We start from the raw sequence: 233,944 nt of genomic DNA, 5'->3' as shown, positions 1-233,944 counted from the left end.
AGCCGCCCCCTTCCCCGCGCACGCCCGACAACCCCACGCGCCTCCTCACCTCGCCGCTATGGCAACTTGAACTAGCCGCCCTGCCGCCGGCTGCCAGAGCCGCCTTCCGGGCGCCAGCCCCGCCCGCCCCGCCCGCGCAAGGCTCTGTGGGACAGACAGTCCACGGGCGGCAGACCCGCCGTGGGAGAGAAAGCGTGGAGGACCGCAACTCCCAAGAGGCTTTGCGGCGGAGAGGCCGAGCGGGCCGAGGCGCGCGCGCCCGCAGGATCGGTAACGGAAGGCCAGGCCCCGCCCTGCGCGGAAGCCGTTGGTTCTTCAGAGGCCCCGGCCGCGGCCGCGGGGCGGGGGGGGGCAGTGGCTAGCAATCGCTCACGTACGCTGGTGTTTATAAAAGTTATTAAAAGGTGAACCTTTACAAAATACACGTTGGCGTTTACAAACACTACAGCTAAATAAACATAAAGAGCAGAAGCTGTTGCCCTGGCAAGGCAGGTGTGTATATTCTGCTCATGAGGAGAGCGGGCACCTGGGTGATCCGCTGGGAAAAGGAGTGCGTGAGCCATGTAGAACAGTTGTTTCTTACAAGTGAGACGTCTCCATTCCTATCACTTGACTTGTTGAGTGATCACAGGAAACATCGCCTGGGCCTCTGAAACGTGGGCAGAACTTGCAGTAGTCCTAAAATCACTGGAATATTTGGCTGCGGAATATTTGGCTGCAGATCACCTGTAGGTGAGCACTCAAGCCCAAGGTAAACGCAGTGGGTTGGTTTTTTAATACAGATATATCTGTATTGCCTCTGGAATCCATTCCCGGGAGCGACCGTTGGCCTTTGAGCACGGTAATAAAGCATGGCTGACAATCCATACTGCCTACCTTCGTTCCTATCCTGCAGGACTGTTTCATTTACTCACCCACAAGTCTAATGCAGCAGGCGTGCTTGCATGCCATATGATTACAACACACTTCAGGAGCGACCCAGGCCCCCCACACTGGCAGCATCCACCAACAGCCCAGGAATCGGCTGCTGCTGCTGTGTCTTTGATCTGTGGTCATGTTCAAGAGGCATTGTCCTCATCTGAGCTGAAGGCAGGTGAGACACAGAACAGGAATGTGACGATATAATTTACCTCACTGTAAGCTGAAGCATTAGTGAATAATTAGCAAAGAAGTAAGTCTTCCCGGGCTTCGAATGCATGACCATTGCTCTGGCCTTTCCTCTGCAACCTGCGGCATGGTCGGGTTGTGCTGGCAGGTCTAAATGCAGGGTCAGGGCTTCTGCTCAGTCTCGTCTCACAAGGCTGCTTATGGTGGTCTCTGGGAGACAGGCCCTGAACCATTCTGAGCTCTCTGAGGGATTTCCTCTCCTCCCAGTTCTGCACCCAGCAGTGGGCTTGCTTTCCCATAGACTCCCAGAATTCATCCATGAGCAGATTTCTTTCCCTGCCCTAGTAGCTTCTCTCAGGCCATCACAGAGGGGATGAAGGGATAAGGAGTGCATCCTGGATGTGGCTGCTGCACATATGAGAAGTGTATTTGCATCCATGCTGAGTGTGAGCACATCTGGCTTGCTATCAACACAATGTTCCAGTGGAAGCTGATGCCAACACCTGAGACTGACAAACCAGGCACAAAGACTGGTCCTAAAGATCATGATCATGCTAACCATGCATATATCAATTGTGAAGTAGCTAAACAGCAAACAGCACTTGCTATCTATGTGTATATTGGTCTCATGTTGTAAGAGAAGGAAGCAGATGCTTCCAGTGCTTCAGACAGCTGGTTTTGCACACAGCTACATTGTCAGCTGCGGCATTACCACTAACATTGTAACTCTTTTGCATATGCATATGAAATAAGGCTTATGCTACTGACTAATACATAGTTTTCCCATCCTCATCAAGCTGAGGCTTGCTTGGTATAAAAAGTGAAATACTAAAGACTGTCACAGAAAACATGTAAGTAGGCATGTATGCCAAGACTCCTGGACTGTGTATATCTTTGCTGAGAAAGATCCAAACCGTCAAGATCCCACCACTCCCAACAGAGAAGAAACCAGCAGGCCAGTGATGTTTTCAGACTCAGTTGATTCAGTGAACACCAGTGTAAGGTAACAAACTGCTTGAAGCTCACTGTGTTTTTTGCACAACTTATTTAGTGCAAACTTCTCGTGTCCTCTGTTCCCTTCAAAATTCAAGGGATGAGAGAGGGAACAGCTAAGTATAACAGGGTTGTTGATGAGGGTTACTAGTTTACCTGTGTGATGAACTGTCAGCTCAGTAAAGTCTGTTCGTGGTACCTCTGCATGTTGATTTCCAGACTAGATGGATGCATTAGGGGTTTTTTACTGCACCTTTCTTTAGAGTAGGGAGAGGGCTAAGATTTGCATGCATGTATTTGTCACCGTGTCCAGATAGGAACATAAAAAATGCCCTGCTGGTCCATTTGGCCCAGCATACTGTATTCAACAGTGACAGCAGGTGATGCTATTTAGGGAGAGCACATGAACCTGGCTACTTTCTGTGATCTAACCCTCTCTGTAGTTTCCTCCAGCATGCGCATTTGTCATGTCAGAGGACATTTGTAAGAGGACTATTTCCTTTGGTATCTGTTTACAGGCCTCTAGACCCTAAATTTGTATAATCCTGTCTGCTTTCCCAACCTCCTGGCAATGATTTCTGGAAGTTTACTTCTGGAAGTGTGAAAAAGTGATTTCTTTCTACTCTATGGCTCCATGATTTAAGGGCCTTTGCTGAAGGCTGTGCTAAAGGCTGAATGAAAATCTAAGTAAACTGTACCTAAAGTTCTGTTGACAGCTTCAGAAGACTTCCAAAATATATGAGGAATGTCTGTCTGTCAAAAAAGCTGTTTTGACTCTTCCTCCAAAGATCTTATTTGTACATGCATCCATTAATTTTATTCTTTGTGATAAATGAATTTAGTCCCAAACAGGATTCCAATCAAAGTTTATAATTTATTAAATGAATAAAGCCAAGCAAACAGCGCTGGGTGCGTCGGCAGTCTCTGCTCTACCAAGACGCACACTGTGAAAAACAACCCAGCTTCTTTTATAGTCTAATGTTAGTTACATCGTGTCCTTCCAAAAGACTCTCCACGTCCTGGTTGTGCAGGTGCAGTATTTCTCCTAGAAACTTCTCGAACTCTCCTCATTGGCTGAGGGGTCTTCTATACAATGTATCTCCGACCAAGCTGCTCACTGCTGGGGCATGACAGCAGACATCCTGTGCAACAGGCGACACCCTGCACAGCACCAGCTGTGGCCATCAAAACCTAAGCAAGTTCGCAACAGACACCTCCCCCCCAACAAATGCATAGAACAAATTGCTTACACACTGCCACTTCAATACACCCTCTATTCATACACACTAAAGATCACCCCGTTCGTAACCTCGCTTAATACTATGATAAATGCCTCAGTTCTCCCCTAGGATCTCTTGTTTAATACTGCGCAGTTAACAACAAAACCGGTTTGGGGCTGGCAAAAAAGAACTATATACATATCATCTGTTTCCTCCTGGCCTGTGGTTATACGAGGACCGACAAAATGGTTAAAGATTACATATACAGTGAGGGTCACATTTTATTATGCGGCCCTAGCATTGTTTATATTCACACGAATCAGATGAACACATTTCACATTCTTTATTATAGTTTCTACTAATGTACCCACTACAGTTGTCAGAGCTGAAACTGTATTCCTTGATTCTGGATTCTGTCATTCTGTGTTCTGGATTCTGTAGTCTGTATTCTCTGAATCTGAAATTCCTTTATTTTCCTTAGAATCTCTGTTAAATATTAGCATAATATTAATTTGTCTTCTGGTACAAAAAGGGTGTTAATTGAGAAGTACACCACAGTCACTAGTCCTGCTATTTCAATCACTAAGTAAATAAGATTTTGACTGGTTATTTTTCTCAAGTTGAGTTTATCTGTCTACAAAGAAATATCAGTCTGAGAATCTCTCCAAGCTCTTCTACAGTAAGAATAGAAACAAAACATCATTCAGTTTTGGGGTTATGGCTTTATCTCCTCTAATGCTCCTTTTATATGCCAATTCATCTACCAGTCTTATAGACTCCGGCAGCATTCTTTGTTTTGTTGCATTTGAAAAGCGATTATTAGTTTTTGTTTTTCACAAGTTGTTCCTCAACTGCTTTTAAGCTCGTTTTACTGTATTTTACATTTAGCCTGCTAGCATTTGAAAGAAAACTTTGTGTTCTACCCTAAAACATTACATTAACTTATTGGAGGATGATTTCTTGCTTTTAATAACTGACCTTATCCTAGTGTTAACAATGCTAGCTTTCTTATGCCCTTCCTGAAGCCTTATTTACTGGGTATGCACTTGCAGTTTGGTGTCCTTAAAGATTCACCATGAGGCATGCAAGGTAACTCCCTTGTCTGCCCCTTTTAGCATTTTTAACAAGTATCCTCATATTTCTGTAATTATCTTTTTTTGAAGCCAAACAGTACTGTGATGAATTTTTTTTGTTTACTTCTGTCATAAGGATGTTAAATGGAAGTGCATAGGATTGCTACAGAACATCTCTTCAGTTTGGAATGAGTATGCATGAGAAATCAATGATTCAACTATGCATAATAAACTACGATACTAGACATACTTCTAAAGAAGTTGTTTAAATTTACAAGCACAGAACACTTTCATGTTGTTATATGAAATCAGAAATATATATACCAGCATTCTGTTATCTAAAGTGCTGTGTTGAGACAATCACTTGACAGTGCTTACATTTAGAGAGGCCAGCATGGTCTTACGACTCAAGGCCACTGCTGCTTGATTAGTGCTATTATGCCCCTTGACTCATACACTTAAGGAAGATCATTGTTTTTTTAAAAAAGGAAATATTATTATGAGCCATTACATTACTATTTATATAAATAAATGTATAGGGAGCCTGAGGACACACACCTTAAGAGTGGAAAATCCAGAAGGACTATAATTTTTTTTTTTTTAATTTCTTTTTTTTAGGCTTACATTGAAATTTTTAAAATCTTGGATTTGTCACTAGTGGTGTCTTTTCATGCTGCACTACTTGTCATCCATGACAAGTCATTATTCTTGTGGCTTTCAGGAGATTGTTTAGATATTTCTTTCAGAAGGCTATCAAAAAGAAAAGATAAGACAACCCTAAATAAATAGCTGGCTTAAAGATTCATCTTTTACTGAGCTCAGAAAATGAGTTATTTTATGAACAGGTATCATAGATGCACAAGAAGGAGAAGCACTGTGGGCTAGACGAATTGTCACCTAAGTCAATGAGCTTAAAAGCCAGTTTTGATTTATGATTGTTGTAATAAACAGTCAAGCTCCTCTATTAAGCATGCTGGTCTCCATATCAAAGCAGGTATGTGCCATGACCCAAGTCAAAGAAAAGTGCAAGGTCTGTCTGAAGCCTGAATTATGAGGGCAGATAAGTTTTTGATGGATGTTATTTCTGAGACTAGATGCCTATGCAAGAGATGCAGGCAGAGCAGAATTAAATCAGACAAAGATGACTAGAAAGCTGACTTTAGATGAAGAGGCACAGGCAATATCAGCCTGAGGAAAAAAAAAAACCCTTTTTTAGCATAAATGCAGACAGGAAGAAAAGGTCTTGTAATTGTAAATATAGAAGCTATCTTCTGTTCTGTGCCCCAGTCTGGCAAGGGATGTCAATGGCAATAAGAAGGACTTCTCTAAGTACGTAAGTAGCAAAAGGAAGACTGGGGAAAATGTGGGGCCACTGCTTAATGGGAGCAGGGGGTCTGGTGACAGAGGACATGCAAAAGGCTGAGGTACTGAATGCCGCCTTTGCCTCAGTCTTTGTTTTCAAGAGTGACCTTTAGGAATCCAAGGCCTCAGAGAGCAGGGGGGAGAGTCTGGAGCAAGAAAACCCCAGGGGAAAGTCTGAAGAAAGGAAGACTTACTCTTGGTGGAAGAGGATCAGTTTAGAGAATACTTAAATAAACTGAACATACATAAGTCCATGGGCCCTGGTGGGATGCACTCATGCATGCTGAGGGAGCTACTAACATGCTGAGAGCCACTAAGATGATTAAGGGACTGGCACACCTCTCCCATGAGGAAAAGCTGAGACAGCTGGGGCGGTCAGCCTGGAGAAGAGAAGGCTTGGGGGATCTCATCAATGTATATAAATACCTGAAGGGAGGGTGTAAAGAAGATGGTTTCCAGTGACAACGAGTGGTAATGGGCACAAACTGAACAGGAACTTTTTTCTGAATTTCAGGAAACACTTTTTCATTGTGAGGGTGACCAAGCACTGGCGTAAGTTGCACAAAGAGGTTGTGGAGTCTCCATCCTTGAAAATAGTCAAAAGCCGTCTGGACGCAGTCCTGGGCAACTGGCTGTAGGTGACCCTGCTTGATCAGGGGCTTGGGCCAGATGACCTCCAGGGGTCCCTTCCAATCTCAATGATTCTGTGACTCTGTGATTCTGTAATCCTTTCTGGATACAAACATACCTGTGTGAAAACAGCTTTCATAGTTCTTACCTTAATGAACTGCTTAAGTCCAAGGGAGAGTTTCATTCTACTGTTCTCTCTGAGCACTCTTAGAATTGACAACCTCAGGCTTTACAAGGCTTTACACAGCAGTACGTCCTATTTAGTCTTCAGCCAACTGAGTATTTCAATTTTCACAGCTTTTTAATGCCTTTTTCATGAAATAAAGCAAAAGGAGAAGCACAAGAGTTCCTTAAGATCACAAAACCATAAGGCTCCGTAACAACCTGTTCTTGAAGTTGAAGATAAATTGGTTATATAGGCATGAATCTTCAAGAACCTAGAATAACATTCTTTCATGTAGCTATTCAAACACTTGGTCTGATGAGTGGTGCTGTGTCAAAGCAGTGTGTCTAATGTAATTTTTTTTCTGACAGACCAGGAATTATTTCAGATACTGAAGTAGAAACAGGGAGGAAATGGCATATCTTACAAGTGTCTAGAATGGCTGAACATGTTGATTAATCAGAAAAACCCCTGAAGTCTTTATTCTACTCTACTGAATTATTTTCCCAGTTTGAACGCTTCCTCATACAGATATTACAAGATTTAACTGTTGATATCTAGTAATCTCTTGAGGAGTTTATGTGCAACACTAATTAGAGTTAATTGCTTCTTTCTTAGAACCTGTTGTGGTTTATCTGATTTGTGTATAAACCATGTAAGCAGTGCAAAGATATTCGAGATACCATATCAAATCTGGCAGATGATAATAATATTACTTTTTCAAAATTTACCCCAAAACCAATGGAATTCTGACCCTTGCAGTTCTTGAGATGATAGATACTAAATGAGCAACTGTGGCTGTCACTAGAGGGAGTGTCTGTAACAGTGGAAAAATATGCTTGTCAATTTTTACAATGTTTAAATTAATAGGAATCTGGAGAAGTCTTTGAAAAAGCACCAGGAAAAAAAAAATCTGTAATATACTGCAGATTTACAAGTGATTTTTCTTTCCTATTTGCTTATTAGGATCAGAGAAACCATTTAATTGATTAAAACTGCTTCATTTCTCTGTCCTCAGGGCATACAGGATTTTGAATGTCTGTTCTTGGGATTATGTTTTTAATTGTGGATGTACACAAGTTGGTGATACTTTTAATACATTAACATTTTTTAGTATATAAAAAAAGTAATATTTATTAATGTTCTACACAGGTTGGAAAGTTGCCAGTCACTCTAAGCTGCTAGATGCCATCACTTTTCAGAATTGATGTGGTCAGAACTACTGATCATTGTTCTTTTTTACAGCCTAAAATACTTGCAGTCTCGACTAAGCTAAGCAACTGTGTTCCATTGTTCCTTCAATATGGACGTTTCTAAACCTCCTGTTTTCCGTACTATCCTGTGTATAATCCTCAGTTTGTCTACTTCTTTCTTGACAGATAAAGTATTCCAGACAAACTGATAAATGCAAAGTAAAGTGGAATAATTGCACAATATTCCCATTTTCCTGCCGTGCAGGGTTTGTCTTATTGCATGTAGCTACTTGCGTTTTTCTCTTCTGAATTTAAATTCTGATCTAGAGTTCACAGAACTCCCTAGCCTGGCATTTTCTGTAACTTTACAAATGTACTTTTAATTCCACCATCTGCCTGCCTGTTCAGGAAAATGCTGAACAGAAGGACCAGAAGGTGTCTAGGAGAAGCCAGAGCATGGCACCGCAAGGCTAGCGGCTCCCTCAAAGCCAGGCACCAGGAGCCACAGGGGATGCCCCTGGGGCAGCAGGCAGGGCCTGGCAGCCAGTTCTGTCCTGCTGGCCCAGCCAGGAGCCAGGCAGACGGGGGGCTCTGGGGCAGCCCCAGCCCCAGGCACTGGGCACCTCCCTGGGGATTGGGATGGGCAGAGGCTGGGCCGGGATGTCAGCCTGGGTGGCAGGCCTGGCTTAGCAAGGCCCATGGCCGGGCAGGGTAGGGCTGTGGGGAGCTGGAGATCAGCCCCAGTGTGGCGGCGCTGGGGCAGGGGCTGATGGCCCTGGGGGCTGACATGGGGTCCTGGGCTGTGGACAGGCTGGGGGGAGGTCCTAGAGGAGGCCAGGCAGCGGCAGTCAGGCCCATCAGTGCCATTAGCCGTGACAGGCGGCTTTAGGAGGAACAGCAGCCTGGAAGCCAAGCATGGCCACAGCACAGATGGTGACCTTCCCAACAGGACACAGTCCTGCAGCATCTCAGCAGGATTGGGTTGGTGATATTGACAGTCCCACCAAGGCAAGGAATAAAATCAGGTCCAGGGTCCAAACAGGGAGAGCAAGAGACATCTGGAGACAACACTACAATGTAGGTCCAAGGTCTATCAAGGAGACGGAACGAGAGAGAAGACCGGAGACAATGCTGCCTTCCACGTAGGTCCACAGTCTACCAAGGAAAACTGGTCAGCAAGACAGGGCTGCAGGAATCGGGCTGGGAACAGGTTCAACTTCTTAAACAGCTCTGGACGTGTTTGGGTGCCCAGGCCTGAGCTGACCTGGAGCCCCAGAGCTGTCGCAGAGGGTGCGTGGTGCTGGGGTGGACGGGTTGGCCAGGACAGAGCCCTAATAGAGTGAAACAACTAAACCGTGATTGCAGACTTCTAGCCAGCGAATTCCTTAAACATGCTAGAAACTACAATGTAAAGAACATAATTTTGCTTAGAGCATAACTTTTCAGAGCCAAGCCAGTGCCCGTGGAAATACCATGTGATTAGCAACAGTCCTTTTTCTCCCCAGACCCTTACTGTTGATGTTCCTGGCTCAGAAGGTGCAAGCCAAGTCTCGAAGCCCAGGAGGCAGTGCATCCAGACCTGGAGCTCTTCCCAGGCCAAAGTCAGATGTCCTGTCTTGTTTCCCTCAAGGCTATCGGGCCTTGAATGAGAGGAGGCCCTTGCTTCTCTCATTCAGGGTTCAAGCCCAGAAACCATATATTAAGCAGTTCTTTTTTATTTTGAAATCTGCTCAGAACATCTACAACTTCAGTATCAGCCTTGCCATTTCTTCGGTCTGCAATCTTTTATCGTTGCCATTTTTGATCCCTTAGAAATAGCTGTTAAGATATTTATTCTTCCCATTAACATTTTCTGGACTACCACTGCTGCCACAGAGCAGCTGACACGCCAAAGCTTCTAATGCCAATATGTACTTGCATGCGCTTTTTCCTACTAAATAAAAGGTAATTCAAAATACTTTGCCCTCAGTGAAAGAGCAATGAAACAAATCACCCTTCTTCTAGTTTAAGAGCCTGAAACACAATTACTATGGAGCAGCTAATGCAGGGTAGCCTATTAGTAAAGGTAAGTAGCATAAGGATACCTTTAGTACACCAAATGAATGAGTATGATTTGGTTTATGAAAACCCACTGAAATGACTCAAATCTTGGGACTACTTATCTGCCCACCGATAAAACTATTATTCCTTTGCTTAGTCCACACACAGTGATACACAGAAAGTAACACTGAAGTCACAATAAAAGTGGGGGAGAGGGGGGCTGCAAAAAAGTACATCCAAGAGGTTGCAACAAATCACCCCAGTAGTATTGTCATTAAAGAGGGGATACACTTCCCTAGCCGCCTCCTGCTAACCAGGCCATGTCGTGAAAAGCACGGACTCCTCTGTTGTGCTCTGAGTTGTATTAGGTCATCAAGATTGGTTGCGAGAAAAAAGAGATTAAGCTGGAAGAGGATTTTAATGCTGCTGCTCAAAGTTGACAAGCTGCCTCTGGACAGTGTCAGGCAATGAGACTCATGGCAGCTAAGAGACTTGGTCCAAAATAAGACAGAGATTCCTTCGGTGATACATTTGTTTTGCTAAATGGCTTTGTACAACTCTGTGTCAGCCTGTGTCAACCAAAATATTTCTTTGCCAAAGCCAAAAGGAACTGAGATTTTAATGTCCTATTGCTAATACACCATACAGTGTCCCCAGGACAAGCTGGATACTTTAGCAGTAAGAACAAGAAAAACAGCGGAGAATTTTGATATCCTGGGAAAACCCTGTAGGGAGCTGAAGCACTGTCTGAATTTTGTAACATGTAGCACATTAGGTGAAGTTCATTAAGTGGCTGATTACTCCCTTTAGGTAGAGGACCCAAGGCAAGCCTAACACCACTAAACTTTTAGTTTTGTTTGGTCTCTGATGTATCTGCATTTCATTTTTAAAAAGTTATGACCATGTGGCTACTGCAGTATAAATCATGGAAACCACAACACCATGAGAGGAAATAAGGCAGCAAGTCCTGAAGGTCCCAGCAAGTGCTTCCCTGCAGGATGGGTGGGCTGAGGTGTTGTTTCCAGATCTGGGAAGGATCAGTGGGACTGTATGAAGCACACAGTAAGGAACCCTAAGCTTGCACCACAACCTTGGCCCCCATTCTTATGAGTTGCCCTCAGAAATTAGTAAGGCTTTGGAGCACTGTGAAATGATACAATTGTGTCTCACAACTGATACGATGGATGGATGAGAATGTGGGTCTTGTCTATGGTCCCCAAAACAGGAAGACAGGCCGTGCCTCATGAATGCCAGGCAATATTACCCTGGATGTCTTAGACAACAAGCGAGTAGACTGACCAGTAGGTTGTTTTGTGGATTGTAGCAACTGTGGTGAAGTAGCACTTGCTGACCCTGAATTACTATGTCACACAGGAAATAGTGTGGCTAGCTTCCATAGGGGACAGGATGGGACTGGACAGGAGGGGATGGGATAGCAGCCCAGAAATAGGTGTTCTTCCACCCTCAGAACCTGTACGAGCATGTGACTTTCTTTGTGAAATTTGTTATTAGCCCTTGGCTGGGAAAGAACATGATCCCATGTCTGAGAGATAGCAAGCCTGAACACATTGTTAGCAGCCTCCAGCAACTTGGTCTGGCTTACACTGTACTGGAGTCTCCCTTTAGCACTGACCAGAGTGGTGAACAGTGACAGAGCTCCATGTCTGACCTGACAACATTGAGTCACAACTTTTCCCTTGCCTGTGCCTCAGTGGAGCGTGCAGCTCCCTTGTTCGTTGGCCTTGAAATTCAGTGATCTGCCTGTGGCTTCATTTTTATTTAGTCAGATTGGTATGGACACCAAAAAGTGGTGGTGGCTCTTAGGGCTGCAGGGTGAGTCACAGATATGAGCAGTGTGCCAGAAGGACATGACCGAGTGGGGCACGGGGCAGCCAGCATTCCCAAGGGAATTCCATACAATGCAGTGTGAATTTGTCTAGGACAGTCTGTGGTGGGTGCTTCAGCTTGTCCCTTCACTGGGACACCCCTAAGGATATCCCTATCCTAAACAGCACAAATGTGTCTGATGGGATTCCTCACTTGCACAAGATCTAAGCACTAACATATGTCTGCAAGATCAGGATTTATATTGTATTTCTTTATGGGCATAGTATTATTTGCTCACCTTAAAACGATATGTTGAGGGCATTAGTTATATTTAGGAAACACATACTAATGAACTGACTTAAATTACTTTTAAAGAGTTGTATCAAAATAATATCTGATATGTTGTACTCATAACTTTTGGGTAACTCTGATTTAGCTGGAGGGGAACTGTTTATCCAAGAAGATTGTGGTCTGATTTTTTACTGTGAGTAGGTTACTTTTTCAAGTTTCCTCCTCCCAAGGATACAAACATTTTTGCTGACATTTTTCTTGTTGTGTACCTATACATGCACAAAATCTACATGAAGGAGAAATCACTGGCATTCAGTTGAAAAAAAAAGTTAAAGGAATTGAGGCAAAGTATTAAAGAACTTTCTTTACTGCCTCATTGACTTAAACAATATCTTTTCTTCTCTCGCTACTTTTAAATACTTGTTTTTAGCAAGAGAATCTCTTGTTTATGAAGAAACTCAGAATTAAATGAGTATTAACCAGATTTTTTTCTGCTTTTAGTATGTCTGTCAGACACAGAGATGACTGCTTCAGTGTGGGAACCTCTGTGCCATGTCCATTGTAAACCTGTGTCCCTAACAGTGACCGGAGTAGGGTGCTACTTCAAGTGACAATAATTTCACAGCATTTCTCTCAAGGTTATGACCGGAGTAGGGTGCTACTTCAAGTGACAATAATTTCACAGCATTTCTCTCAAGGTTAAGATTTTTTTTTTTTCCTCCATTTTTTCTCTGGTGAAAGGATTTTATCTTTTCAGGTGATGTGGAAAATGTTACTCTCTCCTCTTGCTTTTGCTCTCTTTTATCATGTGATTTTCAAAATCACTCTTGAATTTTCAGTGCTTTTTTTAACTGCTTCAATTTAGTGCGTATCTACTTTGCAGTCAGTGAATTTTTACTCGGTGTAAAGACCCGCTGTACCTTCACTGCTTTTACAGGTGAGTTAGCATCGCGCTTACACAGCCCCCTGCCTCCTCCCTTCCGCAAAGACGCTAGAAGAAATGATCGGGCTAAGACGTCACGCCGCCGCCTTTGAAAACGGCTCGGCGGGCTCTGCAGCCCAGCTCCGTACCTGGCAGCTCTCGCCCGGCCGCCCGCGGCGCGGCTCGGCCCGGCTCGGCGCGGCGCGCCTCGGCTCGGCTCGGTTCGGCTCGGCCCGGCCCGGCTCGGCTCGGAGCGCGCTCGCCCCGCGCAGTCCCGGCCGCCCTCGGCAGGTGGCCCCGGCGCCCCGCGGCTGCGCTGGGACCCGCCGGCTGCGGACGGGAGCGCGGGGGAGCGGCGCTGCCCCCGGGTGACGGGGTCCCGGACGGCGCGGCCGGGCTCGGCGCTGCGGCGCTGGCCCGGTGGGCGCCGGGGCAGGGGCGCTGCCGGGGGACAGGCGCGGGGGACCCCGCGGGAGAGGTGCCGAGGAGCAGGGCGGGCAGGTCCGTGTGGGGCGGGGAGCGGCAGGGAGGGACGGCCGGGGGGTGGGCGCGGGGGCCGGGGCGAGGAGAGGGAGCCTGCCCGAAGGAGAGGGTGCGCAGGGTTTGCTGAGACCTTTCGTGTCCCCGCTCAGGGAGGAGGCGGCGGCGTCCAGCAAAGGGGCCGCCTTTCCCGAGCAGCTTCTCCCGGCGGGGCAGCGCCGGTGCTCCCTTTCTCTCGGGAGAAGCGAGGGGCAGAGCGGGAGCGGGCGGCGGAAGATGCTGTTCCTCCCGGTAGCCGTCCAGTTGCTGCTGGTGCTGGTGCTGTGCAGCCAGGGCACAGAGCGGTGTCCTTCAGCCTTCTGCGAGTGTTCCGACGAGGATGACTACAAAATCACTTGCAGGGACATCCACTTCATTCCCAGCCTTCCGGAGGACACCCAGACCCTGTGAGTACATCGGGATAGTTTAGGGGAGACACTAGCCGGTTGCGAGTATTCATATTTTGCAAGCGGGAGATGCTCTGAGCTGCTGCCCTGTGAGATGAGGGAGGGAAGTGGTGGTGGGGGAGCGCCGCAATTTACCTGGGCAGCACAGCATAGTGGGAACGGCAATGTGAGGACTCTCTGCGTGTCGGGGAGACGTAGGAAAAGCGACTCTCAGACCTTACAGAGATGTGAAAAGGTGATTGTCCGTTGGGCCTTAAAAGTTCTGGGTACGATATGGGAGGCTGTTTGTAGGCAAACTGAGCAGAAGGCAGGATTCTGTGTGGCATGCACCTAGGGGGTGAGGGGAAGGATGGATAGCTCAAACACAGTTTTGTAATTAAAAAAAGAATAGGAATTGGATGTGGCACCTCGCAAACAGTTCCACAAAAGCTTCTGTGCGCTTTCAGCTTCTTTGCCAAAGCCCGCCAAAATGAATCCGTGGGAACTGAGAATCCCAATATACCATCTGGGAGACAAAGTACTTCAGATAAACAAAAGTGTGGAGTATGGGATAGAGGAGCAAATTTGGAGCTTGCCAAAGTGATAGAGCAATGCAATTACCTAAACCTAAGTGTTTAGGACCATTACAGGCACAGTAGAATATCTTGTCTGGGTTCCTGCTGCCAGTCCAGAAGTTGTCCTGTGTCATAACTGTCAGCCCCATAGAGATATAGCAAATAAATACTCTAGGGAAACCGAAATGGTACCAGTCAGCTATAACTAAGCAGCTGAATCACTCCTGGCTTTTACTTTGTCTCGTAAGGCACAAAATGTTTCTAGCCTCCAAAGGAAGGTTCATTTGTAAGTTGAATACTTTCTGATAAAATAAACTCAAACTCAGTTGATTTAATTGCAAGGTAAAATGATAACAGGTTGATTGGTTTATGTCTTGATAATGATTCTCGGGACTTTATCTGAAAATATGAGCCTGAAGTTATTTGAACTTATTTGAATGGACTTCTCAAGATTTTTTAACACCTGAAAGTAAAGGCTTAGCAAAGTGATAACTTACCTGAAAAGACAGAGAAAAAATTATTTATGTTATTTCCATTATTTATGCATGCCTTTAATTTTTTGGATGGTTAGACTGCAGTATTTCAGTTGATAAGATTTTAAATTATACGGGTATTGGTTTGGTTATCATACTTTTATATATGCGGTTTATTTGGTTTGAAATTGCAGTAATGTTACTGTATGTAACATGTAGTATGTTCTTTGCAATCTACCATGACAATCCAGAAAATAAAACAGTTTCAGTTTACAGAAGAAATATGCCTTCATACAGGCATTTAAAATAGTTAATAGAAACAATGAGATCACTTAATGGAATTGGATACTTTCCTTGAAAAATGCTGGTATGATGGCTGAGAAGTACCTCTTTATATACAGCTTCACAAATAAAGCACTTTGGCTGCTGGAGTTCTAGTGTTTTAAACACCTGTTGTAATGGGGGCTCTAAGATCATAAGCCACTGTTTTTAAAAGACAAACACACCCAGTGAAAATCTTATTTCCATGGAAAAAGTAATAAACAAAAACAATCGAGAAATATTTTTCTGATTATTTTGGGTGTGTTTTAATAATCTGTACCAACTGGGGTGACTATTGCAAACTTCTCAAGAAGTATACTCCCTACCATAGTCATCATAAGACAAAAAAAAAATCCAGGTAGTGACAATTGTGATTTTATGGTATATGGTAGAAAAGGTAGAACATGTGCTGTTTGATTTGAAAATAAATGGGAAAATTCTCTAAGGAAATAGGGAAAACGGAGCTCTTTTCACAAAAAGAAAAAAGCATTTTTTACTTCAGTTTGCAGTTTTCTCTCTGGATAATGTGTGTATATTTTCTTTGTGTGTTATTATTTGAATTGCTGAAGTCTGATGGACTGTCTCTGATTCTGTAGTTCCTTGCTCTTGGCAAATGACTTAATCTTTCTTTCCCTCCATATGTTAAATGGGAGTCATAACAGTTACTTGTATTTTTTTTTCGTTCAGAGTGCTTTCAGATGCTTCAGACTGACTTACTTGCACGTGGAGGATAAAATAACACAAAAAGTTTTCCTGAGAGATTGTAAGGTGTGTGCCCCTGCTTCCATCATGGTTTGCATCCCTCTGCCTTACAACTGGCAACAGCTCTGAATTAAAGACAAAAGATTCCAAAATAATTGAAGTTTCTGTTAACCTTAAGAACAAATGAACACTTCTTTGAAGTATGTAGCTGTGCATATCTGCACATTGTATGTTGAAAGCCTCTACAATTTTCCCCAAATCCAACTTTGTTACTTTAGTTAAAGTAACTTCGCTTCTTGGTGCTTATGCGTGAACGTCAAGACAGCCAATTTTAAAACTTTCTCGTGTGGCTATTCAGTTTTGTAGGGTTTGTAAAGCTAAGAGACTGGCGAGTCTAGGAACACTTTGCCAGCTTTTGGAGACGATGAACTCTTTTCAGTGCACAGGATCTTGAAACTCCAATTAAAGTTTCATTCCAGTTATTCAGTCAGGACTGCTCTCATTTCTCTATCCTACTTTAAGAGAGTGGTGTAAGCCTTTATTTAATAAGCCATGTTTATAAGAAATTGCAAAAAATGTTTATTTCTGAACTCTTTTAGTGGAAAAGTGTCATGAACTTCAGCCAGGAAAGTGTGTTTGTTTTAAACCGGTTTTAATGTATTTGTCCAAATATAGTTAATGCAGGTGCTTATCCAGAATGCCTGAGTGCACAGATATTGTTCTTGGAGATGCCTTTTTTCAGTACAAGATTTTTCTTGTTTTTCTTTTTCTGTGGAGTAAACAAAAGAAGTAGAAAGAAAAAGGGTTTGTGTATTACAGGCAAATCTTGTCTTGTTGCCTGAAGTTAAGGGTTATATACTTATACCATATTATGGTAGGAAAGCAGTTCTAAGTGGTACTGAAATACAGTACTAAAAAATACGAAATTAGGTATCAATAATTTTGTCACCTCTATAATATTTTTCATGCCCCTCTCTGCATAGCTGACACCCTGGCCTGGTCCCTCCTTTGCTTCTGCCTCTGCCTATCCTCGACTCCACTCCTCCTTCATGCTATGGCAGTGGCACTACTTGCATGGTACTGAGGGAATCCCTGTCCCAACCGCTCATCTGGCAGTGCTTTTCTCTTTCACCAGCACAGTGCTGGAGCAGAGCAATGGTTGGTGCTGTAACCTCCTCTGTGTTTGGTGGAATATGCCAGGGGAGATCCTGGCCTTTCAGTGCAAGCAGATCCACCAGGAAGTGGGGGTTAATGACTGCAAAGAATTACTTACACTTACAGACCACCAAAACCCCACTGAACCTTTGTCCAAAGATATAATTGTATCATAATGCTTGAATTATTGTAATACCTTTCTTGGCATCATTATGATGAAATATTCAGATGGTATCACTATGCCAGCATCATCTCAACGCAGTCCCCAATGCTTTTCATTTTATGCATCTATTATTACCTGCTTTTAATTATTTTTCCTTTGGCAATAAAACTAATAAAGTTTTGCTTCTCATATATTTGTGCTCTACTTCACCTGCGTTTGCTTACTAAAACAACTTCAGCTCCCCTTCCCATCCCTAATATCCTCAATACCCTCGCTTAAGTTTTCCACCACTTAAGAACAGCCATAGCAAATCAGTCCAATGGCTCTCATCTAATGCAGTATCCTGTCTCCAGGATTTCCCTTCTCTTAATTTTCCTTAGGTATCTGCATATAGAAGTCGTATGTGGTACTCTCCATGAATAGTGTCTCAGCTTTCAATTATTTTTACCTGCAGGAACTTTCTAAACTTGGTGTGGTTTCGTCATTGTAGTAACCCTCAAAGGATTGCTCTTCTCTATCTCTTGAGTTTCATGTTTGTGCCTCATTCAATTGTCTCTTGAGCCCATTTCAACATCCATAATATCCTTTGGCAATGAGTTCCACAAGTTTAATAGAAGTTGCAAGAACTCATTTTTCTTGTTGTAGAAAATGCCACGTTGTCCTCTCATCAGCAGCTGCATACACAACATTTTCAGGTCCCTTAAGCCTGCTGACAATATTCTCATCTCCTCCCTATACTTTCTATAGCAAGCCAACAGTAGTGTCCTGTGTTCCCTCCCATAAATGTTACTCAAGGCAGTCTCATCAATTGCCTAAAACCCGTATATATATATATATATATGACTGGACAGAAGGCAGCATCTCCTGAGTTCAGAGCTGTATGAGTGCTGAATGATTATTCTCCATGGAATGGACAAGGGCTGAGCCCTCCCCGCCTTTTTTCTTTTTTTTTTTTTTTTTTTTGGAAGGGATGTTAATAAGGTTTCTATCATGTACCCAGGTGCTATTTTTCACATCACCATAATCAAATTTGGTTGAAATTGGACAAGAGGGAGTTGGGGGGGACAGTGGAACTGGCAGATAAATAGACACAAAACCAGTACAGTCTTTAAGAATATGCTCTTTACGTGAGGTATTAAGCTACAATTTTGCATCTGCTCCAGGATATTGGCCGCAGGTAGGATACTGCTTTTTGATAAATGCAAGGTAGCTTACCCTTCAGGTGCAAGGAGCCCTGACATATGTCATGTTTCCTATGTTGGTAAGGGTGAGCACGTGGATACCAGGATAACAAGATGTACTGAATCAGCTGGTCAGTTTAGTTCCCCATGCTGTTGTCAGCTTTTGATAAAAAAGATGTAGAAACTGTGTAACATATTTTACACATTTACATTGTGATATTTAGAACTAGCAATGATATGTCAAATATTCATAAATACTTACTTATAAAAATGTTTTTTTGAACTGGAGAACAAAATATGTAGGGACTTAACAGTTTTACCTGTAATAATTGCATCACTGGCATCCACATTTTTTATATGCTTAATGAGTAGTTTAGAGCATTTTGAGTTCACAGAAGCTACAAGTAAAACTGAAGGAGATAATGTCTCTACTTTATATTGAAAATAAACTGATTTAAAGTATTTCCCCCCAAATCTTAGTCTTAGGAATTGTCTGAAATTCAGAGATATTCTGACTTCAGGCAATTTTATCATGATCTTCTTATAGACTTCATTACTTCAGAATTAAGTATGGAGCCTCATAAATACATCTTCATAAATAACTTTGCAACATAAGCACATACTTATTATCCCTATTTTAATGATGAAGTACCGAGAGTCTAAAAGAACAGGAAAAATACTGACATCTGAAGGAAGCTATTACGGCATTCTTCAGAAAATGGAAGTCATGCCCAAATGAGGAGATCTTTGGAAACTTGAACTAATACAGTACAAAAATATTTTGAATAGAAACTTGTAATATCATAAAAACTCAGTATAGTCTTTAAAACACAAAAGAGGGTAAGTCTGAAAAACTATCAAACTGAAGTGTCAGTATGAAGGTTGTTTGAAACAAATTGAAAAATTGAATAGAATTAAATTCTCTGAGCCAGATAATACTTGTGTAACAGTTCCAAAGACATTAAAGTATGAAATTGCTGCTTTACCTACTGTAGTATGTAACTTACCATTTAAATCAGCCATGGTGATAGAGGAATGGAAGGTCACAAGTATAGCATAATTCTTTTTTAAAAGTGCTTTAGGTAATACCTTGGGAACTAAATGCTGGTAGGTCTGTCTTCTTTGGAAGACTGTGAAAAATGGGAAGGAATTGATCTGGTTTTCATAAAGGGAAAGCTCACCTCACAAATACATATGCTAGTTCTTCTAAGGAATCAGAAACATGTGAATACATTGATTTTTGCACTTGCATTTTAAAAAAAATCAGCAAGGACCTTAGGAAAGACTTGAGACAAATTAGCTGTTAGACACAGGAAAGAAAGCTGGTTTATGGATTGACAGCAGGTTTAAGCACGGAGAAAAAAAGGTGGTAACAAACTTAATTTTCAGAATACAGGGAATTCATCAAAGGACCTTTACTTGGAACTATGACATCGAACAGTCTGGGTATAGGCTGCTGCTTGTTTAGGCTGTTCCTAGTTTTTTTTAATCTAGGTGTTGTAGTAAGCTGCATATGCTGTGATCTTGGTGAGTGAGCTGCCATCAATACATGCCATTTTTATATCCTGCTATTTCTCCTCAATAGCCTGCCACCAGCTATTATTGGTAGCTGAAAAGACAAAAATCTTACTGTTCCTTTGAGTGAGCCTAATTGCCCTTAGAGCGAGCAGAAATCACACACATCCATTGCAGGGAGACTAAAACCTATAGTTTACTGGTTTAGCTTCATAAAGGTTGATAATGCAGCTTCTTGCCCACATCTTTTAGAAACTGGCCTCATAAGATTTCAGTAAGATATAATCTTAATTACATTGTAAAAAAATATTTGGGTTGTAAATGGCTTAAGATCTACTGCCATTTAACTGTAGCAAAAAGCATGTGTTTGCTTTCTAACAACTGTTTAAGTAAAACTCACCATCTGTGAACAGTCACATGGTAAAATACGTTATAATAAAATGCTAGGTACTTGTTTGTGAAGTCATTTGTTTTCCCTTCTTAATAAGTTGTAGGAGCATAGACTTTAAGGCCAAGAGGGCTCATGGGAACATCTAGTCTGACGTTCTGGATGATAAAAAGCATAAAACTTCCCAATAGGTATGGTTAATTATAGCTCCTTCTTTTTTATTTTTTTGGAGGTAGAAAAATCATATATTGTTGGTTTAAAAATACTATTAAAAAGAATCATGTTAAAAAGAATCCCATACAACTGTTAACAATTTGTTCAAATGCTCAGTCATCTTTGCTTTTTGTGTGTGTTTGTGGCTACTGCTGTGCGGTACTAAGTAGGGAAGTGTGTTTAGGCATTGAATTTACGCACTTTGAATAGCCAGTCAATTGCATTGACTCCAAGAAATTCAGGCTTCTAATTTTGATCCTCTGAACTGCATGTAAGAAAAGTGCTGGAACTATTCTGGAGTAAATGGTTGGGATAAATCTTTTCTCTCCCAAGATCAAATCTGGGCCACTGTAGCTTTATGCCACTAGATTTTGTGCAGTCTTTACCTGTCAGATGAAAGAGCCCTGCATTCTTACAGTTAACATGATCAAATTGCTCCTTTTTGTTTTGATAAATTGAACAAGTTATGATCCTGGTGTCTTCCACTCTAAGGCATATTTTTCAATACTTTATTTAAACCTGTGATCGCTTTCTGAACTGTCTCCAACATTTCTACCTCCTTCTTAAACTATGAGCATTAGAATTGAACTACCCACATGCTTTATTAAACATTTTGGGGAATAGAGCTCCAGTTATCTGCTGAGCATAACCCTCATGTCATTTTCAAAGTCTTTGTTTTTGAGAATAGGGTCTGCCCAACCTGTAAGAAAAATTTGTAGTTTACTGTTCTTACAAACATTTTTTTCTGCTCATCTATTTCAATGCACATTGTCTGCTTTACTCAATTTACCAAATGTTCCAGCTCTGTTTATCAGTGACTTGTCTTCTTCATTATTTACAATTCTCACAAAATTTAGTCTCTGAGTTACGTAATTCAGCACCTTTATCAGTCTCCTCATCAGAAAGTCTGCTTTCCTTTTTTGTTGAATCTGGCAATATTTGTTGTTCGTATAGGGATCATAAGCAGTTTATTCCCCTCACCTTCTTTCTCTCTCAGGCTGTTGTAGTACAAACAGCTCCTCAGCTGAAAGATTTCTTTTATCAACTTGATAGAAACAAGATGGTGCCATTATTTAAGAACCATTTCTGGAGTTAAACATCAGAGTCTAAATCTGAATATTCCTTTTAAAATAGAACCTTTCACATAAAGATCTAATAATCAATGGAGGACCAAGTTTGTTGAACTGTCAAACCTTCCTATCTTTGGAGTACTTTTTTCATCTTGCAAAGGTAACTATTCCCTTTGTTGCAAAAAACAAAGATTGGTATAATGACATTGTCACTGAAAGACATTTTCATGTAAGAGTTGATCACAGTATAGCAATTTTCCTTTTTCTTTCTCCCCAGATTTTCTCGTTTCCTGGTCTACCTTCCTCTCATAACTGAATTATTTAAAAAATAGCCTATGACATCATTAACCCATGCTAAAATATTATCAAAAAGTACGTCAAAAGGAAATCCTGTTAAGAGCAGAGGAATGGTTGTACTTGGTCAGACCAAAGGTCTACCTAGTCCACTAGCCTGTTCCTGGTAGAGTCCATGAGCAGGTGCTGACAGAAGAGTTAAAGAAAAGAGAAGTGAGTATTATACTTTCCCCTAATATTCTCCTAACCTTTAACAATAAGGGGATTCATGAGCTAGATGTTCTTCTTGTCCCTATGCAGAATCGAGTATTTTCATGTTGTTTCTGAAAGATGTTTTGTTTTTAAAAGGCTACAGCAGTGACATTAAGAACATAAGAACAGCCATGCTGGTTGACATGAGGACCCATTTTGCCAAGTACTCTATATCTGAGAGGGACCACAGACAGACTGGAAGGGTAAGAACAGGCCAAGCACGTGTGATACTCCCTTAATACTTTCCCAGCTTCTCACCTTCTTCAGTTGAAGGAATTTCCTGAGCCTATTCATTAATATATTTTTTTGCCTATTTTTTAATTCTCAGTGGATCTCTCTTTCAGTTGCACATCCAATTTTGCCTTGAGCTTCTATCAGCTTCTTGTATCCAGAATGTCTTTTGACAAGGAATTTCACAGGTCTGCTTCCTGGTGCATGAAGAAACACTTCCCTTTTGGTTTTGGTGGTTTTGTGTGGGTTTTTTTTTTAACTTCCTGAACTTGTCTCCCTCTAGCTTCATATATATGGCATTTTGTTCTTGTTTTTGAAGGAGGAGTAAACAGTCAATCCCATCTTCTCCCTGCCCTTCCTGATGTGTAGACCTCTATTATGTCTCTGTTCAGCCATTCCTCAGCCAGAGTGAAGGGCCCCAGGCTACTCAGTATCTTCTGTGGAAACCATTCCATGCCTCTGATCGTCCTTCTTGCTTTCTTTGTATTTCTTCCATTTCTAAGTAAATATTCTACTCCAAGTGGCTACAAGGTATTCAAGGTACAGACAAACCCTAAATTAGTACAGTGGCAAAAGTATGATACCTGTTCCTTTCCCAGTATTTTCTAATATTTGCTTTGTTGGGGTTTTTTTGACTGTTCCTAAGCACTGAAGGCATGTTTTCATGGAACTAATGCCAAGATCTAACATAATGCCAAGATGTGCTCCTGAGTGAAAATGATGAGCTCAGAACCTGCCATTTTTAATATAGGTATATATGTATGGTTTCCCCCGTGTATGATTTACATCTATTGACACCAAATTTCATTTACCATTTTATTTTCCAGCCACTCAGTCCTGTAAGAGTCTTCTGAAATTCTTCACAGTCAGCTCTTAGCATTACTACCTCAATAATTTCCTAGCATGAGTAAACATATTACCTTACTGTTCACCCCCTTTTTCCAGGTCATTTATGAATGTATATTAAACAGCCTAAGTTCCTACACAGATCCCTGTGGAACTTCATTTACTCTTCTCCTTTGTTTCCAATTTTTGACCAATAATTTATTTGGAGTGTATTTATCCAAACTGTCACAATCTTGGAAATGAACTAGACTTTTTTTTTTTTCCCCTAAGGAAGAACTAAATTTTCCTTGTATATTCCAAGTGTCTCCCTTGGGAGGAGATAATTGCATAAACTTAGTTTTAGTATGTAAAATCCTTACATAAACATTCATACATTCTGGAAAATAACAGTGAAAACTATTTATTATGGAAGATGTAAGTAAAGATACAAATAAACATATTACCTTAGAAACTGCTGAATGTGCTCTCTTTGATCACCCTCAAAACTTAGATCTATTTACTTGTATATTATCAGCCTTATCACAGTATTGCAGTACTATGTTCTCTGTCTTTGGCAGTTTATCTAAGATTCAACACCTGAAGTGTTGTACAGTCTGAAATACCAGCTGGTACACCATTGCTTTTGTTGCTCTTAATAAAAATGTCATAGGTGTCTACCAGGTTTCCATACCAGCATTTGTTAGTTTCCCTTGTCCTTCACTGAGGATTTTAGACAATCTGACAGGCAGAAGAAAAGTCTTTGAAAGGCTGCCACTGGATTTGTACCACTGTTCCAGATCCCCTTTTAAAAGAGGTTACATTTTGAACATCCATTTGCATACCAGTTGCTTTTCTCATACTTACCTGTATTTAATTTGCATTGTCATGACCACAAGTCAACTCCAGCTCATTCCTTACATTCCTCAAATAGGAAAAAATCAAGCAAATTGCATTCATTATTTCATTAATTGTCTATATTCCTGTCATTTGTGGACCAAAACCCTGTAACTGTGGGCATTGTACAAGGACAGGACATAGATGGTTCTTGCCTCCAAAAGTAATGTAGGACTGCAGATAGATATAGGCAAACATGGGCATCTGTAAGGCAGTAGAAAGCTGTATATTTACATATATAATATATGCATATTTCTGGAGTAGGGTTGTGTTTTTTTCCCTGTGGTAGAGCTCTGCCACTATTGTAATTTATAAATGGAAGACATTTAAGCTAAGCAAATATGAAACCAAAATTACTGTTCGTGTGTGTTTTCAGTAGAAATTCAAGCAGTTTTAAAATAACTTCCTGTGTAGTTTTATTTCTAAAAGTCCTTTGATGAATCTTAACAGTGTTATGATGAATGTTTCTTTACATTTCTCTATGTGCTTTTAATGTTTGTCATATGTACAAAAAAAAATTAGGTTTCAGAGGTCTTTCTGAATTTTGAAGTATCTCTGAGTGTTTATAAAGGCCTCTGAAGTTTTTAAAGCCTGTTTCCTTTCTGTCACATATGATCTCAGACTTTCTTTGTCTCACAAAACCAGATGTTGCTTTTTTGTTCAAATGGAATAGCAGGAAATTTCTTAATTTACATTTGAAATGTAAATAAAATTATTAACTAAAGCATGCTGTTCTATAATCCCTGCTCAGCTAGTCAGATTCCAATCAAATTCCCTCCTTATTCCCAAATAAACATACAAAGATTTCTTTAAAAGGGACATGGTTCAAGTGGTCTGTAGTGCAAACAGGACCTACTGAAACATTTTCACAGTCTGGGAGTATGGCTTCTGTACTGCAACAACTTTTTAATCCATATGTCTGACTCATAGAGAAATCAAGAAAATGAACAAAAAAAAGTTGAAAAAATGCTGTAATCATATGCAAATGAAAAGAAAGAAAGGCTAGGTAGAAAAAGAAGACATCATTGTGGTGGAAAGGGTGAAAATTCTCCTGTTGTGGATCTATGGTACCAATTTTTCCTCCTGACCACCAGAAAAAAGGTAATGCTGTTGCTCAGAGTTGTGATTTTGCAATCAGTATAGATACACGTGTTCAGAATTATAACAGGAGCAGCCTTTTTCTTCTGGGCTACACAAATTTCAAAATTGCCATCAGGACTGTCTCAGCCTCAGTTGAATGCATGCGGTCATGTTCAGGTATGATGAAATATTGTAATGGAGATAGCTTCTGAAGAAGTCCTTGAATAATTTTTTTCTTTGTAACTGAATTTACCCACCAAGAAGGAATAGAATTATTTTTCTAATAGCTATGTTAAGCTCGAGACTTTAATTTTTTTAACCTTTGTTCACTCTCTTCTTGTGACAGAGACTTCCCCCTTTCCCAACTTGCTTCAGTCCTTGTGGAGGAAGGGAGAGGAATTCAACCACTCAGAGAGGTTCTGCAGGAAAATTATATTTCATATAGTCGTAGTTTATATTACCATTTGTGGAAACTCCCTAATTAAATGGGTAAGGAGAAAACTGCATTTTTTAACATGGAGTCTTTGAAACTAGTTTGGTGGGCATTTCCCTTCTGACTAATGTGTCTGAGTTGAAAGCAGGTTACTTCATTAGTTCCTGAGGGACTAGAGTGTGTACTAAGACTTTGGAGTGTCCTGGAGCATAAAAACTTAATTACTGTACTAGGTCATAAAGAAAGCTCCATCTCACCCAAGATCCTGTCCCAAACATTGACCAAAAGCAGATACCCAGTGTACAGGGTATGAATAGTCTTACCTACAGGGATCAAATTAGGAGAGCCAGAGGTCTGTTGGAGCTGAAACTAGCAAGTGGTGTGAAGGGTAACAAGATGGACTTCTATAAGTGCATGGTCAGCAAAAGGAAAACCAGGGAAACTGTGGGCCCCACTGCTCAGGGGAGCAAGGGACATAGTGACAAAGGACATGGAAAAGGCCTCAATGCCTTCTTCTCACTGGCTTTTTTTTTCATCTGCTCCCAGGCCTCCTAGGTCCCTTCGCCTAATAGCATGCTGTGAGGAAATGGAGCATTACCTGCAGTAGAAGGCAGACTAAAGAAGCACTGAAGTGTACTGGACACAGAAATCTATGGGACCAGATGGGATGCACCTAAGGGTCATGAGGGAGCTGGTCAATGTCATTGTGAGGCTACTTTATCATCTTTGAAAGATCATGGTGATTAAAGGAAGTTGATGTTTTCTGAAAAAGGCAAACATCATGCACATCTTCTAGTAAGGCAAAAAGGAGGATCTGAGGGAGCACAGGCTGGTGGCTGCAATGCAGTTACTTTTTGTATGCAAGTCATTCTGTACCTTTGAAGATCCTTTTGCAGGTGCTATATACACAACCAGTGGCAAAACATTTTTCTTTATTTTGTTCTATATTTCTGTCTTAATTCCTAATATTCTGTTTGCCTTTTTGACCTCTGCTGAGCAGGTGGCAGCAATTATAGGCACTTAGTTGTCCTCTGATTAGAAACAATTACAGCCTGTTCATACTCTTCCCCTGTAGGAAGTGAATCCCTTCTGACTGCTGTTTTCTGAAATTTCATGATCCCATTTGAACTTTCTTTGCAGCCGTTCATAGACTCTTAGCTTGGTGTTTCAGAAACACAGCTCTTCTCTATTGTATTCGGAGTACGTGCTCCTCCGGTGCAGGTGGAGCAAGGCAGTGGGCCATTCAGGAAGGTGGCCAGCAGAGAGGCTGCATACAACCAGGTAGGTCTGTCCAGAATTAGTTAACCAGAATAAATCATTGTGATCTTTAAAGAACAGCATGAGCTGAGACTGATAAGACCTTTAGAATCAATCATACTGAAAGTATGGCAGTGTTTTTAGGAAAGTATTATTTTTATTAGTAGTTGTCAGAAAAAAATCTAGGCATGAAATATTCTTTCACCCATGGGACTCTCTGTTAGATACCAGGGCTAAGAGGGAAAACCAGAAGAGCAATCTACTATTTCTGCAGAAAAATAGAAGATTGCAATGCTAAAGACATTAAACAGAGAAATCTGGGGATCCAGTGAAAGGTATAGAAGAAAGAAAAAACAGGAGTAAGAGGCATAATAGGTCAGAGCAGAGACAATCTCTTTATGGTCTGTCTTACTACCTGTGGCTGAAAGATAGCCTTAAAAGACTTTTCGTATTGTGCCATCGAGGTAGTTTAACTCCTTCCTGAATTATACATAATTATACAGTTAACATGCTAGGTTATAGTGTTAGGTTTCATTTCAATTAGCTTTACTGGCTCTTCAGTCTCTTTATTTAACTTTCTCCTTATCCGTGAGAGAAAATTGCTCAAACGTTGTGTTGTGTGACTCAACCTTTTTTTCTTAAAGACTGCCATTTAAAACATTGGTTTTCATTAAATGGGGATATACTAGAGGTAATTGCTGTATACTTTGGTACCTTGGTTTTTATTTCAAAACAAGTTGAAAAGATTTCCGTAAAATTACTCTATGATGCTTTCTTTAGATCCAGACAGATCACACTCACTTTCTTGAGATCAAGAGAGAACTGGTCTTATTTTAGCTTGTGTCGGCAGCTCATTATCTATGTTGACATTTAAATTGTAATGAATTTACTGTAGGTGCTATCATTGCTTCTACTTGAGTCAGTAGCATTGGATTTTGCAAAATCCTGGGTATCATTGTTTCCCATTGACTTGGGTAAGGTATTAGGGCACTGTCTGTATTGCAGAATCTTGAATAGAATAGAAGCTGTTGACATAAAACAGGCTTTTTGCAGATGGGACCATTTTTAATTCTTGAGGAAAACAAGATACTTTTTCTACTCTCTAAAATTTTGGCTACTGTTTAAGAGACACCTAAGCGTGGCTAACAAGCTGCTATACTCTTAGCAGCTTCACAACTAAATTTTTTAGTTTCTTCGAGGCTCTTTTATGTGTTCCTGTAAACATGAGGATGTGTAAGGGCTAAGCCCAGTAGAATACAAAAGCACATTTGAAGTTTTTGAGGACCTGAGATTGTACTGCATACTACCCATCCCTGTTTTGGCAGATCAGCATCTGACAGTAGTCTGTCTGTACTACATGTGAAATTATTCCATCATAGTTGGTGGTGAAGGCAGATAATTTACATTTTTTAAACTACTTCTTGAAATGGTCCAGTTTTCCAAATATAATCACCTTTTTTAGACTGTTTTGAGGTTCTGTAAACCCATGCTATGGAAAATATCAAACATTTATTGATTTTGCAAATATATATAAAGCCTGTATGAGTCAGATTTGTGAGAAGTTGCCTTCTTAACTGATACCAACAGAAAACTTACTAGCTTTTTGCAAAATACTCTGTAAACAATTGCTTAGTAGTTACAGTAGTTTGTAATATTTAAGCCTTTTCTTTCCTTTTACAGTTATATCAGTAACCTCTGTTTCTCAGTTCAGGAGAAGGCTGTTGTGTGCTTCTGAAGTGTAATGGGTTGGAAATTTAATGTCAAAAGAAAACAGTATAACGAAAACTGACTGCAGTAGCAATTCAAGATTCAGTGGACTGCAACACTTACAGAATCAGTCTGTTAAACGACTGTCGAAATCCTCTCCTAAAATAGAGTTTTTTAACTCTGGTGTAAAACACTTTTTTGCTATTAAGTTGATCAAAACTAGTCATCTCCACAGACAAAGAAAAGATAAAAATTAGTGGCAATGTGTGGTATTGTCATTTACGTGAACCTTTTCGTAGCGTCTGCAAAAGAATTATTTGCAGTCCCTCTGCTTTTCTGTTGAGCAAGCTATGTATGTAGTTAAAGCATACTGGAGTAATGCTTGCTTCTAATGGGAATGGGAATGGCTTTTTGTTTTGTGCTTGTACAGTTCCCAGCACTGCCTGGGTTTCTGTGCCATGATACAGGAATTTTAAATGTTACAAATGTACAAGAAATGCTACTGATGAAATGACTGGTGAGCAATGAAAAAAAAATTGTATTCAATGTTCAGAAAATATTATTTTGATCTTCAGTAGTCTCTGTGGTCCCCTACTGTCACTCATTCCTGTTCTTCATCTGGTCACTTCATTGAGTTGTTGTGTGTGTACAGTAAAGCAGTGCATAGTTTGTAAATAACTTCAAGAACCCTTAGAACAGTTTTTTCTATGACTCACCATTGTGGTTATGAACAAGTCATTTCACTCCATCATTTCACTTTAACTGAGAGGATAATACAGACTGATTTTTGGACCTAGTGTATGTCAACATGCAGGATTTTTGTATGTCAACAGCAGGATTACAGAAGTAGTATCATGCCCTTTCAAGCAAAATATGTAGGTAAATATAATAACATGCATCAGATTTGAAAGGAAATTGTAAAAGTATAGATATTTGTAAAATGCAGTATTTTGGAAGCATTTTATATTGCAGCCTGTGCATAAAATTATCTAAATGATTACCTGAAAGACAATTGATCAGATATTTTAATGGATTTGGTGAGTATAATGGTGTTTGGTAGAAAAGTAATTAATTATTTTCGGAAAGCTCAAGTCTGGTTTTGGCTTCAGAAATAGTTAAATATTTTTCCAAACAAAAACAACTCCATTTCTTTGGAAAATAAACTAACTGCAACTAAAACTTTTTTTAAAAAGTGTAGCCATTTCTTATGATAACCTACAGAATATCCAGATATTGCCAAAGATCAAGGAAAAATCTTCCAGTTGTGAGAAGTGTGGCCAATGAATAGGCTGCACGTCTGTGATATTTACATGTGATGTCTCATCATGTACTTACCTTGAATTCTACTTTATTTATTTGATGCAGAAACAGCAGTTATACACTGGGTTTACAGGTACCCTGTGTACCATAAAGTGTATTAACAATTTCCTTTCAGGAATGTAAGCGATACCTTAAACTGATATGAACTGAAAATTTCAAAGGTAGCTCCCAGTTTTGTTCAGAACTCACTTTATGGGTATGTTTGTAGGGCTTGGAAACATATTTCCCCAAAGCAAGAAGTTACTTAACTTATTTTTAGAGGTGTTTTTTTTTAGTTCAGTGTTTCACTTAGTAATTTATTGTCTTTTCAACTTCATTGTCTGTTCAACTTTGCCTTGAATAACGAGAAGATATTTAAAACAGTTGACTAACAGTCTTAGTGTTTATACATGAAGGCAAACATCAATGGAGAACATAATTTGTATCCTTCAAATGTTAAACACAAAGGCCTTACAAAGACCTTACCACTATGCAGGGCTGTTGTGTATGATTTTTATAAAAAACAGTTTTAATTTGGTGTAAGTTGAAGTGTGACTTGTCACCATTTTAAATCCCAATATTTTCCTTTAGATCCTTTAAATTGTGTTGGCCTTTGCTGCTTTTTCTGAGAGAATATTTTGTATTTGGAAAACAGAGGGCAAGTGATTTAATGATATGTCCAGTTCAGGATTTTACTGAGTCACATATTTCAAATGCAACTTTAAAATTAGCAGTTATCTCTTGCCATTTCTTAGGATATACAACTGTGTCATTGCAAGGGTATTATTTTAATTAAATCTGCAGAAATTTAAAAATGCATATTGAAGTGTGATCTTCACGGTGATCGATGACACCCTAGAAACACTTATGTTGTTTGCATTTTGTATGGCCACCTTCCTTTAGCATTAAAATGTATGCTAAGGAAAACATTAAGCCGCTATCTAGTTTCCTATTTGGTTTTTCTTCAGATTTCAGTGTTACTGATTACGTTTTTACTTGCTCAGCCAGCATCTTACAGCAGTTCTCTGTATTAGTGCAGTTCCTCACAGGATTCTTCCTTACCATGTTTTTTGCAGTTCTCAGTATCTCAGCTGCTTAGGATTAAATACCTCTGCCTTGTAGGCATTTAAATGGCATGCTTTCTTCAGCACTGACAGTTCTGGAATCTATTGAACGACATCAGCAACCTACTGTTTTGCTGATAAATGGAAGGTAACATTCAGTAGAGCCAGCGCCTCCTGTAAGTCTTCATTTTTTACTCAAATCCGTCAAGAAGCAGTGGGTGATCACAAACTGTGCAAGAATAAGCTCTGACATTATGGATTGGTGTTTTCTGTTTGCTATATATTAGCAAGTAACCAAGCTGAATTCTTGCCTGTCAGCCTGACAGTGTCCATATGCACCTCAGTACGTAGGAAGAGGATATGTTAGTGCCAAGAATTTACTTTCAATACAGAATTGTCCCAAATGCTGACCTGCACACTTTCATTTTGAAAGGCTCTAGTATTTCTTTAATTTCTTAGGGCTGGACCAGTTTTGACGTATACTTTATGTTATTCTTTTGGGCTGCTAGTTAACTGTGGGAAAGTACCTATGTAGTCAGTCTTCTAGCAAATTCAGAAGTGATTTCCTACTTTTAGAGTTACTTTGCTGTGCGAGTCTTTCCCTCGCTCCTACCGAGTTGGTAATACCAGCATTAGCCACTAGGTGGTAATCGTCTTCTGGTAAGCTCAGCTTGCGTTTCACTATGTGAAATGCCTTTTTATAGCGATTTTTGCACCACTGAAAGACTACGAAGCATTTATTTCAGAATAAGAATTTAAAAAAACGTAATATTTTTAAGTTTGTTTAGTTTCTGTTGGGTTTAGTTGAATATGAAAAACTAGAAGTTAATGTGTCAATAATTGTTTACCCAGCTGTTATCTTAGCTGTCATAGTTATTTCTCCTATATAAAAGCTGGAAGGTCATTGCTTTTTATAATTTTCTCGGAAAGATGAAATTAGTGTGTAAAATTTCTTACTTTGTTTCACATATGGTCAATTTTTTTTTCCTGTCTTTGTGGAGAATAGTTCATTAAAATAAGTGTAGCTATTGTTGCCATGATTGAAAGTATAAATCATGTCATTTTAATCTGAAATTCTTTGGATGGTCCCTACTTATTTGTGTTTCGTAGACAGACATTTAAAAAATGTTTTAAAATGAAGAGGCTAAGTATTTAAAATATATATTTATTTCCCTAATATATCTTACTGAAGTAATATCAGAGATACTGCTGAGGATGTTGTTAAAATCATGTATATATGGTTAGACATATATTCATATATTTCTTAACTAGAAAATGTGAAACCATTTCTATTTGAGGAGAGTGTTGGTTTCACTTGGGTTTTTCACTGATTATTTGCCTTCAGCTCCTGCTAAAAGATAATGTCCTCTCAGTGCTGGCATGGCCAACTGGATGCTTTTTGCTTCCTTATTTACAGCTTCAACGTAGCTGCAGGTATTGCTGCAGACAGGCTGCAACTGAGTGAGATGGCTTTCCTTCTCTGCCATTTACTAGAACATGAGGTCAGGTCCCTTGTTACAGACGACTTCTGTGAGCCTGGGTGCAGCAGTGGTCTGTGAGAAGGGATGGTGCAACCATTCAGATCCAGGGAGTAGGTTCAAAGTCCAAGAGACAGTGAAAGGGAAGAAAGAACCATCAAGCCTTGAACTCATCCAAGAGAAGAGACTTGTTTTCTGGATTTGTAGGTAAGGTGGAGTTCTTTGGTAGGCTGTTGTGCACTGAAATGAACAAGTGTAAAGCAAAAGTCTGAGACGCTGGGGTAAAACCTAGTGTATATAATAAATGATACTTTAAACTAAGTGCTACATACTTTGTACAGCTTTCTTCCCAGAGCAGATTTGGGAAATCTAATGCAGTATGAATGTTGATTTAATGTAATAGACATTGGAATAAATAGTTTAAGTGAACAGTTTAATATTTGTAGTTAGGCAAATGTTTCCATTTGCATCACAATATGTATTTTCTCATGGGGGGGGTTCATTGCTTGATTAAATGAAGGAGGTTGAAAAGCAGGGGTTGCTTTTTGTTTGAGGGATCCAGACATGCAAAGTTTAAAAGTATTAAGAAATCATTCTATGTTGTTATATTATGCAGAGCAATCACACAAGTTACCTGTAAGGGTATGTGGAAAGAGTGTCTGCTCCTCTAAGATTATATGATCAAGGACCTTGTCAAATGGGATGCTAAGGAAAAGGGAGGCAATAAACAAAACATACAGAGCCAGAGACCTCACAGAGAAACAATAACAAGAATGAAAAGAATGACAAAATAACAACAAGAAACCGGCCTGGTCAGTCACACTAACTGATGGGCTATCAAGAAACTACAGGCATCACTTCAAAGAGGGGCCAACCTGGACTTTGCAACTGTTAAGGATGCAGACCTGGGGGTCCTGGATATTGGGACTTGGGATGGGGGATTGGTGGAATTATGCAAACTGATGAGGCAATGTGCAGGGGAAGGGAATCGCAGGGAACAAAGGAAGAATAAACAGAAAAGGGTATAAAAGGTGTCAGTTACATGTGAAATGGGGCTGATCAGTACGTTTGACTGAGCCCTGTGCCTGATCACTGCAGTCTTCCCTATCTTCTTACTAAATCCTCATAACATTAGCTATTATGTGTAGTCACAGTTGAAGTTATATTAGATTTTGCTGAAACATAACATTTACATATAACATGAAGGTCATACTTATACATGGTATGAACCTTAATGAAAAGAAAGTATAGATGAAATCAGAGGAGGGGAAGGAATACAGCAAATAAAAGGCTCTCTCTACTGGAATCGGTGTCAAAACTGCAAAACTGCTGCTGTTAAGATGGTGGAAAGCCAAAAAGGGAAAAAAAAGGAAAACTCTCACAAGTAATCATTACAGTGTGTCTGATCTGAAATGTTTAACACCTACCACCTGTACATTTCATAGGATTAATTAAGAATGTGCTGGGATAAGGGTTCTTTAACACTGAACCTTGCGAGGCTTACAGAGCTCCCTGGGCACACTTGCTTGTGTATGTAAGTACAGAGGAGTGGCTGTGCAGTATCATGCCAAAGCTCCATCTCTCCCAGTCTCCTGCCTGCAGCTGTGACCAGCAACGTATGCCCTGTGAAGAGTACATGAATAAGACAAACATGTAGTGACACTGTCCTCGAATACTCTCCCAGTAACAGTTTGTGGTTCATGCACTTTCTGAACCTGAGAATTTGTATTTTATATGCCCAGATGTGTTTTTATTCCATGAATCTGTCCCATCACTTCAGAATCCAGTATTTTTACAGTTTCTTCTGGTACTGTCCCATCTCAAAAAAGACTGAAAGGAATGTGTTTCATTTTTCTATCACCCAGGTCCCTGGCCAGTTTCCCAATATAAGTCACTGTTGATTTAATTTCATATTAATGTTCTAGGCCGTACATGAAGGAGAGCTAAGAAGTGAACACCCAAACTGTCCAGCCACATCTACCAACATCTAGCAAAGTAACAAGGTTTGACTATCCCAGTTAAATCTACCATCAGAGTCCTCATGTAATTGCTCACATCTCTTAATCTGCAGCTAAGTGTTTAGCTCCTTCATTTACCACTCTGTTCTGTAGGGTTTTTTCTGCTCTGTGAACTCAGGTGATAGACACGGCTGTTTAGCCTGATCTGGGCGTGGTATAGGGTACCAGAGAATGATGGGGAGAAGTAGTCTTGGTCAGTGTTCAAATAAGGAACGCTCCCTCCCACCAATCTCTCACAGGTGACAGATAGGAAGGACACCTTTCTGCTGCTGCCCTGTCTTGATGAACAGTCTCATGCTTGGGAAACAACCAAACCCCCCAAAACCCCACAACAAACCCCAGACTCTTGAGAGGCTTGTAGCTAAATGCAGTTGTAAAAATCTTTTAAAAAGACCAGTGCTTTTTACAGCTATGTTTAGTGTAAGGTATTAGATATATATTATGTATGCCTTCAAGCTATTGTAAGAACATCAGCACTGAGTCAGGATTCCTCAGCAGTGAGAAATAAAGCTTTTAAATGATTTACCAAATAAGCCAGAGAGCAATAGAAATGTTTTCTCTTTAGATTTTCATATTCTATCACATCTGCGTCTGTAAGTTTCACTCTAATAGTATTTTAGCTACAGGGTACACGCTGTTAGTGTAGTTATCGGATGAATAGGTACGATTGAAGTGGATGTATACCTCTCCTGCATTTTCCCCTGGATTTTTTTTTGCTGTAACATAAGACAGTAATAGAAATGAAATAGTCAAATGTAAGTAGACAGAGGCTGTGGAATTTACATGTACACACAGATTGCCTGTACCTCTCAAATGGAAAATCCCTTGACGTTTCTCTGGTCCTGGTTGCTAGGTACTTCGGATATTCACCAATTTCAAATGTTTGAAAATGGGCACCTGTAAGAAATGAAATACCTATCAACGGTTTCAGTTTAACCTCCTTATATGCTGAACACTGACTTTTGTAAGTCATAGGCCAGATTCTGTTGTTCTACGTATGTGCAGTCGAAAAAGAACTGGGATTATAAACAGTTTTATTTGGATTTTGCTTTAACTCCTGGTACTAGTCTTTCTCTAACTGTATTTAGCATTCAACGAAAAAATCAGCTATGCTGCGATTCTGACTTAAATGCACAGGTGGAAGTGAGGAACTCCTGGCATCTGAGATGTAATTATGACTTTGCTTAACGTTAAAATAGAAGTCTGTTAAATGGGTAGCCAAGAACTATAGTCTGTGTGAAGAGTTAGTAGTGTTTCATATGTAAGAGCAAAGCTTTTCTCCTATTTTTCTAATCTTGATTTATTAGTGGAATATTTTTGTGAAATTGTTTTTTGTTTCTATTATTATTACTTTTACCTCATGTTGTGGTTTAACCCCAGCTGGCAACTAAGCCCCACACAGCCGCTTGCTCACTGACCCCTGGTGGGATGGGGGAGAGAGAATCAGAAGGGTATAAGTGAGAAAACTCGTGGGTAGAGATAAAGACAGTTTAATAGGTAAAGCAAAAGCCACGCACACAAGCAAAGCAAAACAAGGAATTCATTCACCACTTCCCATCGGCAGGCAGGTGTTCAGCCATCTCCAGGAAAGCAGGGCTCCAGCACGCGTAACGGTGACTTGGGAAGGCAAACGCCATCACTCTGAACGTCCCCCCCTTCCTTCTTCTTCCCCCAGCTTTATATGCTGAGCATGACGTCATAAGGTCTGGAATATCCCTTGGGTCAGTTGGGGTCAGCTGTCCCGGCTGTGTCCCCTCCCAACTTCTTGTGCACCCCCAGCCTCCTCGCTGGTGGGGTGGCGTGAGAAGCAGAAAAGGCCTTGACTCTGTGTAAGCGCTGCTCAGTGATAACAAAAACATCCCTGTGTTATTAACTCTGTTTTCAGCACAAATCCAAAACATAGCCCCATACTAGCTACTATGAAGAAAATAGAGTTCATCCCAGCCAAAACCAGCACACCTTGTTTTAAGCCAGCTGTAAATTGCATATTTTAATGGATTACTATTTATAGATTTATTTTTTTTAAAGTGCAGTCTAAAATGAGAAAAAATGGCTGTGATACAACAGAATATACTGAAGGCAATTAACATCACTAATTACATTGCAATTAATGCTACTTGCTTAGTTTACAGGGCTGATTCTAGTTTCACTGTCTTATGCCTGGCTTAAGCTGCCTACTCTTACGGCTCTTAAGTGATAGGACTAATTAGTACTGAAACTAACAAAATGTTCATTCATCATTAGATAGCTCTTTCTTAACTGATAGGAGTGTAGTCACCAGCCACCCCAAGAAAAGAGTTCCTTGGTGCATTATCAAATAGGACACTAGATTAACTGTCATAGGACAGCAAAGCACAAACAATGAATCAGTGCTCAGCAGTACTAGAAATACAGTGCTTAAGGGAAAGACAAGATTATTATCTACTAGATGCTTGGGTAATGCTCTGTGCGTTGATACTGTGTGGTCATTAAAATGAAGCAAATATGTTTAAGTTTGAATACTTCACAATCTCCATTTATGTATACCTGTATTCTGAGTTAGTCAGAAACAGGGTTGTTTCTATGCAGGTATAAAATATTTGAAGTCTATGTGGTCTTTTACTTTTAAAAGAAGCTTCTTTTTCTCTTTAATGAAAATAATTAGGCTAATTTTGAGAAACAGAGTCCTTGCTAAAGATTGTTTGGGAAGATCAGAAGGGATTCAAAGTGGGAGTTTTTTCAGTTGTTAGCTAAATCAAGTAGTACTTGATTTTTGACCAAGAAACTCTTTACATTCCAGGTTAACAGATGTTTTGGGCAGAGGAAAGCAAAAATGCAAAGTTCTGCACAAGCAGCCTAATATGTTTCTTATCAGTTGTTCAGGTTTCATTTTCTTGGTATATGCAATGTAGAGTCTTTCAGGAACATACAGGCTAAACTTTTGGTGTAAACATCAAAGCAGAAAGAAAATTTAAAAAACTTCAAACTGACTTTCTAGCCTATGAAACTAAGAAACACAAACTAAATGTCATCCTATAAAATTTAAAATGTTTTTCTGGAAAATTTTCTTGCCATTTTTGAAAAGGCTCATTTAGCAAAAATGTGATTTGTATGCTTTTGTGTCTTTGCAAATATTGATAGCATGTTTGTAATGAAAATGACCTCAGACTTTGGCTGCTTCTTTTTGAAAGATTTTATGGAATAAAGACTGAAGATTTTTTTCCTCTATTTATTGAGGCTTCTAATCTGAATGAGAAAATAAAGGTAAAAATAAGCGGTAGTACTCAGGTTAGCACAGGAGAAATTTTTTCATTAAATGGTATTGAACATTCTCATGTGTGTTGTCTTTGCCTTAATATAGAAAGGAAAATAAGTGAGCCTATTAAATATGTAAGTGCTTATAGTTACAGTTTTTCTCACTTGGAAAACTAATGCATTTTTTCTCAGCAAAGTTTTTTCCTTTATTCTGAAAAAGCTTACTTTCTTCATGAACATACTGTGGCTGTCTGGATACTGGACTCACTTGCTAAATTTCAAATTGAAACATGCAGGTTTAAAGAAAGTTTCTAATGCATGTAAGACAGGAAGAATCATAGTCCATTAATATAATGAATTCTCAATTATTCATCATGTGTTCATACTGTATGTTGTGGTTGGCAGGTTGGAAGTCCTGACCTGTCTTGCCTTTCTTGTTTCTGGCTTTGGGCTTTAAATTCCCAAACTTGCTGCTTTCCCAGCCTGAAGAGTGTATTAACACAGTTGGTAAGCTTGTGATCTTTATATGCAGTTAGACTCAGCTAAACTGAAGTTAGTCTATTTAAATTACTCTCATTTTTGATCCACCATAGACTGTTCTGGTTGAGAATTTTCTCAGCCTGTCTTCTTCCCACTCCGTAGAATTACTGTCCATCCCACAGCCTTCTACACACCACTGGTGCCTGGTGGTCCCCAACCAATAATTATCCACAGACTCACACTTGGCAAACAGGGACTCAAGCACCGATATTTTCTGCGAAGTTTTAAATTGGTTTAGGAGGTGGCTTAAAATTAGCAGTAATGTATCAGCCCATGGGTTTTTAAAACTCGGAGAGAACTGGAGCTTTGCAGGTGGTTGTATGCAAACGCTGGCTTAAAAGTTTGGCCCTGGCCCCAGGCCTGTTGCATTGACTCCACATTATGATGGTCTGTGTAATCACTGACTCTTTGAACTCAGTCAGCAATCTGTTAAGACAGCAAGTAGTTGAAGAATGGCAGCTAACAAACACCAATTACTTTGTCAGTATATGCTACATGCTATTATTTAGCATGTTGTTTATGTAGTAGGTGTATTACGTGAACTCGGAGTCTTTTAGTGTTGCTGACAATCTCATACTGTTTCACCTCACAACCAAGTTTTTGTCATGAAATGGGCTGCTGCTTCTCTTCCTCTGCCTAAGATTTCTATTTATACTTTACAGTCTCTATTTTCTTTATGAGTCTGTTTATAAACACATCCTGTAACCCATATGGGGTTTTGTCATATTTGCAGAATGTTGGTATATCTTTAAACTCTAGCAGATAGATCGGAAGAAATATGATACTCCCACTTTCAAACCACATAATTTACCAGCCATTCAGTCAAAATATAGCCTTTAAGGCTACGTTTCTTCATTGTGTCTATTCTTGAGATATTAGGAACCTTGTCTAGAAATTTATAAATGCAGAGTTGTTTCATAATACAGCAACTTTGATATAATTGATTCATAAATATTATCCAGGATTTCCAGGCTTTCCTGATGGGATGTGTAAATTTCAGGTATGTCAATGAAAGATTAATGTGAGGTCACTTAGCCCATGAATGATGGGTCTGACTCTGTTCATTATCTGACAAAAACGAGAGGGATGAATGTATGACATCAGAGCAGGAGGTCAAGAAGAGACTTAGGATGGTGTTTAAATTCTTGCTTTTCTGGAACATGGAATTATGATAGATTAAGTACTAGTTTCTGTAATGACGGGTGATGGGAACTATAGTGTGAGTCAGCATTTTGTAGGTGAACAGAGGACCAGAGGGATATAAGAGAGGTTAAAAGTGAGCTTGGATAGTTGGAAGTGGCTTAAACTATCTTTTTCTGGGCTTCTGAGTTCTAACAGGTCTCGGGGAGAAGCCTTAGGAGAAGCTTTCTCCTCCTAATGCAGCCCAAGAAACCAATAGCCGCCTTTGCAGCAACGGCACGTTGCTGGCTGATGTTCAACCTGGCGTCCACCAGGACCCCGGGGTCCTTTTCTGCAAAGCTGCTTTCCAGCCAATTGACCCCCAGCATGTACTGGTGCCTGGGGTTGTTCCTCCACAGGTGCAGGACTTTCCACTTTCTCCTTGTTGAACTGCGTGAAGTTCCTGTTGGCCCATTTCTCCAGCCTGTCAAGGTCCCTCATTTACTCTGTTCTACTTTAGGACTTGTTAAAATCTGTCTGAAACCAGAACTTCCTCAGTCATCACTGTCAGCCTCCTAAAAGGCCTGGAAATACAGACAGATGTTGAAACACAACAGCCAGATCAGCAGGCTGTGCTGGACTAAGCAGCTGGTTTTTACAAATATTTTGTCTAGGACTGTGATAATAGGAGGAAGCAGTAGTATGAAGTGGAGGAGGGAGAAGGATGGGAGAGCACTGGTATGGGTGTCAGGGTGCTAAGGGTGCAGGGGAATAGGCAAGTATACCTCTGGACCAACTGACATTCCCCTGGTTGGGGGCTCGGTGGGAGCTGGGTGGATTGAGGTCAAGAGAAACATCAACCCACTGTTGGAAAAATAGAAGTCTTTAGGTTCTCCTTGCTCATTCTTGTAACAAGTATATGGAGTAAGGGAGGTATACTTGGGAAGCAGACAGAGCCTTCCCCTGGGATGATAGGAGTGTACATTCTCTTAATTTATATTTTTACTCAAGATGGAAGTTTTAAGAATTTCTACACGTATTTGTATTTCTTGTTTGCAAGTTCCAGAAGCTTGATAACTCTTAAGATGATAATAATGTCTGTGTAAATAAAATATAATTATTATAATCAGATACTTCATATTTTGAAACAGAAAACAGAATTAGGAAATCATCCTAATTTTTTTAGTTCTTTTCTACTGAACTGTTCTTAAATAGCATCTATGGGAAAAGTTTATCATTTGTTCTTGATTATTCTTCAGGCTATTGATTGACTATAAATTATATAAGTCTATTCCCAGATGTACTGGAAAACCAAAGATTACCTCATCCAGCAATGACAGGTTGTAACTGTAAGTTTAACAGACATTATAGACTAATTTTCCGAAGCATTTCCTCTGTTTTTGGAGGAGTCAGTCTACTAGAGATTCATTCTGTTAAGAAATTGGCTGTTGATAAGTATCTCCCTTAAATATTGCCTGTTTTCTGAAACCTTCTGCAGATGGGTAAGATACATGATTCTATTCTCTCCTGAAGTGCATCTTTAACTGGGCTTAAGTTAAAAAATAACAATGTACATGCCATCCCCACATCAGAGGTTTAGGGAGGAAGAATGTTTTATTTATTACAAAGTATATGAAGAATTCTGTGGAGGTAGTATGCAATTGCTCTAATTCAATTTTGGCTGGTATACCTGAATTTCTTGCTCAGAATGAGGGATGGGATATTTTTGTGGAGCCTGAAATGATTAAAAGAATGCTTATACTCTTAATACTTCATTTAATTCAATGGACAAATATGTTTGCAGGTCATGCTCTGGAGTTTTGGAAGGTCCATCATTACCACTGAATGCTGAGTTCCTAAGAGAGACGATGCAGAAGGTTGTAATTTAGACTGAGGGAGCAAACCAAGCCACATAATGAAAAAGGAATAGAGATGAGGCAAAGATAGAAACATTGAGGAAAGGGAAGATAAGAATAGAAATATTGGAGCAGAGCTGGAGTTGTATAGGACTTTTTAATGTTAAATTGTACTTACCAAAGGATATTAACTGCCAAACTTCTATTTCTGTAGGAGGTTTATGGAGACTCATCTAAGAACAATTCCAAGTGACGCTTTTTCCAATCTCCCCAACATCTCTAGGATGTAAGTTCTGGTTTTGATATTATTCTTTTAGCTCTTTTATTAAAAACTACTTTCCTTCTCCAAAATTCTGTCTTTGTGTATAAAATCTTGTGAAATGAAAATATTCTTGCACCTTTGCTACCTCACCACTTACATTTTAGAACTGCAGGTAATCATCCCATTGGTTATAACCTGAAATAGCTATGGGAAGGCATACTAGGCATTTTTGGATAAGAGCACACCTTTACTGAAGTAGATGTGATAAATAAGGCTATAAAACTTTTTTTTTTTTTTTTTTTTTTTGCTGTTCCCAAAATATGAGAAAAGGTTTCCTTCATAACAAATGAACATATTCTATTGCTGGTCCTGGCTAAAAATTTGTTTCTAGCTCCCAGCATGATTTGTAACTCATTTCATTGGAGACCCTGTGGCATTTCTAGACTAGGGATGGACTTTCACCAAAACATTAGCATTTGTGTGATATGAGAGGGACTTCCATTGTGTCACCTCCTTTGTATGTAAACACATGCATGGATATAATCCGTAAATCACAGCCAGCAGCCTCTACCTATTTGCCTCATGTCAACATTTGTTGCATTGGAAGAGGCTACCCTTGCACTGGACTGCTCATTGATGTCAGCAGTCTTGAGACAAAGTTGTCCCGCCTTTGTTTCTTCTTCTTGGTGGCTGGCCCATAATCTAACATCCCGTGCGTGGCTATTTGATGCAGGGAACTTCTCTGCCATCTCCCAATTCACTCCCTAGAATCAGAGAGTCATGTAATTTAGAAGGGACCTCAGGAGGCCTCTAGTCCACCACCTGCTCAAAGTCGGGCCAACTATAAGGTCCAACCAGACCGCTCAGGGCTTTATCCAGTCTGGTGCTCAGCTTTATCTGTGTCCACTGTTAACTAAACAAACCAGCTCATTCAGCAAGAGAGCTGCTTTTTTCTTGTTCAGCCTTCTTCTTGTTGTCCTTGACATTCCTTGCAAGTCTCAACTCCAGCTGAGCTTTGGCTGAATGGCTGAGATGGACTACTATTTAAGAATTCATGAAACAGGACTTTGGGGGGACATAGAGGTCTGCCTAATTGTATTTTATAGTTTTGTCCAGGTGTATTGAAGTAAAGACTTTCTAAAATCCTTATAAGTAATTGTTCTTGAATATCTGCAGCCTCATTTACCATCTCAGTTTAATCAGATAGATGGTGTATTGTTTTGGGGGCTTGGCGGGGGGGGGGGGGGGGGGGGAATGTCCCTCATATGATGGATAGTATTGTATATAAATCTGATAAACTTTGTTCAAAACAGAGTTTTCTTAAATGTAGGAAGATGCCAACTCTTCTTCAGCTTTCAGTAACACATAATCCGTTGCTTAGATGCTTTTCAGATTTTAAAATTCTTAAATTGTAATATCTATGAATTTTTAAAAGCACAGATGTTCATCTGAAGAACTCAGTGAACCCTTCTCTAAAGATGCCTAGCTTCCAAAAACTTCCAGTGGCCAAAAGGCTGTTACACCCAATCTTCCTAACCTTCATGGCACCGGAGGTGAGAAAGGGCTATTCACACTGCCTGTCTCTAGATCACTTAGTGACGTCGTAGGCTAAGGACACTTAGCTGCCTAGTCTCTCTCCATGGGCATTATGAGTCAATGCCAATCTTTTGCCTACACTGTTTGGTAGTAACATGGTAACAGATAACCACTCTGTTGCATGCTTTGCATTTCAGTTCAAGAGGAAAGTCAAAATTACAAAGACCTTATGGCCTTAAAGAAGATGAATAGGTGCTTTTTATACATCTAAAGATAATATGTTGGCATCCATGTCATTTTATTTGGTTTGTGATTTCAAGGCTACCTGGGAAAACAAATGTCACTATCTTCCCCAAATTATTCTTTAAAGAGAGTATCTGAATATGGAGTTTCACCTTCCCCCTACTCCACATTTATGTGTAGGAAAATAGCATAGATACAGTTGAATATAGCAGGAAGCCACCTAAAATCATGACCTGATGTGGTAGTGTTGCACTCTCTCTCCTGCTGTGCAATGCCTTTGGGATTACCACATTTCTCTTTCTCTTGTTATTTTTAAAAAGCCTATGAAGATTAGACAGCAGTTTAAATTTGGATAGTGTCAATGCCGTTCTGGATTTTTCTTATAGCATTACTACTACTACAAATCATGAACTCCCACCTTCTTGATATAAATTTTGGATTAAGGAATCAGTACCTGTATTTTAACTACAGCTCTTGGGTGTACGTCTTGGCCTCTGATTTACCACGTCTCATTGCCTCTCCTAACCCATAACTTCCATCAGCAACGAAAATTACCAGATCATTCTTTGCTTTGTAAACTCATCTAGAAAATGTCCTGAAGTTTCAATAGGGTGATAGAGACTGTCTTTACTGTTCCAAATATAGCACTTTGTTTTGCTATATGGTTTCTACTATATAATTTCCACAAATAAACCTTTTTTTCCTCTGTACCGAATAGAAAATTCAGTTGTCCTCTGTATGAACCTTGTTTAAACAAAAATTTTAGAGCTACTATTTCTCTTAAATGAATGCATATCTATGTAATCTTGATAGCCAGAAGTAGAGATTGTTTCCCTGTGCTGCTTTGCCACAGGAATGAAACATAAAGCATTTCAATGAAATGCTCAAGTGCAAAGCTAATTCCTGTTAGAAATGCATCAGTGCACTGAAAAAAAAAGGTTTTGTAAGGTATTCAGATGCAAGAGAAATTTGCGTTTCACATCCGTAAAGTTGCAAATACATTAAATCTTGGTAGAAGGGCTTCATCTGGTATTTCCTACTGACTTAGGACAGGTTGAACATTCAGTATTTTCAAGGTCAAGGGTAAGGAACCTTTTTCTTGGGCTCAGGATGGTGCTTTGGGGTCACATTCATGAGTACCTCACAGACACCTGACCTGTAGTCCCTGAGCAGTTTCCTCCACAGCTTCTCCACGCAAAGTAGCATCCCTGCATTGCACAGTGCTCTCTGCCAGCAGCCCCATGCAGAGCACATTTCCCCGCTGCACTGTTTTCCTCTGTGCAACACTGTGCCTTTTCACGCCCCGTGCACACTGCTGTCCCACAGCCAGTGCCACCACATGGCTCCCCCCACCTAGCAAGCATCTGCACCCCAGTGCTCCCACACCTCCCCTGCTCCCCAGTGCCAGCCCGTACAGTACAGCCCCAACTCAGGGCTTCAACTGCCTTAGCTGCTCCTGGTTGTCCTCTCGTGAAGAACCCCACACGTCACCAAGCTGCCCTCCATCAGCAGCAGAGGAGAACAGGGGCAGCCGGTGGGCAGCAGCACAGGGGATGCTGAGGCTGGAAAAAAGTGAAGAAAAGTAGAGAGAGAGGGAGAAGGAAGAAAATAAGGGCAGGGAGGGGCCCTTGTGGCTACTACCACATGCCAAACTGCTTTAAATCCTGTGTTCTCAGGCTCTTTCTGAATGGGCAATGGTGATTAAAGTGTTATCCACAAACAGACTTTCTCTGAAGCTGTGCGTTTGGTGTTTAAGCTATGACTGTATTTGTGATGGGTGTTGAAGGCATTTTGAAATCCTGCAAATTAAACACAGCTGGTAGGGAGAGGAGGTGCTGAATTGTAACATGCCTTCAAAATGGGAATTTAAACACTTTCCTTCTTCTTCTGATGCAACTCCTTCCAGTTCCGATTGCTGCGATTTTTATGTCTTACATTTAATGTGTTGTATTAGGAGTTTATTAGCCAGAGTCCAAAGGTTTTTAGAGGCACTCTGAACACTTGGAAGTAAGTGTTTATGCACCATTAATACATGTTTCTGTTTGATATACCTATCTCAGGGGAGATTTTGAAAGTGTTTTTGTGGTTTTTGGGTGTTTATCTAGCTGACACTAAAGCAAATAAACCTACTGATTTCCCTGTCATCAATGATGATGTGGTTTAATTAATGCACACAAATACATCTGCTTATGAAGCAGAAGAGTGGAGGTCAACACACAAAGAAAATAAGCCGTTTCCTTCCCACTTATGTCCCACAGCTGAAAGATACAAAACTGTAACTCAACCAGCTCCAAGCCAGGCAGTATAGTAAAAATGTGACGTGCGGTGTGGTGGGAAGGGACGTGGTGGCTGTAGGGGTGAGGGAGGGGAGGAGGAATCCCCATTGCCGCTCTTCTGCCTCTTCTCATATGTGAGAGAAAAGCACTTGCCTGCCTGATGTAAGGTGACCCATTTTGACCACAGAGCACGCAAAAAGTACTCTCTAATTCCTAGCCCCAACATGAGGATGCAATGTTTGTTCATTATCCATTTCTAATTTCATTTTCTGTCAGGCTGATTTATATATAGCTGTTCGCTACATAGAACAACTTTTTTTTTTTAATGTGTGTCGTGGTTTAACCCCAGCCAGCAACTAAGCACCACGCAGCCGCTCACTCACTCCCCCCCCCACCCAGTGGGATGGGGGAGAAAATCAGGAAAAAAAAACAAAAAAAAAACCGCGGGTTGAGATAAGAACAGTTTAATAGAACAGAAAAGAAGAAACGAATAATGATAATGATGACACTAATAAAATGACAACAGCAATAATGAAAGGATTGGAATGTACAAATGATGCGCAGTGCAATTGCTCACCACCCGCTGACCGGCACCCAGTTAGTCCCCGAGCAGCGATTCCCCGCCCCCACTTCCCAGTTCCTGTACTAGATGGGACATCACATGGTATGGAATACCCTGTTGGCCAGTTTGGCTCAGCTGCCCTGGCTGTGTCCTGTGCCAGCTTCTTGTGCCCCTCCAGCTTTCTCGCTGGCTGGGCATGAGAAGCTGAAAAATCCTTGACATTAGTCTAAACACTACTAGCAACAACTGAAAACATCAGTGTTATCAACATTCTTCACATACTGAACTCAAAACATAGCACCGTACCAGCTACTAGGAAGACAGTTAACTCTATCCCAGCTGAAACTAGGACAATGTGTCATTGATGTAACCTATCTTTTGGTATGTTAAAATGTAGGCTCTGGTAAAATGGAATAATTAATTTTCTTGTAAGGCTGAAACTCCAATTTCCTGGGCAACAGACGTTTGTTGCTTACAGGAAATCAAAATTAAAGCATCTCACATAAACATCTAACTCTGCAATACTTAATCACAGAGGTACAGACTGGAAATACTTTATTGTATTCCTCTTTTATTATCTTCTTTTTGGAAGAGGCAAATAGCTTTGTAAAAGCAATATTACTGTCGGAAGAGAATCTGTTGGTCATACAATCTCTACTAGTTACTTTTCTGGTATCTTTTCAAACACTGTGAATACATCTCCAAAGTGACCAATAAAAAGTAAATCTCATGTTAGAAGAGTTTAAATTAGTTCAGGTAATATGCTTTTAGCTCCAGTCTGGAGAGGACATAAATTTCCTTGGAACAGTTAGTGGTATTAGTCATCTGCTGGTTGTTAGAGCATGCGCTGGTCACAAAGTATTCTTTCCAATTTTTTAAAACATCTTAAATATTTTTTAATATCCATTGAAAGAAATAAAGATTTGCCGCCTTTAAAATTTCCACAAAAAATAAAAATCTGATCCATAATTGATTGTATTAAAAAGCCCTCCTGAGTTAAATGATCACATTTTAATTTGCCATTTACTATTATTACTCTTAATACTGTCATTGGAAAAAATGGAAAGAATGTTAAAAATCATCTCTGGTTTTTTTTTTAAGGAACACAACCCAATTAGAATTGATGTAAAATACCAGTTGGATATTTTTAAAGTTAAGTGTGATTCTAGGCCTTGCTCAGGGTATGTGTATTATTACGTTAATTACAAAAATATTAAAAACTGAGTCAGTAACTTCAATCTAGAGTATCAAAAGATAGTACTTAAATATTTTAATAATAATAACAATAAGTATAAAGAATATACAAGGCATTCCGATTATTTTAAAAGATCTATAGATTAGACATATGGTATAAAATATGATTAGAAAAGTAAATAAAAATACAGGAATACATCTTTTAAATGCTATTCCAGCATTAATAATTTTTAAAACTGAGAGATATTTTGAAAGACAGAATCAGATAATTTAACCCAAATAGTAATGTCAGTTACTCTGAAAATCAGCACTAGTCAGATGTATTGCAACTTTATTTACACTTCAAAGCCTTTAACAGTTGTTCCAGTATCATCATCCTCCTAATGATGGTGGAGACACTCTGTAGAGCTATTTTCTCATTGTGTTCAGTAGATCACTAGCAGTACAAATGCTACTCAAGTCTAAATTCTGTGCAAGTAAATATTTCTTAAGCTTGCTCTCTGGTGTTGCTTCTGAGCCACATTACTCCTTACATCCTTTACGACATTCACTGTATGGCTAGAGTTTCTCTCTAAATTCATGTCAGAGCACATTTTTTTCCTCAGCAATATCAAAGCATTGATTGCCTTGATGATCTGTTTCTCTCTAGAGAGATTGCGACAGTTGTTGCAGTGATGGCCCAGGGACCATCTTTGTTTCTTTCCTTCCTTTCTGATGCTTCGATACAGAGAAATATGCCAACTTACCTGAGGGCTAGATCCCCTTAGAAAACTCCAAGGTCATCTTAAGTAGGGAAAAGGGAAGAAATATGATTCTGAAATATGAAATATATATGTTTGGTTTTGCTGCTTAATAGCACTGTTTTTTTGGTTTAACTGTATTCTGCAGTATAATCTGCATCTAAGGCATCAGTCAAAATCAAAATCCTGTTAAAAGTTCCTCCCTTAGACACTGTCTGTGTGTCTGGCAGTGTCATGGCAGTTGGATGAGAAAAAGAATGAGAGGCAAAATAAAGTGGCAAGATGGGCACTAGTCACGGCTTGCCAAGGTCTGAGATTTGTTTCTTTTTCTGTTTGCTGGTGTTTAGCTACATCTCCATAGATGAAACACTTCAGAGTCTGGACGCCCATTCCTTCAACAGTTTAAGTAAAGTCACTCATATGTAAGTACTGTAATTAAATAAATGAATACAGTGATAAAATAAATTTGGGGATTTGTGGAAATAATGTACATGTTGTTTGAGTTGTCATTCTTGTCTCCTTTGTAGCTAAATATTCCTTTTCTCATTTCCTTTCTCTGTAATGTGGAGTCAGTCTCTTTTTTGACTTATGCTTTCTTTCCCTACATCTTTTTCGTTCCCTTGCTCTTCTGTATCCTTCCATAGAAGTGTAAGAAAGTGTAGTGAAAAATATGTGAGACTGTATTATGAGCTTGATGGCAAGTTGAAATAAACTGGCAACTAAGAATTACTTCTGTCAAATTACTGAAGGTAAGTGTAAAACAGTAATATAAGCACCAGAAATAAAATGAGAAGGGCCAAAGCACAGAGCAAAATGGCACTAGCTGGAGACATGAAGAATAATAAGTAATCATTCTGGAAGTGCACTAGTAAAATGAAGACTGTTTATCTGGTTATGAAATAGAATGGGAATGTTACGGATAAAGGCTTCTGGGAAGTGTTTTTATACCTTTTTGTTCTGACCAGTCCTCACCAAATGATGCACTAGGGCAGTTACAGAAGTGGTAGGATACCTGCATGCCAGGAGTTCCTGTCATTCAGCAGTACCCTGTCAAAATGAGAAGGTAACTTATTGAACAGAGCTTCATAGGATCCATCCTGCATCTGGTACTCTTCCACGTTTCCATTACTGATTCAAATGAGGGAATGGAAAGTGTGCCAGTGTCGTAAAGCTCGGATGAGTTGCAGTTTGGCATAGTTCAGAGAAGATTTTTGTTTGCAGAGGTTCCATGGGAGAGCACTGTCAGTCATCACAGATCCAGAAAACATTGTCAGAGAGGAAAGACTTTCATGTCCAGAAAGACAACATGCCAGAGGCAGATATATCTTTTAAGGTTGTTGCAAGGGGTGAAAGCTACAACCCATTTTCCACACTGATGTTTGGCAAAGCACAAGTGATACTAACCTTAAATTAGATTAGGCAAGATTCATGTTAGACTCTAGGAAATGTTTTCATATGGCTGGCATAAGTAGACACCAGAATTGTTTTCCTGGGGAGGTTGTCCCTGTCACTGGAGGTCTTTAAGGCTGTGTAATCAGAAACTCCATAGGTCTATTTAATCTTCACTCGGAGAAAGAGATTGAACTAGATGATCTCTTAACACTGCTCTATTTTCTATAATTTTTTTTTCTTTTACTTTACAGAGGTGAAACAGAACGTTTAATAAAAATAAAGGAGATGATAATGTCATTACTGTTACTGTAGATAGAGAGCAACTAATGCTGGGAAGTGGAAGTGCCTCCTCTAAGAATACCTGACAGGCAGAGACAGAAGTAGAGTCCGGGATCCTGAGACCTAGTTCAGTCCAGTAAAATCCTCCTGTAATATTCCTGAAAGAGTTTCACAGGAAGGCTTTGGTGTGATAACAGCACTTATCTTTGGTTATAATGCCATTCCCTCTTCTGTAGATGGTTTTTCCAGGCCTATTGTCTTCATATTCTCTCTTTGTCTTTCACAGTTGTTGTGTCTTTAGGGTTTCTTGTTTAACACAAATGAACATTAATAAAACATTTACTGGCAGAACATTTTATAAGCAATGAGTAAAGCACGTGGCACTATGCACTACAAATCCTCATGTGGTACTTGTTTTGTGGTTCACCTTATTAGAAGTTAAAGATAAAATGCTCTTGGGCCATCGCATTTCATTGCAGGACATGCAATATGCAGCGTAGTATCTTGTCTGTTTTAAATTATATGGGTATAAAGGCTTCTTGAGGACAGCTTGAGGAAAAAGGAGCTAGCTGGCTAAATAGCTGTTTTCTGTTGTTTCTGTATTAGATTCAAAGTGGAGAATGGACTAGAAAAATCTCCCTCAGGAACTCAATTCATAACACAAAACTGATCTCCTTCAAAGGGCAATGTAATGTAAGCTTTTGAACTCTTCCACAAAATGTGCTCTTTTAAACGTGTGACTAGTTTGAAGGAGTGGTGGATGGAGCTCTGGTGTTGCCAGTGTCTCCCAAGGCACTCATTCCTGTGATGTGCTCTGTAGCACTGCCTAATTTTCATTACTTTCTACTACCTAAAGGGGTGGTGAGGAATACGAGTAGAAGCCTTTTCTCTCATCCTCTTCCAGTCCCTAACCACCCCCAAAGCACGTTTATATTCCTGCCTGGGAGGACAGCCAGTGCCCCTTGCCATAAGCATGCCTCTGTCGCGGCGCCGCTGAAGTCAGGCCAGAGTGCACCAGTAAGGTCCAGAATTGCCGCGTTATCATGCCCATGCCAGAGCCCAGGCCCAGATGTGCTGTCCATGACCGGGAATCTGCAGGCCTGGGCAGGGGTCAGCAGAGCTCACAGGCACCTACACTCACATCACCTACAGCACAGGCTGCAGGGAGGGTACGGTGGGGAGGAGGTTTCCAAATCTGCTATACAAAGGTTGTGGTAATCTGGGACCCCTTATATTTCTCACAAGGCACTACCAAAAAAGAAACTGTACGCAGACATACAAGATACACATTCTTTGTTTCTGCGCAAGAGCCAAAAATACTACCCAGGACAAGACACCAGAACTCTGCTCGCAAAAGCTATAGGCAAATCCCAAACCTTTGCAGCTAGCCTGTGAAGAACGGCTACGCCTACCTCTCAAAAATGCTTACCAGGTTTTTAAAATCTGTTTGGAAGTAAGGCACATGTATTATTTAGTCAGGGAATATCCAGGCATCTGGCAAATTAGGCAGTGGCATATAAGCTGTAAAAGAAAGCAATTTATAAATTTGACCATTTTTCTGAATTGCTTCCATAACTTCTCTGATTTGTTAACACTTATTGTTGTTAGGTTTGATTTACTTTCCAAAGAACAAGATTATTCAAGGATAAATGTATATGTTGTGTTATGCATTTGTTTAATGTTCTCCACTTGCATAGTATTTTCAAAGTATTACTGCTAAAGTAATACTGAGTAAAGATTATCATAGGGTATTTTAAAGGAGGTTGAAGTTACTCGTAGCAGTTTTGAAAAGAAGTCATTTCACAGGTTGTTTTTCATGGACTTTTCATGAAGTGCAGTTTTATGTAAATAATCTTTTTACCCTAATTTAAACTTATACACACAGTTTTGTTTTAAAAAGATTTATTTTTAAACATAAGATCTTCTTAGTGTTTGTGGAAGGGAGGAACTAATTGCTTTGGCTTGAGTCAAGTGTCATGTGAATAGGCATCCTGTGTTCGTCATCATCCCTGTCTGCCAAGCCTGTTAGTGTGCTTCAGCTTTGATCTTCAGCACTCCATTTTCTTGGTCCTTATTCAGTTCATGTGCCTCTGTCCTGACTTTCTGTTCCTTCTAGACCTCAGCTCTCTTTAAGCATAGGTTGTATTTTTATGAACCTATGCCTGTCAAGTGCTGAGCAACTTCTGCAAACTAAGGATACTGATCACCTGCTGTATTCTAATGGGCCAGATCTCATTTTGATTGTAATTAATGGCAAAATTCCCACTCCATGAAGATGAAAATCAGGGCCAAGACTTCAGGGGGGGGGGTCCCCAATTGTGTTAAATTGGTCTCACAATGGTTTCTTGTTCTTTCTTTTTGTCTTTAACTTTTTTAAGTATGTCTGAGAGACGAACTTAATGTTTACAAATTCAGAACTGTCTCTTGCATGCAATTGCATAAGTATTTATTTTTTCTAGATATAATTGTGAAAGTGTCTGATTAGCAGTCAATGTCTCTGTGTAGTTGTCTTGCTAGTAGACCTGCAGCTTGGTAGCATTACACTAAATTAAAAGCTTTTGTAATTAGGTCATTGTTTCTCAGGAAGACATTCCTGTGGAAGGAACCCCAGAAAAATTTACTCTTTCTTTTCCTCTTCTCTGTCTCTCTGCTCAGTCTCCTCTGATCTCTCCCTACTCCCTTCTCCTCCTCACTCCAAAAGCGCTCTCCTCTTACACAACCACATAGAATCATAGAATCATTTAGGTTGGAAAAGACCTTCAAGATCATCGAGTCCAACCATCAACTATGCCCACTAAACCATGTTCTGAAGAGCCTTGTCTACGTGCTTTTTGAATACCTCCAGGGATGGTGACTCAACCATTTCCCTGGGCAGCCTATTCCAATGCCTGACAACCCTCTCAGTAAAGAAATTTTTCCTAATATCCAACCTAAATCTCCATTGCCGCAACTTGAGGCCGTTTCCTCTCATCCCATCTCCAGCCACCTGACAGAAGAGACCAGCACCCCCCTCACTACAACCTCCCTTCAGGTAGTTGTAGGGAGCGATAAGGTCTCCCCTCGGCCTCCTTTTCTCCAGGCTAAACAACCCCAGCTCCCTCAGCCGCTCCTCATCAGACTTGTGCTCCAGGCCCCTCACCAGCTTGGTTGCCCTTCTCTGGACATGCTCCAGCACCTCAATGTCTTTCCTGGAGTGAGGGGCCCAAAACTGAACACAGTACTCCAGGTGCGGCCTCACCAGTGCCGAGTACAGGGGGATGATCACCTCCCTGCTCCTGCTGGCCACACCATTTCTGATATTGGCCAGGATGCCGTTGGCCTTCTTGGCCACCTGGTCACACTGCTGGCTCATATTCAGCGGGCTGTCAACCAGCACCCCCAGGTCTTTTTCTGCTGGGCAGCTTTCCAGCCATTCTTCCCCAAAGCCCATAACTTTGCATGGGATTGTTGTGACCCAAGTGCAGGACCCGGCACTCAGCCTTGTTGTACCTCATACAGTTGGCCTTGGCCCATCGATCCAGCCTGTCCAGATCCCTCTGTAGAGCCTCCCTACCCTCAAGCAGATTGCCCCTGCCTCCCAACTTGGTGTCATCTGCGAACTTACTGAGGGTGCACTCAATCCCCTTGTCCAGATCATTGATAAAGAGATTAAACAGAACTGGCCCCAATACTGAGCCCTGGGGTACACCACTTGTGACCGGCCACCAACTGGATTTAACTCCATTCATCACAACCCTCTGGGCTCGTCTATCCAGCCAGTTTTTTTTTTTACCCAGCGAAGAGTACACTTGTCTAAGCCATGAGCCGCCAGCTTCTCAAGGAGTATGCCTTGAGAGGCAGTGTCAAAAATGAAAAGACCTCTCAGCATTTGGGAACAGGGCCAGAGGTTGTGGTTCAAGTGGCTTGCCCTTGTATATGTGACATCATTTGGAGAGCTGGTGGGGGAACTGCTCTCCATCTCTGCAGTGAGCTGCAGTGAGCTGGAGCCAAGGGCTGGGGCAGCTCCACCAGCTTGTGGGCCAGGGCTGCAGTTCTTTTCTTGGACAGCTCGTGGAGCCAGGTCGTGAGATAACGGCACTGCAGAAAGGAGAGGTGATTTGATGGAAATATCTAAGAAGCAACTGGAGAGGGAGACTGAAGAGATCTCGGGGGACTGCTGTATACGTGTGGTGAATTTCAGGGCACTGGGACAAGTGCTGTGCAGAAAAATCTTGTTAAAAGCTGCAGTCTGGAGGTAGGGAATAGACTGTTGGGAGCCTGAGCCAGTTTTCTGGTGCTAGTGTTGCAAAGGCTTGAGAGGCGCATGCAGATGAAATAACATGGATAGTTTGGCTGTGGGGGGAGAATAAAACATGGAAGTATATATACAAGTGAGAGAATCCAAGGAAGCTATAAGCAAAGTAAGTCTAAGAAGGTAGAGACGGGTCCCAAGTTATTACAAGAGAAAAAAAAAAAAGGGCTGATTTAAAACATTGCAGAACTGCTGACCTGGATGTCCTTAGTCTTCGCAGATACCTCAGCTTAATGTGATTATATTGAGACCCTATGGCCAGATTTGCAATTTCCAAATTCTGGTCTTGAACAAACTCAAGGGTGTGTCAATATTGCAAGGCACGTATGAAAGACATGTCTGGTAAATGAAATCTAGAAGCCACTTAAATATGTAAAAGTTCATGCTTTTTTTAAATGTTACTAAATTCATATAGGACATTAAGTAGCTTATTAACCTTTCTAGAAGTTATCTGGCAAACTTATGTCTCATTAATTAATTCATTAGACTAATATTTGAATAGTTATTATTAGTTTCATTTTTAGATTAATTTGGATTTGGAACTAAATATTTATATTTCTGTAAGTGAATATAAGTACATAGTTATTTGTAAGTCTTGACACAGGACTTTATACCATCAAGTAACTTTCTCTGCACATCTGTTCTTGATGTGTTAAAATTTTCTAGGTATGTTCTTTGAAAAGCAAAACTGATTTGCTGTTCATGGACAGTCAGGTGGTGGTTTGACTGTGAACATAGTACATTTTTAATTACTAGTCTGAGTGCCAGAAATAAAATTTAAAACATTGATTTTCTTTAAAGCACAAATAAGCCAATTCTTAATTGGTTTATGTACTTTTAAAAATAAAGCAGAAGCTGAATATTTTATAAAGTTACTTTGAAAAATTTTGTAAATATTCCACAAATAATTCTGTTATCTTGTGGGTAGGTAGCAGCATCCTTCTTTCTTATGAGCATCTCTAAGTAATTTTAGTTAGGACTGCAAAGTGAAATGTTTGTTCAGGGCACCTTTTGCCTCTCTGCATCAATGGTCAACAAAGATGCCTATTAACTGTCTTTCTTACTTTTTTTATATATCTTTAAAGCACTTCATTCCCAGAAGGACTCAGAATTGTTACATTGCTGTTGGATGCAGAATTTAAGCACTGTATGCTAAGATTAAGTTGTATTTATAGAGTGTGTCAAAGTTCCATTTCAAAAGTCACATAAAATCAGCTCTCATAGACACTTAGATACCTGGGAATTAGCCTACTAGACATTTTTAAGTATACTCTTTGGCTTTATCTGCATTTTAGGCAGCTAAAACTACTAATAGTTTTCCTAGAGCTGCTTTTCAAGGGAACCTTAACTTTCTAAATCAGTGGGTTTCAATCTTTTCGATTCACCAATTCAGAAAAGCTTACTGATAAAAGTGCAAACCCTGTCTAATAAATCTACTGATAATTAACTTGCTTTTCTTAGTTTTTTGAATCCTTTGGAAGTCATCTTTACACTGCAGCAATCTTCTGATAACAATTTGAAAATTACTATCATATAACAGTTAGGCACCTTTGAGTATATTACTCATGACTGATTAATGTAAAAGAACTTGTGAAATCTAGTTTGTGTATCACTATACTGTTAACTGATGAGATCAGAACTATTCAAGTATCTTTCCTCCATATGGGCCTAACTTCATAGGCTTCAATATTGAGGGAGCTATAGATATCCTTTAAAACTGATTTTAGGGCGGGATTCCTTCCAGTACTCTGAGATTAATGATGTTTGAATGTGCAAAACAAGGACAGCAGCACAGTTCATGAATAGAACTGAATTTGAAGATCTTTCTCACGTGTATGAAATGAGAGGCCACATATTCAGCCAGTCAAGTGCAAGAGGCACATTTGACTGGACTAGAAGTAGGGAAAATTGGTTTTTTCCTCCTGATTTTTTTCTTAAGCATAGCATTCACTTTGGTCAAATCACCTTTTACCTTTTTATACCTCTCTCATCCTTTTTCTCATCTATTTTGACTAGAGACTTCTAAGCAACTGGCTGTCTGCTGTTGATTTCTGTAGTGCCTACCACAATGGGCCCTTTTCTTCCTTTTGGACTTTGAGAAACCCCTGTAATACAAAGTGTAGGATGAAATGCAAATATAAATACAGTATACATTAAAGCATACTTCTTTCCTAATACCAGCATTATCAATTCAAGGAAATAGAACAGCAGGGACATAAACCTTTCCCCAACATTCAGTTGAATCATATTGATTTCCTCACTCACATTATTTAACCTTTTCTCTGATTACTGTGCCAACTGTCTCATCTGGCAGTTTAAAATCTTTTATTCCCAGATTAATTAGTTTTTCATTTGCCTTTGTTAAATAGCACATGCCCTCTCATGGCCCAGTTACTTAATAAATCAAAATCTGATAGAATCTCATTGCATTATTTTGTGCTTTCAATTTTAGAACCATCTGCAGATTTCCAATTCTTACTTTCAGTACGCTTATCCAAATCATTTACGCAGAATACTATAAATAGCAACGAGCCAAAACCTGATGACTCTATGGTACTCCAATGCATATCCATTTCCAGGCTGAAGATTGATCTGAAGACTGTCTTTCCCTGGAATATGTTTGGTCCACAACAAAGGAATATCTGGCCAGGAAGCTCATGAGTCCAGCATTTTAAATGTAGTCAATGATGGAAAAAACAAGTCAGTTAAAGTTTATGGAGCAAATTCCACTGTTGGGAGTGTGATAGCTACATAACTAATAAAATAATTCGAGAGAAGCAAGAGACTGACACTGAGAAGATTTCTTTTAAATACAGAAACAATACTGTTCAAACTAGCTTACAGACATGAAGAATATTTGAATACAGCACTGTAATAGCAGTAATATAGCTATTAATTACATCAGTTTAAAATGCAAGTAAAAGGTACATCACTGTCTCCCTGCAATGTTGGAGTAAACAGAGTAAAAACTGAAGACTTAAAAGGTAGAGCAGAACTGTTTTGTCAGCACAACAGTATATAGAGAGGCTGAAGTCTTGGTACCTGTATCTACTTACTGATTTATCTACTGTCTTATGTCTCTTTTCCCACTTTTATTTCTCAGACAACTTGGCTGGGTTGATTTTATCCTGTAAAAATGATTCCAGTGGCAGAGGTATCCTTAAAACCCAACTTCCTGATAGCTGTGTTATGTAGGTTACTTGGCACTGATAGGGCATGGTAAATTAACTACTGCTGGTTCTGCCCATTAAGTCTCTGCCCAGTAGCACCACTTCTTGGACTGACTTCAGACCAGAACATCACCCATACAACTTGCACCACCATGCCATCTATACCTGTTGTCTTCATCAAATTTCTCTATATAAGTAGCAAGAAGTTCTTCCCTCAGCCCACTGCTCCACAGCTAGTCTCAGGAGGAAGAGACTGGAACTGTTCCTTCTATATGGTTTCTATATTAAGAAAGGCTAGGAGTTGTTCTAGCAGAGTTATTAGACCAGTGTCCAGAGCTGGTTTAAGGTAAAGAAATAGAAACAAACATGCAAAAAGGGCTATCCCCTTCTGGAGACAGTAAAGATGTGGTGTGGTTTAAGCCCAGCCAGCAACAAAGCACCACAAGGCCGCTCGCTCACTTCCCCCACCCCGCAGTGGGATGGGGGAGAGAGAATACAATGAAAAAAGCTCAACACAAGGACAGGGAGGGATCACTCACCAATTGTGGTCACACGCAAAAACCAGACTTGACTTGGGGGAAAAAACCAAAATCAATTTAATTTGCTACCAATCAAATCAAAACAGGATAATAAGAAGTAAAACCAAATCTTAAAACACCTTCTCCCCACCCTTCCCTCTTTCCTGGCCTCAAGTCCACTCCCAATTTCTCCACCTCCTCCCCCCAGCAGCATGGGAAGATGGGGAATGGGTTTGCGGTCAGGATTATTATATATCAATACTGAAAGTTTTGCTTAACTTTTCTTTTTACTGAACTTGGCAGACACAAAACTCTCACCATGGTTCACCACAGGTGATTGCTTTGATTTTAGGACCATGCAGACAAAGGATACATAATCAAAACTCAGGTGCTTCTTCCCCCCTTGCTTAAACTAGCCAGTCTCCAGGACCGCATCTCTCCAGATGGTAATTCATCATTGTAAGATTGCTCAGAATGCATAGTGGTCATGAACTAGTGCTGGCCAGTACAAAAGCTAATTGCAGGAATTAGGTCCCTGGAATTTCATTTTAACATTGCTGATTTCTGTTATGATAAATAATTAAATATTAATGATCAATGTGGTAATGTTCCTCCCTTTTTTACAGTGAAATTCGAAATCTTAGAAACTTGGATTACATAGATCCAGATGCCTTTAAGAATCTCCCACTTTTGAAATACCTGTAAGTATTTAGCACCTGTAACAAGTTGGCACTTAAGCCTTACAGATGACTCTTTACGCTATAGCAGTTTTGTTTCTTGGCATTTCATTTTGGAACTGTTTGCAATGTTTTCCCCTGTTGCTTTATTTTACTGACAGAAAGCTAGCTAGGGTAGGGGTTGGAACTTTGACTACTTTTGCAAGAAAGGAAAACACGTTCACAAATTCATCAGTAATTTTGCCATTCTTCTTATCCATTAAATGTCTGGAATGCACTAATCTTTCCTTGGCAAAATTCCACAGCTAGCTTTCTTCTTATGATAAGCGCTGTCTTAGTATATTTTTGTAGGAAATAGCGAGAAGGGACATAACAGAAATATACACATCTTTTATATTTACTAAATATTTACACAGGGTTTTAAAGCATACCTGCCAGCTAAATGTGACAAGCCCATCTATAGACACCTGATTTCATATGAACTCTATGGCAGAAAGAAATCCTGAAGAATTCTCTGCATTCCCATGAAGTGTCTAAAGAGCAGCACAGAGTAACCAGACCATGAAATTCTAAAATTACAGCATAGGAAAGAGAGATGAGAAAGAGAATAACTTCTGTGATTTTGAGTAAAGTTTGGAAGACTCTAGAAAGGACTGTGTGTATGTGTGTGGTGAGGGTAGCGGCAAAGAGGAAAGATGTTTCCAGATTTTTCCTATAGATCTGAAAGCAATAAAAAGAAAGTAGTCAAAACAACTTCATTTCAGGAGAATAGTTCTAAAAATTGAGAACTATATTTTGTTAAGTTATTCCCACTCTACAGGAGTTCAGAAATAAGGGGCATTAACTGTATTCACATTTGAAGACAGTTTCCCTTTTCAGAGCTATTTGAACAGCTCTTAGCCTCAGTGAAAGATAGAGGATTTGGGGTGCAGACTATTATCTGAAGCAGCCTTAATCTCTCAAGTGAATCCAGAATTATAATTTTTCTTCTCCCTACCCACCTCACAGGCTACTTCCCTCTGCAGATCTCCTTAGCTGTCTTATTATTTTGTGTTCCCATTTTTTAGATTCTATAATTTATAATAAATCTGGTATTTTGATTTTTTTTTAATTGTTCTTGCATCCTTATGTTTTGGACAGTTGATTATAAATTAATTGATTGACAATAGAGAGGAGGAAATAACTGTCCTGCACTGTTGAATGCTTTAAATACATTTTTTGTTGTTGTTCAGTGATCCAGTACACGTAATTCTTCCTGTTTCTTCTCTCTTTCAGTGGTATTTTTAATACTGGACTCAAAGCATTTCCAGACCTCACCAAAATCTACTCATCTGATGTGAACTTTTTACTGTAAGTATCTGTCCTCACAGCTGATTAGAATACTGCCATCCTCAGATCCCAAGAAAACCTATAGCAAAGGCTTCCATTTTGGAGAAAAAATATCAAATTAAGTCTGACAAAGCACTTTGCCTTAACCTATATTTCAGTCATCATTAGTACCAAATCTGGAAAATGCCAGGTCAACTAGCACTATACATTTGACCTGGATGAGAGACATGGACACAAAAGAGCATTTCTCTTGAATTAGCCAAAGCACATGATGCACAACTTCTGCAGGCCTTTTGCTTTTATTTTGTTTTTGTAACGGCTGTGCAATACCTGAATCCGTCTCAAGTCAGAATAGTGTGACACACGGGACCTGATCTGACATACAGCCTGCTAACATGAAATCAACCTATCCACATCCTTCTAACAAATTTGTGCTGGCATGGTGAGCTCATATTGCACATTTTCTGATGCTACTCTTCATTGAGCTCCTATATTGTTGAATAATAACCTCCATTGGCTGTCTGCCTTCTTTCTTCCGACCCCACCCTGAGTACAGAAGACTCAAGAGCAGGAGAACTGGACAATCTTAAGAGCAATTGTTAATCATCACACCTTTAAAAAGCTCAGTCTTGGCCGAGCTCGCATTTTTAGGAAGATTTTGGTGAAGACTTATTTTATGCAAAATATGTTGCTTCATACAATTAATGTTTTAATGAAGAAAACAGAAAAGGAGCTTAAAAGGCAAATTGCAAAAGCTGAGAAAGAAAGTAGAGCTTTTAAGTCACTAGACCAGGAGCACCTTGGTTTCATGACAGCCTTAGTAGTGAGGTCAGCTCAGGCTGGCACAGCATGTCTTTAAGAAAGAGGACTATCCATCTCCCTTCTGTCACTCATGCTTTTTTCAGAGTAGCTGAATAAGATGCATGCTCTTTAAGATTGACAGCATAGGCTTCTATGAACACACACTTTGCCTAAATGCCCTTAACCAGCCTTACTTGTAGAGTCACATTTCAAGTACAAGTCTATAATCCCACTGAAGGACCAAAGCACCAGAACTGACAATTGCCTACTTTTAAGCTAGACTTCCTAGGTGGAGCCATCTCTCATTAACTAAAGTCCTCAGCTGGAAAGAATTTTCCTATTAGCAAGCTTTGCTAATTTAGTTGGGTTTGCTCACATAAGGCACTCTGACATGATGCTAAGACCTTCTTCCTTTGGCATGCCTTAAAACCTATTTACTTTAACTGATTTAAAGGCACCCCCTCCCTGTCTTTTTTTTAATATGGCTTGAAGCAAACTGCAGAACAATTTCTTGGTGAAAGAGAAAGGGAACACAAATAGGGGGAGGGGAGTCTCCCACTACTATCCTTAAAGTATTTCAGAAACAAAGAGTTCTGGTGTAAAAAAAAAAAAAAAAAAAAAAAAAAAAAAAAAGCAGGTGTTTCTTGGTATTCAGAAAGCAAAGATGACATCCATCTTTGTGCCCTAACCTGCAATTTAAGTTCAAATTCTGGGTTGTAATCAAGCCAAGGAGGAAGACCAGCTCAGATGAAGACTTGCAGGCTGACACAAGGTAAAACTATCTTGTTTGCTACTTAGTCCTGGAGAGGAGTTAACAATCTTATATTGTAGCAGTGTTCAGCTAGAAGAACCTTGACTGCTGAATGGGCTATTAAAAATAAGAAGTATTATGCTAGAAGGTGACTTGCAAAGTCATGATTGATGGTCTACCCCAGGCATTGTTTCAGTGCTGCTAAGGGCTGTTCTTAGTTAAGAATGGTCAGTCCCCACTGCATTCATGGTCTGCCATTGGCAAGACGAACCTCAGAGCAATGTAGAAATGCTGGTTGTTTTGCTAAAGAGTCGAGACTTGTAGTGAGCAATGAGATCTTCCCTCCCAAGTATCTCCTGAGTCTAGAGGTAAGCCTTATGCTAACTCACGCTCCAAAACCTGGAGCTGCTATGTTTGCCTCTGCTGTTGGCCTCCGAGATTGAAACCTGAGTCAGCCAGAGCTCTGAGTGGGATACACATACATTTGAAGAGCTATTAGGGAGTTCCTCAAAGACCAAAAAGGCTTTAGGTTAGATTAAGCTCTACTAGATTGTAAATTAAACACTACCCTTACTGAGTAGAGAGAACCGATAATTAAATAGACTAGATGAAACAGAAGCAGTTTATACAACCATCTGTGTCCTTGCTTCCAACCAACTCAGTGACTTTCTAAGTGGCAGATAGCAAAACATTATTTTACTTCTACGTTGAAAATTTTTTATAAAGATCACTAAAAAAAAAAATAAACGTGGGTCTTATTTGCTAAAGACTTCTTAAAGAGTAGACCTGCACTTTCAAGGGAGGTATTTCTAAACATTGCTATTCAATGAAAGATAGCCTTTTTGTTTCTTTCATCAAGAAAAAAAAAAATCTGCTTTTGAAGAATAATAGGTTTCTAAATGATGAATACAGTATAGCTGGGGAAAAAGCATTCATTATATCACTATTGGTCTTTGAGGTCAAGCAACTTACAAGTAAACATTTGTTTAGAAAAGTGAACCAATCTGAAAAAATGTCAAGTGACTTGTGGTGGAAACCACCTATCGGTGAAAACTACTCAGAATGAAAATGGATGTAGTACAGTTCAGTGTTAGCACATATACATGCACATATATAGCACAGAAAAGGAATGAAATTGTTCCTGTCACATGGGCAGCTGTTAGGACTTCTCGGCCCATGGGCGTTATGGTCTTGCCTTACTAGACCACATCTAATCCACAAGCTGAAGAAAAGAAAAATTTGCAGAATATTTTGGTTTCCAGACTCTAATACGATTCAGGAAAAAAGCAGAAAAAGGACAATCAGACACTTTGCTCTGCCCTTTGGTTCTACCAGCTTTTTACTCTCTCGTCTCTCCAGTTTAGTCATAGTAAATCTCTTTGGTTTTTCTTTGTCCCTTTTGTCACAACAGAGTTTTGGTCTGAAGATACATAGTATTTATTAAGACTGCAGAATGGGAGTAAAGAAGTATTTAAGAAATGACAGATAGTGAAACACTGCTTTGGACAAGAGTTCAGAATAATCATTAGGTTAGATCATATAATAAGTTATTTCACTTGTGCTAGATGCAGTTCTGTAAAGTGAAATGCCTCTGTCCTAACGTATTACCTGATGTCTTATCTGAGCTTAGCTAGAGAGCAGGATCTCAGGTCTAAAGTCACTTGGGCTGGCTCAGTTGACACTGCAGCATTATTTACTTTGCTAATTCTCTGGCTTATGAGACAAGGGACCTGTCTGTGCTGTTAACCACTATAATCACACAGGCTGGCACACCTCATCAGGACTATAAAACCCATCTACTTCACAACTCACTTCCTGGATGCTAGAGCATGCTGGATTCTTAATCATCCCACATGTATCTTCTGGCCTTAGATATAACTAAACAAGTTATTCTACACTTGTTTATTATCAAGGCAGAGAACAACGAATAATAAAACTGTTCGGGAGAAGCTCTGTTGGGCAGATGTTTGATTGTGATGTTTTGTCTCCTTTTTCAGCGAAATCGCAGATAATCCTTTCATGACTTCAGTGCCTGCAAATGCTTTCCATGGGCTTTGTAATGAATCTCTAACTCTGTAAGTTCTTTCAGTTTAAGTCACAAGGCAATTGCCTCTCTCAAGATATGGTAAAATGTTTTAAAAAAAAAAAAAAAATCCCTGTCCCACTCTCTAGTAGTTTGTAACAGAGAAACACCATAGACAGATAGTATCCATAATCTAGTTTGCATAAATCCTTTACTTTGACAGTGATTTGAATCAGCCCTGCTGCTTTTCTTTAAACTGGCTTGACCAAAGTGGCTTTGCTTTTGTATGACTCTAATGCCAGTGAATGGTTATACTGGAGAAAATCAAAGGGAAAAGTTTGTAGAGTTCTCCTTCTGTAAAGCTACAATATGGTTAGAACTGCATCTAACTTTTTTGCAACCTAAGTGGCATATACCATGAAAACTAATGGGTGGCAAATGTCAGAAGAGTTATATTTGAAGGAAAATTGTTAAAAAAAGTTCAGTTATGCAAGTCATACACAATGTGAGCCACAAGAAAGGGCTGAGGGGAGTGAAAATGACTGTAATGAGTTATGACCTCAACTAGGGGGAAGAGCGCGAGAATGCAAAAGAATGAATTCTAAAGAAATTTTTTAAAAAATCCTTTTGGTCTAAGTGAGCAAAAGAATGAATTCTTGAAACTTGGGCATGCCTGACAGTAAAATCATACCTGTTTTGCTAGGTATTAATTCCTTTAGCCTTCCTTAATCAGTCCTAGCAGAATTTTGTTTCCTTGTTTGTAGTTTGAGGGTGGGAAAGTTATAGCAAAGTGTTTTAGTCTAGTTCTGTCTTTGCTGTAAAAAGAAGTAAAAGATGGCACACCTGCTACATGGTATTCTTGATTCAGCTACGCTCAAGAATGCTGCTGGGCATTTGTTTGACCTTGCACTATAATTGCTGCTTCTTCAAGAGATTAAAATTAACCCATCCATAAATGTGCTGTTGCCAAGAAAAATGATACATAAGATGTTAGGTATTCAGGTATTGAAGCAACCCAAAATACACTGGGGTTTTTTTTTTTTGTTTTTTTTTTTTACTTGCAGCAAACTCTACAATAATGGTTTTACCAGCATCCAAGGCCATGCTTTTAATGGGACAAATCTGGATGCTATGTAAGTAGCAGATCATTCTCTTCTTCAGAAAAAAATTATATAATAAATACTCTATGCTTGTTGGAGGCTCTCAAATACATATCTTATTCTAATTATTTTTAAGGAGCAAAGAGAGGGTATTAATGTCAGCCAGCAATAAAAATATTGGCACTTAATGTCTTTTGCAGTATGCTTTCATTTGGCATGTATATTTATAGCTCAGAAATAAAATCATGGCAGGTACTTCCAGTGTGAGTTTTGTTCTGGTTTAAAGCTACAATAAAATTTCGTCTGATCAGTAACATTTCTAAGACAATTTGGAAGATAATTATGCTGTTTTACTTACAAGACAGTTTATTTTAGTAAGTGTAGCAGTGATAATGGTAGCAGCTCTTTCACAGAAAACTCTAATCTGCAACAAAGGGAGTGGTGTAAGGTGTTGGAAGCAATTCAGAAGAACCAGTCACTTGCATTGGAAATGGGAGATGGGCATCTCAAAAGTGTGAAGCAACCATTTCAGCTTTGCCTTCACCTTCTTATAGCTTCTGGAAAATTAATACTTAGTGACTGAATATCCTTTTTACACCATACCCCAAATCATCTGCCTCAATCATTAACACAGAACAAATCTCAATTCCAGAGGCTCCATTCACTTTGGCAGAGCTTACTCTGGTCCTACAGAGGCTTGACTGAAGAGTCTGGCTGGCAGTCTCATGAGTAAAGAGATTACTTCATCGTGAGCTCTTAAATTAACCAGAGAGGTATCAGGATAGATATGATTATTTTCAGTACTTTATTTTAAATTGGGCTTGAATTCTATAAGAATTCTATAAGAGCATCCTTCACATGGTCTTAATCTTTCCAAACTGCCTTTTTTTTCCTTAATAGCTAGCTAGACTTCCTAAATTTTGAAAGGTTTGAGTTAAACTGAAGACCTGGGATAGGTCTTATTTTACTCACATTAGTTCAGTTACTTTGAACTTTCATACGAGAAAGGAAGTTTTTCATGATGACGGTGTTTGTACTAGTGCCCACAGAAATTGCAATATGTAAAATATGGCAAAATAAATCCAGTGTCTTGACTGAATCCCTCTAAGCTGTATATGCAATACTTAAAACCTTTCTAAGCCTTAGCCAATATATGAACTGTGTTGGCTCTTCCATTTCTTACATTTTGATGAAACACGGGTTGGAGATGATTTTGTAGGAATTTTTCTTTTTGCTTCTCTGATAGCGTGCAAGTGCTATTGCTTCTGGCCTCTTTGGAATTTTTCCTTATTATTAAAGAATCGAGTGAAAATGTAGTTTTAGAAGATCTGGAGTCCTAAACATCTGCTTTATTGGAGTGGGTGGAAGTAGACAAGCAGGAAACACATACTAGGTTCTGCAGATACTGCTTGCTTACTTTCAGAAAAAGTTCGTAATTAGTATTCTTTAAGGGTATTTCAGTATTCTTTAAGGTGTTGAGGGTAGAGGGCCTTACAGAGAGATCTGGATAGACTTGAGAGCTGGGCAATCACCATCCGTATGAAATTTAACAAGAGCAAGTGCCGGATTCTCCACCTGTGGTGAGGTAATCCTGCTTATACATATGAACTGGGGGACGAGAGGCTGGAGAGCAGCCCAACGGAAAGAGATCTGAGGGTTTGGGCTGATGTCAAGTTGAATATGAGTCAACAGTGTGCCCTGGCAGCCAAAAGGGCCAACTGTGTCCTGGGGTGCATCCAGCACAGCATAGCTCGCCGGTCGAGGGAGGTGATTGTCCCACCCTGCACTGCACTGGTGCAGCTCCACCTCAAGTACCCTGTGGAGTTTTGGGGGCCTCAGTATAAGAAGGACATCAAACTGTTAGAGTGTGTCCAGAGGAGGGTGACCAAGATGGTGAAAGGCCTCAAGGGCAAGACTTAGGAAGAGCAGCTGAGGTCACTTGGTTTGTTCAGTTTGGAGAAGAGAAGGCTGAGGGGTGACCTCATGGCAGACTACGACTTCCTCAGTAGAGGGAGAGGTGCTGATCTCCTCTCTCTGGTGACCAGCGACAGGAAACAAGGAAATGGAATGAAGTTGCATCAGGGGAAGTTCAGACTGGACATTAGAAAAAGGTTCTTCACTGAGAGGGTGGTCAGTCACTGGAACAGGCTCCCCAGGGAAGTGGTCATGGCACCAAGCCTGTCAGGGTTTAAGGAGTGTCTGGATGATGGTCTCAGTCATATGATTTAGTTTTAGGTAAAACTAAAGGAGCAGGAAGTTGGACCTGATGATCCTTATGGGTCCCTTCTAACCTGAGATACTCTATGATTCTAAGTGAATCTTTCCAGGGCCTGGCTATGATGCACTAGTTAAGCAAATTAAAAAAAAAAAAAAAAACCACAAAATAACTAAAACCAGGCTTACTTTCAGGGCTTTATCTACCAGCAGTAAAAATCGTTTATTACAACAAACAGTTTTCTTCTAATTAAATCATATGACATTTACTTGGAGCAAAGCACTGCTCCAGATTTACAAGGCAAACTAAGGAGCTGAACATCAATGATAAAGCCTTTATCTGTTTAGAAATTTCAGTGTAGTTTTATCAAACTAATTTTCTGAAGTAGTTTGGTTACCCTATGCCAAGATAAGGTATAATTTTGCTAAGTGCAAGCTTGGAGATTTGTTGCTTCTAGCAGCAGCATTAAGTTAATGCAAAAGGCAAATATTTCATTTTCTGTATTCTGACATTTCTAATTTGAACTCCTGTTTATCTACCACTGTATAGCAAAGAAAGTACCTGTTTTCCTCAGGATCTGATCCAAGGTCCTTTGGACTTGATGAAACTAGGAGCAAAAAAGAAAGTAAGAGGAAAAGAGTGAGGGAAAGAAATGTTTATAGGTTTTGATTGATGACCTCAAGGAGGAAAACAATCGAAAACAATAATTTATTTTTGACAAATCATTCAAAGACTCCATGTTCCATCCATACATCAGAAGACATTTTGGGAATCTCGGAGGCTACCTTCTACCATGCAGTATGCCTTTCTACCACTCTTGCAGTATTAAAAGACCTATATAATTCAAAGACATCAAAACAATCAATGCAGATATAGGTGTGGAACCATGCATAAATGGTTTCGATTATCATACTGAATAATAGCACTACCTAATAAATCTTCTCATCCAACAAGGATCTGTGTTTTACAGCAAACCACAGTATTGCTGTATATGTTTTACAAAGGCAGGGAAGTAAAGAACCAGGAATGAAGGGCCGAATGACACTTTTACTGAACAGCATTCACCTGAAACTTGAATCCCTCGTTCTAACACATCATTAAGGTCCATGAACTGCATCATTCCTGCAGACTTCTGCAAAGTGGTGCTCCTGCACCAGTGTTTATTTCTGTAAGGAAAGTGGTGAGGAAAGAAGATCTTTTAAAACATATTTCCAGTGAATGGCAAATATATTTGTGATAAGCTTTTACAGAGCTGTCTAAATTACTGAAATGGAAAGTGTGCAATCTCAAAATCTAATTACAAAACTAAACTCCAAGAGAATATATTTACTTTGGTATACCCTCTCAGGGTTCACTTACAATGCTTGGCTTAGCTCAGAGTCAAGATAAACAATGGTGTAGAAAAAACATATGATGAATCCTTAATACTGCTCATTTACCAATGTATCTCTTTTGCCTGTTCTCCCTTTCTTTAACCTGCATTTCATAGTCCAACAGGATGCACAGATAGACTACCATTACATGTCCAGAGCCCATTTGATACTATAGTGGTGATACTTAAATGTGTGGCAACATATTATTTTTCTCCATGTTTGTTAAGCTCTGCTGCCTTATTTTAAAATCAGAAGCTGAAAGAAGGCAAGCAGATACTATCAAGTAATACACAATTCCATAAACCAGTGAGGTATTCCAACTAGGAACTTCAGTAACTTTACTTGGTTTTTAACTAAGTGATCCTTTGGAAGAAAATTTTGCTAAGCCTCCCTTTTTCCCTCATCTGGCTGTTCATCCTTATTCCATCACTCCCTGTGCTGATAAAATTGGTTGTGGGACTGCAGTAAAACCTTACCAGTGAAATAATCCAGTTTAAGAAAAACCACCGAGAAAGGTGTGTCCAGCTGCAATATGGGGGATGGTATGAATGACCTTGGACTATGGAGTAAGAGAAATAGAAATCCTTCAACACTGAAAAAAGAAAGGTATGTGGAACTATATGTTAGTTGAAGTAGCTGGTCAACATTTTTCATTCATATCCTTCAGTCCCAGAAGAAAATACACTTTTGGTAAAAGTAAAATATTTTGTAACAGTATCTTCAGACTTTTCAGTGTTTTTCATCTCAGTTGAAGATATTGAATAATCAGGATTTTGTTTTTCTTTTGCCATCTCATGCTTTTCACGTTTGCTCTGTATCTCCAAAATGGTGTCCCTAAAGAGCTCCCAGAATGCCCTCAATAATTTAACTGTCATACTTTTGTTTATTTTTAAGGAAGTTTTCTCATATATATATATATATATATATATATTTCTCCTTTTTGGATACTATAGCTGTGGTGTACTCTTTGGCTTTTTTGGTCCTACAGAGTTGCTGAATATCGTACCTGGTGGTTGCTCTTATAAAACAGACTTTAGACTGTAACATTTTCAAACAGAGCATGTGTGCCACTTACTTAAGCTGAAATCGAAAGTTGCTTTTCCTCATGTGGACTCTAACCTGTTGCTTTATGAAGCATGCAGTGGTAATGTCTGAGTATCTCTGTCATGCCCTGACATGACACTGTCCTGTTTTACGTAGCAGTTGAAATGCCCTATTGCTGTTTCATGTCCTCGGAAGATCCTGCTCAGCACACTGCAGTCATGTTGTTTTCTGGCAAGGCTGAGACTTAATGCAGTATTTTTCCCACTTACCCCTGGATCTTGAGTCCATAGAGACGCTGTGTTAGTCACTGGCATAGTTAGCTTACTGATCTGATTTGATTAAAAGAAGAAAAAAAAGAAAAAACGAAAAGCCGCCTTCTACTTACAGCACTATGAAACCATCAGCATATCCTACTCCAGATTCAGCATTTACTACTCCAGCTTTCCTGCATACTTGGCACTGTGGTATTCATGTCTATGGGATTGCCTTCCACCAACTTTCCAAAATGACTATTAGTCTGGTGTGCCACTGAGGATAGATATTCCATTTTACCCATGTGATTTCCAAGACTTCCAACATTTGTTTAGACACATGGGTACCACTGTTGTGGTTTTTCTTTTCTGCAGTGTATTTAAATGACATTCTATACCATTTAGCTATCAGTAACAACAGGATTAAAGGCACTCTTAGAAGGAGCTATACTGGCTATACAGAAACTTTCTTTGTCAAATTAATATTTACCAAAGTCTTATTCTTTCCATTTACCAGAGATACCTGTCAAAATAAAAGGGCTTAAACAACTGAAATCAATTAGCATCAGGAAATTGTACATTCTGATGGGCCTGAGTCATGTATGTGAAAACTGGCAACTAACACTGCAGTCCTTCCTTGGTAACACATGGTTATGAACTTCCCGAAAGTCTCTAGCTAGCTGTTTCTATTTGTAAGTTTGAAGATTTTTATTGTGTATGTAAACTATTATATTTCAGGTTTATCACTCACTATGATGTTCAAATATCAGGGGAAAATATTTCAAAATTTGACAAGCAATTATCTGGTTGTATAATGTCTAGTTACTAAAGCAGACAGGTTTTATTAGGTCAGGCAGGTTTTTGTGTCCTTCAAAACTACAACCTAGATGTTGATTGAAATCTTGGATTAATTCTTAGCTCTTGCTCTGGTTTTAATAATTTTTTTATTAGATTTGCAGACAAAATCACGAGGAAATTTGCAAATTGAAGCAAAAGCTCACAAAAAAAAAGGGACTAGGTTGTCATTTACAGAATATTAAAGTCAGTTCTCAGAAAACACAAATGTCAGGTGATACTAGAATGCCATATATTTCTGAAGAATGAAAGCTTATTTCAAACAACAATAGCTGAGAAGATGAAGCTATTTTCCTCTGTAAGAAACAAGGCTTTAGGCATGGGTAATGTCCAATGAATGACATGCCAGAAGCGTTCCTCTGGCTTGGCTCCCTAAGACTTTGTGTTGTGTAACCCAGCCGAAGTGCATTTACTTCTCATTTCTCACCATGGTGATCAATATAAGCTTATATCCAGTGAATGTTATGGAAAATTTGCCAATGACTTCAACCAGAACAGGATTAGAATCTTTACTTGATTTTTCCGTACCAAGAAACAATTGCTCTGACTTCATTATTTTTACAGCTAAACCCCAGTTCATGTCTCTGAATTTGAAAGACTCTTCTGGCACAAAGATAAAATAGTAGCCTTCTGCACTTTTCTGAGTCAATTCAATTATCTCCACAGCCACCATCTCAAATGGTGTTTTTGTTACAGAACTTACAATTAGGAAAGGTTTGACCTTTGTATCTTTGACACTAACTGGCACAAAGGGCACGGCTCCCAGCAACTTCATGGACACCCTCTGAAATCTGTTATGACAAGATTTCTATTGTATTTTTTGCCTTCCTAGGTACATCAAAAGCTAGCTTTAAAATGTTTATAGTAGTTACAGTACCAAACATCCCTCTCTGCTTGAGGTATTACTGCCTGCATCAGTAGTATCAAATTCTTTCTCCTTTCATTTCCTTTAATTTCTTTAATAAGTCTGGTCTGGGCATCTTATCATTTCTCTGCCAGCTGCACTCTGAAATTTAGGAAATTCCTCTAAATTCTGAGCAATGTCACCTGGCTTCACTTGGGCAGTATTGTTGGTTTTTCTCCTATTTCTCTCTTTTGCTGCTGATCTTATCATTGGGCATTTCTCTGGTTTTATCTACCCTGTGAAACATGACCTCCATAAGGCTGTCTGCAAAGTTTCTGTCCTTTAGTTGGACTGAGGACTGCATTGTCTCCTCTTGAGCAATGCTTTATGGTCATCATCTGCAGTCATCTTCTTTTTCTTCATTCTTGCACTACAAGGTCTCCACCAGTCCCGTACCCTTGTTGGTGAAATGTCAAGCAATCCTGACGCTTGTAGTTGTTGGGCCTGGGTCACCCACTGTTGTCATGTCACTATGAGTTCCTCTTCCTGCTTCTGCTGGACCTGAGTTACCTATAATATTGCAGTCTGTGGACCATGTTGTTGCTCATAAACTGCAGCTTCATGTTTTAATCTGTGATTTGCTACTGAGGCCATTAGACTTTACCTTTTCCACTGTACAGAAAATTGATAAAATTTATAACTGGGATAGTCACAGGTGCTACAAGTCTCTTCTGCATAGGCACCATGGTCCTTCAGGGCCTTTATAGCATTGATCATTTTGCCATTATTTCAACAAGGGGAACATACATTCCCCTTGACAACTTTCCTTGGCAATTTTCTGTGTTGTCCTCGTTAATGGGTTGCATTGCATTTCTGCCCTGAAGTGCAGTCCTGCAGCTGTACTATCCCCTTTGCTGCCTTGGTTCAAACCTCTCTCAGAGTTTCTTTCTCATCATACATCAACAAAATGCTTGGGCTGTTTTGTCTCCTTGCTTATATAGTGCCCCTCAGCCAAGAGAGCTAGATGCTCCTCCATCCTCCTCCAGGGAGTACTATATTTGGTAAATGATTCTTAGTCTCATGACAAGATTTCAACTTCCATCTGAATTAAGTTAAAAAGCATGACGAGGTTTGATGCCTGCAAGCTGCTTCTCTTGTAAACATTGTGACAGAAGTTGATTGAACTAAGTAAAAACACCACCTAGGGTTTAATTGCTGGCTTAGGGAAAGAATTATCACAGTAGTATTCACGTGTACATAAATACACACGTATATATGTAAGTATGTATATATCGCAACCTAATCTTCAGTCTCTTTTCATTGCTCAGCTAATTCATCATATTCCTGTCTGTGTGTTTAGGAGATCCAGCTCTTATAACTGCAGTCCTCCCCTCTCCTGGCTAACCAGGAGGAACCACCTGGTCAAGGAAATTAACATGCCTGTTGTGTTTTGTGAAGTAGTTTTTAGCTGGACAATTGTTCCAAAACCACATTTTAAATCTAACTCTATGTATGTCAAATATACCCAACTAATACACACAAGCTGGCACTGTATGCATAAAAATAACTCTTGGTTTTCCATTTCATCATGTTCTGTGTATATCTGCTCTTCACAGAATGTCATAAAATGTGCTCAGTGCTGTACGTCCACTGTGACTCTGGCAGAAAAGCAGGATGCCTGTTCTGCTACTGCTCCTGCAGGTTTTTTAATTTATGCTTTCTCTTCGTACACCTGCAATTATGGAACTACTGAAGCCAATTATTTCTCCCAAGTCTTGCCACAAAACCCATAAATTCCATTAGGCCATTGAGAACAAAAGTCTTGGACAGAAAGGCCTCTCTAAAGCAATTTGGAACTTGACTGAATTACCTGCAGTAATAATCCATGTATTTATAAGTTTCTCAAATGACAGTTTCCAACCATGGTAAACAGGAATCCAGCTTAAAAAAAAATCAAGATTCATTCTAGATCAGTCACTTTTAAATCTAGAAACACAGAACTGAATTGATTGTTCCACTTGGGTTATGTTAATATTTTGAGTGTTCAGTAGTCTTGCATTGCCCGTTTTTAATCATGCACCTTTAACTCAACTCTGTAAATGCCCCGCTTCTGGAATCCACACTTTCTTATATGTCAGTTTCCAGAGTGATGGGAATTAATTTTGGTCCTTGATTACATCAATCATGTAATAATAGGAAAAATTTGCAGCATTCCATATTTCAGGACAGTGTTGGCTACTCAGGAAACTGTTCACGGTTTTCCCAAGACTTTAGAATTTATTTTTTTTTTACATAAGTTTTATATTTTTTTTTCCTTCAGATTTATCCTCCTTCTCCCTCTTTTGCTCTTCTTATAACAAAACTTCACTCTTAACTGTTGACCTGTATATGGGAGCCTCCACTTGGCTATGGAGATTTTAAAGCATTTAAAACTTCTATTATCAAAGTCAAAACAAGCAGGGAATTATTTTCATGCTTGTTCATGATGTGTTCCTGTAAGTATCATGTAATTCCCTGTACCTCATTCTGATGAAAGCAAAACAATATATTTCACCTCATCCTCACAGATATTTACCTGAAGATACAGTGTATGTGCATGTGTCTCTATGTCTATGACAGTGAGACAAAAAGAATATGGAGCAAAGATAATTTATTTTGCATATTTATTTGTTGAGGAATTTAATTTATTTTCAAAACGGCAAACCTGTATTTTGTTCCTTGGGTACACAGAAAATGAAGTAACTGATTATGCTTCGATATGTTGTTGGGAATAGGATGGCCCTTATTGCTTTTGTAGATCTGCTTAGGCAAGTAAACTAAAAGATCTTCTTTAACCTATGGATAACTATTTCTGAATCACTGTGTTTTGTTTGTTTCTGCAGCTATCTGCACAAGAACAAATACCTGGAAGTTATCAATGACGATGCATTTCTGGGAGTGCACAGTGGACCAACTCTACTGTGAGTAGGAGAAAATGAAGTAGAGAAAGCTTTAAAAATAATATTATTTTAGGTTGCACTTTCTTTCCAACCATTATTAGCAGCAGAGCAGCAGGGATGGGAATGGCATGTTTACAAAAAGAGTTATCAGCAACAAAAGCTGTGTTTTAGGGAACTGGTTTAAGAAATACTTGCATCTTACATTAGAAATACTGTTCCTACCAATTTTTCTTCTGAAAGATTCTGTACAATCTGTCTTATGACTGTACAACTGTAATACAAACTAAGGACTCTAGTAGCACACATGTAAAGGAAATTGAAACAGAGATGAAAAAATAATTTTAGACAGTATAAAGTTACTTCTGGTGCTGTCTTTTCTTCTTTCTCATGTAATTTGGCTTCCAGTCTGATTTTATAGTCCTCCCGAGAACACTTCACTCAAATTAGGAATCACAATAGAGAATGAAACAACAAGCTTTAAGAACTTTAAGAAGAATTATATTCCCTGACTCAAATAATCTAGCATGTAACATAGTGCATAGGACTGATCACGAGGAGAACTGAAGTGCTGAAAGTGGGATTCCCTCCTCCACTGCAAAACCAGATGGTGCCAGCAGAGCTCACTCCATGTAAGAATCAGTTTTACTTTCTGCTCTTCAGGAAAACAACATATTTGTATCAGAATAATGGTGTATTTTTCACAGAAGGAATCCTAGTAGCTAGCTATAATAACAAAAAGGTGCAGAAGACATTATTTTTCTCCCAGAATCTTTCCAACTCCAGAAAATCAGGCTGGCTGCCAGTGACATAGCAATCTACAGTAGAAGTTGTATTGGTCATAACCACTTTATGCTAAGAAGAGTTGTGTCCTTGCTGTACAAAGCTGCAACAGACCTTTGATGGCAAGGTCATCATCAAATCTCTGGTTCTCTCTGTCCCCTGCATCTCAATTCAGATGCATTGCAAGGTCTGTCTGTGAATGGTAACCTGTTTTCTGCTTCAGTCATCTAAATTACTTTGTCTTGTGGGGTGAAGAGGAAGATCTGGCTGAGGGCCCACCTTTCAGGGACACATCATTCCTCCAATCACTCTCTACCACAGGGTGCACTGGAGTTATTAGCAGAGTCCTTGGGAACAGGGTCCGAGACCAGTTCTGGGGAGTATCAGGTTTTCCTTTTACCGGCTTGAGGGGAGAGAGAAGCACAGACCATTCATGGAGTCATAATTCTGAAGCAGGTACCTTAACTAATTGGACATTAGAGGGGCAGTCCATAATAATCAGTCATTCCAACAGCAAATCATGCCAAACCACTTCTGTCACACTGGGGTGACATTTTGTCTTTTTCCTAAAGTCATCCTCACTTTCCCAGTGTCACCTGATGTACCACCAGCTACCCCGTTTTGCAGCAGCTCAGAAAGATGGAGTTGGGAAGAAGCAATGCAGTCATCCTCACAAGGACATGCAGGCTAGCTCTTCCCTTCACTCACTGCTTTCACTTCCTTTCCCTCTGCAAAAAGCTGCTGCAGTGCTACATAGGTCAGTAGGGATAACGTTATGTCACAACCTTGTCACCTCAAGTCTGCCTGCCAGCTGGTGGGCCATCCCACCCAGTGCTGCTCTCCAGAGGGTCTGCAAAAGGAGGAAACTAGTCCAGGCCTCTTCATTTGAAGTTGCAAAGTCCTTGGGATGAAGGTGTGTATGAGAAGAATAGGGCAGTTAACACACCCCACTGTGTCCCTCGAGATACTGTCAAGGACTAACATGCCTATTTTTTTTTTCTTCTTATCACTGAATCACCTGAGGGATAAACCTCAGTTGTGCCATGAGTGGCCAGATCCTGAGACAGCAGGGAGAAGGTAGCGTCTTCTGACCAGGTCTTAAAAGTTACACATTCTGGATAAGAAAAGCATGGTCAAGTCCATGGTCTGTCCATCATCAGGAGGAGAACTGGCCATCTAGGCAGAGCAGAAGAGGGTGTTCTGGAAGCAGAAGGCAACAGATCAGGAGGGAAACATGAAAAAGCCCACAAAGGGGCTGTTAAACCACCTGCTCAGGGAGCCTTTGTGGAGGCTATTGCTCCTCTTCCTCCTTACTAGTTGGATCGCCTTCATTTCCACTGCTTCTGCTTTCAGGAGGGCTTAGGCCACCCACCCCTGAACTAAGATGCTTATTGTTGGAGAACTGTGACAGAGACTGTGTTGGTGCTGAGTAAGCCTTTTTCATTAGTGAGGAGATTGAAATAGACGGACGCCTGTAATCTTGAGAGCAGACAACAGACGACACTTTATTGCTAAAACACACACATACTTATAGTCACATATTCTGCAAAGTCACTGTACACGCGCAGAAGCATAAAATATGATTGGTTATATCAACACTGTACACGCGCATAAACATAAGATATAATTGGTTATACTAACTCTGTACACGCGCATAAACATAGGACATAATTGGTTATACCAATTAAAACACGCGAAACTTGTCTCAGTCTAATTGGTCAAGATAAACTGCCGAATTGAGGTTCTTTGTGCCAAGTTCCCTTTATCGTGGAATGCGCACCTGTGTTCTTCTAATTGGCGTCTTTCTTTTTTAGTCTTCTTGTTTATTCTGTTCAAGGTCTTCTAAAGGCCTCTGGAATGCTCTTGCGACCGATGTTAGCTAAACATGTGTCCACAATTCCCCCTTTTTTGTTTTTTGTCAATTAACACAGCCTTACTTGATTCATCAATTAATTCCTAAACACATTGCAACATACAAGGCACACAAATTAAAATACAAAAAAAACCCCCCAATACGAGATAAATCAAAACTATCTTAACTCATGATTTAAGAGCAGCTCTATTTTGCAAGGTTGTGTGTCTAATACTATATACATCTAACAGTAAATCAGATAATACTACACCAATCTGTATTCAGGGATCCCAGAATTTGTGATTCCTGGGGTGGCAATGAGGGTGAATGCCCGATCCGTGGAAACCAGGCATTCCCATCCATTGAGTCCATGACCTGCTGTACAGGGGTCTCCATCAATAAGTTCTTAAACTTTGTTGATGTCAGTGGAACCCCCTATTAAACCTATGAAAAAGGGATTGCTTAGTGTTGCTGTACAGAGGCATAAGCAATCTTGTCCGGTCATGTCAGCCAGGGTCATCCAGATGTTTTCTTTGGCTTGCGGTGGTATACATGACTACGTCCCTCCGAGGACTGTGAAGAAGATGGACCATCCGTACATTCTTGTGTTGTCTTGTTCCGCGAACTCAGCCCAGCAATCGGTAGGTGCCAGCTTTACGTGGGCGTCCCCACAGAGGCAACGATGGCCTTGCCGTACACCAACCCGATGCTCTTCGGAAAATCCCGGTATTTGTACATTTGTAGAGGAACGGATTTCAGCACACGTGGCCAGCGGGTGCCAAAATTCACCTCGGTTGCAACATGGGGAGTCTATGACGCATGCGCTCGTTGGCCAGGCGCGCTGCACGAGTCATAGCCATCCTGTCTAATTGGTTCATGGGCTTTGTGATGCGGTTGCAATGCACAGAGAATCTTGACCTGTTATGTTGGCCAAGGTGACCTACAAGATCTATGAACACAATTAATTAAACACAGTAAAAGCAACATTATACCTAATAAAATACACAAGAATAAAAGAAACCCCGATTTTTAACAAAGATACAAACCAACTCCTAAGTCCCCATACCGCAGCTAAATGCTCTAAGCCGAAATGACAGCTTTCTTAATTGCGATAAAACTCTTGCAGCTCCTTCTTGCTTCTGCAGTTCTGTTACCTTGTTTATTAATTGCTCCACTGTCCAAGTTCCTCATGTCCGTTGTTTCTCTGGTGGTTCAAAGTCCATTCATACTGCAGCTGTCACGTACTCCGGTCCACTCATGTTAACTGCGGCCTACTTATGCTAACTCTAAATAATCAGGCTCAAAGAAATGTTCCCCATTTTCCATGAAATCTCCCACAATTTCCCCCTTTTTTTTTTTTTTTTTTTTTTTTGCAAGCCAAGTTACAAGAAATGCTTTTGCAATCATACGTTCAACTATTTTTATGATATGTGGTACAATCATTACAACTGCTAATATTACAATTAAAATAACTAAGCCATACATAAGCAAATCTTTCAACTATCCCGTAATTCCAAAACTTGTTAGCCGTCCACTTAACCCTGTGTCAGTTATCGTGAGCCTTTTACTGTGAATCATATTGATATCGGGTGTTAGTAACGTAAGTTGTCCGAGGCTGCATGGCCTCCCGTTAAGTTTCGCATCCCCAGAGGTAAAGCAGCTGGAATAGAAAAAAAAAATGTGATATTCTGGAATAGGTATAGTTACACCAAGCTGTAGCATTTCTATATACAGGCAAAATAGCATTTACATTCTGACCCTTTTGAGTGGTGTTATAGGTGTAATTAAACATCACACAGGCATTCATGATGACTGATCTTAACAACTCTAACTCTTGAGGTTCTTGTAATACTTGAGGCAGGTGTGCATACAGCAGGAAAAGTAAACATGGTATCTCCTTGCTGTAGAGCTTTTCTCGACAGCGTTGCATCAAACTATGTGTATTTTTTCCCAAATCATTAAGTGAATCGTCACGGATAGGTACAGAGTTAAAGGGATTAGCAGGAAAAGGAGATACAGGTAGTGTAGTAAAGTCAGGTTCCGTTTTAAGTTCTGCAGACCCTGGAGAGGGAGTAGCAGGCGATTGGGGTGGGGGGGGGTGGGGGACGGCGGCGGCACGGCAGCGGTCCCAGCCGCGCAGAGGCCGCGGGAGGCAGCGGCGGGACGGCCGCGGGAGGCAGCGGTGGAGGTAATGAGGGATATAAATCCAGCTCTTTTTCAGAGTCCACCCTGCCTGATGCAAAAGAATTATTATCGGAATCAGAATCCTGCTCGTTAGCGGCCTGCTTACAGACTGCCTCCTCAAAAGCAGTATCAGGTTGTACTGATATGATTTTCTCTGCCGGCTGTAAATGCACCAGCGTAGTATAAATAAATTTCCATGTCAACAACAAGGTTTTAGCAAGCATTCGTGAGTCATGTGGAGTTAAGGTTGACCCAGAAAATGTATGGGACAAAACTGCCTGTGTAAAAGGCGATTTTAAACCATACTGAGCAATTGTAACCTTTTTTTATGATTTTCCAATCAAATGGAACCCATTGATTAGGTCCACCCCCAGCTCCAGCAATAACCAGAAACGCTGTGGGAGCTGCTATGATTTCTCCCTCAATTAAGGCATCGTGAATAATTCCTCGCTATCTATTCCGGGGGTCCGTTGTTTCTGGAAAGGTGGGGATCGGTTCCCTGGGACAAGGAAGGGGCAGAGGTAGGAGGAAGGGGGGGGGGGAAAGGGTGCATCAAAGGATACGGCTGGCAGTTTTTCTCGCTTCACAGCAGCTTCCAGTTGTGCCAGCTTTTCTATTACTGACTGCAACTGCTGCGAAGTAAGCTCCGGCCCCTCTTCCTGATTCTGTAGGGTTTCCTTTAAGTGTACGGTTAGGGAGGTTTGGGAACTGTCAGATGGCTGATTAATATCAGTAGTCCCAGGGAGTGGAGCCGAAGTCAAGGGCACAGGAGCAGGCAGACAAGCTCTGGGAAAGCCAAAAGTCTCTCTCGCTGTATTATGTTTTTCTCCCTGCGTTTCCCCTTCGCATGCGGTTGGAGAGAGAGCAGCAAAAGCAGACGCAGGCGCTTTACGATCTGCTTTCATTTCTTGCAGAGTTGTCTTAATTTATTTCCATAAAGTTGCAAGACCTTTAACTTCTTTAGACCCGTCACTAATTTCATCCCATAGGGAGGTTCCGATAGCTTCCCAGGTACTAAGCTCAAAAGCTGTACCCACACTAATTAAAAGGTTTCTGTCCTTGCTTCATTGTAAAAGCCGCTTTAAACAAGCTTCATCATATTTTATGCCTCTCTTAGAGAGAATATGTTGAAGGAGATTTAGGACCGCTTCTTGCTCTTTGTCCAACCCCATCTCCTTCTCCGACCGCTCACCTGATTAGGGCGAGATTCCCTTTTTCTATTCACTTGCGCGCACTTCCTTGTCTTCCCCAGCTCAGCTGGTCATCCTGCCGGGGCAGCAGGAATAATTTCGGCCGGCCTCTCCGCTCCCTCTCTCCGTCGGCTCCCGTCGAAAAATTCAACACCGATCCGAGGGTCCCTTGTTAGGGCACCAATTGCGGAGGCTCAGGACATCACACACAGACCAATGTGATCAGGTGAAGCCCGTTAAAATTTGACCAGAAAATATATTCTCCAATAACGCCTGACTAAACAGAGCAGACAGTCCATTAGCCATTACTGTTTTCTGTTCTTCTTTTATTAAATCCCAATTGAAAGGTTGCCACACGTTTGGGGCATTCTGCCTGACTGTAACTGGAAAAGCCACAGGATTTAGACCTTCAGTTAACATTTTATCATTTATGTCCTTCCATCACTTTTTATAGGTTCTCCTGGGGATGTATCTGCCTCATAGGGAGGTGCAGAGGGGATAGGTCTCTGCTCGAGAGGCAGGTTACTTAAAAGTTGATTGTTGCCTTCATTAATGACATCTCCCTCGGTGTTTAATTGCTCATCACTGTCCGAATTATTTACCACCTCGCCACACACACTTTTCTCTTTTTCCGGGGTATTTTCAATTGAAATTTTTACAGCAGCAGCCACCTCCTTTTCTGCCTTAAGGGCTTTCAACGTTTCCAGCACCAGTCTCCACATAGCAGAGATTTTCTGAGCCTTCACGTCCCCACGCGATACAAAGTCCCAAATTACTTTTCCCATTTCTTCCCAATTTTTAATTTCAAAGACTTCTATATTCGAAGTGGGGGCACCATGGTCCTTAAGCCATTTCAGCATCATACGTAAAGTATTTGAATCATATTTAACTCCTCTCATGGAGAGGATATGCGAAAGCATTTGTACAATTGCCCCTTCTTCCACAGACATCTGGGCACCCATTTTAATCTTTCTAGCCGCTCACCTTACTTCCAAACGAGCAGGTGATTGATCTTCCGGGAGAAAGTTGTCCGCTCAGTCCAGCTGGCTAGACGACCGTTTGGCTAGAGTCTCCTCCGGACGCACTTCCAGCAATTCCAGCGTTTTCTCGACCCGCTATCACGTCGGGGTCACCATTTGAGGAGATTGAAATAGACGGACGCCTGTAATCTTGAGAGCAGACAACAGACGACACTTTATTGCTAAAACACACACATACTTATAGTCACATATTCTGCAAAGTCACTGTACACGCGCAGAAGCATAAAATATGATTGGTTATATCAACACTGTACACGCGCATAAACATAAGATATAATTGGTTATACTAACTCTGTACACGCGCATAAACATAGGACATAATTGGTTATACCAATTAAAACACGCGAAACTTGTCTCAGTCTAATTGGTCAAGATAAACTGCCGAATTGAGGTTCTTTGTGCCAAGTTCCCTTTATCGTGGAATGCGCACCTGTGTTCTTCTAATTGGCGTCTTTCTTTTTTAGTCTTCTTGTTTATTCTGTTCAAGGTCTTCTAAAGGCCTCTGGAATGCTCTTGCGACCGATGTTAGCTAAACATGTGTCCACAATTAGTATTTGGCTAACGAGACCTTTTTCTTAATATTGCACATGGCACCAGAGAGGCCCTTTGTCATTTTGTTCCTGGCCAGAAAAGACACCTTTCAGTTGACGTAACTTTACCTGGACACCATATTTCCATTACGATACTACTTTGTCACAATAAATACACAGTCTCAAAGCAAGGTGCACTCTCCTGTTATGTTTGGGGTCTCGTACAGCTCACTGCACATCTTCCCTCTGAGGCTACAGGTGGCACAATGGGTTGAAAAGCTCCTTCCTAGGGATGGCAGAAGATAAAGCACTTGGGATCTTAAGTCTAAGGGAGGTGAGAGCTTGCAACAGCACAGATTTATTTTGACTCCTGGAGTTATTGTGGGTATTTAAAGCACCAGGGTTGTTGTTATGCTAGACAGGTGAACAAGTAATGACATGCTGCGAAGGGTAGTGAGGTAATCATATGCTATAATAATGTTGCCAGGTAAGCTCACTCTGCAAGGACTAGCTTTGATGTGTGTGAGCTACATGAAACGTCTTGGTTTAGGGGCTAGAGATGACTTCCTAGGACATGCATATATAGCTGTAAAGAACTTCCTTCTCACTCTGTGTTTTCACAGTGTTTCAAGTTAGATTTCTCAAATGACTTGAAATTTTTCTAATCTTCTGTGTGCTAGCCCAGCTATATATATCCTTGATCTCAGGACGTGTTTTACATTTTGTGGTGGCTTGATCCTGGCTGGATGCCAGGTGCCCACCAAAGCTGCTCTATCTCTCCCCCTCCTCAGCTGGACAGGGGAGAGGAAATATAACAAAAGGCTCGTGGGTTGAGATAAGGACAGGGAGAGATCACTCACCAATCACCTTCACGGGAAAAACAGACTCGACTTGGGGAAAATTAATTTAATTTATTACCAATCCAATCAGAGTGGGGTAATGAGAAATAAAACTAAATCTCAAAACACCTTCCCCCCACTCCTCCCTCCTCCCCAGGCTCAACTCCACTCCCAATTTTCTCTACCTCCTCACCGCAGCAGCACAGAGGAACAGGGAATGGGGGTTGTGGTCAGTTCGTCACACATTGTTTCTACTGCTCCATCCTCTTCAGGGGCAGGACTCCTCACACTCTTCCCCTGCTCCAGCGTGGGGTCCCTCCCACGGGAGACAGTCCTCCACGAAGTTCTTCACTGCAAGTCCTTCCCACAGGCTGCAGTTCTTCACAAAGTGCTCCAGCATGGGTCCCTTCCACAGGCTGCAGTTCTTGAGGCACAGACTGTTCCAGCGTGGGTCCCCCACAGGGTCAAAAGTCCTACCAAAAAACCTGCTCCAGCATGGGCTCCTCTCTCCGTGGGTCCACAGGTCCTGCCAGGAGCCTGCTCCAGCATGGGCTTCCCACAGGGTCACAGCCTCCTTTGGGGGTCCCCCTGCTCTGGCGTGGGGTCTTCCACGGGCTGCAGGTGGATATCTGCTCCACCATGGACATCCATGGGCTGCAGGGGGACAGCCTGCCTCACCATGGTCTTCACCACAGGCTGCAGGGGAATCTCTGCTCCGGTGCCTGGAGCACCTCCTCCCCCTCCTTCTTCACTGACCTTGGGGTCTGCAGAGTTGTTTCTCTCACATGTTCTCACTCCTCTCCCCAGCTGCAGTTGCACAGGGGGGGGTTTCCCCTTTTTAAGTATGCTATCCCAGAGGCGCTACCACCATCGCTGATGGGCTCAGCCTTGGCCAGCGGCAGGTCCATCTTGGAGCCAGCTGGCATGGGCTCTGTCAGACATGGGGGAATCTTCTAGCAGCTTCTCAGAGAAGCCACACCTGTAGCCCCCCCCGCTACCAAAACCTTGCCATGCAAACCCAATACACATTTGCAGTCTAAAGAGCCAGTTATCCATCTCCCATTAGAATGATATACCTCCATGGCTAACAATAGTCCTAGTAGTATTTATAATTAGAGCAAGATGTGGTACTATAGTGACATTAGAGAGAGAGGTATTGCTTCTCAAAGGCAGAAGGCATAAAATGGCATGTAAGAAACAGTAAATCAACAGCAATTAAAAAAGTCAGAGTATTTCACATCATGATCCTTTGACTTGCTAGTCCTAAGCTATAGATCTAGGAAGGTGTTGTGGTTTAACCCTGGACTGCAGCTCAGCTCCACATAGCCACTTGCTCACCCCCACACCCAGTGGGATGGGGAGAGAACTGGAAGGGTAGAAGTGATAAGATGAGATAAAGACAATTTAATAATTAAAAAAAAGACAGGGAAAAAACAACCAAACCCAAGAAAAACAAGTGATGCAACAAAAACAATTGCTCACCACCAACCTACCGATGCTCAGTCCCTGAGCAACAGCAGCCCCAGCAAACTTCCACCCAGTTTTTATTGCTCAGCATGACGTGTTACAGTCTGGGATATCCCTTTGGTCAGTTGGGGTCAGCTGTCCCGGCTGTGTCCCCTCCCAATTTCTTGTGCACCCCCAGCCTCCTCATTGGTGGGGTGAGAAGCAGAAGAGGCCTTGGCTCTGTGTAAGCACTGCTCAGCAGTAACGAAAACATCCCTGTGCTATCAACACTGTTTTCAGCACAAATCCAAAACATAGCCCCATACTAACTACTATGAAGAAAATTAACTCTATCCCAGCCAAAACCAGTACAGAAGGGTGCAACATATTATTAAATTTTAATTTAATTTTAATAGCAGCTTTAGGGACTTCTGTTACCCATGGATAACCAAGAATTATTTTGCATGTGTGACATAGGAAAGGTTTGTTATAAAGCGAGGTATCTTCCAGCAACAATTTAGAGCAGAATCCTTCCACCTGAACAGATCTCTTAATTGCTGAATGTCAACTAACAGGAACAAAATAGTTTCTGAAACTCCCAAATATGCACTGCCTTAACAAGGCTGAATGAAACTCATTACGAAAATGAATGAAAATTGAGTGAAACCCTACTATTTATTGTTTTGTCATGTCAGTGGCCATTAAAATCTCCCACAGGAAACAGAAACGTGCTTCCAGTTGGTGCTTTATTACACACACACACACCCGCACTGTACCATCAAGACTAATATTAATGAGCTAATTATAGAGACCAGAGATTTGTTAACTTGCATAATAGCCTGAGAAGTCTGACCAATACAGCCCTTCCATATGCCCCTTCAGTAGTATAAACAACTTAACAAATTATTTATTAAAATAAGCCAAGTCATTTTTGGTTCAGGCATCTAGCTGTTGTTAGCTGGCATGGGAATTTGTGGACATTGCATCTTCCTCAAAAAGAAAGTTCTACTTACAATACTGTTTCCTCTTGAAAATTAACTCTGTGGAAAACAATTACCAGAAGATAAATATTCCTTTTTCTGGGGCAATGAAAGGCATTGCTTACAGTGGAAGCAGTATGGAGAAAAAAAAAAAAAAAAAAAAAAAAGAAAAAAAAAGGAACATTTATGGAGCTCAAAAAAGAGACTCTGTCTTGCCTCCCTACCAAGCTGGCAGAACTCATCGTCTCTGGAGTTCCCTTTATGCCCTCTTGAAGTGAAATAAGAATTTACAGTTGATGGAACATCTGCCCCACAGATCTACCATTTACTCTTTTTTTTCTGATCAGGATTTCAGCAGCAACAGAAACTTAAAGGCTGAAATACTGACCTTGGATCCACCCTAACAGGGTAATTTTCTTCCATTTTGGCTTTAAAGAAAACCAATGAGAAAGATTTAACTACAAAGAATTGTGCCTTGGCTATATGTATGTTGTGTGAGTTTGGCCATGCTCTCAGACCACCTAGTTAGATGGTATATTTAAGTAGGTATTAAAAAGTTAGGTAATTTTTTTTTTAAATTTGCAGTTTACAATAGCAGAGGAAGTGGGGAGTGTGATCACTGAATAGAGGAGAACAGATGCCCATAATTCCGATTCCTTTGTCACTGCTGTATATTCAGATGTATGTGGATGTATACATAGATAGCTTTCTTTAGAAAACTGTTTCAACAGTATAATGACAGTACATTGCTCTTCACCTAAAAATGAAATCTTGGCTAGGATTCAGCAACTCTGTGGACCTGGTGTACTAAATGCACCAACAAGAGCTGCTGCCTACAGCACAAGTTCAACAGAGCACAACAAAAATACAATCAGGCTCATTATTCAATTAGCTTTTGCAAAAACATACAGTCCAAATTCAAAACATTACTAACTGTTGCACAAGATACATGTGAGTAATTAATTATCTTTGGAAAGCGGAAGTGCTCTTTAAAGCATCATTTCCCAGTCTAGTAATGGGTCCTACCTTACGAGGTTCTGTTCTGTTCCTGTCACTGGGCACAAGCAAGTCTTCGGGCAACAGGAGCACTCTGCATTCTGCTAATCAAACAATGCAAATTTGTAGATTTAAAGAATCTTTCAGTAGGTAGAAATAATATCTGTAGTCTAAGCCCATCTATTATATATTTTATGCTTTTTTAACTATTGTAGTATTGCAGTACTCAGAAATCTGTATATGATTAGGTAAAAATTCCCAATGGTACTGATGCATTCAATCTCATTTTCTCAATTATCTGTCTTTTAAATTCTCATTATTACTTGATTTCATACTACAATTGCATATTTCCAGCTGTGAAAATGATTATTGACAAAAGCTATTATCCCTTATATCTAGTTCTGAACTTCTGACTTCATACAGACAATGAAGAATTAGACCAAAAAATAACCCAGGAAAAAAAAAAATCAAATCTGAGCAGCTAAGTATCTGTTTAACACTTGTATCATATATACAGTTGGTTCAGAAAACAACATCCCTTAAATCATAAGCTATGTTTTATTCTCACATTCATCTGAAGCTCGCCAATGTCTCTGCAACATTCAGTCTAACATGTAAATTTCATGTAAGGTAAGCAACAGCCTAGAAATGTCACAGGAGATTTATAAGAAAGCATGTGAGGAAAAAACAAAATGGCTAACAAGCCACAGTGTTAAAATTGGTTGAGTGCACTTTGGTTGCCATCATGCTCCACGCTGGAGAGCTCTGCCCTACTGCAGACAGACTGCTTCCAGTACCTCAGCGAGTCCAGACCACAGCTACTTAAATGCTAAAGTCTGGTCTGGATCTAGGCTAGAAGTGAATTTTGCTAGCACTTTACCATAATCCTGAACATTTGACATCTCCCACAAGGAGCGTGGCTGCCTGGTTTCCGTATCAGCCTTTGTAAGGGTTTGTCAAAGGCCTTGTGGAACTTCCAGGAGATTCTGAGCAGATCTTAATCACAACACTCAGAGAGGTTTGTAAGGCAGGACTTATTTTTACAAAAGCCCTTTACATGCTGACTTCCCCCAGGTATATCGTATTAGTTGGTGGCTCATTTGCTGCCTTCCTGCAGGGGGCTAAGTTGGATGTTATACACCTCTTTTACCAATTCGACCTCCTTGAGCTGCTTCAGAACTTTTTGATGAAAACCATCTAGTCCTTGGGACTCATTATCATTCATTTTATCAGTTTCCTGCCTAACCTCTTTTATAGTCTCTTCAATTTGAGACAGATCCTCTTGACAAGTCTATCAGACCTCTTGCCCATTCTCTTGTGTTTCTTTAAGAGTACCAGCTATAGTTTAGTAGTAGTAGCAAGACACTCTTCTGTGCAATATAAACATTGCTGTGTTTAAACATCTTAGTTATCAATGTTATTAGCTATTAATGAAGCTGACATAACTGCAGTCAGTTCCCATTTTTCTGAGCAACCCCAAATCAAGACTGATCATACAATGACACAGAACAAAGAAATCATTTAGGAAAATGTGTCTTCTGTATGAATGTAGACACAGATGCTACAGTCTGCAAACTCCAACTACTTGGATTCACACTGCTCTGAAGATTAGTAATTGTAGTTTAAAACCTTTTCAAACCTATGCTTTCTAGTTTGAAGACAGCTGGTATGCTGCTTGAAGTAGATTGTGAATCTGAATAGATAATCATCAAGACTGGATTTGTAAAGTAAAAAAAACCCTGTCAGTCCCTCTGGCCAGTTGACACACACTTTGTCGCTAACAAAGTGTGGGCCTAGGTAGGGTAACTAAGAAGTTATCTTCCACTGGGACACAAATTATCACCACACTCCCAGAAGGCTTTTCCATTCACAATAGCAGTGGTACAGAGAGGTCACAAGACCTCTTGGTGCTAGACACCATACCAGCCGTTTAGGGACTTCCCAAACTGGGGATTTTGGAAACTTCCACACTTCTGAGCCATTGTGCTTAATATGGCCCATGGATGGGACCAACCACTTATTGTTAGCCCTGCAACACGATTAATCCTAAATCAACTGGAACTTCAAGGCAGCTGTGCCTGTACCCTCTCCCCAAGCCCCCCAGTTTAAAACAAGCAGAGTTTTTGAAAATAAAAACTGCAATACCTAACTGCTTAAATACACACTCATATACACATACATAAAACACTTCAAAGGATTCGGTAAGATAGAACAGGAATGATGTAGTCTTGTAACTAATTCTTCCAAGCCCTTTCTTCTTACTGAACAGATCTTTCTCTCAGACTTTTTAACATCACTTGAGAACACTCTTTGAGTTGCCACAGACTTGCATGTTCCCCTCTGCTCCCTGGGAAATTGTTTCCACCACCTGAGCCCTGAGCTGGCTGCTGCCTTCTGCTTGCAGCTCTCCAGAAGCTGCAGCTCCGTCTCCTGTGCAGCCAGGGCCCCAGAGAGGCTCCTCTCTGCGGCTGTTTCCAAGGCACAAGCCCTTGTCACCAGGCTGACCCAGTCATTTCTGATGGGATCATGACACAACTGTGCATAAAACCGAAACAAAAAGGGATATTGTCCTTCTTGTTACCTTGTTATTTGGCCTGCACAACGAGCCATGGCACTAACTTTCACAATCTAATGATGCAATTTTGTGAAAGGATTATACCTTTTCTCATTTTTAAGTCTCTTGTCTCGCATTCTTAGATGCCCCAAAACTCATCTCACAAGAGTGAATAATCACTCCCAATCACCTTCTTTACAATACACATGGCATCTATAGTCTCCTACTGCTTCCAGTCCTAGCTTTTCCCAAGAGAAAAGGTTATTACTTCATATATAAACAATTTGATACTTTTAATCATCCTTGCTGTAGCTTTCTGTGCTTACTGTAAACTGCATATAGTATTTATAGATGCAGTAATATTAGATTTACAAAGTGCAGGTTTTCTGTTCTATTTTCTATTTCTTTCCTAAAAATTCTTAGCGTTCTATTTCCCTTCAACATTACTAAATAGCACTGACCTGACATTTGCAGAGAGGACTCCAAGATCTTTCCCGTGTGCTAGGCAAATTAAACCCCATTGTCATGCATGTACAGTTAAGATTGCTTTTTCCTAAATGCACTTACATTCATCAGTATTGAATCATGTCAATTATTTTAATGCTCAGTCACTTAGTATTGGAGGATCCTTCTGCTTCTTTAGACAATCAGCTTTAGCTTTCACTACCTTGTATTATTTTGTGTCAGAAACAAGTTTTGTTGCAGTAACTATCATTCTCTTTCCAGACTGTTTATGAATATTTCAGTAGTACCAGGGCTGGCCTCGCCTCTGTGGTCCTCTGCTGAAATGATGTGTATATTCAGATACCAGTTAATTCTCCATTCTTCCTCTAGCATGAAAACTTATCATCTGCTTCCAGGCTTTCCCCCAACTCTTTTATTTTTTTAATTAATCCAGGAGAGCCATTACCCTTGTCACATAACAGATCAGTTACCTCAACAGCCCTTGATACCTGATTTTGTCAAGGATTTTCAGAAATCCCAATTCATTGTACAAACAGGATCATCTTTCTCCATATGCTTGTGCTAGAACATCTTCAAAGAACTCCCAAGAGTTTGTGAGGTATCATTTCCCTTCCAAAAAGTCTTAGCACCTCCCATCACACAGCATTTAACCATGTTCCCTTCCTGTGGGTAGCTGCCACCACCATGAGGACTTGGTGGAGACCCATGGGGGTTGCTGAAAGGCCAGCCTTGTCTTGGTAAGATCTAGTCAAAGATCTAGTTTACCAAGATGTTTCGCTTCAGAAGGAGAGCTCTATAAAATGAGGAAATTAGTGAAAAACAAAAAGGAGCAGGCCACTAAGTTGATGAAGGGACTGGAGCATCTGTCATAGCAGGATAGGCTGAGAGAGTTGGAAATGTTTAGTCTGGAAAAGAGTCAAGGGAATCTTACCAATGTGTATAAATACTTGAGAGGGGCAGGGGGAGTGGGGAACTGGGAAGACAGAGCCAGGGTCTCCTCAGTGGTGTCCAGCGAGGGAGGCAACAGGCACAAACCAAAATACAGGAAAGTCCATTTCAACATAAGAAAACAACTTCTTTACTGTGAGGGTGGTCAAATACTGGAACACGTTGCCTAGATAGGCTGTGGAGTCTCCAATCCTGGAGATACTGAGAAGTCAACAGGACACAGCTCTGAGCAACCGGCTCCAGGTGACCCTCATTTGAGCAGGGAGGTCAAACTGGATGATCTGGAAGCTCAACTATTCTGTGATTCTTTAAAAGATAAAATGATAGCAGGCAGCATTCGGACTTTTCTAAGAGCCAATTCAGGGGCTTGGTAGAAACACACACTACCTATCAAAAAGGACTCCAGAAGAACAAAAAAGTTTATGTGGTTGAAATCAACTAGTTGTGCCATATTCAAATATGTATGATAGCAAAGAAGATATTAGAAGTAAAAAAGCCCTCCTGCAGCAAGGGGAAGCAATTTCTAACTCAATTAAAAAAAAAAAAAAATACAAGCAAATCAAAAGAAAAAAAAAAAGGCAGAGCAACACCAAGTGTTTAGAAGAAATTTGTTTAAAGCATAAGATTAGTAATAATTTTCTTTTAGGTACAAGAAACCAGCCAGTGGGTGAGACTTCTAGAGGGATAAGAACAGCACCTTGGGAAACAATGCATAGAAAAAAGCTGAATTATTTATTATTAGGGTGTTCATGATGAAAGTGCTCACACAGTGTTCCTACACTAGAACCTTTTTTATAGGTTTACTTCTTTACAGTGTATAACTCTGAGAAAACATCTTGACTTCAAGCATCAGTAGAAGAGGTTTTGGGAAAAAGCAAAAAATGGGTAGAAAACACTAACAGGACCAGATGACATTCACCTGGCAGTTCTAAAGGAAATTCACCTCCCACATCAACTATGCAATGTATCTGCTGAGGTAGACTCAGTACCAGAAAAATAGAAAGCAGCAAACATAATACTAAATTTTCTGAGAGTTTCAGGATTGACTGAGATAGAAGATTTTAATTTCAGTTTATGAAGAACATTGTTTTAGTAATTACTTTCTTTCTATTGACGTATCCCAATAGGTTAAAATGAGTCTAAAGGGGTCTAAAGGAAAATAGCTCTTCCAATGGAAGATGTGATTTCTTTAAGGAATTTTTAAAACTTTGCTTTTGTGTATGCATTTGTATCTGGTTGGCTGGAAAGGTGTCATTTTAAAAGTCCTGGTATTTCTTTGTCATCTATATTCTGCACTATGAGACATTAAAGACAAGAGCTTTAAAACACAGAGAAAAATCACAGGAGGAGTTCATATCCTACTTGAATTTGAATGGTATCAGAACCTAACAAAGTGGTATGAAATCCCTACCTGCTCTGGATTTGATTTTTGCTATAGAATTCTATGTGAGAATCTGAAAAAATTCTGATCCAGTCACTGGATATTCTGACGTTTGTCTTTTTCTTCCTTTACCTAGGGATGTCTCCAGAACAGCCGTTGCTAACCTTCCAGCCAAAGGACTGGAAAGCCTTAAAGAACTAATGGCCAAAAATACGTGGACTTTAAAGAAATTACCAGCTGTAAAGGTATTTCTTCAGCTAATGCGAGCTGACCTATCATATCCAAGTCACTGCTGTGCTTTCAAGAGCTGGAAAAAAACCAGCGGGTGAGTTTCACTAACTTTCAATTTTAAAGTATGTAAGTGAAGACAATGTTTTAGTATTAATATAAAATTACATCCATTGGCACTTTTGTGACCATTTTTCTAGGTATAGAGGACATTCTTTGAAATAAAGATTACAATTTCAAACTGAGAGAATAAAGAATTATCTTAATATAACAATTTGTAGGACCTTTTGCAACAGCTCCTCCTTTTGTTGAGTCCAGAATTAAAGGGGAAAAAAAGGGGGAATGTGCTGTAACACAGAATGTGCTTTAACAAGGCCTGGAAAAAGAAGTTTTGGAGGGGTTATAGCCTCATGTCTCATATGTTCTCTAACTGAAAAGCTTAGAATAAATGATTCTGTAATAACCTTGTAGACAGATTATTTCAAATTCCATTTCAGCAGGATTTCCAGTCTCCCATCAGAAGAGGTGCAGATAGCTTTTGGAAAGAAAAAAATACATTTATAGATGTCCTCATGCAACACAGTGACTCACCTGCTGGGGGGAGGGTGGGAGGATGACTTACTGTGATTAGCAGCAGAATTTTACTGCAGAATGCAAATCCATTGTAAATTTCTCCAAAGTTCAATAAGGTTTAGAGAATTCTTATCTAGGCCAGCCCCTGATTTAGGAAGACAGCCCCAGTCTTCAGTACTGCAGTATTTGTGGTTGGAATACATAGTATATTAAAAATATGCTACGATAAGTATATGAATTATTCAATAATAAACTTGCAAAGCAATAACATTCACAATTAGAACAGACTGGGAAAGTGAGGACAGAAATAAAACAGAGTGGAGAGATTCAAAACCTGGACAGGAAGAATGTGCAGAAAGAACCCAGCACAATCTAATGACGGAAAGAAGCACGTATTTGCATGTCTATTAGTAGAGATGAAAATTTCTCAGACTGAATTCTATGCAATCTCAAGTTGTAAGCCATCTTGTATTCTAGACTACTGGAAATGAGAATTGCTAATGGTTATGTGACAGTGGATCACAGTTCTCAAAAAATTTGATGCCAAATTGCAATTTTTTCCTAGCAAGAAGTATGAACAATTTTCAACTACAAATACAGGTGCATCACACCATGACGTACAGAATTCCCAACCACTACACCGCCAGTTAGCTGTAGAGCACCTACAGAAAATAGAACAGAAATTTAAATGATGGAAGTTCTGGAAGAAATTGATTTGTAAGCAAAAATTAAAAGGAAAGTAATACTGTGTGTATTATCTACGAAGTTATAAATAGTAGGTTAAAGTCTTGTTACCTACTAAGAATGCAGATCCCAAGTAGGAAGAGGGATTATGGAGGCTGAACAAACCAAATTACTACTGGGGATAGGTGATAGCAACAGAGAAAGGGAAAACATAGTTTAAAAAAAAGCCCAGAAACACTCAAGCTTATTGTTCACTATATGTTCTGTTAACAGAAATATATCTGATCACATTTTTATAGCTATGTTTTCATTCACAGTGATTTGCTTTTGAAGTGTTCCCTTTGTTTACTCACTGCACTGCAGTCAGACGGTAAATGCCAGCAGTGATTTCCTCCTCTACTCTTTCAGAATCCTGGAGTACCTGACATGTAACCAGAGCAGCAGTCACAGGTTTCGTAAGAGATCAGTCAAAGCTCTCAGAGATCCTTTTTACAAAGATTATGCAGAAGAATACACAGACCACACTGATACTGCGTATGACAAAACCACCAAGTTCACAAATCTTCACGACAATTCCCATTATTACATTTTTTTGGAAGAGCACGGAGAAGGGAATCTTGGGTTTGGCCAAGAGCTCAAGAACCCTCAAATGGAAGACGTCCAGACCTTTGACAGTCATTATGACTATCCCGTCTGCGGAGGCAACGAAGACGTAATATGCACTCCAGAACCTGATGAGTTTAATCCCTGTGAGGATATAATGGGATATCAATTTCTGAGGATTGTGGTGTGGTTTGTGAACCTGCTGGCCATCCTAGGTAACATTTTCGTCCTTTTCATACTTCTCACCAGCCATTATAAACTGACTGTACCACGCTTTCTGATGTGTAACTTGGCCTTTGCTGATTTTTGCATGGGGCTATACCTCCTCCTGATTGCTTCAGTGGATCTCTACACCAGGTCAGAGTACTACAACCATGCTATAGAGTGGCAGACTGGGCCTGGTTGCAACACAGCTGGCTTTTTCACGGTCTTTGCTAGTGAACTTTCTGTGTACACACTGACTGTGATCACCCTGGAGCGCTGGTATGCCATCACTTTTGCCATGCGCCCAGATCGAAAGATTCGCCTCCGGCATGCTTTGATTATCATGCTGGGAGGGTGGTTCTCGTGCTTTCTTCTTGCCCTTTTGCCACTCGTTGGCGTCAGCAGCTATAGCAAAGTCAGCATCTGCTTGCCTATGGACACTGAAACACCAGTGTCTGAAGCCTACGTTGTCTTCGTTTTAATATGTAACATTATTGCTTTTGTCATCATTTGTGCCTGCTACATAAAAATCTATGTAACTGTGCGAAATCCTCAGTACAAGTCAGGGGACAAAGACACCAAAATTGCCAAGCGGATGGCTGTGTTGATTTTCACTGACTTTGTGTGCATGGCTCCCATCTCTTTCCATGCTTTATCAGCCATTATGAACAAACCACTGATAACTGTCACCAATTCCAAGATTCTGCTGGTACTCTTCTACCCACTCAATTCTTGTGCCAACCCCTTTCTTTATGCTATTTTCACCAAAGCTTTCCGAAGAGATGTGTTTATCCTGCTAAGCAGGTTTGGTATATGTGAGCATCAGGCTCAAGTCTACAGAGGTCAGACAATCTCAGCCAAAAACAGCAGCGGCTCTTACGGGCAGAGAATCAGCCGAGGGCTAGGTCAGATTCTTACAAGCACTCAAGACCCAGTCAACAATTACCTTCCTGCTGTGACAATGCAGAACCAAATTCTCATGGAAGAATGCAAGCAAACTGATCTATAACATCTCAAAGTATCACAGCCACAATCTGGTCAAGAGGTGGTTGTGCATACAGTGAATCGAGTGAGAAGATAACATATTCTCCATATCATTTTTCCTTAGCCTATCCTTTGAGATGTCTGAAAGTACCTTCAGAGTGGTCTTCTTTTAGACAAGTCACTCATTCGAACCTCTTGTCTCACACTCTTATCAGTGCAGGTCATAAGATACTGTTCTGATGATAATGCTGGCAGCAGATGTGAATGCTTTATCTAAATAGGAAAATGTGTATCTATAAACTCAGCAAATATGAAATATACCCTCATCTAAAAAATTTAAGGAAGCAGGAGACCAAGCATAAAACTTGGGGGTACTTGTATGACTAAAAAAAGGACGTAAAGTTTTATAATTAAAATGAGATGAAAAAAAAAATATTAGAGGTTGAAGTTCTCAAATGCCAACTGCCTATGTGTCAAGAGGTTCAACTGGTTTTCTAATAGCAAATTTCTAAAACTTCCGCCAGGGCCTAAAATGGAACAGATTCCTTCTGCTTTTGCCATCTTGACCTAAAACAAAAGCTAGTCTTTTGTTTGCAGTTCTTGGTTTAGTTGCGTGAGGTGGGAGAAGAAGCCTCTTCATATTGCCTTTATAGCAGTAAAAGGCAAGTGTCATTGATTTTGCGGCTGCTCATAAGCTAACAGGTAAGAAACATTAGGGCATTTGTCTCTGTGTGCTGCAAGAATTCCCTTACTATCACTCTCACTTTTTAATAAACCTACTTAGGAGATGGTTTAGTTTGAATTTGTTTTGAAGACCAGTCTACCCAGTCAGGTTAATAATGTTTGTATTTTTTTGATGGCTGAAACTTAACATTGTACTAAATTTTCTCCCAATTATTCATTCTTTACCTGATTCCAGTACTGTTTTATCTGAGCACGTTTATTACTTTGAACACCCTGTAACTACTGCTTTCTCACTACTGTTACCCCTACTTACCCCTCTCTTACAGGGATAGAATGACTTTCCTTTTAGCACCTGCTATGTTGAGCTGCCTCAAATTTACACTTAGACAAACGGAGTGGATTGTGCCTTCAGGATACTTCATGCCCTTCAGTTACTGAATTGAAGGCTAACCACTAGCTCCCCCAACATGTTTTAAGAACATCTGTCCATCTTGTAGTGACATCTGTTGTCTGACTTCTGCAATGTCTGCAGTACAACTACATAAACCACACAGTTAGCTTCTGGTTGCCATAGCCTGTCTGTAGCTTAGACACATACTCTCCACACTGTGCTTAAGGAAATCAAAGCTCACATACAAGGAACAACCCACAGCCTTTTGCTCCAGTGAAGCACGAAAGCATTCTTCTGCCATACCTGCTGCTAGATGGGGCCAGACCAAATTCAAGCTTGGCTGTGCTCAGTTCATCCATACACCACAAACAAATGAACCAGGGCCTGGCTCTCCACATCTCCTGCAGACATCAGGACTCAGGGTAGGGGCTGCACTGCACCAGCTTGCTTGTTAATACTTGTGTGGCCTGAGTGCCTGGTTTTGACAGCAGGATCAGACCTGTTCTCAGCCAACTGTAGAGACGAGCTCTGTAGGGCTGCTACCAAGATTACCATTGATCATTTCACTCATCTATTTGGAAGGCTTACCATGAGAATGGAGAATACTGGCTGAATCTTTGCTTTCAGGTAGGTATTTTAAAGCTCATTTTGTACTATCTATACTGTTTTAAATGGAATTACAGTCTTTGAGGAACTGAATTCAACTGAGCAGACAGCAGTGTGATCTTTCATAGTGTGGGTTAGTAGTATCCAGAAAAATGTAATGGTAGAGCCCTTCAAACTGCTAGCTACTACAGCTGGAAATTGCATGATTGCAAATGCCATGTACATACTCCCAATTCAAACTCAGTTTTGATTCCATATTCTTGGTTATAAATGAAGGCTGCTTCAGTGAGCAGAAACAAGGGCCTAGATTCACCAACTCTGTGAGATGATCTCAAAAAAAAAAAAAAAAATTGTCATTGTTAACACCATTAAAAATACACAATATTGCATTATAGATTAATTTAGCTGCTTATTTTGGGGGAGGGCAGGCTTCCATTTTTAGTTGATTTTCAGCAAACTTTGAAACCAGAACTGCTGAAAACCATGCAAATAATAATTTATGACCTCCTCTTCTGTGATCTGGACTCAGCCAGTGTTAATCAGAAACATAAAAGTAGCTTCTTAAGTGTGCAGATCAGCAAAATTTCCTACTCTTGAAACGGCGCATTTGGAACACTCTGCCTGTGTCTGAAAGTCCCATACAAAATGCATTATGTTGAGATGCAACCCCTGCCCCCCGGGTTCTGTCACCTTTCTGATACTGGAATAATCATTAAAGGGAGAAAAAGTTTCCTGAGTGCCTTTATTTAGTATCTCAGCAGCAGCTAAGACAATCAAGTTCTAATGGACAAACTGTACATTTATGCTACAGAGTTCATAGATACCAGTGTACCAGTGGAAAAGAAAATCCAAGCTTGAATCATTCTTTTTCAGAAAGAGAGGAAAGACTAATCAACATTTATTTTAAAAATGCTTTTAAAAGTAACATGGATCGCTTATTTCAAACCTCTTTTTACCTTAAAACAAACCAGAATATTTGTTCCATGGAAACTAGTAGGACATTGGAAAGGTATGGTATGTTGGACTGACTGCAGTATGCTTTCGAATGAATACAGCTGTTTGCTGTTACTAATGGATGATGGATATATTTACATATTATTGAACTTTTTATCTCCCATCATTGCATGTATTTATTGTCTATTGAAAGAATTCTGTGATACTGCCTTTGTGAACAAAGTTTGATATTTCTGGTTTATGTCTTGCCTATTCCTTCTTGTGTTTTAACTTGGTAAAAAATATTTTAAAAGCTATTAGAAAGATCCAGGCAATAGACTTTAAATAATTTATTTGCCAGACTTTTTCTTGTAAATGTTTGTATCCTATAGATATTCTCTTCCATTTCTGCTCTGATCAATCCCTTCAGCCATTTTTCATTTTGCGTATACCCTTACATAATACTTGCTATTTTAAACCTGTCTCAGCAAAATGCATTCAGTACGTATTTTCTCTAGAATACTTCAGAAATAATGCAGAGCATTGGAATAAAGTGTTTTGTTTGAAATTGCAAGAGGCTCAGCAAGTTTCTTCTGAAGGTTTTAAAATATTTTTTCTATAAAAGAAATTAATACTCTTTCTCTTGCACTCAACTTCGTTGTTCTCCTTGGCTGGCGTACAGCCAAAAAGACTGACTACATGACATACTGTTTGACAGAGGTTTGGGGTTTTTCCCCACCACTAGGTGGGAAAGGGATGTCCTACATGGCCATCTCAGTGCAGCAGGGATGGAAAGGAACAGTAGTAGTACTGCTGAGCTCTGGGGTTCCAAAACCATCATTAATTACATCCAAGATAATCAGAAGAATCACCTAACAGCCATGAGGTCCTCTTTGAAAGAATAAATCTGGAATCTGATCTTTTCCATTCTCTCCTTTCTAAACCTAATGTGTATGTGACAGCCACAGTGACTAAGGATTGGATACTTCATGAGAAAACACTTGTGTAATAAGAAGTTTTTGTGGTGGAGAGACTCTACTGCAGGAATTCTCAGAATAACTAAATTAATCTGCCCACATGCAACATTACAGAACATCCCTCCCTCCCACTAGGTCTTCCCTCATAGCAAATGTCCCTTGTCCTATATTTTCCAAAATTTATGCTGCCAAATTCTATGTTCGGTAATTCTCATCAGTGGGGTAAAAAAGTTATTATCTTTGTTATATGGATCCTTGCATTACCTGGAAAAAAACAGGTGAGGGACAGCTCCTACTGCTGAAAACTGTCAAAGTGCTCAAGTATCGGTTAACTCTTGACATACCCTCCCTGTCCCAAAAAGCTCAGCTGACTTCAGTATCTGTGCACCTTGCCACTGCCTGTAACTGTGCTTCCCTCTTACATGAAAGCTTTAGGGTGCAAGGAAAGCTTTTTCTCAGTTGTAGATGCTACCTGGCATCAGCTAGGACAATTAACCTTACAGGCAAGAAGAAAATCCAACGGGCCAACAAGTGACAAGGAATAAATAGTTCTTTCTAGGAGGCCTATGTTGTTCAGTATGTGCATAAGGGACCTGGAAAAAGGAGTGAGCAGTAAGATAACACACTTTGCCGTAATATTAAGATATTCAGAGCAGTAAGAAAAACAGATGGCTACAAAGACCTGTAGGAAGACTTCTTAAGACTGAATGACTGGCAAGAGGAATTCAGTGTAGATAAATATATAAAGTGATGCACATGGTAAAAAAAGACAAATTGACATCATAAATGATGTGTTCTGAGCTGACAATCCCAACTCAGGAACAAGATCTTAGGGGTACAGTAGAGAAGTCCATGAAAATACCAGCTTATGTTTCCTGGACATCAAAAAAGCCATCAAATTATATTATTGGGAAAGGAGCAGAACATAAACCCAGTAATTATTATATCACTGCATAAATCTGCCCCTCGAATAACATAGCTCTTGTCTCTGCACCAGAAAACCTATGTAATAGAACTAGAAAAGTTTCAGAGTAGGGTAGCAAGGAGAATGAAAGGCTTGGAGTTACACCTAAGGAATCACTAAGCAGGACTCCTTGGACTAGAAGGGCGATGACAAAGCTCGATAAAGTCATCAGCAGGCAGGAGTAGCTGAGTTACTGAACTTCTTGTCAAAGGCTGCTGTGGGTAATAAAGTTCACATGGGTTTATGGAGATACTCAGAATTCATGGAAGAGAAATCTGTGGAAAAATACTAAAACCACAAAAACTGTCCGTCTCAGGATGCTTTTGAATTGTGAATACATGGCAGATGGGAGGGAGTACTTGGGGAGTGTATCATACATGCTTGCCTATTCTTTTATGCTTTGCTCGCCACACATTGTTAGCAGCTACCACAGTCAGGGTTCTGGCATAGATAAAAGACTTTTGGTCTGTTCCATGGCAGCCACTTTTCTTGTGTTCAAGCAGTTCCCCTACTCAGACTGCAAAGACAGCTTCAACTGCACCTTCCTTTAGTAGGCCTGACCACAGAGCCCATGCAGATGAAAAAAAACCCAGCTGAGTGAAGAAGAGCATATCCCCTGTTCACAGCACTACCCCAATGGATTTGACCTCATGGCTCAAGTGAAAGGACAGAGCCTAGCTGCCTCCTCTCAAAACCCTGCACAGAAACAGGAAGAACCAATGTTACCACTCTTCAGGGCTTCGGCTGGCTCTGAGATTTCAGATTGGGGAACAGAAAATCCTGTTTCGGGGTGGCAGAGAATGCTATTTTTTCTCTGCATAAACTTCTGTGATTCTATTTGCATAATTTGCTGGTAGTACATACACTATGAAATATTTCTTCATTCTCAGACACTGTAGAAAAAAGCTGTAAAGCTGAGCTGGAGCCTTTGTCATGAGGACTTGGAACTTTGAGCAATTTAATTTAAACTGGATATAGCTGACCTCTGCTAGTCTCCTCTATCTCTACCTATAGGGAGATGTGGGGGTTTTGACTGAGTAGGCATCTGTTCTAGATGACACCATCTGCAACAGGTCAGCTATAGTCAAAGTAAAGCACACCCTGCTGTGGTATCCTGGAATCTGAAAATAGCACAAGTAATAAAAAGTAAATTTCAAATCACTATCATAGCATTTTGGTTTATTAACATAAATGAAATGCACTTCCATTTCCTTTCTTGCTGAATAATTTAAATATAATGCTTAGAGCATAGTCTTTGAAAAACCTGTACCAAAAAAACTCCTTAAAAAGTGAAGTTGATTTGAGCAGATGTCCTATGCTTATGTGTTAAAATGAACCAAACCCTCCCTTCCAAGCTGTTTGGGCAGACTGATCAGTAATAGCAGCATAATCTGTATTGTTTTTCTAACAGATGCCAGGCATCCTCACTCTAAAACCATTCAGTAATCAAATAGTTTCTGGGTCGCAGTTAAAATCGGACACAGTGAGGCACAAAATTAGTTGGATTATCATGTCTTTCCATTATGCACTCTGCTCCTCCTTGGTAGGGATTCCGAAAACATATGACATATGCACTTTGATGTAGGCTTTGTGGGCTAAGGCACAAGGTGTTGAAAGGCCATCATCATGCCCTGGAACAGAAGATGGTTAAGAGGTCTTGGAGATGCACACTAAGAGATTCTGACAGCATCATCAACCTAGAATTCACACTGGTTCAATAATACATCTGCATAAAGCTGAAATACTTTTGATCCATTTAGTCACTTCCATCTGACCTGACTTATTTTTGTGCGACTAGAAATCACAATGTGAAAGTGAACAAATGGAGGCTCTACAAGGTCAATACACAGAGTGTTTCATCAGCAGAACCCATCAGTTCTAGCTTCCTATCCCCATCCCACAGCTGTCCCTTCCCCATGCACACACATTGGTATGAATTGCCACAGTACCTCAAATTATCAGGTTCTCAGATTAGACAGGATACCAATCCTGTGGAAATTTGTGATTTTTGTAACTGCCTGTCCTTATTTTCCACCCTGAAAATATTGGGTAACTATTCCAAAACATGGAAGTCTCATCAACTGTAGCACAGGACTTGGACCTCATCAGGGCCATCCAGAACTTACTCCTTCCAAGAACTTAACTTCTGCAGGATTAATATATATCAACTTGAATCTTACCCTACTTTTTGGGTAGGAGCTTTCTGTGCTATCCTGATTATATGCAATGCCAAGCCTTGTATGAGTGGTCATCTGAAGTCATACCCTTACTGTTGCACATCTGTGCCATTCAGTTGAAGCTCATGAAATTTTGTTAATAATTAGCTACAGGAGGAGGAGCACATTCATTTTGATCCTCAGCTATTCACTACGCAGCTGTGATGAAGGGTCTCCTCCATGTTCTCTGTTTTTCTTCTCTCTTTTATAGAAAGAAATCTGTTGTGAATGTCAACTTCATTCACAACATATATCTAAGAGCTCACTAAACAGTCATTACAAAGTGATTGGAATTGTTGGATCGTTACTTGCATATATACTGTGATACTTTTTGTAAGACCTACTTTGCTGCCAAGAACAGCCTCCCTTGTTGCAAACACTGAGACTGATAACTGGCTAGACTGCCAAACCCATCCTGGCTGTCTTACAGCTCAACAGTTTCAGCTGAAATGACAGCAGCTTTTCTTTGAAAAGAAAAATGACAGTACTCCCTGTCTTTTGTGAAGGCAAAGCGGCAACAAATCAAATCCAAGCAGTAACACGGGTTTTAACAAAAAACTTCTCACTGCAAATTCTGAGGCACTGTCTGAATGTCTGTCTTCTCCACAGCTTGTTGCTGACTGGCATATGCACGATAGCACTGAAATACCAAGCAGCGTGAAGGTTCTATTTGTGCTGCATGTACAGTGCTGGTTTCAGATTGACTGTAGTGAAAGAATTCCCTAAATCATATGTGGATTACTGCTGCTGCCTAGAGGGAGCTGTGGAAACAACAGATCAATTCTTTTTTTAGCCAATTAAACCCAGCAATGATATGTCAGTATAAAGCAGCAAGAAGTGTATTTTGATAAAAGGCAATTAGGAGGGGTGGCTGACACACTGGCAGATGCACCTTCCCATGAAAAGTCCAGGAAAAAGAAAAGTAGGGTTTTTTATTCCTTACATACCCTTGTCTTTCAACAACTAAATATGTTTGCACTCCATCTTCGATTTTTTTAAAAGGCTAGCTACCTTCTTTTACCTTTATCCTCTGTGCTCTCCGTTTCCTCTTTCCAGATTCTCTTTGCATCTCCTTTCTCTACTATGGAAGAAACCCCAGGCTCTATTTGATGAAGTACTTTATAGTTTACATTTTCCACCTATTATCTAAAGTTATTTAAGCTACATGGCAACATACACACAGCAACCTCAGGGAGAAATTACAAAGCTGTTTAAGGATATGGCAATGATTTAGGACAGAAAATGAAAGCCAAAAAATACTCTGAATAAACAGACAATAATAAATAAATACTCTGAATAAGATACTCTGAATAAAACAGACAATAAACAGCAACTTGATCTGCTAAAATTCAGAACTGCTCCACCTTCCCTCTGCTCCCTCCCTAAACCAACTTAAGCAATATATGCAGAAGTGTCTGTGATGTGAATATATTTCTTCTTTAGCTAACCAATTTTTAACATCAGTACCATCATCACACTTATCAAGCCATTTGTCAACTCTCTACACATACACAGAATTTTACTAGACACTAAATGTTTTAATCTTAAAAGTTATTCTAATCAGACAGACAAATTCAGTCCACAAAAAATAGTATGTCAGAAATATTATTCCCAGCACTAATGCTTCATCTTTGTTAAAAGCTCAAACAAAGTAAGCTCAGAAGGAGCGAGCTTCCATCCTGCAAAAATTAGAGCTTTCTGAAAAAAGGCAACCCAAGACAGAACAAAATCTACAAGCAATTTCCACAGGGTGAATTCTGACACATCCTTTTTAGAAATGCTTTACTTCCCGGAACACATTGCCTGTTGAATCCGGACAGCGCACCTGGAGTCAGCCAGTTGTTCCTCCAAGAGGAAAGGTCTGGATGAAATCCTCAGACATTGGTATGGCAGGACACACAAGAAGCCCTATCTGCTGGGACCCTGTAGCAGGATTCCTAGGAGAAATGGGAATAAGCCTTTGAAAAAATCAGGAAGCCAGGTGGTTTAGCAGAAAAGACTGCCTTCCTTATTTTGCTAGTCCAAAACATATTCTCCATCACCAGCTGGGAAGGGCTTTTCTTTACCTTAGCATTAAATCCTGCCAGCTCTGGCACTTGTAAAGCAGCATCCCAACTCCCTGGGGATTCAAATGTGTCTTCTGTTCCAGTACATCTAGAGGGCTTGTCCGCAGTACAGTTCTGCTTCATTTGGCACCTCTAGCAAAGGAAAAGCATTTCTATCTTGACAGAATCACGCATCTGTCCAGATGTAACACATTTTTTCTGTTACAAGATTTTTTTTTTTTATTTTTACAATTTAATGATAGTCTTTGTTTTGGATTTGTTATTGAAATATACTTATCCAAATTAAACACTTGCTCTTTTCAATTTCAGTAACTTTGTTTACAAAACTGAACTAAAAGTGGAAACAAAAACTAGAACGTGTAAACCAAATACACACAGCTATGTATTTTTTTAAAAGAGTTATTACCAAAAGGCATTTTTAAATACCAGTTCACCAACATCCATCTTCAGACGGGTTTTTGACCTATGGAAGTAAACGGGCAACTCAGTATCATTTGTAATGCAAAGTGTTATTTTCAATTATTTATTCTCTCTCCGTATTACCTCATTATTTCAGATAATCCTCTTTCAGGTCATGCAAGGACATGCACATTTATACTATGTAAAAAGACAAAATTGCACAGGCATTTCACGGAAAATAATTAGGAAAGTCTTCACTCTAAAGAAAAAAACGCCATAAAAACAATTTTCTGAATGTTATATATCCACACTGAAGGTCAAAAGTAGTTCAACTGCAGTTCATCTGACTGTACTATAGATGTCATTACATCTGAAAGGATTAGAGTGGTTTTGGCATAATCCCATTAGTGGTGAAAAAAAGTTTGAAAAAGAATGACAGAGTCTGCTCTGAAAACAAGCAGCAAGACCTTCAGTCTCTAACAGAGTCTTTTACAAACAAAAGTCCAGTTTAGAAAAAACAAAACATGAACTCCAAAGCCAATACAGTTTCAGTCAAGTTGTAAGCAATGATGTGTAGTTGAAACTAAATGGGGATATACTGAAAGCTATGCTAATATCCCAAGATTCTTATCCTCTCATACCTCTGCAATTAAAATAATAAAGCCATAAAGAAATCAAACTGATAGAAAAAAATCAGGGATTTTTAAATATACTTGATTTTGCCCCCAAAATATTCTTGAAATACTTTGCTCATGCTCAGCTGGGAGAGCACAATTAACCTTCACAATTACCATGTTCTCATCTTTCCTTACAGGGATGAAATACAGCTTTTTTTTGTGTTTCAACTTGAGTTTGCTACTAATTTGTCAGCATTCTGCTTTCCCTCCTCTTTTTAGGGTCCTTTTGAAAATATTTTGGCCAGAAAAACAGGCCATTCTTCCAAGCTGTTTTTTTCTTACACAGTATATAAGCTCAGACTGCAATGATCTTTTTTGGCAAAACATCATAATTTCTGACAGTTATTTATCCAGAATCATCTCCAAATCCTTTTCAAGATGACAAGTAAGGCAAATTTTAAGGGAAAAGCAGTACTGGGGTTTTTTTTGACTTGCCCAAGTGTTGAGGGCTGGAGGGCAAGGAAAGTATTAGGGAATCCCCCCCACCTTGAGTATTAGGAAAATACCACTCCTGATGATTCTTGGTTTGCTATACCTTTACACCACTATAGCTAAAAGATTACTTCAGAATCACTGCATTCCAAAAGTCCAACCCCCTCTACAGGCAGTATAGTCTATAGCTTACATTCTTTCCAATTATATTTAGAATTTCAAGTTCAAAATTTAGGTTTAAAAATAAAGCACAAGTCATGTCTCAAGATACTGCTTTTAGCCAAGAACTAAAAAGATATCACCTGTTTACAAGAAAGCAATTCTGTCAAACCAGTTTCACTGATGAAGATGAAGCCTTTATGATCAGCCAGCTATCATCCAAGAACTCTGTATTTTACTTCTCGATATTGTCTTGTATTTCCATTTACAGGACTAACATCCAGATGGCACAAGTTATTCAACCAATCTTGTATCAAGACCTAAGTCTCAAATTACCATAGAGAGAAAATTTTTAAATAAATATGGAACTCTGGCCTCAAGATTAAAATGTGATTTTTTTTTTTTTTAATAACACTGTGATGAAGTTAAATGGAGAGTCCACAAGCCAAACTCAGCAAGTAGGTGACAGTGAAGTTACCTGCGTGTGATGAAAATAAATTCAGAAATTCGGCGTTATTACGTAGTAGTCATTAAGCCCCACATATTAAACAAATGCACATGCAAGATAGTAAATGAACTGGCAAACATTTTTAAATAACATCTTTAATTAAAGTTTTTGCAAAGGCAAAATATTAAACTTAAAATAGGTCTTAGTACATCAAAATACTAAGTTCTCTAATTGTATTCCAAGCATGGCCTTTGAAACATAATATCCTGTATATCACAGAGGAGCAACCTTGATCTGCAATTGTACAGAATGAATTTTACAAACATAATAAATATATTTACCCCCTTACACATAACAGTATATGTACAACAGCAGTTGACAATAGTAGCTCAGAACAGCAAAAAAGGATATTCCCCCACTCCGTAATCTATTGGTACCCTATGCACTCTGGAACATGTCTCATTGGATGACTGTACATATAGCTAACCCAACGTAGTCCTTCCTGTTAAAAAAAGCTCCTTTTGTTCCACAATGTCAAGTCCACAAAATAATAATTAAAAGACACACTGCATGAACTGCCTGAAAAAAGTAGACAACAGGGAAACCAACGGACTGGTTTTTACACATTTCCCAACCAATCACAGCAATGAGAAAATGAGACTTTAAATGTGAGACACCAATACATAACAATATGCAAGTTTCTTCATCTTGTATAGTCACTGATCTCAAAGTCTGAAGAGAAGTCTAATTTCAGTTGGGGGTGCACGGGTGGGGTGGAGTGGCACACAGCAAACCCCACGAAGCTGTGTAAGGCAGCCCAGTATCAATCCAGTGTGCGTTATCCTAAAACCACTGTTCACTTCCTGGACCTCTTATTGCATTCTATTAAGAAGCTTTGCTTTGGGGAAAATTCTGGGGGGCTTTTTTGTTTTTAAAGGAGCTTTTACAAATTGAAGAGACTGAATCAAAATGAACTTTAGTTAACAAGGTCTCTAACTCCTCCACTGGAATTAAGAAATTTTACTCTGGTAGTGTTATGTGGTGACATGATTACTGCTAACTGTCAAGCAGTGGAATTATTTTCACAGACTCAATGAAGTCTACTTTAACACTCCTAATTGTTCAGCAGAAATAGAAAAAACATTTATAAAAAAAAAATCCATTACATGACACAACGTGTTCTTTGCTCTTTTCTAGAAACTGTGCTTCAGAATCACGTATCATATTCTTGGAAATAAACTCGGACCACAACTATCACTTTAAATTGTGTTTAGGAAACTGAATGATGTTCAAATGCAACCTGTGAGTACAATGCAGGAACAAGGAGTATGAAGCCTCAAAGAAATCTTGTCGCTAACCAGCAACTGAGGGGGAATAAAAACATTTTATTTAAATAGTCCAATATAAAGTTCCTTATGTGACTAAATTCTCTATTATCTCCTTAAAAGAAAACATATTTCAATTTGTTTTCAACTTAGTTGTTTTAAAATGATTGCACACACTAAAACCCAACAGAATTAGAGCAAAAAAGTTGCTTTTCTTATTGAAGCACTGCAGGAAATTTACTCTCTCAGAAATCAAAAAAAAAGTATTGTCATACTGGCAAAACAGGTATTCTGCAAGCTGAAAAGGCACAAGACTCCCAATTTTGCCCAGTTGCTCTACAAGTTTCCACCAGCCATCATGGTTATAATTATGAAGTTATCTTTCCCCATTTTTTCCATCATAAAAAGGTGCTCCATCATCTGTGCAAATTTTAACATAAGCCCTCTTGAAATCATTGTTTCCATAATACTGAACTATTTAAATGGGGGAAAAAAAAAAAAACAAACCACCAAAAAAACTATTTCCAAGGGGGGGGCGGGGGAAATCATTTATGAACTATGAACACGGGAATCCCTTGCGCTCTGAAAGGAATGGTTTCTTTGGAACCTAATGAAATGGTCTGTTCAGTTACATTGTTAAAACCATGATTAAAAATTCAAGTACAATAATAAAATTAAGCAAACTACATTCTTACAGCAAGCTGCTACAATAAAATGAAATTAAAACATGCTTTTTGATTTAAAAAAAAGGAACACTTGATGTAGCAATAAGAGCACAGTTTGGTATGTTCATGTTTGACTGGCTTTCCGAAAACTTCACAGGTATTTGTATTTGAAGACAAAACTTCTTATCTGAAAAGCATACCATACAATTAGCTTGCAAGAGACTGTGCAAGTTCAGAAAGCTTCTAACATCCTTCAGAACAGGCTAAGCTTAAGTTATCTTTAAAGTTCTGCTATCCCTTAAAAATAAATAAAAAGGCTATGCAGCTTCTAGTATACGTATGTGGGTGAAAAACATCACTAAGATGTATGAAAACAAAGCGTTGTACAAGTAATCTGGGTTCCAGTAGTATAAACAGGAATCTATAACTAAAGGGATTTTTTTTTCCTTTTATTGGTTTGGCTGTGCAGCGTTAATGGGAATTCTTCTGAAGTCTAATACTTAAGACTTGTTGGTAACAGATATGGAAAAGGTGAGGGAAGGAATTAGTTGGTTCATTATTGATTTCATTGCAGTTGTACATAGAAGTGTCAACAGTGGTAAAAAAATAAAAATATCTGCTTTGTTCAGAAGAAAGCAGACACCAATGAGGTTGAGATACCTTGAAGCCCCAAGCCAAAAATGCACTCTAAATGACAATTCCATTACTTAAGAATGAATTAGAAGAAACATCAATTAACTTTTCATAAAGTTATGTATGTAGATGGCTTACTAACAACCATATGGCTCTAGATATAGCCTACAGGCAGTTTTAGTCTGTATCAATGAGAGCACAGGTGTACAAAATCACAGCCAAAAAAACCCTCTTCACAATGTGTTTTGAGTTTTCTACATACTACTGAGATTATGAACATACTCGGAGGCAAGTAAATCAGAGAGAATGAAAATCAGCGCAGTCATTATATACTGCTAAAATACACTTGTGACTTTGTTAAATAATGTTTTAGAAGTTTCATTCTCAACCATAAAAAGGTCAGAAATCATGGTTCAAATGTCTGCTTCTGAAAGTCTTCCCAATTTAGTTAAAATTATCTTTGCTGTGTCCTTTTTTTGTCATCCTTCCAAGCACCCAATGAAACATAAAATTTTTTTTAAATGGTAAGCCACATGAACATTCCTTCCTCAACAGTTTCTGAAGTATAATGCCCATTCCCTCTCCTCACTCAAAAGTAACTGCATTTCCGAAAGCACAGTTTGCAAGAATAACCTATGCATGAAGAAAAGGTGTTCACTTCTCGGGAGAGGAAGGGAAGGAGGGGGGAGCAACCTTGTTGCTTTTCACGAAAAAAAAAAAAAACCAAAAAGAACAACAACAACAAAAAAAACCCAAAACCCACCAACAAACAAAAAACAAACAAAAAAACCCCCACAATAAAAAAAATGCCACCACAAAAACCACACCTCTGGAAAAGGCAAGTGAAAAAGTGACTACACAAGGTTTAGTGCATCCAACTGCTTGATTTTCTGTTACCAAGACAGTCTAAAGATACTCTAACAAAATTTGTGTTCTCAAAGCTGTGCAGCTCTCTTCATGAAATTACGTGCCACCTGGAAACTTTAGAGAGGTTAACTGCTGCAAGTAACTTATGGCTATACTTTTTAGTAAAGCAGATCTTTGATTAACAGAGTTGCAGCCAGAATGTTAGCATTTTTATGTGATTTTCTATATTAAAAATTCAGTCATTCTTGTGGTCTGTTGAATTATTTGTGGATGTCTGGACTACATGTGTAGTAAGCAGGTGAAGGAACGCATCTATTATGCCATTACCTACACATTTGATTCAAAAGGTCTCCAAAGCCTTTTTAAAAAAAAAGTTTAAAAAAAATCAATGGAAACTATATTATTCGTTTCAACTCAGTGATGCTGAACCACCACCAAACAGCAAGAATGTAATTAACAAGTTAAGCAATCTGACTTTCATTGCAGGGAGCTACAGGTGCTTAGTATTTAAAAAAATACAGCCCTAAATAAAAGGTATCACTTATACGAAATTAAAATAATTTTGAAATATAAATGATGATCATTTTACCATTTTGTAACTGCTAGGAACAACAACCTGTTTATGGGGAACTGAACTGAAAACAACAAATAGATATAATAATTAATGAGCATATCAGAATTAAAAATATTTTCCTTATACAAGTTATTTAAAATTTAACACCTTAATTCTTACCCTTCTGTACAAAGCTTGCACGCAGTTTAAGTAACATTCTGACCATCCTCACTACCAAAAGGAAGTGTTCAAAGCAAAGATTTGTACACACAATAAGCATTTTCAGATTAATAATCTATCAAAGGGAAGAGTTCCTTCAATCAGTGGAAGAAGTATTTAAAATCTTAAATCAAGGGAAGGGGGTGGGGTGGGAAGGGGAACAAAGCCTTACATGCTAAATACCAGCTGTAGGTACCTGTATGTAGAATTGATAATTAAGGTATTCCTAACACACGAAACCAGCTCCCAGACAATGCTATAGCTGCTACAGTCCATGGCTTGCTCATCTGAAGTAGTGTCTTTGTTGCCACATTTTACCTTTGTTCCAATACTTCTGTTTGTTTATTTCCGATGTGCAGATACACGTTTTGATTGGAGTATACGTCCAAGTCTCAACCTTTCCTGCTTTTGATTTTTTTTCCTGTTACAGGGAGTTTTTTTGTTTTGTCTTTTAAAACTTCACCATTCTGCATCCCCAATGGCTTTGGAAAATACATAATCTCTTCCATTAAGATTCATGATGCCATCTTTGAGATGAAATTTCCATTTGTTTTTACTTCTATGAATCTAAAAACAGGGAAAAAAGTTGAACTATTACTTTGCATCAGAAATAGTAAATAAGTAAATTACAAGGGCAAGAAAAAATGAAAATAACTATTAGACATACATTACTAAATTACCACAAATATCTTGAAAATCAATTCTGCATTTAGCTATGAAAAAAACCCCTAATTACGCATATAGCAGTATTTTCTGTTTTCATTTTTTAAACCACGGACAGCAATTGTCACAAAACCACGCAAGCACAGAGGCATTCCAAAATCCAAAGCATATAGCACATTTTTAGAGGTGGTTGGAAAGGAAGAAGAGAGGTATATCCACCTGTGCTGCTTTAATTTGATTAAATCATCTTTGATTATGACAGCCGCAAAACTCCACTTGAAAGCCAGAAATCCCCATTTCAACCACTGTAACAGAAAGACTAACTAACGTTTTAAACCAGCCCTGAAATAGTCAAACACCAAGTTTTATTATTTGCACCTCTTGTCTAAACTCCATTCTGCATGAAAACTAGTTTGAATATGTTATGTATAGATAGATAGCAGGCCTATTCAACTTTCTACTTCTAATATTAGAGTTTGACTCTGGGTTTCCGAAAGTTAAGTTTTGGTTAAAAGGCAAGTGGATTATTTACAAAGTTTTCAGTCTGAAAATCTCTATGGTACAAAATGCACAAGATGATATCGAATATATGTACTAGTCTTACATTCTATAATTTCTCCTCAATGGTGAGTCATTGTATACAATTTACATCCCAATTCTCATTGTAAAGTGTCAAGTGAGAAAGGTAACATCTCCAGTATTGGGGATGATGGCATGAAGCTTCAACTTTAACCTATAGTCTTCCCAGTTAAAATATTGGCCCTTTTAAGGCTTTGTTTAAAAGAAATTTGTAAGATTAATCTGGGAGATGAGTCCAGTTATTTGCAACAACCCAACAAATACTCGGACAGAAAAAGAAAAAAAAAAATCATAGAATGGTTTGGGTTGGAAAAGACCTTGAAGATCATCTAGTTCTAACCCCCCTGCCATGGGCAGGGACACCTTCCACTAGATGAGGTTGCTCAAAGCCCCATCCAACTTGGCCTTGAACACTTCCAGGAATTGGGCTTCCACAATTTCTCCTGGCAACCCGCTCCAGTGTCTCACCACACTCATAGTGGAGAGAAAAAAAAAAAAAAAAAAGCCTCCATTCCTGCCATTCTTGCTCCCCAGGTAGTCCAAATTACAGAAGCCTGTGACATAATGGATCTTCACGTTATAATGGATATTCCTGTTGACGTAGGATAAGACAAAGAATAAAACAACAGTTTTATTCATATTCTCTTTACAAAAATATTCCATACAGAACTCTTCTTTCTTCATGCCTATTCCCAAACAAATACTACCTGACTACAGGAAGCAGGCTGACCACGTGGTAAAAGAGATCAGAGAAGATACAAGGACAAGAAATAGTTGTAGTATTGAAGACTTTAATTATCTTATGCCTACTGAGTAAACATCAATGTGCAACACTGAGGCTGTTTAGATACTATACAGTCAAGTCCTACTTCATGAAGAAGCTAAGTCAGGAACCCACAAACCACACAACTCTTTTCTTGGTTCAAGACAGTGTGCAGGGCTTAAGTTGGAAAATATCACCAGAACTAACAGCAACTATGTACGGCAAACATTTTCCCAGGGGTAATAAGAAGTCAATAAATCCACTAGAAGAGTGTGTAACTAAATTTATGTTCTTATGTTCAATTTAAAACTAAAGGAAACTGAACAAAATTCAGTCTAAAGGTAGAAGAGTAAATTTTGAAAAAAAATTAAAAAAAAAAAAAACCAAAACCAAACCACCCCCCAAAAGCCCCCACATACTGTAAGCACAGAGCAGATAAATACCTGCCACCTATCAAAAAGGGCATCAGAAAGAGCAAAAGACCACCTGTACAATTAAGCACCAGGACAAGAAGATATTCAAAGAAAGCAAAGATCTTTCAGAAAGCTGAAATGCTGTCCAAAAGATAAAAGATTATCATAAATTTTGCAGATAAAACATAAAAATATAATTAGGCGATCTAAACGAAGTTAAGAAAAATCTTACAAAAGGCATAAAAACAAGGAAAACCCCATTGCAATTTTTCAATTTCCATCAAGGACACGATGTCTCACCATCTACTACTACTAGTGCTGTAGAAACAAACAGTAAAGTAGCACCAGAACAGATATAACCATAGCACTCAATCATTAGTACTATTGTTTGGTCTGTGCTCACTTTAAGCTAAAAAGCCAGTGGCAACAGAAAATAAATGAACAAGGAAAGGTCTGCCTTATATACTCTACTTGCCCTTCCAAATCGCATTCAATAAAAAACCCTCATCAGAAGCATTTGAGCTGCCATGAGGTAAGAAAGAAGGTCCTCGGATGAATAAATAACTGAATAAGGATGGGAAAACAAGGGTAAGAACACTGTTTTTTCAGTGAAATGAGATCATTCCAGAAGAGATTTGTGCTGGCTGGAGTCTGAATGGTTTAAGAATTCACTGATCATCTGGAAAACGACATAACGTCACTGATAATACAAAAGAACAGTTACTGAAGAGCTGCAGAATTTTGTTACTGCCCTAACTCATTGTTTAATAAAACAGTGATGGCATTCAATGTATATGAAGGTAGTAGCAATGGAAAAAACAATTCCAACTTACATTGAAAGAAAAAATGATGGGTTTGAGTTGACAATTACAAGTCAGGAATGAGATCCCAATGTTCTAAGACTTCTCCTTGAGAACATCAGCTCTGTGTTCAGTGGGGTCAAAAGCACACATGCAGAACATTGCTATACCACTTAATGAATTTAAGGTTCACCTGTGTTATGAATAGCTCTGATCCTCCCTCAACCTTACCTACCTGTATCAAATAAGAGACAGAAGAATAAAACAGATCTGGAGAATGAAAGTAAGAATAATCAAATGTTTAGACAGCTGCACAAATAACAACCAAGCAAAGTGTAGCTCTGATTTCAAAGAGATGACTGAGGAGGCTTATGACGGTCTGCAATATCATAAAAGGCACCAAGAAAGCAGAGGAAACACTCTTCTAAATAAAGAACTAGGGTATCATATGAAACTAATCGGTTAACAACTAGGTAATTCTCCACACATCACAGAATTCATTTATGAAACTTCTTGTCATAAGACAAAGCTTACAAGGATTCAAAAAATAATCAAATTAATTTCTGACAAATTAAGGAAAAATAATCTACTGGCCACTTGATACAAAGCCACTATCTCTCCCTCAAGAGACGGTTCACAGAAGGATGGTAAAATGCTTTACATGAGCATGGCTACCTGTTTGCCCTTGTCTCATTGTTCCAGAGGCACCCACCATCAGCTGATGTAGGACACTGTGCAAGAGGGAACTCTAGTCAGAACAACTGAGTTGATCCTGTGTATTTTATAGAGACAAACTGAACAACAATTGTTTGGTAAGTGATTAAGTCCTTTCAGAGCATGTGGCAGTAGAGGTTAATGATGGACACTGTTCCCTACTGAGTTCATATTCTTAACTTTTAAGAGGGTGAGGATTTCAGAGCAGTTCCTGTTGTTCCTGTTGCTCAGCTTTAGCAGCTCCCAACAAGCTTTTCTGACTGCTATTCTAAGGTCCTTCACTATCCTCACAAAATGCCTTGAAACTAACAGTTTTGGATTACAGTCTGGAGGGGACAGATGGCTGGGATGTAGATACTGATACCACTTTCCTCTATCTTAAATTATTTATTGAATCTGATGACAAGTCTAAGCATAGTCTGGGCATAACTGAAGATTTTCTAACCAAGCCATTCCTCGCAATGTAGGAGTTTTTATTCAACAAGCATACAGATTTTTTTCTGCTTTAAAAAGGATCCTTATTCATCACAGTCCAATTCTTCTGGCATAGGAAAAGAAAGAAAATCTGCATTGAATAATCTTTCTACATACTATCTCAGTAAAAATTTGTCTGCTATCCTCTAGACACATTTAAAACAATTCCAGACATGGATGAATCCTTGCATATTCCGGGGCAAATATGCAAGAAGAAATTAGTCATTATAGAGTCGGCAAGACAGTTCAGCAGAATTTAAAGCAAAATAAGCAAAAGCATTCCACATTGCCATTTCAGTGAAGAATGCATAGCACAGAAAGAACCTTCTCCTCTGATAACTATTCTATCACCACGAAGAGGTATTTTTAGTAATCAAGGAACAGTTTTCCACAAGTCTAAATCATAATGACTACTTCCTCCATTCACAGCCACAGCAAACGTACAAACTTACTTACACTAGTTCACTTCTGAGCCCAGAGGACTGACCTTTTGTTAAAGGTCACAAAAAGACATGATGAAGAAAAAGAAAATGCAGCCAAATTTTTCTAAGCTTTACTCGTTACCAAGCTTAGTACAAACATGTCACACAAACCTGTTTTAAAAACAAATAGCTAATTCTTATATTACTGTTCACGTTACAATCTTTACAGATCTACCTGTACTTAACAGTCACAAAGTTACTACTTAAAAATTGTAACTTGATAGGAAGAAGAACAGAGAAAATAGAATTCTTGGATTCTGTTCTGTAGAGATTACCTTATCATACTGGCACACAACAACATTTTCCGTATCGAACAGTTCTTGTCCTTCCTCATCACTCACATCATCTTCACTGTTAAGAGGCTCCTGAAAGAAACACATGCAAAAACTTATGCTGTTTAGTAAGATCAGAGCTGTTACTTTGATTATTCACACAAGGCTGCAGTCTTGTCTATGAACAACAGGACCTAAAATGCATTTGAGGTGGGCAGTATTAGGCTTTCCAGTAGAGGGCTGATGTACATACTCTTCCTTCCTGCCCTCCATCCTGAGAAGATATCCTTACCAATTTTATTCTGGAACTTCAGTGTCCAGGCCAGATTCTGGGCACTGCAGCCTTCTGTCACCACAACCATTCTTGCTCCTTTACTGTAAACATTCTGGTGCTTGCAATTTGTCTTTACAAAAAAATTATTATGCAGATTTTCATTTTTCTAAAGCATTCAAGCAATGGAAAGGCGACGTTAGTCACATCACTCCCTATGTGCCATTAAAAATAGCAACTCCATGACTTATTCACATTGATGTACCACAAACAAAAACAGACCTCAACACATGCAGAAAGTTTTTACAGGAGGGGAAAAGATGCCTTCAGATGATCTTGCATACACACATACAAAATAACTTCTCCAGACCTTCTAGAATGTATTTTCATGTCCCTTAAAAATTACTTTCATTTTTTCCTCTTTCTGCTAACACTCTGTTCCAGCAGAAATTTGGTTTGGTTTGGTTTTTTTTCATCTCATGTAAATAACAAACATTTCAAAAGCTAAACCAACCTTTAAATAAAGGCAGAACAACTTTTCTGAAGTCTTCTGTATAATCCTCATTTCCCACCTACTCCCATATATATAAGCTAAACAGGGGAGATGCTAGTGAGAGAAGAAAAAGGTGTACTAGAGGTCTTAATTCCTTCCAAAGTAATGCCATATTTAAGTGATTTCAAAAGCTTTAAGGAACTGGTCCACTCATTAAGTAACTGCTGATGAACAAAGGTAGCAAAAATAACAGGGGATCTCTGGCATGCTGGTAATAAAGTCTTGGCATATAAAAAAATTTCCACAAGAACGTTAGCATTAAGGCACTATTAAAGAACACTTAATATATAAGCATGATGACCTATACTTAGTAAGGCAACTATTAAAACATTCAAATGGACATCAATGCTGATCAATATAATGGAAAAGTGATGTGAACCCAACCTGTAAGTTGTAACAGAAAAATACTGTTAGACACCACTGTAGATGTACTACAGAAAACCTGATTTAACTCCTTGACAAAAATTAGTTTTACCTGCATACACTGCATGGGTGATACAGACTATGAAATGCTACTCCTCATGTTGGCATTTTAAATGGATTCTTAATATAATTGCAGAGAACTGTGGAAGTGATCTGACAGTTCAAAATGCTGGTATAGTTTTAGCTATAGATTTAGGAGTACCAGGTTTCCTGTCAGAGACTGAAATAACAGTACTTTTAGCTTATTAGTATCCCCCCGCCCCTCTTTTTTTTTAATTTCTTATTCTTGTGGGGCTTTTCGGTGCAACGCATCAAAACTTAGTAAGAACCACTGGCTCGAGTCTGAAACCAAGCAAATTCGAAGTCTAAATTAAGCACATATTGTTAAGAATGCAATAAGTTACAATGAATATTCACTCCTGCTCCTATCTCCTGATTTCATTACATCAAGGTCAGATGTGTTTCTAGAAGGTGCTTATAATCAAATTTGAGTTCTCAGGCTTGTTCTAGTGTAACAGAAAGCAATGGAATAGTCAGTAAGGTACAGGTCAGACCACATCTATCGGTCCCCTCAGTGAACTAAATATATGGTCTCCTTTTTGTCAATCTTCCTAACACCTTGCTTTTTTATGCACTCAGTCCCAAGTGGAGCTGACTGTTTCTGTTTGCTTATGAAGGTTTCATAATTACATGGCTGACCTCTCCATAACATCAGAAATATTACCAAAGTTTTTAAAAGGGCATTCATGACAATTAACAGTTTTTGCCAAGTCTCCCACCCTCCCCAGCTGCATTTCAAGGTGCTTTGCTATTATACACAGTTTCCACAACTTCAACATGGGAAATAAAGAACTTGAAGTACATGGATAAAAGTTATATTCTTAAAATTATTGGAATATAGTATTATTTGAAGCATATAGTTTTCTTTCAAATATTGCAAAAAAAAAATTGAAATGAAACACAAGCATGCTCCAGCCTTTTGAAATAATGTTAACTTTACCTCTTCAACTTGGCCATCTTCACCCCCATCTTTTTCTTTGTCTTCCTCTTCATCATCATCATAATCTTCTTCCTCATCTTCTTCTTCTTCCGACGATGTGTCCCCTGCTCCATCAACTTGGAGAACAAGTGGTGCTTGTGGTTGTGCCTGTTGTTGTTGTGGTTGCTGCTGACCAGCTGCAGGAATCTGTGCTTGAGCTGGTGTAGGGGCAGCCACTGTTGTAGGTATGACTTGTGTTTTATTTCCTGTAAACAGGATCTGCTGGGGCTGAATAATCACTCCTGTCTGCTGGGAAATCCCTCCAGGGATAGGAGCCAAAACCTGATGGAATATCATTGCAAGTACTGTGGCTGCTAACGTAACAGACTACCACATCACTTACAGAAAACAATTAAAGAATATCAATTTGACTTGCATTAATTAGAGAAACAAGAGTTACAAATATTCAACCTATACCAGATATATAATTTAATCTTCAATAACATACCTTCTTTCACTACTCAGTGTTCCATTTCCTGCATTTTGCATTGCTAAATCTAAGAAAACCTACTGTCTTTCCATTCTAAAACGCTAGCACTACCGCCACACCTGAGTTTCAAACACAGCAGAGGATGTTTAAACTCAAGTAAAAGATTCTTTTTAAACCTTCTCTATAAAACATTTAACTTTAAACTCTTTACAAATTGTTATTGATGCTTAAACTACAGAACTCTGACACAATGCTAAATTCAATGCTTACAATCTGGACACACAGCTGACCTTGTAGATGAACAAAAATCCTTGTAAAACATACTGTGTTCACTACTAAAATAACCAAGGTTGGGGGGGGGGGGGGGGTGTTACTTTAGGTATTTTCTTCTATGTTATGTGACACACAATCATTTTAACCAATAAACACATTTTTAAAAGGATGTAGACTAGGATTACGCACATAATATAATTGTCATCAGGAGACACACAAAAGAAATTTTAAACTGCAGCCAGTCAGAATTTGGCAAGAATAAAGGTGGCATTGAAAACAACATTTCAAAATTGTTCATTTTTAAAAAACACACTACTTAACACAATTCTCTCTTTTTTTTTTTAAATATACCATTTCTGACTTTGTGTTCTATTTCAATTTGCGCACAAAAATGCAAGCCTCTTTAGTAATTACTATAATTTTTTCTCTTTCAAGTGTACCTATTAAAAAAATTTTCCTTACCTGCTGTATAACAGGTGCTTGTACTCCACCAGGCTGCATTTGTGGTATGACCTGCTGCTGTAGAACAACTGGCTGCTGTGGTTGAATGATATACTGAGCTCCATTTGCAGTTCTAACCACTTGGAGGATCTGGCCTGTTATAAAGTAAGTATCAAATTAATCAAATGTAGGAATTCACTTTTAAAATGATCTTAGTTTAGAAGCTTGCTTTCCGGAAGAACACCAATGACAAAGTAGAGCATTTATGTTTCAGTTTTACCAGTGAAAAGATACTATGCTATAGCAGCTGTGTCGGAAGCAAAGAGCTAATAGCGTTGTTTACCATGTAAATATGATCATGAGGTATGCAATCCAAAAATAAATTTACATATGCAAGCCAAAGTCTAATCCTTTAACACAGCACAGTATTTTAAATATTAGCTCCCACTTATGAACATACGTCATGTTTCAAAGGACAGATTTTACAGATAGAAAGACAAATGAACATATACCAAAACGGGAATACAGGTTTCACACCACAAAAAGTCTATCCACTGCTAACACTGTGGTATTTCCAGGGTTCTGTCAGATGATATCCTTTGCTCAGATTCTTTTCCCTCCAGTTACCACATTACAAGAGATTCCTCTACACATAACTTTCTTTGCAATATTATTGTGCAGTTGCCTTTTTGAAAAATCTATCCTTACACTTATTATCCACCTCTCCTTTCTGTTCCCACAATGCCTGTACTTGATTTTCTTTTATTATCCTATACTTTTCCTCACTTCACAAAATACGTCTAAGACTCACACACCTTTGGAGATGGCCTCCAGCTCTGAAAAGCAAGAGCTAAGATATAGTCCAACATTAGTTTCTCACATTTCTGATCAGAAAGGTAGAGAAGAAATTAAATTAGATAATCCTGAACTTCATACATTTCCCTCAAAAACTGATTTTATTTCCTGTTCTCCCTCCACAGCAAAATGCAAAGCCCTATTTACTGAAATAACTAAGTATATCTGAAGGGGCTACCCTAGCCCCTTTTTTAAGAAAACATACTATAAATATTTGTAACTGAAGAAAAAAAAAAATTATGACCGTAACAAATGTGAGCCACAGTTTATTCTATGCTATAACAAACATAGGTGTGCTTCCTTAAAAATGGGAAAGATTTTAATTTCTAGAACAGCTACACATTTAAATTTTATTTCAACTATATATCCATTAAACATTCAAATGTTTAAAGCAGGGAGGTTAAGTCCCAGGTGATTCTGAGCAGACTAGATAATTCTCTGGCAAAAGCAGCAAGTGATTCTAGAGAATGAGCTTTCTCAGATCTGCCTTTACTCTCCACGCAGAATGGATCTAGAATCAAGCTTATAAAATCAGCATAATACAAAAGTACATGAAGCATAAGATACGCTGTTCATAAAAGTAACATTTAATTATGTTCGAAATGTACAGCATGACAGTATTTAAAAATGATAAATCTAAATTAAATTAGCATTGCCAGCAAAATCAGAAATTCCACCGTGTGTGCTTAGCAGGTATGAGAAACCTTAAGACATTCCTCATCTGAAGTCGCAAATGAAGTGATCCTGCTCTTTTATAACCAGTCTAGTATCTGTGCTCAGATCATGCACCACAAAGCTCAGAAATACGCAAAGGGCAGAGACAGCAATGCCCGCCTTCTTGCTTCGTGCACTTCTCTAAAAAGCGGGGAAAACTTGCACAGAATCTAACCCACACCACTGTTAGGTAAGAACCACAAGGTTCTTAAGACTAGCAAGCCAGTAAGGAAAAGAATCCAGGAGTCCAGTGAAGAGATTGCACTACCTTGTAAGGGTAGATTCCCAGGTTCTGCTTTTTAACAATGTATAGCAGAGAGTAAAACCCAAAATTTCTCCCTCCCAAGCACCCTCAAAACCCATCGTTTGATCTCAATGTTAAGACAGTCACCTGAATTTGTAAGTATCTGCTGAACAGGAGTAACGCCAGCAGGGAGAGCCAACGTAGCTGCAGTGGCTGCAGCACTCTGAAATACAAGAAAAGCTTTTTAACCACAGACATTACTGCCAGTGTTATATCTCACAACATCCTGCCTGAAAATATGTACCTTTTTATTGCTGTTTACAATGTTTGCGCACAAGTTTCTGCAGCTGTTGAAATGCAGGCACTAATCAACTGCACATTATACTACATATAAAAATTATTTTCCTTCTTCCTTAATAGGAACGAGACTGAAGCAACAATCACTAAGCATCACACCTTAACCCAGCTCCACGTGGTTTCTTGGTTCATCTGCAAGCTCAGCAGATTTTTTTCTCCTCTGCCTTCTCTGCTGATCTACTAATAGAGTACAACACTGCATTGCTCATGTGGCAATCTTACTTACACTTTTTCAAAGCAGCTAAAGATATGGTCCTACAAATCTGAAGAAACATAAGGTACTGAAGCAATGATCATGTTTGCCTGTCTTGTTTTCACGAGGAGTAGTAATCAGGTTTGCACTTTTCTTCATTCTGAAAATGATTTGCATTTCAAGTCCCGCATAACACAGCTCTTTTGAGTGAACATACGCATAGTGTACTGACTGTTCACAGAATGACTAATTTTTTCTCTCAAGACAGCTGGTTAGAAGAGAAAGCTGAGGACTCCCAATGGGTAACGATTTGAACTTACAAGGAAACTGAATTCCAACACAATTACAGGAGCTCCAAACGCAAAAATCCACATTAAGTCCTTAACTTGCAGAGGGAGATGGACTTCTCCAAAGACCTCTCCATTTCAAGGGTCTAACTTCAGCTGCCTACAGAAAAGCCTCCCTTTCCCCATTATAAAGGAACCATGGCCAATTACTCTCTACTACTGAAAGGATTTAAACTTTATTACTGGGTAGAGTGCATACTTCCTGTTTATAAGACGTATGATCAACAACTGCCAAAATTAGAGATCACCATGCAAAACTGAAAAGTGCTTGTCTGCATCCTCACATCCCAAAGGCAGATGAATAAACTCTCATTACTCTCTGCCCTTCCAAGATATTCAAGGTCTGTCAGATCCGTTCTTTAATACCAACTTAAATGTTTCCAATAAACACACACAATAATTCCAGATTGATTCTCTAACTATTTACTGAACAGTAGTCTTCTGCAGTATACAATTCATCTACATTTTGACAGCAGCAGTTTTAAAATCATGGCATACTCATTTTTGCAATACCCATCACCAAGATCTAACTGAATGAGACAGAAAAAAATGTTTAACTGTTGGACTTGGGAAGTTACAAATCACATCAAAATGGTTGTAAAACTTGAAAGAAAAAGGTAGGTGTTAATGTGCTCTCAGCCTCTGGGTAAATCAGGCTATTTGAGTAACGAAGTTCAGTTTCTTTTCTATAGTAAGGTCAGCAGATAACGCAGAAGTGAAGGCTAAGCAAGTTGCTGCAGCTTTGACTAATCATGAAACTGTTTCATGTGCTTTTACCATAAAAGTGGTAAGGATGTAATGAATTCTGGTCTTAATACACATATTTAACTTTTATTAGCTGTTGTTTTCATCGCTTTGCAAGCAATTTTTTTTTTTAATTAAGCCAGGGCTTTTAAAGCAAGATAAGATAACCAAAATTAACCTCTAGAGATAAAAACCGCAAGAAAAGGGTAAATGACCAGACTCAGTTTTATAAGCTCTTACAAAATTAGTGAATCAAATTAACATGACCAGAAAAGATTGATGTGAATTGCTAAATAATCTCTCTTTTGATATAAGCTTAAGTTTCAGAGTAGTTAATGTTTCTTCCTGCATCTAACAAATACAGTATGCTTGCATCAGTTAATAGGGTTGTATTGGTATATGACGAGTACATCATGGTGCAGATTCATACCAACAGTACTCCAATTTCTGATTAAAAAAAGTTTTGGTTAAACACATCTAAAGCGGAGGATCAAGATAGGTCCTAGATTTGTTATCAAAACTGAAGTCCTGGATTACTATTTCGAGATTGTCAGTGCAGCAGCAAAACTCAGAAACATGGTAGACAGCTTTACCAGTGTGTCCTAAATTACTTTTAAGCATCTGATGAATACCAGATTTGTGTTTACTATTTAATCAAAACAACTTACATAACGACAGTGTATGCATGTATAAACTTCTGCTTTTCTTACCATGCCCGACGCATTCATGTGTGGTATCAGCTTGGAATCTGGCACAATAACCTGCTGCTGAGGTGCTAGAAAGAAAAAAACATAGCATTTCATGAAAACTACACAGTCTGCCCAAAATAACACCCAAGCCAGAGTAACTTAGAAAGAACATCACCCAAAAATCAGCTGAGCTTCGTAACAAAAACAGCTACTGAGCAGTCTCTGATCTTAGTAAGTTTTACTCTCAAGACAATATACCACAGCAGCTCTGAGAGGCAATATGGCTATTTTGGCTTTACAGATCTTATTTCAAGGGCTTCAGTTACCTATTCTGACCCTAGGTACAGCAAGATTTAAATTACATCTTTGAAACTGAAGGTATTAGTGAAATGTTGATAAACTTAAATCTTAAAAGAGACTTAAGCAAGGATTGTTGCAAGATGAAAAGTGTGTTAACAGGATGCAGCAGTTAGTTTGAGTTAGGTCTAGTTAGCATAGCTGTTAGCATAAGCTTATGATCTTCACTGTCTTTCTAATGTAGCAGAAGCAGATAAAATATGAACAACCACCTGTCCCAAACAACAAAATAGTTTTGGTGTGCTAAAGGAAATAGATAGCTAAACTATGCAATCAACCTGCTGTTCACCTAGGAGTGCAAAAGTGTCCAAGTCTATGAAACAAGCAGGTTGCCAGTACTAGTGCCAGTGCCAGTAAATTGGAAAATGACAGAGCAATTTTAACAAATAATCATCGACAAGGCATTATCCATCCAATCCTATAACCAAGGACACTTAAGAATACTGGGGGTAACAGAGTTTCTTGAAAAGATTCTGGGGAGGGAAGCCCCACAACCTTGCACCAAGATATAAGGCCATCTCTCCAATTTTCAGGGAACCCAGGGAGGGCAAAAGAGCCAAAGGAAATCTTGTGACCCTGTGCCAGGACCACACACAGGACAGCAGGAATCACCATGCCAATCATCATGATCGCTCTGGGACTGCACCAGGTTGTTCAAGGAACTATTACACCATCTCCGCCATGGAACAGGGAAGCAAGTAATTCATAAAACTGCATGTCTCTGATTAACATGCTTTGATACCCTAATTTCTTTTAGCCTCCACACTGTCATTTGGTCATAAGCCATAATATTGGGCAACAGTGAATCAGTTTTAAGTGTACAACTATAGGCAGAAGCTTATTCTACCCTAAGACAGAAACACATGGACCTCCATATTAGTGGAGGGAAATCTGGTCAGTAGAGTCACAGCTATTCAGCTAAGGAGCCACTAGAGGTCTTGGTGACTAGACTTTCCAGGCTCTGCTGACTGTAACTTAAGCCGAGACACCCAGATCATTTGAAACCACATGTATTTAGGGGTCTTAATCTCAAAATTAATTTTATCCGAACAGTGGAAACTGATTTATGTCCAGCCAAAATGCAAAGTACTATAAGAAGAAAAAAAAAACCAAAACCAAAACCCAACAACAAACAAACAACAAAAAAAACCCCAAAACCCCACAAAAAAGCACCACCAACAGGTTCTTGTCACAGTAGTTCTCTTCTGTTTTGAATATATGGCGGTTGGGTTTTGGGGGGTGGGCGGGGAATCAACTCATAACTATCACACCTATAACAACATAGGTTCTGATCCGTGAAATCCGATAAAAAGACTGAAGTCTGTGACTGACTACCACAGATAAATATGTTTTGCCACAATTTTAATAGCACACTGAAAATTCAAGCATTTCACAGGTGGCAGATTTGTTTACACAGCATATATGCAGTAAAATCCATTAGTATTTATCTTACTTTTCAAATAAAATTGTAAGTGGTGAAAATGTTTCTCTTAAATTATTAATGCAGAATACACAAGACAATAATTACAAGAAACAATACTGTTATGGCTAGCTAAAATATACCTTGAACATCCACACCTACAGAGCATGCAATCTTTTAAGACCACAAAAATACTCAGCCGCTATGCTTTTCACTTGAAGCTTGTTCTAACATGAAAAACCATCTCCTACATATACTCAGACCGTTAAACAAGTATTTTTCACATCCTAGCATCCACTTATGCTAAACAATAACATGTTTTTTTAAATTAATTTGCTCCTAACGACATTACTACCTCATGACTAAATTGTCAACTGCATATGTATATTGACTTGAAATTACAAAACTGCTAACAGATTTTTGACAGAATCTGAAAGTCATGTAATCTGAAAACATGAGGACAAAGAGAAGAATTCAGCTTTTCCAAAATCTTCTGAAGACTATGACTGACACAAATACGAAGATACTTTTTGCCAAGACAGCTCTCTTGACCCATTAAATAGAGGCAAGTAGAGACAAAGTTTAACATAAAGACACAAAGTTATCCATCAGATAAACATCCTGCCCTAGATTTAGAATATGTAAAGGAGTTCATCTAGCTTGAGAGTCTTCTGCCAGAGAGATTAGAGAGTAAGTCTGACCTTGCTGAGACGCTGGAATAAGGACCTGTTGTGGCTGAGACTGCTGCTGCACAGTCTGCTGGGGCTGAGGTTGTGTGTGATGGTGGTGGTGATGATGCTGCTGTTGCTGCTGTTGCTGTTGCTGCTGCTGCACCTGCAACAAAAGCTGCTGCTCTTCTGAATGGAAGCCATCTACAGCCTTGGACTGCATCAGCTTGTTCTCCCACAGCTAGTTTGGAAAAGGAAAGAGAAATCTCTGTGTATGATTTTTACTCAGCAGGATTTCTAAGAACATAAAGACAGTACTCAAAAATCAAATTTGTTTTCACTGTTTATCTTCTGCAGTCTACTTAGCCCAAAAAGCCCTTGGGCAAATACAGACTGAAGAGATAACTCCACAGAGGTAATGTTTTAAGAAGAGGAATTAAATATCCTTTAAGAATTGTCAGTCCAAGCTTAAGCTTTAACATTCTTACAAGTGTGGAAGATTCATAACAACCCTAATAGAAGCATAAATAGAGATAAACTGGTAACTTTAAATTAGCCTTCAAGTTTCCACTTCTCTACCCTTTCTTTCTTACCTCTTTAATCACAAAAAATAATTCTTTATTACAGCTTTCATCAAGCCATTTCTTCTTGGAACTCCTCAATAAAAGTTGCTTAAAGACTATTGCCTCATAACACACTTCAACAGATAGTACCAGTATACCTAAGATAATGCCTCTGTACAAGCATTTACACAGTTTCTCCCACAATATCAAATTCAGCTTCTCCAGCCCCTCAGTTCTTGATGTCAGCTGACATCTCCAAAGAAAAGCCACAGATGCAAAAAAAAGCAGCTCTTGCAAAAAGACAGCAACGCAAGTATTCCATAATACATAGGTTCAAAAAGACTACGGATACCCAGAACTCCTGATTTCAAATCCTGCTTAAGGCTCCCAAAGCCTTCACCTTCAATACTTCGTTTTCCTTCTTGTGTCTTTCCTCATTCAATCTTCTCTGACATCGTTTGCGGAACACATCTGTGACACAAACACCAAGGTGCTTTTCTTACAGCACTCAGCCCATTTCCACCAAGCCAGGTCACGGTTTCATGGAAAAAAGTCTTCACCTGTTTCTGCCTAGCCAAACTCAAAATTTCTTTCCCACTCCATCCATTTTTTAATACTTCAAAAATACTGAGAGTTTGGGACATCCCGCTTTCTGAAGAATTCCTTACACAAGAGCTGAGATAAGCAGGCACCTACTTTCCCGGTTTCCTTTTACTTTACTTCTTCCTTCTTTTTCTTCCTGCCTTTTCCCTTTTAAAGTGCTGCTTTTACTCAAGAAGAATTTGAAGAAAGCCATAGGAGACCCATTAGAGCTCAGGTCAACATCTTGCCTTTCTTTTGGACCCTCAGTAACAGTTCAAACCCACTGTATGTAAAAAAATTCTGCATCTGAGAGCTTCAGCAAAGTGTGATGGACACAGTGCAATTCATTATGTACCACTCCCCAAAAACAATACTTCTGCAAACCACAAACCATACGTGCAAAAATCTGACAATGCATCTAACAATGCAACTCCTCTTTTTCAGGAAGATAAAAACATCAAGCAGAGCAGGCGTTTTATTTTTCCTGCAGAGAAACCTTAAGAATTGTCTGCCTCTAAAATAAATACATTCTCCTCTTTCTTTTTTAAAGATAAAACGTTTCAGGGACCAAAATAACACCGTGAATTCGGATGCCTGCTGTTTATGTCAAGTTTGACATGCCAGATTAGGGAAAGTAAACAAGGTGAGCAGATCTCTCCATACAGCAGTGTAATTCAAATTATATGGGGCTACAGATATGCAGATTAATACAATGCTTGGCTAACTAAAAATTAGTATTTTTACTGTGCACAACAGCAAGCAGATACGAAAACCAGTTGCTGTATTGGTCTACCAAAAAAACCTTTTAAGTCGCAACTTACTGTTTTGAGTTCCATAAGAACTTGTTCATCCACTCCTTCATCCAGAAAAACTTCTCTGACATCATTGATGACATCTTCAATTACAGACCTGTACAATTTAGGCTTTAAAAAAAGAAAAGGTAACTAGTCAGTGTTGTTTTGAAAGAAATTTATCACTTAATGTTAAAATAAGATTTCCCCCAACAAAAAAACCTCTGAAAACTGCATTACAGAATACACTGCATGTTTCCCAGTGACTAAAATATCCAAGGAGGTATAAATCAGCAAGAACAGCTCAAATAAGGTGAAAAGGGAAAGGACTGCTCACTATCTTTTGTGACATATCCATGGCACAAGAGTTTTCAAGCCACAAGGAGTGTAATTCAAAACCGAGAAAAGATGATTGTTTTCCATTCCCTAAATTTGTTTCCTGCTTGCCAATGCACATACTGAATATGCAAAAACATTTGCACATGTGCAAAATATTCATGTCAAAGAACATTAAAAGTTCAAAAGGATATTAGATAAATACAGAGAAACTTGTTAGCGCTTGCTAGTTCAACAGGAACCAAATATGGCTCAGAATGATCTCGAGCTGAAAAAAACATTGAAGGCTCAAAAAACTGGAAGCATTCATGAGAATGTCCTGTTCTTCCTTACACATCTGTTTACAGAAACTATTGAAGACAGGTTATTAGTCTAGACAGACTTCTGTTTTCAATCAGTACTTATGTTTTTACATCAGAAATTTTTCAGGGGGAAATACTACAAATACCTTCTTATTCTATTACACTAATTTCATGCCTAAACTGTCAATGATAAAGTGAACTGTCAATTCACTTTAGGTTGCCAAAAGAAGTTGTGGAGTCTCCATCCCTGGAGATACTCAAAAGCCATCTGGACATGATCCTGGGCAACCGGCTCTAGGTGACCCTGCTTGTGAAGGGGGGTTGCAAGATAACCTCCAGAGGTCCCTTCCAACCTCAACCATTTTGTGAATTTTAAAATGCAGGTACAATTTTAGAAAGAGAATATAAATACTTAACCTTATCAATTAAAGCACAAAATTTAATTCATAGGACCATAGGCTAATTGTACTATGCACATGCTGTACCTTTTAAACAGTACAGCTTGGACCTCTCTACATACATGCGAACCTCAACGTTGTTTTGGTTGGGTTTTAAATATCTGTGCTATCTAACTGCAAGGTAGCACCATGAGCTCTAAATTAGGGTTGATCAATCTGCAGCCTGTGAATAATACGTACTTGACTGGCCAAGGCTGTTCCTTGGGCTGACGGTAGGCCATTTTTAAACTGATCTGAAAGCAGCTACAACTTTCTGTAAGCTGACACCTTCCTCCACCCCGTTCCGTGACTTCCTTAAGCAATAAATCCCAAGTGAGGCAGATAATCATTCTGTGCTTGTGCAGTGGGTTTGGCACCCCAGGAGTGCTGTGCCTCCAATACACACGCAGAAAACCTGCACCAAGCACATGCAGTGCTGGAACTACACAAATTTAATGCACACACTTGAAACATTTATTTTATGCATAGCAGTTGCTTAATGCATCCCAGAAGTGTTGAATTTGTTACAGATATGCTAAAGATTATATTGCACACATGTTATGGAATTGTTATGCCTATGTTATGGAATAATGGAGGGGGAATGGCAGCACATGATTTATTAGTCCAGGGGAAAAAAAAAAAAAAAGAAAAGAAAAAAAAAACCCCAACAAAACCCAACAAACCACTCTGTGTTATTGACCACACATCGATATTTTGGCAAATGGCATACTATCAGCACCCTATTTTTTTCTTCATTTTACATTTCATCGGTTTGCCACTTTTCACCTTTAAAACATGCTGCTGCAAATCAAGTAGCTAAAATATTAGAATTCATCCTTATGTTACTTCTCTCCAAAAAAATTTCTGGCCTCAAGCAACAGGGTAAGTTTGCCATCCTTGAAAACCATGTTTACAGCACCTGTGTCAAAAACTTAACTTCTCCAAAAGACACAAAACATACCAGACTACTTGCAGATTTTTTTCTTTCAAAACAATACTGCATGCTCACATATCCAGGCTTCAAGTACAGCATTAATTGTGCTTATAGAGACATTTGAAACAGACTGTCAAAGCCAGACTACTCTTGAGCACTAGTATTTTAAATCTGCATAGTGAGGAACTTAAAAATACCAAGCATCATTAACAGGACTATTTTTCCACTTAGATTTAATTCACAGCAGATGCAAAAAGACATTCTACTTAATAACATTAAGTCCTATTATTTCTATAATTAAACAAATTGCATAAAGCTTATACGATTCAACTAGCACAGAAATGCTACTTAACCTATTCTGTATATTGTTCCTTACTGTATTAAAAGCATCTGTTTCTTAATGCCAAAAGCACATTCTGCAAATAAACATGCTTAACCTCTGGCATGCAAGTTACTGTACTTAAGAGAGCTACCTGTATGTCTGAAATTACAATCAAAATTCCTGCAGCATGGAGATTGCTTTTTCGCCTTAAATCCTCCTCTCCTTAAATCATCTATTAGGTCCACTTTTCTAATAAAACACATTTTACAGAAACAGGCCCTAATAATTTCCACTAGCAGTTTCCTCCTCCTATCTCCACAGTCAGGCATTTTTGTAAGGTTTATTCACAAAGCTTCCTCAGCCTATAAAGCCCTAGGAAAAAATGTCAGCATTCACATCCAACAAACTGACCCTACAGCCCAACAGTCTGCTTGGGAATGTTTCCTTCTTCCCCTGTGTAGTGAGGGGAAAAAAAAATTCAAACAGCAGGATACTGGTTTCTAGTGTCCGGCATTAGTTTAGCAAGAGAGCAGAAAGGCAGGTTAAGAGCATAGATGTTCACTCCACCGTTGACACAGCGTCCTTCTGCACAACTTCCAACAGCCCAACCAAGCAGCTAAGCCCCCCAACAGACAGCAGCACCACAGGGGTGCAGTGAGCCTAGTACCATGCAGGTTAACGAACACACAAGCAGTTTGTACGTCCATGTGTATCTCTGCATGAGCCACACAGTGCACTGGATCTAAAGATGGGTCAGAATTTTTGGATGCTGTTCTGATCACACAGTATCACAATGTATGATACACTCATGGCTGTATGATTAGAAGGAAGGGAACAGAGAAGGAAGTATCCGCATGCTTATAATGAAACAATGTCTGTCTGATTTTACCTATACATGTTTACATAATACTCAGAAAAATCCTGTCCAGTTGAAAACTTTCTCTTGTGTACACTCCTACTGAACATCCAGCCCAGGTAGATGCAATGCCTTCCACAGTGGCAGCAGCAATGCCTTCAAGAGCCATCCATAGTGGAATTTTGAGAATATCACAGACCGCTCTTTTCCTACCTCAACAGAGGCAAATCCAGTAAAATGACAAAACAGCGTCAAGCCCTGGTCTTTAAAAGGAAGCACACTGTATTGTTTTAGATATACACTAAGTGTCAGCTTTAAGCATTATTTATATGATGCTCAAGCTGTTTATACAAACCACCTAGGACTCTGGAGTTGAATGACAAAATTATTTTCATACACTGTTTACTCAAAAAATAAACATGAGAATACAATTACTGAACAAGTCTAAAGATGGGATAGCAGGTGAGTTAAGCTTTCCAATAAATTTCCACGTTCAGTCAGAGAAAGCAATGAGAACATAATGGAAACTTTAAAGATTGCTATTAAAATAATCATGCTTTCATCTGGTTTATATTAAAGTGCCTCCCTCATAAAGAGTACACTGCTGTAAACTTCAAGCTCTTAAGAGCAAAATACTCAAATCACTCTTCAATAAACACTATTCCAAACACTTACTATAGATTAAAGACAACAATTAAAATTCCTGATTTATTAGATACAACCACAAACACATAGAAAAGATTTGAAATCTAGTACTTCCCCCTCTGGGAACATAAGGAAACGATTGTATTTCACTTTCTCTGTGCATCTTGTAAAGAAAACTGAGTGTGGTGAGACTGCTACACACGCACACACACTCCAAATCAGAGGAGCAACCAGCAAGCTATTTTAAGAAATGCCACATGCCTTTGGGGGCTTACAGTTCCTACATTCCTTCAGTTTCAAGGGTACAAAAACTGCATCTCTTTGTAATTATTACCACAACACTTGGGATTTCAGCAGTTTGGGTTTCCAATAACCGACACATTATGGAGAGATATACCACGGCACGCTTTGTGCATTTGACAGCAGTTTGTTCCTGGTTGCTTCTGCAGTTATCCCTGAAATGTCGCTAATCTTTCTCCTCTCTGTGCAGTTACAGCTGGAAGTTAGCTGTATGACAGCAAGAAGAGCACACCATAAAGGTAACTAGTTTTAGTCACAATTACATCAAAGGTGTGCACAAAAAGAAGTAACACGTATAACCTACGTTGTAAGCATTAAAAGTTGAGCTTTTTTTTATGTTGTCAAGGACTTTGACAAATAAATTACCTTTGTCACCTACAAAATCTTATACTGCCTATAACTGTTAATGTCTTATATTTGTCCTTTATTAGGAAGAACAGATTTCTAGCCATTCAGATTTGACCGGATGCTGACATGATACTATTGACACATTAGGCTCAAAGTCTAGCTTCCTAAAGTTATCACCTGGTTGCCGTATTTCAAAATGTTCGTGTTCATCTTTGGTAACCCTAGGGTAAGCGTCGCGATCCTTGCTACTGAATGAGACCTGACTTTGACAAAGCTGACCATGCACTATCGCAAGGTGTTACTGTTTAATTGAAAAATAACCTAAAGCATACCTATTTGAAGCAGGCTCATTTTAAGCTTGGCTTTTGCTATTCCAAATGCAATGTTCAGTCACAGATACCTTCCAAGAGAACCCTACAGAAGTTATGCCAGTGCAGAAATACAGCCAAGAGAAAGCAAGTCTTAGCAAATTGTTCAAAGATATTCACAAGTACTCTGAAGATTATTCAATACATATATACGTCTATTTTCTATTCAGTACTAACTTGGTCAAAAAAGAGAAGCAAACCCTCTAATTTACTATACAGAAATAGATCCTTTCCTGCAATCAAAAAATAAAGCCAGAAGTTTATAAACAGGAGGACAACTAACAGATTGAGATCACGCACATTCAATATGCATCCTACTGAGTAACTGCCCCACATGTAATGGTTGACTACTTTTCTAAAATTTTCTGATACAAAACCTGACAAAGTAGCAAAGCAACCATGCTACTTTGCAACTGCATGACCCTAACTCACAGGCATGTCTGTAAAATTTCAGATTTGGAAAGGAAAACTAGGATGCTTTGCATTTTCTTTTGTGTACCGCTTTGCAGTATACCAAATACTATAATTAAATCAAATATTAGTGAAAATTCTAAAACCTTTGCTCTGCCTGGACTGTAATAAAATATTTGTACACTTCAGTCACCCGAAATGCACAGAAATTATTAGGTAGTATCTGCAGCCCACGGCCCATAGACAAAACTTTAATATTAGCATTACTTTTAGGGCAACAGCTGTAGTCAAACCTTGGCAAAGCGCCATAAAATAAGTACCACATCTCTCCTCGATGTACTGGCTGAGAACCGTTTAAACTCTACTTTCCCCACCCAGCAGAAAAAAACTACTTCGAAGAGCTTACGGGAGCACAGGAACGCGTGTTAGCTGTATGCCAGGGACAAAAAAAAAAAAAAAAAAAAAAAAAAAAAAGGAAGAAAGAGGTAAACGGCTTCAGGCGCGGGAGAGGATGAAAACTGTCTTTGTGCAATGCGTAAAAGCAAGGGAAAGTCCATTTGCACCGGCCAAGAGACACCCCCCCCCCCCCCGCCGGAGCCGGCGGCAAGCACCACCGCTCCGCAGGCCGACGGGGACGGGCGGCGCGGAAACCGGCGAGAGCCCGGTCGGGATGCGAGGGACAAGCCGCCCGTCTCCCAGCCTCCGCCGCGGACGCATGCACCTCCCAGCCCGCGCTCCGCGGCTCGCTCCCTATTTAAAGGCTGATGTGGTGTTTAAATGGAGAGGCGGTGACGTGGGGCTGGAAAGCACCTTCCCATCCTAGCAGAGTCTATATTAGAGAGCGGCAATAGCTCTATATAAACAGGGCAGCCACAGGGAGGAGGAACACAAGGAGCAGGGAGGCAGAAAGGCAGGGGGAAGCCATGATGGATCTGAGAGCCACAAACAAGGGGGCCGAGCCCGCCGCCGGGACGCCGGGTTTGTCTCCTCCAGCGCTTCGGGGCGGGGGTCGCGGCCGGGGGGCGCGCAAGGGGGAAAGGAGCGGAGAGGAGAGCGGCGGCCGGGGGGGCTCGGTGCCTGCGCAGGTTGGTGTGACTGCTTATTGCAAACCTCTGTGAGTACAAGTGCAGCAGCGAGCCACCCGCCAAGGTGCAGAAAGCACGAGAAGGGAACGGGGAGGGGGGAGAGGGTTGGGGTTTTTTTTTTTTTTTGCTCTCTCTTTTTCAAATAAATACTGCCTCGCTCGCCGGAGGGAAGTTGAGGGCTTTCGCCCGGCTTAGCCGATCCGGCCGGGCTGGGAGAAGTGCTTTTCAACCATCGTCTCCTTCTTCTAAAGCAACATAAAATGGCTCCAGCGGAGCCCGGACGGGCTTCGCCGCCACCGACACCACAAAACCGAAACCTGGCTCGGGCGCCGCTTCCCCTCGCCCCGGGACGGCGGCGGGGCGGGTGGCAGCGCCCGCGCTTCCCCCGCCGCTCGCCCCTTCCCCGGGCGGCTCCCGGCGGCGGCGGCGCCCCCCGCCCGCCCTGCCCTCCCCTACCCTCCCCGCCGGACCCCCAGCCGGCGGCGCGGCCCCGGCCTCCCCCGCGGGGCTCCGCCGCCCGCCGGGCCGCCCCGCCGCCCCCGGGCCGCCGCCCCGCGCCCCCGCCGCCCCGCGCTCCCGCCGCCCCCGGCTTCGCTCGCTCCCCGCCGCCCAGGCGGCCGGCGCCGGGCGCCACAAGTTGGCTCCCCGCCGCTGGGGGGGGGGGGGAAGGGGGGGGGGCGAGGCTGCCCCGCGCCCCCCGCCGCCCCTTCCCGCCGGGGGGGAGGGGGCCGGGACCGCTCGAGGCGGGCGGCGGGAGGGAAGGGAGTGCGGGGGGGGGGGGGGGGCGGCCGGCCCCGCCGGGCCCCTCCGCCCGCGCTGCCCCCCCGGGGCCCCCCCCGCCCCCCCCGACCCGGTCCTTACCACGGGGTTTGTGTTAGTCGAGCTCGCCATGTCCCGAGCCCCCCGGGACGCCCCCAACCGCGGGGGGGGGGGGGGGAGTCGCCCCTAAAACAATAAACCTGCCCGGCTGCGTCCCCCCAGAGCCCGCGCGTCCCGCCCCGGCTCACGGGCAGCCCCGCGGCCTGGCCCGGCCTCGTTCGCCGGCCCTGGGGCTGCAGCCGCCGCCGCCAGCCGCCCGCTCTGCCCGCTTCGCCCCTTTATATAGCGAGAGCCGAGCAGCTGCGCGAGCGGCCAGGGCGAGAGGGGGACGCGGGCGGGGGGGGGGGGGGGGGGGGAAGGCACCGCGAGAGCTGCGCGCGAGACCGCGCCGGGCCGGGCGCCGTCACGTGAGGCGCCCGCCATGACGCCTACCGAGGCGGAAGTAGCTGCCCGGGGCCGCGCACCTAGCTCCCGCGCAGCCGGGCCTACCGAGGCGGAAGTCTCTGCGCACCCTCGGCCGGCGGCGCCGGAGCCCCGCCCCTTTTCGCGCCTCACGTCACGGCGCCCGCGAGGCGGGCAGCGCCGGGACGGTGCCGCCCCCCCGCCGGCGCCAGGGTGTCCCCGGGCCCGGGCAGGAGGGGACGGGCCCCGTCTAGGCGAGGGCGGAACGCGGGACCGGGACCAGGACCGGGACCGGGACCGAGCCGGCCCGCGCTGCCGGTCACGGCCGGCGCCAGGCTGGGGAGACACGAGCGCACCCCGGCTCAGTCGCCGGCAGCCGCTTGCTCCGCGGCGGTGGAAAGCTGCAGCCGCCCACTTCAGGGCAGAAGTGGCTCTCCGTGGCCCGCGAGAAGGGGGCCTGGAGCCCGGCCCGGCCAGCGCTGGCGCCTTCCCCCGCGGGGCGTTAAACAAAAGCCCCGCGGGCCGGCCGAGGGGCCACTGCTGTAGGCCGCAGGCCCCAGAGCACTCCCGGGCTCTGTGCCACCCCCTAGACTGGCAGCGGAGCCCAGAGCCGACCAGGAAGAGGGAGGCAGCAAAACCCAAGAAATTACCCGTGCCCTCCATATGGCCCGCAGGCAGGCGCTCACCCGTTTGCAGCATGGCGGCTTTCAGCAGTTCCTCGCCGAATCGGCGGCAATAGGATCTCCCAGCTGCGCAAGAAGTTGTCAGAGCCTGGCCAGCTGGCTTAACTTCCATTTTTCACCTCCTTACTGCCTTCTCTTCCATTCTCTCTCTTTGTCCCCCTTCTCTCTGGCAACCTGCGAGAGGCACATAATACAGGAAAATCTCCACCGTGAGTACTGTTCCACCAAAGTTAAGTTAACCGCTGCCACCTTTGCTCAGTCCTTAGCGCAACTGGGGAACTCCGCTCGTCCCTTGGATCTCCACCAGTAAGCCACCTGCGTAAGTCCCACTCAAGCATAAGTGAAAAATAATGTTGAATTCTGACTCCACGTACGCAAGGCGTAGCAGGTTACATCTCTTCAACAAATACTGCGGTGCAGACTACGTTTGCTGCCTTCCCTTCAGCCTGAAGTCCTACCTAGTAACTAGCCCAAGTAACAAGTTCAGGAACTCCTGCCTGGTATCTTTTGACGGGAAGGAGTTTGTTAGTGGGAACAGGAGACCTTCCCCTCCCCTCCCATTCCTCTAAATCCTCCATTTATGCAGTAATGAACACCTCCTTCCCTTCTGGAGTGCGGACTTTGTATGGGGACGTGACTGGTTTACAGTGGGCCAGCCGATGAAGCCGCTGTTCACTATGCATACTGCTAGACCCCTGGCCAAAAACCAGCATAGCTCACAAAGTTTTACTGTTCTTAGCTGTCAAATTCCACCTTTGCTGGAGCTTTCCACCTGCATAGCACAGCCATCAGGACAGAAGAGGGTCTGCCCCCTCAGAAGCCATGATTCATGGTCTGACGAATGAACTACGGGGACTGATTGAGGTGCTAGTGTTACCTGACTTCCGATGCCTCTGACAAGATGGTAGTAATCTCTCGCAGAGAGTTTGTACGTCACTGCGAAGTGAAACCGCTGAAGCGACAGGCATGCCACCAGGAAGAAATCAGATTGCCATTCATACCCTTCCTCTCTTCGACATGAGGTGCTGGAGAGCTACAGGTTCCTTCCCTGGAACCCCCTTCCTGTTTTTCAGGGTGGCTTACTGAATAATTAAAAAAATTTAACATTTGGGCATGATAGCAGTAATGGCTCAGTCTGGTATCATGCGCCTTTCTCTAGTTCAGCAGACTGTCTTCCCAGAAGGTAAGACCTGTGCGCATGGCCCTGTCACAGTTTCTCAGGCACCAATATCACGTTGTGAGGCAGCACTGCGAACCCCCTGAGTGCCTCTAAAGAGGAATATTGTTGTGAACAAAATCAAGCCCTCATGAGAAATGCCCCATTGAGTCAGACTAATGGTCCATCTAATTCACAGCAATTCAGCTGCTGCTTGGGGAGAGCAAGCAAGTTTGCTGCTTGCTGAAGTCTGTTAACCTTGTTTTTCCCCAGCATCACAGCTGCCTGCTCTATCAATGTTAGGGGATTCTACTTCATTTAGCATTTTGTTAGACTGGAATAACATCCATGTTTATACGTAGTGCAGTAGCAACACTGATCATCTGGATAGCATCAGTAGGCATAAGCTACATAACAGCATTACTTTTACAGTTAACTGTATTTATCTGCCAGCATTCTCCTTTGTTTACCAGTCAGGCATGAATCGTATTAAGCTTGTGTGTTACCCTATCTGTCTTCTTTCTCCCTAAGGTTTCTACCACTGACAACTCAGGGTGGCTTCGCCAGGTTTAGCAATAATGGCAGCTTTACTGTTGGCTGGACACTTCTGTTTTAGCCATTGTACTGTCTAGACTTGAACTCCACAGTGATGAGGGACATTATACCCAGAGCAGAGATGATGACATTTGGGCAAACTTTCTCCTTCACGGCAAAAATTGTGCCAAATATGGGATAGTGTAGGGAAAAGCACATTTGTATGCAAGATCAAAAGCTGATCCTTGGTGTGTTACAGGAGGAAATAAAGTTCCCACTCAACCTTAGGCACGATCATCTTTCTTCTTCTACCAAATCTTTGAGACAAAGACAAACAAATCGTCTTTTATAACCAACATTTTGCACTCAGAGGCACACAGTCTACATGAAGTGCCCTCTGTCCTGTTAGTACCAGAAGCATCACTTGCTTCTCCTCAGCAGAGCAAGTGACTTACTACTGCAACAGTAGCTTGCTAAGTTAATGTAATGGGTCTAGGGTATGGAGTTGTTTTTAGTTCATCTCCCTTGTGGTCCATCAGAGAACTACATCTTTTAAAAGAGAGATTTTTGAACTTGTGAGTAGGAAGCTGGGAGTGGGGGGAAGGAAGAAATAAATTTTCTTCAGTGTGATTTTCGGGTTCATACCACTTCCATTCTACAGTTCTTAGCAAGTACTAATGCGTTGTTCTTCACAGCATACCTTTCAAGAAGATATTCTGCAAAGGGATAACTGATGTATAAGTATTTGCTAATGGGGGGAGGGGTGGGACACACTTGAATCTAGAAACTCAAAGGTGCTAAGTACCTGTTACTGCCACAGAAAGCCACTAGCTAGCAATTCAGCTGAAAACAAGAACCACAAAATCTTGATGCCAAGTTAAAACACATTAAATTTGTGATCTTCAGGTTTTATTTGTTTGTGGTTTGTTTTTTTTTTTTTAAATGGAGGTTTTTTGGTTCATCTGAAAATGGTAAAAAAAAAAAAAAAAAATAATCTGAAACTACTCTTCTGCCTCCCAAAAGCAGACCACAAGTACGCCTGATCTCCTACACCTGGAGAAATCGGTACCCAATCAGTATCAGCATGCCCTCATTTTTCTTTGAAAACGTTTCTGATCATACAGCAAAGCATTGAGTACCTAGTATGAGGTGTTGCTGACACAGTGGTTTATGATTTCTTAGTTCTTGAAACAACAGAAAAGCTTGTTAAATGTGATCATGTCGACTGGTTCCCCCCCTTCCCCACCCCCCCGGGGGGACAGTTAAGCAAGGAAAATAAAAATTGGTCTTAACTATATTTACAGGAGTGCAAACCTTAACGTAGGTAACAGAACGAGGCTTACCGTCAGCACTCCTTCCAGATAGGTCATGGTAAGTCTTGTCCACTTTACCAACCTGCTATTGTAGTTGTGCTGGTAAGTCTCCCACTACGAGCATGAAGACAACATACAATATTCAGCCAGCATATTACACTCTTTCCTTAAAAACAAGCTAAGCCGTTGAACACTTCTCAGAAGGCTTTGGCGACATAGTATTATTATTAGGCAAGGAAGTAAACCTTCTGCCCCAGTCTCTGAAATGATATTTTTCCAGAAGAATGAGGAGATACACATTTAATTTTAAATTGCAACAGCCTGTGTTAAAAGGATAAAACAGGAGCATACACAGAACCAAGTCAGTCTAAAAAATGTTAACAGGGAAAAAGCTGCTTGAAGTTATGCTCACACATTCTGAGTTTAGAGCTTATGTTCAGCTCTATGTTTAACTCTCTCTTGCTGCTTCCACTCACTGTACCAAAGAGAGAATATAATGTTAAATAAAACTTGAGAATTTTTTGGTTTTGTGTTTGGTTTTGGTGGTGGTTTTTTGTTTTGGTTTTGTGTTTGGTTTTTTTTTCAAGTGTCCCTACTGAGCTCAAAATAAATAGAAAGTGGCCCAAGCTGCAATCCAAAACTTTGGGCACAGGCAGAAGTTAACATCATAATATCATACCGAAGCTTTTCTGCATCCAACTAGCCCTCGAGTCAGAAGAGATGCTGACACATAATGGAAGTTATGTGATACTAGTTTCAGACAGTGTTCAGGTATTGTATAAACATTCTTTAATGAAAAGGTATTAAAATATATATATATATAGAGAGAGAGTGACATTTTCCTTCTAACAGCCTGCTCACCATGATCTAGTAGCTGAAAACAAAAGCCAGTAAACATACCACTCTTGCCTTCAGCACTAGATTTCCCCCACAAAATTTTTAAGCAAGGCAGAAATTGAATTAAATAGCTCCCATCACCCTTTTTCCAAGGCATCTCTATTTTTCTAGATGGATTTACTCTCGTATCTAGAATTTGAAACACAGCAATACACTTTACCAAAGCACACTAACATCAGTTTTAAGGGTCTGACATACGCACAATTCAACTGCCCTCCTCACAGCCCACAGAGAACCAAACCATGTCATCCTAGAGCAATGTGGTTTGTCTCTAGTGACCTTTCAGAGGGCAAACATTAATGTTTCAGCAAATTCTCAGCTTGAAGTCCTAGAACAGGTGACACCTTCAGAGAAGCTTGCTACACATTAAACTTAAGTTTCATGATGAGACTTCTTAAGAGTCTCAGGCTTGCTCTACTCTTACCAAGTGCTTACTCGAACAAAGTAGGAAGCACAAGAGTTTTTCTGTAACATAGACTAAGAGTGTTTGTTGTTAGAATATGTATAGTTGTTTGAAAACAACTTGTATATAAATCTTTCTCATTAGGGCATGTCTAAACATGACAGTAAAACTACGCGCTTAGTTATACGTCAAAGCCACATACCTACCAACATTAGAAAGCCATCTTCCCTCCTCCAAACAAAATACATAAATTGCATCTTCACAGAAGACTATGTTAGCAGGTGACCAGCTACGACAGTTGTTCTGTTACTGTAATTTCTTCCGTCCCCATATATCTCCAACAGACCTCTCAGGCCTTCAAAGTCTGAGGAACAATACTGCAAAACCCACAGGTCTGTACACCCATCAGAAGACTTATCTTCTAAAGCTGCCACTAACCGCTAGACCCTCTCCTCTCAACACTATGATTTCTCCTCTAGCAGACTCATGCTTCCCTCTCTGTTTTATACACAAACTCCACGTCAGTTTTTGCAAAACTATTCCTTTTCTAGGACCACTTGTGCCTCCTCTGCTTAGAGAATAGACTTTCCTTAGCCTCCCTCAGCCCATCCCTCAAAAAAATCACTTCACACAGCTGCACCATGGTCTTTATAACAGCTGTTTCTAGTAAATAATCAGTTACAGCTGGAGGAAGCAGCAAGCTCTTTTCTAGGCTGTTTCCATATGCTGCATTTATTTACACCTTAGCAGCGGTTTCTGCCGTCATAGATTTGTGGATCAGAGATTGTTTCTTTCATGTCTCTGACAAAACTACGTTGAGTTCATAAAGGCAAAACTTAATTGAGACACTGACCCCATTGTTCCCATAACCCCCAAGCATCCAGTGATAATGAGGATTTCAGGCATCCGTACTTCCTTCCCAAACCACTGTGTGCTCGTTCCATTCTGTGCCACCACGCTCAGCTTTTGCAGTTGTGCCAGTTTCTTGCTGTGCCATTTTTATTTTTTTTTTCACCGCGCTGGCTAATTTTTAACCTGGATCAGTTTCCTGATCTGGTTCATAGGGCAGCCCCACAAAAGACGCGTTAGTGTGACTGAAAGAGCTGACAGGAGTAGAAATAAGTGACCAGAGGAGGAAATGCTTCAAAACAACATTGTTGCCAAATGCTTTGTCATGTAGAAAAGTCTCCAGGCTTCCTTTTATTGAGGAAGAATTGGCCATTACTAAAACGCACACCCTGCTTGCTCTAAGCAAGCTGTAATGCTTGTAGTAGGAAGATTACCGGTCTTAGGGCAGAGACCACCCCTTTATTTTTCGCACGTGTATACATGTTTGGCCTAATGCTTAGGTCTCTGCAGACGGAATGAATCAGAATTTGAATACAGAGTACTGATTCTTAAATAGCTAAAAAAAAGCCCCTAAAATTCTGAAGGCTAGAGCTTCTCTGCAACGGTGTGAGCAGAAGGTACTTCAGGAGTACCTTCAAGTTACACATTCTGTCAGTACTACCTTGCTTAAGTACTTTTTAAGTAGTAACATTAATCACTCGGACTGTGAGTGTTATGAATCACAGCTACTCAACTGTGATGAGGTTCTGACAACAGCCAAAATATTGTTGGCTCTGATCCATGAAGCTGAGCAACAAAGAAGTCAGGTAACAAAAAAATCTGCACTTAAAATACCAATTAGATTCCCTCTACGTGCAATGTCCTACATTACAGATCTAAAGCAAAGCTTTACCTAGCATGCTGATAAATGTTTTTCCTGATTATTGCCGTATATTCTTGCCAGCGGCTACGATGTGCAAAGGTCCGCAGCAAAATTGAATTCACTTCAGCAAAGTTATTCCTGATTTATACAGGCATCAGAGAGTGAAATATTCATAGAGAGAAATTTGCACAGTGATCTATAGTGTGGCTTTGCAAGCCTTACATACCTCAGGCTCCACGTGGTGACTTAGGATAAAGTAATCACCCTAGAGTGTGCCAGAATACAAATATGCAGCATGTAACTATGGCACGGTGCTGGTCTGTGTGCCTGATAACCCCGTGATTCCTTTGGGAGCGTGTGCGTGTTTGTGTAGCCTCGGCTTCCCTCACTCACACAGCTGGCAGGATGGGAGACTGCACACAGGCAGCCACAGCCAAGCAGGGATGTGCTGTGGTGTATTTTACCCAGTAGTTTGTCCCGCGGCCACACATTCATGTGGCCATAAACTAAAAATGCTTTTGTGCAAGGCAGGTTTGCTCCACTTCGGATGCTCACTGCCTCCCACTTAGTATGTCCGTTCCTCTGCGTCCAAGTGAGCAGCCTTGCAAACCGTGCAAGCTTCCGACTTGCTGAGGATCACGTAGAGCTGCTTTAAGGGCAAAGAGGCTACAGCTCTCATGGAAAAACCATGGGTGTGCCCTACACTTTACAGCCTATTCAGAGGTGATCGTATGTCCCCTCTGGGACCCAGCATGAGAGGCATCAGGCAGACAAGACAAATCTTTGCTTTTTTTTTTTTTTTTCCCCTAGATGAGTCGTAGGGTTGTTTTTCACAGGACTGGGTGGAATTTGCAGGAAACAACTCCAGTTCAGTTTTGGCTGTGTTCAGCTTTCCCAGTGAGGAACAGTGAACATGAACTCAGTTGTGGCCAACCTATGGTTTATGAGCAGTTAATGTGCAGTTCCCATGCTGAGGCTAATTATCTAACTGGCAAAGCTGTGCTAGTGTGAGGACTGCTGGGCAGTTGGAGTCTCTGGCTTTGAGAGAAAGGAAAACAGCAGGAATGAGCCAGCCCGACTCATCGTGTAATGGAGCTATAGGACCCCAGGCATTTATTGCCATTTCTAACCTGTGACCCATTTCCAGAGCTCTTCTCCGCTTGAGTCTTCATGCTAAATGATGTGTAACCTGTGAGTCTTGGTCATACCAAGATTTTGACAGCTGCAAACATGTAAAAAAATGTGAAGCTGCGCTTACAGACCGGAGCTCACATTTTCCCTCAACTGCTTGTTCCTACTCCCTGCCTTGCTGCTTCAGATGAAAGATTGTTTTTCCATCTTAAGCATCATCTCCCACTACAAATCTTCCTAGCTTTGCAATATGACCTACTGTCATCAGCCATCTCATTTCTCCCACAGACTGACTCTAGGCAGATTAGTAGTCAGCACGTCTGTGTCTCTGTTGAAAGAAAGTGTTTCTAGTGAGGCATCCCATTGCACCTGCTATACCTGCAATTTTCCTTGCACCCCGTTTTATGGTATGGGCAGAGCACGTGATGAGCAGAAAACAGCACTTCCAGTTTATAGAGTTTTCAGACAGCTGCATTTGTGCTGGAAGGACTAATCTATGCTGTGACCCATCTGGCCAGATGCAGATGCAGTATTAACAGTTATAGGGTGAGGGCCCAACACCGCCTTCATTGGATGTGGCCTGTAGGCACCAGGGATGCTTTTTCCCCAGAAGCTCTAGCTGTTGCTGCAGCCAGCCCCTGGCAGAGCCTGCATGGGGCTGGGCTCAGCTCCCATGAATGTTTTCACTGGCCAGCTGCCAAGGAGGTGCTGATGGGTATCATCTAACGTGAAGCAGATGAGAGTACCTTCAAAGCCAAAGTGATAATATCTCTATCCATATCACTTGGACAGTTACATAAATGTATGAGTGGTCAAAGCAAGTCCCTTGCCTCGCTGCCAAAGCCAGCTGAAATTGGAGATGAAGCTGGAGGATGCGACCAAGTAACAGTGGTGCAGAACTACAGAGTCACTTTCTTTTAGACCTAACAAAGCAAGAAGACCAGCAGTAGGGTTTAAGCTGTGCAGCTTATTCTCTTTCCATTGCTGTAGACCTCCGCTATAAATTTCCAGGTCCCTCCTGCCCAGTTTCCAGCTATGGCTTTCAAGACACTATTCACATGTCTTTCTGAATGTCACAGCAGGCAATGTGCTCTATTGATATCAGTGTAAATTGCTAAGGAATGAAGAATACAAGGGCACAGAGCAGAGACGTTCAAGGTAAATCACGCTACAAATGCTGTAAGTCTGCTAAGGACCTTGAAGGGAGAAGATGTTCTTCTGGGTTAGGGAAACAATGGAGGGACATTAGATCTGCATTCAGCTGGGGCTCTATCATTCCAAGGCAGCGATTTGATGCTATCTTAGCTTTCTTATCATCTGAGAGGTACAGTCTTTTATTTCAGTTAGCTCTTCAGATAGCTTAATTTCTTAACGTTTGAAAAGGACTATGTGATTTTTAAATGGAAGGCGGTAGGAAAGGACAAAGTGATATCCTAAAATGTATAGGCCATGAGTTTTTGCAGGTTCGTGGCATCAAAGCAGTTGACTCCAAAGTCAATTGCCTAGACTTTCCAGCACTATTTGAAAATATCACATCACCTGGAATCTACCTTAATAACTCCTAAGTGGAGCTTGTACATTTGGCTGACTTGAATCTGAACATTCAGAATCAATTACAAAATGTAACCAGCATGAATTACCACTGCTTTTATCAAACATGTTCAGTTGTTTCCACATGAACGTGAAAAAGAATCTCTCCCTCAGGTAGAGAATTCTTCTATGGGGGATTCCCAACATGATGGTTTTTTTCTAGCAAACTCAAGGAGGAGGCTTGTATCAGGAAGGTAGCAATCATGAACTCTTGACTGTGGGTGCACTGTAAATGTTTCTTTTCCAAGTCGAAGTAGAAGATGTAGCCACAAGAGGGAGGCAGAACTCCTACGCCAGTATAGTAACCCCATCAGAAAACAAAATAAATCAGAGAAGTATGTTTTCAAAATATCTGTCTTTGTGCTAAAGTCGCCCAGCAGCACTCTCATCGAGAGCAATGACTGTTGGCTGTAACTTCTATGAGTAGGTTCATAATGCATAGTAAATGTTAAATGATTAACAGAAGCTGAAAATTAGTAACTAGTACATCTTTTTCTTAAACCTAAAAATCAGGTAAGAAATTACTTCAGGACAGATTGAAACTGATTTTCATGTGCTTTTTGTGAGTGCTGGGTAGGAAAACTGTCCCCATGCTGTAAGGGATTTATGTCAAAGGCATATAGCTGTATTCTTGCCAGGCTCTAATACAGAAAGATCATTTTGTTACAGGAAGGAGACTTTTTATAACAAATTACTTCTTAAAAAATACAGCACAAGGATGTATTTAAACACTTCTATTTCCGTAGCACCTCAGCAAACAGATAAGGCACCAGCCTCAAATGGTGCTATTGCTTATCCTGTAAAGTACTTTGAGTGGCCAGCAGGCCTTCTATGATCAGTGAGCTCAGCAGAAAAAGATACGTGTCTGGAGGGAGAGGGCAGGTCTGGCATCTAGTTCCTGCTCTAGGGACTATTTCCACAATTTACTCAACAGCATTTCAGAAACTGCAGTCAAGGATTGACAAATCTGGTCGGTACTCTAAACCGTTGAAGACTTCAGTCCCTCTTTTTGTTCTTGAACTGTCTCCACCTCTGCCCCGGCCCTCTAGGTAGCCTCAAGCAAGGAGGAGAAAGGGAGCCAAAACCCATTCGCTCACCCGCAGCGCAGGGCTCTGACCACTGAGGACGTTTATAGCACACAACGCTCATTCGGAGCATGGCAGCAGATCAGAGTCCTCGAGGCAGGGAAGGTAGGGGAACACTTGGCTTTTGAGAACCGCTTAGGACTGTGGTAGTTTGAGGCACGTACAGGAATAGACATCTTTCATGCAAATTTATGAGAGCTTCTGGGAATTTTGGTACTTCCAGAACGAGGCAGCAGCTGCATGGGGGTTTACCAGATGGGAATAGTGGGCTTGGTTGCACAGACTCGGACTTAGCCCGGTACACACCAGCGTACCTCGGGGTGGTGGGGGGTGTCTGTCTCCTAAGAATGGACAGAAAATAAAAAGGTCAAACTACTGTTCTTTCCATTATACAATGCTTAGTTGTATAGGCCTATGCATGCCTATACAACACACACGTATGCTTTTGTTTTTTTAATAGATAGTAGTTAAAAGTTATCCTCTTACAGCATTTTCTGTTGGTGGTATTTAAAGTGCTTTATGGACATAATTCTAAACTGATTCTGTGCATGACTGTGCAGAGAGGTAAGGACTACTTGGGCAAAAAGAATAGTCAACACCACTGAAAAATTAATTTGTTGGCCTTTTCTCAGCTAAACACGGAATCAGTTGAGTTAGTCAGCTCTTAGTTTTCAGTGTGTCAACAATGGGCCAAATTCTGCATGGGCTTCACAGTCCTGAAGACCAGTGAGACTTGTGTTTCATTGAGTCTGCCTGATGCAGCAGGTCAGTAGTCCAGGCAAACACCTGGCAGCTTGCGGTGACCACTAGAGAGCAACAGTCCCTTAGCTCCTGTGAACCGAGGGAGCATGGACACACAGCTAAATGCATTATTGTTCCAACCTGTAGTTCACTTCTCCAGGTAGGACCCATACCACAAACCACAACTCACCCAGCAGAAATGTCACACTTTCATCATCCTCTCTCTTTTAGGTCTTCTGGCCGTGTTCAATTTGAGAGCTGATTTTGACAATGTGGTTCAGTTCCAAATCCAACACTATTTGTTCACAAACCTTCCAATCTTTCATACTATTCATATTAATTTTTTTTACTATTTTGTCCTTTGCTCCCAGGGTCTGTGTCTGTAGACTGGCACTCCCCAAGTCATATTTTCTGTGTAGTTCCTGACTTGTCACAGGACTTCATGAGGTATTAGCACACATTTTTCTCCGTTGAGACTGTAACTTCAGGGTACCCTATTTTGCCACCCGTACTCCCCTGGTTGTTCCTCTCGCACCAACTGTCACTTCCTGGCTGCCAGGGACATTTCTTCCTCCTGGGCAAAGGGTACCTATAACAGCTTGGGGAAAAAAAACCCAACAAAAGCCTGCTTACTGACACAGTGCAATTTAAGCAAGATTTTGGTCAAAGGGAAGTGGGCACAGAGGATGCCGTAGTGGTTGAACTGTATTAATTTGCAGTTTTGCTTTTGTTTCTCTTGACCAGAAGCCAGAACTCCGCTACAGTTCTGCCTGTATCTGTGCGCTGATATGGGGTTTTCCCATTTCATTCCCTTTTAATCTGAGTACTCTCTGTATTAATACAATTGCTGAACTGACCGTGCTCCTAACAAATTTCTTTGCTTCCACACAGAGGAGTAGAGCTCTCCTTTTTTATTCTTCATAAAGGAAACCTTTATAAAAGAGGCTCTCACCTTAGGAAATTACTTTCAGCTGTATTCATACTTTTCCTTCAGAAGCTCTTTAGGCCAAGCTGATCGCTCCCAGTTTATCTACAGTCGCTGGGGCAGTAGCATCTGGGAGACTGCAGGAGGCGCCGGACCAGGGAAGGACCAGTCTGCCCACACCCCCCGAACCCCAGCATGTGTCTGCCACTTGTTGTAGCACCCCAGCAGTCACCCCTCTCCTTCAGGCTTTGCTGTCCCATTATTCAGGGCTGAGAAAGACACCTTTCATAGCTGGTGTTTAAAATACTATTCCAACTTCTTCTTAATATATGGCAGTTGCTGTTAGGCTTCCAATACTGTGACCAAAAGGACAGGAGTTTTTTTCTGGGACTGGTGTGCTTCATGTTTCAGACACATCTGCTGTGATACAGACCTGCGCCTAAGCTGAAACAATGGGCTGCTTCTCTCTTTTGCTTTACCTCAGCTGACCTTCAGCAGCTTTTGTCCTACTTACAAATTTACAATGCATCTGGATTAGATGGTAAGGGCAATCATGGCAACTAAGAGCACGCTAAGAAAACTGGTGGTTTTTTTCTCTCCCAGTTGTGCTGTCTCACTCTAGTGATGTCTTTTGTTTGGGCACACATTGCGCTGGCACTCTGACTTCTCCATCTCTTGAAGGGTGTTATTTTGGCTTGTCTCGAAGGACTGCACTATTGCCAAGGAACTTTGAGCTCCCTGGTTTCAAACTTTCAGCTTTTTCTATAACTCTCTCTTTTAAAAACCATTTTGCATCAGGCTATCATAGTTAATGTAATCCTACCCTCCAAATTTGATAGTATCATTTCCAAATGTCACTGAATATCTGAATTACAGTAAATAAACTGCTATTACTAACAGCCCCTGAATCTATTTAACTTTCCTTCTTTCTTCTGGCTGACCTGATTTACCCTTGAATAATGAACATGTGTACCCGTGTGCCTCCATTTTCTTATACTGTAAAATGACTGACTTACTGTCAGTTGTACTGAGGCATACTGTGGAGAATGTGCTGAGCTCAGAGCAATAATCTGAGTAGCCCTTATGATGGATATCTGATTTTCTTTGGTCAATGAGACTGCCCAGCTCTTCAGTCTGATTCAGGGAGCGCTTTTGAGAAAAACAGCAGACTGCAACTGGTCTCAGTGACTGTGAGAGAAGTGGAAAGATGTATGAAATGATACGCGGCTTACTCAAGTTTGAAAGAACACAGAGAACCATAGCAGAGGACTCTAAATAGTTTAGACCTTATCCTTACACTTGCTTTGTTAACAGATGTTCTGATCACAGGAAGGCACTGTCCTTACATGTACTCCTGGCTTTAGCGGTCAGAGAACAGATGTAGAAGAGACCCACTGAGCAGAAGCTTCAATTCCCAATTACTTTGTTTCAGGATGGCTTCATTCAAATAGTGGATCCTCTTCTATATTGTGTCAGCATTGCTCCACACATCTGAGCTATGTGGCTCAAGCTCTAGGCCTGCTCCATTTCCTTTGCAGTGTATCGTTCAGTCTGGATGATCAAATGAAATAATCTCTTTACTGTATGTAGTCCCATTACTTCTAATTTATGTCCTTTTTTATGCTATTCAAAACACTCCCTTTTCCTCTTCTGAACTCAAGACTTCTTACTTATCAGAATAATATACATATACACGTACAACTTCAATTTCACAGTGAAAAGGTGGATATGCTGTTTCATCTTAACATTTATTTTTTTTCACATAGTTCAAACAAAACATGACACCCCATTTCAACTGATAAAATAAAAAGAAAAAAAAAATAAACCACTTCTACAAAGTTAGCCAGTGTATAGACTTTCTTATTGTACAAAACAAAAAGGTAGGAACGTGTTACAAAATAATCATCAAACCAATCGATGTCAATAGTGCAAAGAATAAATTGCAAGTATAAGAGAGAGAGGGCAGGTGGGTAGGACACATGGGAGGGTGGCTGGATGGATAGATGTGTGGGTGGCTGAATAAAGGGTGGCTGAATAAAACAGGAAGGCTAGGAGCAGCTACGCCTGTTATCACACAAAATTCTGTATCTCAGACAACTCATGATGTAGATTTAACTTTAGTGGCAGAAGAGGGTAAGTACTTCATCCATAAGTGATCTCTGTGTGCTGCAAATTCTTGTGCTGGCCAGTTCTGGAGATGAATACAGCTATAAACATGAACAGTTAAGAGTCACTGAAAGGAATTTTTCACCCTTGGGAACAGAGGTGACCTATCAAGGGCTTGATTAGTTTGTGTGGATTGAAGGGCCAAGGAAATTACTGAGAATTTTATGCAAGCAACAGAGTAAGTACCTGCAGGCTGAACTTTGTACACCTATCCTCTTGCTTTCATGCTCTTCTGCATGCAGTTGCTCTCTATCCTGGGAGGTGGATGATCAAGAGGGAGTTTTAGCAGCTACTAAGTCATGTGGGCAGGTAGCTTGGATGTCCTGTCAAGTAAATATGTCAGCCAGCAACCCACGAGAAAAGGTAAATTATTTCTGCAGTGTTTCTTATGATACTGCTACAATGAAAAACCTAAAATCTGTGTCCTTCATAGTATGACCAAATTTGACTCTAAATAAAATTAAAGGACAAAAATAACATCAGTCAGTTACAGTATTTCTTAGCTGAATTTGCCCATTTTCCTTTTCTAGCAGAGTGTCCATAGTTAATAAATGTAAGAGGCATTCACTAAAATAAGCTTAGCTGCCCAGAGATGTTCATCTTTACTCCTTGTTATCAAAGACTGTTTATTTTTCTAGGCAAAATTCCTGCAATACCTCAAGTCTTACCAAGTACAAAAATGGAACAAAGCCATAATGAGAAATAGAAAGAAGGCTGAAAGTGGGAATAGCTTCAAGGAGTAAATGTATGCTTACCTTGAAGGCACATTTCCTGCACGGAGTATTTGAGTACTACAAAGCTTTCAAATGAACCAAAGGACAGTGATTATATCTTTCTCAAAAGGAGTATTAAACTGAAACTATTCAAAGACATTTTCCCCCAAGATTAAAAAAAAAAAAAAAAATCCCCACTACAGGCATAGCTTGTATCTAAATAATTTCTGCTGCTCTAAAACTGACAAACCTCTCAGCTCCTTTCCTCTCACTCCCATCAACAGTCTGTCCAAATTACTACTGTAGCTCTATGGATGAAGAGTATATGGTTCATGTATGTAAAGTTTATACATGACAGTATCTAACACTGAAAAATTGGCACTGTTTAATCAAGCAAGAACAGTGGAAGCCTCAAAAAGCGCACTTAGGATCCCAGTGTCCAAATGCTCAGTGCTCGTAATGCCACTGGACTGAAAAAAGAATTCAGTGGTGACACCTGGTGATACCAACGCTAGATTTTCTAAAGATTTTGGTTGTTAGTGCTCCTTTGAAAAATCAGACTACTCACTCTAGCGCTTCAACAGGAAACAAGATTTTTTGAAACTCTGGCCGAGGTATTAATCCCAAACTCTTGAAAATTCAGTGGCAGGTACATCAGATAAATACTCTCCAGAGATCAGAATGGATTAAAACAGCTTTTTTAGAAACCAGAACACTTTTCCAGTTTTGCCTGCGTAACTCCATGAGGATTGGAAGACATACTTCTGTTGTACAACTAACTACATGAGAGAGATCAGAGTCAGGCCCATACTCTTTCTTTCATTCATTAACTTTGACTTAAAAAAAAGAATCAGTGATGAAGAGGTAGAGGAATTAAGTAAATCCAGAAACCTCCAGTATGTTCATCTTTCAAGTTTTGGGGCATGAAATATTTTGTAGCTGGAGTATGATAGAGACTGAATAGTTTAAGAATTCAACAGAGATGGGAAAAGATATTCCTTTGATTTTCTCCCCTCTAAGCAGTACAACATAATTTTATTTGCTATTACTTATTTGTGTTTTCAAGGGCTGGGGGGCTATAGGCAAAAATTCAGACAGTGAGCCTGCAGATCAGTGTAGGAAATCTCCCAACTGTTTCTTTCACAAAACATTCTCAACCTTCCTCACCAACATCTCAGCACTTGTTCAGCTTGGTCTTGTTGGATTTCTTGCTGGTCCTTTTCAGAAACTGTGTACTAGGAGCTGCAGTGAAAAACAGGAAAAACACCCAGAAGTTCTTTGAATGCTTTTAAAAAGAAGAGTGAATTTTGTAGAGAGGAGTTGCAACTCATCACAGCCAGTGTGTAACAGAGCTGCGAATCAGTCACAAATTCAGCCCCATGCTCTCAGATATTTCACAACCTACAAAGTTATCATTTAATAAATAATAATTCTTTATCAGTACTTCATCAGTAATTTTAATCCACTGATCTCAAAATGCTTCATAAAAGTTAACAGCATTCTTCCATTTACAGAGAGATGTTGCAAATGCTTAGTACTAACTGGTGTGCTCCGAGGAGCACCCTGGGCTTCAGTAGGACCACCTGCAATATGCTTATTAAGAAGTGCTAGAAGGACTGAGACTTTACGTATTTACAGCAGTGTACCTGTATAAATATTTATCACTAGGTTGATGTAGGCCTGAAATTTAGGTGCATACAAAAAGGCATTTATAAGTTCCCTATAATTTGTTTTAAATTCTACCACTACCAGTTTTAGACTCAATGTAATTAATCTCGTGTTTTATTTGGGATTTTAACATTGTAGTGATTTCTATAGGAGTCACAGTGAAAGTAGTAAATTGAGAGTGTATTAATTTTCTGTAATATGAAATGTAAAATACATTTACAAATGTATAAAAAAGCTTTCATATTAATTCATTATGATTTTAAGTTACATTACCAAGGCTTTCCAAATGTGTGATTTTAAAGTCAGCAGTAACATTTTAAAAGATAAATGATTTAATAAATTACTTTTTTTACATTTAAAATTACCTCGAGACAAAATATTACGCAAGCCATAGAAACAACTACAAAAAAATGGGTACTTGGAACACTGTTTTCTCTGAAAATATGTATGAATAAGTGATTTTTGCCTTCTGCATTTTTATTTAGAAAGAAATTTTAAGACTTGCTGTTACTTTCAGCGAAGTGGAGATAAAAGAATCTTCATGACGGAAGCTTGTTGTTAATTTTTGAAAAGAGTCTTTGGGTCCCAGTTAGTGGGGGCTTTAAAAAGATACAAGTTACTTATATTGTAGGTTCAAGATAGAACATGAAAGTAATATTGTGCTGGACAGACTTCCAAGGATTTTCAGGAAGGCAAACAACATTGTCTGTTAAAGTAATCACATTCTGACATTTTCAATAACCACCCACCTTACCCATCCAAGAAAACATCTTAAAAAAAACAAACCCCAATGTTTTTCCCTTAAATATCTTTCTAGGCAGGAATGATCTAATCTTAGCAAAGTCCCTCACTAGCAGCCATAACCATGTTCAGTCAAGATAACAGAACAGCCCAGACTAACAAAAATTTTAAGAAATTGCAGAGACTTTCTTGTAACTTGTGCAGACCACATGAAAATGTGCACAATGACATGTTGTCATTCAGGGGATGACACAGGAAGGGGTGAATAGAAGAACAGCTACATGATTAGCTGTCCTGTCTGTAGTTCATCTGCTTGACCATTTATCGTGTTTAAGATGCAGTTTGTTGATTCTTCAGAATGATGTTCAGGGTTTTCACTCTGTCGACTGCTTCAGAAATGAGATTTTATATCATTTTTCACTGGGTTTTATTTGGCAATTCAGAAGGAAGTGAATCTGCCAATTACCAAACCAACAGGCATACAAAAAAAATGCTTAACGTCGGAGGGCAAGATTGTTACCGAGATAAAGGCTGCTTTCTGATTTGGCTGTGATGGTGACCAGACCATACTTCAATGTAGAACCTAGATGGTGAAGAGGCAGAAAAGGCAAGCTTGACTGTAATATGAGTCATTTAGTCTATACCCCAACTGTACTTAAATTGTTCCAGCAAAAGCCCATGGGTCTGCTCCGAACAAGCCACTGATGAGCTTCTTCTCAAAGTATGGATCATCACAAAGAAAAATAATAATACTCTTCAGAGCATTATTTTAAAAGTAGTACTCCATACTTTTTAAAAGAAAAATACCAAAACCCTGCAAATCCTTTCTTCCAGGTCTGTTATTTTGACCATCCCTCTTGGGACTTGCAGACTGATCTTCCTTCACTGCGTAGCACATTCATTGACATTTGCAGTATCTTCTCCCTTCAGATCCTCATTCAAGCTTTTTTTCTGCTCTATTTCGACCTGGCAGAGGAAAAAGAGGGAGAACATTTGTAATGAGAAAGGAAAACAAAAGATTCAAAAATCTTCCTTAGTGGTGGTTTGTGTCCTGCTTAGGTGAAGAAACTCTTGATAACTGAGAGGGTTGTGAAGAGAAATAGACTGAGGAGGGAAAGCTGGATTTTATTTACTGTAAGTGTTTTCCATCTAATCCAAACAGTTTTACGATTCAACGGTGTCATGACATCATTCCCAGAAGAGATAATGTCATGCAGAGAACCGGTCTCACATGATTTTATATTCATTACCATCACCAGCTGTACTTTGAATCCAAATCCAGAACCAAATCTGCAGAGGATAGGTGGGTTCCAAGTGACAGCAGAAGACCAGCCTCAATTTTAAACTCTGCAAAGACTGATGTATAAAGCGAAGAGATTCATTTCAAAATGCACATCTACATTTGTGTTCTAAATTTCAACACCTCCAAAAAATCAGGGATAATCCAATGTTTAAGTCTTAAAAGGGATACTTAGGAAGATCAAATACCATCTCCAGGGAATTTAAGAGACTACTAAAAATGTAATTCCAATTACCATTAAAAATATTTGCCATGAGAATCTTTTCAGTATCTCTCATCATTGCTCTTAAAGAAGGCAGGTAGGATGCCAATTTCTCTGTTGAGTGATCAGCTAACATGCAAATTTTGGCATACTGATATTCTTGGCAGGTATATATGTAGTGCATTTTCCCATCTGCTCCTCTCCTTAGGGCAGGCAGGAAGAAGAAATATTTAAGCAGAGAAATAATGTGATCCTTTCGTCTGCTCTAGCACTCCTGCTGTAGCTGCTACGAAGAGCAGCAAATCTCCCTGTTCACACTCTCAACGTATCAGCTAATCCCCAGTAACTGGCTGTGTGTATGCTCTTCCTCAAAGCAACTGCAAGCAAGTTTATTCCATCTTTGCTGAGGGATAATCCACTGCTTGTTTGCCATGAATCAATAGGCTGCACATGGGTAGCTAATGCACAGAGCCTGGCTTGTGCCAAATTCCCACCTCGTCTGCTCATGGTATTTTATTTGTCTGCCCACACTTTTCAAGACAATGAAGTATGCAAAGTAACCATGGTGATTGCCACATGCTCAGTTTTACCTTGTAACTGTAGTGTGCTGAATAGTTGACCCACTTCCTTACATCGGTCTTGTCCTCAACAGAGATGGACCTAACAGTGGCTTTGGATGCAGAAGTGGTGGGCATGTCAAATTCCACATCTACATAGCGGACAAAACTGGAAGGCACTTCCCGGTCAGAGCCAAGCTCTAGGTGACAGAAGAAGCAGTGAGGATGGCCAGAAGCTGGAAAAAGAGAGCAAACAGACATGTAAGTTGTGTTGGATGGATCAGAAAACACAACATCTAGGAGGAAGCAACATCACAAAACTGCAAGAAACTGGGAATCTACCTGGGTGAACTAGTTCGTAGCAAGTGACAGTATCTTACCTCTTTCAATGCTGTTGGCATTCCCAGAGGAATTAAACAAACTGCAATAAGGACTGCCAATCACTTGAGTTTGCTTTCAGTGGGTGAAAATACAAGATGAGCTACTAAGATTTCATTCTGACAATCAAGGATCTGATAATATAATTCATATATACGCATGGGTTACCGTGATTGGAGGGAATCTGTTCCAAACGAGTCTGATGTCTCAACATGTTTGGATTAAAGGATTTGATTTACTTCAGAAAGTATAGCAGGCAGCACGCTTGGGATCCACAGCCAAACTAGAGCAAAGTTCAAATATCCAGATCCAAGGCTCTGAGTAGAGGCTACATCCCTGCTTTGCTGGAAGAGCATTTTCCCATGATTGAAGACCGGGTGGAGGTTTTCCTAATATTCTGCTGGTGGATTAAAAAAAACCCCAAACACGTGGAGCCCAGCCAGCTGCAACTGAAGCTCTGCAGAGCCTGCAAATAGGCTTTCTTTATCAACTGCTTTGATCAGAATAATTGTGAATATGAGAAGGGCAATAAAGTTTAACAAGCTATTTTGGAAAGGATTTCAGCAATGTGCTCAGTAGAATCCAGTCCATAGGTTTTTTCTTAGGTCAAATCATAGTCAGAGTACACACAGTCCTTCATTTGTCATATGCTTTTCAATATCCAGTCATAAGCAGACGCTTTGCCTACAAAATAATACAGAGAGTGCTGATAACAAGTTCCTATAGTGAAGAATGCAAAGGGTCCCACCCCATTAGAAAGCACAAAGAGAAAACATTTGGATAAGACAGCGAAGCTGCTGAAATAATTCTTCACAATTTGTGTGCTAGGATACTACAACCTGAATGCAAGCAGTGAGCTTCGGGAGGGACCGGCTCTCCCTCCTTGCGAGACTGCGGTACTGGCTGTCAGGGCAGACCACAGGCAGGGCTGATGGTGTCATACACCTCATGTCTATACAGAGCACGCGCCAGTCTGCATTCAGGGAATGGAGTTAAGCACAAGAGGTCCAAGTGGCTACCCGGAGACCTCTGGAGTTCCTGGGGTCGCGTTTGCAAGGGACTGATCTGTCAGAGCACACAACGTGGATGATCGAAGGGTCCCATAGTGTGTGCCTATGTATGTGCTCCTTTGATAGGCACACAGGTCTGGCAGACAGGCACGTGTGCTGGAGGGAGTCGTGCAATGCACATGCCCCAGGTTGTGTGGACAGGCTGTGTGACCTCTGGAGGCAGGGTGGAGCTGGAGGCTGTGGCCGCCTGCAGCATTTCCCACCAGATGCAGTGCGATGCCACTACCTCTCTCCTGCTCTGGAGCTGCAGGCACCAGAGCAGTTCATTAGCAGACCAGACATTTACAGAGGATGCAGAGCGCTCTTAGGGGTGAGTTGCAGGGGCTACAGTAAGAAAGCATGAAGTGTGAGTCAAGGGAGTATTTTTATACTTAGTGCTTGAGAACTGCATCATTTATAGGGACTCCTGCAAATAGGTGGAGGTGAGTTATTACATGACTTGTGGGTAGGTCTGGATACAGCCAAGCATGCAGAAGGTTGGGAGTAGACCACACATCAGTATCACGTGGTCAGAAATGTATGTGGTCCATCAGGAAAATCTAAGAAGGAGCGGGGATCAAGGCTTTTGAGTACCTTTATATCCCTCTTTGTTTGCCATATACTTTGAGGAGGGAAAACCATGGGATGAGTACCATCAAGAAATGTAAATAGTCCCTGAGAGGCAAGGTCAGATTTAAACTACACTTGGCCTGTCCTGTCATCACTTTGGGATTCCCTCCTTCTCACATACCTCAAGTGTCCTGGCCAAGACAGTGCTTGCAAGGCCCTTCCTTTCCCTGAAATTACATCTGACCTGACCGGAGGGCTGAGGACACTCTTCCTCTCAGGATGTAAACAAATACCCTGCACAGTGACACTGATTGATAGATGGTCTGTGGCAGGGCTCCAACAGCAACACTGAGTCTGTGATGCATCTCCTCCTGACACAGGGTATATATAATAAAGCCTTACACTGGGAGAGATGAGATCAAGGAAACAAGAGACATAGATCAACATCTCCCTCAAAGTAGTGATGGGTAAGGGAGCATCACCCGCAGGAGGCAGTAGAGCCAGGAGTTCTGCCTCTTCTCCTGGTTTGCTACCGGCATGTTCTGTGATTGTGTTAAGTCTGGGGGCTTTCATTTCCCCAGCTGTAAAGTCTATACTATATACTGAGATCTTTGGAGACAAGATGCCACAGAAGGCCCAATTTCACAGCATCTCATTTCCAGAGCTCATGCAGATGGCATAGTGAGATTTTCCTCACAAGCATGTTATTGCTCATAAACAGCCTGAGGTTAATTTTTCATTGCGATACTTCTCTTGAGTTCCCAAGCTCTCTCTTCCTATGCCCCGCACTACAGAAAACATGGAGCCTTTGCTTTTGTCAGTAATATCCCTCTAAATACACCTATGGTGTAAGCTGGCGTCCTTGGGCCGAAAAGTGATCCAAAAGATTAGAAGACTTGGATCACTGTTTTGCTGACACTATAGCTCAAACTCAGGAAAAACATATGTCCTTAGAAAGTGCCAAATCTGGTACAATACTGAACTTGCCTTCAGGGAACACTGAATACAGAAACCCTCCCAGTCACCCAGCTGCATTACTACAGCATTAATAATAAAAAGTCCATCTTGTTTGTAAAAAGCTAGTCTAGATCACAGAAATCAAGAAGTAGAATTCATAGTGAATAAAAAGAAACCTGAGCTGTCTAGCCTTACTGCACACCATGGAGGAAAGGCAGGAGGTGGAATGACTGGCAGCGATGGCCAAAGGGAACACTAGCTTGCCCATATAATTTGAATGTTTAATTATGAACATGTTACTAGAAATACAAAGATTTGTGGGTTTTATGTTGGTATTCTCTCTTCACGTTTAAGCTGTATTTACCTGTCTGCACAGATTACAGAAACATAGCCACAAACTGGTGTTTGGAAATTTCTTTTTTTTAATGGTTGCACAGTATCTGTCTTCTGTCCTCTTACAATCCTCATTCCATATACTTTATAGGCATCAGTTGTGGTATATGCACTGAAATATATAGCACTGGCCCAGTATGCTTGGCAATGCATGGAAAAGAAATCACATGGGCTGGAACTACAGCAATTTTTCTGGTCCTGTCATTCAGCCCTGTAGCATAGTATCTTGCCTTTGCAAGCTACCTGAAAAAGCCCTGCTTCCAATAACAGTGCTTCAGCACACAGAGATGTTTGATGCCTAAGTCCCATGATGTACTCATAGAAGCAGAGACAGAAGGCATATTTTGCAACTGGAAAACCTAAACCTGTTTTTATCATTAGCAATGTTTGTAGTATATGTAAAACTACTGCAATGAAGGGTCAGATAAATGCTTCGTGCAACTAACTGATGTCCTTTGGTATACTACAGGGGATGATCTATCCCCCACCGTGTAAACCTAGCATTCCCTATCTTCCAAAATGTATAACTCCTTCTAGTTTACTCCTGCAGCGATGGTATGAACCACTCACCTGAGTTTTTGTCAGGCAGTCGGTTTATTCTCCATACGATGGAATTAAAGGCATGCTCATACTTGGCAGTTCCCAAAGTTACTCTCATTACTGGCTCAGAACCAGACAGACTGGTTGATCCAAAAGTGGCCCCCTTGTTCACCTTGGCTTTCAAAGATTTCTCCCCAAGGACACTCTCCCTGCGGAAGTTCTTCACCCACTCATTTGGCACTGGGTAGCGGATCATCACGTTTTCACAAGGGACCTGAGTTAAAGGGTCACGGTTGGAAGAGAACCCAGTGGACATCATCAGCCAGCTCTGCACCTCCACCTCAGCACCATTGATGCTGGCAGCTGTCCTCAGAGTAAAAGGCAAAGTTTTCTCAGCAAAGACAGTTCTGAATCGCATCAGTTCAAACCGGCAGGCATCCAAGGGGTTGAACAGGATAATACGGGAGTTATTAAACATATCCTCATCCACACATGAATGGAACCGACAGCTGTATAATTTAATCCACTTAGTGGTAGTAGTGGGCATAATATCCTGCCTTGCAACTATTTCATTCCCTTTGATCAGGATATCATTAAGGCCCAGTCTGCATTCTGCCAGGCCAGAAAGGAAGCTGAGAACATAGATATGGGTCAGCACACTGTGCTGGAGAATCACACTGTCTCCTTTGGCCAAGATGCCATGAAACTCATCCCTGACATCAATGGTGATTTCTTCTTCTTGATAGTTTAGTCCCACTGTGCTCAGATCTGTTGATGAGGCTGGCAAGTTCATCAGTGTGTCTTGCACAGCACTTATGAAGCTAAGGAAATCTTCATAATCTGTAGTCCCAAGTTTGATAATTTGCTCTCTCTCTGCTGTGTGAGCAATGGCTGGTTTAGGCTGATACTTCTTTTTCTCCTTGTAGGTTGTGCGGTCCAACCGCACGCTGTGTATCCTTCCATTCTCATCATAGTTCTGGAGTTTGCGCTCTGAAATCTCATGATTGATTTCAAGTTTGAATTCCCGGAAAGGTTTCTCCAGTCCTTTTTCATAAAAAAGCTGTATACATCCACTGTCAGTCAGCTTGACGTATATTGGTCCCCAGTGCCTGGATGACATAATATTCTTCTTCTCTGGGATCCTGAGCATCATTGGCCATCCATCCTTTGGCTGAGCAGGTGCTAGGTTAAATAAGGCTGCCTCCAGATCGTATGGCATCATGGGGTCATCATCAGGCAAGGCAGGGCTGCTCACACGATCTGGGTCTCCAATCTGGAGTTGCTTGAGCTGCTCTACCGCATCTGTGTGGGTGACACTTTTGTTTGCCTCATGGAAACTGATGGTATCAGGCTCTTGATGGAGAATAATGAGAGAGTCTCTTTGGCTTTTGCCTGGAGCACTGGAGACAGAAGAGCTTTTGGAACGCCTGTCTCGCTCCTCAAAGAATGAGCTGAATGGATTGATGGGTGAGGGTTGGACATCTCGCAGAGATTCATCCAGGAAGGGATTAGTAGCACTCCAAGGTGGTGTTTCAACAGAAGGCAACTTGGTTAAGGAGGAGAGATCTAGTTTTTGAATTTTGGAGAGGTCCCCCAATGTGCTTTTAGGACGTTCTCTTTTCTTAAAGGATGTAGCAAGGTTAAAGTTAACATCTGGAGTCTGTGTTTCTGCAGGTGGGGTGTCTGTTTTCAAAGGAGAAAGGTTCTGTGGTGAAAAACTGACTTCATTGTCATCAAAAGTCACCCAGCTGGGAAAGCGAACTGTGGTTGGGGTAGATGAATGCCCATTCATGGAGGTGTTGTTCAGCTGCCAGTTGACAGCCTCCATATCTATCTCTTCATCTTCCTGGAGAGATGAGGAATTGTCTTTAAAAAAAGAGGGGAGGGGAGGAAATTTCAGCTAATTATTCTGAAGTTACCTAGTTCTCTCAACAAAAAGAAAACCACAGTCTGCACAAAAGTTTGCATGCTCAAGGAAGGCCTATTCATATGCTGGGCAAGAAATATAGTCAAAAGACTTGGCTAAAATGCTGAAGAGTCTGGCAAGAATTAATGAAGAAATAGACAGTTGAACACAGAGAAGGAATGCAGGAACAAATACAAAAGGAATGACAGCAATGATTTCATTGCTCTCCTTCCAACATAATGACCTAAAAAAGAAACTTATCCCACATGTTGTAGTGATTTTTTGAAACTTCCCTCTCTAAACTTTCAGGCTGTATTTCTTCTCTCCACTTATCTTCTGTCATTTGCATGTTTTGCTCCTTTTCACTCTTGTTCTCATTTTTTCCCTTTTTGTCCCCATACCCTGCTCTAGAGAAGAATCCAGTAGGGAGAGGGAGTGAACATTGAGGAAGAGCACTTCTCCACTCTGTCCTCACATACTTGTCTGCGCATTTGCTGTTATCCCAAAAGCACATGGGGATATGGTGAAGGCACCATAAAAGGTGCCTAGGTGGCACTTTTGCCCAGGTTGTGTTCAGCAAAGAGACTCTTTGGCTTACCCAGTGGGAAAGAGTCTGCCAGTCCTTGGAAGTCTCTGAAAAATCTCTCGGAGAAGCTGTGATCTAGGGATGTATGTTAGGATAAGGAAAAACACATTTTTGACTTGTATTGTGGAAGCTGTCCTCATCCTCTGTCAGGACATGGCACCTTTGACCGCTATTTTCCTAGCCTCAGGCTCTGCCAAGACACTTCCCAGAAGCCTGCACCATACTGTGCTATTTCAATCCCAGCTCTTTCTGGAGAAGATAGCTGCAGTGGTAATAAGGTGTTTTCCAAAATGAGCGTAAATTCTCAGAGTTCAGAAATTAAAGGGTTTTCTTCCCATTTTCTTCCCACTGGGCTAATGAATCAGAGTGCTCCTCAAAATGAGCAGCTAGCATGAAATTATACTCTGTGGCTGCACCGTGGGTTTGCTCTACATATGATACAGCAGTGCCAGCATTTGTGCCTTTTGCTTCTGATAGATATATAGATCCCATGTTTCACACAAGTCCCTGTTCTTCAGTACGAGCAGAAAAGTGAGTGTAAAATGTAGCACTTTGGTACGGCTGTACACCTGTGATTTGAGCATATTTTACAATATTAACAACAACAAACTATTTACATCATTATTTAAATTGCCACCAGTTCCCCAAAAAGATGAGCTTGTTTCCATTCTGCCTCAACCATGACAGACAATTTGAATTTTTATTCCAGTTACCATTACAACTACCTGAAAGGAGGTTGTAGTAAGGTGGGTACTGGTCTCTTCTATCAAGTAACTAGTGATAGGATGAGAGGAAATGGCCTCAAGTTGTGCCAGGGGAGGTTTAGATTGGATATTAGAAAAAATTTCTTTACTGAAAGGGTTGTCAGGCATTGTAACAGACTGCCCAGGGAAGTGGTTGAGTCACCATCCCTGGAGGTGTTCAAAAAACGCATAGATGTGGCAATTCAGGACATGGTTTGGTGGGCATGGTGGTGTTGGGTTGACAGTTGGACTGGATGATCTTAAAGGTCTTTTCCAACCTAAACGATTCTATGATTCTATGATTTAGAGTATGAAATAGGGAATATACATGTTAGCCAAAGTCCTGCCATTAGCTCCTTATAATGTCTTGGATAACTTGATTTTCTGGGCCTTTCATGCCAGGTGTATGGAAGTTCACCCAACCTTTTGATCTAAGGACAAAACACACCATGCAAGTTCTAAGGGTTATTATAACTGAGAATTTTATATGAAGCAGAATGATACCAATTTGTTTTTCAAGCCACAATAATAACAAAGCAATAACAAGCTTTTACAGACTATCAATGCATTTAAAAGTGTATTTGAAAAGAAGTGGCACTATCTCAATTTCTCAGATTTTCTTCTCTACCCTGCCATTTTACTTCCAGCTTTGCATAATGCCTCTCTGTAGTCCCTGCTACTGGTTGCACCACTGGGTACAGTGGTAGGTCCTTTACCTGTTAAGTTTTGCCGTAAGACTATAAATAGATTTGTGGGGGAAAAAACCAACAAGCCAACTGATTATCATCCACAACCACACCCTAAGTGAGAAAGTGATTAAAAAACCACCAAGAATAATCTGACATTGTTCTGATCCTCAGGTCCACACCAATACCTTCTATTGTCTCATGCATTTCCAGTACTTTGGTCAGCAAGCATGTAGTCCTTTGAAGCAAAGCAAAGGCAATGAAAAGATGTGGTAAGAATCTCTGTTTTTATAGTATTTCTGGGAAAACATTCCCTATTTCTTTTAGGACTTCTAAAAGGCCTGTGTTTATAAGATCAGGATTTCTTAATCCTGAGCGGACCACCTCTTCCCTGCCTGCAATTACAATTTTCCCCTTTACTGTACCTTAGCTTTTGAATTGCAGAAACCAAATGTGATTCCACAAATAAAGTATTAACACTTCTGGTAAGTTTGAGAGAGGCAGATGAGAAGACCTCCTTGAGAATCCATGTGAAAAACACACAGAAATCACCTGAAAAATTTCTTTCTAAACTGAACGAGTTCTATAAAATTAATTCCTTTTTTGATCCAGATGCCCAGAAATACAGCAGAAGCATTAAGAGAAGATGGTTTCATATATGTAATCATTTGTGTAATTTTATTTTCTAGAAAAAATCATTATTTGATTTGATATGTGGAAGTGTCAAATCTGGGAAGTAAAATAATCTCTCTTACCCAAACTAAAATCAGAAGTACATTCTTCTGCTGCCAAAGAACCAAAGGGTTGGGTTTACAAATATTTGAAGAATACAGAGGTGGTTCTAGAAAAGACAGGTTTTTAGCTTTGTCTATAAGAGAATGACTAATAGCAGGGAGGATAAAAATAACAATATGCTAATGCAGCTCAGCATCCAAAGAAAGTTCCTGAGAACTGGATGAAATAGTGTGTCTATCCCAAGAGAAGTATTGGAGCTTCTGCTGCAAAGGCAAATACAGCATGGTGAAAAATCTTGACATTGCTAGGGGATGGCTTAGACAATTACTTCAGATTTTTTCCTTCTTGACTTCGGATGAGTTCCTGAACATGGGTGAAAAAGTTTAAAATGTGAACGTCCTTCAATTTGGCAGCACCCCAGCAGGTCTGGGAGAGGATACTTAAGAAAGTGATGCCCTACATGAACTTCTTGCTTTCATAACTGTTTTCAAAATTCCTTCCTACAAAATAAATCAAGACGATAGCTTTCTGATGGGGTGCTGTCCTGGTTTCAGCTGGGATAGAGTTAATTTGCTTCCTAGTAGCTGGTACAGTGTTGTGTTTTGGATTTAGTATGAGAAGAATGTTGATAACACACTGATGTTTTCAGTTGTTGTCAAGTAGTGTTTAGTCTAAAGTCAGGGATTTTTCTGCTTCTCATGCCCAGCCAGCAAGAAGGCTGGAGGGGCACAAGAAGTTGGGAGGGGACACAGCCAGGGCAGCTGACCCAAACTGGCCAAAGGGTTATTCCATACCGTGTGATGTCATGCCCAGTATATAAACAGGGGGAAGCTGGCCAAGGGGGGTGGATCGCTGCTCGGGAACTAACTGGGCATCTGTTGGCGAGTGGTGCTTAGTTGCTGGCTGGGGTTAAACCCCGACAGGTGCAGACAGTCTTCAACCCAGAGTGACTCCTGACTGAGAAAGACTAGATCTGCATAAAAAAAAGGAAGAAGTGATCAAAACAAAGTACTTGTTTTTTCCTTCTTGACTGACTGACTTTGCTTTCCTAAGCAAATGACTCTGATAGGTGTTTACTCTGCAAAATTAAAATATCTTTTAATTGTCCGACCTTGCCAGATTCCAACCTGACAGGTTGCTCCAGCCACCTACAAAACACAGGAGCAGATTTACCAAGGAGGTGATGGGGACAGTAGCTCTGTTTCCTTTCCCAGTGACACCAGCAACATGTGAGCTCTGGGGCAAGCAGCCCAGGCTGCCCACACAACTATGAACCTCTGCGTTCATTCCCCCACGTAAGTAGTGTCTGCAACGAGCACGGGCCGTACCTTACTACACACATGCCTGAACATCATTACCAAGCCATTAAATAATTTTGAAACTTAAGTCCCCAGTGAACAATAAAATGCCAACCTGCATCGCAAGGGTTTTTTTCGTCCACAGGCCTCTTAATGTTTTGTTGGCTTTGCAAGTGTTCAGTAGTAAAATGGTTAATCATTTCAGTATGATAAACTGGAAAACAGCATTGTTATAATGGATGTAGAACATCTCACTGTGATTGGCCTGTTGTGACTCACTACAAGGAAAGAAGGCTTTGGTTCTCTTTATTGTATCATCTTTTCATTTTTCTATTTAAACTATTTTGGCCCAAACTCCCAGGTAGTATCATGTTACTTATGCCTGGGGGAAAGGCAGCCATCCAGCTGCTAGAGGACATTGACGCTGCAAACTGTTCATGACCAAAGCTGTGCCACAGAAGTAGGAAGAAGTTCTGAAAGTGTTACACACCTTTCAAAAAGAAGGGCAGATAATGACTTTAAGAAATGGATCTGAGCAAAAGCCTGGATTTTCAAATTTCTGAGTCTATTTTGCCACTTGAGAGAAATTAGCTCAGAGCTTCATGGCATGACTGTTTCTGTTACCTGAATATATTAATTTACATTTAATTCAGATAGCTCTACTTCACACTTCAGTCTGTAGTACAGGCATACCCCTAACAGGGTCACACCTTCCAACGGGGTACTCACTTCCCTGATGCGGCCAACACCAGTCCCTCAGACAAAGCAAGCATTGCTAAGTTTTCCGCTGGCATAGCTGGATCTATTCTAGGACTCTTGCTGGGAAAGTAGTCTACATAAAGTCCAGCAGACATTGATACACAGGCCAGTATTACTTCAGAATTGGCCTTTAAAGATCAGCCAGGTCAAGAGGATGCCAGTTACAAAACCTGTAGTGTCTCTATATAAGCAATGATACAAAAGCAGAAAGCGCAGATACAATCTGGGAGAAATCATGGACTAGGTTGTCGTGCAGTTATCTCTCCATGACAAAGGTTATACTTTCACATACTTTCTACGACATCTGTATCTGGTCATTTCCTTGCATTTCTTTTCCATACCCAAGTCACAACAACTGTGTCTCTATACATTTTTTTGGTGCTCTGTTGTGTTTCTGATCCTCCCAAGACAGATAGCATAATTTAAAGTGAGCTATCACCCTGAAGTGACACAACTGGACTCCTATTTCCAGCCTTGCCACTGACCTGCTATGTGGCTCTGGGAAAATGGTTCATCACTGTCGCATCACATTGCAGCTTCTGGTTCCCTTCCCACTTTCTGTAATTTTTGACTATAAGAGTGTTAAATGTGGAACAGCGATCGTTCCTCTGTACTACAGTATCCAGCACATTTCTAGGACTCTCACAGAACACAGTGAAAGTGTGCAGACATCACAGAGTTGATGAGATTATAGGTTATAAACCTATAAACTGACTCAACGAATATTTCTGTTATATCTATGCACTTGCAAAGTTTCAAGTTTGGTACAAGCTATGAAGCCAGGCCTGTTTTTGTAAGCTTTCCTATTTATCACAGCTCTGTTAATGGTGGAAGGTCAAATCTGTTACTGCTGCAGACACCAGCATAACTTTCTCTAGCTAAATAAAGCTACAGTAGAAAAGTGCCATGGACATCAGTTGCAGGAACCTGCAACTCAAAGCACAGAAGACTTCTTGTCAATGGGAAGTTACTACCTGCTTATTTTGCACAGACAATATCCCTGTAAGGATAGCAGTTACCACCTCCATATGTTTCCTGGGTACCCATGCTATCAACCAGCGTATGGTAACATTAAGGGAATAGCTAGAAATGTCCTCTCCCAATCTGCAGGACACTTACTTCCCATGAGCTTCAGAATAGACCTTGGAGACAGAAGAAAAGGCAATCACCTTGCCTCCTTGCAAGAGGACCATGGGGAGGGGCTGGAAACCCCCAAAGCCCTTGACCACCAACACCTGACAAGCTGGCACATAGATTTGTAGGCATTCCTGCAGATTTTGAGTGTCTCTGCAAGATCTGATGTGTGGAAGAGACAACTGCTCACACATTCCTTGCCCTCTACTCCTGCTGCTGAACACACCACATACAAAAATTTAACAGCAATCTAGTTCTCCAGCGTGTTGAACTGTTAATACAAAAGTTATGGTTTTAACTTCATACATTATGGCACAGCTAAGAGACATTTCAAAATCGTCTGGACTAAGTAACCAGCAGGAGAAGGTGCAAGATGAAAGACTGAAGCCACAGACCTGATCTCTATGGTTCCCTTTCTTATTCCTTCTCCTCCAACTTGACGGGCTTCTCAGATCATGTTGAATGGATTCATCCTTAGAGAACTTTTCAGTTCATCATACTCTGTCATATTCTATCATTATATCCCTTTGAACTTGGGTGTCTAAATTTAGGCCATGTAAACCAGTGGCCTGATTAAACCTAGTGTAGTTTTATCCCAAATCTGCAGTACTACATAGTCTGTTCCCAGCAGTGGGTTAATGACTACTTAAATATGATGCCTGTTGCTTGGTTAAGTATTGCAAATTCATCACAAGTCTCAAAAGAAGTTTAATTGTCAAAAGAAGTTAAATCATCTGAAGTTACAAAGACATTATATCACAGAGCTTCCAGCTCTATTTAAAACACAATGAATTTCATCTATGTTCAATTAATTTATCCCCATGAGTCTCTAATCTTTATAAGATCTGCTATATTTCATTTTAAATGTAAGCCATCATGCAGATACTAAACTGAAAATGAAATACAAGCAAATTATGACTCAGCCTCTCACAGTTAGATCGCAGCAGCCCTCATACTGCAAGAAAACTGTTGAAAAGGACTGTCCTCCATGTACTATCTTAAAGGATCCTAGAAGTTTTTGTGGACTTTGTTGATGTTTTGACATTTTCTTATTATTCTATATCTACACAAACGTATGTATTTATGGGAAGGTAGGACTACCGCATTTCAGGCATTTGTGCTTACTGTTCTCCATTGCCCTGAATTATTTGCCTTCTGTCTCCTTCAGTCATGCTGCCTCTTGCAGCTTGGAGAGGGAAGAGAACATCTTCCCAGCAACCCAGTCTGACCTAACCATTAAGAAACTGATATCAGACTAGCCATAAGAACAGTGGTAGTTGCAGCTGGAAGTCTCACTGCAACCAGCTATGTATGATACTATTTGAGTGCCTTTTTTTGTCTCACCTGTTTTCCTGTCCTCTATCTTTATTCAACTGGAGAAACTAATTAAATGAAGACTGAAATTCAATCAGAGCCTTGTCATTATTCCTTGAGTAAAGAAAATGTTCAAGATAACAAAATTAATTTGCAACTTAGAACTTTCCTGCATTATTTAATTTAAAAATACTCAATATTTTTATTGTGTTATGTTTATTGAGCAGTTAAAACTCTGGCTTATGAAAAAAAAAATTTCAGATGTGGTATGGAATAACTGAAACAATATTACAGCAACTCATAATCTATGTACAGTTAACTCCCCTTTTCCTCGTACAGATCTCAGCTATGCCATCTGCTCTCAGCTGTAACTATAGTTTTGTAAAAGTTTCTTACATGTTCTGCAGTCTGCACTGTGCAGTAGGCTGGGCAATCAGAATGGATCTGGCTAGCAAAACTAAGCATCTGTAACACTCCTCGTGTAATTAGATTCCTACAGCAGATATCCATATTCAGAAAATGTGCTTTCCAAATATACTGCTTAGATTTTTGTCTGTAAACACTTAGAAGTTGCTGTGCTAATACTCTTAGAATTACAGTCAAGAACAAACACACAACGAGAAATCACCAAAACATTGCTGTAAAGATAGGTATATAGCTTTGAAATGTAAGTGCCTGTGTGCCTGGGTCTCCAATTAATACCAATTTACCATCTGAACAGTAGATTCCAAATTAGACATAGTTCATGCAAGTCATGGACAAGGTTGCTAGTGTCTTGAAGAAATTGTTAGACCTTCACGTCAGGTAGGAATTACATGACTGTAAGTTAGAGGCAATAAGGAACTTTAAAAGCGAATAAAACTCTTCTAGTGATAGCTAGAAGACATTAGGTACTCTAAGAAAAAGCACTGTTTATCACTTAAACCCAGCTTTCTTTGTTTGGTGGTTTGTTTTTTTTTTTCAGTAAAGAAGGCTACTTTAAAAAGAAATTGAAGTAAATACCTTTTGTTCTTGTAACATACTTACAAAAAGTGGAGTTCTTCTTTTACATGTTAAACAATGGTAGGGAATGGGTCCCAAAACTATTACAGAAAAGAAGGCTTTTTGATTTAAAGCCATTTGAGAGTCACAGATCTACAAAGCACATGTTTTTCGTAAAGATCAGTTCATGTGTTTCCATTAGCTGGCCAGAAGGTGGTACATTATGTCTGATATAATTAGAAGAAGTCTTCAGGACCTTTACAAGATTTAGACAAGACTATGCCTGTTCAAAGAATTCACAATATATATGTGACATAATACCATCGTTTTATAATTAAGAATCATTTGAGCCAAGTTGTGAACAGATCTCACATAAGTGGTGGGGAAAGCATTAATACCTGCTTGTTTTTCCTTAGAACTCATTTCTACTAAACAAACATAATATACTCATAAAGTAAACATCTTACCAACTAAGCGTACCTACATGATTCATAACAAAGCAACTTTGTTTCTACCCCTGAAGAAATAGCATAGATACAACTGACATATTTTTACCACTATGTCATCTAACTTTGTTCTCGGCAAGGTGTGCTCAGTCCAGAGGTTACCAAGACTACGACTACCCCTCAGCCTTAGTCATTATTACTACCATTGGAGTACTTACGCTCCCAGTTTGGCTAGGCTAGACAAAGCCTGTGTGTGAAGGGACAGAGCAGAGCTGGAAAACACAAAGCTGAACCTGTTCCAGCAGAGGGATCGATAAGAGAACAACAGGTTCTCTGGAGAACATTGGATCCTTCTGCCTCGTCTTTCATCCAAGAGGAGAACAAGGAAGAGATGAGAACAACAGAAGACACGCGCATGGCATTTTTCAAAACAAGTTCCTTGCAAAGTACATTGGTGAAAATAAACGAAGTCAGTTTGCCTCTGAATGTACTTTGGACTTTGCTTCTATCCACAGAGGTCTGCTTCCCTCTCTGTACGTACAGCATATCCTTCAATAATGGAACTGCCACTGAGACAAAACCATGGAGCTCATGAAGAAATATTCTGAGAGCAAATAAGGAAAGAGAAATGCTCCTGCTAGCCCAGGATGTTTCAGGAAGTTAATGATATTTGGCAAGCTGGATAAATCTGTAGCCAATCCTACAAATGCAAAGACAATCCCACTCCGTCTTGGAGAAGCTGATACTAGCATCCATTGACCAAGCTCTCTTTTGCTAAGAGCAGTTACATAAATCTTTCATACACAGACAATACGCTACTTCATTATGCCATAATTTTACAAGCAATATATGATGGACTGGTGGCAAAAATAGAGGTCTGCAGACCTCTTAAGTTTTGTCTTCAGTGCTTGAGATAGTACCGTGTGGAATAAGCCTGACATTTGCAGTGCCAGACTGCAGGTGGAAATGTGCCAGCTACTGGATACTGTCAGAATTTGGGGTCCCATTAAGCAGCATAACCTTGGACTGCAAAGCAACACACTATGGCCTCCTGCATCAAGTTATGGATCCAAAAGGCAGCTGCAGTATTGCATAAGCATGGGGCTCTGGCTGTGTTGAATAAATGCAAGAAATGTTGCCATAGCCGTAGGAAAATTGAAGGCAAGAGACCATCATGTGCATCAGATGTCTGAAACACTCTGGGTTTGCTATTGCCAGTCCATCGGTTCAGAAACTGTATTGTTAGTAACCACAAATGTTAACACCAGCTGATGACAACTTGGTAGCCAGCGCAAAATAACTGGCTGATCTCTAATTCCTAGGTGGGCAGCTCCTGCGTGACTGCAGCCAACATCACCCCAAACAATCTGCTCAGTCTTGTGCTGATTCTGTAGCAAAAAAAGACAAGTCAGTACACGGGGATGTCAAATAAGCCTGTACCAGTGCTCAGTTCACTGCTTACAAAAATAAACACTGATGTCCATCTCTGCACGTCATTTAGAAAGAAATAGGACAAGGTATATCAGGGAAAGAAGGAAGGTGTTTTGCTTGATGACTGACATAAAAAAGTACAAAATTAAAATTTATATTGATAGACAAAGATTTAAACCTCTATACTGCAGGAAAAAAAGTGATGGGGGAAGGAGGAGAAAAACCAGACATTTGTTATTTTACATCTTCAGAATGCACTATTGCCAACACTTCTGGCTCCCCACAACATTTAAAAATAGTAGCACTAACTTCCTCATTCCTGGACTCAAGGCATTTCCCAGGATCAAGTTTTATATCATATCAAGTCAGCAGCTCACATCCTGTCTGCCAGATTTGTCTGCATAGCTCAGGTTATCCAGGCAAGGAGTAATCTCATATTTATACACTACCTTTACCCTGAGCAGTATCAAAATGATTTACAAGTTATGCCACTGCTGTTATTTCAAAAAACCCAAAGACCCATTTCCCAATTTCTAATGTAAGGCTCTGTGGAAACTTCAACTTCAGCTACGTATTTTAATAATTTAGCTACCTGATGAACTGTAAAGACAGATTTGTTCCATAGACAACACAACTGATACATACTTATAAATTATGGAAGTTAACAGTGCTCCACTTTTGCCCGAAGCTTATGCTACTATTTCCCCCCCCCTGTAGCTTGTTGTGCAAACATTTTCTGTTTGAAGTGCAGAGAAGAGCATGCAACTAAGTGAGGGCAGCCAGTTTGGCCAGTCCTTCTTGACTCAAAGCATACAGAAGCTCGAGGCTACAGTGAAGTTTTATGAATTAACAGGTGAGGTGCTCAATGAAAAGGTGAGAGGAGCTATAACAAAGCCGTGTGTAGGTGAATTTGGTTTTTTTTAATTCCTGGAGGGATTTTTGACACATAACTCAAAGGACTGAAGGAGCCTGGCTGGAAATAGTGTGAGAAAACAGAAAGGACAGCCAGATCTACGTGTAATGCCTGACCCATGTAGATATCACTGAGGATGCACCTGCCAATGCAACACCACCACCCTCAACAAATAATGATAATTACAGGTGCTTGAGAAGCAGCATGATGCAAAGGATATGACATAGAAATGGGCTGCAAAAGGCTTAGGTGCTAATCTGAATTATGTGATTGTCTAAGTGACCTTCAGCTAGCAATTTATGCCCTCGGCTCCACAAGTTTTCTCTCTGTAGCAAAGCAAAAATATTGATGTAATGGAAAGCGTTAATGGCTGTTGTCAAGTGTGTGTGATGAATAGGCCATCATAAGTCATGTGAAAGCTTGTGGGCTTTCTAGGGACCATGCAGGATAAATGGAATAAAAAAGGGAGCTCCTGTAGGCATTCAAATAATTGGAGACAGTAGAAGCTGTGGCCCTTGGCTGAGCAAAACTTAACTCATGCGTGCCAAGGAATTTCCTTGTGCACTGGCTGCTTGCAGTTAGGTGTACCTGGATGAGAACAAATAGAAAGGTGGAGAAGCTACAGTAAACAGCTAAGACTGGATGCCTAAGTACAGGACTGGCTGTAAACTGCAAGGAGAAATGCTGGGCATTTGCTTCTTACTGTTTGTTCCTCCCATACGCTGAGAAACAGAGCACTGTCCACATTATTTACAAGCAAGAAGGATTCCACCAAAAATACTGGAGGTAAGCCAAAAAGGCCTCTATTACCAGTCAGCAATACTCTCGCCTGAGATCTAAGTAGGACAAATACTGGTTTTTCTAAAGAGAGAGAGTGTATGGCATGGTTTGCTCTACCGAGACTGACCCGATATTACTTGGGGGCAAAACTGATGATAGAAAGAATGTATCTGTCCAGCTCTCAGTGGAAACTATCATATGAATTAATGATTTAAAATCCAGTTATATTCTAATGCATCTGCCCTGCACAATGTTGGAACACTAAAAATTATGATCTAGGAGACATGTTCTTACACAAAAACAAAATACAGAAAATATCCCTATTATTCTGTTAGAAAAAACTAAGTATTTCATGCCTGATTTTGCTTCAAATAAAGAGCAAGGGCTGGGACAAAGATAGGCCTGAGACACTGAGATCAAGTGGTAAGGCGGGCTGGAGAACATCTATAAAATGGAAAGAGATTTAGGAATTCTTCCAGGAATGTAAGGTGAGCATGGGGTTGCTCCTCACCCTGGGACTGCAAGGGTGTGAAGACTATTTATACCTGCTATTTTAACTGTGTACCTGAAAGACCTAAATATTTTCTTAGGTAGAAATTGGGATGATGAAAGTAGGTTGCTCAAAGATCCCAAACAAGAAAAGCTTTGCACTGAGTAAAAATACTGAGAGAAACCCTGTAGTTTCCAGTTACCAAGACCTTGGAAAGCAAACTCTTGCTGCAATAGATACTGAAACATGCTTGTTACAGTCAGATAGGCACCACTTTATTCTGGAAATGAACTTTGTCTTCAAAATCCATATTACGCTGTTGCTAAAGTGGTTGCAAGGTTGAGACAGGGTGCTACATTGCTGGTTTTCACCTCCTGAGGCCTTTGAAGATGTGTTTTGGATATATGCTGAGCAAGATGGTTTAGGGAGACAGGAGACAGAAGAAATATTCCTACTGGCGGTAACCTAACTTCAGCCTCCTTTATGGTGACACTGTTCTCAGTTTTTGCCCATCCAGGAAAACTATAGTGATGTTACAAGGGCTGTCTTGGAGACTGTTTCTAAAAGCATGGCTGTATCGACAGAGTTCATGCCTGCCCTGCCAGCCTGACTAGCACAACCATACTATTGATAACTTCAGCCAACTTCGGAAACTAACAGAGCTGACCCAGCTCACCCTTTGTATGCATATAACAAAAGGACTCCCAAGGATGGCAGAAGACAGAAAACTTGTCAGCATGTTCATCCAAATACCTTTTAGTTAACTGCTCCTGCTATACGGCCCTCTGACCCACTCTGAGAGCCTTGTTATCATCCCATGGTGCCATCAGCACCTCATCTCCAACCACAAGGCAGCTGCTGACCAGCCCGGGAGGCTGTTATGAAGAAACGGCTTGTTTTACGACATATTGCTCTGATTGATGAGGCCATTACTCCCTTTCCACACTCATCTGTTCCAGGTCTGGGACTCCCTTTGCGCAGCCTTTCCTTCAGGCCAGGCTCCCACCATAAAAGCCCAGCTGTTGTGCAGCTATTCACAATTGCAGGAAATCACCAGAACTGAATACTGGGCTGTTATCTATCTTATGTCATTTGGAGTTTTGTTTTTCCTTTTTGTATGTGTGTGTGTGGAGCCACCACGGTACACAGGATTATTCAGGGTCACTCCACAGAAGCAGCCAAACAGAAATGATCCAACAAGCAATTTCTTCCTCTCTCCCTTGGGCCATGCTGGTGTCACTACAGCAAACAGAAAGGCACGGGCCTCACTGTTAAATGTGAGACTTCGACCAAAAGAAACCCACGCGTGAAGAACAGAAAGAAGTAACTCGTGATGTTAATCACAGCGCTCAGTGGTGAGAAGTGAAGAAGAAACCCATACTTCCTTCCTCTCCGCACAAACTGTAACTTCCCATCTTCCCATCTCTAGCAGGCATCTTCCCTCCAAGCTATGATTCCGCCTGGGGACAAAACACAAATTAGACAGGACCCAAATTCCCTTATGCTATTCCTGCATAACTTCTCGGCCACGATGAGTTCTTTTCTTACTGTTAAGTTTTAGCTCCCCCAGTTACTGCCTAGTCTTAGCTGTGTGTCCTCTTTCTTCCCCAAATGATACTCTCCATTCTTTTGATGGGTGTGCAGAGGGGGAGGAATTCAGCTAGTGGCTTTGCCAAGTCATCTCTCTTTCTTTGTAAAATAGAAACAAAGAGTGAAAAACATTAAAATAATCCTGTGGAGAAGTAGAGAAGAGACCCCAAATGCCAGCCATCTCAGTAAGCCCCTTGCCATATATGTGTATGCGCACACACACACATATATACATGAGCATAAGTTGTCAGCTTTAAAGGTGATGAACAAGGAATCCTGAAAATTTCTGTCCTGGGGTAGCAGTTACTAGGAATTAGGCAAGGTACAGGGGCTGGATGGGACGAGGCTCTGATAGTGTCAGGGCAATCCCTGTATGAAATACACCACAGAAAGCTAAGTGGAAATAAACTTCTGCATTCTTGAAATGTGGATGAGACCTAGCAGGTGTTCAGGGTACAGAACAAGATTAGGGAAAAAAAAAAGAAAGATGGACAATGTGATAGGAAACCTTACTGCCTGTATCACCAAACTGCATAGCTCGTTTGGTGGCGGCTGAGAGACAAGAGCTGAGCACAGAATGTGACCAATGTGAAGGAAAACAACAGAGGCCCCACAGCTGCTGTGCCCTGTAAACAAAGCACGGCTTTCTGAAGGGCCATGTGAAATTCTGCAGAAGAGCCCTGAAAGAACCGAGGTCTGCCTGAAGGAAACAACAGGGATTAGAAATAAGGAAAATGGGATAATAAGATGAGGACTTTATTGAGCTTGAAAAGAAAGGTTCCCAGACTATAAAATGAAAAAATAATTATTAATGTATTCCTGCAAACAGATCAAATGGACATTCAAGAAATGAATGGGCAACAAACACTTAACAGGTAATTTAAGTACCCTAACACAATATCTTATTATATAGTGGCACTGACTGGTGGAGGAGATTTGACAGGAGTTGCCTAAGAAGAAAAACACAGCAATGGACAAGAATGACTGCCTCAGATCACTAGGGAGCATTATTTTCTAACGTTTCAAGAAATAAGCTGATCACTTCCTAGGAAAAGAGATTTTTTTTCTTCATGATATAACGTCGCAGAATTGTTTCAGTACATTATGGAAATGGGGGGTATGGTGAATTTTTTTTGCCCACTGGCTTACTTGGGTACAGTGGATAAAGTACTTAGGTAGTTTCAGAAACAGATGTCAGATGAAAATGTACCATCAGCGGACTTCTACTAGGTTTACAACCCTAGAAGAAATATCTAAAGGAGCTTAGGAACATGATGTAATCTGATCTTCTGTGCTGCATCTCCCCAGTTCAGAGGTTGGTACCACTCATCTAGGTCACGTCAAGGTCAAATAGTGGAAACAAAAAGGCCAGTCATGTGGACAAGGGCATGCACCTTCTGGAAAGCTTTGAATTTAACATCTCATGTGAAATGGCATTTCTTGTAGGATTTGTTAAGGAACACACTTATGAGCGCTTGAAGTCATGAAGGAAAATTCTGCCTTCACTCTGGCTTAACAAAAGCATGTTTCTGCTTGGGACAAGGAAAGAGATTGTACTGGAAGGGAGTGTGTTTATTTGAACCAGAATTTTAATGTTCTAGAAATGCTGACAGCTTGGAAGATTAAATCCTGTATTTACTAACTCAGCAGTACCCTCCCCCCTAAATTTCCCCATCATCTGTGCACCACAACCTAAGGGGGCAATGCCAGAAAACAAAATACCTACCTGACACGTGGCAAAATCTGTGCTTGAGCTCTCTGAGCTGGATCTGAACAAACCTGTTCCATGGGGTCAACTCTGCTGATGACTTTGGATAAGAAAATTGGTTCTCTCATAAAGCAAATTGAAACCCAGCTCTTTTATTATAGGATCTGAGCAGCTGTCAGATGGCAGCAGCCTGGCAATGCTGGGGTAAAAACTGTGCCACATAGTCCTGTGGGCGAGCCAGTCTCCTTGTAAATAGTTTCATGAGGCATCAGGAAGCAATTACGGAATCCCAGCAAAACTTAATTATGCCCCCTCTCCTCCTTCATGAACTATCATTTAGGAGAAGCCAGAATTATTCTACTCCTCTCTCCCCTACAGTTAAAACATAAATTAAGGGGATCTCCCCCCCCCCCCCCCCCTCCCCGTTCAGTCTCTTCTTTGTGCCGGGCCTTTTGTCTTCGGGAAGAGGCTGGAAGCTGACGGCAAGACAACTGTCCGGCAGACAATAAAGCTGTCTGCAAACCAGACATTTCTGAATGGAGGCAGGGATGGCCGAGACGGAGGCATTCCCAACCTGTTGCTATAGCAGCGGGGTGAGCGGGCAGGACGGCCGAGCCGGTGGCTGCCCCCCGCTCCGGGCTGCCCCACCGCCTGGCCACGGGCTACGCGCAGACATTCATGACTAGGAAGAAATGTTAACCCCTGCTTGCCCTCCACCAGCACGGGGAAGGAGGCAGGATTGCCACGCTGGGGATAAACGGTGTCTCCTCTGGATGGGGAAGGCGGGAGAAGCAGCAGACCGGCAGGGCGCTGGCTGCTGCTGCGGAGGGGGTGCAGGTTAGCTTTCACGTGAGGCGTTCCTCTGGAGCATTTGCTTGTACGGACAAGCCTTGGCGCTAATTACAGAATTTGAAATAGAGCAAAATAACGAGCAGCAAACAGGTTAAAAACGTAGCGTGCCTGGAACTGGCATCCTTCTGGGTCCACCAGAAATAGTGGAGAAAACACGGGATGCCCTTGGCTGTAGTCCTTTTCCAGGAAGCTCTGGCTGATCAGGGATGCCGAGTGGTGGTTTTGCAACTTTCACGTACAGCAAGAACTAATCCTGCATATTTTATCTCCTTCTCCTGCACAGCATGCTACAGTGTGAACCATTAGCAAGTCATTTAATGGAAGTGCAAACACTTCCTGAGCACGAAGAATAAATACAGATAGCATTGGTAGCATTATCCTCTGTAAATTCAGGGTAGAGTTTAATAGGAGGGCAGTTACTGGAATCCTGTATGCTTCAACTAACTTTTGGCTCTCAGCATCGAGTCTCTGTATGTACATGCAGCTCCAGCGTATGCAGATTTATATAGTCCACACCTAAGACTCGCTGTCCAAACTGAAAACTTCTGGTTGCTTTTGTGATAGGCAAGACTTTTTTTTTTTATGATCTTTGATGGAAAAAAAAAAAAAGAAAAGAAAAAAGATCAATTGTTATCCCCTTATAATGCCCGGGTACAGAAATGGAGGGAACAATGTCCAGCAGACAAAGAAATTCCCTTTTCAGCCAAGAGCAGCCCTACTTTTGATTCGGTTGGAGGAACAAGGATCCTGCCTGTAGCAGCTGTCTACTCCAACAGTTTGTAAACTACGTTCATATAAGTACATTGAAGTTTGAGTGTTTTTTCATCGTCTCTTTGGCCTGCAAAGCAGACTGAAAATCCCTTGAGAACAGGAGCTCTCATGAGAGTATCTGAACTTCAGGTCAGGACAGAAAGTCTCCTGGATCAGCATTCCTGACAACATTTCAGTGATTCTCTGTTGGTCCCAGCTGGAACCTGTACATGCTGAGGCAGCTGCAAAACAGACAATAAGCTAAGCTCAACTGAACAGCTTCCAGCTTTGGAAAAGCTCTGGAGTTCGACTTGAATTTGGGAAGGAGAAAGTTCAGGTTGATTCTTTTCATCTACGTTACTTCATCCACTTCCTAGCAAGGGACCACCTGGAAAGGGGATCGCCATGTCTGCCTGCGGATGGCCAGATGCCAAGCAGATTTCACTACTCAGGGAAGATGCTCCTCAGCTGGTTAGGCTGTCTGCACTCTGCACCACCCATCAGAGAAGAGAGATGTAAAGCAGAACTCCAGTATTCTGCAAGCAGCAATTTTGCTAACGAGACAAAATGAGGCCTCTCTTGCTACATTGAGCCAGTAGGAGCTACTTTTAGATGGAAATAATTTTGTACATCTCATTTACTGTTGTCTGTAAATGTGTTTTACCATGAATGGTGTGTTCAATAGTATGTACTTGGGGATAATGTGCATGGATTTCACTCAGGTAAGAAGGGTCAGAGGGAAGTAGGGCAACGTTATGGGATGGAGGTCACCTTTAGAAGCAGTGATTCTGGAAAAGATTTGGGTGATTATCACCTCTGGTGCAATCCTGAGGCTAAAAGAACTGATGTAATATTAGGATTTAGGAAGAGAGAAACATGAAGTAGAAGGAAATCGTTTCACTTGTATATGTAGCATGGCCTGATTCCTGGTGGACCACTATGACCCGATCTTCTGCCCAGAATTCAGGGATGTAGAAAAACTGAGGAGGGTTCGGAAAAGACCCACAACAACTATAAAGGAATAAAACCCCTACCACACAGCAAAAGACAAAAGCTCAATCTATTTAATCTGCTCTGCAGGAGATTTAGGAACAATCAGTCTGTAAGCATCTACAAAGAAAATTATAAAAGAAAAATTGCTGTGATCTAATAAGTGATATGTGATAGGTAGAAGGCAACATGGAGAAATTGAGATTAGAAATCATGCAGAGTTTTAACAGCAAGAGCAATTAACCATGGAACCGATTTACCAAAAACTCTGCGCGGTGAAGTCCCACGTCACGGGAGTGCTTTAGGCAGGTAAGATTATTCTAGTTCTCACAGAAACTAAGTCAGGTATGTGCTATGGTTTGTGATACGCAGAAGCTCCAGCTACGTGATCACTTTAAAGCTTTTTGACCTTTTAATCTGCATGGGAAAAAAAAAAATAGCAACAGTTATTTAAGTAGCTCCATCTCACTCCCCTGTTGCGTGTTGAATTTAGAAATAGCTGAATGAATTTTAGTGCTGCTCCCTCACAGAAAAACATTAATGTAACTAGATTAAGTATGGAGAGTTGATGTCAAATCGAGCATTTTGGAATTGGCTGTAAGGAATGGAAAGTAAAAGTTACAAAGAAAGCCAGGCCAGTATTCAGGAGGCCAAATACAATCATATCTGTGAGGATGTCCTCACACAACCTGATCTCAAAGTGCTCAGACATACGTGGTCCCACACATGATACTGCAGTACAAACTGCTGCTTAAAAATAAGAGGAAGGAAAAGAAAGGAGTTGCATCAAATTACCCTTTCTTATAGATCACAACATAGCTGAATTTTGCTCTTTGCACTTCAGAACTCGGTTCCGAATGTACGCTTATGTGTAAATCCAGCTGCTTATTCCTGCATACACAAGGGCAACGCATGTCTTGTGTTTTCAACAAATACCAAAACACTGAAGTCCCCTAACAATGCAGCGCTTGACGAATCTGAATTGCTCACTCACCCACTGAAATTCTATACAGAGCAGCTCAGAGCTGTTAATCTCACAGCAAAACCTGCTTCCAAACCTTCCCTTTCTTGAACACCTCAGTGGGCACAGACACAGATTTCCATTATCCCTTCAGCAATATTTGGAGAAAAATTAATATAGCTCTTTTTGTATGTTTCAGTTTATCTTCTTATGCCACAGAGAAGCTTTTATCAACAAGGAAACAGCCTACTTTTCCTCCGTCTGATCAGAAAAGAAATAACCTCCCACAAAAGTTCATGAACCAAACCACCCTCCTCCCCCACATCCTCCTCGGCTTTAAAACACGGTGCGTTTGTACCGGTGCAGTAGGCACTGCGAATAAGGCACAGGAGGACATTACATGCCGATTTAGTTGTATACACACAACTTACAATCCCCCTTTTAATCACTTGTTCCCGGAGGCCCAGAAGTCAACCTTCTGCCTCATCCTCCCAGTGTTCACAGCACCGAACTCCTCCTGTAAATAAAACTTTCCCAAGTCAGTGCTCTCGTGTTCGGTGTCCAATCGTCTTGGTCTTCGCGGGCTGAGACGTTTCTTCCAGGCTTCTCTCCCCGCAGCTCATCCATCGGCCACCCTTCCGTCTACCCACCCGCCCACCCGGCCGCTTACCGGCCCCTGCTGCTACAGTACCTTTCTTCTACACGAAGTTTGGACGCTCCTCCTCCCACCGGTATGAAAAACTAACCCCGGACCGCTCAGATGAACGGATTCTCTCCTTCCCTGCCGCACTTACCCGGGGCTCAGCCAACTTTCGCGTCGCGGTGCCAGCCGCTGGCGCGCCAGCGCGGCCGGCTGCCCCTGCCCGCGTTCGTCCCCGGCCGGCTGCTGCGGGAGTCGAGCGGCGAGGTATGCACCCTGCGTGCCGCAGCAGGAGCCCTGGCTCGCCGCCTGCCAACCCGCCCCTCTCCGCCGGGTGGGCAGGGCAGAGAGATGAAAAAGCGAGCAGGTTGCGTGCAGATCTGGCACACCCTGAAAAGCAGGAGGTGGGAGACGGACGGAAAGGCTGGGAGCAGCAGGCTGAACGGGTGCGACGCTTCGGGTTAAACCCTGCCAAACAAAAAGCCCAAGTTTTGTTTTTTCCTCCTTTGTATAGAAAAGCTACCTTGTGGGGGGCAAAGCTAAAGCAAACCGACTCCCAAAACATTTCAACCGATCACCTTGCCAGAAATGCAGCGGGCTGCTCCCTGTGTCAGCAGCTGAATCACCGTGACCAGTTAACTCTTCAGACACCAGCTGGCTTTACGACCGGGATTTTCTTTTGTCCCTCAGGTGAACCCTTTTGGATTTACTCCAGATCGGGTAAATACAGAGATAACTTTTAAATGCAAAGTACTTAAAGAAGTCAGTCAGTCAGTCAGTCAGTCACTTATTTCGAATCTCTGCTTTTGCACCTCCTTGGAAATATTTTTCTACTCCTCTCTCAAACTAAAGGACAGAAATTAGAGGGTGGTTTCTGACCATTGGAAGTATATGAGATCCCAGCACAGTCTTACAGAAGGAAAACGAAGGGCATAAAAATCCTGTTTTTAAAGACCAAACAAGACAAACGTATGACAGTGATAACAGCACACGTCCATTTGTGATAGCAGGGGATTAGACCTCACGATCCAGGAAGTTCTTGCCAGTTCTTCCCATAAAAGCCACATGAAAGAAGGAAACCTAACCTCCCCACTAAACAGGCAGGTTCACCAACACAGAGTGCTCCACCTGCCAAATACACCTCTAGGTCTTCCCAGATGTCCCATTTTAGCCTGTGTCGTCTCTGTCCTTGCCCTCACCCCTGCCCCAGGCAGTTGGGATTAAGACTGAAAACCACAGGGACAATCTGTCAGCGCCTCTGAGGAACAGCCAGCATCCTTCCGCTCCATTGTGACATTTCTAGGGTTACTTAGGTTCTTCTCATTTCCCCTTAGCAGTTACTATGGAGAAACAAAATGTATTTGGGATTTTGATACACTAAGGAAAACAAACAGATTGTTTGAAGGCTAGGTTATCTGGATAATTTGGAAATCATGCCAGAAAGTATCTGGCTTACAAATACAGGATTGATTTGATATTTAACCATTAAAATAAAGCAGTATAGAAATCATTTTAAGTACACTGAATGAACTGCAGAAGGCAAATGGCTTTATGGTTTGAATGGTGGAGCGTGACAGTGCGCAGAATCAACAAGGAAAGACCAAGCTACGACTTTTGAGTTTTGGTCTAATGGTGAGTGTGAATTAAATGATGAAAGGGGGACTAGATGATGGAATGAATGACTATGTGATCAGGTACTGTAGGGACAAGTGTGTTGTACAGGAGTCTTTCAGGTGGGATAGGTGCAGAACAGCATGCAGCATAGCTGGTGCCTGCCAGCCTGCAGAAGAGACATGACTGCCTTACTGACGGGGTACTTTTGTGTTGGCGGTCGAGTGGACAGAATCATTGGTTAGATGCCTCTCCTCAGGAAAAAAACCCACAAATTAAGAGTGGCCACATACTGTCCCCCCTTGTGCCAACCTTTCCATCTGGGCCTTTGCAAATTTGAGCCTATACTACTTATCTGAAATTAGGCAATTAATGGCAGATCTGGCACATTTGTTTTCTAATACCCCCAGGTCTGCGAACCATGAAGCTGTCCCTTATGCAATGCTTTGACTGCTTTACTTCCCTCCTGCACCTTGTTGTAACAGCTTCATGTAGCAGATAAGGCTTCCTCTCTCAGTGTAAGAAAAAGCACATTTTGTTTCACAGAGGCTAAAAATTCCCAGGCTTGTAGCAAGTTGAGGCTAAGGCAGAACGAGATGGAGAAATTAGCCCAAGGACAAACTGCTTGAATAAAAACTTTTAAAGGTGTGGGGCTTAAACAAACACACTGGCTGGAAAAGATGAAAACTCAGACCTGCTCTTGTGACTTTCCAGATGAACAATGATCCTTTTCTCATTTTACCCTTCCTCTCCTCAGCCAAGGGAAACCTTTATGCAGATAATTTTTTCTGCTGTTCTGTCTGTTGCCTCGATCTTTTTGTGTGAAACAGCAATGTAAGATGAGCAGGGAGATGAAGTCATCTTCCCCTAGACACCCTCTTTTGTTTCTTGTTCCCCATTAAAGTCCATAATTAATCTGGCCACCACAACGGAGCACTGCATGGGGTGCTGGGATGTCGTGGACATACTGAAGCAAACTTGTTTCTCAGGAAACAAAGTTTTTTCCTCACGTGGTATTAGTCCCTTGACCCTTTGTCTGATAACAAGACTTCTAAAATGTGCACAGCAATTAACTCAAATTAGGAGTAGAATCATATTTGTGGAAAAAAAATCTGCTTTCCCAAAAATACATGCACTAAAGTGCTGCTCTCACCTCTAAGCTGAACACCTCAAAGACTCAACAGCCTTTGCGAAAAATCAGAAGGATAAACTCACTCCAAAATGCCTGTTAGGCTGGTGACTCAGGCTTTCTGCTTGGCTGTGGGAAACCTAGGTTAAATCCTATTCTTGTTTACACAAGAGCTCAACTTGAGCTTCATGTCCTTCATCCTAGAGAAGGACCCTACCTGCCCTGCTATTGCCAGTTTGGGTCCAGTCTGTCAAAACCCCACCTTGGACCTTGACAGAAGTTCTGTCAAAACCAGCACGGCCACAAAACTTTCCAACAACCCCTGCAGAAAAACTAAAAACAGCTGATCAATGTCGGGTGTCTAGTTCACCCCTTCCAAGATTATCCTTTTGATGTTTGATGCTTCTTTGGCAGATATCGTTGTAGGTAGCTAACCAGTGGAGCTTTTACTCTTACTGCTGGCACCTATTTAACAGCCTAATGGATCTCACTGCAGAACAAATCGCTGAAGAGTCTCTAAGCTCTCCCAACTACCCATGACAAGGTCTATTTTTCATCACACCTCACCAGGCTTTATTCATATTCATCCTTACAAAATATGAAACCTGGATGAAAGTCTGTTTCAACTCTGTTTCCTGAGGCATTTGAAGCATAGGTAACAGATAAGGACTTGCTCTTAAGCAGTATCTTGTCACTGCTGGCCTGTGTTCATCCTGCAGCAGTTGAGAAAGAGAGAAGGAACCAAGCCCAGCCTGTACAATTCAGCTGAACACAATCCCGTCAGCCGTGTTTGGCTTTGCGACTTCTGAACAGGAGCTGTCCCAGGATCCTCTTCTTGGGAGGAAAAGATGGCAAAATTAAAGCTCAGTGGCCCAGAACGGGTTTCTAGAGTACCATCCTGGCAGGATAAGATGGTTTAGGCCAGGATATATTCAAAGCAAAAAAAGCACATAAGGAATGAAAGGCATCAAGATACATTGGGAGGAAGGATTAACTGAAAGCAAGATAATCAACTATATAACACGTGGCTCAATCCAGGCACTAGTCAGAGTAAAATACGGCTTCTCATGACTAAAAATATGAAAAGCCAAACCCACTAATATCCGGGAGCTCTATGAGACATGGTCTTAGATGGGTTTCTGCTTGTTACATGTTTCCACATGGCTGAAGCAGTGTGCTGCCAGTAAGCGTTTAAGGTCTGTGAGAATAATGTGTAAAGAAGTTCACAGGCCACAGACTACTGCCTAGCTGGTCCAGTTCTCATGCTGGGGACTCTGAGAGATGCCTCCTTCACCCCCAAGGGTGCCCTAACCATGCCTGCCATTCAAATCCACGCCAACCTTGCTATGGTTAGAAACGGATCCCTTTGGATGCATGTCCTATCACATGTAAGCAAGCCCTTCTCTGACTCTGAGTTGCAGGCAGGAGCTCTGTCCTCGTCAAAGATGAGGCTGGTTCAGAAGAGTCTGAAAATGTTATTTTCTCACACACTGGTTGGATGCTACATGACAGAAAACTGTTCTCCTCATGCTGTGAAGCAACCTGTGCTGCGGGCTGAGGAGAGCTGGATCTGTGTGCGTAGAGAGGGATCGAGGCGGGCTAGAAAGCTGGGGTGGGACAGGGGTATTATTTGTAGCACCATTAAGACCTGTCTGATTCAACAGCCACTCAGTTCGGTTTGTCTGATGCTTGCCCATCCTTTTCAACAAAAAATGCAACTTAGATTTTTGTTTGATGTCCTGCAAGAATCTACAAATAAGAGCATGTATACATGCACACACACACATATATATAGAAATATATATAATTATACACATAGACACACAGAAAGAGGGAGCACCTTGGCTCACCTGCTGCACGCTTCCACTGCCTTGTGACTTTAAGGCACAGAAAAGGGAAAGGCTTCAACTAGTGCCTGGGGGAAGAAACCTGAAATCTTAACTCCTGACTGTAATGAATGGAAATCATACCACTCCCTCCAGTGCAGTAACACTGAAGGGAAGAGAGACCTAATTTGAAGCAGCAGCAAAACCAGTGCCAAAGTAAATGCATCATCCTCAGGATTTATGATGAAGAAATACAATTTAAAACTCTGGCCTTTCATTCTTCTGGAGCAAAGCAAACTCCGACATGCTCAAGGAATTACATATTTGTGAAACAACTCCTAAGGCTTTAATGACTATTACAAAAAGCTGTCTGCTTTATTTGGTATTATTTGTAATAGCTTTATCTTCAAGTGGAAGGTGATTTTTAATCAAAGACTTGTGTGTAGTCTGCCATGATACACAGAAGTTACACCTATTGTAACTTACTCCTGATTGAAAAAAGAGGTGGTGAACTTCTGGACCACAGTGTTTGGAGATGGAGAAAAATCTCAGTCACCCTTTGCATAACCAGACATATTGCATAACCAAGTTTCCTTACACCAATTTAGAGGAAATTTTGGTCCATTACGTTTCCTAGCAGGTTGCCAGCACAGACAGTACAGAGTGACTATGACAACTGGGTGTTACCAGCTTTATCTGCATCTGCCACTCATTTCCGTGGGATTAGGAGTTACAAGGCTAAAATCACATGCTACTGAATCACTTGAGGGATGCTCCAAGTGACTTACCTTGAGAGCAGTAGTTACATCAAGGGATGGCATGACCCTACCTTGCCCAAGGAGATGAGCTGCAGAGCTACTAATTGTGTTAAGAACTCAAAAAGCCAAACAAAGGCTTTTCACATCTGAGGCATCACGGTTGATTTGTCCAGGTCATGGTCTGAACGGATGATGGGGCCAAATAAATTCTCCAGCCCAGCAACATGAAGTTTAATGAAGACTTGTTCAGTCAGCCTTATTAGCAAAGAACTCTGCAGTGCCTAAGGAGGAGGGGCTGCTCTGCTTTCAACAGGACACAAAGGGTGCTAATTTCTAATCTCTGCTCCATTTGATGCTCTTTAAAGTTCATAGCCAAATTATAAAGTATGAGAAGCTGAGGAAAATAAACATGCAGTTGATAAAGGCAGCCTTTGTATTCAAACTTCTGCAGAAGAAACCACAGAGTAGAAAATTAGGTTGGAGGACCTTCACTGTTCCCACCATCTTACCTCATCACAGGAATTAAAAATGACTTTATCCTTATAGTGCTAGTAATAAAAAGAATTATCAACAGTCCTGCTATTCATCACAGAGGACAGTGAGATAGCAAGGGACATGCCATGGCTGTAGTTCATTACCTTAGCGATTCCAGCAGTTATTTTTCAACAGAATTCGTATTTTCACCATTTGTTCTCTATTTTGTACAGCTATTAACTTGAAATTTACCTTAAAATAAACTATACTGGCAGATTCAGCATACAGCTTGGAGACCTTAAATATTTCTGTATATTTACCATTGTGTTTTCCTCTTTTTAAACATCTTCCCTTTTGGTTGCACATAGTCAATGTGGAAATTAACTTTCTTAAACACATCGCAGAGCCAGCTCCATTTATATGAAAAAATACAGAACATAGCATTTTCCAAACAGAGCTGTGATTTTCTGAGTTGAAGGCTTTTAACACAAAAAACTAAAGGAATATAAAGGGAGTGTTAGGTTCTTAAATCTTGAGGAAAAATAGTGAGGAATATTTACCTCCCAACAATTACTATGCAATTAGATTAAAAATGGCACAAGAACTTATTTTACACTTTCATTTTGTTTATGTGACAGGTTTGGTGTGTCTAGCAAATTTGCCTGCATTATGTGTCTCTCTAGCATGTTGCATGGCGCACTGTAAGCGATTACACTGTTAAGCGTAGTGATCAGTTGCCTCAAAAACTTGTTCACTGACTTGAGTGGCATTTTCCCAATTTATGCTAATTTAAGTGGGACTAGAGTCATGGTGTTAGAATATAGGAAATGAAGATTTTTTGGGGGTGGGGGAATGATTTAATGAATTTTAAAAAATGAAAATATCCATAACATTTTCATCCAGAAAATTGAATTTTAAAGATAACATACTTTTCTTATGCAACAGTAGAAATCCAGATAGGAGAGTCAAACTCCTAGAGCACAATACAGAAAGAGAAAACAGCTACAAAAACATTGCAGTTTCAGATTCCTGTAAGGTGCAAAAGTTATCATCACTGATGAAATTTAGATGACACTGCAGGGCACTTCAGTACAGCATTAGCTACTGCTAGAATTGGTATGTATTTTCTCTAAGAGCACCATTACTTCATGACTTTGCAACAGTGTTACTGTAATTATCCAGTCAATGAACAGCAATTTAAGTTCTTAAGCAGACCATGAAGAAATTCTGCTTGCAGAGGGGTCTTCTGCCAAGGAAAGGGGAATGACAGTCCCTTTACCCATTTTACCTTCACTGCCAGAAGGCAAGGTGCAGCAGGTTCACCCACTAGGAACAAGTTGAAGCCACATGCATCACATTTCTTAAGCATTTAAGTTATTTTAAATTGGAAAGGAATAGAAGTAATGCAGCACCCAGAAGAGGAAAAATGGACAGGAAGAGAGAAAATCCTGAGGTGGAAGAAGGGAAAAGGGACCTTGTGGGTAAAAGAGCATTTCTTAGAGCTAGGTGATGGGATTTAGAGATTTCAGCAATTGAAGGCAAAGTTTTATCTCTGCCCAGAATCCCTCTGCATCATAGGTGTATAAAAGTCACGTAGCATAGCAAAAGAAATCCTGGACAACACTAGAAATCTGGATGAAGCCAACACAGGTAGAAGTTTTACTTGGCTTTGTTAAGATGGTGCTTCAGTGCAGTTTGTATAACAGACAGGCTGTTGAGCTGTTCAGAAAATGTATTAAGAGCGCTTTATTAAAATCTAGTAAACACATAAGGCTGGCAATTCTGGAGGAAAAGAATGACCTCACTTATGATCTTATCTACATGCAATACAGCAGTTTCCAACCAAAATGATCCCAGAGCATTGGATGGACTTCACTAACTGAAGCATAAACTTTGTATCATGAAAAAAGTCACCCCTGAGAAAGAATACAAAGTCTTTCTAGAAGTGTACAAAGATCAGCAAGTGAAAAATAGCCTTTTCTCCTTAAAACTGCAAGAACATGTAAGGAGGCAGTATCATTTACAATTACCATACCTGAAATAGAGCTGCTTTTCACCAGGAAGCCTCTGCCGGCTCCCTTTTCTCTTCAGAAAGTACTGGCAGCCAGGAGGCTCAAGAGCCACCTTGAAACTTTTCTGTAAAGCAGGGCATGGGCTGGAGCACGTGGATTAAAGCTGTTCACTACTTAACATAGTAAGAAAGAATTCAAACGCAGAAAAAGTATAGCCTAGCTGTCCGTCCTGATATTTCCTTCCTCCTCACTTCTTCCCCGGAAAAAGAAATCAAGAGACACATGAGCTGGGTTTCCAAGTCCAGGAGGAGAAGACTGATGGGACCTGGTCCCATGCTGTTTGACTTCAGATCTCTTTGGAAGAGAGCCCCAGGAATTAACGGGTTAATCTCAAGCACCTTTGCTTGCAGAGGCAAACTCTCCCTGCTGTCTGATGAGGGATGTGTTGACTCCTACTGACCTGCTTTTCCTTTTATCCAGCAGACAAGGAGCTACTGGCTCAGGCAAAACCCTTCTCCCTTCACACCTGTTTGCTCCATTAGTTCAGGTTTGGGTTGTTCAGATGCGCGAGACAAACCGGTTTTGTTCTGTGGACGCAGCTGGACTGTCAATCTCAGCAGAGCACAGCTAACCCTTTTGCCCCAGCATCACCCCAGCCCCCTGCCAGGCCAGGAGCAGCTTGGCAAGGGGATGGAGGGCAGAGCTGAAGCCTCAGCTGCAGGCAGCAGCCAGCTCTGCACAGGTACAGGGCAGCCTTGCAGGGCAGGGGCCACGGCCATGGGCTTGCCCACAGCTCTGCATTACAGCTTCTAGAAACCAGCTGCGCCCAGTGTCCTTCACTGCAAAACTCCTGCAAAATGCACGCAGCCTTAATGTGAGCACACGCAAGAAACTGCACAGCTCTTCAGCATCGAAGTCTCTTGCTAACTGAACTGCCTGGTGAAAGTAGATCACACTCAAGACACCTTCTCTGTATTTCCTTAACCCCCTCGCCCTCCCAATTGCCCCCCATTACCACCAGCATCACATTCATGGGAACACTCACATGCCTTGCCTCTGACTCAGCTCTGTTATTGAGATGCCATCTGGTGTTGATGTCTTAACTGCTGGAGCACTGACCTCTCTTAGCTAACCTGCCTTGACCTTTATGGGAGATCAGTTCATATGACGCTGTCCGTCTCTGGACACATACGTGACTAATCAGGAAGTCAAGTACTTTTCATGATGTTTTAACTATGTTGTGACATATAGGCTGGTCCCTGCAAGCGTGGGACACAGAACAGCAAAAGGAGCTGAGGCAGATTTCTGAGGAAAATCATTGAGTCCTGTAATTTCAAACCGAGCACAGATGGAAAACATACCTGCAAGGTTTGACCACATCATGGGGAGGCTCTCATAACAGTTGTTTACATCCAAAGAATTTGCAGTGGCACAGATTTTAGCAGAGATGCATGGTCTTAGCAGAGCCCTGAGTAGGTACCCATGTTGCTAATCCATGTCACTGTATCTTTGCTGCTTCTGTAGCCATGCTACATCAAGCAGAAAGCTGCTCATGAATGACGCAATCTGTATTTACCTTAAGGCCAGATTTACCCTGAAAGCCTGAAGTCTACCATCAGCAAGGACTGACCTCTGTGTACAGAGATAACAAGTGCACAGCCCTGCTGAAACCTCCTCAGCTAAGCATGGTTTCAAATACAGCCTTTAAAGCAGTGCAGCCTGGTGGCTTTATCAAGAAAGTATATTCTACTGACTGAGATGAAGAAGCAAGCTGAAGACTGTGGAGTCCAGTTACAGCATTTGCTGAAGAGACACACCAACATTCAAAGAAAGGGAACAATGTACATGCAACTGCATCAACAGAGTGAAATGCCTTTGTGTCTCTCGGTCCTGGGAGACGAAGAACTCAAAAGGTTTGCAGGGAATCCTGCAGGTCTCCCAGGATACACCATAGTTCACGCTAATAATGTGTTGCTGGAGGCAACCAAGCCTGAACAAACAAATCAATCCGGGGGAGGAGGAGTGATGGGTTCATGAAAGCAAAGCCTCCAGTAAAGCTCCCCTACTTCTTTTGTGCAAGCTTTCCCACCCAGATCCTAATTGTGGCTGGCTGGTGAAGGGCCTGCCACAGAGGAGGCGCAGGGAAGCACCCCGGGCCAACCTCGTGTCCCACTTCCAGAGCCAGCTCGCTGTGCTGGAGACAGCGTTGTGCCTCTCTGAAGTGCAGCGAAGCAATGAGGCTGGCACACTGGCTGGCTTGTCAAATGCACTAACACCCTACAGTTGTCTGCTCTGCCAGATGGACCACGTGCCTCTCTGTACCCTTCATGCTGGCATGTGCTCCCTTTCCATCCCAATCCCTCCTGAAGACTCATGCCTACCATGAAGCATGCAAATGCGTGTTTAGTGGAGGCAGAGCATAGCAGGCACAACCTGCTATGAAGAACTTTTCTGTTGGGCATCTCAAGAAGACCAGGCTATATGTTTCCGTGAAGAGAATCAAGAATATTCTTGGTGCTTATGCAAGAACATGAATTTATTTCACTTCATTCAAAACTGACACTCTTCTTGCCACACATTTCTTGTAAGAACATGTATATCTCAGCACCACACTCACCATTAGGCAAACACATGAAAAATTTTCAGAAAAAAAGGATTCATTTTAAATTTGGGACATACTTAAAAAAAGCATATGGAAAATGGCCTAAAGCTTGGCAGCTGCCTGTGCCTATTCTTTGTGTAGAGACAGAGTTGTACAGATAGTAGTACAGATTATTTTAAGTACTATCAGACGTCTGCAGCTAATGACAGTATGCCATATACACCATCTTTTCAAAAGATACAAAGATCTACCAGATCAGTCTGAATAAAACTCTGAGCTACCCTGCTCCCTCTGGCCACACCAGTGTTGCTGTGGAGAGCCATCTTCTTCATGTTGCCAGAAACCCAAGACTTTTAAAAGTCTGTTTTAACATAACCTGGAACCTGGGAAAGTGGCAATTCTAAGCTTACACATTATCTGCACTTCAGATAGTAATCAAAACAGCTACCTGCTGAAACACCTACTTCAACATGTTCATTTTATATTATGAGTTACCCTTTGGTAGTAACCACTGATCTCCTCTTGTCCTACACTTCTCACTCTTGCTACGAAGCACTGAAGACAACTAAGTGTTAATTTATATGTTTATGCTGCTCATACGTTTAAATTATTCCATTGCTCCAAAATCCACCTTCGGATGTTTCAGGAAGCAGTGCACTTTGTAATTACCAATGTTTGTGAAAATGAGCAACAGCCCTAGGACTGGAGCCAAAAGGTGTCTATTACAGGCACCTACCTTCTCAAATGCTATCCACACTGAGATTTCAACCAGCAAGGAGATTCCTGCAGGCAGTTGCATTCACAGAGGTCACAATCTCACAGTCTACGCTCAGCAAGTTTATGCCTCTTCTGAAAGCCAGTGTGCATGTTTGTGTCTGCATATGTAAAGCCAGCTAAAAGCAAAAAGCAAACAGCAGCCAACAGTACTGGACTGCCAGGCATGGCAGATTGCTTGCTGCCCTGTGCCAGAGACAGAGATTATTTGCGCTACCTCGAACAGCTGATTCCTACCTGCTGCAGCCCTCTGGTCCTTGACCCAGTCCTGCCAAGGGTGTGGGAGGTTCTCCTGCAAATAGCAGTTCCCATACCCTTAACAGCAGGAGGACCAGAAAGCCTCTGTTTCCTGCTCTTCTCTTTGTCTTTCTTAGCCCTGCTTCTCCCCTCCCTGCGGTAGAAATGGACCCTGGCCCCAACTCCTCTCCTGTTCCCACCCTCCCCTGTGAGGAGCCAAGCATGGGATGCTGTGGAGACAGGTCCTATATCCTCAGGCATGGCGAAGCAGAAGGCAGTAAGGAGGGAAAAAGAAGCGGAAGAAGAGTGAAAAGGGACTCCTGACCATATCCACAGCTCCCTGGCACATCAGACCCCTCATCCGCATGGAGCCCCTCTCCCCACCGTCAGATGCCCCAGCTGCAGCTGCTCTCATGTTCCTCACCTGACCAGAGTGCACAGGATGCGGTAATACGGTTGTGCCACTGCACCAATACAAGTGCTGAAGATTCATTTCTTCCCTTCAATCCCAAATGTTAGTTTACCTATGGACGCACTGGTCGGCACGTAAACTTGACAGAAAAGGATCCTGTCCTAATCTTTTGATTTTCAAAGCAGGATTAGCTTCATCCCTGGTCTAATGTTTAAGCCACCAAAATAAGGGATATTTTTGTTTGTTACAGAGATCACTTATTTTGTCAGTCTCACAGTTTAATTCTCCCCTACAACTAGAACTCTTACTGAAGATAAAAGCTCAATAAAGCCAACACAGGACTAGTCGACCTGGAAAGCTGGGTCTCAGTGGGCCTTACCTTTCTCAGAAATAATCTTTGGTGGTAATGTTACGTACTGGAGCTAAAGCAAACCATATATATACATATATAAAGAGCAAGGAAGTGGGACTGTGGTGATAATCAAACATTAACACATCTAGACATTATGCCAAAGCTAATGAATACTTTGCCACTGCTTTTTAGTAAGAATGATGATGCAGAGCGTAGTGATAAGGGCACAGGAGACAGGCTAGATAACCAAAAGGAGGGACTGGAAATGGAAATTAGCATTAATGAGGTAAGAAAACATTTTGGAGAGGTTACTGTGCTCAGATCAGGAGGTCTGACAAGCTCCCTTCCTAAACTCTGAAAGAACTGACATACATAATTACAGCTTTCATCACAAGGATTTTAAAGGAATCAGTTCAGATGGGGATGGTACCATACAACTGGAGAAGAGCATCTATAGTAACTATATTTATAAGGGGTAAAAATTACTTCAGAAAATACAAGGCTGAAGTCTGACCACAATAGTATGCAAGACTTTGGAAGAAAAAAGTGAAAAGCATAAGATAAAAAAGGGGATGGAAGCTAGCTTTAAAAGAGGTAGTTTGTTCCAGCCAAACCCAACAGGTTTCATTGACAACAGATTTTCTAGATAAAAAACAGATCTGTTTGTATTAGAAAAAGCGTTTAATGTGGTGCCACCCGGGAAGGAGTTAAAATGGAGACTGATACCAGTATTAAGCCAGAAGTAAAAACCAAGCTAAAAGGAAGATAGCCACTGAGTTTTAAGAGAAATATTAGGTTAGAGCAGCTACAAGTAGAATTTCTTGATTAAGACTACATGATTAAGACTACATTTATCCATATTTTTAAATAATGATCATGGCACAGAAATGAACATGTTAATGGTATTTGCTGAATGCATACAATTAGGAGGAACTGGGTATATAAAGGAAGCTTTGAACATCATAGTGAAAGGAGTGGTTAATCTTGAAGACTGGAGTAACAGAAATGAGATGAAATGTAATAAACAATGTAAGTTCACAATCAGGCATTTAAGGACAGATACATTTGTTATAATGAAGGAACTCATCAATTATGTATGAGAGAAAGTGGTCTAGGATATAGACAGTCAATCTGAATATAGTGAAAGGGTACTTGCCCGATGCACTAGCACAAAAAGAAATAAGATCCTGGGATGTACCAAGGAGAGAATTCCCGAAGATGGGGAAACAGTAATATCTTGATATCAGTCTATGGTGAGACCTCAATCTGTGCACAGTTTTGGTCACCACATCCAAGAAAGATTAATTCAAACAGGAACACAAGCTGACAAGGGCTTGCTAGGATGAGGAGGAGAATGGAGAACCAGAATACTAAAGAACTTGTCTCACACAGTTTAGCAAATGAAAACAGAGAGAGAGATAATTACACTGTGTAAATATATTAAAGGGCTTACACTGGAGAGGGGAAAAAACTATTTGAAAGACAACATTGGCACAGGAACACATGGATAGGAAATGGTCATGAAAACATTTATGCCCGTGTCCTGGGAAATAGCTTCCATTCCTATGATCTTAAGTGAATCATGTTTAAAGCTCTCTAAAATCTCTACATGTGAAAATACACCAGCTTCAATAAATTGGTGACTAAAGTCTGCACTTAAATGGCATAACTTCTACAAAGTCTGTAATGTGCATGAGGACATAGAGCTATAGGACATATGTTGACAGGATCTCTACTCTCCTTTTAGGCACTAAACTAAATGGCTAGATTTGGAGAGGAGCACACTGAGCTGCAGCTATTCAAAAATTTTGCCACGCCATTATAGGAATAGCTGGGACCTGAATATTTTGGAAGCAGTTTTAGGTGCCAAGCCCAGATCTGGACTCCTTCACAATAGGTGCTGAGCACTTTAAATAGTTTTTAAAAATTGAATCCTAACTGATAAGTTCAAATCAGTCTCCACAAGGTTTACTGCAATATGTCTAGGAAGTTTACAAGTAAATTGGACTGCATCCACGTTACAAAATCCAGGATCACAATTCTTATTCTTGGTAGCCAAGATCAGAATGAAGAAAGTAGCATAAAGTCTTCTCTTCATCTTGTGTAATGAGCACAGTCATAATGCAAATGCCAGTTTATATCTGTTCTAAGATTAGGCAGAGGATTTCAGTCTCATCTGTCAAACATAAGGACAATTAAGACCAAACTGCTTCTAATAACAGATGAAGAAGCTCGTCATGCAAGATTCATGTCATATCTGCGCTCCAGCGTTATTTTGCTTGATCAAGGGTAGATCAGCTAGAAAATGGAGACGTTGAAGTAAAGACATACATCAGCAATCTCCCTACACTACTCTCATCCAATTCTGTTAGTTTCTGGCTTGAAAGAGCAGAAAGTGTTACATTTTTTCCCTAACATTGGGGCCAAATAAAAGAATAAAGGAGGCGGAAGTTCCAATAAAAATAATCACAAGAAGTTTCTAAGCAGGCACAAAAAAATAAATTGTCAACACAGAAACTGGAGATTTTGCTTAAATGATTCCTACATTCTTCTTGTTTTTAACAAACCTGCTTCCCATTTTATCCCACACTGTTCTTTGAGAAGAGGACTTTGTAACTGATCCCCTAAAGGCGTTCATCATCACTTTTCCAGTTCCTGTGCTGCATAGTCCAGTGATCCCCTGAGCCTTTCTTAGGTTTCAGATGGTATCACAGTAAGGGAGAAACAAGCAAATCCATGCATCTGGGCATCATGAAATTTCTCCTTCTTACTTGCTGTCTGCTCCTGCCAGCCTTTTCACCTGCTGTTTTACACTGCCAATTCTATTCAGCCCCTTTGTATTCAGACAGGAAATTCCACACAGAACTGGGATCTCTAATTAAGAGCACATGAAAAGATTTACAGCTCCTGTTAATTAGTACTACTGGTGAAACCTTGCTTACTTCTTTGCCATGTAGAACTGATGGTGGAAAATGTGAGTTCTCAGGTGGGTAATTTCTCCACACGATGAACCTGGTTGCTGTCTGAGAGCTGCAGAATTGGGTTCCCCAGGGTGCAGCCAGCTCCGTGGGGCACTGGCCATGTCACCATGCAGCACGAAGCTGGGACAGTGCTGCACCACCGCTGCTATATTGCTATAGTGCCATTTTTGCCTCCTGTCAGTGGTACAGCAGCATGCTGCCAGGAACTGAATGCAAAAGGCAAGATAATGCTGCTGAAGATTGCCACTGATGTTTTCCACTTCCAAAGAGCTGGATGTGGGGAGATGCCTTGGTGCTTTTCCCTCCCAGCAGCTTTAAGTTCAGAAGCTATTTAGCATCCTGCAGAATTGCTCCAAACAAACCTAGTCTTTCCTCTTTCAACACAGCAATCACAGATAGCTGCTGTACTTAAGTGTTCCATCTCCAATTAAGCTTCAAACTGACATGTCCTGCTCAGCTGCAAAATCTCCTACTGAACTCCTCTGGCTTATCACATAGGCATGTGGCTTTCTGCACTGCATTAGAAAGCAACTGAAACCAATGTAAACACTGTGGCAGAGGAATCACAGCCTTAGAAACACAAATAGAAGGCTTCATACCACCTAGCCTGCCTCACTGACATGAGATAAACTACAAAGCATCTACCCACATCTATTCTCTTGGGATATTGCCTACATAAATGGAGATCAGCAGGTCAGCCCCATGACTAGGGCTGGAATTCTGTCTGCTTTCCTTTCAGCTGATCTGACTATATAAAGCCATCTGTGAATAGGTGTGGAAAGAGTGAAATTCATCAAGAACGCCATATAGGCTCAGCACTTAGCCCTTCTTGAACATATTATAACCCTGCTACAAATCCACAGTTACTGTAATCTGCACCTCCGAATAGCTGTGAGGAGAAAACTCAGCACCTAAACTAAGAGATGCTCCTTTAGCTGTTTGCAGCACAGGGCCAATGACATGGATGAGATCAGAACTGACTCTATGCTGGCACGGAGGCGAGAAAACACTCCATTAAACAGCAAAATCACTATTTCTAGGGCATAGATGAGGCAGATATTGAATCTTTTGAGGATAGGAGTCTACATGTAGCCCCAGCTGAGGACACAAGAACTGGCAGAGCTGAGCTCAGTGACATCTCAGTTCCGCTTTAAGTATTATCACTAGGACAGTCCTTTCTAAAACTGAAGTTTTGAGGGGTTGGAGATGGCTGAACAGGGGCAAACTTGGCTACAGTTGATGTTACTCAGAAAAATATTATGGAGATATTTGCTCAGGATATGCTATATCTCAAACTGAAGTTATGGGTTTGGTGCAGAAATGACTGGGTGAGGTTCTTTGGCCTCAGACATGCAGGATGCCAGATTAGATGATAATAATGATATCATAGTCCTCCCTTCTGACCTTAAAGTCTATGAATCAGATGACTGCAGACCAAGCTTACTCTGAAATTCTCTCTACTGATTAGATAGAAATAAACTTTTGCTTATTGTTGTACCTGTTCTTTCCTCATTCTAACATTTCCCCCTTCCTCCTGACAGATTTTCTGTGTCTCTCCTTCCTGCCATAAGGAGGGACTGAGACAGTGACTCTGGTCCACGGCTTATACCTGCAATCTTCAGCTGCTTCAGAGAACAAGACTGCCAGACTACACAGCAAACACCATTTCTACTTCAGCTAGGTCCAGCCTGCACAACTGAGCTGCAGGCTCCCCCACTGCAAAACAGGGATGAAGATTCAACACTGCTGCAGAGGTCACTGGGACACTGTGCATTCCTTAAAGTGGTTATTCTGCCCTACCAATGCAGTACTCTTAAAGAAGTTAGAAATGCCTTGAGAATAATATGGGATGACAACTAGGATATAAAACTCCTGAACTGCTAGCCGGTGGCTGGTGTCGAACATGAGGAAGAAAAAACCCCCTGCCTCTGGTGCTGAATTTAGCTCTTACAGGTTGGAGTTGTGCAAGAACACGTTTTAGGTGCTGTTTGCTCCTGGTATTCTGGAGTCCCCTCCTCCTTGAAGCAAGGGTTCGATGTTCCTCTCTGCAGTCTCTCCAGCTGGCTTTGGCAAGGCTCTTGCATACAAATTTTTTCATGTGTCTGGGACTGGGAAGCCAGAACAAGTTGGTTAATAGTTACACAGCATAACTGAAGTGCAGTTCTGGCTGGAAGGTGGTAACTGTCAGCATATGCTATTTTCCCCCTTGCTCTGGTGATTAACATGGAATATCTTCAGAGCTTGTAGCCTGTTTCTGGAATTCAGTGCAAACACATTGCAGAGCTGTATAATCTGTTCAAAGTTGCTTGTTTGAAACCTACAGAACACCATTCTTGCAGTCATCATATCAGGACTCAGTATCTAGCTGGCTACACTTACAGAAAAAATATTTATAAGAGAACTACTCCAGAAAAGCATCAGGAAAAGGTTTGAAAAGTTAGTACTTGCCCTCCATTACCTTCAAGAAATGGCTGGAGCTAAGCTTGCCAGAATTGCCATCTCCAAGTTTTAAAATAGAAGCAGCAGAACCCCCTTAAACCATGCAATTTACTTTGAAAATAACAACTTTCTCAGAATTAATTCCTTGTGCTATTTATTAACTTTCTGGATTTTGAGCAGTTAGAGGTCATACATGCAACCTTCTATCTCCAAACATGCAGATGTTCTCAGAAAATAATAACATAGCTATTTCCTCAGTATCCCAACAGTCCCAGAGCTTCAGGAGAATGCCAAACAGAACAACTGGTTAGCAAATTGAACTGTCAACATCAAACATGGCGTAGCTGCAGCTCTCCTCAGACACACATCACAACAGAAACAACAGAACTAGCAACAATGCACCGAAAATAGCTATCAGGGAACTTATGTCTACAAGGCTAATCAGCTTTTTATATATATACATACACACATAAACACACAGAGCATTATTATATAATATAGGTAGATTTTATTATATATTCTATTAAATTTATAGTAGAATATATAGTTTATGATCTATGCAAATATATATCTTATCTATATTATATATGTATTGTTCATATATGATTTTCTTCATATAGGTCAATATCTAATTTTAATTTATATAAATAAAAATTATCTGAGAGATGAATGGTAAAATGCAGAAATCCAAATCAAGCTGTGAGGTATTTGTGTACAAGGTCAGAACAGATCTCAGTGCTTCCAGATCTACAATTGTAGCTACAAGAAGGCCTCTCCCTTGCTCCTCTGACATGCAGATATTTGGCTGAGACAGGCATCTGCTTCAGAATGAATAAATACTTGTATTGTATCAGTAACAGAGATGTTCTGTTACTTATCTTGCAGAGTACAGCACAAATGCCAAAAGTTCCCGCTTCTTTCCATGCTCATTGATCCAAGCTGAGCGACATGGTGATGCATGGTAGGAAGCTCTGAGGCAACGGGACACTTCACCAGCACCAAACACAGCTTCACACACACTGTAAAACCCCAGCTGTTGTAAAGTGCTTGTTGTTATAACCATATAAACACACCCATGTTAAATGGGCAGTCTGCTATCACTTGACCCAAATTTATTGGCTAGCTGCTGCAGGCTAAAATAGCCCCCCATGATGACAAAGATGAAGATAATATAAAAGGCTTCTTGGTGCCAGAGTTCAAATTAGCACAGGCAATAAAGTGCAGCATCTTCTAGCTGCACTTTGACTGAAAAGCAAGTCTTCTTTTTCAGCTCTGCTCATGCAATATTTACCTTCACTGCTGTGAACTCTGCTGCCTTTACAGGACGTCACTGAGCTTATCCCGACTCCATCAGTCAGGCGGCTTTCTGCAGTGCCCCCCGTAGCAAGGGTAAACTCTCAAGTTGGGATCATTCAGGTCTCTACCATCTTTCTCAGATATCTTCCCAGGTCATATCTTACATAAACACATGCGCTAGATAGAGCTCAAGCCTGTGGAACTGTTTTACGCTCAAATCTACCAGCCCTGGACACCAAGATGTGCATTCTCACTGCTAGGACTTGCCTCTGTGTATGCCTGCAGTCAGGCCTACCTCAGGCTTTCGTCTGCTCCCACACAAAACCCCGTGCCCCAAACATTGACAGGCAGTTGATGTTTAAGCATTTGGCATGCAGGATAAATTCAAGACAAGTGGTGAAATTACGGAACTGAGTATCCTGGATTCTCTTCTGTGCCGTTCACGCAATAAAAATTCACCATGGCTAAAATAGTTACTTTACTTAGTGTCTGACCATTGACTAGAATTTTTCACGCTTTTCTCACCAATACGTTTTTCTCGCTTGAAACAATATTAAACCCAAGCTACTCTTATAGACCCGATTCTTTACCTTCACTAAGTAGATAAAAAATTGATTTCTAATTTTCGTTGGGTTTTTTAGCAGTAAAATAAATCTGATTTTTTTTTCCCCTCCATCAAGCTTGACCTTGGAGTCAACAAACTGGCTAACAGTCAATGAGACTTCACCATCACACAGAGTATGAGGATACCTCCCTTCTCCTTCACGGAAAAAAAAAAGTTATTTCATTGCCTTGATGGAGCCTTCAAACTCCACTACAGACTGAGGCAGCCAGTCTTTTGAGAAGAGAAATGCAAAGCAAATCAGGTTTGAATCACTGAATTTCTGGAGAGGGGCAGAGAGGAAGGAGAGAAGAAAGTGATCATGCAGTTTTGTCCACTTAGGCACTTGAGGGTGGGATGAAGGTGGAGTGAACAGAAAAGCAGCCAGAACTGTACAAGAGTTCCATGGCCACCAGGTCCTCAGCGCCCTCACTTCCACAAACCTTGCCTGATGGCAGCAGGGACCTTGGGGGGTGGGCGGTGAGCCATCCCATGAACAGGAACAAACAGATGCGCTTTGCTCGTGCTGCCCTTTTGCAAACTCCATACCTGGTGGTAGGAAGACTCAATGTATTTCTTACTTCAAGTTCCAGTACCACAAAGGTAGTGTATCTTATGTTTTAGCTAATGACACAGCTTTGCCTATATTACCTACTTTTTTACTTTTAAAAATTTATAGGTCATAGGAATGATTTTTTGTACCTGTTTTGCTAATAAATAAGTCAGTTTGTGACTGACTGGGAAAGAAAGAAGAGTAAGAAGGCTGCACACAAAGCTTTTACTGAAGTATCAACTTCTCTTTTGGCCATATATAGCAAATAATTCCATATATATGTGAGTAATATACAGAAGCACTTTTGCCTTTCATTTCTCTATATGATGCAAAGTTATATATGAATGGGGCATCCCTCATTTCCCTTGTTACTGGGACTTTCTCCCCTTGAGCAACAGCCACCCTATGGCAACCTATACCAAATCAACAAAACAGCAATCTCCAGCACATACCCCAGATGAAAACTCTTACACTTCACCCTAATAGACATGAGCTCATCACAGCAGAACTGATGCCCATGTTGGCATCCAAAAAGCTGGCACATGAGGCCAGGTTGCCTACTCTACCTTTCTACCAGTGGTTCCCAAACTCGGAGGTAGAGACAAGCAGAGTATTCTAAAATAAAAATGGTCAGACAGACTTGTGGTAACTGTATTATTTGAAGAAAGGTAGGTCTCTACTTATCCAAAGTAAATACTGCTTCTCCACAAATCCTTTGTCTTAAGCACCTGGCCAGTACCTACTGTGCTGCTGTTTATGAACCTGTCTTGATGTCCAACCCAGTTTCACCGAACCATCGAATAATACTCTTTTCAGGTGATGTATGTAAATGTTTCTTATGGAAGGGACATATGACCTCAGTGGGGCTTAGGAATTCCATTCTCCCAAAACAGATCTTATTTCACACATATTGTTACATTCACCACCTGAGAGAAACACATTAAATACCTCACATGCCTGAGCTATCATGACATCAGTGAATCAATTTTTGTCACCAAACTGGGTAGCTACTGACCTTCCTCAGCTTGGGGTGAACAGCTTCCAACATACTGCAGGTGCTTCCTCCTGGAGCTGTGTATTTTTTTCCTTTTTGTGTCCTGACATGCCAGCTCTTTTTATGCTCTGTCAAAGTCTGCTTTGTCATTCAGGAGTTCTCGTCATCCCAACTCTGCATGACACCAGTGGCACCACTCTGCTTTATTTCTCCTGCTTCAGAGATTAACTAGAGTACAACTGAGGAGCAACGAGCTACAATCCCATACAGCACATTTTTCCACAGTCAGGACGCCACCTCAATAGATCCCTACAAGGTCAGATAAAGGATCCTTAAATGACCAAAATCTGCTACTGAACCACCCTCTGTCATCTCCTACACTCTCTCTGCATTACTTTACAGTAACAGTGCAAAGCACAGTGCAAAGAACGCATCCAGCAGCCTGGATCTGTGTCTTGGCACCCACTGAAACAGAGAGGGGCATGCAGAGCTGGACCTGTCTCAGCTGAATACACTCGTGAGTTAAGAAAATTTCTGCACAGAAGTTCAGGAAGGGCATCCAGCTTCTCCCACAATATACTGAGAACTAGCTCCTAGATCAGCTTAAGCTGATGTGGTACGCAAAAACCAGAAATGCTCCAACATTTCCCTCGGACAAGTCCACCAACAGGTACATAGCTGCATTTGGCTCTTACTTTGGGAGCCTGCATATATCAGGGGTGTGTCAAATCCAGATGTGATTTTTGGGGAATTGGACTAGAACAAAGTGTTAGTCTGCCTAATCCTTGAGTTTGTTCTGCTTTGGATCTGTTCCCTGTAGCTTACTTCCGAGCAGTGAGTTTGAGGAGCATCAAAAAGATTGAGATGGAAGCTTGAAGGCTTCCCTCTTACCAGCTGAATCCGCTGCAGATGTTCCACCACTGGTCAAGTCCTCAGTATTAATCGACTGCAGATCTGTGTAGGAGGGAGCAATGCTTGGGCTGCTGGTGTCCTCTGAGTTGGTTGTCCAGCTGCTCTCCGAGGCATGCACTCGCCTCTCAGAAGTGTTGGAGGAGGGGGAAGTCCAGCTGGGTGCTTTTGATGGAGACACTGGATGCAGAAAACAAACAGGTATCAGTTAGAGACTTACAGGGCAATCTTCAAGAAGATAACAACTATTCCAAAGACACAGTGTATCAGTGTACTGAGACTCAGTAAATATAAATTCCAACATCCACAGCAACACAGTTATTTTATAACAAACACACAGCAACTCAACTAGTGCCTGGCACTGTTACCCTCCAGCACTACTCAGCCGTCTGCCTTAGATCCCATACTGCTGGCAGCTGTATGTTTTCCTGTTGTTCAAGTATGGCAGAAGCTATGACTTTGCAGAACAGGAAGATTTGATGTTTCTGCCACTGCTGACAAGATCTGAATATATGTGTTGTGCAACACAGTGGAGTTTTTATAGTACCACAGATTTTTATAAAGTGGTTTTATTATATTTAATTAAGCATTCCCTATCTGTGACACCCACTCAAATGTAGTTGTCATCTCAGGAATGCTCCACATGGGAGGAGGAGTATAAAAACAAACTGAAATTGACCTATTAATGTGCATTAGAAATGGCTTTTGCTGCTGAACATGCAGGATGGAGTGCCCCAATCTGAATAAACTGCATAACATTTCTGCTCAGTGTAGACCAAAAATCCTGTTCTACTTACTTGTCAGACTTGCACGTCAAACAGTTAAGTCCTGCCTAGCTATCATCCAGAGTTCAGAACACAATCTTATATATCCAGTGCTACGAATTTGTATTGTATACTCTTTGTTTTGTAGACTCTTTGCCCACAGTATCATTCGAATGTTAGGAACAGTGGGTGACTCTAGTGAGGAAATAAAAAAAAAAAAAAGATGTGGTAAAAAAATCTTCCTGAACTAAGGAAAGGTGTACTGGTAGAGACTAATTCTAATTTAATGTCCGCATAATAACTGTTTCCTAAGTTAGTACATCTATGCTTATCTTTTAAACCAACAAAGATCTCAATGCACCCCAAGTTTTGCAGTTCCAGAACTGCTGACACAGAGGTTCTCTTCTCAGCATGTCATACATAAACAACCTTTATTAGGTTGACAGATACTTTGGAAGAAAATGGCAAATTAATGTTAAAGAGGATTCATCTCTCTCTACTACATCCAAGTGGTGTGATGGGACACCACCTCATTATGGAAACCTTGCTGTGTGCATAGAGGGAATATCCAAACAGCGCTCCCTGCCTTGCCAATTGAGAAGTGCAAATTTGTTTTATATAGCTGCACCCTCAGGTAAGCAGGCACTAACATATTTATATTTGTACAGCTGTGAGCCTATGTACTGAGCTGCTTCTGAGTAGAGTCATCCCTAAGGATGAGGGGCTGAAAGTCAGGAGATCTGTCTCCTTATTGCACATGTTGACAGTTGTGTTAGAGTGACATGACCAAAAGCCCCCGCTTCTCCCTCCAGTAATTCTGCACTGTGTTGTGCTTGATGCCTGTAGAAAAAGGATGACAAGCGTATGATTATAATCTGTCAGTCCCTCTCGCAGCCCTTTTGTTAAACATGGCATGAGGCATCTGAAAAGCCACCCTTAAAACTTCACCTGAAATTGCTTTAACAGAGTGCTTTATTTGGACATAGAAGACAAGCTGAAAAGCTAAGCTCCATACGTGAACCAGTAGCAAGACCCGAGGGTTTTTTCAAGTGTGTTTTATATCTGGATTCTAGAAATTATGGAATTATTTTATAAAAAAGATTTTAGATTTGCAGTGTTTCTTTTTTTGTTTGGTCAGTCACAGCAATATTAAAAACATAAGCCAATTTAGAAACACAGAAGATTTAATAACTCAGATACTGTCAACTTGTTTTGTGCTTTCCAAAACCAATTTTCGTCCAACAGGGAGACTGACTGGAATAGTATTGTAGAATACTTTTATATAAGGGCAAATTAATTTTAATCCAGATAAGTTGTGCCACTTTGGAAGACTTGCACTTTGGAAAACCATAACCATAGAGAGCTTTTTCTGCAACAAATGTTCTTTAAAATCTTACTACAGTCAACTTCCACCTATTACTAAGTTCTAGGTTCCCGAGCACTAACCCTTGGAACTAGTAAAAATGCATTTTCCCCTATGCTGAGCGAAACAACTATCTATCAATCTCAAAAAGCAAGACAAGCAAAAGTAAACATCTACAGACGTTTAGGTCCCTCTTCAGATGCTCCTCCTGTTTTCCAGATTCTTGGAAGTCCTGAAACCAAATTCCTAAATGAGGCAGGTTTTTTTCCCTAGAAACTTGGAATTTGGTCTCTAATGTCAATAGATGTAGAGTCATGGCCTTTTAGCTGCAGGAATTTCTCAGAAATCTGTTTATGTTGAAAGACCAGTGCCAGAACTGTCCCTAACATGCAAATCTTGTAGCATGCGTAGGATACAGAAAATTAACTTTCCCAAACTGAAAAATGTTTCCTTCCACACGCATTTTACTTTTCTTGACGTGTTTGTTCCTAATACAATGGACTGGCTTTTAATATGCAGATTTACCTTTAAGCATTCATTCCTCTTTGATGTTTTGAGGATCCACTCTTTGATCCCTATACTGTATTACAATCAACCTTGTTAGCATCATATCCTTTCCTACCACATAGGACCTCAGATTTTTCTGATTTTAGGACAGCATCACAGTTGGTCTAGTTTTCAGCTGCTGATGTTGTGTTGCATGTACTTTCTACTTTCAGACAGAACAGCACAAAAAGGTTAAATTGAGATTTGCGTTACTGTGGGATAGCCTCTCAAAAGACATGGTAAACATCCAAGTTACTTGAGCCATTTAAAACCAGACAAAGCTCTCGGGAAGAAGCGGTGGGGGGCGTGGTATGTGTGGAACAGATGATGTAACAGATCTTGCCTTGCTCTAATTTTGGTGCTTTACTGAATACCTCATTGAATTCAAGAGTGCAGCTAACACCGATAGAATATGAGATTGCGAGCTGGAGGCCTATTGTGTAACAAATGCAAATGTTATGTCACCAGCTGGCTGTGATCATTTACAGATTATGTAACGTTTGTGATAGGAACATTTGGGTGAGCCTAAAAATCTCATTTTTCACTTTTGCAGTATCAGTTTAATGAGTTTGACTAGCCTGATAGTAACTATGAGGAAAAATCAAATTTCTTCTTTTCCCAGCAAAAGGAAAATGGGGAAGAGGGCACCACAATGCATCATTTCTGTGACTAAGTATTTCTGTGGTCTCGCTCAAGAGTTACTGCTCTCCAATCCACATGGTTTGGCAGCTGTCAGTTATCTTTGCATAAACCTGAAAAGCAGAAATATTTTGAAAGAAAGATTTTGCCTAGCATTTACTCTGCCTGAACCTGGCAGCATTAAGGGTTTACAAGAATGTCCTAGATAAAGATAATTTCCACTATGAGGCTCACAATGGTCGCTTTTCATTTCTATAGCTCAGGTTTCGACCTTTCTTCTCACCTTCTGAATTCTTTGCCTGTGTTTTCAACCCTGTTTCTTGCTATCAGTCCCCCTAATTTCTGCTCCCCCAATAACGTCTTCACTGTTCCCAGAACAAGGGTCCAGCATTAGCCTTGGTTTTCTTTTAAACATATTTCCTATAGGATAATCACTACACAGCAGTTGTCTTTAAATTACTATTTTTTAGACTGTGAGCACTTTGGGACAAAGATTTGCTTTTGGGGGAACCTGTGCAAAAATACTGTAGCCCTAAGGTTGGAGGAAGACAGCATCTCTCTCTCTCCTAGGGCCCCCCCTCTCCGCTCTCATGGCACTCTGGAAATGCCACTTTGCAAGCACTTTTCAAAATGTGTTTCCAGGCAGCCTGGCCATCAGCCTGGGTAATTATCTAGTCAGCTGTGCAGCTGCTTCAGCGTGGACAGACAGACAGACGATTTCCCAACAGTGCTGGAGCCCTGACAGGAACGCGGCCAGGGGTGCTGTGCCTTCAGGACATTGCTCTTCTCAGCTGCCTGCACAGGAAACAGATTTCAAACATCTCCATCCTTCTCACACCGATCTGTCTGTCCATACTTGGCCTTTATACTCTTCCCCCTCCCAACTAGCTATTCGCTATTGTTCTTATGTGGGCTGTTTGTTACTGGAAATGAATAATTGCTGTCACCACAGGCTTTCCACTGAGCGTGTCAGCGTATCGTCGTTGTAACACAAAGTCTCCAGCTTTGCTGCTGCCCATAGAAAAAAGACGTGACCTGCAGTTTAATTGAGAACAACAAGGCTGAAGTTTATCCTACCTCTTGCTGTCAAAAGCCCCTCAGAGTAGAGGGCTAGAGACAAAGATCTGTCATCTCTTTCTGCCCCACGACCTTCCCTATAGAGGCTGTCAGCTGCACTGCTCTGGCCATTTATAATACAGTGTCCAGAATAGGAGTGGGACTAGCTCATAAATATGGATCTTAAAATATCCACATCACCTCCTTAGGGTTCCTATATAGTTAGAGAGTAACAGTCTCCCATGCAGGATGAATATATCCTGATCTGACTGCCAGGGGAACCATCCTCCATGAATCTCAGTCAGATGCTAGAAGTTAGTGTGTAAATACCCCCTCAGTGGCATGGATCACAGGACAAGCCTTTACAAGGGCATAAATGGGTGCCTTCTTCAAAACCGCAATGCTTTTGGAAAGACTTCTCTGATCACCTCTTTTGGATATCCTAGACCTCTGCCTACAACCTCGTGTCCCCTGTGACTGAAAACACAAACCAAGAGGCAGTGCTTTTGCTAAGCACATACCTTCAGACTGGGCCACATCCCTTTAAGGATGGGAAATCAAGTAATACACCACAAAATTAATTTTATGGAATTCTCTTTGTTATGGCTAGCTTTATTTAGGCTGAGCAAATAATTTTTTTTCATTTAATAAGAAGGTGTACTTAAGAGTTTTCCGGTCAACAGGGACATCACAACATTAGCAAGAAAATATGGTGTCAGAGCAACCAACAGCTCTGTTTGAAAAAGTATGTGGCTGTATGAGTAAGAGTAAGGATCACCTAACCATGAAATTAAATAATAGAGAGGTAGAGCACCTCAGTTTCACAGATTTACGGTTACAGGTGCTCTTCCCTCTCTCCTCATCACCAGGGTCAGTAAGCATTTACAACTGAGAAGAATAACCAACAAATAAATATAAACATAAGAAGGTCTTAAGCAGAGCTTAAGAGAAACTTCTTTTAGCCTGAAGATTCAGACACTTCTCCTGCACAAAGATCTAACCACTGTCTCAAATGGACTAGTCTGTAGCACCCATAAAAAGAGCAGATGGAAAACCATTGGGTTTTACCCAAAACCCAACCCAAAGTTGCCAATCCAAGTTTTCTGACAGAAGTATTATTTGTGTCACAGGGAGTATTTGATGGACTCGGTGAGCAGAGTAAAGCTATGTCTTTAAACTGCTTTAATAACTAGCAGTAATGAAGTGGAATTATTAAGAGACAATCTCAATTTAAACATGAAAAAGTAAACTAATGTTTTCTTGGGTAATTACTCCACAGCCTCCTGCAAGGAGGGACGGAAGTCTGTTTGTACAGAAAAGCTAGAAGCTCATATAGCCATATCAGTTAGTGTAAGCTGAGGAGGCAAGCCAGAGGCTTTGCATGCACTTTTAAAGTATGTCAGAAAGAACTTTTACATTTGAAGAAAAGTGCATGCAGTCCTGGAATTAGGGTCAACTTCAGTTGTCTTTGTAATTCTCCAGCTGCTAAATCATAGCATCAAAAGACAGCAGAAAGTACTGATGGGCATTGGCACGCTAGTTGTTGGTCTCATTAAGCTTCTGGCAAAAACCATATGGCGACTATGAGCAGATAAAGACTATGACCACAGAGGACAGTGATCACCATTCTTTCAGTGCCCGATCACAGAGGCAAACACGGCTCAGACTTTTTAGATGGCTGTTCACACCTGTACATAAGAAATGTCACTACTGAAAACACCACTATGCTGTTTCCCCATGAATGCATTTTGGCAGTCTCCAGGATCAAGACATAGGTGGAACGAATCACAGAAGCCTTTGATTTTCTTTACGAAAAGAAAATACCTCTAGTTCAACCCAGAACAAAATTATGAGCCCTTTTTAAAACTCTAATAACATTAATTGTTTTAAAGTACAAACTAGTCAAAGTTCAAGCTTTGAGAAATCAAAGAGCAAGCAAAAAGTCATCTAGGCTCTTATTGTATTCTGTTATGTTACTGGAATGGACCTTTTCATGCATTTGCCTCACCTGCTTGTGGGTGGGTTGATGGAGCACTGGTCCATGGTGTATCTTCAAACTGAACCCAAGCACTGATGGATGACAACAGATCAGCGCTGGGACACACATGGTTCCCAAGCACAGCAGTATCCACCTTGGGTTGGTCAGCTACACCTTCCAGCTCTGTGTGGGAGAGGTCTTGAAATTCTCCATCCGCATTGTGGTTCTCTTCTGAGGAGGTGTCTGAGGAAGAGAAACATTTCTCCAGAGGCTCCTCAGTGCTACCTAAAATAGAGACAAAACAGAGAGATTGGTAGGACTCACCATTACTTCATTGGTTTTTATTTAAATATCTAAAATTTGCCATTAAATGTAGGTAGAAAATTTTCCTTCACCTAATGTAGTTGTTAGTCTAACACTGGGCATAGTTTTGTACTTGATTATAATAGGTGAGACTTACTCCATAGTCAGTTGGATACTGCCTTGAATCTCAAAGGACAGATCCAAACCCTGTAATAGATCTATGCTAAGGAAATCTCACATTAGGGGAGTATTTTACATTTTTAGCCCAAATTCTCCTGTTACATAGGGGTAGCAGCAGATAATTCAACCTCTGCACATACTGCTTCCACTTAGAAGGCAAGCTCTGTGATGCCAGATATATGACAGTAGTTGGTCTAGTTCAAACAAAGAAAGTCTCACAAGGTTCAAAGAAAATCAGAGATAGCTTACCTCGTGGATTAACAGGGAGGAGAAGCTCATCAGTGAAGGACACCCACTCAGACTGGTGGGAGGCAATGACACTAGTCAGAGACGTCATATTCGCAGCAGGCTACTCATCTTCACTTGGGGATTATAAGGGGGAAGCAGAATGGGAAAGAGGCACAGTGAAGAGGAGCCAATAGAGGGAAACACCTCCTTTGCACTTTCTTTTCTTTTCAAGTGCTGTTAAGAGAAGAAAGGAGTAAATTATGTCTTTTAGAAAATTAAATGGGAGGAATGAGTGCCACCATTTTAATAATACAGAATGTTAAACCTATTTATGTACCACAGGCACAGTACTGTCAAAGTACTGCCACCTTTGAGACAGAAATGTCACCTGTGTCTAGAGGAGGGCTACACTTAAGCAACTCATTGATTAAAGCACCTGAGGGCCTTCAAACATGCTCATGTTAGAAACAGTCAATCACTGAAAACAATGTTTTATTCCTTACTCAGGGAGCCATGCCTCTTATAACCCCAGCAAGAGAGGTGATGAGGAGATTCTCCCAAGTTTAGCAAATTTTGATTATGATGTAACTTAATCCTAATTCCAAGATGTCAGCATGTCCTTGCTCATCTTGCTACTTACAATGTCTGATCCCTCTCAAGAGGAAGCAATAAGCTGCATGTCTCATTACCAGTAACATCTATGTAGCTGGTTCTGGGATTGGGATTGGTTGCCCATGAATCTCATCACGGTGTGGGTATGAAAAGATGCCCTCTCAGCTAGCTGCATTTTCAAGTCTTCTGCTTGACTGGAACTTCACGTTTTAATTTTAAAAAACAACATCTTAGATCTTGTCTGGAGTTAAGCATGATTTTGCTGTAGCACAGCAAATGTTTTCACAGATGCAGCAATTTTAGTTAGGATGCACTGCAACAGGATGTACCCCGCACAGATCTGGGAATCTGCTAGAGGGAATGGGGCACTGCAAAGTGCTCTGGTTGTTGGCTAGTAACTGGGAAGGTCAGGTGTCGTGGTTTAAGCCCAGCCAGCAACAAAGCACCACGAGGTCGCTCGTTCGCTCCTCTCCCCTGGTGTGGGTCCCTTCCGCGGGCTGCAGTCCTTCAGGCACAGACTGCTCCAGCGCGGGCTTTCCCATGGAGTCCTGGCCATCTTGGGGGGCATCCCCCTGCTCTGGCGTGGGCTCCTCCCCGGGCTGCAGGTGGGCATCTGCTGCCCTGCTCCCCTCCATGGGTTGGGGGGGGACAGCCTGCTGTCTCACCATGGATCTGCAGGGGTATCCCCTCCTCCGGCGCACCTCCTCCCCTCCTTCTTCACTGACCTCGGTATCTGCAGAGGGGTTCCTCTCACATCCCACTCCCCTCTCCGCTGCAGGTTCCCCTTCTTAAATCTGTTCTCCCAGAGGCGCTACCACCGTTGCTGATGGGCTTGGCGTTGGCCAGCAGCAGGTCTGACTTGGAGCCAGGGAAGCTTCTGGCAGCTTCTCACAGGAGCCACCCCTGTGGCCCCAGCCCTGCTACCAAAACCCCGCCACACAAACCCAATACATCAGGTCTGGGGAGAGAAATTCTGACAAGCATCCATGATCGCCTCAGATTTGCAGACCACTTCAAAACTCTCAGAGGACTATTGCCTCCTCCTAGGGAAGCATGTGAATTCTGTCCCCAGTTATCTCAAGCACTGAAGCTCTTGTTGCCATGGTATTCAAGTACTTGAAAATACTAAAACTCAGACTTGGCTGTTTTAACGAGCTTTAAGCGGCATCTCTTGGCCTGCTGTCTCCCACCTAATTAAAGTTTTTTCTGGGGTGAAACTTTATGTTGGTGTACAAGAACAGGTACTTCAGTGAGACTTCTCTTTACCCTACATTAACAACATTTAGGTCCAAAGAGCAGACCGATATTTAAATGCATTCAGTCTTTAAACATTTTCTGCAGGAAGTAGATCATTAAATGGCTTCCAATATGATTATTCTCTTCAGGGGCACAAAGTTATTAGTCTGCTGAAGGCAAGTCAGCAAATAAGAGCTGTGTGAAACAGCTGAAAACTTTCAAAATTTTGGAACTCACAAACCAGCCTGACACCCCAGAGAGGATTCATGGGTCTATGTTCATTGTCTGAAGATGAATCTTTCCAAGCAGAATTGAACACAAAATGTACAGTTTCCTGCAAACACAAAAAAGGATTCCTGGAGACAATCCTGATGGTTCAGTGCAATTTGCCAGAAGACTGATCCCCTCCCCGTAGACTTTCCAGAGCCTATGGCCACCCCACAGCCAGTCACCCTGCATACCTTTCCCTTGTTACACAACCAATTCCGTAATGCTGGAGGAAACAGCTGCACTTGAGCCCCAACCTCTTTTCCTCCACTCCCATGGCAGGACGTCTGCCTTCACACAGTGTGGGCAGATACCTTCGCCTGCTTCGCACAGCATCCATTTTGGGTGCTATTAATAGAAACTACAAAGCTAAACATAGAGGCAAGCTAAGAGAAAAAGAATAATCAGATAGTTAGGGTCACTTGGATGCTATGTGAGGGAAGGAGAGGATGACCTTGGTATCTTGCTTTCCTCGTGTGACCAACTAAACTGTTTGTTTGGGGCTTGTTTAAATATCTGTAACTGAGTCTTCTTTTCCCAGACAACTGAATACTGACCTCTCCTTTCTCCTGGAAAAGTCATGACGGAAGCATCAAATGGCAGGAAATGAAAAAAGAAAACAGTTTATCTTGCCTTTAATGCACAGAGACTCCAGTAGAGCTCCACCTTCTTTTTTTTTAAAAATGTCAAGGGAGAAAACTCATGAAAGAAGGCAAGAAAATGGACTGTTTCAGCTGTGCTGATATGTGGGAGAATTATACCATTATTTTAGGATGGATTTGCTCTTTTACTCTACTGCCCCCTGACAAACATACTTTTCTAAATCCTCTCAGTATCAGACAGCAAAACTTAAACACCTTAAAACAGATAGTGAGCACTACGAGCCCAGAAAAGCATCAGAGTACCATGTAGTGTGGCATGAAGTGCGTACTCCAGCTACACAACTTCCCTACGGATGGAATTTTCTACAGACTTCCCAGTTCGGTAAATAAAGCAGATTATGTTGACTTATCAGGGTTATCACACCTTTTAGACAAGCAGCCTGAAAGAGAGGAAAGTCAGCCTGAGTAGATCAAAATGTCAAAGATTCTCAGAAGAGAGGCACTCTGAGGATGCATATGTTAGGATGAAAAAAATTATTAAAAAGATGGAATTTTGCATTCTCTCAGCTTTCACAAGAAAACAATCAATCCCACTGCCTGACCTAAATGCCTATACAGAACTAAGAACCATGTACAGCTAACTCCTGTGCAGACTATGTGGAAAAGATACAACTTCATCCCCAAATTATTTTTCACTTCTCTTCACTTTCCAAAATCGTCCTTAGAAAAAAACATGAGCCAACCCCACTGTAAACTAAAGAGCCTTAGCCAGCACAATACCACTGCCAATGTGCATTCAGTTAACACAATATGCAGAACTACTGCAAAGGTACATGTCTCCAGAGGAACCATTTGACACTGTGGGTAAACCTGAATCCTCTCTGCAGCAAAGCAATCAGCACACACTAGTTAAACACTGCAACGAACACTCTGCAAGTGAATTTTGGAGGTTTTTTCCCTGTCCTTCAGACTTCTCAAACATCCATGGCTATTCCTAGCAAAATGGATTTCGGAGCCTAGAAAGACTAAGGGAACAAATGCATCCTCTATACTCCAAGTGAGCTACAGTTAAAGCAAAAGTTTATGCTGTACAGCCCAAGCAAAAGGAGATGGAAACACATTTCTTGGAACAAGATATTCCCAGGCCATGCCAGCATTACACCTCTCTAGATTAATAGAATTTGTATGAGCTTAGATTTTGCTACTTCTGGATTTGTGTTATTATATGCATTAAGCTTTTGGTGCTGAATTGGTTAAAAAAAAGTTAACTAATTTATCAGATTTTTGGTAAAAAAAATTGTGAATCAAATGTTTGTTTGTTACTATTACACAGTAAATACAAGGTAAAGCAGATGTTACACATGCTGATCCCAGTGATCCTTACCATCAATTCCAGTGCAGTGATTTGACCGTGAGGCAACAAAACTCTGAGAAGCTGAAATCTCTGCTTCAGGTGTCCCTTTCTTATATTACAGTTTCACAGTGGGACATGTAAATCTGAATGACAAGTGGGTGACAGTTATTTCCAGTTCTCCAAAGGGCAGACATCACAGAGCTGGAACAAAACTCCTTGCCTGTTTAGTCCCCATAGTGTTTTGATCAACTACATTACATAATCCTTTTTTAAAACTCATGAAGGTTCATTCTAAAATGACAACACTGCCTTGATAACTAGAAACCCGTCATTCCAAATCTATGTAAATTTACAGTTTATAGCCATTTCTTCTTGTGATATGCTTACCTATCTGCCCTTTTGTACAGCTCTGCTCAGATAAAAAGGAATATCACCATCCTTCTCCCTTTACTTTGCTAAGCCAAAAACATATATTTGAGCAAGTGACATAATTATCTTGTGCCAGAAGTCTCACACCCAGCACCTTGTACAATGCGCGCTTACTTTAGGTGGGACTTTTACACACTATGTGAGTACAAACACCAACAGTAGTAATGGTTCATAGCACTATTGAGACACTTTAGAATTATCTGTAATGGAATGGTGTTTTTGTAAATGTACCATTGAAAGTATTTAAGTACTCATGTGTTTGGACAGCAAACTCAAACATTGTTTCTCAGTACATTTCAACTCTGCTGAAAAGAAACAGCGCAGTTAATCATTTTAAGCACTAAGGGTCATTTCTCCAATTGCTTCAAGTTACATATATATGAGGCATGCTGCAGTAGGCTTTATCACCACTACCCAGAGTTACCAGATTTCAGCTACATGGAAAAAAAAGAAGAGAAAAAAAAACAGAATAAAAATTGAGAGGATTAAATTTAGGTTTTGTTTGGCAAATGTAGTATCAATAGCAAGTTTGTGTTAAATTTATAGACTCTCCCAAGTATATTGCCTTACATGGCAGCACCACTGAAAAAAATCCTGTAATTCATACAGTGATACTGTTTTTCTTGCTTATACCTTCCCTTACAATCACAAGGACATAAACATTAATTGGTTACTGTTCTTTGCGTTTGGTTATTGTAGGAGACCATGGAAGGGAAAACAACTAGACAAGCTGTTAAGTTCCACGTAGCAGAAAAAGAAACTAAGCCAAAGGGACAGTAAAAAAGGAAAGACTCTGACCATGGCTTTTGTTGTAACAATCAAGTTTCACTAACACCAGGAAAGTCTCAAGGAAAAATATGTAATTTTATCTTGACCACGTGTTTGGCAATCCTGTACAGACGAAACAATTCTAGTAGCATGAACCGAGGAATGATTGCTGTCTTGGGCAAATTTCCAAGTAAGAGAGAGCTCATGGCTCTTCCTCTCAACTTGGCCTGTAACAAGCACTGACCATCAGCACATCATGACCTGAATAACAAACAAACTCCAAATTGGAAATCTGTTCTTAAGCATCAAAAGAAAGTCCCAAGTACTTCAGGGTGCCACAGCAGAAACAAAACCCAGTGACAAACAACAGGAAAAAACCCCCAAACTTGAGAAACCCAATGAAATAAAGGAACTGGATTTGGATTTTATTATTACTACTGAAAAAATCATTGCACCAGCCTCTGCCTAAATGCCTGAGGTAAGATTACCTTACGAATGACTTAGATGATGACAAGAATAAAGTAATATTTGGTTATTCGATTATTGCATTCTTAGTACTGACAATCCTATTTTCTCTATGTATACAGCTCTCCCAGCTTAATAAATTGCCCCAAGAAAATCCCTGCTAACACCAGGTTTTAGAATTTACACCAGTTTTACTTGCTCTGATTCATATATGCTATTATATGAGCTCCATGACTTCAGATGTAGCTTAAGAAGCTCAGTTACTACCTGGTGCATGTAACACTCATTTATATGAAAGCTCTCAATATATAAGGAAGAATTAGGGCTCAAAGGGAGCCAAACAGATATCCCTTGTGAAACTCCTGCGGCCTCTCTGGAAGCAGGGATGGCTTTGCCTATTACAGATTACACCTAAGTGAACAGTAACAAGAGCCTTGATTGTCTTCTGTTCTCAGAGCCTGGTCAAATCCTCTTTGTGCCATTACAGGGTAGGTCATTACTATTGTCCCCTGGCAATTTTAGACAGAGATGGAGTGAAGCAGAATGTGATACTGAAGATGAGTAGAGCCATCTGGCATGCTGGATGACAGAAAAGCAGTGGTGGGACACAGTGCAGCCATGCTAATTAATGGCCATATCCAATTATTCCAATAGATATGAAGTGATCTGTCTAAATCCACACTGTAAGTCAGCGGCAGAAGCAATGTTAAAGCTGAGATGACCTGGAATGCCCTTATTTTCTCTAGGCCACAAGAACCCAATGACCACACATAAAACCATGGCCAACAAATACACCTCAGCTTTGCTGGAAGCTCACATGTCCTCACAATAAGAGAAGAGAGCCTGTAGGGCTTGCATTGGTAAGAAAGTCATAAGCACCTCCCTCAGGAATATTTGAGTCAAGGCTAATATCTGAAAGGTTAACAGCTGCTGTTTCCTCTATGCCACAATTTATCTGCCACAGAAGCTCCTCTGTTTTCCAGAGAGAAAGAAAACACCTAAGATGCTCTTCTGCAGGCAGTACCAGGACATTTAGGCAGTTCAGAAGGCAATGGTCTCTCTCCTTCTGTGAAGGCCATACCTTAGAAATACTTCATGGGTTCTGGACACCTCATAACAAGAACTAGTCAGACAAGATACTGTTTAGAGGGATTCAAAACCTGATACTGGAGGAAAATTGTACAACCTTTTCCTCTATTAATTGTAGTGCCAAGAACTTGAGAAATGTAGAAAGGCACTGTAGAAGAGCAGAAATACAGAAAAAGAATGGGAATCTAATTTTTTTTTTTTTTTTACAATTGGAAGTAATGTCTAACAGGCAGAAGCCAAGGGAGCATGCCAGACAAAATGTTTGGCAGTGATAGTTCACATCCCCAGTCACATCGGGAAAGTAGAAGCTCTACATTTCAGGACTTCAAATATAGCTCACTATGGGTCCACAATACATTCAAAGTGTAACTGAAGCCTCCAGTCATGTAATTGCATTAAAACTTGAAGGATAATTTCCCAAACTGCCAGCCTTCTAACTCAAACTAGAATCTGAGGCAAAGATCAGTCAAATGCTTCTCTTACTATAAAGAGCAACAGTGCTTTAAAACTAGACTGGGAAAAGATCACAGGAAAGAGGCAACATGCCAACTTCTTTAGCAGAACATTTGCATCTCTAAAATCTGGGATTTTTTTTTCCCCAGTCCGTATTGCACAAATAGGAGAAAAAATAAACAAAATGTTAATTTAAGGGTTTGACTTCCCAAGGGCTAGACTAATTCGGAATCACTTTAAAGATCAGGTTTTTCTTTGTTCAATGAAGTTCTGTTGGTAATAACAGTAGGCAACAAGCAATCTAAATGCAGTAAGGGGGAGAGGTTCGTAGCATCCCCTTAGGAGAGGGCAGGTGCACAGTGCTTACCACTCTTCCTTGTCTTCTCAAGGCCTCCATGAGGCAGAACTCCAAAGTAGCACCCCGATCCCAGACTTCCACACCTGACTATTACATGTGTTCCAGACTTCCTCTGCTTTAGGATGGTGAATTTGCAATAATCACAACTATTGCACAACATAATGCTACAGTAAGTGACGTTCCAGTCCATAGTATGGGGAGGGAACTGGGTTTAAAAACTGGTTTCTTCTTTCAAACCTGAAAAAGTGAATCATACAAGGAAAATGTTTTTCAGAAGAAAGCTCCCACTGGGCACCCTGGTTTGCACATCTGATACTGTTGCTTTCACATGTTCCTGTCTAAATTGTGCACAAAAAAGCTAGCCAGATGTATTCTATTTACCAAACCTTCCAAAAGCTATTGTACTTTACTTGCTGTTGTGATGATTATCAGGTGTGGTTTTTAAGTTATCTCACTGATGTAAAAAGCATAATGTTCTACAGTTAATCACCCTTGAACCAACTATGTCATTGCAGCCTGTCATCACTGAAGATAGCCATCAAGAGGTGAACACAGATCGCAAAGCCCTGTCTGCACCTATCCTTCTTCTAAACTGGGACTAATAAAAAAAGAAACAGGGAATCGAGTAAGCGATCATAAGTTTACTGGAATATTGTGCTGGATGATAAACACTCTTCTAGTAAACACACATCCTGGCTTGTATGACTTGAATGTATGCTAACATTCCAGCATTGCTTATATGCCTTGCAACAAATTACTGCTTTACCAGTATGTGCTGCTTTTGGGTAGGATAGAGTTAATTTTCTTCATAGTAGCTAATATGGCTATGTTTTGGATTTGTGCTGAAAACAGTGTTGATAATGCCGAGATGTTTTCATTACTGCTGAGCAGTGCTTATACAGAGTCAAGGCATTTTCTGCTCCTCACCCCACCCCACCAGCGAGTAGGCTGGGGGTGCACAAGAAGTTGGGAGGGGACACTGCTGGGACAGCTGACCCCAACTGACCCAAGGGGTATTCCAGACCTTATGACGTCATGCTCAGCATATAAAGCTGGGGGAACAAGAAGGAAGGGGGGGACGTTCAGAGTGATGGCGTTTGTCTTCCCAAGCGACTGTTACGTGTGATGGAGCCCTGCTTTCCTGGAGATGGCTGAACACCTGCCTGCCGATGGGAAGTGGTGAATGAACTCCTTGTTTTGCTTTGCTTGTGTGCGTGGCTTTTGCTTTACCTGTTAAACTGTCTTTATGTCAACCCATGAGTTTTCTCGCTTTTAATCTTCTGATTCTCTCCCCCGTCCCACCAAGGGTGAGTGAGCGAGCGGCTGTGTGGGGCTTAGTTGCTGGCTGGGGTTAAAGCAGTATTCACACAGTATTCATCATACAACTCAAAACCTGATCCTGCTGCCATTAGTAAAAGGAGAGCCAGCATAATTCTTCCCATGCCTCAGGACTGGTTTCAATTGCACAAATGAAATCAGGGCTTTATCTTCTGAATTACAAGTAAGTTCGTGCTAGAAGTTAGGTGAAAAATCTTTACTGAAAATGGTGGGCATAATTAGTTGCCATCAATCAGTATAAGCTAAAGTCATTTTGGACTGAGAAAGCTAGGGGAAGGAAAAAACCAAACCAAAACAAAACCCCGAACAAGAAAGAAGTAAGTCAAGCCCTCAAACATTAGCCACATTCAAGACAAGGGAGAAACTGGATTCTCTAGACAGAGATGCTTCACTGGAGGCTGTATGCCTACAGAGAGGATGGGCATTCATCTAGCTGAGCTGTTATATACACAGAATGGGAGAACAGATTCAGAGTGAGGGAAAAACACAGAATCCAACTGTGAAAGCATCAGGGAGACAAGGACCATTGAGGAAGTGATGCAGTCCTGAAAGAAAGCAAAGAAGTTTTCCTGTGCTGAGTGTTGGCTGGAAAGGAGATTAGGAACACTGAGAGAGAAAGCCATCTTCTGTTCAAGCCTTCTCTGTATTTCCATATAACTGACAACTATATATATATAACTTCTATATAACTGTACTTCTGTGTAACATCTTTTATAACTTGTAAGCTGTATCAGTAACACCTTTCCAAGGAACAGAGTTTAAAAAGGGATTTCCATTATAAGGGAGATCCTGCTTGATGGTTATAATAAAGGCAACCATAAAATGTGAAGCTGCCTCCCAGTTTAAGGAAATCCTGCTTGATTATTTAAAGCCAGACAAAAAATAATACTCTGCAAGAGGTATCACAGGGAACAAGCCTGCCCTGGCAGAAAATCCCTTGGATGATCCAACTGGTCTTTCCTCGTTTCCAGTGTCTGGAGAGTCAACTGATATTATGCAACTTAGTGTGATGCCAGGACACCGCAGCCCTTCAGGGCAACCCACAAATATCACGTTTGTTGTCACTCTCTATTTTAGACACTCTAAATATAGGCCCATTAGACTTGATGGTGCTGTTTGTTTAGCATGACTACTCCTGTTTCAAGAGAATGAAAAGCAACTCCAGGAAAAAACCATGCTTGAGCAAAGATTTAATTTAAAGGGATCCAGTATTTTATACACTATTACAAAAAACTATGTATGAAGTAGAAACAAAGATCTTGACAACTCAAATTCATACACAGTACAAAAATAGTATGTTTGCAACATTGTTGTCTAATACATTTGTGTCTAATTGTATTTATCTAATTGTCAAAACATGAAATAAGAATGCATGGTATACTAGCATGATGTAGAACAGAGGGTATGAGAAAGATCTTTCATTTTTTGTTGTTTGGTGTTGGGTTTATTGGGTTTTTTGTTTGTTTTGTTTTTACTAACACACACTAATAAGTGGTGTTAGTAAAAATAAAAGATGTTTCAGGGGAGAAAAAAAAGAACCTGTTTTGTAGTATCTCTGTCAGCAGGTCCATACCTAGAGAGTAGGATTAGTAAGATGACAGTAGAGGTAATATTCATTCCTGAGCGTGCTTACTCATCTCTGGAAGTTAACTGGGAACAGAACACAAACACAAGAGAGGGCTTTCCTCTGGTGCAAAGGGGTAGAGCCCTTTGCTGAAAATGAAGTTCAGAATACTCTGCTTTGCTTTCTAACTACCAGTGCTTTGGTGTTGTCTGGTACAGCGAGCAGCTGCTGCTCATCTTTCTAGTACCACCCCTTTGATAGTTAGCTGTGCCTATGAGACAGCAGGCAACGTTGTGCATTCCAGAAGAGGAATCCAAGATACATTGCCATCTATCTACATGAGATCATGTAAGTGCTGCAGGGGTACATGGTGAGAGGGAGACCCCTGTGGCATATGGAGGCAGCAAATCACTCGTATTTTATTACACTAGGTATTTTGCTGAGGAAGCTACAAGAAGAGCCACTGCAAGTCTGAGTATCAACAGCAGGAAGAAGGACCAGTTGCACTTCATGCTTAATAGCATCAAATAGTTAATACAACATTATTGTATGGCTTCCACGAGATGCTCATCTTTTAATCTGACACAAATGCCCAGTTACGAAGCATTCAGGGTGCTGACAAATATGCAGTATTATACATAGAAATTCATATGAATCGGCTCCCACAGAGTGTGTCACCGTCCCTGGTTTCACAGTGCTTGGCATGGCTCAAACAAACAGTTGTTGCACCAATACATTTGCGAGGCTATCAACCAGCAGATCATAAACCAGAATGATTAAGAATAATAAAAAAAAAAGACGTGGACAATGGCTAATCACTCAATGGTTGGGGCATTATTATCAAAGTAAACTCTCAAAGCTGGAATAGCAGGGAGCACTGCACATCAGGTACACTGACAGAGCCATGCACACACACCCTGGGGAGAAGGTCCCCGTAGACCAAACTGTTTGCTGGGGAAGTTTCTGCAATGGCAGCTCCTTGTATGCCTGGCTTGAGCCAGTGGTACACAAGCTCTGTAGGTATATGTACTTGCACATGGTACACAAAATCTAAAAGTAAACAAACTGCTATTTATAGGTGCATGAAAAAATCTCCAGTTTTCACACAGAAATAGGAATGTGATTTGATCTTTCAAAATTCCATGTTTTGAGGATATAGAATACTTTAGCTGGCTACACCAAACCAATACTCTCAAAAAAAAAGAAAGAAGAAAGAAGAAAAAAAAAACCTACAGTGAGACATTTCACTATTCTTTCCTTCTCAGACAACTAACTCTTCAGTTTCAAATAGCAGACAATTGCTTTACCATTAAATCATGCAAAGTTTAACTGCACTAGGTGGCCAGCCATTCTATATATCTAGAAGTATGCTCTACTTACCTACACTTTCAAATGATGCATGTAGAAACTAAGAGTAAGATGGTAAGACGAACGAATTCATGAACATACTCATCTCTCAACTGGACTTGGGTAGTGGAATATTTTGCCTCCCAAATTTTTAGACAAGAATTTCATTCATGTCACATTTCTGGGTGCTGTCAGACATTGTACAACCCAAAGGTAATTTTTTTTTAAAGGCAGGCATCAAGACTGCTTTGTGCATGACCCGTTTTGTGTTATCCATGTGCTTTAGTAAAGCAACAGTGTAAAAAAACCCCAACAAAACACAAAACCAAAAACCACCAAAAAACCTCCAACACCCCCTTCCCACCCAAGCCCCCAGAAGTTTAAGACAGCGTTACTGTTGCCTTGAAGACTCTGGAGTCTAGTCAGGAAAACAAAGCAGAAAGAACTTTATGAAGACTTCACTTACTGCGTTGAAAAATCAACATAAAACACTGCAGACACGGAGGTGGATGCTGGGCACTCAGATAATACTGGCAAGGCCTTTTTTCATTAAAAGGTTTGGAATCTGAATATCCTCCTCTATGCAACCCCTCTTAGGTAACACTACCAGCAGCACTGTGTGTTTGACAGCACGGCTGCTTACTGAGCCTGCTCTGGAAATGGAATTAATGCAGTCAGGTCACCCCACCTCCACACCCAACCTCACGTAGCCATAAGCGACCATGGTTATTCTGCTCCTCAGTCCATGATACATCTCAGTTGCACAGCATTACGATGTGTGGAAATACCAGTTCACAGCAACGTTAATGCAGCATTACAGCTCCCTTGCCAGCTCTGGGGCAGCTGAGTCCAGGTAACCTTTGGCAAAGACTGCCTTACCCTGCGGACAAGTTTTGGAAATGGGATGCAGACAAGTAGATTTTAAAATATTTGAGATATTTACCTCCCTCTTTCATAAAGGCACAGACCCACAAAGGGACTGGGACTCTTTGTTTCTGTTACCAAGACTGGCAGTGACTCACTGTGGCAGAGTTGTAAATTTGACACCAGCATAAGGCACACAAACAAAAGCATGTTACAAACTATTGAAAATAAGCAGAATTAGAAGAATTTCAGGTTTTTTTCAAGACAAACTTCGTGAAGAGAAGGGATTATCACTTGAAAGTTAGTGCCTGTTTCAGTGTCACTGAAGAGCTTAATGCAGCTGTTTGGAGCTGCAGCTCCCAAAGGTCTGTGGCCACCCCCAACCAGTCTTAGCTCCAAGCATATGAATATCAGTAGCCTGGTTTGAATACAGGGAGAATTTGCAGTCTTTTCTGGAAAAAAAGTGAATGCTGGTGCCAGACTCTGACCACACACGTAGTGTGGTAAACTAATACAGCTGCCTCCATTCAGAGAGACTTGGGCATTTGAATTGCAGAGGTCAGAGGTGAGTTATTTAGGAGGGGAAAGCCCAGATCTGCCCAATCTATTCTACCTCAGTTTTATCCCCTTCAGTGACATTTGAGATTCTGGCAGTGAATACCCTCCAAAAAATCCACGCACCTATCAGCTGAGATCTTATTCCTCATGCTGAACTCACATACCTTATAATTTGGAATGAGATTTAGGAACACGCACCTGATGTTTCCACCATATATAATTTTTATATATGGGATATAATTTTTAGCCAGGTAAATATTTGAACTCCGGTGAACTGGAAACAACATAGGAAGGATCAGAGCAAAAGAAGCATTTCTGGTGGCAAGTTTATGACCTCAGGAGCAGCTAGCAATTAAACAGCAACTAATCATTAAACTTCCTAGGCCAAATTCTTCCCTACAGATGTTCCATTGAAACTACTTTATTAGAAAATAAACTGGCCTTGTGCTGTGGAGCTTGACCAGCTCAAGTTTCAGTTATGCAGCTAGTAATACTTTTTCTCTTAAAAAATGCTTAGTAGTGCTTTTTCCATGCATTTCGATCACCCACACAACCACAAAACCACCATGCAGTTCTGCAAAATGGTACCTTCTGTTCACAAGAGGCCCCTGGTTCAGATAGCAAGAGAACAAAATTCCTATATTGTATACCCACCCCCATTTTCAAAAGTAAATTAAAGATAATTCTCTCATTTCATTTCACAGCTGGCAAACCCAAGAGCCCACAGAGAGAATTAGTTTCTATAAATATTCATGTCTATAAATGCCAACTAAAACTTGGCCTAAAAGAGTGTAATGAAACAAGAAACACAGCTCAGCAAAAAGACATCCTTTCTCTCCAGCTCACCAGGAAGGTCTGCTGCCCTTGGACCAAGAGCTCTGCTTTGAATCTCAGCTCTGGAGCACAATGCCTGCTCTTTGAATATTAGGATAGTTCTGGACTACTAGAGCACCTTCATAGGATCCTGAAGCATACTGGTTAGTTCTGTCCTCTGTTTCAAGACAAAGGAATTGTGCCGAGACATTTATTTCAGTTACCTTAATAAAGCAAGATGAATCACATCTCATTTAACCCCAGACGCCTAGTTAGACATCTGAGATAGTCACCTGATGCTCTGTTTATAGTCAATAGAAGGAACACAACACCTCCAGAGGATCTTTCATCTGATCTATTTTAAAACAAGGTGAATCCCCCTCCAGAAAGACTATGGCAACTAACTTAGGCTTGCATGTCTTTTTCACACCTAAATTAAGGCAACTGAATCACAGCCAAAAATAATGTTGTACCAATACTCCATTCCCTTTTCACAGATATGCTGTGTTAGTGTAGATCCTCCCCTCTTCCAGGGAGTCAAACTAATTCCCCAGACTCTACAATACACACTCCTGATCACACAGGTCTTCTATGCAGGTATTTATTGTTATAACTAAATAACTTACACACACACACACACTTTCAGGTTTTTTTCCATGCTGCTTTTCGGCTCCCTGCTTCATTACTTCTAGAGCTCCTATTTGTTTCTTTCAGGACTCTTTCACTTAGTTCTGTCTTCCCAGAGGGAAATGTCTGCAACAAAGCTTAAAAACCACATTTAATATTCAAGATAAATGACTCTATACAATAAAACATATCAGTAGGATCACAATCTGTCTATCCCACCTTCCCTGTCAGTATCAAACACAGAACAACTCCCTTACGCTGCAAAGAATGAACAAGAGGCACTTCAGCAGTGGTTTGTTACTCAGAGACTTATTTCTCATTCTATATGAATGCCCCTGAGCGACACGAGATGAAATCACCAAGTGCTGATTTGAAGTAATGGCACAACTAATCAAGACGTTCCTATAGCATGACCTCTTCCAATAAATAAAAATGTGAACTGCAAGGAAGTCTTACGCATATTTCTAGGCATGTCACTACAGTGAACTGATAAACCTTAATATATCACTGCTGAGAAAATACTTTCAACATTTTAGGAAATATTTTCTGTCAGAAAAGTACCTACTGAAGGATTTTCAGGATGGGTGAGAGCAAAAGCTCTTTAATTTTATGGCTCCCTTTCACCAGCTGTATCTCTATAGAACTAATGTTTAAGAAACTTATGCATTTCAGTAACCTACTTCCTTTAAGACTATTTTCTATTAATAAAGCACTATTTGTTTCTATAGTTATCTAAGGGACACACACACTCATGTGATCTCTTACTTTTTTAACATTATGCTATGATGTTTATATTTTCCCTTGTATTTTTTCTGTAAAGATACACTGAACATTATGCTACATTTAAAAAATTGGTTAACAAGTTTGTCACTAAGTTTACACTAGCAGGCAGCATAAAACCTTACCAATAGGAGCACAGCTGCAGGGTGAAATACTTGGCATTAAGGGCATAGCTTTCACACTACTTTTTTGCAGCTTTTACTTCCAATTATCTCCAATCTGATCCTGTAGACTGAATCTGCATTAGCACTTGGAGTACATTAAATGAGTTCCTGGAGTTCTTCTGACTCAGTTTTATCCCAAACAAAATCAGTTTATGTGCTCTAAGATGCAAATTGAAGTGCATTAAGTGCCGATGATCAGGACATCCATTTCAAAAGTACATTCCTGCTCTAACTAGTGTACTAATGTATTGCATTAATAGTTTTTTAGAAAAGAAGGGAATCCTGGAACCCTGATGCCTGTCCCCTGGTATCTCCACAGGACTGCATTTTCTCAATTTTTTCAGTCTAAATCTCTGAAATTTTACACCCTTGAGTTTTGAAAGAAATAGGACCTTCCACACCATTCACCTTATTTGCACATTTAAAGGACAGTGAAAATTGATTGCAGAAGTCAATAGGGGATTCACAAGTCCTACATGGGAAGCGATCTCACCCCTATAGACACCTTCAGATAGATTTCTGGCCCGGTTTAAGGTCCTGGCAGGACTTTCACCATCTACAAGCAGCAAAGATTTAACCCCTAATGTTTCCAGATGTATGAGCTGAGCCGTAAGGCTTCTAGATGTATTTCCTAGGACTCAAATTCATCTGGTCACAATTACAGCCACAGTCCTGAAGACAACACGTGCTCATACCCAACGCATACAAAGATGGGCATTCCTTCCTTGAGGTTAACCACTTGTGAAGCTATTACATCCATTAGCAGAACTTGCAATCCTTTAAGAAACCATCCAGCATGGTTAGACTCCAAAGAAAATGTATTAAGAAATCAGAGGACAAAAAAAAAAATCTAGTTTTGCCACTGAGTACTTTATGGATTTTTTTTTAATGCAACTAACATTTCAGACAAATTGCCCAAGAATTGCCTTCTGAAGGCTCTCCTTTCCTAGCTGACTACATAGTGAGCTTAAGTGATTAGCTTAGATATATCCAACTTTCAGATGGCCAAGATAACATTAGAAGATTGCCTCCACCACATGAGCCCTTATAGTTCTATAGCCTATTTCCTGCTGATTTTTTTTTTTTACCTTTCCAACTTTCAAAGAGAAAGCCAACATTGTTGCAAAGCTTCTGAGGCTAAAACCTTTACTTTCAGCCTGCCTTTAAGAACAGGGCTTTTCAACAATTCAAAATTCACTTATTCTGTTAGTTTATTGGCAAAGATCATGACAGGTGCTTTGCACAAAGCCTCAGTGCATTACTTGGGTTAAAAGCTGCATGAAGAAAGGGTACTACCGGGAGCAAAGTGTCAGAGCAGGAGAATCCACAAGCCACAATCTTGTAGCTGATGCCACCTTGGCAACTGCCTCACTGACTGGAAAAGTCACCACTTCTACAACAGGGGCAACAGAAGCCTTGCAGAGCAGAACATCTTGAGAGATCTGTAACACACATAGATACCATTTCTCATCTTCATTTGCGGATGCCAGACTTGAGATAGCTGAAAATTAAGGACTCTATAAACATGATGTATTTAGCCCACTCACAATATGGTTTTAACCCCCACACAGTCTGGGTTTCTCAACCAGGGAACTGTACCAGCTGCCAGTTCTTAACAAGATAGCTGGCAAGGTAGCACAAAGAAGGACTCAAGAGGGGGAGTCGGCCACTACTGAGATGTAGCTGTTGCTTTTTTGCCTTGTGTCCCTTGGACTGTTATCTAAACCAACCACACAGCAGAGTATTCATTACGCCACTGATGTAATGAGGGATCCAAGGAACTCGTGTAAAGGAGAGATCTGCAGTTAAAGACCAAGGTATGCTGTTAAGTCCTTAATGATAATTAGGGATATGAATCATAAGAGAGTACAGCTAGTCAGAACTGAGATACAGTGCAATGTGTGAGAGGAAAAAAAAAATCTGACCTTTTCTCTTATTGGAAAGTTTAATGGTCACGCTCTTGATGGCATTCATATTTTAAAAATAATTTAAAAGCTATAACTATAAAAGTGCAGCAATCACTAAAGTTGCCAGCTGTATTCCTATATCTAAGGAAAATGATACGTTAGATCTGCTCGGGAGTTACTGCTACTCGCTTTGTACTTGAGATCTCCATAGGAATATCATGAAAAGCCTTTAATGTTATACAGAAAAAGTCAAAGATTTACGTGACAAAAGCATGATGTAACAGAGTAAATGTAATTCATAGCGAATACTGCTTTATGTTATAACCAATCAAATCTAAAAATTCTTGCAGAAGAGAGAACCTAGCCATTTGGAAACTAAGTATTTAGGAAAGTCATATGCGTTGCATAATCCCATGTAATACATCTCACTGGAGATGGGGAAAACTGTTTTTCAAGCTTCTTTGTGGTAACACAAACTTCATTTACTAACAGAAATGTGTTTATCTGGAAAATATTAAGGCAAAGCCCAGAGCTCACTTGTCTGTGTAACACAAGTTACGTTTCAGTCACCTCGGGCACAATTAGCAAACACAAGCATTTTGCCATCAACCTGTAGTTTGAAATTTACTCGCCCAAACTAGTAAGTTTACAAAACACACATCTCACAGAAGACAAGAATGATTCATAGCTGATTCACAAGTAAAGAAATGCCAATGTTTGCCAAATTTTTGCCTTGACAATACTAAAAATGCCCTCAAACCAACACTGTGAAGTTATTCAAGGATAATTCCCAGCCAAAGGTGCAACTAAGTGAGGGAAGACGTGAGCTGTAAAGCATCGCCTGATCTAATCAAGCAGTAGAGCATTTTTTTTTAACTTCTCCCTGAAAAACTTTAATCTCAGAAAGGATTAAACCATGGGAAAAAAAAAAATCAGAAAAGTTGATTCTGGTTACAGCCAATTAGTCAACACCACAATTAACAATCAAGAGAGAAAAGCGGAGCTGCAGTACAGAAAGGATACTCAACACATGAAGTAGGCAAATGTGCGGGGAAGGGGCTGTCCAGTCCAACATCAACGTAAAAATCCACTTTGTATGGAAGTATGCAATTTGAGCTTTTTCAACCTGTAATTTACATAGGGTATTCAAAGGAGACGACAGAAAGATGAGTGGCGATTTTTCTTTGCCTTGCAATATCTGAACCGCAGAAAAACATTTCAAGAGCAGCACAATTCGGTCGACTCCAGAAAGGAAAAATCCAAAACATGAGTAATTGCACAGAGCAGCTGAGGGGTAGGTGGATACAAGCAGCTTCCACATGCCGCTGTGCCTGACTCATTAACCCTTCCGCAGACGCAGAGCAATAAACCGCCGGCGCTCGCGCAGAAACACAGCGTGCATTGTGACGAGTAACAGGCGAGCGCTCGTTTGGGAGAGGACGGCTGGGGGGTCGCTAGGCTGCCTGTCACAAACAGCCTTCGTCGGCAGCAGCCGCGGAGGAGGGCGTACGGACCGAGGGGGGGCAGGCTGAAACACGGTCCAGATGGTCGCGGCCGGGAGCGGTGCCGTGAGCCCGGGCCAGGGAAGGGGGCTGGAGCGCGGCGGGGAAACTTCGGCTCCGTCGGGGCGCGCAGCCCGGCGCGGCCCCTCCTCCGCGCTGCAGAGGGGGGTAAAGCGGCCGCGACGCCCCGAGGGGAAGGCAGCAGCCCCAGCTCCGCCGACACGGCCACCTGCCGTCCGCTTCGGTTTCCCCGGCTCCGCTTTCCGGACGTCCTGCGCCTGCCTCTGCGCCAGCGCTGCCCGCGAAGCCCGACCCGCCGTGCCCCCTCCTTGGCTGTGAGGAAGGCAGAGCGCGGGGGCGCGGGTCCCCCTCCCCGGCGGGGGCCGGCCGGGCGGCCCCGGGCAGGCGGCTCTCCCCCCCCGCCTCGCTGCCGGCTCCGCGGCCGCTCCCCACCCCGCCTCGCCCCGCGGACCTACCTGCCGGCGGCGGGCGCGGCGCTCGCGGCCCCACGTGTGCCGGCCGCCCGCCGCTGCGACAGCGGCTCGCGGTGAGGCGGCGGCGCGCCGCCCCCTCCCCCCCCTCCCTCCGCCCCCGTCGCATCGGCAGCCGCCTGCCTGCCTCCATTTGTCTCTCCCCCGGCGCGCTTGGCTTCTGCTCGCCGCCGTTGGCTGGGTCGCGTCCCCCCTCCCGCCCGGTCCTTTCCCCTTTCTCGCGGCGGCGGCCGCCGAGGTCGGCGGGGAGCGGGGGGTTCAGCCTGCGGCAAGGCGGCGGTCGAAGGGCTGAGGCAGGCGTTTGTCTCCTTGCTCCCGGACTCGGTCCGTTTAAATGCGCTTTGAAGCAGGAGTTCCAGCCTGCCGGGTGGCCGCCTCGTAGAGAAGGGCAAAAATAATAGAAACGTGCAGATAAAAAACGTAATACAAAAAATCCTTCTGCTCGGGGCCATTCGACCGGCACTCCTAAATGCTTAAATATGACGCTGTTTATTTGCAACTCACGATTGTGCGTGCCCACTTCTAATACGAATTAATAGGTGTCTCCATTCTTTCGTGAGACCCTGACGAATGTCACAAGTCGGCAAATATCCCCCCGTTAGGTATTAGTCAGGACTAATAAAGTTAACTGCAATGTCCGTGAACCGAATTGCTTTTAAGCTGTGAAGTTGGAGTAGTATTACAGACCTAATAATATAAATCCATGACATTAGTCTTATTTCTGCCTTTAAAGATTCCAGATTGCCATTTGCATATGCAAGTGTCTTTATGGAGGCTTTATTTTCTAAGCCCAGTACAATTTCAAGGCTTCTGATGAAAGGCAAGTTATAGGACATGAACACGTGCATCACCCGTAGGACCGTGAGCACAGGTGCGTACGTGTACACCCACCCCCAGATGCAGAGGATGACTCTGGAGAGCTGAGGAAGTATCAAGTCACCAACGGGCTTCCTAGAAAATTGAACCTTGCAAGCTGAGAAATCTTAATAACCTTAACATTTGCATTAAACATGATCGTAACAGCCTTAATTAGTAGTGGGGACTGACTGTAAGAATAAAAAAATTACACAAGTTTAACTCTTCTCCAGGTGAACTAACGGTTTTTAAAGTGCTCTTGTAAAACACTGGGAAAATCTCAAATGAAGAGTGCAAGGTAACCACGCAATTATGGTGACTGATGTTACACTTGGCAGTTTAGCATACCTGATTTTGTCCTGAAGGAGCTTTCAAAGAGGTCTGAAGGTTTACTATTGGTACAGACTCATCTGGGGACATGCATTAAAAAGTACACCGCCACTCAAACAAAAACCCAAAGCCCCCCGTGTGACACGAGTTGGGGGGGGCGGGGGGAGGAATATCGTCTGGCACAAAACGTTAACACGAGTGCCAACTAGAGGCGGTTGGGAGAGAATAACGCACAACTCGAACGTTTCCAAACAGTATTTGCAGATCCAGCAGTGTAAAACGTTGGTTTCCCAAACACAGCTAGTCATAAAAAATATGTTTAATTGCATATACTGCCCATGGGCCAAGACGGATTTAGGCTGGTAGCCCTACTCATTTACATCTGTCAAGGTTAGCTACAACAAGGACACAGGATAGTTCTGCTCAGGTACAACTGGTGTCTTTGTTTCTCCTCATAATTATTTTATGAGCCAAAAGAACTACAGATTAGTTTTCCAATTGTGTCCTTCTATCTTCCCCATGTTTAATAAATCCAGGATCCAGAATAACATCCCTGACCTCTGATGTACTGGCCTGGGAGGGATCCTGACTAGGAAAAGGCTCCAATGCCATCAATCCTTTCCTGGTTTTGGTCAAGTCCTGAACCCCATTTCTTTTTCTTTTTTCCTCGTTTGTTTTCTGAACAACAGCATCAGGATCAGCCATTACAGAGTAACTTTTCACAACAGTACTATGAGCCTGTAGTCACAAGGGCAGCTACAAATGCCGTCACAAACAGTCCAACAGTGGCAGCGGTTGCCGTATCTTGCATTGCTGAAGCAAGCAGCATGAAATTTCATCAATCAGGTTGTAATTGAGAGTCAGCGCCAGAAATATAAGTAATCTTTTCCTTCTTTGCTGTCCTTTTCACCCCCAAGCGTGTTTACTGATAGCCTTTAGATGATTTAAAGGTTGAGGGATGAAGGATGTGTCTTCATTTAAAAAAAAAAAATCATTAAAGGAAAAAGGCTTGCATATAACGTATTGCTTTTTTAGCGCTTTCCTCTCTTTTATGTAGATTGATTAACAGGCATAAGCTGGCTCTAGCACTGATTACTTTTTCTGATATTAAGTAAATTGAAGCTCATGTATTCAACATCCTTTTAAAATATGGGGGTGTGTGTGGTGTGTGGGACTTAGAACATTTGATTCTCTTAAACTATTTATTCCATCAAAGTTATTACACCAGTACCACAGCATCAGACAGCTCTGTTTAATATCATTATTCTATGTGGACTTGTAAGAAATGTTTACTTTTTGTTTCCAAAATACTTTTACTAGTAAGATCTAGAATGGAAGGACAAGCAGGTAACATACCTGTTACACTTTTGGTCAGCCCTGAAGTGGTCAGGCAGTTGGACTAGGTGGATGTTGTAGGTCCCTTCCACTGAAATATTTCTATTACATCAGAGAATCAGAAACAAAATTACTCCATTTGAATAATTGTACATTAGATTTCTGGTTGAAAACTGCTATTCATACAATATAAAGAGAATTTGGAACATACTTGAACTTTTTTCCCCCCAAAGTAAGGGGGGGGGGGGAATCAAACACACTCTAGAGAGTCTGGGTTGTCTATGTCAAATACTTTGGGTTTGAAGAACAAAGATTATGTCCTTCCATTTTCTAGGATGTGACATAAGGTTGCATATTAATGATTAAAATACAATATTCTATTGCTGGTATTCTGAAATGTTGAAAATGTATTTATGATGAGAATCTACAGGGTTAGAGCATGTGAGATCATAACTATAAACACATGTACCAAGTAACTAAAGGCTAGAATGAGCCTGATTCTAATTTATTTTGAATACACACATCACCTGACTTTTTGTTCTTTCTACTTGACAGGTTATTAGGGCTTTTGATGTTAATATTTCATTATAAAGATGATATTAATAATTCATTACATCTTGGGAAACTCTTAATGATGCTATTTTATTCCAATATAAAACAACGATTCTCATGCAAGCTTTACTGCAGGCTTAACTCAATCAGTTAACAGAATTAAATATATTTCATTGTATTAAATGAAGAGAGGAGGTGTGGTTTAACCCTCACTGGTATCCCAATAGAGGCCCAATTCAGAAATGCACAGAAGCACTTCCAGAGTGTTTTACCCATCTGGACCTGCTTCTATGATTAAGTAGGTCTGTACTTCACATACTTCTTTACACCATATCACAAAGCACAGCCTCACAGGAGTGTTTGCTGATGCATGCTCCTCAGCCCATGGGTTGATATTGACACGACACAAAGAACAGTAAGAGAAAATAAACGTATTGTGCCAAAAGATTGCTTGTTTAGCTTCCTTACCTTGTATGCATGTGGATGCACTTGAATGGTCTTCGCTTCAGCTGACACGGGCAAGCCTGAAAGATCGTACGTCAGGAGAGATTTGTGTAATTGTATGTCTCAGTTATGGCAAGATTAGTTTAAAACCAATAGCTCTGGGACAAAGGCGCTGTTTCCAGCATGGTAGGTCATCACCTTCATTTCCCATTCATAGACTGGGCGTTTTCCCCAAGGAAGGAAACCGCTCAGGTGTCCAGGCACCTTTGTTTTGCCATGTAACAGCAAACCAAAGTAATCAGTAGCTGCAGAGCATGTTCTGCCTCCAATTCGAGCAAGTGAAGAGTTTGTTAAGATAGCAGTGCTAGGAGCATTATGGCTACCAGGGGAATTTGGAAGCATCAAATGTTTAATGTAAGAAGCACAGGGAGAGTTAAAGACTTATCAAACATGTTCATTTATGTAATTTGAAAACTTCCTTTTCTATAGCTGCAAGAAAGTCTTCATGATTTGGCATCTAGAAATCCTGAGGAGACAGTGGAAATTAATATTTTATTTGTTGTGTTTAGATGAGGAATAGCATTTCAAATTGACATGGTCTATCTTTTGTTCTAGCACCTTTCACAGTACCAAAGAAAGGACTAATGAGACACTAGATTTGAAATGTTAAAAAGGGGGATTTATTTTTTAGTTTACTTTTCTGTTAATTTTCAGGATTTACCATAGAGTTTTTCAGTTTTTAGCCAAAGAATTATTTGCAAACTGTTTACTCTAAATATGAGAGCTGTGTTTTATGATGCTGAACTAGTATCACCAGAAACATTTAGAAGTATTTCCTATCAATCTATCTTTTAGAGTTGAACTAAGAATGACAAATGTAGCGAAGAGCAAACTTTTGGGGGCTTGTAAATGCAAACATAATAATTAGGCCCCAAAACAAAACAGTAACAGAAAGAAATTTTACATGTGCAAAAAAATTTAAATTTTTTTTGTATCTCTATGGAGCTTTTCACTGAATATGCAAGATATCAAAGTAGGCAAACATAGTTAATATACAGCATTAGCTAAAATGTTTGTTAGTTGAGAGATAATACATTAATGAAGAAACCCTTCTTTCTTGCTCTGTTTCGAGAGGTTCCTACCTACTTGCACCCTTTGCCTTCCACAGAGTAGAAGATCTGTCTCCTAGTAGGAAACTCAGTAAGGCTGTTTGTTTAGCAAAGGGGCAGAAAAGGGCAGAAAAGGGCAGAAAAAGCCAACACAGCTGCATGCAGTGAGATCACCACATTTATCTCACTGGGTCCGAATTCTGTTAGTATAGTCACCTCCCTTCTGTGCAATGTTTTCCAGATTTCAACAATCAAGTCAGGCTCAAAATTATTTGTAGAAGTTATGAAATCCTTCAGCTACCCAATTACAGTTGAACATTTAACATTACAATCTGGATTCCACAATAAAATATACACATATTTTGGTGTGGCTACTCTTCCTAATGGACGGTCGAGTCCTATAATCAATGTGATGAGAACCAGAGATGAAACTAAATACAACCTGAAAAGAATTAACTCAAGTCCTCTTGACCTCACAGCATCAGTAACAAAGCTAATCAGCTACTGGAAAACTCACCAAGCATATATATTTTCAGATCTTTAGCCTTTACATTCAAAGCTGGATGATTCTCCAATTATTATCCTTTTTATAATCCAGAGTTATAAGCCTTAAACTGGAACATGCCATATTTCTTCGGTAGTTTTAACATCAGCTATAATAATGACTTTAAAGTCTATGAAGTGTATTTGATTTTTTTTTTTCCCCCACATATCCATTTTTAATACTAGTAATACAAGCAATCTTTTCCTTTAAAATTGCTGTTGAATACATCTGGGGAAACTTTCCAAATAAAAACCCGCTTATTCAGAAGCACCTAAAATGTCATTAATTCATGGAACTTCAGTACATAGCAAAGTCCAGTGCCTACCAAACTTTAAAGTAACATTGGACAGAAACAAATACTGTAAAATATTTTGAAATACAGATTTCAAGTTATTCAGACAGCTCAAATAATTCACCAGTCTCAGTGAAAAAAGTGATTTTAAAAGAAATCTTCATCACCTGTTGCTAAACATTTTCATTTGCTTTTGTGGGAAAGCATTTGTACTCCAAGAAAACCTGGATTTAACTTTGCAAAAGTAGCCACCGTCCTGGAAGCTGTGCCCAACTAGTCCACATTTTATCTGCACATAATACTCCAAAAGATGTTGCCAGACAGACTAGTATGACAGCAGGTTGATGGATATGCATATTAAAAAAAGCTTTAACAGTCCAGGGAAGGCAATTCTTTACCAGGTATTTCCAGAAGCTACAGTGATTTTTAATTTTGGACTTTTGCTCTACGAATATGAGAGAAATAAGAGTATTGAATTATTTCATTTTGCTAAGAAAGTTTCTGAAGCTCCTGCAACCAAACACTCTTTTCTCTCTCAGTATATGTGTGTGTGTGTATACATACACACACATATGCACGTGTAGATACACACTCACATCCTCCCATGATGTGACAATGACTGAAAGCGTGGAAGTTACTTCTTTCCTAGTATTTGAGATCTAAGATATTTTTAACAAGTCCGAGTCACCATTTAATATCT

General features: G+C 40.9%; 3 protein-coding genes across 4 annotated transcripts; 1 reads left to right on the top strand and 2 right to left on the bottom strand.

Moving 5' to 3' along the window:
• Positions 1-13,456: 13,456 nt before the first annotated feature.
• Positions 13,457-94,930, top strand: TSHR (thyroid stimulating hormone receptor). The gene is made up of 10 exons (XM_030005489.2): positions 13,457-13,747; positions 41,278-41,349; positions 48,224-48,298; positions 58,153-58,227; positions 59,479-59,553; positions 63,082-63,159; positions 64,172-64,240; positions 73,672-73,749; positions 91,050-91,238; positions 92,807-94,930. Exons 1-10 carry the CDS (start codon positions 13,578-13,580, stop codon positions 94,212-94,214), a joined length of 2,289 nt encoding a protein of 762 aa, XP_029861349.1. The 5' UTR covers positions 13,457-13,577; the 3' UTR covers positions 94,215-94,930.
• Positions 94,931-105,280: 10,350 nt separating this feature from the next.
• Positions 105,281-134,191, bottom strand: GTF2A1 (general transcription factor IIA subunit 1). 2 transcript variants are annotated; one of them, XM_030033124.2, is made up of 9 exons: positions 134,113-134,191; positions 126,548-126,649; positions 124,615-124,822; positions 122,158-122,222; positions 119,954-120,029; positions 118,015-118,148; positions 116,811-117,131; positions 114,567-114,656; positions 105,281-109,970 (listed from the first exon to the last, which is right to left on the bottom strand). In XM_030033124.2, exons 2-9 carry the CDS (start codon positions 126,560-126,562, stop codon positions 109,863-109,865), a joined length of 1,017 nt encoding a protein of 338 aa, XP_029888984.1. In that variant the 5' UTR covers positions 126,563-126,649; positions 134,113-134,191; the 3' UTR covers positions 105,281-109,862. The 2 variants fall into 2 exon arrangements, with proteins under 2 accessions (XP_029888984.1, XP_029888975.1); XM_030033115.2 differs by lacking the exon at positions 134,113-134,191 and adding an exon at positions 133,723-134,011.
• Positions 134,192-147,980: 13,789 nt separating this feature from the next.
• On the bottom strand, positions 147,981-227,822 carry STON2 (stonin 2). The gene is made up of 7 exons (XM_030033101.1): positions 227,769-227,822; positions 208,217-208,429; positions 207,515-207,769; positions 201,121-201,318; positions 157,516-159,351; positions 153,632-153,834; positions 147,981-152,505 (listed from the first exon to the last, which is right to left on the bottom strand). Exons 2-7 carry the CDS (start codon positions 208,302-208,304, stop codon positions 152,422-152,424), a joined length of 2,664 nt encoding a protein of 887 aa, XP_029888961.1. The 5' UTR covers positions 208,305-208,429; positions 227,769-227,822; the 3' UTR covers positions 147,981-152,421.
• Between the last annotated feature and the right edge of the window lie 6,122 nt (positions 227,823-233,944).

Source organism: Aquila chrysaetos, chromosome 2, assembly GCF_900496995.4.
Source record: "Aquila chrysaetos chrysaetos chromosome 2, bAquChr1.4, whole genome shotgun sequence".
Taxonomy (NCBI): Eukaryota; Metazoa; Chordata; class Aves; order Accipitriformes; family Accipitridae; genus Aquila; species Aquila chrysaetos.
This window is presented reverse-complemented; position numbering and strand designations above follow the sequence as displayed.

What these genes read in the sequence shown, in the direction of transcription:
- TSHR (XM_030005489.2), top strand. Translation starts at nt 13,578, where the DNA reads ATGCTGTTCCTCCCGGTAGCCGTCCAGTTGCTGCTGGTGCTGGTGCTG. An exon ending in CCGGAGGACACCCAGACCCT is followed by an intron (nt 13,748 to 41,277) that starts GTGAGTACATCG and finishes CTATTTCTGTAG; the next exon opens with GAGGTTTATGGAGACTCATC. An exon ending in TTAAGTAAAGTCACTCATAT is followed by an intron (nt 48,299 to 58,152) that starts GTAAGTACTGTA and finishes CCTTTTTTACAG; the next exon opens with TGAAATTCGAAATCTTAGAA.
- GTF2A1 (XM_030033115.2), bottom strand. Translation starts at nt 133,752, where the DNA reads ATGGCGAGCTCGACTAACACAAACCCCGTG. An exon ending in AAGATGGCCAAGTTGAAGAG is followed by an intron (nt 114,657 to 116,810) that starts GTAAAGTTAACA and finishes TGTTTCTTTCAG; the next exon opens with GAGCCTCTTAACAGTGAAGA. An exon ending in TTGTGTGCCAGTATGATAAG is followed by an intron (nt 109,971 to 114,566) that starts GTAATCTCTACA and finishes CCCTGTTTTTAG; the next exon opens with ATTCATAGAAGTAAAAACAA.
- STON2 (XM_030033101.1), bottom strand. Translation starts at nt 208,304, where the DNA reads ATGACGTCTCTGACTAGTGTCATTGCCTCCCACCAGTCTGAGTGGGTG. An exon ending in ATCAACCCACCCACAAGCAG is followed by an intron (nt 201,319 to 207,514) that starts GTGAGGCAAATG and finishes TTCTGCATCCAG; the next exon opens with TGTCTCCATCAAAAGCACCC. An exon ending in CAGCACACTACAGTTACAAG is followed by an intron (nt 152,506 to 153,631) that starts GTAAAACTGAGC and finishes TTCCTCTGCCAG; the next exon opens with GTCGAAATAGAGCAGAAAAA.